This window comes from Gigantopelta aegis, chromosome 10, assembly GCF_016097555.1.
Source record: "Gigantopelta aegis isolate Gae_Host chromosome 10, Gae_host_genome, whole genome shotgun sequence".
Lineage (NCBI taxonomy): Eukaryota > Metazoa > Mollusca > Gastropoda > Neomphalida > Peltospiridae > Gigantopelta > Gigantopelta aegis.
Genome location: NC_054708.1, coordinates 33,707,136 through 33,986,467, shown reverse-complemented (window position 1 = coordinate 33,986,467; position 279,332 = coordinate 33,707,136). Strand labels below are relative to the sequence as shown.

General features: G+C 37.1%; 5 protein-coding genes across 7 annotated transcripts; 1 reads left to right on the top strand and 4 right to left on the bottom strand.

The window, feature by feature from the left end:
- Positions 1-9,651: 9,651 nt before the first annotated feature.
- LOC121383596 (collagen alpha-6(VI) chain-like) lies at positions 9,652-18,558 on the bottom strand. Its single transcript, XM_041513686.1, has 4 exons — positions 18,253-18,558; positions 12,733-13,012; positions 11,528-12,094; positions 9,652-9,716 (listed from the first exon to the last, which is right to left on the bottom strand). The coding sequence occupies exons 1-4, from the start codon at positions 18,556-18,558 to the stop codon at positions 9,652-9,654; spliced, it is 1,218 nt and encodes a 405-aa protein (XP_041369620.1).
- Positions 18,559-21,210: 2,652 nt separating this feature from the next.
- Positions 21,211-28,991, bottom strand: LOC121382923. The gene is made up of 6 exons (XM_041512602.1): positions 28,879-28,991; positions 28,312-28,433; positions 26,332-26,440; positions 24,172-24,320; positions 22,165-22,332; positions 21,211-21,380 (listed from the first exon to the last, which is right to left on the bottom strand). Exons 1-6 carry the CDS (start codon positions 28,956-28,958, stop codon positions 21,217-21,219), a joined length of 792 nt encoding a protein of 263 aa, XP_041368536.1. The 5' UTR covers positions 28,959-28,991; the 3' UTR covers positions 21,211-21,216.
- A 6,621-nt stretch (positions 28,992-35,612) lies between these two features.
- Positions 35,613-36,365, bottom strand: LOC121383595 (putative nuclease HARBI1). Its single transcript, XM_041513685.1, has one exon. The coding sequence runs from the start codon at positions 36,363-36,365 to the stop codon at positions 35,613-35,615; it is 753 nt and encodes a 250-aa protein (XP_041369619.1).
- Positions 36,366-58,412: 22,047 nt separating this feature from the next.
- Positions 58,413-97,223, bottom strand: LOC121384436 (pre-mRNA-splicing factor SYF1-like). Its single transcript, XM_041514832.1, has 24 exons — positions 97,078-97,223; positions 94,522-94,670; positions 93,269-93,392; positions 90,672-90,869; positions 89,352-89,486; positions 86,425-86,589; positions 85,550-85,694; positions 84,657-84,729; positions 83,822-83,900; positions 82,618-82,737; positions 79,378-79,478; positions 78,462-78,537; positions 77,301-77,387; positions 76,824-76,937; positions 72,633-72,719; positions 70,270-70,345; positions 67,654-67,763; positions 66,140-66,243; positions 64,286-64,385; positions 63,305-63,421; positions 62,288-62,345; positions 60,821-60,935; positions 59,931-60,037; positions 58,413-58,597 (listed from the first exon to the last, which is right to left on the bottom strand). The coding sequence occupies exons 1-24, from the start codon at positions 97,117-97,119 to the stop codon at positions 58,527-58,529; spliced, it is 2,553 nt and encodes an 850-aa protein (XP_041370766.1). The 5' UTR covers positions 97,120-97,223; the 3' UTR covers positions 58,413-58,526.
- A 1,301-nt stretch (positions 97,224-98,524) lies between these two features.
- Positions 98,525-250,957, top strand: LOC121383186 (G-protein-signaling modulator 2-like). 3 transcript variants are annotated; one of them, XM_041513039.1, is made up of 15 exons: positions 98,525-98,599; positions 118,268-118,391; positions 161,302-161,525; positions 193,092-193,227; positions 230,287-230,429; positions 235,574-235,697; positions 238,570-238,685; positions 239,668-239,932; positions 240,708-240,811; positions 244,076-244,131; positions 245,383-245,456; positions 246,430-246,579; positions 247,243-247,393; positions 248,152-248,345; positions 250,231-250,957. In XM_041513039.1, exons 2-15 carry the CDS (start codon positions 118,386-118,388, stop codon positions 250,432-250,434), a joined length of 1,947 nt encoding a protein of 648 aa, XP_041368973.1. In that variant the 5' UTR covers positions 98,525-98,599; positions 118,268-118,385; the 3' UTR covers positions 250,435-250,957. The 3 variants fall into 3 exon arrangements, with proteins under 3 accessions (XP_041368973.1, XP_041368974.1, XP_041368975.1); XM_041513040.1 differs by lacking the exon at positions 98,525-98,599 and adding an exon at positions 98,676-98,694; XM_041513041.1 differs by lacking the exons at positions 98,525-98,599; positions 118,268-118,391; positions 161,302-161,525 and adding an exon at positions 161,575-161,874.
- Positions 250,958-279,332: the final 28,375 nt, after the last annotated feature.

Sequence of the window (279,332 nt, the reverse complement as noted above, 5' to 3'; positions counted from 1 at the left end):
CTGCTCCCCAACCACCCACCCCTCCTCACCCGCTAGCTAACGCAGGGATCACAGAGGAAAGAATATGATTTAGCCAAGTTTGACATAATAGTATTTCCTTGAAAATTATTCAAAAGTGGATAATTTAAAGCAAATTTTATTAGCCAAAAATCGAATGCTGTAGCCACTTTGTATAAACAATTTTACAATTGGCAAATTTAGCAATTTACGGGATGGGCTCTGGTACGGCCCTTTGAAATAAAAATTATTAGCGTTTTCCGATAATATGTTGCGGTTGATCAGGAAAGAGCCCCTGAGGAACGCAAGTTAGGAGGGTTTGAAACCACATTTTATGATTGGGACAAGTTTTCAGGAAGGCGTCTCCGTATTGGTCACATTGGATATATTTAGTGCGATCTGTGGGATGAGCAAAGAAAAACAGATCCCCAGTTCGCATCGGGTTTTTGCATATGTTGGCCAGATTCGAGAAGACTCCCTTTGTCGGATCTATGACCGTGTCCATGAAAGTGCATGTCAAGTCTAACTGGTCCCATCTTTTGTGAGGTGGACAACTCTTCACGATTCCATAGTTTGGCCAGGGGGTACAGTCTATGAACTTGGTTTGGTCTTGTGGATAAGGATGGAAGAATTTATGTTGGGCTATATTTTCTTTTGTGCACGGTGCACCAAAAATCATCGTTGGTGCTGTGCCGGTCAGTGTCTGGATGGTTGATGGTAATCGTGTTGGAAGTCTGGTCGAAACTGCCGTCGTCGCTGGCGTTGTGCTCGGCGGCTCCCCGGGCACGCACTGGTAGTTGTTCCGATCGTACACGGTGTGCGCAGGACACTGAACGACGTAGACGGTGCCGTTTGCAGCACAGTAGAGAAACTTCGTATAATCGAATGGATGAGGTTGAAAGCTGGCTTGTCCAGGTGTGCATGGGTTATTGAACCCAACTGAAATGACAGAATAACATTTTCACTCGTCTTGAACCCAATGGTTTACGTGGATTTTTTAATCCAACTGAAATGACAATAACATTTTCACTCGTCTTGAACCCAATGTCTAGGTTTACGTAAATTATTGAACCCAGATGAAATGACAGAATAACATTTTCACTCGTCTTGAACCCAATGTCTAGGTTTATGTGAATTATTGAACCCGACTGAAATGACAGAATAACATTTTCACTCGTTTTGAACCCAAAGTGTAGGTTTATGTTGATTACTGAACCCAACTGAAATGACAAAATAAAATTTTCACTCGTCTTGAACCCCATGGTTTACGTGGATTATTGAACCCAACTGAAATGACAGAATTACATTTTCACTCGTTTTGAACCCAAAGTGTAGGTTTATGTTGATTACTGAACTCAACTGAAATGACAAAATAAAATTTTCACTCGTCTTGAACCCCATGGTTTACGTGGATTATTGAACCCAACTGAAATGACAGAATAACATTTTCACTCGTCTTGAACCCCATGGTCTACGTGGATTAATGAACCCAACTGTAATGACAGAATAACATTTTCACTCGTCTTGAACCCCATGGTCTACCTGGATTAATGAACCCAACTGAAATGACAGAATAACATTTTCAGTCGTCTTGAATCCCATGGTCTACGTGGATTAATGAACCCAACTGAAATGACAGAATAACATTTTCAGTCGTCTTGAACCCCATGGTCTACGTGGATTAATGAACCCAACTGTAATGACAGAATAGCATTTTCACTCGTCTTGAACCCCATGGTCTACGTGGATTAATGAACCCAACTGTAATGACAGAATAACATTTTCAGGTGTCTTGAACCCCATGGTCTACCTGGATTAATGAACCCAACTGAAATGACAGAATAACATTTTCAGGTGTCTTGAACCCCATGGTCTACCTGGATTAATGAACTCAACTGAAATGACAGAATAACATTTTCACTCGTCTTGAACCCCATGGTCTACCTGGATTAATGAACCCAACTGAAATGACAGAATAACATTTTCACTCGTCTTGAACCCCATGGTCTACGTGGATTAATGAACCCAACTGAAATGACAGAATAACATTTTCACTCGTCTTGAACCCCATGGTTTACGTGGATTATTGAACCCAACTGAAATGACAGAATAACATTTACACTCGTCTTGAACCCCATGGTTTACGTGGATTATTGAACCCAACTGAAATGACAGAATAACATTTACACTCGTCTTGAACCCAATGGTTTACGTGGATTATTGAACCCAATTGAAATGACAGAATAACATTTTTACTCGGCTCCTTCGGTGCCTTCGTATTTAAAAAAAATTGTTGTACTCGCCCCTGGAATATTTCACTAGAAAATGTCATATTATATGCCCTTTAGGTCTACAACAGATTAAATCAATCAACCTGTGACGGAACATGCTCTTAATTTCTTTTCGCCTGTGGCGATATTAATTGTTTTAGAGGGCCGTGTGCAGTCCTAATATGCACTTAGACTAGGTGGGCACTTTGTTACGTAATACCTCCGCGCGACCGTACCCTCTAATACACACCCAGAGCAGGTGCGGAGGCCATGTGGCCAGTAGTTACGTAATACCTCCGCGAGTTCTGTTTTACGACCTTGTTTTTCTAGCGATTGGCGACAGCTAGTCTGACCATCTCAGAAAAATATGCCGTCTTGGTCGCTGTGGAAATACCACTTGTAGATATTCGGTACCGCCTTGTACCCCCAGGCGATATTCGGTTTTATAATAAATAGCTAGGATTTTAGATATATCGAGGAGAAACATAGGAAGGCTCCCAGGGAACGTTGTCCGTCTGGACTGGTAAATATATTCTGCTCTGTTGTATAACCTTGATGTGATTGATGTGACTTTAAATATTTTAATACTGTATTATACCAATATTATTTAGACAGTGTTTCCGGTAAACTGACGAAGTAAATTGTAGGCTTCACTGTGCTGAAATTATTAAAGCTTAGCCAGTCATCCTAGAGGACCTAGGTAAACTGTATGTTATTGTCTTTATTGTGATAGGTACCAGTATTAATTCTGTATTACAAGGTTACTGAATGAGTAGTTAAGGGTTAATTAAAAATTAACCAAGTAGGAATAGAGTTGTAATTCCTTTATTAATTAAGTTCCCCTGGAAGCGTTTCTCAATTATCACACGTGTGTGTGTGGTATCACGGTGAAGAGATTAGAATATTGTGTAAACTAGACACCTAGTGATTAACTAATTAAGTGATTAGTTCTGGGTTGTTATTATATTGTTGTTGTTAATTAACTACTGCGGCAGTACATTTGTCAGCGTAGTATTAATACAGATTCCAAAGTGTATTGTGTTTTTGTTGTGTTTTCTAGTGAATTAAACGTGCTGTAATATACATACTTTATATAAGATCTTATCTCTGATCATACCTAGAGCCGAGCCACTCGGGTATAGACTGCCCGATACAGAGAGATCTAATAGATATACAGTTAGGAGAGATATTTGGATAATTGTGTTTTATTCAGTTACGGGTATTATAGGATCCCCGTGACACAACCATTTGCTTATATCCACTGAACGTTCAGCACGTTTACCTTGGGCACATCGTTCAATTCCCCCGATAAATGTGTCCAAAACACCATCCTCTTTAAAGAAAAACACAAAAAAACAAAAACAACACAAAAAACATCTACACCGGCCCTTCTATTATTGATATCGGGGTACCTCGAAATGAACAACAAAACATAAACAAACAACCACTACCCATCCCCCCAAAAACCAAACAAACAAAACAAACAAAAACAAAAAAAACAACCAAAAAAACGCCCCCCCCCCCCCCCACAACCCCCCCCCCCCACACAAAAAAACAACAACAACAAAACAAAACAAACAAAAGCAACACAACACAACATAACACAACACAAAACAATACAAAACACAACAACAACAACAACACAAGTTAAAATCTAACAAACACCTCCATCATATTTATCCCTGAACGAAAAACCAAACACTATGACAAGCGTCTCCACTGCATATACACATACATACATACATATATTCTGAGTGGGCCTGCATATTCGAAAAAATTAGTACATGTATTATTAATTGGTGGTGTCACAAAATTGCAACTAATGATAAGTACTCACATGGCGGCTGCAGAACAGTATACATGGTATTGAGAAGGTCAACAATGGAACATCTTTGAATAATCCCGCCGTCAATACACGTCACGACAGCATCTGCAACAACAACGACAAATACACAGAATAAAATACAGATTAAAATAAATAAACGGAATAAAATACTGACTAAAATAAGCAACCGCAAATAAACGGAATATATGGAAATATACTATTCGACAAACTTAATCAAATGAACTTAATATTTATTGAATTGAATGATATGGAAATATATTACATGTACAATGTACTTGACAAACTTAATCAAGTAAACTTAATATTTATTGAATTGAATGATATGGAAATATACTATTCGACAAACTTAATCAAATAAGTTGTGTATGAGTGCATGCATGCGTGTGTGTGTGTGTGTGTGTGTGTGTGTGTGTGTGTGTGTGTGTGCATGTGTGTGCGTGCATGTGTGTGTGTGTGTGTGTGTGTGTATGTGTGTTCAAATAATAATAACACGCACTGGGCATAATGCTATTCAATCCTTGAACAGTAATCAGAAATTGACTGGTACACCCTCCAAGAACATCAGCTGTCACATTCAGATACAGAGGCCTGTTATCATGCGTAACAAAGACAATAGCACCAGTCTGCCGGGACGCAGACGTTTGAAAGTCGCTAAATGCTTCACTCGGAATCGGGGTGTAAAACGACCCGTAGATGTTGATTTTGCCATTTGTTGGTATAATCTGAAAGATCAAGATGTAAAAATACAAATTAACGAGGGGGTGGAGACATGCTCTAGTAGTAGTTGTGCCTGTATGAAGATTATCCCTACTGCCCATAGGCGTACGGGCTCCCATTTGTGCAGGGAAGACAGGCCGATTTTTTGCCCTAATTAAACCAAAATGCTCGAATCTAGATTGCAACATTTATTCACATTAGCATTAATGCCAAACAGATATGTAAGGTTGCAAACAAATCGCTACGCATTTTTACACGGAAATATTTTATTTAATGACGCACTCAACACATTTTATTTACGGTTATATGGCGTCAGACATATGTCTAAGGACCACACAGATATTGAGAGGAAACCCGCTATCGCCACTTCATGGGCTACTCTTTTTCGATTAGCAGCAAGGGATCTTTTATATGCACCATCCCACAGGCAGGGTAGTACATACCACGGCATTTGATATACCAGTCGTGGTGCACTGGCTCGAACGAGAAATAGCCCAATGGACCCACCGACGAGGATCGATCCCAGACCGACCGCGCATCAAGCGGGCGCTTTACCAGTGGGATACGTCCCGCCCCCATTTTTACATGGATTATAACTAATAGTGTGGTTAGAATTATAAAAATACATGGTGAATATCTCTATTGGTTTTGGCCGAATTTGAGGATTTGCTTCAGCACGGGGCAGTTCCTACCCCCACACCCCGTTATCCTGCCATACATTATTACTCCAGTCGCTTTCCAAATATAGAAATCACGTAAATATAATTAACCTCATTTTGATTATCAAAGATAAGATGACAGTCTAATATCATATGGTGGGGATTTTAATTCTGTTCTGCAAGTACTGTGGACTATTGTGGACTATTAGGGTTTCAGAAAAATCACACAGAAAAAACAGTAAAGAAATGACAAAGTTAATCAGATAAACTTAATATTTATTGAATTGAATAATATGGACATATAATATTTGACAAACTTAATCAGACAAACTTAATATTTATTGAATTGAATGATATGGAAAAAAAAATACTTGACAAACTTAATCAAGTAAACTTAATATTTATTGAATTGCATGATATGGAAATATACCACTCGACAATTTAATCAAACAAACAATATTTGTTGAATTGAATAATATGGAAATATACCACTTGACAACCTTAATCAAATAAACTTAATATTTATTGAATTGAATAATATGAATACTTAATACAAACTTAATTAATTAAACCCAATATTTATTGAACTGAATGACATTTAGTTTTTTGTACTCCCCTTCCCAACAACTCCTATTACGCCATTTAAAAGGTCAATATTTTATGAGATGTCCTACTTTCTGTCCCCAGACCTTCAACATAATAGTATTAATGGTCATTATTTGATAAATATTTCACAAAATGTATATGTATATGTTTCTGTATTTTTCACATGAAAGTAGATGGCTGATGGACTAAGTGGTTGATGGTACAAACAGAAATCTAACCGTGGTGGTCGTGGTCCCAGACATCGGTATGCGGAACAGCTGACTCTGCTGACAACTGAAGGTATGGCTCCCGGGGGTCAGAATCAGAGGAGCTGTACAGAGAAAAATAAATACTTTCATTTTAACTTGATTTTCGTGCTTATATCCAATTACGGTTCGAGCACAGAGTCCTGGGCACATAGGCGAATACTCCAGCTATCTGGACTGTCTGTCCAAGACAGTGAGTTAGGATTAGTTGTTAGTGTTGAGAGAGAGAGAGAGAGAGAGAGAGAGAGAGAGAGAGAGAGAGAGAGAGAGAGAGAGAGAGAGAGAGAGAGAGAGAGAGAGAGAGAGGTGGGGAAGGACAGAGAGGGAGAGAGGGAGGAAGAGACACAGACACACACAAGAGAGAGAGAGAGAGAGAGAGAGAGAGAGAGAGAAAGAGAGAAAGATGTAGTCGTCCTACACTGAACCGTTAGAACTCATTTTAGTCCAGCGGATATGTGACAAAATTGTGCCTTTTATGATAAAAGCATGCAACTTTGCATGATGCTAGGACATACCCTAGAGACAAAAATTAGATATAAGGACATTGCAGCTTTGTCCTCTGGGAGCCATGGTGGCCATTTTTCAAAATGGCTGCCATGATTAACGAAAGATCCAATGCGAGTGTCTGAATTTACCATATTTTGTGTCCTTTTTAGAACTAATTACACTGATTTATACATATGTCCATTGTACATGATGTAGAGGTGATATTTTATAAAAATTTCAGGGACAGTTCCGGAATATAAGCTAAACGACGTTATTTTTTTCCCTCTCATACATACGTGTGCAGTCATTCATGGTCAGTGTGTCCACCAAACTGGTAGAGAGCAGTGCACTTAAATACAGCCGCCAGTAGTAGGGGTGTATAGTAGGTGGTTACAAGTGCCTCTTAACAATGCTGACTGGCCTCGGTGGCGTCGTGGTTAGGCCATCGGTCTACAGGCTGGTAGGTACTGGGTTCGGATCCCAGTCGAGGCATGGGATTTGTAATCCAGATACCGACTCCAAACCCTGAGTGAGTGCTCTGCAAGGTTCAATGGGTAGGTGTAAACCACTTGCACTGACCAGTGACCCATAACTGGTTCAACAAAGGCCAGGTTAGTGCTATCCTACCTGTGGAAAGCGCAAATAAAAGATTCCTTGCTGCTAATCGGAAAGAGTAGCCCATGTAGTGGCGACAGCGGGTTTCCTCTCAAGATCTGAGTGGTCCTTAACCATATGTCTGACGCCATATAACCGTAAATAAAATGTGTTGAGTGCGTCGTTAATAAAACATTTCTTTCTTTCTTTCTTAACAATGCCAGAAGTAACTACTGAACACTCCCCGAAGAGGTCACACTAGGCCAACAGCTAAAAGCTGATGAGGAATGGCAGCCTTGAAACACTCAGAGTGTGCTCCACATCCTTTTATACAACCATATCTAATGAGTTCTCTACATGCATTGGTAGCCCTCGGCAAGGTTGTCCAAATTGGTTACCAGCTGCTTGTGTTACCTTGATGCCATCCTTATTCATTTGGTGGTGGGAGTTCTGGTGCACAAACTAGCATCTGACCCCAACAGCGTGATGGCTGGTACATTGTCCTTTTCACATACTGTAGAAGGGTTGCCTTTGTAGGAGGTATTTGATCGAGTACTCTTTTTGGGAGGGTCGAAAAGCACAGGTGGCGCTTGGTGTTGTTGTTAAGGCACCAACAACTAGTGTGACTTCATTTGCTACTTTCCAGATGGCCCAACTTCCATCCTTGCCCTTACTACCGAATGAAGACAGTAAAGCCATGGAACATGGGCAATGAAAGGCACCTGTCTGAACCCAAGACATGAGATATCTCATGGACAGCCAGGTATCGAAAATGTCCAGTACCAAAAGCCACCCAGAGTTCAGAGATATTGAACAGTTGCTATGGTGCCAAGACGCCAGTGTGTTCTTCATTGACAGCATCAGCTACATGAAGCAATATTCATGTGTCTGCCTCCTCTTGGGTATATCGGGCTATACTGGTGACATCTCTTGGCTGTTTGCATAGGACATTTTGAAGATGTGTGCCAGGACTAGAGCTGGGTGTGCAGGACGTTTCACCAAATTATGTATAAAACTTCAAACATAGTAGAAACTGAGATATTTTCAAAAATATATCAATTATGACATAAGAATAATTTCGCCATATTAAAATAAAATTTGCCATGTGTCTAAATGACCTGACACTCTGTTTCCAACAGAACTGATTTCTTGGTAAGGTAGGAAAACAGTTCAGTCTTAGTAATCCATGCCAAGTTCCAGGAATTTTACTCAATGGCTCCATGTGCCTTTTCCTCTCATGTTTCAAGTGCTTGAATTCAGACTAGTTAGGCTGTAAACATCCCAGATGATATCATTCCTTGTAGCCTATTGTAATTGTGATACCAGATATGTGAGGAAGATCTGACTTGCATATTCATGGAAATTCCTGGTTTCAACATGTTATTTACAGCTTCACCATCAAGGATGCCTACCTCAACAGGAGGTCTGTTAATATTGCAATCTGATGTAATAAGCTCCTCTAGGCAGTACACAAGGGGTCAGACTCAGTTTCCCTATATGTGGCAGTGATGATGGCCAGGCTTGATTCTCATGCTAAAACAACTCATCCAAGTTGCCAACCTTTACCTGACAAGCAACGTCAAATCTGGGAAACTGAGCAGACATTTGCTGTTGTACTTTGGATTTATTTCGAACTGGAGGATGTTTGAAGAGCGGCAGAAATTCTCGATTGGTTCTTGGATGGATTTTGTCTCTAAAACATGCTGTTCTTTCACAAATATTCCATACTGATCCTGTCCTAACGTCTTAAATCTGCGCATGGTATAAACAATAGCATGGTCTGCAATGTATCGGCCGTCTAGTTTCTGTAGATTATCATTACTTTCACAAAATGGATCCCTTCTATGGTATTTGTCAGTGACTAGACATCTCAAAGAAATGATTTCTGTGTTCCGAATTTGCTGCCTTCTTCTGACTCATCTCCATGGATGACTCAAAGTATTAGTCGAGTTATCTCTGGTCCACATACCATCCAGCACCTAAGAGCTGTCGGATTCTCTGTCAGGCTTATAGCTCCACCATCACCTTTCACAGCAGCATTACGTTGGGTCTAATCAATGGTAATAGCAGGGAAAAGTCTTCTTGACCATCAACCTGCCTTCTAAAATTCGGAATATAAAAGAAGATGACATTCTTTAAGTGTTACCAAATCTCTAAAATGGACTGGAATCCATCTGGCATAATTTGTGTGATGTAAGGCAAAGAAGAATAGAACAATGTTGGTCAATGTATCAATGTACAAAAGAAACTTTGTCATCTGGATTGCTCGAACAAAGATCAAGACTTTCACTTCCAGCTGAAGAACCATGAACCAAAACTAAAACTGGGGACTTGCTTTAGCTCTGATACTTCACCGCTCTGATTGACATCAGATGCTTGTCTTCTACAAGTCTGCGGCTGCACCATGTATATGCCTTTTGTAGGAGTATGCGCAGGCTACAAGCTGTGACTTGATGAGCTTTATGAGTGTGTGTTACATTTGTAGCTTTTAAGAAAGAATCTGCTATAACTGCAGAGGCAACTCCAGCCTGTACAAGGGCATCTGTCCAACCACTGCCATCAAATAGATCCCTTACCACCTTAAGGGCTGTCGTATCAATATGAAGAGCACCAAAGAACACAATAAAAGTGTCTTCATCGTGACTTGTTGGCCGGGACCACGAATTCCTTTATCAGTGGCATACAAAGGTTGATCCAGGGTAATTATTGCCACCTAATCAGGATTTAAGATGTATTCATGGAAAAATTGTAAGAAAAGATAGGTTTTTTGTTTAACGACACCACTAGAGGGCATTGATAGGCTATTGGATGTAGAACATTTGGTAATTCTGTTACATTTTTCAGTTAGTAGCAAATGATCTTTTTAATATACAAGTCGTGGCGCACTGGCTGGAACGAGAAATAGACCAATGGACTCACCGACAGGTATTTATTCGGAAACATTGTAAGAAAGTGCAAAATTACGACAGTCATGACTCTTTTTTATTAGTACTGTACGTCCTGTACTACTTATAAAACAACAAATCATATATATTGTGAATGAAAGCAATTAAAAAATAATAATTTGTTCTCTATTTGAGTTCGGTGATACTATAAATTCATAATTAAAATTCAGAAATGATTAATTAAGGAACAAATAATATAGTAAATGGAGAGAAATGCTACCCTTTCCCATAGACAATTCTCTCTCATTCAGGATATGCTCTGGGATGTTTAACAAACTACACCTCTATATGTGGAATGGACATACATGTACCTATAAATCAGTTTAATATGAACCTTGTAAATACTTGCACTATAATTATATAAGCTATTTATTGGCAAAGAACATATAGACACCATAATTTCAGCACCCCTACATGATGTGAAAAGGCATATCTATAAATCAAGTAATTAATTGTGTAAAGAACAAAAAGTAAGCTAAATTCAAACCCCTGCATCAAGTTGTGTTATGACCATCATGGTGGCCATTTTGAAAAATGGCCGCCATGGCAACTACAGGAAAAATCTGCAATGTCCCTATATCTAGAAATAACTATTTTGGTATGTTCTTACTTCATGCCAAGTTTCATGCTTTTATCATCAAAGGCACAATTCTTCTATAATTTTCACCAATCTGCTGCACTATTTAGGGTGGAAGCTGGTTGCCGATCACTTAACCAGTACACCATCGACATCTTCTAATTATACACATTTATAGCGAGATTCAGAATGAGTTTCATAAACACAATATACACGCATATGTTAATTAAATGTGTGCTTTAGATACCATTTGTATTGTGGTGTGGAAAGTGGATGAATGAACTTGTAACTTTCCGGCTTGTGAATAACTTTCATTTATTCCGGCTTCTGAATAGGTTATATTAGCCAAACGTCGTTATTTTGACCCCTGCGATCTCGGTATCCCCGGGTATCTATAGGTCGAGAAATTGTCACACAGCGTAATTTTCACTAACAACTATTATGCTTATCTCGACCCACATATAACTCGAGCTACCGATAACTCGAGTTATTTGGTTTGGTCCGCTGTAACATTGAACTAACGACGTTTGTCTGTATATATTTTAGTAAAAAATAAAAAATAATAGTGAAACAGAAGTAGCTCACCTTTGCATGACTCCTGTCTAATTTCGTCGATGAGCGCGTCCAGATCGCCGTATCCCAGAAGTTGTATGACGTGCGTGCAGTTGGGCTCCGTGGCCAGTTCGTTCAACTCGTCTGAGAACGTCTTGTTACCGACTCCAATGGCGAAGATCAAAATGCCCTTCTTCTTGGCCTCCTGTGCCGCCTGCACGGCCTTGGAGTGATCCGTAGACCGGCCGTCCGTAACGAGAATCACTACCTTGGACGCGTCCGGCCTGGCACCCGTGGCCGACATGAACACGTTGTGGCTGACGTACGCCAGTGCGGCGCCCGTGTCGGTGGCCCCGGTTGTGTACGGGACGCGAGCTATGGCGTCCTTGATGTCGCGGCGGGTGTGGTGGTCGTTCAGGTTGAAGTGGACTTTGAAGCCAGTGCTGAAGGTCACGAAGGACACCTGCACTCCGCCTGGACCAATGGTGAAGCTGTCGATCATCGTCGAGGCGAAACGTTTCGCCTTCTGGAAGTCTGTCACCGACAGGCTTGCAGACGTGTCCACCAGGAACGCCAGGTCCAGATTACTCATTTTGCAAGCTGAAAAGAATGAATGAAAGAAATGTTTTATTTAACGACGCACTCAACACATTTTATTTACGGTTATATGGCGTCGGACATATGGTTAAGGACCACACATATATTGAGAGAGGAAACCCGCTGTCGCCACTTCATGGGCTACTCTTTTCGATTAGTAGCAAGGGATCTTTTATATGCACCATCCCACAGACGGGGTAGTACATACCACGGCCTTTGATATACCAGTCGTGGTGCACTGGCTGGAACGAGAAATAGCTCAATGGGTCCGCCGACGTGGATCGATCCCAGATCAACCGCGCATCGGATGGTGCATATGGATGTATGGTTGGATGGATTTGAAATCAGGGAATATATTCACCACCATCAACAGTAATAAATGAACACTATTTACAGTTGAGGGCGGGGTGTACCCCAGTGGTAAAGCGACTGGTATATCAAAGGCCGTGGTATGTGCTATCCTGTTTGTAGGATGGTGCATCTGAAATATCTCTTGCTACTAATGGAAAAAAATGTAGCGGTTTCCTCTCCTAGACTGTATGTAAAAATCATCAAATGTTTGACATCCAATAGCCGATTAATAATAAATCAACGTGCTCTAGTGGTGTCGTTAAACAAAACAAATGTTTTTAACTATTTACCGTTAGGGAGCTGAGTAGCCGTGGTGTAGAACGTGTGCGCTGCATTCGTATCCGAGTCGAAGTGCCTGAAGTAGTACGCCGACTGTTTCTCCACGCTCCGCGGTACCTCTTCATTAACCATAGTCATCAACAGAGCGGCGCCAATTCCAGAAAACAGCGGCTTTTTTAGATCGTCCATGGTCACGCGTTGCCAGTCAATTCCAAAGTGCGACTTGATTGATGGGAACAAATTGACGGCAGATGTGCTGCCTATAATCTGGGTAAACTGGGTTGTGTTAACCTGGATGTGTAGAAAATAAAAATTTAGTTCTTGATTAAAATGTTCATTTCAAAATATCATGATAAAAGAAAAAGAAGTGTTTTATTTAACGACGCACTCAACACATTTTATTTACGGTTATATGGCGTCAGACATATGGTTAAGGACCACACAGATTTTGAGAGGAAACCCGCTGTCGCCACTACATGGGCTACTCTTTCCGATTAGCAGCAAGGAATCTTTTATTTGCGCTTTCCACAGGCAGGATAGCACAAACCATGGTCTTTGTTGAACCAGTTATGGATCACTGGTCGGTGCAAGTGGTTTACACCTACCCAGTGAGCCTTGCGGAGCACTCACTCAGGGTTTGGAGTCGGTATCTGGATTAAAAACCCCATGCCTCGACTGGGATCCGAACCCAGTACCTACCAGCCTGTAGACCAATGGCCTACCACGACACCACCGAGGCTGGTCCTGATAAAAGAAGCCTATGTGTTGGCAATGGGTTTAATATCTAACACCAAAACATTAAAGGGACACACCCTAGTTACGGCTAGTTGTTAACCATTACGGCGTTGTTTTTCGCTATTAAACCCATTTTTTCACAAATAAAATTGCACTTTACTTACCGTTTATTATTTAGAATATACATTTCCATTCACCTGAAGTGTTTTTGGGTAATCCTGGTAATCCTGGTGTTTGTAATACCATAAAATGCATTTTTCGTATTTCTGAAAAACGGACGCACGATTGAGAAAAAACCGTTGAGCAGACAAGGTCTAATCTATTTTTAGACGGGATATTTCCATTTCAATGTCACAGACGTTGGTATACCACGTGACCGTTATCATTTTGGTTCGGTTTGTTTTCTCGTGCACGGTTCGCGCAATCAACATCCGATTTGTTGTTGTTCATTTGTGAGATTTTTCTTCACAGTTCGTGAACATTTTCAGTAACAATAAAGTTCAGACAAGTAAGTGTCTCAATACAAAACGTTACAAACCCTTAAAACCAATAATTTTGCTAAGTCTTACGATATCTGGAGATGGGATACAACCAGGATAGAACAGTTGGAACATGTCCAGGAGAGGTGAAAAGAACGCACCCCAAGTCTGTGAAATTTGTCGTGACGTAGGCATTGTTGTGCTTCGAGCGACATCTACCGGTGACATCTGAATACAAACTTTCAAAATTATTTCAAGCAATTGGGACCCATGGTATTTATCGATATAAAACCTGCTTTTTCACTCCATTTGATAAAAACGTGATCTAAGTGTGTTACAGGTTTGTAGATTAACCAAATTATAATTTATTTTCGCTGGATGGAACTAGGGCGTGCGGCTTTAAAGGCGCAGACCCTAATTTTTAATCCTTAAAAAATGAACACTAAGGGCCGATTTCTCGTCGCCGGTTTAAACCTGATTCGCGGTTTAAACTCGGTTCAAACTCGGTTCAAACTCGGCTCAACTAAAATTCTCATTTCTCGTTGCAAATCAAATTTGAATCTTGGATCAAAACCTTCTTGAACCAGGTTCAAGTTAAACCTCCAAATCGGGCGTTTAAGGCCTTGATCCATGGAAATATGGCGTACTCAGACGTTGACGGTATGGAAATAATGCTAGAAAATAGGCGTATATTCAACATATCCGGGTGTTTTTAGAGTACAGTTTAACCCATTTGATGTATACAGTGACGAAGAATTTCTGCAGCGGTTCCGTTTTACCAAAGAAGGTGTGCATAACTTGGAAATTATCTTTCGTAATCAATTACAACGTATAAAGAGGGGCCATAACATTACACTTATGCAACAACTATTGGTCACGTTGAGGTTTCTTGCAACAGGATAATTTCAAATAGTATGTGCGGATTTAACTTCTATGAGTATAGCAAATGCAAACCGTGCTATCTGTCGCACCATTTTAGTCATTGCAGCATGACACAGCGAATACATTATCTGGAGACGAGATAGATGTTACGAAACAAACATTTTTCAACAGCAGTGTGTGTGGGGGGGGGGGGGGGGGGATAAAATATTATTTTTGAAATTCAATACGATGCTTTAGAATACCTTTCCAAAGATCTATAACACATGCGTTTAGCATAATTTTTTACCCCTCCCAAGGTCACATGTACGTTTATAACAATTCATAATTAGAAAATTGGTCATAAATGTTTTAAAGCCGCACGCCCTAGTTCCATCCAGCGAAAATAAATTATAATTTGGTTAATCTACAAACCTGTAACACACTTAGATCACGTTTTTATCAAATGGAGTGAAAAAGCAGGTTTTATATCGATAAATACCATGGGAATTCCCATGTCCCAATTGCTTGAAATAATTTTCAAAGTTAGTATTCAGATGTCACCGGTAGATGTCGCTCGAAGCACAACAATGCCTACGTCACGACAAATTTCACAGAGTGCGCACAGACTTGGGGTGCGTTCCTTTCACCTCTCCTGGATATGTTCCAACTGTTCTGTCCTGGTTGTATCCCCTCTCCAGATATCGTAAGACTTAGCAAAATGATTGGTTTTAAGGGTTTGTAACGTTTTGTATTAAGATACTTACTTGTCTGAACTTTATTGTTACTGAAAATGTTCACGAACTGTGAAGAAAAATCTCACAAATGAACAACAAGCAAACGACAACAAATCGAATGTTGATTGCGCGAACCGTGCACGAGAAAACAAACCGAACCAAAATGATAACGGTCACGTGGTATACCAACGTCTGTGACATTGAAATGGGAATATCCCCTCTAAAAATAGATTAGACCTTGTCTGTTCAACGGTTTTTTCTCAGAGGCCCGTGGCATTTTATGAAATACGAAAAATGCATTTTATGGTATTACAAACACCAGGATTACCAGGATTACCAAAAAACACTTCAGGTGAATGGAAATGTATATTCTAAATAATAAACGGTAAGTAAAGTGCAATTTTATTTGTGGAAAAATGGGTTTAATAGCGAAAAACAACGGCGTAATGGTTAACAACTAGGGCGTGTCCCTTTAACATCTTGTTATAAAGTGTTTTTTATTACTTTAATATGCTTTAATGAGTTACTAAAATGTTAGGGTTTTTCTGTCCCACGACTGGTATAGACAAAGGCCATGGTATGTGCTGTCCTGTGGGAAAGTGCATATAAACATATCTTGCTACTAATGGAAACTGTACCGACTTTCGTCTGAAAACGTGTTAGAATTACCAAACGTTTGACATCCAACAGCCGATGATTAATTAATCAGTGTGTTCTAGTGGTGTTGTTAAACAAAACATTTTTTTTTATATCTGGACAATATTGAATATACAGATTGTCTGCAAGTCTGAAAGTCGGTATGTTTTCTAGAGTATCCAACTATAACTGCAGAATATGAATCAGTTCTCTTTTCTAGCAAAGTGTTTAGAACAATATTATACATCTTTGCTGTTTTGACGCAAGACTCGGCGACTTTTTTCCAGCATCCTTTTAATTGTTTAGTTGTACGATTTCGGGTGCCGTGAATTGCACTGAATTTAGTGGTTATTGTCGACCACGCACGTTCTATTTCCCTGTTACTTCTGCTGGGTTTTTTTTTTTTTATCCTCGACAACATCCCTATGTTCACTAATAATAGAAATAAGTATTTCTCGTTCATATACGGTATAATTGTTACTACGGGCTGTCATTACTGGCAAAAAGAAACAAAACATGAACATATGAAAGGGTACATGGAATGTCCGCTTCATGGAACAGCCTGGTTTAGTTGAGCGAGATAATGATTTCGCACGTGAAATAGGATCTGAAATGAATCATGGTTTATTATGAACTAGGCTTAGTTGATCTTGACCGAAGGTTTAAACCTAGCTGCTTTGAGCGGTCAACGAGAAATCGGGCCTTAGTTTAGTTAATTTACAAACCTGTAACTCATTTGAAAAATTTACAATAGGGTGAAAGAAGAGTCTGTGACATTAAAACAGGAAATATCCTTAAAAATAGACTAGAACTCGAATCAATAAACCGCTACTTCTCAGACGCACGTGCATTTTTTTAAATATGTAATATATATATATATATATATATATATATATATATATATAGTGTGTGTGTGTGTGTGTGTGTGTGTGTGTGTGTGTGTGTGTGTGTGTGTGTGTTTGTGTGTGTGTTAGGAACACAAAGAAAATCAGAGATATGAGAGACAGTCAACACATTCGTAGAACTAGATATTAAAGAGACCAAACGTTTCTACATTACTTTTCAATATAATCATCATTAACTTCAATGCATTTGGCCCATTTATTCTTTAAGCTACTGATGTCAGCAAAATATAACTTTTTGGCTTGCCCATCTACTACCATAAAAGACTTTCATTTATATTCAAACTGGGTATCACGAAATAGGGCTTTCAACTCCCAGAACACTCGGGGCCAGGTCTAGGTTGTAGAGTGGGTCATTAAGCTGCTCGAAGCTACAGTTGCAGGAAGCCGCTTGAGAAGTCCTGAACTTGTCCAGTGTGGCATTATACTTTTCTTTAATTTTCTCAATTTTGTCATCAAATTAGCACACTTTTTGGAGGCTTGTTATCAGCCATTAGAACTCGTTTAGCATCTTAGAAAAACAGTTGCCCAAAAATTTGCCTTGACATCAGATGATCTTTTATAAATTGGATCATTTCCATGGCTTTCTTGTTCTCACGTGAATTCAGAAGATCATTTCGCAATTGTTAAATAATTGGGAGATCCATCACCATATAAATAGTAAGTGGGGAACTACTCGTATATACCAACTATATACCTGTGGATTTTATTAGCGTTTTCGCCTTCCATGATAGGGAACTTGATAACGGCTCTGTGTTCCAATTTGGTCAAATTCAGCAGGACAGATTACTGTTAAGTAATATTTTGTAAATGTACAACAAAGGAAAGTTGTGTTACTTTAAGAAAAATTCAAGCATATATCATGGTGTTCCAAGCTATGGTATCTAGTTCTATGCACGTTTTGACTGCCCTATGTATATTATCGATAAGCAAAAATAAATAAAAGGTGTCGTATGCTGTAATTTATTGATATATATCTAGTTGCGTCCCTCTCTCCCTCTGTTTTTCTCTCTCTCTCTCTCTCTCTCTCTCTCTCTCTCTCTCTCTCTCTCTCTCTCTCTCTCTCTCTCTCTCTCTCTCTCTCTCTCTCTCTCTCTCTCTCTCTCTCTCTCTCTCTCTCTCTCTCTCTCACACACACACACACACACACACACACACACTAAAGCACAAACACTGAGACCTACCTGCCAAATTCCACCGCTGTTTGGGAGAAACGCCTTTGGGTCTGTGCCATCTACGGATTTGACGAAGGCTAATCTTCTCAGAAAGAGTTTGTCGTGTTTGAAGATGCACGACTCGTGTATGAGGTTCACCACAGCTCGGACGACTTCGGATCCTGATGCACCGGAGACTCTCGTCTGGTCAAGACTCTGACACAGAACACACGGCACCAGCACAAGCAGCACTGCCCAGGACAGGGAACACATGGTTGTCTTGGTTTTTCCTTCACAGACGAACTCGAGACTGGTGCCGGCTAGACATGGTATCATTTTATATAGGGGATTATCCTCGATAATTCTGGGTGGAGGAAACACATTAGAGGGGCACAGGATTATTAATTGCCTTCAACCTGACACAGAAGAACTACGTTAGATTAAGATGATTCTAATGACCTGCCCTCAGATGTTTCTCAGTGTATACAAGCCACTCATACAAGATGCCGAAGTTGCCTAGAGTCCGAGATTTCGGGGCATTAAAACATCTGCTACATGCCTTTTGTTCAGAGTATTGTTGGAAAGTCTTAACTTGATGACTTTGGATTGCCTTTGGTGCGTCCAAGGCGGTTATCACCGAGAAAGCAGATGTAAACACTATTCCAGATATAAAAGCGGAGGTGTTGGATGAAATGTTTGATTTGTGAGGAGTTGTATATTTGTGTGATAAAAATACTACACGTCCCAGTAAGAACGGCGTACTAAAGGGCGTGGATATACAAATAAGGTGTGGATATTATGACATGTAAACATGCATTGGTTGTGAATGACGTCATTCGGCATGAATCATGAAAGTGTTATCACTGTCTCGTCTTTCCCGAATTTTTAAAACTATAATTATTAGTAGCAATTGTAATATTGACACGTTCATTCGTTCATTCCAACTTACTTTCGTGCAAATATCCAATTAAGGTTCAAGCACGCTGTCCTGGGCACACACACCTCGACTATCTGCAGCTGGGCTGTTTGTCCAGGACAGTGGGTTAGTTGTTAGTGTTTAGTGAGAGAGAAGTCGATATAGTGGTCTTACACCTACCCATTGAGTCGTTAAAACTAGCGGGCGGGACGCAGCCCAGTGATAAAGCGCCCGCTTGATGTGCGGTCGGTCTGGGATCGACCCCCGTTGGTAGACCCATTGGGCTATTTCTCGTTCCAGCCAGTGTACCACGACTGGTATATCAAAGGCCGTGGCATGTGCTATCCTGTCTATCGGATGGTGCATATAAAATACCCCTTGCTACTAATGGAAAAAAAAATGGAGCGGGTTTCTTCTCTAAGACTATACAATCCAAAATGGTCGACTTCCTTAATGAAAACGGCTAACTTCTGTAAATGTTTACAACGAACTACTGCTATAACGAACCGATGTTCCTGGTTCCTTGCAGTTCGTTATAAGAGTACTTTACTGTATATGTGTTTCATCTTTAAAATGTTTGGTCTGACTATGATAAACTGTGCCGAATGTTCAGTCTTGATAGTTCATAGTTGATAGTGTTGTGTTGTGTTGTTCTTTTGTTTTATTTTTGTTTGTTTTGGTGTAGTTTATTAATATTTGGTTTATCACATTTCAATAACCATAACGTTTTTGTTTTGTTTTTTGATAAAAATATTATTTTTGTCATTCTGTGTATGCATATTTCAGTGGCTATTTCCACAGTTTAACTTAACCACTGTTTCCCAGTGTTTTATTAATAATTATACATTATTTGTATTGATGTTTAATTCATCCAGTTACCTCTTTTAGCACCCAAACTAGCCGATATATGGGGTGTCTTTAAACAGCCATTCATTCATTCATACATCCATTCATTCATACATCCATTTATTCATTCATTCATTCATATACATTTTGTGACGAGTGACGTACCACGTTAAAGAAATGTTATCATATTATTATTGGAGTTCTCCCCTGTTTAATATTTCTAACTGTAAGTTATACATGTAGTTCACTGTACACCCGTGGCAATCGAAAAACGAGAAGTAACCACCACACGATTACAACTGTTTATTTCTTCTCGTAATTTCCCTGTTTCTAAAATGGTCCCTCTTTTTATGAGAATTACAAACAAAAAAGAAATCAAAACAACAACAACAACTAAAGTTTGTTTGTTTTGAACAACTCAACTAAAGCAAATTTCAAACATTCGATAATTCTGTCTATCAGAGGAAACTGGCTACATTTCCCCAAGAGGAGCAAGGGATCTATTATATGCATTTCCCCCGCATATAATAATAATAATATGGCCACTGATAGAGTATATAAATACAACAACATGCAATAAATGGAAAAATACACAATTTATTAACTTGGGCGTTAATCTATTATTAGATGTGTAACTTAACAACACTTTACAAGGAGCCTAATGTTAGTCTCAAACTACCAATTGTCAGCACAAAGTTGGCCAACTTTCTGCTCTCACGACTTTCTTCGTCGTATACGACTTCCACGACCAATTAGTTGTCAATCTGAGCGCATCCGTCGTAAGTCGGAACTTGGGGGGAATTACAACGCAACCGTCGAGTTGACCAACTTCATCGTGATAGTTGACAGTCTGAACTAGCATAAGCAATTCTGTTTGTTCAGACGTTTACGAGACATGCACGTCCTAGAGACCATAGGCGTACGGGCTCCTATTTTAGTAGGGGAGGGGGAGAAGGCTGGTTTTTGCTGGAATTAAACAAAATTGCCCGAATTTGGATAACAACAACGTTTTATTCCTATTGGCACTACTGCCAAACAGCTATATATGGCTGCAAACGATTTACTACACATTTTTACGTTAATTACAACTAAAAGGCCCCAGTTTAGCACATTTTGTCCGAATATCTCCATAATTTTTGCTCGAATTTGAAGATGTGCTCCAGCACTTGGGGGGGGGGGGGGGGGGAATTGCCCCCCCCCCCCACCCGTCTCGTACGCTTCTGCTAGTGACGTCAGATTCGTGTGTCCTCCACGATGTCTCTCATGTCCATGGTGTTACAGAGATCCGTCTCGCACAGACACCAGATGTCTCTGCTGTTGCCATTCAACGCCCAGCATCCAGAACGAGGCAGAGGATTTGGCAACCAAAAACCGGTCGTGCACCCACGATAAACAACTGAAAACGAAAACGGAATGTCTGTTTAATAACGAGTTTAATAACTTAATGGCCTATATGATATTTAATTAAAAGAAGAAATGCATTACCTCCGCATAGACCAGTCATAATATATTCCTATTAGCTGAATATTTTGCATGTACTTTGCCAGGCAGGATGATACGTACCACATCGTTTTGATAATTTCGAACCATTCTACCACTGAAATACGTACCGCTCCCAACTGAACTGTCCAGTTTAACTCAACATCCCAATATTATAACAATAAAAAAACATAATATACTGCACTACACTTAAGATTCGAATACATTTCTGAGTTAACATTATTATAGATATTTTTTACATCCGATTTGTAATTATCTTATGCTTTTTTAACTCACATAAGTGAAGATTAACCCCTTCTCAAAATAACAAAATGCACAATAAATACATAAATAAATACAGACAAAAGTTTGTTTTATTTAATGACACCACTAGAGCACATTGATTAATTAACCATTGGCTATTGATGTAAATTCTGATAAGTAGTCATCAGAGGAAACCCACAACATTTTTGTCTAATGCAGCAAGGGATCTTTTATATGCACTTTCCCACAGACAGGAAAGCACATACCGCAGCCTTTGACCAATTGTGGTGCACTGGTTGGAACGAGAAAAAAACAAGTCGTTTGAATGGATACACCGAGGTGGTTCGATCCTGCGACACAAGCACCTTGAGCGAGCAACTCAGCTGAATCCCGCCCCGAAATATACACACATAAATTGACCGACTGTCCGAGCATACCTTCCCTGACCCAGCCGGGTGACCTCGCAAAACATCGTCCACTGCACTGCGTTTTAGCGGCCCACCAGTCGGAAATGTTTCCACTCAAGGGACAGTGGACACTAGCCGATCCAATAGCGTTGTGGCAGTCATAACATCGTATCTGCAGCTTTTGAGTTATCGTGTCTCCTGAAGAAGAAAATGATGTATGTTTGTAGTAACAATAAATAAATAAATAAATAAATAAATAACACCCGGTAATAATAATAATAATAATAATAATAATAATAAATGACAATAACAATAACACCAGTCCCATCCGTACCTCTTTCCCCAACCTCCCCCCCCCCCCAATAAATAAATAAAAATAAATAAATAAAATAAAAAAATCATCCCATAATCCCCCCAAAAAGAAGAAAATAACAACAAACAAACAAACAAACAAAAAATAAAATAAAATAAAACACCCGACATCATTGATTACTATTTTATTGTATTAAACATGTCTATGAACAAAAACAGTTCCAACGAACAAAAAACAAAACAAAAAATTTGATAATTATTGCGCTAAAGGGTCAATTAATATAAGGGTATCCTTTTTGGTTCCGTCAGGAGCACACTGTTTATTGCAAATAATTTTAAAATCTCTCAAAATTGTACAGATCAAAAGCTGTATAGGCCTATATATATCACTTGGCATAGGAATAATTACTAGTTTAAATTATCGTTTTATTTTTAGAATTATTTGCAACAAACATAGTGTTCCGGACGGGACAAAAAGGAGACACTTATATGAAATGGCTCTATGGGGTGTATACTACCAAATCAAATCCCATAGACGACAATAGTAACATATGTGGCTAAAAATCATACCTGCAGCGTATAAACGCCACGGATATAAATACTACCACACCTCACCCTTAAAGTGAATTAGAAAAAAAATTGGGGGTCAAGCTGCTCATTTCAGGGTAGAGTCTATGACTACCCAAGTTCCGCACAAAATTTGAGTAGGTTTTTCTTTTTCAGGTACCCCATGTTTCAAGCACAAAGCTACTTAACACAGTGATACTAGATGGAATCAAATTACATACATGTTTTTCTCAGATGAGAACTAATTTATCACCAATCACAGGATTTGTGGAGTTAACTTCGCTATCAAAAGTTCGGTCTTTGACCCAACCGGAAGTTATTTGATTTAGTACTACCTATACTGTGTTTCATTACAGATGCCATGTCATGCGTTCCATGTTAGATTTCAGGGTCAAAATGACTTCAAATTGCAAAAATGTCCCAAAGAAACGATTGTGTATCTTCCGTTTAATGGAAACAAACACTTCATTTATTACTCGATCCCAAACATTTCACGTCTGCAGTATTTGACTTTTAATATGGTGAACAACCGCCATCTTGGATATGAAAATCAATATTACCTGAAATTGCTAAACTAACCCCCACTAAACACTTTATTCTTTATTCTAATTCACATTGAGTGAGTTTGTGGTTATTTCCTACTTTTAATAGACTCCAACAAACATTATGGATTTTTGCCCTCTGCCAGAGTTTATCGAAACTTTCGAGAGGTACACAGAGCCTAATTCTTTCTAAATGTCCAAAAAATTATAAATTCACCCTCAGTCTTTGATAATCCAAGAATGGTCACGGGGCAGCCGAAAATGGTGTATGCCTAAAACACACACACACACACACACACACACACACACACACACACACACACATACATAACCACCCCCACCCCCCCCCCCCACACACACACCCAAACACAGACACCACAAATACACAACTACCCCCCCACACACACACACAAACACTCAAGCCGAAACACAAATCCCCCACCCCACATTTCACTAGGCGAGGGCCTCGTAAATTGAATAACTTGTGCCCAGTCATCTTGTATCTTATATTCAATAAAATATGTTTCAGTCTATCAACATACACATAACGATGCACACACAGACACATATATATATGCACACACGCACACGCACACGCATGTACACATACAATTACCTGTGTATGGAGGTGGTCTGATACACTGAAAATCCACCTTGTTTTGTGTGTTAGATCTGTTGAGAAAGTTGGCCATCAAAACAGCTGGTTCTTCGCCACACAGCTGGCCAATACGGTAAAATGTACAGCTTTCAAAATCTTCAAAGAATCTGGAAACATTAAAAGAAGCACTCAACTTCAAAAACGTTGTCATTAAAGAAAGAAAGAAAGAAATGTTTTATTTAACGATGCACTCAACACATTTTATTTACGGTTATATGGCGTCAGACATATGGTTAAGGACTACACAGATTTTGAGAGGAAACCCCCTGTCGCCACATAGGCTACTCTTTTACGACAGGCAGCAAGGGATCTTTTATTTGCGCTTCCCACAGGCAGGATAGCACAAACCATGGCCTTTGTTGAACCAGTTATGGATCATTGGTCGGTGCAAGTGGTTTACACCTAGCCATTGAGCCTTGCGGAGCACTCACTCGTCGGTATCTGGATTAAAAACCCCATGCCTCGACTGTTATCCGAACCCAGTACCTACCAGCCTGTAGACCGATGGCTAACCACGGCACCACCGAGGCCGGTTTGTCTTAAAGCTGCAATCTCGAGTATTTTAGAGACACCAATACCCTACGGCAGCACGCCACTGAGTAATAGGAGAGGAAACCCCCTGTCGCCACATAGGCTACTCTTTTACGACAGGCAGCAAGGGATCTTTTATTTGCGCTTCCCACAGGCAGGATAGCACAAACCATGGCCTTTGTTGAACCAGTTATGGATCATTGGTCGGTGCAAGTGGTTTACACCTAGCCATTGAGCCTTGCGGAGCACTCACTCGTCGGTATCTGGATTAAAAACCCCATGCCTCGACTGTTATCCGAACCCAGTACCTACCAGCCTGTAGACCGATGGCTAACCACGGCGCCACCGAGGCCGGTTTGTCATTAAAGCTGCAATCTCGAGTATTTTAGAGACACCAATACCCTACGGCAGCACGCCACTGAGTAATAGGAGAGGAAACCCCCTGTCGCCACATAGGCTACTCTTTTACGACAGGCAGCAAGGGATCTTTTATTTGCGCTTCCCACAGGCAGGATAGCACAAACCATGGCCTTTGTTGAACCAGTTATGGATCATTGGTCGGTGCAAGTGGTTTACACCTAGCCATTGAGCCTTGCGGAGCACTCACTCGTCGGTATCTGGATTAAAAACCCCATGCCTCGACTGTTATCCGAACCCAGTACCTACCAGCCTGTAGACCAATGGCTAACCACGGCGCCACCGAGGCCGGTTTGTCATTAAAGCTGCAATCTCGAGTATTTTAGAGACACCAATACCCTACGGCAGCACGCCACTGAGTAATAGGAGAGGAAACCCCCTGTCGCCACATAGGCTACTCTTTTACGACAGGCAGCAAGGGATCTTTTATTTGCGCTTCCCACAGGCAGGATAGCACAAACCATGGCCTTTGTTGAACCAGTTATGGATCATTGGTCGGTGCAAGTGGTTTACACCTAGCCATTGAGCCTTGCGGAGCACTCACTCGTCGGTATCTGGATTAAAAACCCCATGCCTTGACTGTTATCCGAACCCAGTACCTACCAGCCTGTAGACCGATGGCTAACCACGGCGCCACCGAGGCCGGTTTGTCATTAAAGCTGCAATCTCGAGTATTTTAGAGACACCAATACCCTACGGCAGCACGCCACTGAGTAATAGGAGAGGGACGTAGCCTAGTGGTAAAACGCTCACTTGATGCACCGTCGGTCTAGGATCGATCCCCGTCGGTGGGCCCATTGGGGTATTTCTCGTTCCAGCCAGTGCACTACGACTGGTATATCAAAGGCTGTGGTATGTGCTATCCTATCTGTGGGATGGTGCATATAAAAGATCCCTTGTTGCTAATCGAAAAGAGTAGCCCATGAAGTGGCGACAGCGGATTTCCTCTCTCAGTGGTCCTTAACCATATGTCCGACGCCATGTAACCGTAAATAAAATGTGCTGAGTGCGTCGTTAAATAACACATTTCCTGTCCTGCCACTGAGTATATATTATATATTAAGTGGTTGATTATGTGTATCGCACGCAAAAAAGAAGTACTGATATATTTTGCAATAGCGGCTTAGTGTTTAGAACGGTTTTTACAATGAAAGAATGGACAACACAGACCTGCATCTTTGGCCTCGTACAGACAAATGAACAATGGCGTCAGATCCACATGTTCGTAAGGCGTCAATGGTTTCATATCGGCCCCAGCATGCGTTATACGTGTCGATATCTATTCAAAAGAAAAATTAAATCAACATATAAAATGCAATTTGTTTGAAGGCAAATCTTACTTACCTGTTCAACGCCAAGTGTCCGTCCGTAGAGCTGAAGTTCGCCAATGCAAATTCGTGCCCAGAATTAGCATTTCAAATGCATTAAAGCTGCAGTCTTGATTTGTTTTTAAATATCTAAGTATAGTTTAAAACACAACTCTGAAAATAGCCTTTAGATAATAATCGTTATAAGGCATTTTGGGGTAGAATATTGTATACATTTGTATATTTATTATTTTGATTCCAAAAATACTCAGTTTGCTATTTCCTCGATGCGCCATTTTTCTATTAAATAATCGCCACATAAAATATTTTATTACTTATTACGAAGCTGTAATACAGGTGATCGTTAATGATACATGTTATCTCTTTCTCTACCCCCCCCCCCCCCCTCTCTCTCTCTCTCTCTCTCTCTCTCTCTCTCTCTCTCTCTCTCTCTCTCTCTCTCTTTCTCTCTCACACATACACTCATGGACGCACGTACGCACACACACACATACACATACACACATACATACATACATACATACATACATACATACATACATATATACAATTCAATTCAATTCAATTCAATTCTTGTATGGCATGAATTAATATGACATTTACGACGGATCCACAATCTGGCCAACGGTGTTTTGACTGGCAGGCTCATAGGAACTATATATACTCCACGTGGAGAGCACAAGCCACATTTGTATCTTTGTACAGAGTAGGACGAAACAATGTAAAGCACCCACCAAACCCTTCGGTTCTTACAGGCATGTTGGAGAAATAAAAGGCCATCAGGACACATAATAACACTGAATGTGAAGGAAATATTTATTTAACGACGCACTCAACACATTTAATTACGGTTATATGACGTCAGACATATGGTGAAGGACCACACTGATACTGACAGAGGAAACCCGCTGTCGCCACTTCATGAGCTACTCTTTTCTGTTAGCAGCAAGGGATCTTTTATATGCACCATCCCACAGACAGGATAGCACATAGCACGGCCTTTGATATACCAGTCGTGGTGCACTTTCTAGAACGAGAAATAGCCCAATGAGCCCAGCAACGGGGATCGATCCCAGACCGACCGCGTATCAAGTGAGCTCTGTATCACTGGGTTACACCTCGCCCCACTACACACGGCGAAGTAGATGGTAAGATTTTACAACGTACTTTCCCTCGATCACCATTTCTACCTTCATTTCATTCCTTCCCTCCTTTCCAGTTGGAAAATTGTTTCTGTGAGAATAATGAGAAATGAATAATTTAAAAAATCCGTTACAGTTTGCACCACTAGAGCACATTGATTTATTAATCATCGGCTATTGTATTTCAAACATTTGGTAATTTTGACATATAGCCTGAGAGAGGAAAGCCGATACATTTATCCATTAGTGGCAAGGGATCTTTTATATGAACCATCCCACAGACAGAATAGCAAATACCACGGTTTTTGATATACCAGTCGTGGTGCACTGGATGGAACGAGAAATAACCCAGTGGGGATCGATCTTAGATTGAATGCGCATCAGGCTAGCGCTTTACCATTGGGCTACATACACACACACACACACACACACACACACACACACACACACATACACACACACACACACACACACTCTCTCTCTCTCTCTCTTTCTCTCTCTCTCTCTCTCGCTCTCTCTCCCCTCTCTCTCTCTCTCTCTCTCTCTCTCTCTCTCTCTCTCTCTCTCTCTCTCTCTCTCTCTCTCTCTCTCTCTCTCTCTCTCTCTCTCTCTCCCCCGCCCCCGTATGAATGAAAGTGTGTGAACCAGCCTTGATTGAGATTTGAACCACAGTGCCTTACCTCGCCCAGCCTCATCACACACGTATTGAAAGGTGTCCGTGAGAAACCGGTGTGTTCGCACGATGTTTGAGTCACAGAGGTCGATTGTCAGCTCAATACACTGTCTGTAATTCCGGTATCTCCTGAAGAAAAAGAAAATATTATAAATAATTTAAATATTCAAAGTAAAGTAAGCTGAATAATTACAGAGTACACTAACTACATGATAAAACATCTCTTAAAAGAATTCGGGAAACACAGCATATTGTTCTTATGCTGAGACTATATTTCCCCCAGTCTCGCCCAACCCTAAGCTCCAACAGCTCTGTTAATAGAGAAAACCAGACATGAAGTTAAACTTTGTTTTGTTTAACGACACAACTAGAGCTCATTGTTTTATTAATCATCGGCTATTGGATTTTAAACGTTTGGTAATTCTGACATGGCATACGCCTATCTAATAAGTCAAGATGACGGAAGCGAAAAAAATGATAGACAGAAAGAGGAAGAAAAGTAAACATGTAGATCAGAACGAAAGGAGGAAAGTAAAGAAGAGCAAACAGCCCATATTTAAGTTCCAGTACTCACGGACACAGTGTCCTTAATCTAGACAGCACGATGTCTCCTGTAGTCAGGTTGTTTCTTAGTGATTGGAATACGGACACCATTGGCACAAAACACTGCAAATCACAGTCTTGGGAGAACACTGCAAGCAAATAAATACACCGCAAATCACAGTCTTGGGAGAACACTGCAAGCAAATAAATACACCCGCAAATCACAGTCTTGGGAGAACACTGCAAGCAAATAAATACACTGCAAATCACAGTCTTGGGAGAACACTGCAAGCAAATAAATACACCGCAAATCACAGTCTTGGGAGAACACTGCAAGCAAATAAATAGAACACTGCAAGCAAATAAATACAACGCAAATCACAGTCTTGGGAGAACACTGCAAGCAAATAGATACAACGCAAATCACAGTCTTGGGAGAACACTGCAAGCAAATAGATACAACGCAAATCACAGTCTTGGGAGAACACTGCAAGCAAATAAATACACCGAAAATCACAGTCTTGGGAGATCATTGCAAGCAAATAAATACACCGCAAATCACAGTCTTGGGAGATCACTGTAAGTAAATAAATACACCGCAAATCACAGTCTTGGGAGAACACTGCAAGCAAATAAATAGAACACTGTAAGCAAATAAATACAACGCAAATCACAGTCTTGGGAGAACACTGCAAGCAAATAGATACAACGCAAATCACAGTCTTGGGAGAACACTGCAAGCAAATAAATACAACGCAAATCACAGTCTTGGGAGAACACTGTAAGCAAATAAATACAACGCAAATCACAGTCTTGGGAGAACACTGCAAGCAAATAGATACAACGCAAATCACAGTCTTGGGAGAACACTGCAAGCAAATAAATACACCGAAAATCACAGTCTTGGGAGATCATTGCAAGCAAATAAATACACCGCAAATCACAGTCTTGGGAGAACACTGCAAGCAAATAAATACACCGCAAATCACAGTCTTGGGAGAACACTGCAAGCAAATAAATACACCGCAAATCACAGTCTTGGGGGAACACTGCAAGCAAATAAATACACCGCAAATCACAGTCTTGGGGGAACACTGCAAGCAAATAAATACACCGCAAATCACAGTCTTGAGAGAACACTGCTGGCAAATAAATACACCGCAAATCACAGTCTTGGGAGAACACTGCAAGCAAATAGATACAACGCAAATCACAGTCTTGGGAGAACACTGCAAGCAAATAAATACACCGAAAATCACAGTCTTGGGAGATCATTGCAAGCAAATAAATACACCGCAAATCACAGTCTTGGGAGATCACTGTAAGTAAATAAATATACCGCAAATCACAGTCTTGGGAGAACACTGCAAGCAAATAAATAGAACACTGTAAGCAAATAAATACAACGCAAATCACAGTCTTGGGAGAACACTGCAAGCAAATAGATACACCGCAAATCACAGTCTTGGGAGAACACTGCAAGCAAATAAATACACCGCAAATCACAGTCTTGGGGGAACACTGCAAGCAAATAAATACACCGCAAATCACAGTCTTGGGGGAACACTGTAAGCAAATAAATACACCGCAAATCACAGTCTTGAGAGAACACTACTGGCAAATAAATACACCGCAAATCACAGTCTTGGGAGAACACTGCAAGCAAATAAATACACCAAATAGGGGTAGGAACAAAACATTAATTGTATTTACAATAGTCTTTAAAAAAATAAAAAACACTCACAATTCCTAGATGGAATATATGGATAGATAGATAAATAAAAAATATTATTAACTGTAAAACATGCACAATGCATTTAGAGATGGACTCTTACATTTAAAGCCTTAGTATCTCAGTTTATAGCAGCATTTACTTACGTATTTAAAGATGGAGTCCTGCTTTTAAAGGGACATTCCCGAGTTTCCTGCATTGTAAGATGTTTCCGACTAATAAAATATTTCTACGATTATACTTACATATTAAATACATTTTCTGGTTTAGCATATCAGTGTCTGTATATTCAATGTGTTTCTGGTCGTCTTAATATTTGTAAGAAGCCCAAACCGAATTTTGTCTTCAAATAATTTCGTACGTACGAAAAAAAAAAAAAATTGGAAATAAAATGAAATTTAACCTAGTACAAATATTAGAACGATCAGAAATGCGTTTAATATACAGCCACTGATATTTTATGCAGAAAAATATATTTAATATGTCATTACAATCGTTAAAATATCTTTGTTAGTCGATAACATCTTAAAAAGTGCAGGAAACTCAGGAATGTCCCTTTAAAGCCGTACTCGCAACGTATTTAACGATAGACTCGTATCTTTAAAGCCTTAAAGGTGAAATATAGTGATACTTTTTATAACACTGCTACAGTCTGTAGTCAGCAACAGAAGGTCGGTTTGTTTTAATGATAGAATTAAAAGCAGTCCAACCTTTTGTAAATGCAATTTATTAATGTCTAAACCATTTTTGTCTCATAACTCACATTTTTTAATTAACCAAAACGTTTACAGTTAACAAGTGATAAAACTTGTTATATTAGGTCATTAAAACGAAAAATAGGCGTACAATAGGGCCATAACGCGAAAATTTTAAATATCTATACATTGCTATCAGATGTTAAAATGTGCATAGCTACAAATGGTGATCAATTGTGCTCATGTAGGATTTTCCACTTGGTTATTGGAAATGCCAGAGAAAAAAGTCAAGAATGTTACATGCAATGAGATGGTTTAAAATTAAATAGCTTTCTTTCTCTATAATCCACTTAAAGCTGCAATCTCGAGTATATTTTTTTATTTAATTGTTTATATAACAGGTAATTCACATTAATTTCCTTACTATTGCACGTCATTTTTCGGTTACCTTTGGCCATACCGGTAATTTAGATCAAATAATAATTTATTATTTTCACACCCAGAAGCGGCTGCTATTCCACTGTTAATATTACAAACATTATGTATATATATATATATATATATATATATATATATATATATATATATTGTTTATATGAATACCGTTTGATAACGGTAATACACACATTTATTAAACTGCGGCTGTGCTTGTGTTTTAGAGAAATAAATGCTACTATAACGGGCGAGAGTATTACTTTAAAATCAGGATTCCATCTTTAAATACGTTGCACGAAGTAAATGTGTGAGTACGGCTTTAAAAGAAGGAGTCCATCTTTAAATAATACTATAACAATACATCATACTATCGATATGTTGCGATAGTTTGTGCCTCGATAGCAATGCATGGATGGTTAATTCAACTATCAATAACTATCGCAATTGTTTGCTCGACTAACGATAGTTTCGATAGTATGAATAGTGAAATATGGCCAACGGCCAATGCATGATTTCACTACCTAGTGACAGTATTACAAATAACTAAGTACAAACACAGACAACATACAAACACAAACATACGTACTTAAGCACGCACACTCACACAAACACACACATGCATGCATGCATACACACAATCATGTACATACATACATACATACATACATACATACATACATATGAGGTCGGAAATGATTTAACTATCCCCTGTGCCAGTGAGTTAATATCCATGTATATAATAGTTAAACCCGACAAAGATGTAATATATAGATATCCATACATCAGTACATACATCAATATATACACCAATACATACATACATACACACACACACACACACACACACACACACACACTCACACACACACACACACACACACACTCACACACACACACACACACACACATACATACTGTAAGACTGAGGTAAATAGTTTTGCGAAATATCTATTCATATTGTTATCAAGTGATTTAACAAAGCACAATATTATTGCAATACTATTGCAATAGTACTATCACTATTACAATACTATTACAAGAGTATTTTAACTATCGCAATACTATTGCAATAGTAAAACTGACCGCAATAGTCACCCCTATCTTTAAATACGTTTCACGAAGTAACTGCTGTTATAAATTTCGATACTAAGGCTTTAAATGTAAGGGTCCATCTTTAAAAACGTCGCACGATGTATATGCTGTTATAAATTGCGAGACTGTGTCTTTAAAAGCACGTGTTCATCATGTCTAAATACGTTGTACGCATTTAACATGCTTACAGTTTTGGTAATAGAGTCGCGGATGAAAGTCGCTGGTTTACTATTTGTTTTGCGGCCACCGTGTGTTTGATGACACATTATCGGTGCAGTGTTAAATAACCCACATAACGACATCCGCAACCATCAAAGAATTCAATTTTGTGTGGAAAAGTCGTAATCGCATTGATTCTGTAGCCCATGGCCTGGGACCGTGGACGACAGAAAGTGTTAATGTAAGTGACATTTTGGAGTGGAGTGGGATGCTAGTGCTAACTAGTCCGGAAGAAAAACAATTATCAAAATCTTTACAAAGGAAATTTTCCAACTTACCATTGGAGCAACCAAATATTTTTGCCTTTGTTTTTTCCTTTGTCTTTTTTCTGACAGTGGTTCTTGGATTTTGTCTGGAAATGTGGGTGTGTAAGGGTACAAGACTAATATGAAATATGTTTCTGCTTTTGAAAAGGGCAATCCAAGAAACGTCCTGCAGTCGTACAGTATCGGCCTACAGTATCGGCCTACATTATCAAGTTGATGCTAGACCAGGCCTGGTGCTTATAAAACCGTTAGGCCCATATTTATAAAGGCGTTTTAGGTAAAACACGTTTTAGGTAAAACATGTTCTAACCTAAAACACGTTTTAAATCCATATTATAAAAACTGTTTTAATATAAAACACTGTTTCATTTACCACGCTGTTTTAAGGCTCCGTTTTAAATTTAAAACATGTTTTATGTCATAGATAAGCATGTAGTGCAGACCCGTATGAAGGATATTTGATATATAGTTGAAGCTGATAGATATAGGGCGTGAGTAGGCATGCTATTTTCAATCTTTTTTATCCTTGCATGGGTTCAAACACGATTTCCTAGCATAAACAACTAAATAGTAATATGTACCGGTCAATTTATCGGTGTTTTAAAGTTATTATTTTGTTTTGCACATCCCTCACCCTTCACCTCCCACAACTCCATCCTATCAGCATAAGGGGAAATGAACCATACATTTTTGTTTTCACTGCAGATACATGTAGTAGCAAAATTATGGGAAATGCATGCATTGCATGCAGCCTGTCAGATTTCAGTGAAATGGAATGCACGCACAGAACGTATATATAGGTTAAGACGCTACTCAATTCATCATTGTAAAATCACTTAACAATCACAAAGCTATTACATTATTGAGATAGACTGGTTTGAACATTCTATAATTAATGTCATGTCTGATAAAAAGAGAACAAAAAAATTTTCGAATGGAGAAAAGGCATTCTTAGTGCAGTCTATAAAGCAGACAGCTCGCATAATTGAAGACAAACGGAATGACATTAATTTCAATATGTACTTAAAGATTATCACGAACAATACCCGGGACACACAGGAAAAACAATAGTGCAGCTATGAGACTGGTGGCGCCGTGCCAAATTTCAGGCCAAAAAAGAACATGCTAAACACAAACGTGACATAAACAAAACAGGTGGTGGAGAAAAGCCATCATCTCCACAAGGCATTTCCAAGGATATTTGCGAAACAATACATGATGATCTGGTATCGCTAAGTAATTCCTTTGACGATGATGCCACACCAGTAGCAGATACCAGTCAGTCTACGTTGCTTATTGATGGAGATGTATCCGAGTTTGAAATCCTCAATACTCCTATGGAAACAGATGATCAGCCCTCAGATGCTATAAATGAAAGCCCATCTCCAAATGACAACACGCAGAGTACAAATGACACCATTCAGAATACAACGCTGCAGAAAGAGCAGGTTTGCTGTTTACTACTATGAATACTTTATTTCCTAACATGTAGATAAACCATTTAATAAAATGTCTCCATTTAATTTGAAAGCAAATTAGTTTACATTATATCCACAACTGGTTCATCAAAGGCCGTGGTATGTGATGTCCTCTGTGGGAAAATGCATGTAAAAGAAACCTTGCTGCTTATCGGAAAGAGTAGCATATGTAGCAGCATCAGATTTCCTCTAAAAAAAACCTTTGTCAGAATGACCATATGTTCGACGTCCATTAGCCAATGATTAAAAGAAATCAATATGCTCTAGTGGCATCATTAAATAAAACAAACTTTACTTTTTAGTTTACATTATAACCTTCTTTTCTATTGATAGGAAAACAATGAAAATGTGCATATATATAGGATCCCATTCTTCTAATAAATACTAAATAAATATGCTATAGTGGTGTCATTAAACAAAACAAAATTAGTTTTGTAGGTTAAAACATGATTTAACTAATACACAAAATTCTTAATCCTCTTTTTATTTTAACAGGTTGAAAGTAAACAAGAATCAATTAAACAGAAGCAAGAAAAACACACACCAGAGATGAAAATACTGGAATTTGCAACAACAAAAAAAGAACACGAGGCGAAAATGGAAAATTTAAGATTGAAGAAGGAAATACTTGAACTTCAGAAGCAGTACTGGAAGAAAAAGTGTTCAACTTCAAGTTCCGTCACTTCTAATCATAGTTAAAGACCAACCGCCCAGTTACTCTGTGAACACATCAAGAACTCATTCATATGTACAATACCCTTTGATTGCATAATAATCAACGTTGATGCTTCTATTCAGAAATTTAAAAAAATGTACATGATGCTTTACTGGTTCAAATCTTTTAAATGTTAAGAAAAATATTGCTGAATCATAGCCCTTCCGACAGCATTGCCACGACCATTTTGCACCCCATTGATCCTAAGTGGAGGCTGTGGATCATCAAGGTCATCATTAAAATTAGGTTCCCTTTCAGCGACAGCAATGTTATGCAATACCGCTGCGGCTACGATCACTGCTAGAGATGCACGTATGTCCTTGAAGCGGAGAGTGTATGTTAGACAAGGAAACCTGCGTTTCCAAATCCCAAACATGCATTCCACTAAGTTTCTTGTTGAACATAGAGCTCGGTTGTATCTATTGTCGGCATCATCTCTTGGATTCAGCAGAAGTGTCATTAGGTAAGGCAAACAGGGATATCCCGAACCACCAATCAATAATCTATCTATATCTCCAAACTTCTGCTTTAGTAAACTGTTGTTAAATATTCTACTGTCATGAACTGACCCATGCCAGTGTGCCACTATGTTCACAAATGTATGGTTAGTGTCACTTACTGCTTGGACATTGATAGAAGACCAGCCTTTTCTGTTGATAAATCGTTGTCCGTTATCACCGTGTCCAATTATACGATTATGACTGCAATCGATAGCTCCTACACAGTTTGGAAAACCAGCAATATTTAAAAACCTTGCTTTAACACTGTCCAATTCCACGTTATTGGGGAATGCTATATAGTGTGGTCTCAATCTAGCAATGGCAATGGTCACTCGTTTGAGGACATTACATACAGTCGTCTGAGAAAGTCCATGAACGTCGGCCATAGTGAGTTGAAATCCACCTGTTGCATAAAATCGCAATGCTATTAGGACTTGCAGTTCAGATGAGACAGCATGATTTCAACGTGTTGGCTGTTCTATATCTTGCCTCACCATGTCAGTTACATTCCGAACTGTATTTTTTGTAAGGCGAAATCGCATTCTAAAACATTCTTCAGACAAACTGTCATAGGGATCGGCTCTGTCTATGAAAACACGCTCACGTCGCATTGCACGGTCGTAGTTGATGTCTTGAACTCGTTGAAGATGTTGCAGTTGTCGCAACACATCCATGTTTGATGTCCCAAAATGTTGTAGTGACTGAGCCCTGACACGTGGTCAAGTTAGACATGCCCTTTCGTTGTTTTAACTAAAACAGGTTTTTAGGGGGTGTTAAAATATATTTTAACTTTAAAACGCTTTTGTAAATATGGATGTAAAAACGTGTTTTTGTATCACCGTTTTAAAGTTAAAACAGGTTTGTAAATATAAATTTTTCTTAAAACATTGTTTTATCTTTTTAAAACGTGTATAACGCCTTTATAAATATGGGCCTAGAGTCTAGACTCGAGACCCTAATAGAGCCTGAGACACTAATATCATGACAACACCATACAAATTGTATGCGTGTGACGTCATTAGAGATTGAGTCTGGACTCCAAAAGTTTTATAAGCACCAGCCCTGGACCTTTCGATCATAGGGGCGACACGTAGTCCAGTTGTAAAGCACTCGCTTGATGCGCGGTCGGTCTGGGATCGATCCCCGTCGGTGGGCCCATTGTGCTATCTCTCGTTCCAGCCAGTGCACCACGACTGGTATATCAAAGGTCGTGGTATGTACTATCCTGTCCGTGGGATGGTGCACATAACAAATTAATGAAAACAAATGTAGTGGGTTTCCTCTCTAAGACTACATGTCAAAATTACAAATGTTTGACATCCAATAGCCGATGATTAATAAATCAATGTGCTTTAATGGTGTCGTTAAACAAAACCATATTGTTTTTATCATGGGGAAATATCCATTTACCACGTTCCGTCGTAGAATAATGTGCTTTTTATTTTCAAAATTTGTAAGACATCCGCAACCATCTGGTGTGACTGGTCGGCCTAGTTCCGGGTCCTCTGCTATCCGATCCCATATTTTATCATTTACTTGTACGCAATGTATTCTGAAGTTCAAAGAGACCGTGAGTCGAAAAAGGAAAGAAAAACAGTACGGGATCTCTTATTTGCACTTTCCTCTATACAGTGCAGTACATACCAGGTCCTTTAATGTACTGGGGAACTGGTTGGGAAGGTGTAAAACTCATGTTCATGGAGATCAGCTCTTATATGACACGGCTAAGTAAGCGCTGTACGACTAAACGATATGGATTCCCACCCCTAACTCAAAGTATGCATGCTATGCCACGAAAATGCACACTAAGTTTAGTTAATCTACAGACCTGTAAGACATTTGGATAAAGTTACAATTGAGTGAAACATGAGTCTGTGACTTTGAAATGGTGAAATACTTTCTAAAAAAGACTAAAACTCGACTCCATAACTGTTACTTCTCAGAAGCACGTGCGTTTTTAAAAATATGAGAAATACATTTTGTGATATTAAAAACACCAGGATGACCAAAAACACTTCGAATGTACGAAAATGGATAATCTAAACAATAAAATCTAAATAAAGTATTATTTCAGTTATCAAAAACTGCTTTAATGGTAAAAAATATGCCTTAGTGTTTACAAACTAGAGTATGTCCCTTTAAAAAGCTTCTAAAGACGACAGGGTGTGTACTGTCCAGTAGGACATAGAATTTACACGTGTCCCCTAATTTACAACAGCGGTTCGACACCTTCGACAGTCTGTCTTTGAAGCTCCATTAGTCCAATCCTGAAGAAACATTATACATTATAATATGCAAACAGCGCCGTGCTTTGATGGGACTGGAAATACGTGTTATCATTCACGACCTGTACTCGCGGGGTTTGACAAGACTTGACGGGTGTAGGAGTGCGGGTTAACATTCTGCAGTTGTTGTGTGTTTAGCTACACTACCCGTTTGTGGCGGTGACCGTTCATCAAGTTCATAAAATGTTCTTAAGTTGACCTTGAAGATCACTAAAGCGCGGGGTGCAAATCAGTGGTTGTCTTAAAGGGAAACGAAAAATCGGGGGAAATGCCTAGAGACCCACCATTTGGAAGCAAATGTGGAAAAATTCTTTAAAATATGTTGTTATATTAAACATATTAATATGGGTTTTAATTAAAGAAATACTTAAAGGGGCTGTTCTGAGTTGGGGGCGAAATTTAGCTTAGTCGGTTGAGTGCTCGCTTGAGGTACTTTTGCGTCGCTAAATTAAACCACCTCGGTGGATCCATTCAGCTGATTGGGTTTTTTTCTCGTTCTAACCAATGCACCACACCTGGTTAAATGCCGTGGTATATGCTTTCCTGTCTGTGGGAAGGTGCATATAAAAGATCCCTTGCGGCATTAGGAAAATGTAGCGGGTTTCCTCTTATGACTACGAGTCAGAATTACCAAAAGTTTGACATTCAATAGTGATGATTAATTATTCAATGTGCTCTAGTGGTGTCGTTAAACATTAACTTTTAACTGTTCTGAGTTGGCTACCATTGTAAGATGTTTCTGCTAAATAGAGCCATTTAAACGACTATAATAAATACCGTTCCTGTTTTTTTCGAACACCCGTGTCGGTATATCTGATGACGTTGCGCACGGTATTGCTACCAATTTACGTAACGTCAAAAACGTCAGAAAAATTGACAATTTTAAAAACGCTTCAATTTTTGCATTGCGTCAGTTCTGGTTTACTTTCGATTTTAATGCAAATGTTTCGTTGCGAAGCACTTATACATTTCCCCCATATTTAATAAACGCTTCATTTTGTGCGGCCTACATGCAGATTACACTAGTATTCATTTTAGCTAAACACAGCGGAAACTTCAGACGTATCATTGTATTTCTATGTAAACACTTCAATTATACCCATTATGTTTGCACACTGTTAATCAGTGATTACTCAGCTCAGATGTCTTGAAGTCATATCTTGGAAAATTATAAGTTTGTTCTATTTCAAATGTTTTCGGTGTATGTGCGTTGCCAGTTAAGTTCCAAAATGTTTGTTTAGTTCGCTACTACCATCTAACAATCGTAAATAGTGTCAATAATATCATGATGAAGTTGCTCTGGAATAGTGATGTTGGCAGCAGCACAGATGTCTACACAAACATACTTCACTGCTACTGTATATACTATTGCTGTTATGTTAATCAATTTGTACTTGGTGGCCGAACCGTTAACTCTATCATAGTACAGTCCTTTAACTACACTGACATGTTTCATAAAACTACATCCACAGTCGTCACGTGTGTTTTTCTTAAGGATACTCGGCAACTTAGTGGCTTTCATCAAGTAGTACTGAAATTCATTGTCATCTGCTTCTACAGCTATAACGGAATGAATGTTTAACGACACCCCAGCATAAAAATACACATCGGCTATTGGGTGTCACAAATGGTAAGTATATAAAAATATTATTTATATATATTTATGTAAAACCACAGTGTAAGGAGCTGTGGGTGAAAAGTATACTACAATATATAAAATCAAGGTAAGTATATTTTAAAACTTTGTATAGAAGACCGGCCTCGGTGGCGTCGTGGCAGGCCATCGGTCTACAGGCTGGTAGGTACTGGGTTCGGATCCCAGTCGAGGCATGGGATTTTTAATCCAGATACCGACTCCAAACCCTGAGTGAGTGCTCCGCAAGGCTCAATGGGTAGGTGTAAACCACTTACACCGACCAGTGATCCATAACTGGTTCAACAAAGGCCGTGATTTGTGCTATCCTGCCTGTGGGAAGCGCAAATAAAAGATCCCTTGCTGCCTGTCGTAAAAAGAGTAGCCTATGTGGCGACAGCGGGTTTCCTCTAAAAACAGTGTCAGAATGACCATATGTTTGACGTCCAATAGCCGATGATAAGATAAAAAATCAATGTGCTCTAGCGGCGTCGTTAAATAAAACAAACTTTACTTTTTTTGTATAGAAGTCAAAGTGGAGCGAACCTATCTTGATTAAATTGCATATGTCGCAGCTCTGGTCTTCTTCAAAGTGTTCGGCGATTTTTTTTTTCAGATACGGTCATATTAACACTTCGATAGTTTCCGATCTTGTTAACATTTGCACATGTATCTATTTTCCCCAGCAAAATACTGTCACATGACAAACGTCGTGCGTTTAAAATAGCTGGTGTATCTGTCGTTACAATTTGATGTATTTTCCTGTTGTCACTTACTGGATGAAAGTTATTAAATCTGTCCCGGGGGATCATTTCCGCGTAGAAAAATTGTCTACGTTTGTAAATACCCGATTTTGGTATTTCTAGTGTATGACACGCAAACTTAAAGAAATCTTTTGCATTTTGAATGGTCTGCGTACCACGCAAAATAGTTAGTCGGCTTTTTTTAAATAAAACCATCCACTGCGTCTTGAGGACCTTTGGCGTGTCTAGTATCGAAATAATGTTGTATGAGTTTTGAGTATCGTAGTTCCAAGAAGTATACTCCTTGCTCACGATATCGTGGGTTCGCGGCATTTACATTTTTGCGGTTTAGCACGCGCAACGCCCTCTGGTGGCACGTTTATTATTAGAAATGTGATTACAGACAATACATTGTTTTGCCCGTAAACAAATTTGAAGAAATGTCAAAATTTTGGATAAGTATTCATAGTTTTACTGTTTGGTCATAAAATAGCAGAGAGAGTGATTTGACTGACACCCCCATGCTTATAAATAGCCCAGTACTTAACCATACACGCATACAATTCTGCTCTGACAGCTATCAGACTGTCGTCTGGTTGTTAACAATCAAAACGAGGCTATACACGGTCACAGTGTTACTATATTTAAAATGCGCGACCTCTAGAAAAGTATGGAAACATTTAAGGGTCATGCCTATATTTATTGGCAAATATAAACAAAACACACAACTTTTAATATGTTCTATTCTTGGTTTCACTCGATAAATATTGATTATATAACTGTTGAATCTCACTAATATGATGAACAATTTAAAAAATGCCCACACTGTCTTGCAGAAGAAAAATAATTATTATTACCGACTTTTCCATTGGAAAATGTAAATATTTTACTACAGTTGAAAAACGATACGTTTTAAGTTGACTTTTCTTCGTTTTGTGTTGAAGTTTGTTTACTAGACACTACTACAAATGTGTGTACAAAAAGAGCCATTTTTGACCCGTGCGGTCCACCGTATTGTAACGTTTGCAATTTACCGCGATATCGTGGTAAGCTCCCTTTGAACGGAAGCCAGTGCTATGGCGTACTTCCATCAACTGTTTTAATGTTAGAACTGCATTTATTTGTTAACACAATGGCATGGACCAATCTAATTAAAATTAGCTCCACTATTACATGTGGATCTAACGCCAGCCAGTTGGAGCTTATGTCCACCAATCAAAAGCTTACTTGCAGTATCCTGCCAGTGATTTAAAAATAATTTGAAAACATTCCGAATTATCCTGAGGGTATACGATATGTTTCATGTGAGAATTACGAATGCCTTATTTAGACCAGTACAACTAATTTTAACCGGATTGCTAACAGCACTGCGTAGTCCCCAATGTCCAGGTAATATTTCGTCTGTAAATAATAATTTAAATATTGACCAATCACACTTCGCCTTTTATAAAGTTATTTGGGAGCATACAAATTCTAAAAATATCGGGCGAGTCTATTTTAATGGCCGCAGTACAGCGAACCATACCAATACGTACGGGGTGGGTTATCAGTCTTCAATTTTACATTAAAAATTATTTATTTATTTATAAAATTTAAAAAAACTAAATCAGTCTTCAGTTTTACATTACACATTATTTATTTTATAAAATAAAACATGTTTTAAGGCATTCGTAATTCACATGCAGTGTCGGCTCTTATACTGACTACTGCACCCATCAGTAAACTCGTGTATAACTGTTGTATCAGAGAAGTAAGTACTAACATCCCCCATGCAGTATCGGCTCTTATACTGACTACTGCACCCATCAGTAAACTCGTGTATAACTGTTGTATCAGAGAAGTAAGTACTAACATCCCCCATGCAGTATCGGCTCTTATACGGACTACTGCACCCATCAGTAAACTCGTGTATAACTGTTGTATCAGAGAAGTAAGTACTAACATCCCCCATGCAGTATCGGCTCTTATACTGACTACTGCACCCATCAGTAAACTCGTGTATAACTGTTGTATCAGAGAAGTAAGTACTAACATCCCCCATGCGGTATCGGCTCTTATACGGACTACTGCACCCATCAGTAAACTCGTGTATAACTGTTGTATCAGAGAAGTAAGTACTAACATCCCCCATGCGGTATCGGCTCTTATACTGACTACTGCACCCATCAGTAAACTCGTGTATAACTGTTGTATCAGAGACGTAAGTACTAACATCTCCCATGCGGTATCGGCTCTTATACGGACTACTGCACCCATCAGTAAACTCGTGCATAACTGTTGTATCAGAGAAGTAAGTACTAACATCCCCCCATGCAGTATCGGCTCTTATACTGACTACTGCACCCATCAGTAAACTCGTGTATAACTGTTGTATCAGAGAAGTAACATCCCCCATGCAGTATCGGCTCTTATACTGACTACTGCACCCATCAGTAAACTCGTGTATAACTGTTGTATCAGAGAAGTAAGTACTAACATCTCCCATGCAGTATCGGCTCTTATACGGACTACTGCACCCATCAGTAAACTCGTGTATAACTGTTGTATCAGAGAAGTAAGTACTAACATCTCCCATGCGGTATCGGCTCTTATACGGACTACTGCACCCATCAGTAAACTCGTGTATAACTGTTGTATCAGAGAAGTAAGTACTAACATCCCCCATGCAGTATCGGCTCTTATACTGACTACTGCACCCATCAGTAAACTCGTGCATAACTGTTGTATCAGAGAAGTAAGTACTAACATCCCCCATGCAGTATCGGCTCTTATACTGACTACTGCACCCATCAGTAAACTCGTGTATAACTGTTGTATCAGAGAAGTAAGTACTAACATCCCCCATGCGGTATCGGCTCTTATACTGACTACTGCACCCATCAGTAAACTCGTGTATAACTGTTGTATCAGAGAAGTAACATCCCCCATGCAGTATTGGCTCTTATACTGACTACTGCACCCATCAGTAAACTCGTGTATAACTGTTGTATCAGAGAAGTAAGTACTAACATCCCCCATGCAGTATCGGCTCTTATACTGACTACTGCACCCATCAGTAAACTCGTGTATAACTGTTGTATCAGAGAAGTAACATCCCCCATGCAGTATTGGCTCTTATACTGACTACTGCACCCATCAGTAAACTCGTGTATAACTGTTGTATCAGAGAAGTAAGTACTAACATCCCCCATGCAGTATCGGCTCTTATACTGACTACTGCACCCATCAGTAAACTCGTGTATAACTGTTGTATCAGAGAAGTAAGTACTAACATCCCCCATGCAGTATCGGCTCTTATACGGACTACTGCACCCATCAGTAAACTCGTGTATAACTGTTGTATCAGAGAAGTAAGTACTAACATCCCCCATGCAGTATCGGCTCTTATACTGACTACTGCACCCATCAGTAAACTCGTGCATAACTGTTGTATCAGAGAAGTAAGTACTAACATCCCCCCATGCAGTATCGGCTCTTATACTGACTACTGCACCCATCAGTAAACTCGTGTATAACTGTTGTATCAGAGAAGTAAGTACTAACATCCCCCATGCGGTATCGGCTCTTATACTGACTACTGCACCCATCAGTAAACTCGTGTATAACTGTTGTATCAGAGAAGTAACATCCCCCATGCAGTATTGGCTCTTATACTGACTACTGCACCCATCAGTAAACTCGTGTATAACTGTTGTATCAGAGAAGTAAGTACTAACATCCCCCATGCAGTATCGGCTCTTATACTGACTACTGCACCCATCAGTAAACTCGTGTATAACTGTTGTATCAGAGAAGTAACATCCCCCATGCAGTATTGGCTCTTATACTGACTACTGCACCCATCAGTAAACTCGTGTATAACTGTTGTATCAGAGAAGTAAGTACTAACATCCCCCATGCAGTATCGGCTCTTATACTGACTACTGCACCCATCAGTAAACTCGTGTATAACTGTTGTATCAGAGAAGTAAGTACTAACATCCCCCATGCAGTATCGGCTCTTATACTGACTACTGCACCCATCAGTAAACTCGTGCATAACTGTTGTATCAGAGAAGTAAGTACTAACATCCCCCCATGCAGTATCGGCTCTTATACTGACTACTGCACCCATCAGTAAACTCGTGTATAACTGTTGTATCAGAGAAGTAAGTACTAACATCCCCCATGCGGTATCGGCTCTTATACGGACTACTGCACCCATCAGTAAACTCGTGTATAACTGTTGTATCAGAGAAGTAACATCCCCCATGCAGTATTGGCTCTTATACTGACTACTGCACCCATCAGTAAACTCGTGTATAACTGTTGTATCAGAGAAGTAAGTACTAACATCCCCCATGCAGTATCGGCTCTTATACTGACTACTGCACCCATCAGTAAACTCGTGTATAACTGTTGTATCAGAGAAGTAAGTACTAACATCCCCCATGCAGTATCGGCTCTTATACTGACTACTGCACCCATCAGTAAACTCGTGCATAACTGTTGTATCAGAGAAGTAAGTACTAACATCCCCCCATGCAGTATCGGCTCTTATACTGACTACTGCACCCATCAGTAAACTCGTGTATAACTGTTGTATCAGAGAAGTAAGTACTAACATCCCCCATGCGGTATCGGCTCTTATACTGACTACTGCACCCATCAGTAAACTCGTGTATAACTGTTGTATCAGAGAAGTAACATCCCCCATGCAGTATTGGCTCTTATACTGACTACTGCACCCATCAGTAAACTCGTGTATAACTGTTGTATCAGAGAAGTAAGTACTAACATCCCCCATGCAGTATCGGCTCTTATACTGACTACTGCACCCATCAGTAAACTCGTGTATAACTGTTGTATCAGAGAAGTAAGTACTAACATCCCCCATGCAGTATCGGCTCTTATACTGACTACTGCACCCATCAGTAAACTCGTGCATAACTGTTGTATCAGAGAAGTAAGTACTAACATCCCCCCATGCAGTATCGGCTCTTATACTGACTACTGCACCCATCAGTAAACTCGTGTATAACTGTTGTATCAGAGAAGTAAGTACTAACATCCCCCATGCGGTATCGGCTCTTATACGGACTACTGCACCCATCAGTAAACTCGTGTATAACTGTTGTATCAGAGAAGTAACATCCCCCATGCAGTATTGGCTCTTATACTGACTACTGCACCCATCAGTAAACTCGTGTATAACTGTTGTATCAGAGAAGTAAGTACTAACATCCCCCATGCAGTATCGGCTCTTATACTGACTACTGCACCCATCAGTAAACTCGTGTATAACTGTTGTATCAGAGAAGTAACATCCCCCATGCAGTATTGGCTCTTATACTGACTACTGCACCCATCAGTAAACTCGTGTATAACTGTTGTATCAGAGAAGTAAGTACTAACATCCCCCATGCAGTATCGGCTCTTATACTGACTACTGCACCCATCAGTAAACTCGTGTATAACTGTTGTATCAGAGCAAATATGTAGGAGATAATCTGAGACGAGTTTCTGGCAGTGATATGTGAAATGGCGGTCATGATGTATATCAGGAGATACAACAAATAATTGTTCAGTGACTATTTTTGGATTCACAGTGGTACTCTCTTCGCCATCGTACTAATTAGCCTGTATTTCGGGGTTTTTTTCAAAACACCTAAGATTTTCCAAAAAATCATGCACACAAACTGCATGGCCCGCTGGAATATTTTCAACCAATGTTCTAAATTGAGCGTTTTGCCATGACGCTCTAAACTGGTGAGCGGGGAATGTTGTAAGCAGTTCTTTGAAAAACTGAAACATTTCTCCTGGTTTTGTACATTTCTTCACAAGCTGAAGTTTTCGCCTGACTTTACCGCCTTTCGCATTTATGTTTACATATTCATAACTATCCCAGGATACATAGGCAGTATCTCTTCGGTCATGAATTTAAGTTTTCCAACACCGCATTTATTACACAAGGCGATCAATGCAAGATTTTTACATTTCTGGTATTCCTAATGAGTTTTGTAGCTCAAAATGCATTTTACTTCCTGACAAATATGATTTCATACGTTCGAAATCATTGGGAGATGACATCCAGTTTGTGTAATTACAAACAGTAGGACAAAAAACACTTTGTATTTACAGTTTGTTTGTTTGATTGTGTTCTTTAACGACTAGAGCACATTGATGTATTAATCATAGGCTATTGGATGTCAAACATTTGGTAATTTTGACATATAGTCTTAGAGAGGAAACTCGCTAAATTTTTCCGTTAGTAGCAAGGGATCTTTTATATACACCATCCCATAGACAGGATAACACATACCACTGCCTTTAATGTACTAGTCGTGCTGCACTGGCTGGAACTAGAAATAGATCAATGGACCCACCGACGGGGATCGATACCAGACCGACCGCGCATCACGCGAACGCTTTACCACTGGGCTACGTCCCGCCTATTTGTATTTACAATACCGATGTTCTTAAAAAAAATAAAAATAATAAACACAAAAATATGTAATTTTATTGATTAAAAAGTCTCTATTAGTCGAAAACAGGATAGTCTCTTTAAAACAAAATTCCCGGTGGGCAGTCGGGAACCCGGTGACGTGCACCGAAACATGATGTTGACGTCGAATTATAAATGTGGATATATTATATAACTAGTAAACGTAACTGTTGCAGAATGTGTAACCTGCTTCATACATTTAGGATATAGTGTTATTATAATACAGCAATAATAACAGTAAAAACTATATAATAATAATAATAATAATAATAAACACTACAATAAACACTATAATAACAACTATAATAATAACTATATAATGTTATAATAATAAATGAATGGGTAGGGGCGGGGACGGGGGGGGGGGGAGTAGCTATCATAGTTCAGTTACGTGGGACATACATGTAGGCAGAATTCAATTTGAAGGTATGCTGTTTAGTATTCAGTTTTTGAACTACGTATGGATTAACTAAATCGTACGTGCAGATTATAAATCGGATATGTTATTCCTAATACGCCTCAGAACAAAAGTCACAATCGACATTAATGTTTAAAATGTGATATTATATAGCGAATGCGTAAAGTTTTAGTAATTAATTAAGAATATTTATAGACAAATTTAAATGTTTGTCATCAAACAGGTTTTTTAACAGTAAGCTAAAGCACGTGGCATGAATGAATGGATGTTAACGACACAGAAATACACATCGGCTATTGTGTGTCAGAAAAGGTAAATATATGGGAAAAGCAAGTAAATGTATTGACCGTTTTCAATGTATGGACTTTAAATGAATGTTTAACCAAATAATGTGCAAAGAGTAGGCTACACAAAAAAGCGATATAAAGTACATAATCATCATCATCATTATCATCATCATCATTATCATCATCATCATCATCATCATCACGCATTATTAACACTATTTTGTTCCATGATATGAGACAATACAGTTGGACTCTGACTGCTGGTAAACCAGTGGTAGAAAACCTGCATTGGCTAAACAAATTCTAGCCATGATCTGTGTTTGTATGTCGAATGTTCTCTAATGGATGAAAAGAAACAAAATTATTTCTTAAAAGTGTGAGGAACATTGCATGATGACGACCTATATATCGGTTATAGTCAAGCCAGCTTCTCAGTTGCAGCACTAGCATAGGACGCAGGGAGAGGGGTGGGGGTGGGGGAGGGGCATGTGTCCCCCTCCCACGTTTTCTGATCCAGTAGCAGCAGAAATGGTTTATATATATATATATATATATATATATATATCCATACGTCTCTCTCCCCCCCCCCCCCCCCCCCCCCCCACGCACACTTTTTGGCACCTTCATACGCTATTGTGCAGGACACTATACAAGACAAGCAAAGTAAAAGAATGTCTTTGCTTTGGGACTTTCCATTTTATGTTCCGCCATCTGTTAGATAGGTCAGGAACATCCATCAATACCTTTCTGTCAGCCAAACACTAAAACTAGGCACACGTCTGCTGCTATGTGCGGGGCTTTATATCTAACTAATTTGTGCACAACAGGCTTTTGTCTGTTCTGAGTACACTGATGACATTTCAGTGTAGTAATGTTAATAATAGCTGGTAAAGAGTTGTACATACATTCAGAAATTAATTTCAAGTTATTTTTTATCTAATTACGATTAACATTCCATTGATTTTGAGGTGAAATGTTTTGAGGTTGGCATATTTGTACCTGATGTGAAATATTAGCATCCATGATGACCTGTGTAAGTTTCTGTAATAACAGCAGTACTGACAAGCACGACGTTAATGCACAGCTCTGAGGGAGCTAAATTGACATGAGTGGTATCTACGTCCTTCCATCAATAGGGCTGTATGATCAATATGTGTGGATATGTTTCAGGTTTATGGTTGGTGAAATTAATGACATTTTCTTTGCTTCAAATGACTACAGTCATGTAGCCAATGTGTGCTTGTACTATCTCAGATATTTTAATCTGGATATCACCCATGTTGGTATTGGTTAGCTCTTGTGGCCACAACCAGTGTACAAGAAAGTTAATTACACCTTTTTCTGTTACAGTTATGAGACGAACACAACGTTTCAGTAATCGTTATATGTTTTTGTTTTGAGATATTTTATTGATCAGAAAAAAGTCAAAAGGATTGCACAACAGGCAGAGCCTATATAATTTCTCTCCTAATCATTATATGTGAATGGAATAAAAATTAATATTACATTCACAAGGGTTGACGCATTATGTCCTAAACGATTCAGATATGCCCTAAAATTGCTTATTATTATTTAATTCGCTACTTATTGTAACACAAACACACTTTATCTTTGTCTTCACGATCAGTGTCTTCCTTATAAAACAAAAACTCTATTGGGATATGTTGAATGCAATTGGGCACCAAAGTATGTAGTGTCACACGAAGAGGCTCACCAGATGTACCATCTCAGTGTGCTGTCAAAACCAACACCAGACAGAATGATGTCGATATTATAGTCATCCTTCTGTACTAATCCTGAAAGATAAACTCCAGTATGTGGATGAACTTCGGGTATTTCCGATATCACCAGCTTGGTCCAGTTGTTTGCGACGCATTGCAAGATTTTGATGCTCTGACAGGACGTGACTACATGACACTTTCTTTATTCTTCAGAAAAAAAAGGTGAAATATTCAGCAGTCTTGGAGAAAAGAAGAAGAGGAAGAAGTTTGTTTTGTTTAACGACACCACTAGAGCACATTGAATAATTAATCATCGGCTATTGGATGTCAACCATTTGGTAATTCTGACTCGTAATAATCAGAGAAAACCCCTACATTTTTCCTAATGCAGCAAGGGATATTTTATATGCACTTTCCCATAGAAAAGAAAGCATATACCACGGCCTTTGATCAGTTGTGGTGCACTGGTTGGAACGAGAAAGAAGCCAATCAGTGGAATGGATCCACCGAAGTTCTTAGAAAGAATGTTATCTTTGTTGGTGGCAAATTTAAGAATGTTGTGGGGAAAAAGATACTTGTTCACGTCTTGCTTTTGTGAACGAGATCATGCTAAAAAAATCTTCCTAAAGAAATACAAACCCACTTGTCCCGTCAGGCAAATTTCCAACATGAAACATGGTGCAGATTTTAATAAGTGCAAGCATATGGAACATTTAAGTGTTAAACAAGAGGACATTAAATAGAGGATATTTCATGTTTTTTGTGAAATATGATTTATATCTTATCTCGTGAAGTTTGCAATCATATCTCACGAGTCGCGCTTGCGCGACGAGTGTGATATGATTGCAAACTTCACGAGATGAGATCTAAATCATATTTCACAAAAAACATGAATTGTTTTATTTATTATTTAACTTTTGGCAATTTACCTTTATTTTTAAAATGCCAGCAGTAAAATAGTTCCGGCTTTCTTACAGTGAAGGTAACACTTTCTACAGTGACGATAACACATTTTAGAGTGAAATAGTGAAAATTTTACTCTAAAATGTGTTATCGTCACTAAGTGACTAATAACACTTATTTCACTGATATTTTAAGATATTTCACTGAAAGTTATATAATAAACCCACATAGCATGGTTATAAAAAGGTTAATGGAGTTTTTATACCACTCGGGTTCACTGACGGTCAGGTATCAATTTGTTTACACCATGGAACCTAAAGATATTGCAGTTAGAGATGATGATGATGATGATGATGGTGATGATGATGATGATGATGATGATGATGATGATAATGATGATGATAATAATGGTGATGATGATGGTGATGATGGTGATGGTGATAATTGTGATGATGGTGATAATGGAGATGATGATGGTGATGATGATGGTAATGATGATGATGATGATGATGATGATGATATCTGGACTGATGTTGATTCAAACACTGACTATGATACTAATGATGACAGTTCTGACAATGCACAACTAAAATCAGTTGTTTTAACATGTTTTACTTTAAAATATAGGATGTGGCTACTGTACATGTAAGTTATTATGCACAGTATGTTGATTAAAATTTAATACTAATAATCATAAAATGTCAGATTGTAATTTGTATTTGTATTTCGCTTTATAAATGAGATTTTTTCATAAGTTATTACATACTATTCATATCGAGTACAATATAATTAGTATGCTTATGGCAAATAACCATTTTGAGGCCACATTGGCCAAATGTATATAGAACATAGGCCCATATTTATAAAAGCGTTTTAGGTAAAACATATTTTAACTAAAACATGTTCTAACCTAAAACACATTTTAAATCGATATCATAAAAACTGTTTTAAGAAAAAACACTGTTTCACTTAAAACATTGTTTTAGAGTACCGTTTTAAAGTATACACATATATGCAATATCAGGAATGCGCTGGTCTTACGAAATATATGTCGGATGTGGGGAAGGGGAATGTACCTCGGTATATATGCGTAGATCGCCACGAATTTTTTTTTTACTCTTGGACTGATTAAAGGACGAATTAAGGGAACGAACGAAATGACAATCTTTTAAAGACTGTTTTATTGTGTTTTTTCTCTGAGCCCTCACTGTTCACCACCCATATTTCTTCCCTGAAAGCTGGCGAGAACATGAAACATACAAGTTGCATAAAACCACAATGCAAGTAAGACTTGAAGTTCGCAAGGGACTGCATGATTCCTACGTGTTGGTTGTTCTATATCTGCCCGCACCATGTCAGTTACAACGCGAACTGTATTTTTGCTTAGCCGAAATCGCATTCGAAAACACTCAGACAAACGGTCAAATGGATTGTCACGATCTCTAAAAACACACTCTCGTCTCATTGCACGGTTGTAGTTGATATCCTGAACATGTTGAAGATATTGTAGTTGTCGGAGTACATCCATGTTTCATGTCCCAAAATGTTGAAGCGACCGAGTCCAAACACGTGATTGAGTTAGACGTACCTCTTCATTGTTTTAACTAAAACGTGTTTTAGGATACTTTAAAACATGTTTTAACATTAAAATACTTTTATAAATATGGATGTAAAAACATGTTTTAGTAGCAGTGCTTTAAAGTTAAAACATATTTGTAAATATTGATTTTTCTTAAAACACTGTTTTATCTTTTTGAAACACGTTTTTACGTTAAAACACCTTTATAAATATGGGCCTGAGGCTTAATAGATACAATATGGAAACACCAGGCCATCCATATAACAAATCTCTAAGTTTGGCCTAGTTTTTGGACAAACAATGGTCAAAATGGCTATGTTGTCTTAAGTGAGGTCAATAAGACTGTTATTTTTGGAATCGGCACCACTTTGTACATACAGAACGCTTGTCAAATCTTCCTTACCTAAATTTCTTATTAAAGCCATCTACTTCTTAGACTATACATATTGTAATCAAATCTGTACATCAGTTTAAAAATGCATGTTTAATTTGTTTAATCACATTTTCAAATATATAGGCCGCCTTAATTTTGAGTTAATAAGTATTGTAATCAATTCCATACCAGCCTAAAACATAAGTGTTTAATTTGTCATCGCACTTTCGAATTCATAGGCCTTCATCTTTAGTTAATACAAATGTATGCATTGTAATCAAACAAAAGCACTTTAAAACTGCGTGTTTAATATGTCATCGTACTTTCAAAGAGTTTTCAAAACCAATAAAACAATTTCTTACCTCCATTTAAGAAGAAAAAACACATCAGAACCAATGTCCACTGCATTTCGGAGTCATTGAATTTCAAAGAATCTGATTATGTTGAGGAAACCTAAACATGATACATGTTAGAACGAGTCCAGCTGCCGATATCTACATTACATTTCTAACAACTGAACAGTCGGGGGAAAATCGTTGCTGGACAACCTTTCTTTTGTAGAGCTATTATAATGAAGAATTTTATAATTTTTCAATGTCGTTCATTTGTTGCTTTTCCTATCCTACAAAGATCGCTTTCTGTTGAGATGCCGTCAGTAACACAATTAAACTATGTAAACAGCGGTCGAACAAAGATCCATTACTGAAACTTAGAATGTGTGAAGGTCACTGAACGGTAACTGCGTGGAGACGGTACGCAGTGGGAGAAGAGGGTGGTGTGGAGGTTAAAAGGGTAAAAGTGGAGGACGTAAACAGAAATATAGCATTTAAAATTTTAACTTTTATATAGACATTGCAGACCCTTAAAGGCATATTGTCACAGACCACTGAGCTATTTAATGGTCTAACAAAGTATTACCTGAACAAAAATAATTTGATTTCTCCCTAAATGTACTTTATTCAACCATCTTCATAACCACCATACTCCATTTATGAATGATATTTTGTAAAAAATAATTGAATTATGGCAATGGTCCATAATTCAAAAATTAAAATTGCCGAGAGGGTTGACATGGATTTCACTCCATCATGGTTCAGTTAAGGTGATGCAATAGCTAGATTTGGTTTCCAAAATTAATGTAATTTTTAGTTATTATCAATTTTTAGAGAAATAAGGTCCTTAAATCCGTGACAGTATGCCTTTAAGCTGTATTCTAACTGGACGCGATCGATGAATAAATCTGTCGCGCTGTGCGCGTGCGGAAACGACACTGCAATGGAAATCAACGATTTCTAAAATAATAGTTCGCATCGCTCGCGTCCGGTTAGGATATAGGTTTAGGAACCGGAGGGACCACTTGAGGACGAAAATGTACGGGTTTTTTTTTATGTCCTACTCTGTACAAATAAAGGTTAAAAATGTGGATTATGCCCTCAACCACCACTCTTGAAGTTGTGGCCCTTTCATTTGAAGTTGTGCCCCCTTTCCAGATATCGTTCCAACGTGCGTTCAGTGGTACAATGAATGTTTAAAATTCAATATTATAAACAACACCAAAACGTCCCGACTACTGTAGCTCAGTGATAAAACAAGTTAAAGTTTGTTTTGTTTAACGATACCACTAGAGCACATTGATTTATTCATCATTTGACATAAAGTCTTATAGAGGACACCTTAAAGGCAAATGATCTTTTATATGCACCATCACATTGTCAGGGTAGCAAATACCACGGCCTTTGATATACCAATTCTGGTTGCACTAGCTGGAACGAGAAATAGCCCAAAGGGCCCATCGACGAGGATCAATCCCAGACCGATAGTGTATCAGGCTAACGCAGCTTTACCACCGGGTTACGTTCCGTCCCTTAGCTCAGTGATAGCGATCTAGTCTAAGGTTTCGACAGGTCATATAGAATCAACACCCGACCCCGACACTGGGGGCAATTTCACAAAACATTGTAAGTTTACGTCTGCTACAAGCAGTTATACCGGGTACACATTTACAAGTGTTTGGCATCTATTTCACGAAGAAAAATACATCATTAAGGAAAACGGAGCATTTTAAGAACAAAAGAAAATGAAATATGTTTATTTCTAACTATATTTGTTGTACGTTTAAGTGCAAAACTAGACTTTGTGAGATGGGCCCTGGTACATAACATGCCATGGTTTGTAGTCTCCTGTCCATGGGAAAGTGTTGTTTTTTATGTGGCGACAACAGGTGTTCTTCCTTACCCCCCCCCCCCCCCCCCCCCCCATCTCTCATACGTGTCGATGTAACTTGTAAATATGTATTTGTTTCAAGTACCTTAGTTATGTTGGGATTGCAGGTGTGGATCGAAGGGGGCATCACAGGGACCCCGTGACCCCTCCTTTGGAGAAAAGTAAGGAATATTTTTCATTCACGTTGCACAGTAGTTACATAATGTTATATTGCTTTAAAATAAATCCTGTAGGCCTACGTTATTCAAAGCTCAACAAACTGAGCAAACACCTAAATTAGGAATCCCCTTAAAGGGACATTCCCGAGTTTGCTGCATTGTATGATGTTTCCGACTAATACAATATATCTACGATTAAACTTACATATTAAATACATTTTCTTGTTTGGAACATCAGTGTCTGTATATTCAATGTGTTTCTGGTCGTCTTAATATTTATAAGAAGCCTAAACTGGATTTTGTCTTCAAATAATTTCGTACGTACGAAAAAATCTTTTTTAGGAAATAAAATGAAATTTAATCTTGTACAAATACTAGAGCGATCTAAAACACGTTTAATATACAGCCACTAATATTTAATGCAGAAAAATATATTTGATATGTACTTATAGTCGTCAAAACGTCTCTGTTGCAACAAATTGCAGCAAACTCAGGAATGTCCCTTTAAAGGGACATACCCTAGTTTTTAAACACTAAGACATATTTTTCACTATTATAGAGCCGTTTTTGATAACTGAAATCATACTTTACTTAGATTTTATTGTTTAGATTATCCATTTCCATACATTCGATGTGTTTTTGGTCATCATGGTGTTTTTAATATCACAAAATGCATTTCTCATATTTTTAAAAACGCATGTGCGTCTGAGAAGTAACAGTTAAGGAGTCCAGTTTTAGTCTATTTTTAGAGGGTATTTAACCATTTCAAAGTCACAGGCTCATGTTTCACTCAGTTGTAACTTTATCCAAATGTGTTACAGGTTTGTAGATTAACTAAACTTAATGTGCATTTTCATGGGTTGAAACTAGGGTCTGTCCCTTTAAGATTCCATAAAAAAAAAAAAATCTAATCGATGTAGACGAAAAGCTTGGATTATTATAAATGGTTAAATGATGGATCTAATATTATACTACCTAATCATTACAATTTAGCAGTTGTTCCTTTCTGATGATGAATTGAAACATGTAAAAGAACATTATTTCTTAAAGGGACATTCCTGAGTTTGCTGCATTGTAAGATGTTTCTGACTAACAAAATATTTCTACGATTAAACTTACATATTAAATATATTAACTTGTTTAGAATATCAGTGTCTGTATATTCAATGTGTTTCTGGTCGTCTTAACATTTGTAAGAAGCTCAAACTGGAGTTTGTCTTCAAATACTTTCGTACGTACGAAAAAAACTTCTTTTTTTTTTTTGGGGGGGGGGGGGGGGGGGGAGAAATTTAACCTAGTGCAAATATTAGAACGATCAGAAACACGTTTAATATACAGCCACTAATATTTTATACAGAAAAATATATTTGTTATGTAATTACAATCGTTAAAAAATCTCTGCTAATCGATAAAATCTTTAAAATTGCAGCAAACTCGGGAATGTCCCTTTAAAATTGTTTTAAATACATATATACTGTACACTTGTTTTGTTTTATAATTTATATTTATATATAAATCCCGAGATTGCAGCATTAAGATACATCCAGTTAAAGCGGTATAATAACCTAAACATTTTTTTTTTCTTGTGAAATATAACGATTTTACCTTGAATTAAATACTCCTATGATGACCCTATCCCACCCAAAAATAAAAATACATCTCAATAATTTTAGTTACTATTTTTTTTTTTTTTTTTTTAAATAATTTATTAAAACATCCAATGACAGACAGGTTAAGACGTAATATTACATTATATATTTTGAAACTGACAAAGAATTGGCTCATATTTTACTACACGAATATGTATAGCCTATGTACTTAATATTTTTTGCGTCATCAGTCCTGACGGTGACGGACAATGGATTATTACTGTACATAGTTCTGCGCTACCTGTATTCCCTGTCAGGCGCGGATCCAGTAGGAGGGTGCTGGGTGTGCGCATTTAATTGGTATTTTGACATTTTCCGCTGTTACGAAAATTTCCGAAGACGTTACCATAAAAACGTCAACATTCCTTTGACGTGACGTCAACAATGCTTCGACGTTTTAATATGCGTATTGATGTCAAAGCGATACTACGTACATTTGTCTGAATATAGTTTAACTTCAGATATGTGCAAAAAGATCGCTGTTTGACATTTATAATCATATTTATTTTGAATGTGAATAAAATATAACATATCTGTACATGGATCCAATACTACCTAATGATGGTATCTTTAGAACTACTGTGCTGTTCTATTCCAATATTTCCTGCAAATTTTGAGTGGATATATCAATAGAGGTAAGTGATTAATTAATTATCTGTTTGTTTAATTGTTTGTTTATCAGGACCGATGAAGTAGGAGGGGTGCGTAGGCATTGGCGTAGCCAGTATTTTATATTGTATTTGTTGGAGGCAGGGGAGGGGGAAGACTCGCCCAAATTGGGAGGAGGAACCCACACTGTCGACGAGTTGTATTATGGAGCGACAGATACATATAAAAGACAGAGCCGGTTTATCCTAGTAAACACATGTAGCACGTGTTACGGTACCCGCGCTTCAGGGGGCCCTCGCCGATGTGTACATTAATTTTTTCCATTAATTAAAAAAAATGTCTACATCATTTGAAAGTTCTTGCTTTACATGGGCGTTTACGTGAACTTAATGAGGTGGTTGTGTTTTCAGGGATTTTTAACTGGAAAATATAAATTAACTACTTTTTTTTTCTCGAAAATAATCACAATTGTCTATCTAATAACACCAGAGGCGGATCTAGGGGAGGGCCAATTACGATAGTTATAATTCAATGGTTATAATTTTATATATATATTTTCATTTTTTTTACGATCCCCCTCCAAAACCTCCCCCAAAGTTCCCTTAGCATTTCACCTCATGTCACTGCTTCCCCCCACCACCCCCCAATGGATTTTCTGGATCCGCCACTGAACACTACCGTATGTATACACATATTTTGTATGAAACTACATGTATGAACATTTGCCTTTGCTTACTTCCAGATTTGGGCCTATTTCTTTTATTACATGGCTGCATAGTTAGCTTACTTTAAAACAGATTTTTTTTTGAATAATAGAGGGAGTATTCAACAATTAAGTAAACTTCAGGAAGAGGGTACCTCCATCCTCAAAAATATCACGTTCATCTAAATTAAAACAAAAGTTCAAGTAATGCACAAGTAATGGCAACAAATGATAAAAAAAAAAAAAATTGTTTTGTTTAGCAACACCACTAGAGCGAACTGATTTGTTAATCATCGGCTATTGGATGTCTAATATTTGTCCATTAGTAGCAAGGGATCTTTTATATGCACCATCCCAGAGACAGGATACTACATACTATGGCCTTTGATATAACAAAACAAATACCCCAATGGCCTCACGACAGGAATTGATCCCAGACCGACTGCATATCAGGTCAGCACTTTACCACTCAGCCTGGTTTACATCCCACCCAACAGTAGCAATTAATGCTACAGGTTAGTAATACATTAACATTTTAAATTATCAGATAGCTATTATCGAGTCTACGGAAGTATTACTGCATCGTAAAATGAGATCTCAACATCAAGAATTCTACTTTAATTCACCTTGACATTAGCAGATTAGTAGAAAGAAGAAACCAAAGATTTTTGCATCATTGTTTATTCCATTTTGCAAACTGTTTTGTCAACTCGTGATTATGTGAATGTTTTAGTTTTTGTCACTGAGCACAATGTCACCAACACAAACATGAAAATGATTCAATCATCATCTTCATCCTCGTTTACCAAGCTTCCAAACACCTTTTTCGGTACCGCCTTCACATTTAACTCTGAAAAACAAAAAAATAAAATAAAATGTAAAACCCATGTTAATTTAAGAGTCGGTGATTACTCTGCAAATTTTCTCTAAGCTAAAAAATATTAAAATTCAGTCTCTCCTGAAAGGATCTGAACTATGCAAATATCCAGTGCTCTACCAACTAAGCTGATAGTGATAAGGGGATTCCCACTACCTACTGCCGGTTGGAGCACCTTATATGAAGATTACTACACGAATATTACTCGTTCCTCGAGTGATGATAGTCATAAGGGGATTCCCATTACCGACTGCCAGTTGGAGCACCTTATATGAAGATTAATACATGAATATTACTCGTTCCTCGAGTGATGATAGTCATAAGGGGATTCCCATTACCCACTGCCGGTTGGAGCACCTTATATGAAGATTAATACATGAATATTACTCGTTCCTCAAGTGATGATAGTCATAAGGGGATTCCCATTACCCACTGCCGGTTGGAGCACCTTATATGAAGATTAATACATGAATATTACTCGTTCCTCAAGTGATGATAGTCATAAGGGGATTCCCATTACCCACTGCCGGTTGGAGCACCTTATATGAAGATTAATACATGAATATTACTCGTTCCTCAAGTGATGATAGTCATAAGGGGATTCCCATTACCCACTGCCGGTTGGAGCACCTTATATGAAGAATACTACACGAATATTACTCCTTCCTTGAGATACGATAGGCTAAGGAGCTGCGGACCATGGGCTGTTGAACATTTGTAGGTAACAACTTACATGTAGTTATAACTAATTCTTGTACTGACAGAGAAGTGAATATGTCTAGGAAGGAAGTGAGCTTACAGTATTCCAATTTCCAACAACATGCATTATTATATCCAACAATCTTTCAAAGAAGAATTCTGCAGAATTAATTTACTTGCCAATTATAACTTTTTTCGGTGCACTGCGATGAACTTCCTGAGGTGCAACTATAAACCAAGTTTGACTGACCTGGGACTTATAGTTTGTGAGAAACTGGTCTAAACTAATTTAATATAAACTTTACTTTCATACAAACGTTGATACCATCGCCATCGTGGTCCGAAAAGTAAGACGTATATGTTTGCCTTTTTATTTTGTTAAGGTGAGACAAAACAAAAGACCCGAGGCGACTAAGACATTACATATAAATTAATAAAATAATCTTTTTGTTTAAAACATTGAATTTTGGGGGTACTTGGTGTGAAGGGTATGTGCACCCCCAGTACCCACTTTCTGAATCTGCACCTGCAAAAGAACACCTACAAGTAATGAGAAATATTTGTGAACCCCCATTCACACCATCAAGTGATCGTTTCACACCGATACCTTCAACTGTTTCTTCCTCATCACTGGAGAACTCGTCGTCAATGGTTATCTCCTCTGGGTTGGCAATCTTCGCCATATCTCCGAGTTCTTCAGTCGTCGTGTCACTCCTGAGAAACAAAACAAACAGTGATATATCCCTTCTCCAACATATTCAGGCATACATGGGTGTTTTTTTATTTTACTTTTAATACAATGACTATTCATAACGGTTTTACAGTCTATGCTAAAGCCTTTGAGATACTGTACCAGATGTGGACCACTGGCTGAGAGAGTAGAAACAAAGCCCCAAGTCAGGGTTCTTACATTTGAAAAAACATACATTTCAAAGACTATTCCAAGACTTTTCCAAGACATTTAAAAAAATTTCCAGGACATGAAATGTTCAATAAATGAAAGTTTTTATAACAAATTGTTGTCCGAATTTAGACAGATTATGAGGACAACAAAAGTAAAGATGCGAGAAAAAAAACCACCCACCAAATGTTTGTCCTAAGTTTCCAGGACACAATAAAATTAAAATTTAATGCTTTTTCCAGGACATTCTAGACCTGGATTTTAAAAGCATAAAATTTAAGGACATTCCAGGATTTCCAGGACCAGTAAGAACCCCGCAAGTCCGTTGACGGTAATTGTACCTGTGACCCACTGCACCTCTGGCAGGCACTCTCTCTATCACATAGCTATATCTAGTCCCCTTAATCTGTCCGAGGACTTAGCCCCATGGTAAAGCGCTCTCCTGATGCACAGTCAGTCATTCCAGTCAGTACTCCACAAATGGCGTAACACAGGCCATGGTATGTACTATCGTTTGTATATAAAAGATCCCTTGCTGCCAATCGCAAAGAGTAGCCCTTTGCATGGCGGTAGCAGGTTGTTTGTGTGTTGCTCACCTGACAAAGAGGATGTTCTTGTCTTTTTTCGGCTGGTCAAGGACGGCCTCCTCCGCGAGTTGCCGTGCACGCTCTTCTAGCTTCTGCATCTGGTCCGCCTCACCTCCCACTGGAGCTGGCAACACACAACATTATAGTGCAAATAACACACCACATTATAATGCAAATAACACACTTTATAGTGCAAATAACACACCACATTATAGTGAAAATAACACACCATATTGTAGTACAAATAACACACCACATTATAGTGCAAATAACACCACATTATAGTGAAAATAACACATCACATTGTAGTACAAATAACACACCACATTATAGTGAAAATAACACACATTATAGTGCAAATAACACACATTATAGTGTAAATGACACACATTATAGTGCAAATAACACACCACATTATAGTGAAAATAACACACAACATTATAGTGAAAATAACACACAACATTATAGTGCAAATAACACACATTATAGTGCAAATAACACACCACATTATAGTGCAAATAACACACCACATTATAATGCAAATAACACACATTATAGTGCAAATAACACACATTATAGTGCAAATAACACACATTATAGTGCAAATAACACACCAAATTATAGTGCAAATAACACACCACATTATAATGCAAATAACACACTACATTATAGTGTGAATAACACAACAATATAGTGCAAATAACACACATTACATGCAAATAACACACATTACAGTGCAAATAACAACACATTATAGTGTAAATAACACACAATCATGCATTCTAGAATAGACCACATTTATCAGTAAATCAATTAATATTTCCATACAACATTGAAGTATGACAGCATTTTATTTTAATAGTACTTAAAACAAAATAGCAGAATAGTGCCCAACTTCTGTATATTAAAATAATAAGATATTTGTATGTGACATATGGCCAAAGGATACAGAAAAATGGCAAGCGATGGTAAGACATTTATGTGTATGATGTGTTCTAAATGATTAATGCAAATATGATCGAGATTGTAGCTTTTATTTTTATCATCTGTTTTTGAAAGCTGTCAGAGCATTTGGAATATGTATTGGAGTGATTTCTAGTTATACATTTGTCACATTAAAAAAAGAAGAAAAAAAAAGCACATGCCATATCATCATAATTAAAAATGTATTAAGACTTGCTTTGAGTATGCCATAAGATAATAATTAAAATGCCTTAAGTACAATAAATAAAAGATTTCACATTTGTGTGCAACATACAGTAAACAATTGCAATTACATTTTTGTCAGAAAGCTCATAGATCACGCACTGTATCCTACGACTGTAAAATAAATATCATTTTAATAGTAATTAATCGTCTTCATTTACTATGTAAAACACTACACTAATGAATCTCTCACCTATATTAGTTAATAATTATTTATCTCAACATATCTTCATTTAACATGTTCTAAATGTAATATCCTGTAAATCTTACCTGGATTATCTCCCATTACACCTGTCACTGCCAACATTTGTGCAGACATAAAATTCACCTGTAAATTAAAGTAAAGTAAAGTAAAGTAGAAAGACTGAACAAATCCAGGCACTTCAATGTACATCTGACAACATGGGGCTATAAAAGATTTTAAATTCCCACAACCAAAACCAATAACCCTGCTTTTCAATGATTTTACAATATCGTAGGCTATAACATCTCTACAACACAAGTCATTGTAATGTCATAGCCTACAATAGTTTTACGATATCGTAGTGCTAAGATAGCTTCAAAAAACTATGGGCCCAGGAATATATTGTCAAGGCCATATACAAATTCCCCTTATATATATATATATATATATATTTAGTACAAACATTACTATAATATATGTAATTCACTTCAAATAATTAACCACTTTCTCCCAGTTTTCATGCTTCACTAACATTTTATCATCTCAGAATCACTATCTTTCTCTCTCCACTAAGGTCTAATATTCAATGTTCTTGCCCACTGCTTTTGCAATATTTAAACAAATTAATATTTTCAACTTTATATTTATGAGTAAGTTGTTACATTTTTATGTCATTATTGCATGAGGGTCGTTGCATGAGGTGGACTATATTTTCCCTGCGTATGATTAAATGAGTTTGTAGGTAAAATGTTTACGAATCGTTCTACAATAAACAAACCATCACTTACAAAATTAATGCAATTAGTTATAAATTTAGTAACTCCAGGTTATTTCAATTGTTCCATTAGTTTACAAAAAAAACCTCTATCATTCCTGGGCCATGTAGACCACCTGTCCCTTTTTAACCTGGATTGGTAGAGTTACTTCTAACAAGGTATCTGTGATTAATATTAAAAAAACACCCCAAAAAACCCCACCCCAACCCTCAAAACAAACAATAACCAAACATTTTATTGTCTCTTCCGATGTTGTCAACGTCTCTCTATCTACAGACTTTACTAACATCACAGTAATAGTTTTCAGATTCAACTAGGGATTCTGACCTGGGTGTTGTAAATGGCTTGTACACTGCGTTTTATTCTTAACATCTCCCGGACCGTGTCTTCGTTTCCATGTTTGATTTCAAACTCCTTCCAGGTATCCCAGAACAATGGTGCAATCTGGAAAACAAAAAAATACAATTGAGTTGTTCATTAAACATAACAACAATAAAAATTTACAAAATTATTTAAGGCTAATTTAACAATTGTTAGCTACAATGTATGTTTTATAGTTTAGACTACTGACCATGTGCATTTGTGGGTGTAGTTATGTGGGTGTGGGTGTATTAAAATTTCCATAGCTGTCAAAGGCATGGATATTTATGAAAGGTTTGAACCATTTTCATAATGAAAATCAAGGAAGCATCTTACAAAGGCTGCAAACTCCAAACATTCCTTTAAACCATTAACCAAGGCTGCATCAACTACAGGCCAATGAGGCGAGTTCAGATGACAGTCTCAACGATGTCTCTATTACTGTTACAATATACAATTCATGGCTTACCCTTGGATCACATATTCCAGAACAGTCTCTTTAAACAACTAACCAAGGCTGCATCAACTACAGGTCAATGAGGAGAGTTCAGATGACAGTCTCAACAATGTATTATTTCATTTCAACTTATGTTCGTGCTTATATCCAATTAAGGTTGAAGTACGCTGTCCTGGGCACACACCTCAGCTATCTGGGCTGTCTGTCCAGGACAGTGGGTTAGTTGTTAGTTGGTTAGTGGTTAGTGAGAGAGAAATGGTCTTGGAGAGGCATTAATATAGGCCAATGGCCTGTTTGCCAATCCATTTCTTTTGTGAAATAAATATTGTTTAAACCAGAAGTGGTCTACCCACTGAGCCCTTAAGAACTTGCTCTGGGTTGGAGCCAGTACCGGGCTGCGATCCCTGTACCTACCAGCCTGTAGTCCGATGGCTTAACCAGTGCACAACCGATGTATCTATAACGGTTACAAAACACAATTCATGGCTTACCCTTGGATCACATATCTGAGAACAGTGAGCATAGATAGCCCGCGCTCTGTCAATCTCGCCTAGTTTCTTCTCAAGGTCAGCAAACCGTAAACACATCTCTCTGTAAAACAATCAAATAAATTACGGGAATTTCTCAATCACATTAGAACATCAAGAGTATGCACCAGGCCTCTGATATTGAAAATTGACATAACCTATTTATGGTATACGCAAAAAAATAGAAATTCAGGTCATCCATTTTCGTTTTGCATAACATGTTATTGTCCATGTAAATGAATCGATAATTTTCTAAATTTAATGTGTTATGAAAAATAGGTTACTTAAAAATAGATAGGATTTTCAGTGGCCTGTTCCACTCTTTGGATACATTTGTGATCATACACAGCCACAGGTATAAGTATATAAGTAAAAAATGTGATAAAATAGCGATTTGGTTCTTCTCAAAAATAAGCCCATCCCGTCTTGTGCACATCAGCTGTTAGCAGATTGATATAAAAAAAGGTTTTTAACAAGGACAAAAAGTTTCAAATGTTTTTTTTCTTCAAATTATGAAGCCAAATTCACAAAACTTTATATGTTAATATTTACTGTTAACAATAAAACCTCTCTTACGTTTACAAGTGTTTGGCATCGTGTCACACATCATTAGAGACGGATCATGGTGAGAACCAAAGAATATATTATATGTAATTATAAACATTGGTTTTCAGTGGTAGTACATGGCTTACATTTTATGAAATAGGTCCTTGTTCCTTTTATATTGAAAGAAGAAAGACTAAAAAAACACCAGAATGACTGGAAATAACCATAATCAAAATCTAAACTGAAATTATTCTTAAGAGATTTTTTCTAGATTGTAATACTTATTGACACATGTTTGTAATAATTTTTCATCGGAATGAATGGATGAACAAATAAGAGATTTTTAATGATACTGCAGAACAAGCAAAAGTATTTTAAATTTCAATTACTCTAGATTGGAACTTGTTTTCAAAACTTGAAATTTATAATTAAGTATATATCTTTCGGTCTCCTACTTGTTTTTAGCATCATCTAGCACATAAAACCCAGTTTGTAGTAGTGATGTTGTTCATCAGTAAGTATCTAGACACAGGACTCGAACTTAATGATGGCACCGGCGGCATTTGCCATCGTTAAGATATAAATTATCTTGGGTTGGAAGCATCACAGACAGCACTTTTGTGCTGCTGGATAAAAATTTCCTTAATGACATCAAAATTAATATATCTGGTATACATTATCTGCCAATATTTAAAGGGACATTCCTGAGTTTGCTGCAATTTTTAAGATGTTATCGACTAAAAGAGACTTTTTAACGATTATAATTGCATATGAAATATATTTTTCTGCATAAAATATTAGAGGCTATATATTAAATGTGTTTTTGATTGTTCTAATATTAGTACTAGGTTAAATTTCATTTTATTTCCTAAAATAAAATTACAAAATTATTTGAAGACCACGTCCAGTTTGGACTTTTTACAAATATTAAGATGACCAAAAACACATTGAATATACAGATACTGATATTCTAAACAAGAAAATATATTTAATATGTAAGTTTAATCGTAGAAATATTTTATTAGTCGGAAACATCTTACAATGCAGCAAACTCAGGAATGTCCCTTTAACATTTCTAAATGCAACAAAATAACCTTTAAATCAAATTTATTTGCTGCAAAAATCACTTTAAAAAAAACTGCCTTAGGCAAGCTCACAACTGCCATCCATGGACCGTTTCACCCATGGCAATATAAAAAACCCAAACCCAAATGCTGTTGGCGACAAATTTTTAAGTTAGAGCTGTGTAGTCAATAGAGAGAGGATGCTCACCTTGACTGTTCGTGAGGCAAAACTTCAATGGCTTGCTCGTAGATGCTTCTTGTGTGTGTGACACCATAAATCTCGGCCGCTCGTTTGATGTAAATATTGAACATCTGATTGAGAAAGAAAAGAAGGTTCGTTTATTGTTGGGGTTTATTTTCACTTTGACACATGAACAACGAGTAAGTAATTCCATAGGTGAATAAACAGATTTAGTTTTCTTGTCATTTCATGCAGGGCTTCTAGATTATGGTAGCCCTACTCCCACGGCTAGTGATATTCAATGTTGGGCTAGTAAATAACTACTATTGCCATGCCCGATGACTAGTGAAATATTTTTTGGTCAAATGTTGCAGTCAAACCTATTTTGTGAATAGGAATATCTCTGACATATCTCATTACTACTATTATTTAGTAAAATTGTATTAACTTAAACTAAAGTAGGGCTAGTGAATTTTTAATCGTGGCCAGTAAAAAGATTTAATCACTAATCCTATGGCTAGTGGATTTAATAAATATTCTAGAAGCCCTGTTTTATGATATATCTTCACAATTAAGTATACTTTAGTTTCACATAAAACTAACTTCAGATTTGTACTGACTATTCCTGGGTTAGTAAAAAAAAAGGGAACATTTTCTTGGTGGAGTATCTTAGAAATAATGGTGGTATATGTATATCCAGTTATTATTTCATGTTCAAAAATATATTTTAAGACTAATTGAGCAGACCAAAGGATAAACAAATTGAAAAACAGCTGAAATAGATAACATTTTCACATTACTACATTAATAATGTTACATAAACATGACAATACAAGTGGTTCAAAACAGAGCAATTTGACATTTCTTGGGTGTAAACATTAAAAACAGTGACACACATAATCAGAATAACATTTTAAGGGCTAAATTTATAAAGCCTGTTTTTGTCTATCACACGTGTAACTATATACATTTACAATGCTTAAACACCTGTGTTTACGAAATGTGTAACTACATACATTTACACTGCTTAAACACCTGTGTTTACAAAACATGTGTAACTACATACATTTACACTGCCTAAAGACCTGTGTTTACGAAATGTGTAACTACATACATTTACACTGCCTAAAAACCTGTGTTTACGAAATGTGTAACTACATACATTTACACTGCCTAAACACCTGTGTTTACGAAATGTGTAACTACATACATTTACACTGCCTAAACACCTGTGTTTACGAAACATGTGTAACTACATAAATTTGCACTGCCTAAACACCTGTTTACGAAACATGTGTAACTACATACATTTGCACTGCCTAAACACCTGTGTTTACGAAACACGTGTAACTACATACATTTGCACTGCTTAAACACCTGTAACTACATACATTTGCACTGCTTAAACACCTGTAACTACATACATTTGCACTGCTTAAACACCTGTGTTTACGAAACACGTGTAACTACATACATTTACACTGCTTAAACACCTGTGTTTACGAACCACAGACTTTGTACATTCAGCCCTAAGTGTTTACCTCGTACTGTTCTTCCGGTAAGACTCCCTTCGTGGCCTTGTCGTAAACTGCCATGGCGTGCCTTGCCAGCCCATAGTCTTCCTCTAGCTTTGCATACAGTAGGTAAATAGCTATAAACAGAAACAACATAACCATGTACAAACAACATCAGACAAAAAAAACAAAAATCTAATTTACCTATTTAAACAAAAGAAAAGTGTAAAGGCTAATTTTACAACATCTCAGCAGTGCTGCTACTAGAAAAGAAAGGAAAAGAATATTTGCTTAGTGACACCATTACTTTATCTAATCAGCAGCATATGGGTGATGAATTTAGTTGAACTGGAGAAAACGTGGTGTTTTCTCTTTTATAGATCTATACATCACCTGTCCTCAAACAAGTGCACTCTCCCCCCCCCCCCCTCCCCCCCAAGGCTAGTAGTCTGGTTTGAACATCCCAACAGCCAATGAGATGGTCTAAAATTCTTCTACTGTATGCTCCCTCTAGTTCTGGTCACGTGACTGTAACTTTCTGGTTTTTTCCTTCATTGTTCAGTTTGGACATCTTTTTCTTTGGCTCTGATTTAATCAGAGTCATCTATCGGTTTTTCTTATCTTTATTGATTGTTTTATGTGTTGAATATCTTTCTATGTATTGTTACAACATAACTGTATATTTATTTAGGTGTAATTCACTTGATTAACAAGTGATTTTTCCAAATTTTTAATCGTTGTGTGTGCCGGTTAGCAAAGTGTGGCCGCCATTTTTAAAATGTTGACTTTTGTTTACTGGAATTGTACAGACTTATGTTTTTTCTTTCTATTTCACAGATTGAAATTATCATGTCAGATACTGAGGGAGTGCACTTGTTTGAAGACAGGTGATGTTGAAAAGAAAAAGAGTGTCACTTTCTTTTATTTTATTTTGGGGGGAATTAAAATAATTTGACTGCTGGGTTATACAATTTGAAAGGTGGGAAGCAAACTCCCACAATTATGGTGTAAAAAAAAAAGGGGCGTGGGTTGATTCCTAGAACTAAATGCCATATCATGTAGTGTGTTGGCTGTATATTGACTGAATTTTGTTTTGCTTAACAACACCACTAGAGCACATTGATTTGTTAATCATCGGCTATTGGATGTCAAACATTTGGTAATTTTGACAAATAGTCTTAGAGAGGAAACCCGCTACATTTTTCCATTAGTAGCAAAGGATCTTTTATATGCACCATCTCACAGACAGGACAGCACATACCACGGCCTTTGATATACCAGTCATGGTGCACTGGCTGGAACGAGAAATAGCCCAAACCGACCGCACATCAGGTGAGCGCTTTACCACTGAGCTATGTCCTGCCCATATATTGACTGAGGTTTAATGAAAATAATTATTGCTTCCCATTCCAGACCCCTTGAAGTAAAGAGTGGTACGGTTTCCAACTCTAGGTAGCAAACGTTGGTTTTTAGTATAATAACATCACAGGAGCTATTTTTATCTTCTAAGGTAGAAAGTTAACTTCTGTTTTTCCCCCAGTTTAATTGCTACACAGGCTAATGTTTGTATGAGTGGATATATAAAGGTATAGAGGTGAGAAATTATGTCATACATGTGGTTATTTTGATACTTGGTCTAGAGTGTGAGAAGAAACCTACTACTACTGAAAAACAAAAAAGGGATCATTTATTTTTATGTAGAATACATACAAGTGGAGGTGGGGCTGGGGGAAATCCCTAAATCCTGTGAAGGCAAAATACAACTAACTGCATCTCAGACAAGGGTTCTACCACAGACCGGCATCCCGTGCCCTGATATAGGATGTCAGACACAGTACCTGTGCCCATTGATCTACAACTGTAGAGAATAAACACACCAGGACACTAATGCTTTAATATTTTATTTTAAATATGGCGACCAAAGATTGTTGACAGGTAAGCATGACAATTAATAAATTTGGAAACCACACTTAAATGAAGTGATTAAAACCAAAATAATTGTACACCAATAATGTAACAACACATGTATTCCGTTCATAAAAGTGTCAAATAAACCAAGTGAAAAAGACAGATTGCTCAGATTAAGATAGAGAAAAAGGAAAATAAGTACGAACCAAAACAGCGAAGGAAAAAGAAAGAAATTAGTCACATGGCCGGAACAAGAGGGAGCATACAGTAGAAGAAGTTAGACCATCCCAGACTACTACCCGTAGGGGAATATGCACTAGTTTGAGGACAGGTATGTTGAAAAGAAATCCCTAAATCTTGTGAAGGCAAAATCCTACAACTAGCTGCACCTCAGACAAAGATTCTACCACAGACTGGCATCCTGTACCCTGATATAGGATGTCAAACACGATACGTGTGCCACTTGATCTACAACTGTAGAGAATAAACACCCCAGAACACTAATACTACACATTCCACAATCTTTTCTAAGCACCATCCCCCATCATAAGACACACACAGCAGCCTTTGATACAAATGATGGAATTTGCAATAATAACCAGTCCACCAAGAGGGATCAATCCTGTGATCCACTGTACATCAAGTGAACACTCGACACCTGAACCACACCCTGTTTCTCACCTACTTAGAAATTAACACATGATATTCACAGACACACTTAAAATACATAATTACCTTTTGCGTATTTCGGTGGACAGTTTTCCAAACACTGCTCAAAGAGATCGCGGGCCCGTTCCAGTTTCTTACCACCCTAGAAAATGGAGAAAATATCATTATCTTACTATATATGATAACTACAGTAATCTCCCGATCCCTCTTCCCCACCAAAAACCCCCCACAAAACCCAGCCAACAAATATGTTGAGGAACCAAGTTTTTCCATTCATTTTGTTTCAACTTATTTCCGTGCTAATATCCAATTAAGGTTCAAGCACGCTATCCTGGGCACACACCTCAGCTATCTGGGCTGTCTGTCCAATGCAGTGAGTTGGTAGTTACTGGCCCCGTGCTTATAAACCTTAAAGTCTAGACTTTAATAAAGTGCAGACTTTAACGTCATGGCAATGCCATTCAAATAGCATTACATTATTAAAGTCTAGACTTTAAGTTTTATAAGCACGGGCCTTGGTCAGTGAAAGAAAAATAGGGTGTAGTGGTCTTACACCTACATTGTACCTATTGATTCATTAAAACTCGCTCTGGGTGGGAGCCGGAGCCGGTACCGGTTTGTGAAGCTGTAAAGCCATAAAAACACTGGACAGGGTTATCCACCTTTTGCACGGTGCTAGAAAAATCTGTCTGACCCTAAGGCTAGATAAATCTGTCTGAGCCGAGGCCTAGACGACTTCTACATAGGCGTGACGTCATAACTCATGTTTTACAGTGACTGACGTCATAACTCATGCTTTTAAAAATTGTGTTTGCCATTTCATGTTGTATCGTTGTTTTAAAAATATTTAAATAAATTAATATTTTCAACTTTATATTTATTGTTAAGTTGTTGCATATTTATGTTGTTGCATAAGTTGGACTATATTTTTCAGCATGTGATTAAATGAGTTCACTGTTTGTAGGTGAAATGTTTATGAATCATTCAACAATAAACAAACTACATAGCTTACAAATTTAGTATTTTGTTACTGTAATTAAATGGGCAAGAAAAAACAAAGAAAAAAACATCATTTTATTTAATGACGCACTCAACATATTTTATTTACGCTTATATAGCGTCAGACATATGGTTAAGGACCACACAGATATTGAAGGAGGAAACCCGCTGTCGCCACTTCATGGGCTACTCTTTTCGATTGGCAGCAAGGGATCTTTTATATGCACCATCCCATAGACAGGATAGCACATACCACGGCCTTTGAAGGCAAGAAAAAGAATCAATCACTGTTGTGAGGTATAGATAAGGCAATTCCAACCCTTGGGACAAAATGTTTTTGCTCAGGTTGGAATTGCTTTATCTATACCTCACAATGGTGATAGATTCTATTCACTTAGATTTTAATTTTTTTTTGTTTGAAGGTATAGAGATGAAAATGATATTGGACAAAAAATATGGGAAATTTTGAAGGGTCTTGAAAAGTGGTGGTAGGGAGGCCAGTTGCTATGAGCTTTCAACAAAGAATAAGGTGAGGAACAATTTTCAGGCAGTTTGAAAATCTAAAATTCCAGAAAAATTCAGATGGTTTTAATCTGTGAAGGTATAGCAGGATTAATCCCTTGGAGTTCATGGATATAAGTCAGTTGTCATCAGTGATGTTTTGATGATCGAATATACTTGAAAACTGATCAGTTCAGGTCTAGCAATGTGATGACTGATTAAGAAATTCATAATCAGTGGCAGGCCATAGAATTTCAAATTTCAAGGGAAACACTTTTTCGGTTCCGTGCCTTGTGATCATGGGAACACATCAGAAACGGTTTTTAGGTTCCGTTTAATAGTCGTACTCAATATAATAATCATGGGAAACGAAAATTTCGGTTCTGTGATTTTACTGACATGCTACCGACACGGTACCGGAAACAAACGTTTCCGTTAAATCTGAAGGCCTGCACTGGTCATGAACAATGTTAAACTGTAACTATTTGTAGTCTAGGTGACAGGTAATATATGTGAAATCTGCTAGGGATTGGGTTTGTTTCCATGCGAGCATAAAGAGAACAAATACTAAATAAATATGAGAAGTAAAATTAGCTATATATGTTGGGTATATTCCTGAAAAGTTATCAGATGGTGCAAACATATTAAACCAGCGCCCATGCTTATAAAACTTTTAAGAGTCCAGACTCAATCTCAAATGATGTCACATGCATGCAATTTGTATGGCTTTGTCATGATGTTACCGTCTCAGACTCTATTAGAGTCGCGAGTCTAGACTCTAAACGTTTTATAAGCACCAGGCCAGATGATCGATGAGGACGACTCCAGCCAATTCCAAATACTAGCTGTTACAACACTGAACACTGACTATGATATCATATCACTCTGCCCACGTCAGTAATAAAATTGTTAGATTAGTATATACTTACATATCTGTCAATAAACTTGGTGAGGTATGTGTTCCAAATGTCATAAACATTAGGCCATTTGAACAATGCAATTCCCTTCTCATAAGCCTGTAAATAAAAACAAATACACTCTTACATTTATTATCACAGATTCACAATACTCCGTCATGAAGTGAGCACCGGATTAACAGTCTACAATGATGTCAAAAAACTATATCATCCTTCCTACAACAGGTTCTTTGATGAATCAATGAATCGAACACTGGTTACATACTTAAACACTTTTTAAAACACTTACATTTTGGTATTAACAAACATCTGTGCTGTAGTAATAAGTAAAATATTTTGACATTTTTAGCACTCCATGTCAGCTTTATAAAAAATATTATTCAAATGGTTTTTAATGTACAGTGTCGTAAATATTGTAGACACTTTCACACAACGACCAATGAAATTCACAACCTTAGAGTATTACATATTCTATTCTATTTATTTTTATGATTATACCCTGTTAAAGGGACTGTCCTGAGTTTGCAGCCATTGTAAGATGTTTGCGATAACAGAGCCTTGTTGGCGACTACTGTGATAACAGAGCCTTGTTGGCGACTACTGTGATAACAGAGCCTTGTTGGCGACTACTGCGATAACAGAGCCTTGTTGGCGACTACTGCGATAACAGAGCCTTGTTGGCGACTACTGCGATAACAGAGCCTTGTTGGCGACTACTGCGATAACAGAGCCTTGTTGGCGACTACTGCGATAACAGAGCCTTGTTGGCGACTACTGCGATAACAGAGCCTTGTTGGAGACTACTGCGATAACAGAGCCTTGTTGGCGACTACTGCGATAACAGAGCCTTGTTGGCGACTACTGCGATAACAGAGCCTTGTTGGCGACTACTGCGATAACAGAGCCTTGTTGGCGACTACTGCGATAACAGAGCCTTGTTGGCGACTACTGCGATAACAGAGCCTTGTTGGCGACTACTGCGATAACAGAGCCTTGTTGGCGACTACTGCGATAACAGAGCCTTGTTGGCGACTACTGCGATAACAGAGCCTTGTTGGCGACTACTGCGATAACAGAGCCTTGTTGGCGACTACTGCGATAACAGAGCCTTGTTGGCGACTACTGCGATAACAGAGCCTTGTTGGCGACTACTGCGATAACAGAGCCTTGTTGGCGACTACTGCGATAACAGAGCCTTGTTGGCGACTACTGCGATAACAGAGCCTTGTTGGCGACTACTGCGATAACAGAGCCTTGTTGGCGACTACTGCGATAACAGAGCCTTGTTGGCGACTACTGCGATAACAGAGCCTTGTTGGATAACGACTACTGCGATAACAGAGCCTTGTTGGCGACTACTGCGATAACAGAGCCTTGTTGGCGACTACTGCGATAACAGAGCCTTGTTGGCGACTACTGCGATAACAGAGCCTTGTTGGAGACTACTGCGATAACAGAGCCTTGTTGGAGACTGCTGCGATAACAGAGCCTTGTTGGCGACTACTGCGATAACAGAGCCTTGTTGGAGACTGCTGTGATAACACAGCCTTGTTGGCGACTACTGCGATAACAGAGCCTTGTTGGCGACTACTGCGATAACAGAGCCTTGTTGGCGACTACTGCGATAACAGAGCCTTGTTGGCGACTACTGCGATAACAGAGCCTTGTTGGCGACTACTGTGATAACAGAGCCTTGTTGGAGACTGCTGTGATAACACAGCCTTGTTGGCGACTACTGCGATAACAGAGCCTTGTTGGCGACTACTGTGATAACAGAGCCTTGTTGGCGACTACTGCGATAACAGAGCCTTGTTGGCGACTACTGCGATAACAGAGCCTTGTTGGCGACTACTGCGATAACAGAGCCTTGTTGGCGACTACTGCGATAACAGAGCCTTGTTGGAGACTGCTGCGATAACAGAGCCTTGTTGGCGACTGCTGCGATAACAGAGCCTTGTTGGAGACTGCTGTGATAACACAGCCTTGTTGGCGACTACTGCGATAACAGAGCCTTGTTGGCGACTACTGCGATAACAGAGCCTTGTTGGCGACTACTGTGATAACAGCCTTGTTGGAGCCTTGTTGGCGACTACTGTGATAACAGAGCCTTGTTGGAGACTACTGCGATAACAGAGCCTTGTTGGCGACTACTGCGATAACAGAGCCTTGTTGGAGACTACTGTGATAACAGAGCCTTGTTGGCGACTACTGTGATAACAGAGCCTTGTTGGCGACTACTGTGATAACAGAGCCTTGTTGGCGACTACTGCGATAACAGAGCCTTGTTGGCGACTACTGTGATAACAGAGCCTTGTTGGCGACTACTGCGATAACAGAGCCTTGTTGGCGACTACTGCGATAACAGAGCCTTGTTGGCGACTACTGTGATAACACAGCCTTGTTGGCGACTGCTGTGATAACACAGCCTTGTTGGCGACTACTGTGATAACACAGCCTTGTTGGCGACTGCTGTGATAACACAGCCTTGTTGGCGACTACTGTGATAACACAGCCTTGTTGGAGACTGCTGTGATAACACAGCCTTGTTGGCGACTACTGTGATAACACAGCCTTGTTGGAGACTGCTGTGATAACACAGCCTTGTTGGAGACTACTGTGATAACAGAGCCTTGTTGGAGACTACTGCGATAACACAGCCTTGTTGGAGACTACTGTGATAACACAGCCTTGTTGGAGACTACTGTGATAACACAGCCTTGTTGGAGACTACTGTAATAACAGAGCCTTGTTGGCGACTACTGTGATAACACAACCTTGTTGTCAACTACTGTGATAACAGAGCCTTGTTGGTGACTGCTGTTTCATACTAAATACATTTTCTTGTTTAGAATACCAGTGTCTGTATATCCAATGTGTTTCTGGTCATATACATGTACTAATGTTTGTAGCACTCAGTTTTTACTTTAGCTCGTGATATATATTTTTTCATACGTACAAAATTATTGGGAGGTAAAATCTGGTTTGGGCTACTACAAGCATTAGGAAAACAACCAACACCTTGTAAATACAGACACTGATATTCTAAATAAGAAAATGTATTTAATTTGTATGTCATGTCATGGACAAGACTGTTGGTCGAAAACATTTGACAATGGTTGTAAACTTAGGACTGTCCCTTTACAGTGAAAGCACAAATCTCAGCAATCCAGGACAGTGAGTTAACTGTTACTTGTTAGTGGTTAGTCAGGATGGAAGGAACTGCTTTATTTAATGACGCAGTCAACACATTTTATTTACGGTTATATGGCGTTGGACATACGGTTAAGGACCACACAGATATTGAGAGAGCAAACCCGCTGTCGCCACTTCATGGACTATTATTTTCGACTAGCAGCAAGGGATCTCTTATATGCACCATCCCACAGACAGGATAGCACATACCATGGCCTTTGATATACCAGTCGTGGTGCACTGGCTAGAACGAGAAATAGCCCAACTGGCCCACCAACGGGGATCGATCGCAAACTGACCGTGCATCAGGCGAGCTCTTTACCACTGGACTACGTGGTTAGATAGAGTCGTCGGTGTTGTGGCTGTACTCCTCCCAAATGGGCTGTTAAAACCTGCACTGTTACTCATACTGAGGACCTTGTTAGTCATAATGAGGACCATGTCAGTCATACTGAGGACCATGTCAGTCATACTGATGACCGTGTTAGTCATACTGATGACCGTGTTAGTCATACCAAGGACCTTGTCAGTCATACTGAGGACCGTGTTAGTCATACTGAGGACCTTGTTAGTCATAATGAGGACCATGTTAGTCATACTGAGGACCTTGTTAGTCATACTGAGGACCTTGTTAGTCATAATGAGGACCATGTTAGTCATACCAAGGACCTTGTCAGTCATACTGAGGACCTTGTTAGTCAAACTGAGGACCTTGTTAGTCATACTGAGGACCGTGTCAGTCATATTGAGAACTTGTTAGTCATACTGAGGACCTTGTCAGTCATACTGAGGACCTTGTTAGTCATACTGAGGACCTTGTCAGTCATATTGAGAACTTGTTAGTCATACTGAGGACCATGTCAGTCATACTGAGGACCCTGTTAGTCATACTGAGTACCTTGTCAGTCATATGGAGGACCTTGTTAGTCATAGTGAGGACCTTGTTAGTCATACTGAGGACCTGATAAACATCTGTAATTTAATTTCAAACATCAAAACAAGACAACAGACCTTGAAAGCTTCTTCAAAGTAGTTGTTTTCTTCAAGAAACATTCCATAGTTCATGATGATCTGAGGCGTGGCTATTCTCAGCTCTATTATTCTGTCATAAACAGCTTTACACGACTACAAGAAAACCACAAAACCAATTTTAAAAACCTGCAGCTTTACAATAAAATCTCAAAATAAAGTTTTGAAAAGTAATAATTCAGGCAGAAAGCATGGACACATAATTGTATAATTAGACTTGAGTTATATCAGCACAAGAAGGTAAAACCAATTATAAACCATTGAAATATAGTACTAATTGTATTAATGATTTCCACTGGGGCAACTCCTCCTGCCCACAAAACGTTTTTTTCTTTTAGCAGACAGCTATCAGAATACAAGTTGTAAAATAAAAACAGCAAAAGCTAGCATCTATGCTGAATATTATGTTCAGTTGACAGTGTTCAAGGAAATAGTTAACAAGCAAATTCAGAAACATACCTTGAATGTTCCAAAGCTTTCTTCAAGATCTGCATAGAGAGACCAAACTTTGAGTGATTTGTGCACGCGGGCTTGAACTTTTTCGGTCTGCAAACAAATGACATAATTACAAATTAAATATCAAACACAGAAAGTAATAAAATATTAAAGCTACCATATATCGCTGTGTATTAGCCGACTTTTCAAACCTCTAAATACCATCATGAGAAGAGGGGTCGGCTAATACACACAGTCAGCAAGAAATGTCTAAGAAAATACAAAAAAATATTGAAAAGTTGTCGGTCAATCTAAGCTTCAAAACCTTACCGTTAAATTATTTAACCAGTATTTTTAACAGCCTCTATTAAGTCCCATATCAGTGTATATTTGACAGTTTGATACACACAATAAAAGTTATATTTTATTTAAAAAATGAAATGAAATTTATTTTATTTTTATCATGTCAACAGACAAGTAGTACCAGTATTTGGCACCAACTATTTTTATGACTGCCAATATTTTGTCCCCAACTGCAGATTTAATTGATTAGAACTGATAATCTTTACTTACTATCACTGTTGATTCTGCAATTCCTAATAAATTATTAGAAACTATGTTTTATTAGAGCTATCACCACTTATAAAAAGAATAGAAGAGGTAGTGTTCATCACTGCAATTATCTGTTCTGGGTGTTAAATATTTACACCCCCGTATAAAGTGAAACTACATTTATCAGCTAGTGATATCCATGCGATCCATTCAATCGAGAAATAAAAGAACACAACTGTTACAATGCTATCCCACATTAGGGGATTTTTTATAAACCTTTATTCTTTTTTAGCTCTCTTTATTAAAAGAGTTTTTGTACACTGCATTTTGATCAGTTCACCAAAACAAATTCCCACGATTGACTGTTGTACGAGACATCATTATCTCGATTGAATATATCTATATTTTTGCCTGTTTCAACTACATAAAAGTTGAGTCGGCTTATAAATCATATCAACCTTTTTTATACCAGATATTGAGGGGCACACTACAGGGTCGGCTCATCCACAGAGTCGGCTAATACACAGCAATATTAGACAAGTACTAAATGTTTGAGTCAATTTGTATAAAAACAAACAAATTGACTAATTAGCCTATACAAAATCTGAATATTGGTGTAGTTAGACAACTCACCTCATCATGGTATGCAACTTTTCTCGGTGGCGGTGTAGTGGCTTTTTGCAGTAACTTCAGAGCGTCATCAAAATTTCTGGAATAACAAATAAAATAATAAGTTACACTATAATTGTATTATCTGTCATTAGAACAAAACGTGGATGTTTGTTTTGTACAATATCCAATGAAGGAAGATTGGTTCTTGAGATCATTCATGTTCAGAGCAATTATGTTATGAATGTATACAACTACATATTATACCAATATGTAAAACAACAGATCAGTGCAGATGGATGAACAAATATTGTTACCCACATACATGTAGTGGAAAATATCTAGGTGCATGTCAAAGTATTACGCCCCACAAGTGGAACGTAACACTTCAAAGTTATATGATGATGTCATTGATTAGGCTACTAAATCCTTACTAGAATGAATGAATGAATGTTAAACGACACCCTAGCTCAAAAATACACATTGGCTATTGGGTGTCACAAAAGGTCCTTACTAGAACGTCAACCAGAGATCAGTGAGATAAATTAAAATCAATTATGGGTAATAAATAGGATATTAAACTCGCTACCATTTCATATCATGTTTATGTCCCTCGTGAAATAATTTTCAATGCCACTCGATAAAGTAACAATTGACAATTATTTCACTCGGGACATAAACATAATATGAAATGGAAGCTTCTTTTAATTAATATCCGATAAACAGGCTTGTATATTATTCTGTATAGATGCTAAATTAGCTATAGTTTTCGTGAAATATTTCTTCATGAAATATGGATACTGCGATTAATAAATTCTGGGGTATGAGACCCTTTTGTAAATGGCATTTGTACAAACTGCTTGGACGAAAACTGCATTAAGTATAGAAGCACAGCAAGTGAAAGGTTTTCAGTCTGTTATTAATGAAGAGAGCTGCTTACTCGTGTCGTATTTCCATCTCGCACCATTCACAGTAAACTAAGGCCAGGTCATCCACGGTCTTGTACTCAACTTTAACAGCTTTGTCAAATATCAGTCGGGCCTGCAACAAACAAATGGAAGAAGGAAGGAAATTATTTATTTTAACGACGCACTCAAAACATTTTATTTACAGTTATATGGTGTCGGACATATGGTTAAGGACCACACAGATATCGAGGGAGGAAACCCGCTGTCGCCACTTCATAGACTACTCTTTCCGATTAGCAGCAAGGGATCTTTTATATGCACCATCCCATAAACAGGATAGTACATACCACGGCCTTTGATATACCAGTCATGGTGCACTGGCTGGAGCGAGAGATAGCGCAATGGGTCCACTGATGGGGATCGATCCTATACCAACCGCGCATCAAGCGAGCACTTTACCACTGGGCTACGTCTCGCCCTCAAACAAATGAAAGTCACGAGACATGAAGAGAAAGTTTCTTTAATAACATCCCAGGAAGTTGTTTAATCAGATGGTGTGTAAGAAAAGAGTAACTGCAACATTTGGTTTAGCGATGTGGTTAAAACAAAACACCTGCTGACCGCACAACAGGTTCCTCTTACTGTTTCCTTACACACACATTTGCAAGAACATTACCTATATATTAACTATATACCAAATCCAAATTGTCAACTAAAACTGGAGAAAACTTGAGGTGTTTTCTCTTTTATAGATACATTACCTGTCCTCAAACAAGTGCACTTCCCCCACACTACAAAGCAAAGGAAAAAAAGAAGGAAGTTACAGTCATGTGACCGGAACTAGAGGGATCATACAGTAGAAGAATTTAGGCCATCCCATTGGCTTTTGGGATGTTCAGACCAAACTACTAGCCATAGGGGGGGAGTGCACTTGTTTGAGGACAGGTAATGTGGAAAAGAAATAACACTATAAATAGTGACTGACATCTACTGATGAAGCACAAGTCAACTGTACAAGCATAATCTCCATAAATACAGCAGGTTATAGTTGGGAAATGTTTGTTTTTTAAACTTAGTTTTTCAGAATATAAACAAAAATGTTTGCTTGCTTGTTGCATACATTTTAATACAACTTGTAAGATAAGTTGTATCTAATGGCTACTCATGTAGTATTCTCCATATACTGTAATTCAGGAAGTTAATGCAACATTAAATTATTGCGAGTCAGCTACCCCAGATAATATCGCAACATGAAATTATCGCAAGTAGTCCATCTATGACTTGCGACAACATGTTACTGACCAAATAAAGGAAGATTAAGATCCAAGTACTTCCGTGTACTTCCAGGTAATACTTTCTCAACAACTTGGCTTGGCTAGCTAATTGCGTCTTCTTTAGCGATAATTTTGTTTTTAATTGATGAAATAACAATTTACTAATTGGTATGCTGAGAAGGCGTCTGCCAGTTTTGAAACAGAACACTCATCCAAGATCGACTTAAGGATCAGTGTTATTAAACCAGTACACGCTCCAAGAATTGTGTTGGCTATTGATTCGGTCACAAAGAACAATAAAAGTCTTACGCGTGGTTGGCATTTGGCAGGACTTGTTAATGAGAATTAAGGATATATAAGTGACCGAGAATGACATTTTTAATATACTGTATTTTAATCTGTTTGTAATATGAGTGATATGTTTTTAACATATTTTAATCTATTTGTTATTAGTGCTTGGGAAAGCACTATCAATCTCGGTAAACACGAATGCAAGTATTTCATAACAAGTTTATGTACTGTTTTTCTTTTTTCATTAAAGTTTTATATTTATAAATGCGATATATTCAAATATCCTGTTCTTATTAATTTCTTGAATTAATGTATTTACAGTATTTCCTGAATTACAGTATTTACATTATTTATTGAATTACAGGATTTACAGTATTGATTGAATTACAGTATTTACAGTATTTACTGAATTACAGTATTTACTGAATTACAGTATTTACAGTATTTACTGAATTACAGTATTTACTGTGTTTACTGAATTACAGTATTTACTGAATTACAGTATTTACAGTATTTACTGAATTACAGTATTTACAGTATTTACTGAATTACAGTATTTACTGAATTACAGTATTTACTGAATTACAGGATTTACAGTATTTATTGAATTACAGTATTTACAGAATTACAGTATTTACTGAATTACAGTATTTACTGAACTACAGTATTTACTGAATTACAGTATTTACTGTATTTACTGAATTACAGTATTTACTGAATTACAGTATTTACAGTATTTACTGAATTACAGTATTTACTGAACTACAGTATTACAGTATTTACTGAATTACAGTATTTACTGAATTACAGTATTTACAGTATTTACTGAATTACAGTATTTACAGTATTTATTGAATTACAGTATTTACAGAATTACAGTATTACAGTATTTACTGAATTACAGTATTTACTGAACTACGGTATTTACAGTATTTACTGAATTTACAGTATTTACTAAATTACAGTATTTACAGTATTTACTGAATTACAGTATTTACAGAATTACAGTATTTACTGAATTACAGTATTTACAGTATTTACTGAATTACAGTATTTACAGTATTTACTGAATTACAGTATTTGCAGTATTTACTGAATTACAGTATTTACTGAATTACAGTATTTACTGAATTACAGTATTCATAGTACTTCCTGAATTACAGTATTTACAGTATTTCCTGAATTAAAGTATTCATAGTACTTCCTGAATTACAGTATTTCCTGAATTACAATATTTACAGTATTTCCTGAATTACTGTATTTACCGAGTCAGAGTTTGAAAAGCACATATCAGACATGGAGTGCTGAATGGAAAAATAAATAATCTATTGGGTCCATCCTCAAGAATTGATCCCATGACCAACTGTACATGTACCTCGGGTGAGTACTCTACCAGTGAGCAAAAAAACACCACCACCTACATAAATCATAACCAAGTTACTATACCAGTCTATATAATCTACAAGTAGTAGACTTAGCTTAGTGTTGTATTATTTTTATTAAGAATGAAAAACCTACCTTAATTATAATCAAGTTACTATACCAGTCTATATAATCTACAAGTAGTATACTCAGCTAAGTGTTGTATTATTTTATTAAGAATGAAAAACCTACCTTAATTATAATCAAGTTACTATACCAGTCAGTCATAATCTACATGTAGTATACTCTGCTAAGCTTTATATTATTTTATAAAAAAATACATACATCTTCAATTTGGTCCGCATTTTCATAAAACTTGGCGAACTCCACCCACAGTGTGTGAGGTTTACCCGAGGCCTGTTTCGGGTTCACCGTCTGGACAGCAGTTGTGTATGTATTGATGATCTAAACAAAAACATGAAATAGGTTTTAAAATTACAAAAAAAAAAGGAGTAGAAAACAAGTATAATGATGTATAAAAAGATGAAATACCTACGGAATATTCCAGAATTTATCACCAGGAGGGAGTGAGGTTGGGAGGCAATGTTCATTAAACCAAGTATGCACTGAGAGACAATTAGCCACTAAGCATAAAATAATACATGTAACTGTGGTGCCAACCGTTATGTGGTCAATTCAGGAACACCCCAATTGAATAAATAAATTTAAATTATAAAGGTCACGATAACTCACTGTTAATTTTTATTAAAATATGTAATTTAAATTATTGAATGGTCAAGATAACTCGCTATTAAATTTTATTTAACAAAGTTTAATTTAAATCGGCACCTGTCACTCTCATACTCAATTTCAGGTAAGTGATTATTTGTCATATTTCTCCACATAGTTTTAGAATTGTCAGTTGTTTTACACTCATCCCGTAACACCACTGACAGACCTTAACTACTATGATTTATCAGGTTCCTCCATTGTCCAATAATAATGTCACTGTTTGCAAGCTTCTCCCTGTCTTCAATACTAGAAACCACTTTTTTAAAGCTTTTTCCTCATACACACTAATAAAGAATCAGTATTTCAAGGGTGGGAACTGGTGAACTGTAAAAAAGAGGAAATCTAGAGGGATCCCGGAAATTCTTGAAATCCTAGGTTAAAATCTGTGCCATCGGACACATTTTGGAGGACATGTGAGGAAACGCAATGTTCCATGACAGGAAAACAGCTGATCTGAGGAGAATTCCCACCCATGGTATTTGGCATGCCCCTCACCCCCCCTCCCAAAAAAACCCCAAAACAAACAAACTAAAACAACAAACAAAGCCAACACATTGGGCAGAATTTACAAAACCTGTTTTGGGAATTTTAAAATATATTTTTTTACAAAACCTGTTTTACTTACACATGTAACTACTATACATTTATAATGCTTAAATATCAGTGTTCAAGTAAAACAGGCTTCGTAAATTCGGCCCAATCTGTTTAGATAAAATGAGTAACTGGTCAAGGTTCCAAGAAATCTATTCCGACTTACTTCTGTAGGTTTTCCCTCGTACAACTTGACACGTTTGTGCCATTCATGGACATTGTGTGGATTCTGCCTCAACAGGACACTGTAATTACAACACACAAAGAAGAAGTCATCAAATAAACAACAGGAAAGAAGTCGTCAAGTGAACAGCAGCATCTGTGTCAGTGTGTCATACAGGAGTAATAAAAAGACTGGATTGAACTTATCCAAAACCACCACAATGCTATAGTATATAACTGCTGGATGGACACACCAAAACATGCTGATTTTACACTGGTGCTTAATAATGAACCCTATGCAGACACCAGAATCAAAGATAAAATTACACTAAAGTACACTTATAATGAACATGCTTAGAATGAACAACTGCATAGAACAAACTGATCATAAAATCCTGTTTTATCTCACTATACAGTAATAACCAACTTATGAAAATGTGTACAACAAACTACTGCTATAACGAACTATCTGTCATAGTCCCTTCCAGTTCGTTATAAGAGTACTTTACTGTATAGTAATTTACAATTATTCTGAGAAAGCATTGTTGTTACTGTAAAAACATTTTATAACACATAGGTAGGTAACTGGTTTAACGTGCTCATATACCACAGAGGTTTCAAACACGCCCATCACGAGTCCGGTCTCTGATAAGATCAGTGGCCTGACTCGGGACAGAAGGGCTTTACAACAGAAAGAGAAAAACTGATAAAAAAAATGACTAGCAAAAGATATTTATCAGAAAACATATATGCACTACTCGTTATATTACTTATACTACTTATCATTTTAACATTAAAAGCAGTTGTATCTTGAGAGACAATAATGCAGAACAACTTACCTGTTCAAAAGCAAAGGTCGTCTATCCATCAAAGATTCCAGTATAGCTAACCGCAGTTCAAGGTCAAGATCATCTGAAATGGAAACAATGGAAAACTGACATGCTTTTCAGGTAGTCTTTTTGTCAGTGGAAATATTGTAGAACCAGAGTTTAGTATTACAGGTTATGCACATTAAAACTATTATGAACACAGGGTTGGGGTGGGATTCAGGAGTAATGGGTGCAGTTTAAGGATCATCACTTAGTTAAAATGTATAAAACATGAAAGCCATCCATAAACAGATTTAAGTGCTATAATTTAATAAATCTTTAACAATGGTCTTGTTAAAGGATGTTAAAGAGGAGGAATTCTAGTTAAAGGAATGGAACCCTGGCAGCTTCAGAACCTCAGCACATTGTTTAATCATGGTCTGTTGGTATTAAAGTTTCTTTTGTTTAACGACACCACTAGAGCACATTGATTTATTAATCATCTTGGATGTCAAACATTTGGTCATTTCGACATATAGTCTTAGAGAAGAAACCCACTACATTTTTCCATTAGTAACGAGGGATCTTTTATAAGCACCATCCCACAGTCAGGATAGCACATACCATGGCCTTTGCAATACCAGTCCTGGTGCACTGGCTGGAACGAGAAATAGTCCAATGAGTCCACAGTTGGGGATTGATCCCAAACCGACCGTGCGTCAAACAAGCACTTTAGCACTGGGCTAGGCCCCATCCTGGTCTGTTGGTATTAAAGCATGGTATTTGTGACACTTGGACAAAACAGTGGGAGAAGAAACCTATTTCTGCCGCATTGGCTATTCCTTCCACAATAACATGTTGTTTTATATACACTTTCCCACTATCATTCGACTGCAAGGATAAATCTTCAGACATATGGGTACCTTCCTCAGAGGCTCCCGTTTCTTCCATGGTTTCCATCTTGGCGGCAATCATACTCTTCTCAAACTGTGCATACGCATCAAACACCTGAGTGAAATCCCTCACAGTGATCACAGTGTCAATAGCTTCCTCGTAGATATCCCTCGCCTGTTATAATGAAAAAAAAAGAATGAATGAAATGTTTTATTTAAAGACGCACTCAACACATTTTATTTACGGTTATATGGCATCAGGCATATGGTTAAGGACCACACAAATGTCGCTACTTCATGGGCTACTCTTTTCGATTAGCAGCAAGGGTTCTTTTATATGCACCATCCCAGACAGGGTACTACATACCACTGCCTTTGATATACCAATTGTGGTGCACTGGCTGGAATGAAAAATAGCCCAATGGGTCCACCAACAGAGAGAGAGAGAGAGAGAGAGAGAGAGAGATGGTGGGGAACCTGCAACTCCTACTGAAAAACAACACTTTGATATAAACAGGACAGTACATACCATCATGGGGTACTGGTTATGATAGGGGAAACCTAGAATCCACTGAGGGTGACTGATCCTGTGACGTACCACACCTCAGGCGAGCGTTCTACCACTGAAGTACACCTTGCTTCACCTGTTACATTTATGATTACTCTTAGACTAGTAGTTCTTTATTAAAATAATAATAATTTTTAAAACTCATAAACCACATAATTTAATTTTTTAAAATTTAACATGCATTGAGACAAAAATACAAGATGCAACTGTAAACCAAGTTTCACTAATCTAGTACTTGTGACAAATGAAGCTAAACACAAAAGTTGATGTTGTAATAACCAAATCTCGTTTTTAGACTTCAATGAAGGTAAAATAACAATAGGCATGACGAGTTTACCCTTTCGAAATGTCCTCCTCTGATATAGTAGTCAGCCATAGAGTTCCAGAGCACACCAATCTGGTCGGAGTATCTCTTCAAACCCTGTCGGATGATGGGCTCGATCTTCGGGGTGCTCACCTTGTCAGGGTTTTTAGCAATCAGATCACACAGTTCATTCCACAACTAAAACAAATTAGAGTATAATATATATATATATATATATATATATATATATAATGATAAATCACTGATTCAGTGGTGGAGTGGTTAAATAATCTAGTTTAAAAAAGCATTTTGACAGTACTGCTAGAGGAATACATGTCCCCTACCGGGCCAAAATGTATTTCGTATCTCAAGTTCAAGGGCCATAACTATGTGTAAAAAAATGGATAAATCGCCAAACTAGATATTTAATAATACATGATAAAGTGACATACAAAATTTCAGCTCAGTGTACTCGCTGGGTGAAAATTAAAGGAGGCCGGCCAGTCGGCACCACACCCTTCAAAAAAAAAAAAAAAAAAAAGGGGGGGGGGGGGGGGGAGTAGTTTGGGTTATCATATTGTTGTGTGTTGGTAGACTTTGAGAAAAGACATACTCCTTATTTTGCCTACAAAAAAAGTGCAAAGGGGTTTATAAAAAAAACTCGTCTTTTAATTGAACCGAAGATGATATCGGTCTGACATTCACGGGCAGTTCCGGTTTTGCTGGACCGATCAAAGTTTTAATATTATTATTTTTAATAAAGATTTCAAGATATACGAAAAACAATAAAGATGTTTGTAAAGTGATCTGCTAATGTCAGATACATTTTTGTTATTTCCATCTTCATCGAATGAATCGATCGCTGTGATAAAATATTATCGCCAGCTGATAAAAAGTAGTTTCATTTTTGTAAAGGCGGTGTATATATTATTTGGCACTCAAGATAAATGATTTTAATGATAAACACTACCACTTCCGTTGTTTTTATAAGCGTTCATATCCCCTCAAAATTAAAAGTTTACAATATTTATAAAGAACTGCTGAATAAACAGAATAACAGAAAGTAAAAATCATCAGTTTCAACCAATTATATCTGCAACTGACGACAAAATATCAAACGATAGTTAGTGGAAACAAAAGACAGAATGACCGTTCTGATCACGTGACAAATTTGGTGCCAAATAAGAGGGGTTTTTTCAATCAGAGATTGCCGAATCCGTAAAAAATAAAATGTTTTTATTGCTTACATAAAATATAACTTTTATTGTGTCTATCAAACATACAAATGGATACAGATATTGGACAAAATAGAGGCTGTTAAAAATACTGTTAAATTACGTTACGGTAACTGTTGTAAATGTTTCGTCAATTGCTTTTTCGTACACAACGCGGCTTGTTTCCTTTGATGTCCAGTGTGCAGACTGATCGTTGTTTTTTGTGTGGAAAAAAGTGCATTTGAAAATAGCGGAGATAGGTGCTGGAAAATAAAGAGGGGCGCTCAAAAATAAAGGAGGGCGCTCAAAAATAAAGGAGGGCATGGAACGTGAAAGGAGGGCGGCAAAATGGAATAGCGAGGCGGGGCTCCCCGCTTAAAAGAAGCAGCGAGAACACTGTCAATATCTTGAGGCATTGCAAAACAAAGTCCGAAAAACAAATGTTCATATCTTCTGAATTCAAAACGCCATAACTAACAAAAATGGGTAAATTGCCATAAAAGTAAAACTTGATCTCTAATACTATATATTAAAGCTACCTACAAAATGTCAGAACAATATCTTGAGGCACTGTGGAATTTTTTTTGGGGAAAAACGTATGCAGGACAGACAGACAGACAGACAGAGAGACAGACAGGGGACTAATAAGATTAGCAGGTGCTGGGTCTATATCCCAAGACAAATCCAGGCCACAATCGGTGCACAGTTCTATGGGAAGGGGTAAGGCTTCTCTTAATCAAGGGTTCTAGATTATGGTAGCCCCACTCCCATGGCTAGTGATATTCAATGTTGCCCTAGTATATAACTACTATTGCCATGCCCGACGGCTAGTGAAATTTTGTTGTCAAATGTTGCAGTTAAGTCTATTTTGTAAATATGAATAAAATGCCCAACCCCCCCACCCCCCCCCCCCCAATTCAACCAATGTTAGTGTTTTTAAGCTATATCTCTACTGTTGTTTGATTTCTAGTATACACCTGAGTAATGAGAATATCCATCGTTTTCTGCCATTGTAAGATGTTTTCGAGACAAATAGAACCTGTTAAATGATTAACTATTAATGTATTAAGTACATTTTTAAGAGAGAATCAGTGTCTGTATGGACAATATGATTTTGGTAATCCTAATGTTTGAAGTAGCCCAATATTTACCTCCAAGTAAATTTTGTATATACAAAATATATTCATAAATTGGAAAGTGAAATAAAATTTAAGCTACTACAAACATTGGGATGACCGAATGTTCACATGAACTGTAAAAACACTGATATCTTAAATACAAAAATGTATTTAATATGCAATTTTAATCATTTAAAAATGCTCTGTTAAGTCAGAATCATCTTATTTTGACAGCAAACTTACATGTAGGACAAACAGTGTCACGAAATAAAAATTCAATGGGGCGGGACATAGCCCAGTGGTAAATCCCTCACCTGATGCGCGGTTTGGTTTGGGATCAATCCCCATTGGTAGAGTCATTGTGCTATTTCTCATTTAAGCTTGTGCACTACGACTGGTATATCAAAGGCCATGGTATGTGCTATCCTGTCTGTGGGATGGTGCATATAAAAGATCTCTTGCTACTCATGGAAAAATGTAGCAGGTTTCCTCTCTAAGACTATTTGTCAGAATAGTGATCAAAAGTTTGACATCCAATAGACAATGATTAATAAAACAATGTGTTCTAGTGGTGTTGTAAAACAAGAAACAAACTTTAAACTTTATGAAACATTCAAGTGTTTTATACCTGGTGTTTTGATTTGCCATCCCTGGATACAAACGTTTCATCGTTGATGATGTCAGTCAGTTTCAAGGCAGCCTCGTCCAACCAATCAATGGATTTGAGGTATTCTATGTATTCTTCAGCGTTTTCCTTCTGCAGCTGATAAACAAAGACATCACCCAAGTGTTAACTAGACCAAGAACTAAAGAACATACAATAACAAATGGTGAATTCCTTCTGCAATTGATAAAAAATACAGTACTAGAGACAACATGGTTAATCTATGGTAGGTGACCAACAGAAATTAATCCAAGTCTTATATCACTCACATGGTCACACCTATTGGAGGGGGGGGGGGGGGGGGGGCAGGAGGGCAGCTGCTAGATCCCCATATAGTAAACAGTAAATTAAGCTCCCTTCCAATACACACTTAATCTGGTGCGTGTCCTGGTCTGGTGCTTATAAAACATTTAGAGTCTTAGACTTGAGACTCTAATAGAGTCTGAGACACTAATATCATGACAACGCCATACAAACTGTATTCATGTGACATCATTAGAGACTGAGTCTGGAGTCTAAACGTTTTATAAGCACAGGCCCTGTTCCCGCTAGCTGTCACCAGAACGTGTGCCCATCATAGACATGTTTTAAAAATAGCTTGCTCAGATTAGCATTTTAAATCTGTACCTACATGCAGACTATTACTTTGATCTATGCTTAGTTGACCAAGGTAGACTGTAGGCATATGGAGGATTGTTTCAATGGAACAAAACATTTTCTGAACCCATTGGAAGGTGACGTTTTGTCATCAGTTTTGCATGAATTTGAAATGAAAAGTGTTAACATATTTGGCTGAATGTTCATTTTATTTTTGAGAGGGGGTAATTCTCCTCCTGCCCCATCACTTGATATGTCAAGGTTGATACACAATTTGGAAGGCAAAATTCAAGCACTTTTTAAGCACTTTCACCATAAGAATTACAAGTTTCAAGGGCTTTTGCATTCACCGTATTCCACCGGTAACACTAGTCTCATATATTTTCATCAGTATTCATAACAACGTATTCTATAATTTTCTATATTTGTGATCAAATGTCAATAACTTATTAGTAAAAATTGTCAGTAATACCAGTTAACAAATTTTGAAATTACAAGAAAATAAACTTGACAAAGGTAAATTTTAATATTTATCAGCAGAAATGTGCAATTCAAGCACTTCCCAAGATGACTTTCTCAAATTCAAGAATTTGTTATGGGTTTTGACCAATTCAAGGGTTTTTCATCCTGACCACTCCAATTCAAAGCACTATGAACCCTGTATGTGTGAGCCAGTAGATATCTAACCTTTAGATGCCTCCGATACACCCTGACAGCGGTTTCTGGAATCTCGTACATGCGGACAAACTTGAGGTACAGCGGCCAGATCCTGTTGTGTTGTGTGATTGGCAGTGCTCTTAACGCTCGGTCGAACGTCCTCCTGGTGCGAGTTATTTTCCCCTGATCAATCAACAGCTGGCAGTAGTCAATCCAAATCCTAGGCATCTGTCAACAAAAAAGTTTGTTTAAAGTTTATTTTGTTTAACATTGATTAATCAATCATCACTATTGGATGTCAAACAATTTGGTAAGTCTGACAGTCATCAGCGGAAACCTGCTACTTTTTTTGTAATGCAGCAAGGGATCTTTAATATACACTTTCCCCACATACAGGAAAGCACATACCACAGCCTTTGACCAGTTGTGGTGCACTGGATGGAACAAGAAAAAATCCAATCAGTTGAATGGATCCACCGAGGTGGTTCAATCCTGCGACACAAGCACCTCAAGCGAGCACTTAACCAACTGAGCTAAATCCCAAACCTCGCATCTATCAACAAGTCAAACAAACATGATCACAAAACTGAGAAACATATTTTTAAAAATTTGAGAAACTGAGAAACATACAATAACTTAAGAGTTGACTATAGAAAATAACAAATCATTACATTAAAAAAATATTATTCAGTGTAAAATTAATTTCATAGAAAGTAATCCGACTATTTCTGACTTATCTCAAATGTATTCCATTCAGAACTTGTTAACATTTAACATGAATGATAAAATCATTAACTTACACACGCTTGTAACTTTGCAAAATATAAAGACCAATGATGTACAACATTCATATTTATTAATTATTTTTTATACATATTAGCAGGTTTGTTTAATACATGTAAGAATTTTCTTCTTCAGGGGATTTATAAATGCATAACAGTCTTAAATGGCATATACTTAAAAATTGTGCAATGTCGTGAAGCTATGTACGAAATACATTACAGATAATTTAGTTTGATCCAAAGGCATCATTTTTTAAATTTTAACTTTAATTTTAACTTCAACTTTCTTGGTGATGTCTATCATTGAGAATATGTACTGTAAATCATATATCAAAACCAAATTTGTAACTATTCATTTAATTTTGTCTATACTAAAATTGATATGTACATGTAAAATATACTGCAAGGTGGTAAACCAGGGCACCCCAACACTGACACCATCCAATGGTCTGGGAATAATAAATTTAAAAAATAATAAATTAATTTAAATTTGTAATAATAGTATATATATATATATATATATATATATATATATATTTATGTCATTATAGTATCAAAACCCTTTTGCCAAATCTTTTAATAGAATCAATAAAATAAATCTTACATCATATTCCTAAAATAAAATAACTTTTGGTTTAAATATGGGTTTTTTCTTCAAAAATGTTAATTATTAAAAAAGAATCAAAGATTTCTTAATATGAAGTATAATTAGACATTATGGTATTAACCAGATAATATCACATGAGTGCTTAAACACAACGAGTGATACACGATACAGGAATATTACAGGAATACATGATACAGGAATATTACAGGAATACATGATACAGGAATATTACAGGATTGGCCGTTAGATACCATTTATATTACAAGTTATTTTAAAAACACATCTAAAGAACAAAAGCAAGCTGGATACGTTTTTAAACGAGTTGCAAGATAAATGGAATCTAACGGACACAAATGTGGTATACTATTTCTTACATATCCTCGAAAACAGGTTTAAAATAAATTTAAACACCTTTTACAACTAAAACCTAGTTACAGCCCAAACGCTTGTTATGTATCACAGAGAAAACAGTTTTAGAGTAACCTAAACATCACAGAGCAATTTTGTTTTAATTGAATGGTACGAGTGTAAACCTGGTTATAGAAGCAGTCAGTTGCATGTCTTCCAGGGCTAGCTTTGACACGTGCCAAATTCGCCAATTGTGAATTTCAAAAACAACTGGCAAATTTTATCTTAATTTGGCAAAATAATTTCATGTAATAATTAATATTTTGTTACAAAATAACTGGGGTTTTGCAATTTTTAAAGTTTTAATAGATAATATGGCAAATTGTTCTGCTCACCCAGAGCTAGCCCTGTGTTTAAATTGTTATTACATGTATGTGTGTTATTAGTTTGTTATGAAAAATAATGATGTTCCCAGTAATGGATGTGTAAGAAGAAACAAAGAAAGAAAGGAATATTTTATTTAACGACGCACTCAACACATTTTATTTACAGTTATATGGCGTCAGAACACACAGATTTTGAGAGGAAACCTGCTGTCATCACTACATGGGCCACTCTTTCCGATTAGCAGCAAGGGATCTTTTATTTGCACTTCCCACAGGCAGGATAGCACAAACCATGACCTTTGTTGAACCAGTTATGGAACACTGGTCGGTGCAAGTGGTTTACACCTACCCATTGAGCCTTGCAGAGCACTCACTCAGGGTTTGGAATCAGTATCTGGATTAAAAATCCCATGCCTCGACTGGGATCCGAAACCAGTACCTACCAGCCTGTAGACTGATGGCCTACCACGACGCCACCGAGGCTGGTAAGAAAAAACAACGTACCTTGTGCATGAACACCAATGATCTCTCAAATGCACTGTTTACATCCTCGTATGCTGGGTCTGTCACACACCTGCCCCGAACCTGCCTTCTCCGGAGCCGCAGATACTGATACCATAACTTGTAGCTGTAACAGAGATTCACAAATCAGAAAATAAGTTGTTTCTTGGGTGCACAAACTCAAAAACAATTTTTGAAAATCCAGTCATTTTACGAATAGGAATGTTTGTTTGGACTGCCAAACATTTCACTGTGTGCTGCGGACAAAAAATTTATTGCACTGCATCTAATTAATTAGTAAATGTTAAAAGTAAACATAAAATTAATTGGCACAATGTTTTATGTTTCATGTTTTATTTAACGATGCACTCAACAAATTTTATTTATGACTATATGGTGTCAGACATATGGTTACGGACCACACAGAAATTGAGAGAGGAAACCTGCTGTCGTCACTTCATGGGCTACTCTTTTCGATTAGCAGCAAAGGATCTTTTATATGCACCATCCCAAAGACAGGATAGCACATACCACGGCCTTTGATGTACTAGTCATGGTGCACTGGCTGGAGCGAGAAATAGCCGAATGGGTCCACTGACGGGAATCGATCCCAGACCAACTGCACATCAAGCAAACGCTTTACAACTGGGCTATGTACCGACCTAATTGGTACGTACTAAATCATTAAATATCAAGTCTTGTCAAATTAAGTATGTATTCTAGTTTGTCTTACTATTTAAACCTTGATTATAAACTTACTTAAGTTACACATAGTACAATTGTGTATATTTAAGGGCTTTAGCATTAATAAACACAGTTTAAGTTCAATTTGGATGGCAATCTTTTGTGTTAATTTTTATGATTAAGTATGTTTTATAATTCATGAACTCATTACAATTTAGTAAGAAGTGCCTTTCTGTATCGGTTGGGTTTGGACAAAAGGGGCAGTATCTTTCTTCTGGAATTTTGGGATTTTTTATATATATATATATATATATATATATATATTAAAGTTTCAAGACTCCGACTTGTTTACTGTCATAACTCACTTAACACCTTGTGAGTCTGTTGTTTTACTTCAACACCAGACTATACATCAATAATTGTATCACAGTCACTTCATCTATTTTTATCAAAAACCTCCATTTTCTCCTGTAAAGCGAGAAGACACTTCTACTTTTTCATTTCTAGATTAGGGCCTGACCACAAGACCACCAAGACCAGTACAATATATTTTGTCTTCTCTTTTGTTATACCTGCCAGGTAATTCTTTGAGAGCTCGTTCAAAGATCAAGTTGATAACTTCCCGTGATGAACCCTTCTTGTGTTCCAAGTAGCGTAGCCAGCATTTCACAGAAAATGGATTCCTCAAAATATCTTCTTCGTAGGCCAAGTCCTCTTCTTCCTACATAAACAAAGAACAAAATATTTTTTAAACAGTTATCATCAGACTTTTGAGATTTGCATCCCAAGTCGAGAGAAACTACCCATCTAATTTCTTCAACAGTGTGCGATTTTGAGGAGAGTCCGGGAGCCAGAGGCTCGCAAATATCATGTAGGATTCTGAAGTTGCTTAGCATATGAGACTGCATGGCTCGTAAAAATTGGTTGTACAAATGACACGGTCAACTTATATCTCAAAATCATGGCAAACTAGTCTTGAATAGCGATCTTTTTCGTGGTTTCATGCAAAACATTTAGTGTGTTTTCTGTTCTACTGGAGACGCATGGCAGGGCTTGTTGGGTTGGTGGCGTGCTCTCAAGATTTGTAAACAGGGAGTCCTTATAACACTTAATCTTTTGAAACCAAAATCGCACACTGTTCAAACTTTTTGATGTAGTGCCATAGTCTGGATTCGAACTCCAGACCATCAGGACTGTAGCCAACTGCTCCAACCACTCAGCCACAGTGTGGATCATCAATTAACCCTTCATTTTAACACTTATAAAGCTTGTGTGATGTATTGTGATGGAATTAACTGAACATCTATGGAATAAAACAAACATTTAGTTCTATAATTCCATATTCTGTCTTCTGTGCTAAATTTCCTCAAAAAGCACCTTTGTCGAGGAAACTTTACACAGAATATCCAAAATGTCAATTTTTTTCAAAAGCAAAACATACCGATATTGAATTACAAAATGTAAATTGCCCATTGCCCTGTTTTGGTGAGGGACCTGTTTCGGTTGTTGCATCGTTTGTGTGCAAAAGTACATACATTTTAAGATTTCCAAGGGAGGGGACTAGGGGGTCCTGTCCCTCCCCCATAAACATTAAAGTGAACCTTTTTTATTTACAATTTTTATTGAAGTGCCCTTTTCAGGAAGTTGCGTCATGTGTCCTTTTGCCCAGTGTCCCCTCCCTAAAATGTTTCCTGGGTCCGCCCTTGATTTCTGACATTGTTGACTTTTTCATAGAGAAAGTAAACAAATGTCTGTCACATACACAGATATGTTCGTAAAAATAAGGTTAAAATGAGCAAGGAAAGTAAGATTGAACTTAACCCACTCATAAACACAGCACATTTCTTAGTACCTTTTCTTCTATGATGTTCAAAGACTGTAATTTGAAAGAAAACTTAATTTTAAAAACTATTTTTGTCTGTTCTCAGCTGTACTGCTATCTAGTTATTGAAGTCACATGACTGTCACAGTGTCTGCTGGCAAAACTCTCTTTACAGATACTTGCCAAAAATATATGGTCCTTATATGTTATAACAAAAACTATTTTTGTCTGTTCTCAGCTGTACTGCTATCTAGTTATTGAAGTCACATGACTGTCACAGTGTCTGCTGGCAAAACTCTCTTTACAGATACTTGCCAAAAATATATGGTCCTTGTATGTTATAACAAACATTTTTTGGGGTATCTGTTTATATATTTATTAAAAGTTTAAATTATATTTTTAACCAAACCAATTTACCATTATAACCAGTCATTTGCTCCACTTATAACATGATTGCAAAATATCAGAATTGTTATATTCGGTTTTCAAAAAGGTCTGTTAAAATTGGTTCTCGAAAACGCCATTTTGTAATTTGATTTAAAGGAATGCTTGCGCATAGTATGCATTTTTTCTTTGCATTTTTTAACAGAGAAAAATACTATAACCCCATTTCGTTCTGTTGAAATATATTTAGTTAAATAGTTTCTTATATTATCAAGTCATTTATGTTGTTTTACAAGTCAGGTTGATCAAAGGGAAGCGCCTTGTCGTAAATTACTGTTTGTTTACCCTGTGCATACAGGAGTTAGTAGGAGCTGACATCACTTCCTACCAAATTAGAGTACTGGACGCAATGGAAAAAAAAAGAGGCTGCCCCCAGTTAGCAGGAATAATCACGTTTTTTTATTAATATTTTTCTTCCATTCTGAAAGGAAAGGAAATGGTTTATTTAACGACACACTCAACACATTTTATTTACGGTTATATGGCGTCAGACATATGGTTAAGGACCACACAGATAATCATACTGAGGGAGGAAACTTGTGGTCGCCACTTCATGGGCTTCTCTTTTCTATTAGCAGCAAGGAATTTTTTATATGCACTATCCCAGACAGGATAACACATACCAGCCTTTGATGTACAAGTCGTGATGCACTGGCTGGAGCAACAAATTGCCAAATGGGCCCACTGACATGGGTCGATCACAAACAGACCGCGTATCAAGCGAGCGCTTTACCACTGAGCTACGTCTTCACGGTCTTGCCTTCTTCCATTCTGAATCAGTGAATGCATTGTCGTGATTTTAGCGAGAAACGATCCCAAATTCTGTCATATACATATCTATACAGTTAAATTCATCACTTACAAAGAAAATATCGTCTCTGTAACTCTCTTCTGCAACTGGCATTGCTATAAAGAAATGTGACCCCACGTAAACGTAAAACTATCAACACCTTAAGTCCGCAAAACATGGGTTTGACGTTTCCGGAAGTATTGATGGACTCACACAAGGTGAAACGTTGAAGGGGTGAATGAAAAACGAAGTAAATATTTACAAAATATATCTGACATACATATTGATCTGCCATCATCGTTAGCTAGGATAAAATATCTGTATATTGACATAACTCACAATTAATGTAGTACATTACAATTTAAAGCAAAGAAAATACAAACATGTAGGCAAGAAATACAGCAATACCCGTACTATCCAAATGAAATAACCCAAGTGACATCTCTCGGTACACGAGATCTATTAAATTGTACTATATTCTATATAAATATTATAAGTATGATGCCAAAGTTTTTTTTAACGACACCAATAGAGCATATTGATTTATGTATCATCAGCTATTGCATGTCAAACATTTGGTAATTTCGACATATAGTTTTAGAGAGGAAACCCGCTATATATATTTTTCCCCACTAGCAGCAAGAAATTTTTTTTTTTGCATCGGGATAGCACATGTAGCACATGTAGGCCTACATACGATTTTTGATATACCAGTCGTGTTGCACTAGCTGTAACGAAAAATAGCCCAATGGGCCTACTGACGGGGATCAATCCTACGTATAATAACAAGGCTTGTATGTACTATGTTCGCTTCTCAGTACCGACATATCTACCCAAATGAGTTTTAGCGGGTCATTGTAATTCCCTTAACCCCTGCAATGAAAATAACCCACATTGCTGACCACATGCGTCGAAAGAAAACATAGATTTGGGGGAGGGGGAGGGGGTGGGTAGCCAGCTATATAAAGCTAGGTGCTAACCCAAAATTATATATAGCTGTCATCGATGGCCCTATCTAGTTTTGCCCATAGTCAGCTTGTCAGATTTTGTGGATTTGCTAAATTAATTAAATTTGGTACGACGTGACAAGACAAATTTAGGCGTACTAAATGTGACTGTTTACACAGTGTAAAAATACATTACAATTTCAATATTATCGATTTCTTTTTTGAAATATAATTATTTTTGGCATTGATTAATTTAGCATAAATGCAAAAATATGGCATTTTTAACTCTGATATAACACCTTTAAAATGGTAGTCAAAATATTACTGTGGTTTTATGGGATTTTTATTTTTTTGCTACTTCAAAAAAATTATTATTTAAAAGTAAATAATAGCTATGGTTAAATATATATCATCAATACATCCAAATATTTGAAAACAAACATCGATCTGAATGTTCGGATAAGATGATTGGTGAAACCAACTGGGGGTGGGTTGGGGTTGTCCTAGTGGCAACAAAGGTCAACTAGATAAGCGAAGTACTGTATAGAGTATAGCATTTTAAATAAAGCACTTCTCTCGGTGTTTCCGGGAAGTTCCCTCCAACAGGATGATTGTGTACACAAGTTGTTCAAGTTCTATGTAAACAGGTATATGTTAACATATTTACAGATTTCTAGCATATTTCACGATATGTTAAAATCTGTTGCAAGAACCATACATCTTTTGTTTCAAGTTCAGCTTAGTAAGTCGTATTTTAAATTTGTAACTGCACCTTTTTAAAATAATGCACTTAAAACTTTGGTGCATTGGATGATTGGTCCTGATTGGAACGATTGTTTACATTTCATTTTTCTGTCATCCACAGTTTCATAATCATTTCGGGTATAATATCCGCCCGGTCCCCTCCATTATTATTTTTAGTTAGGGTTGAGGGTTAGGGTTAGGGTTATGGCTGGGGTTAGGACTAGGGTTGGGGTTAGGGTTGGGGTTAGGGTTAGGGGAAGGGGGGACCGGGCGGATATTTTTCCTCATTTCGTACCAACGTTTTAGTTAATTTCGTACTATAGCTTTTTTTCTTATTTTCGAACATTCAACATTGTCATTTTGTACCCTGGAACTGTGGTCATTTCCTATCATTTTGTATGGTAGGCCTATCTGGTTTTTAATTTACATTAGCCTCAATCATTAGGCCTAACCATTTTTGTACCAAAGTAATTGACAGTTTATTACCGGTAGCATAGCAAGCATATTAATATTTATATAACAGACACTTGTTATCCAAATAGCATCCTTTTTATTAGCATTTCTAAGTTTCAAATGAGCAATAAACTAGCTCTAGAGTCTAGTAGCTGCTATGTAGCAAAGTTTCCTGCACATGCCACATGTGACCTGTCAGTACTTCAGTTTTACTTGTTTCGGTGAGTGAAACATTTATAGTCTGTCCCACAGAAAACGCCTTTTTTTATGCTATGGAATTTACTATAGACTATTTCTAAGCCGATTGATTTGTAAGTTACACACAAAAATTGTTTTTTTCATTTTTTTATTTCCAAAACACTTTTACTTTTTTCTTACGTAAACCAAACTGAAATTATTTACAAAAAAAAGTTTTATATAATGATGGGACGGACTATAGTGGTTTAGCTTACAACCACAGTATTTGCACGCAGAGTATGACAAATATTTTGAAAAGTCACTAGCCACAGGGCTAGTGGGTTTGTGAAAACCACTAGACCACCAAGATAAAGCACTAGCCCAAATTCCTGATCAGTTATAACTGAATTTTTATATAATTTTAGTGGCCGCAGTACAGCGAACCATACCAATACGTACGGGATGGGTTATCGGTCTTCAATTTTACATTAAAAATTATTTATTTATTTATAAAAAACCCAAAACTAAACCAGTCTTCAGTTTTACATTACAAATTATTTATTTTATAAAATAAAACATGTTTTAAGGCATTCGTAATTCACACGAACCATGTCGTATACCCTCAGGATAATTTGGAATGTTTTCAAATTAGTTTTAAATCACTGGCATGATTCTGCAAGTAAGGTTTTGATTGGTGGACATGAGCTACAACTGGCTGCTGTTAGATCCGCATGTAATAGTGGAGCTAATTTTAATTAGATTGATTTGGTCCATGGGTGTGGAAATTTCAAAATGATAAGTTTTTATTATAGTTTAAAGTTAACACCCTTAAGCACATACAAATATACTTTTATTGCTAATTTACTTTTGTTTTATGGGTTTTAATGACTCTTTTATTTGAAAAAATTATTTTAGTAAGCCAGGACATGACATTTGTTTTTTGGTAACATTTCATTACAGTTATGCCAAATTTAAAACTTAGGTATCAGGACATCATATCTAAAATATACTGCATATGAAAATACTACTTAGCCTTCTTTCATATCATAATTAGTATATTAAATTATTTTTCAAAATATATGTCACGTCCTGGCTGATTTGAGTCTGATATATAGAAGTTAGTTTAATTTAAAAACTATTTTTCAGAAATAAAAATCCTTTTTAATTCTCCTTCTTCTCAATGTTCCAAGTATAAATAAAAGGTATAACGATGATTGGTTGTATTAAATGATTAAAATAACCACCTCAAACCTTGAGCCAGGACGTGACATTCAAGATGGCATGTTAAATTGAGTAAAGATTAAAAATGTATTAAATCTCTCTATATTTAAAACAAAGTTAGGTGAACATTAGTAGGTATTGCTACATCTCAAATAGTCAGAACCCTCAGTTAGTTGAATAATGTATAGAAACCCTTAAATAAACTATCTGAGGTTGAACTGTTTGAGGCTTGTAAGTACCACGTGACAGCAAAGGTTCAACAATAACAACACATTCATGCACAAAATAGTTTTTTTCTTTAATTTCCCCATTAAAATTTGAATGAAAGTGTGGTGCCATCACTGAGTTCCAGACGAAAGTCACGAGGTTAATCAGATGTTTCTTTGTCATGAGATGTCAAAGGTGTTGTTGAGGCCTTGGAGTGCTGCATATTTGGGATTTTCCTCTGGATGATGCTATCCACATTAGAAGCCATCCTGCTGAAGTTCTCTGTTAAGACAATAATAATATTATTATTATTATTAATAATAATAATAATTATTATTATTATTGAGAAGAAGACGACGAAGAATTTAAAAAATAATATGTAAATAAATAATTTTTAAAAACCTAAAAAAGACAACAAAAATACAACTATAAAACAAACTTGCAAGCTGATCACACTAGTGTTTTAAATGTTCATAATCAGTTATCTATTTGCACAATATAACTACAGGGGAAGAAAACAAAAAAGCCTCTTAGAACAGATGGCCGTTAATGACTTTATATAAGTTATATCATTAGAAGGAAGGAAATATTTTATATAATGACACACTCAATACATATTATTTACGGTTATATTGCATCAGGCATATGGTTAAGGACCACACAGATATATAGAGGAAACCCGCTGTCGCCACTTATGGGCTACTCTTTCGATTAGCAGCAATGGATCTGTTATATGCACCATCCCACAGACAGGATAGTACATGGCCTTTGTTACACCAGTTGTGGAGCACTAGATGGAACGAGAAATAGCCCAATGGGGTCACCGACGGAGATTGACCCTACACTGACCGCACATCAAGCAAGCGCTTTACCACTAGGCTACGTCCCGCCCCTTTATATCATTTGAAAGAAAATGAGCAGGTTTAAATTAATAACCCGATAACCTGAAATGGATAAATAATAAGTATATGTATTAACACCATAACCTTGTATGCCCGAATAGCCACTGACTTGTGTCCCGTTCTTTGCCTGCAATACCTCGTCATCAGAATTTGTGGTATCCATGTTGGCGAAACTAATTTCATTCCTTTCATCGGCGCTGTTACAATTACCTAATTCACAGTCGAAATTAACACTACTTAAACTTTCTAAATTGAAATGCTGTATTTTTCCTAAATGTGAAAAATGCACAATATCAAATTTGGATCCAGATTTAATTCCGGTGAATTAAAGGATCTGTTAAAAACAAATCATCATCGTTTTTTCCGGTCATTTTCAATTCACCAGCCTCACAAGCGTGCACTGGTGTAGTTTTCACTCAACAACTCAAATAAATTTGCACGTGCCAACTACACGTGTCTAATCCTCAAATAGTATTGCACGGACTACTACTATTACATGTGGATCTAACAGCAGCCCGTTGGAGCTCATGTCCAGTTGACCTTTCAGTCGACCAATCAAAACCTTACTTGCAAAATCATGCTAGTGATTTGAAAAGATTTTGAAAAGATTTGGGATTATGCCAAGGGTATACAAAATGATTTGGGTGAATTACGAAGTATGTCGGAAACTAATTTCAATATAAAATTTTATATAAAATTTGTTTCAAGACGGGAAAAACCTGTGATGGTATAGCCATAAAATCACGAAGTGCAATTGGTCGATATTTAAATTGTTATTTATAGATGAAATGTCATCTGGACATGGGAGTCCACGCAATGCTGTTAGATAGATCTACTGGTGAGACCAGTAGAGCTAATTTTAATCAGATTGACATAACGGTGGCTTTCGAGTGCCATAAATTCTCGTCAATTTCAGTCACCAGTAGGCTATGTAATATTTGGGTGCACATTAGTTAGGAGAATTTTATGAGGGTACTTTGTTTTAAGTAGCATAGTGTTTTCAATCTCAAGATTAGTTGCGCTCGTGAATCTCTTTTCGGCCTAATGGCCTCAAATGAGATTCACACACGCAACTAATCGTGAGATTTCGGACATTATCCTATACAGAGAAACTGGCAAAACTTAGTAGATAATGCACATATACCTAAAAGTCCTCACCATCAAGAATCAGAAACAGAGAAGCTGGATGGGGGGCATGTTTGAATATTTAACATAGATTTATGTAGATACAAAAATACTATTATCAATTAATTCTATACCTCTATGTTTGACCAAATAATGAATTATTGATAATCCACCAATTTAATTTTAAAGAATATATTGTATTTATACAAAATGTTCTATTTTGTGAATCCAAACTGGTGTACACATACAATAAATATTGTGTTAAAGAATTGTTCAAATACAGTGTGCTGCTAACATCTTAAGTTTATTCCTTAGCAGATACAGGTATCCAAACATGAATTGGAATATATAAACCAACATTTCTCCAGTAAAGGATGTAATTGATAAAGATACATGTGAAAGATAAAACTTGGGTTGGGGGAATTCAAATGAATTGTGTTGTTGAAATTTTTGCTATTGTCAACCATCAACAGTTTATATTAATATACATTGTTGATAGTTTGGCCTATCAGATAATGATGAATAAAAAGAAGAAACTGTCACAAAACTATAATTTCCTTAATGACTTGGGTTCATATTTTAAATTCCAATTAAATCAGATGATCATAAAAATACCAACAAAAGGCAAAATATAATAATATATTAATTAATTCTAAAATATATGGTAAATTGCAAACAAGAATTCTACAGAATTAAATGTATGGCCTACCATAAACGTATTCAGTGTCATTGATAGTGCATCTGTAGATATCTATCTCAATGCATGTTAAAAATGTTTTTACAACATAAAAAGAAAAATTAAACTTCAAAAAATTAAATTAAAATTTTAAAATAATAAAGTTTAAAAAACTAATTTTGACATGCATTGAGGTGAACATTCATAGACAGAACTATAAATGAAACTACATTTGTACAATCAATGTTGAGCTAAATGCAAAAGTGGATGCTGCAGCCAACGGAAAAGTTATATTTATACTTCATCTTTTTTGTTTGTACATGTACATGTATTGTAAAGTAAGATAAAAATCACCAGACTTAGCAACATCAGGATATATACAATGTTGTTGACAGTATTGTCACTGGTTATAAAAGTATATTATATGAATATTGTATGAGAACTTCTTTTTTTGCACAATGACTGTTCATTTAATTAGGATTTATTCACTTATTTTGATGATAAAAACACGTAAAACAAGTAAATATCATTGGTTTCATAAACTAACAGTGTTTCATTAGTAGTATTTGATATACATATCATCTATTAGTTGCAAAAGTGAGCTGCACAAAAAAGTCACGTCCTGGCTCGTACTGAAATTTTAAAAAGTAAATGTTACATCATAAAGAATATTTTTTTAGTAAATTGCTATACGACATTTAGAAATAGACTGGATATTGCGTTAAACAGTGTATTTCAATAAGCAAACATTCTGTCAGGAGAGCTGAGTTTTGGAATTTACTGCAGTGTTAAAAAAAAGTGATGTCCAATTTCGTCACATCCTGGCACATTTTACTTTTTACTTTTTAAGTGATTTTTTTTTTACAGAAGCAAAATTAGGCCTGTTATGCTTATACTATTATATATAATGAGTCTGTAAATGATAAAACTGCATTTCCAATTAAAAAGGATTTTTAGTGAAGGAGATCATAAGAGTCAGAATGTCACGTCCTGGCTTAAATCATTACCGTTGAATGGCCCATTTACGAGTATAACAGTAAAATAAAACAAACACTTAAATCATGTTGTAACTTTTAGTTTTTTGTCGTGTCGTACGTTTGGTCTTTTGTCAAGTGTGATCCATTGTCATTGCCCCATTTTCGCTTTTGCCCTGTCCCCGGGGAAAAATAATTGAGCAAACTCATGGTTGGTATCTAAAGCCACTATCAAAATAATTAAATTTAAATGAGGGTACGACAGTGTGACACACGGTAATAGATGGTTCAATGTATTTGGTAGTGGGTTATACAGGGTTAGATCTTCACCATTTTTTCAGGGTGTTAACAGGGCTACCTGGCTTTCATTTTAGATAGTCCCTTGAAGTTTCAGGTGGTCCATATTTTGTAATAGGCCTAATTTGACCGCATGTTCTGTACATACTAGTACGATTAATAATTATAATATATCAATTCATACTAAAACATATCAAATCAATATTCAGGCTGCAACTGACACTGGTATTATATCAAATTATGTTGCTTGACCTGTTAAATATGAGGTTATTTATATTTAAAAATACCTTTATATTATGTAATATAGATACATATAGTTGTAACTGAATCAGATGGCATATCAAGAAATAACTCTTTTTTTCTTGAAATACAATGCGAAGTTGACAATATGTGTTAGCTATTATTGTAAAAATATTTTTTTAAACTATTTGTTTTAACTGGAACGATCTGTTATTCATTGTGTGCTGTGATCCGTTATTGATAAACTGACAGTACTATGGCACTGTACATGAAATGTAGTATAATTATTTATGTGTAAAACTATATAATTATAATTGTTTCAATCAAAACATTCATTTAATGTTAGATAATAAATCAGACATAATAAATGTTATTAAATGATGTAATATGAGATGAAAAGTTGATTGAAACATGCAAGCAGTTTTGCGTTAAAATGGGAATAAGTGACATCTTTGTAACTCTGTGAAAATTAATATGCACCGTATCGGCAATTTCCGTAACAGCATTTCTATCAGAACACGTTTTACAACTTCGCAGTTCTTTCATTCCGACGTGACGTTGGTAAATTAAACTACCATTCTATGAAAATGTGTGAGGAATCTGGTTATGTTCCAAATTCAAGATGATTGTATTTTGGCGGAAGACTGTATCGACTACAAAATGTGTAACTTGCACTTGTTCAGTTTAGTCAGGATGTGGTAACAAAAAGTAAAGTTTGTTTTATTTAACGACGCCACTAAAGCACATTGATTTTTTATCTTATCATCGGCTATTGGATGTCAAACATATGGTCATTCTGACACTGGTTTTTAGAGGAAACCCGCTGTTGCCACATAGGCTATTCTTTTATGACAGGCAGTAAGGGATCTTTTATTTGCGCTTCCCACAGGCAGGATAGCACAAACCATGGCCTTTGTTGAACCAGTTATGGATCACTGGTCGGTGCAAGTGGTTTACACCTACCCATTGAGCCTTGCGGAGCATTCACTCAGGGTTTGGAGTCGGTATCTGGATTAAAAATCCCATGCCTCAACTGGGATCCGAACCCAGTACCTACCAGCCTGTAGACCGATGGCCTAACCACGACGCCGCCGAGGACGGTCGATGCGGTAACAGTTCAAAAACAAAATTGCATCACATACTGTACATGAATGTGATATGATGGGGGGACCAATCAAGTTATATGTGTTGCAATTGTTTTCTGAACAAGCCTCTGTTTCTGCTGTTTGAAATAGGTCAGCATAGATCCACAAAACGTTACATTTGTGCTAAATAAATTTTAAGTTTCCAGGTGGTCCGACAGACTACGTGTTTGCAGCTTCAGGTAGTCCTGTTAATTTTCAGGTAGTCTCAGACTACCAGATTACCATTAAGATCGAACCCTGGTTATACATTTAGGGCCTACTATTTATGTTGCCAGGAACGGTAATGCCAATTGCTCAAATACAGGACATTATCCCGTGTCAGACCGATATCAAAAGAATATAACGGCGACATCTAATTCGTCGATGAACAAAAAAAGTATTATCTTGTATTAGCAGCTGTGATACATTATCCAAACCGCTACACATAATAGGCCAAGCTGAGTCATTGCATGTACGGTTACCATTAAAGTAAATTGTTTTCCTGATTGCCAATAACCACATGTAAGTATAGTGTTAAATTAAAAAACAATAGGTAAATAAAACAAACACTGAAATTCAAAGCATGACTGGGGTTTACTTGATTGAGATTAACCTGTCGTCGCGATTGGTGATTTCCAAGTTCTTAGCTTAAAACATATGTGCGAGATTAACTACCACATGACGTGTCCAACCATGCAATCAAAACACGCATGTCATTAGACTTATTTCCTGTGCCAGAATCTTGAAAGGGCAAAGTAAACAATACATGCTGTAACTGTGACAATGTAGAGATAGCATGTTTACTGCAGACCTAGTTCAAGTGGTTATTATTATATACTGATTGCGTTGTTGATATCACAATCAAATTTATTAAACAAAATTTCAACTGAGAGAAAAAGAAAAACTCCCACGATCAAGCAATAAGGGGGGAAATGACTAGCCCTGAGGGCTAGTTTCTCACTAGCTCAAACTTACAAACCACTAGCCACGGGCATCGGGCTAGCAGATTTGTCGAACTCTGGCACGCATCCTGGAAAGTGCTTTTAAAAATGTTTCACCTTGTAAAGTGCTTAAACCTCGTGGAATCGATCCCCGTCGTTGGGCCCTTTGGGCTATTTCTCGTCACAGCCAGTGTACCACGACTGGTATATAAAAGGCTGTGGTATGTGCTATCCCATCTGTGGGATGGTGCATATAAAAGATCCCTTGCTCTCAGTATCTGTGTGGTCCTTAACCATATGTCTGACCCCATATAACTGTAATTAAAATGTGTTGAGTGCATCGTTAAATAAAACATTTCTATTTCTATTCTAAACCTGGAAAAATTAATTAACCACCTTGAAAGTGGTTAATCCCCTGATGGAAATAAAATATTGTAAACATATTTTTTGTTATGGGTGTGATTATAAATTATTAGAATTGTTAATAATTATAATTTTAAAATTTAGTTTTCTTGTATAATGCGATGATTAAAATTGTTTTGGATTGGGGTGTGGGGATGCCTTCAAAGTTCATTTATGCACAATTTTAAAACTTTTTATTTACTACAGACATGAAACAATTTATAGTGTTTCAGATTATTCATTGGTGAGAAACACATTTGATTAAGTATTTGAGTCGGAGTAGTAATAGTATTTCACAGAGAAAATAGTCTTTAAATGCGACAATATTCCGGACAACACTAGCACTAGGTTTCATCTCTGTTCATCCATCTACTTAAAGTTTTCTGGATGTTTTTTTTTTTTTTACAATGCCTTGACATATTGAGCTCAAATTTTGTATAAAGCTTTATCATATACTACTACAGATCAAGTTTGACTTTCATGAAGATTTATATTTTTGACAGAGTTATGGCCCATAAACATAGGTGATTCAAAAATTAGTTTTTGGACTTTTTTCCTAGTGCCTCAAAATATTGAGCGGAAATTTGTCTATTGCTTTAACAGGGTACCCACGGGACAGGGAAAATTCAGGGAATTTGACATTTTTGTCTGATTCAGGGAATTTTATTTGGATGTATTGGAATCTGGAATTTTGTTAAGTACTATATTTTATATACGGGGCATATATATCTTGGTAATTTTTTGTGACGGACGTGACATTTTGACACCATAAAACTATGTTTCCATGGAAACTTCTGTATATATATTTGTTTACAATTTGTATTAATAAAAAACATGTAAGAGATGTTTACTTAACCCAAGAAAAAAGAGAGTTTTATACTGTTTTTGGATGTACATATTTATGTGTGTGACAGACGTGACATCATGTGGACACAAGAACTTTTTGTGCAAATTCAACCTATAAACTCTGCTCTCCTATATCTTCTATTTCATATCCCAATAATTATTTTGTTAGGTCACTATGTTGTTTTACAATGACATGCAGAGAAAATAAATAGACAGTTGATATAATTTAATAATCAATTATTAATCAATAATGGTGACGTGACATATGTGACAGTTTGTCAAGATTCAAAGTGACCTCATAAAATGATTGTACAACAAATCATAACTATATATTATACAGTACTAGTAGAATATCTCCAACAGTGTAAAGGCAGTCTGGCTGAAATTTATTATTCAGACCCAATTTTCTGATAAACATTTTTCCTGTAGTCAATCCATGCACATTGAAATGAAAACTCCTAAGCTTATGAAATCACCCACTTTTGTAATGAATTATGTGACTAAATACAATACATATGTTTAATCAATAAAAATCTTGGCACGTCTATCACATTCTTCAAAATTAAATTCACTATTTTTTTAAAACAGATAAAGAAGTAGGAAAATATGTGAGGTTTCGTTTTTAACTTTATAACTTTTAGATAAAACTAAACTTTTATTATCAAAAACGTGAAGGATGTGACATTTCAATCAATTAACTAATCATAATTCATGACTAAAAATGCTATGCACAAGTTACACGGGTATGAAAGTGTATATGTTATGGTAAAGATTTTCCATATGTTTAATCAATCAAAATCTTGACAAATTTATATTCGTAATTCACAATCTTTTAAAACATAAAAAAAGTAGAAAATACATGAAGTTTTGTTTTTAATTTCATAACTTTTAGATAAAACTAACTTTTATTATAAAAAATCTTATGGATGTGACATTTCAAATTAGTTACAAAAATCAATTAACTAATTATATAATTCATGACTAAAAAACATTTTATGCAAGTTACAAGGGTATGAAGATTTATGTGTCTGTGGTAAAGATTTTCCAGTCTTGACAAATTTATATTCTTATGTCAAATCCGTCACAAAAATGTCATGTCCATCATAAAAAATATTTTCAAATTTCATCAATTTCACATGATATTCTTCAAAATTAAATTCACAGTCTTTTAAAACAGATAAAGAAGTAGTTGGAAAATACATGAGGTTTTGTTTTTAACTTTATAACTTTTAGAGAAAAATAATCTTTTATTATTAAAAAATTGACAGACGTAACATTTCAAATTAGTTATAAAATTCAATTAACTAATTACATAATTCTTGAAGAAAAAAAAAATCATGCACCAATTACAAGGGTATGAAGGTTTCTATGTCTATAGTAAAGAAAAAATCCTTACAAAGTCTCCCTGGTCTACATTTTACATATTCAAGACCCGTATGACATTTACTTTCATATGATGTAAAGTTTTCATGTAAATGTAATACTTTTTATTTTCATAGTCACAGACCAAATACCATGAAATGCCCCACACATGGATATGTATGCAAAATCATGTAAAAATGTAATAAACATAATATATTAGTGTTTTGGATTCCCTTGTCTTTTTCATGAGGGTTTTGAATGATAGTTACTGGTGATTTCTAGTGTATGTTTAAAAAACTATATCTATTTTTATTGAGAAATCATCTGGTCACCATATCAAATTGTACCACCATTGGTGACCAACAAAAATGTCCTGTTTGTATGATCTACTTATAGCACCCAAAACATTAGAAGTAAAAACGGAAATAGTTGATCATTGCTCCAGAGCTTATTCTATGTATATATCAGAAATGTTGGTTTATTACATTTGCTTATATATATGCCATACATGTACTAATGTATTGTTAACAGTAAAATAGTGTAGTCTTAGATCTGCTTTTCTAACATTTCTGCTATGCATAATCATCTTCAATGTGGAGACTTATCTTTGTAATAATTAAATGTAATAGAAAAAAGCTGGAAGAAAAATAAATATTTTCACCAAAATATTTTTAATGAAAGTTGTGAATGTATTTAGAAAAATACATTCTGACCCAGTCTTTATTATCATTTTATAAGGCAAGAAACATGTAAGTCTCCACAGCTATGAATGATACAGGGACATTTTACATGCACAGACAAGTTGTTTCAAAGAACAAAGATGTTTGAAATATTATTTGCTGAACTTTGAATAGATAATGTTTGTAACTGTTACCCATCTTTATGATTGCTGTACACAGGGCTCAAACTTAACAAGGGCAATTGCCGTCAATGACATATAAACTGTCATCGGTTGGGTGCATCACCGATAGCACTTTTGTGTCACCGGATAAAAATTACTGCCATCGGTAAAGCTCCTCACCGACAGCAAAATGTATAAACATATATGAACATTATCTGCCAGTATTTGGTTGGAGTTAATGGGTGTTTAGTTAGTATCATTTGATGGAACTAGTCATGCGCATACCCTGTATTGTTGTATAATATACGTTCTCACTGCATTTTGCGTCCTCACTTTCATGTTATGCTGCCCCTTTTCATGTGTTGCACCCCCATTTGTTTTTCTGTGCCACTGTTTAGTTTTCAGCATCCTGTTATAATTTACAGCACCCGGCTCCGCTATTTCAAAATATACACTTTTTTTTCACAATGAAAAACATCGATCAATCTGCACAGTGGACATCAAAGGAAACAGTAGCTTACGACAGTGACTGTAACATAATTTAACACTATTTTTTAACAGCCTCTGTTGTGTCCCATACCATTATCCATTTGTATGTTTGATACACACAATATAAGTTATATTTTATTTTAGCAATGAAAACATTTAATTTTTATCGTTTCGGCAATCTACAACTGAAAAACCACTTATATGGTGCAAAACTTGTCACATGATCAGAACAGTAATTCTGTCTCTTGTGTCCACTAACTCGTTTGATATTGTATCCTCAATTGCAGATTTAATTGGTCGTAACTGATGATTTGTACTTCCTGTCATTTGTTTATTCAGCAGTTCTTTATAAAATATTAGAAACGTTTAATTTTTTTTTTGGGGGGGGGGGGGGGATATCACTGCTTACAAAAACAATGAAAGTGGTAGGTTCATAATTAAAATCATTTATGTTGGGTGCCAAATAATATATACACCACCTTTTTCAAAAATGAAACTACTTTTTATCAGCTGGCAATATCAATGTGATCAATTCACTCGATGAAGATGGAAATAAAAAGAACAGAAAAATGTTATCCCACAGTAGGGGATCCCTTAAAAATATATATTTATTATTTTTCAGATCTCTTAAAATCTTTATTAAAATAATAATATTAAAACTTTGATCGGTTTAGTAAAATGGATACCCGTGAATGTAAGACCGACACTCCATTTTAACTAACAGTGCATAAAAGATAAGGCAGCTTGTATCAGGGCTCAAACTTAAGAATTTATCACCCACAGAAAATTAAAAAACCAAATTGCTGTCGGTAAAGAAAGAAAATAAATAAAGAAAGAAAGAAGTGTTTTATTTAACAACGCACTCAACACATTTTATTTACGGTTATATGGCGTCAGACATATGGTTAAGGACCACACAGATTCTTATTCTTGTAGTTGTGCAGAGTGGGATCTACATGTAAATACATGTATTCTTATTCTTATGCTTGTAGTTGTGCAGAGTGGGATCTACATGTAGATACATGTATTCTTATTCTTATGCTTGTAGTTGTGCAGAGTGGGATCTACATGTAGATACATGTATTCTTATTCTTATGCTTGTAGTTGTGCAGAGTGGGATCTACATGTAGATACATGTATTCTTATTCTTGTAGTTGTGCAGAGTGGGATCTACATGTAGATACATGTATTCTTATTCTTATTCTTGTAGTTGTGCAGAGTGGGATCTACATGTAGATACATGTATTCTTATTCTTATTCTTGTAGTTGTTCAGAGTGGGATCTACATGTAGATACATGTATTCTTATTCTTATTCTTGTAGCTGTGCAGAGTGGGATCTACATGTAGATACATGTATTCTTATTCTTATTCTTGTAGTTGTGCAGAGTGGGATCTACATGTAGATACATGTATTACATTCTTATTCTTGTAGTTGTGCAGAGTGGGATCTACATGTAGATACATGTATTACATTCTTATTCTTGTAGTTGTGCAGAGTGGGATCTACATGTAGATACATGTATTTAAGAATGAATGAACACACTGGCTCAGGAATTTTTTAAAAACTAAAAAATTGTTATTTTCTAATTTTGCCCCAGGGATTCGAAATTGATTTTAAATTGACCGTTGTGATATACAAAATATAACTGTTTTTCGGTCAGTCTTGTTTTAAATTTATTTGGCTAGTACTATGTTTTGTTTACAGCCGGATACGATGTATTTGTTTTTTTAAATTGTTAGGAAAGGGATAACAACAAACCAACCACTGAAAAATGGACCGGCTTAGACGCAGGCTTAGGCGGCGTGTAGTCGGGTGGAGACTAAGATATCCTTGAGACTTGGATTTTTTTCTATATTCTTATTCTTGTAGTTGTGCAGAGTGGGATCTACATGTAGATACATGTATTACATTCTTATTCTTGTAGTTGTGCAGAGTGGGATCTACATGTACATACATGTATTCTTATTCTTATTCTTGTAGCTGTGCAGAGTGGGATCTACATGTAGATACATGTATTCTTATTCTTATTCTTGTAGTTGTTCAGAGTGGGATCTACATGTAGATACATGTATTCTTATTCTTATTCTTGTAGCTGTGCAGAGTGGGATCTACATGTAGATACATGTATTCTTATTCTTATTCTTGTAGTTGTGCAGAGTGAGATCTACATGTAGATACGTGTATTCTTATTCTTGTAGTTGTTCAGAGTGGGATCTACATGTAGATACATGTATTCTTATTCTTATTCTTGTAGTTGTGCAGAGTGGGATCTACATGTAGATACATGTATTCTTATTCTTATTCTTGTAGCTGTGCAGAGTGGGATCTACATGTAGATACATGTATTCTTATTCTTATTCTTGTAGTTGTGCAGAGTGGGATCTACATGTAGATACATGTATTCTTATTATTATTCTTGTAGTTGTGCAGAGTGGGATCTACATGTAGATACATGTATTCTTATTCTTATTCTTGTAGCTGTGCAGAGTGGGATCTACATGTAGATACATGTATTACATTCTTATTCTTGTAGTTGTTCAGAGTGGAATCTACATGTAGATACATGTATTCTTATTCTTATTCTTGTAGTTGTGCAGTGGGATCTACATGTAGATACATGTATTCTTATTCTTGTAGTTGTTCAGAGTGGGATCTACATGTAGATACATGTATTCTTATTCTTATTCTTGTAGTTGTGCAGAGTGGGATCTACATGTAGATACATGTATTCTTATTCTTATTCTTGTAGCTGTGCAGAGTGGGATCTACATGTAGATACATGTATTCTTATTCTTATTCTTGTAGTTATGCAGAGTGGGATCTACATGTAGATACATGTATTCTTATCATTATTCTTGTAGTTGCGCAGAGTGGGATCTACATGTAGATACATGTATTCTTATCCTTATTCTTGTAGTTGTGCAGAGTGGGATCTACATGTAGATACATGTATTCTTATTCTTATTCTTGTAGTTGTGCAGAGTGGGATCTACATGTAGATACATGTATTCTTATTCTTATGCTTGTAGTTGTGCAGAGTGGGATCTACATGTAGATACATGTATTCTTATTCTTATGCTTGTAGTTGTGCAGAGTGGGATCTACATGTAGATACATGTATTCTTATTCTTATGCTTGTAGCTGTGCAGAGTGGGATCTACATGTAGATACATGTATTCTTATTCTTGTAGTTGTGCAGAGTGGGATCTACATGTAGATACATGTATTACATTCTTATTCTTGTAGTTGTTCAGAGTGGGATCTACATGTAGATACATGTATTCTTATTATTATTCTTGTAGTTGTGCAGTGGGATCTACATGTAGATACATGTATTCTTATTCTTATTCTTGTAGTTGTGCAGAGTGGGATCTTCATGTAGATACATGTATTCTTATTCTTATTCTTGTACGTAGCTGTGCAGAGTGGGATCTACATGTAGATACATGTATTCTTATTCTTGTAGTTGTGCAGAGTGGGATCTACATGTAGATACATGTATTACATTCTTATTCTTGTAGTTGTGCAGAGTGGGATCTACATGTAGATACATGTATTCTTATTCTTGTAGTTGTGCAGAGTGGGATCTACATGTAGATACATGTATTCTAATTATTATTCCTGTAGTTGTGCAGTGGGATCTACATGTAGATACATGTATTCTTATTCTTATTCTTGTAGTTGTGCAGAGTGGGATCTACATGTAGATACATGTATTCTTATTCTTATTCTTGTAGTTTTGCAGAGTGGGATCTACATGTAGATAAATGTATTCTTATTCTTATTCTTGTAGTTGTGCAGAGTGGGATCTGTACTGAACAAAAAAAGAAACTTCCGATTTGTACATATATTATTTGTTGTGTTAAAGAATTCATTGTGTAATAAAATTATATAGGTAGTATTAGCCTTGAGCTGTATTATCAGGATTCATGAATTTTATCGATTATTTTTGCATTGTTAATCGTCGACAACGTGAAATTCAATTTGCACGTGCATGCATGGTTCGACATGTCCCGAGTAGTATTCGGTCAATTTGTTTTACTTGTCGTACTGACATTGTTATCAAGTGAACGAAAACGCTTAAACATTTGTAAAAAAATTAAAGTTTTTTACATTGTAGCATTTTTAGTATGCCAAGAATACCCAATAATTTACGCGAACGGACGATTGGCATGCTTGATGCTGGCATGTCGACAGAAGAAGTTGCAAGGCATGTTGGGAGTTCTAGTCGAGCGATACGAAATCTTCGCCTAAGATTTCGAACGACAGGAAGCACCAACGACTTGCCACGTCGTGGACGTCCGCGTGTTAAAACGTGTGGTCAAGACCGCTATATCATGAACACGCATTTGCGCAATCGATTCCAAACTGCCACTGCTACTGCTGCTAACACACCTGGCAAACTGTTCGTAATCGTCTGTGGGAGAACGGTTTACATGCACGACGTCCTTATGTCGGATGCGTTTTAACGCAACGTCATCGTCTAAATCGTCTTAATTGGGCACGTGTACACACTCGTTGGATACGGTGACGCTGGAATACCGTTCTTTTTTCGGATGAATCCAGATTTTCTTTACAACGTAGTGATGGCAGGGTGCGTGTCTACCATAGGAGAAATGAACGCTATGCTGACTGTTGTGTTCTTGAACGAGATCGTTTCGGGGGTGGGGGTTCTGTATTGGTCTGGGCAGCCATTGCCCATGGTTATCGTTCACCACAAGTCGTCATTGATGGCAATTTAAATGTTCAACGTTACCGCGATGACATTCTCGCTCATCACGTCATTCCTCTGTTCCATAATAACGCCAACATCTCGATTTTTCAGCATGATAATGCCACCTCTCATACAGTTAGAGACACTGTAAATTTTCTTAGGACAATTAACATTGATTTCATTGATGACTGGCCCGCTGAAAGTCCTGATCTCAACTCCATCGAACATGTCTGGGATAGTCTGGACAGACGATTGAGCCGTCGTCCCAACCCACCCGCTAACGTCATCGAACTTCGTCAAGCGCTCATTCAGGAATGGAACAATATTCCACAGGCAGAAATCAACACTTTAGACAATTCTATGTGCCTGCGATGCACTGCAGTGGTCAATTCAAGAGGTGGTCATACCCATTATTAAGTGGGTGTTTTTATTTTTAACCCCTACCACACTTGGTCAAAATTTCTCCCAGTTTCTGTTAACCTATGGCCATGATTTTTGCACCAAACGATGCATCATGGAACACTCTTTAAACGCATATATAACAGAAGTTTCTTATTTTGTTCAGTATACATGTAGATACATGTATTACATTCTTATTCTTGTAGTTGTGCAGAGTGGGATCTACATGTAGATACATGTATTCTTATTCTTATTCTGTAGGTCAGTTGGTAAAGCACTCGCCTCAGATTCTTGGGTCAAAGGATCAAATCTTCTTGGTAGACACAATTTCTGATAAAAAAAACAATTCCCCATCCAATCTAGTGCCTGACGACTGGTATGTCAACAGATGTAATATGTGCTGACCTATCATTGGGAAAGTGTATATAAAAGGTCCCTTGCTGCTAATGGAAAAATATAGTTAGTTTCCCTGAGGACTGTGTGTCACAAATGCCAAATGTTTGACATCCAATAGCTATTGATAAATTAATCAATGTACCAGGTACTCTGTTGGTATCATTAAATAAAAGGATTTTTAAAAAATGTAGCTGTGCAATCATTATGGTGAAGCAAATATTGACAATGTGTCCTGAATAATTCACTTCACTGAGATCAAGTCTGGAAATAGTAGCAATTAGAAACTCCCAAAGGGAAACATGAAACAAAATGTCTTTTCCATCAAAATCTATGTTCAGTTATGTTTTTACAGGCACAGGTCATTGTAAAAAAACACAGTAAGTTATACCAGTTTTATCATTTATGTCAGGGCAAATGAGGGCTAGTTTTTTGTTTATAAAAGTTCAGTTCAATTTGAAATCTTTGAAAGATTACGTAGGCTAATTAATCATATTTTATACACTATTTGTACCTGTTCAGTTTTTGGCCTGTATATTGTGTAGGTTTGCATGTTAAATGGTTGGGTTTTTCTTCTCTTTTTTTCTCCTAATATAGTGATTATATACAATTCATGTATGCAGAATGGGGGTGTGGGGGGGGGGGGGGGTACATATGAGGAAACTTTGTCTTTCGTGTAAACATATAGTTTATATTGTTCATACATGGATTTATCCAGATGTTCTGGGGGTCGGAACATATAGGCCCCTTCCCAAAAGAAAGTGGCACTGAAAATTCCCAATTTCTGTACTAAAACTACCATATATATATATATATATATATATATATATTTAATTATGTCTGTTGTAATAAATTAATATAACAGTGGTGTACTGCATCATTCAGTGATCCAAGTATGATTTTCTCACACTTATTTTCCCATTCCTATCAGACATGGGACATTAGCGATATATCCTGGATTAATTCCTGTTGTGTTGTTTTGCATTTCTTAAAAATACACCTGTGACGTCACTGTATTGTCTAAACGCTCCATAATTTTTCAGTAATGGAGTGATAATTCCATAACACCATTACTAAGAGTAATATAGATAAAATATAGATATATATATAGATAGACATCTATTGGTATATTTTAAGTAGGGGAATATCCTCATAACTCTCCATTCCTGAAGAATAATGGGACTCAGCCCTTGCGGGCTTCGTCTCATTTATTTTTCAGGAATGGAGAGTTACTCGGACATTCCCCAAATACATAAATACTTTTCATCAAAATCTAATGGTCTTACATCAGGAATTTTAATTGTTTGAAAATAAAGTTACATTTTGAAGATAAAATTACTTTATGACACTTGTGGTTTTAACTGACTGAAATGGGCTTGTCCCACTAGGGTCTCTGGGGTTTATCTTATGAACCACAATTTTAAAAAATATATTTTAATTTGATGTGTTGAACATTCATTTAAAACTACAAAGTTCTCCATTTTTTAAATATTACTGCATTCTCTAGCAAGCATCAGATTAGGCCTATATGCATGTTGCTGATGGAATATATATATATTTTTTAAATATGTGGAATAAACAGCTTGATTTCTTTATTAATAAAATGGGTAAACAGGTATCAGGGGATTGATGGATGATAAATGACATGTAGCTCTGTGTCATGGCCTCAGCATAAGAAACATGATCATGGGTATTTTGATGGCATTATGACTTACTTGCATGCTATTGATTTTTCATATTGACTGCAAATAAGTTGTATCTATTACCTAAACATGTTTCTTTGTAGTTTCGGCATGGGTAGTGCGGATGCCGATACGTGCAGACATACTCATTTCCTGTGCTGATAGAACACTGCTTCAGAGGACTGACGTCTGCTTGTAAGACTCCTCACTCGACCATTCATCATGCAGGTAAGTGGGTACACGGTTTTCTTGTCCACACGGCTTATAGAAAATTCTACCTGTACACAGTTGTCACCGGGTTTCAAAAATAGATAAGAGTTGATTAAAAAGAATGGAATTAAGGCAGGTTCATGTGCATTTCTATATATTAAAAAGTCACATGGATGCAAAAGGTGACAGAAAAAGCAGTAATTTAAGAAAGTACATTTGTTTTCTTTTCAATCCATGTACACGTAGCCATTGTAATGGCATTGTTGGCATGGGAAGGAAAATTGATCTTCACAGATTTTGATGAAACATTATTCACACGCATGTACATGTATGTGTGCTACTATATTTTTTCAAACAAAATAATGGGGAACTAAACAATTTTATTAGTATTTATATGTAAAGGTTTTAATCACAGAATATTGACTTGCCATAAAATATTTTTTGGAGATATTGCAAATACCTAAATAAGTTGTATACAATTCCATTTTGCTTATGCATAACATTGTGAATCAGATCTGGGTATTACATAAATGTTGTTAATTATATATTCCCTATATACACATTTCTAATAGTAATATCAGGCTAAAGGGACTGTTCTGAGATAACTAACATTGTAAGATGTTTATGACAGATCCAGCCTATTTACTGACTACAGTAGCACTGAATAGAATCTAGAATAGCACTGTTTGTGTAGTCATTTTGTTTCTGATCGTCCTTGATCTTAGCAGATCAAACATTGTTTTACTTACTAATATTACTAAAATACTTAATACATGTGTATATATTTTTTGTATGTACAAACTTATTGGAAGGTAAAATAAATTTTGGGCTGCTACAAAAATTAAGATGACCAGAAACATTGTATAGAGACACTGATATTTTAAAGGAGAAAATATATTTTGTGTTATTTTAGTTGTTAACTTGGAGGCTTCTTAAATATAGCAGCGAAGTCAGAACAGTGTCTTTAATTAACCGACAATTAGTTGATGCATTCAGTTATACCCTAATAAACATTGACAGTCACTTTCCATTATTTGATCATCAAGTAAATAATTTAACTGTTGAATTTTTATATTGATGTTGAACATTCATCAATTCATTTTTGTATTTACCGTAGTTTGACACCCAATAGCTGATGTATTTTTTGTGCTGGGGTGTCATTAACCATTCATTCATTCATTTACTAAAATTGACCATCAGCTGTTGTAGAGTGGAATTTAGCTCGGTTGGTAATCTGAGATAACTGGGTTGTAGGATCAAATCCCATCAACAGACCATTGTTGTTTTTCCATCCCATGCAATGCGATGTATATCAAAGGCTGTGGTATGTGCAGCTGTCCTGTCTGTGGGGAAGTGCTTATAAATGATCTCCCGCTACTAATAAAAAAAATGTATCAGAATTTCATCTGAAGACTGTGTTGAAAGCTACATGTTCACACTTGCACAAGTTAAACTAGTTTAATGATACTGGTTTAGCTTTTAAAACACTTTTGGTTGGAAATGACGAGCACTCACACATGTAATAGCTAAAACAGTTTATCGGCTAAAGTGTATAGTTATCTACACGTGCACAAGACATCAAAACAACAATGGCAGTGCTGCCACTTTATCCTTTTTTAAAAAGTATTATACTTTTTTCATGGAAATACTACTTATTATACTTTTTTCACATTGAAAATACTTTTTTAATACTTTTTTCTGCAAAAAAATAACTTAAGCAATCCAATTGAATCGTACTTTGTTCGTCTTGGTTCAGGAGTGGTTTGTTCTTTGTTGAGTGGAGTGTTATTAGAGCTCTCTAATCCTGCTGCTCTCAGTGACCAAGTGACAGGGTACTGAAATATGCAGAACAGAGTGTTCAACAATCACAAATCCTCACAACAGGTACACAGCATTCCTTGAGGTTGGTCATAAGCAGCACACATTACTAGGACAAAGGTAGTGAATGTCATATGGTTGATTATAAGACTCCGTCATATGCAGTCATGTGGGATAGAAAAAGTACACCCACGGTAACCGGCCTCGGTGGCGCAGTGGTTAAGCCATCGGACTACAGGCTGGTAGGTACAGGGTTTGTAGCCCGGTACCAGCTCCAACCCAGAGCGAGTTCTTAAGGGCTCAATGGGTAGGTGTAAGGCCACTACACCCTCTTCTCTCTCACTAACCACTAACCAACTAACACTAACCCACTGTCCTGGACAGACAGCCCAGATAGCTGAGGTGTGTGCCCAGGACAGCGTGCTTGAACCTTAATTGGATATAAGCACGAAAATAAGTTGAAATAAATAATACACCCAAGGTGGTGAAAATTTCGACCTGGGACGAAGTAAATAAACCATTATTTTACACAAACAGACAAAGATGGCTGAACAAGTAACTTTTTTTATTTGATCATTTTGTCATAAATAAACTACACTGTCGTATTTGCTGTGTTTGTTTCATGTGTTAAATCAAATTTAACACTACAAATTAACAAGATAGCTTTTAAAATGAAGGTTTTAATATTAATTTAAAACAGTGTCGAATGACCTCACGTCACCATCTCATATTAATATGATGTCATGTATTACCAACAACGTCATGTTAAATGCAAGCACGTGACATCCCATGCAAGATAGAAATGTCTTACATGGCTTTCTTTCATGGGGTAGCTCTGTCCCATATACCTGAGGATGAGAGAATTTTTTAAAAACTTTTTTAATACTTTTTTAGGCCATTTTGATACTTTTTTGGGGGCAAGATTCGATACTCTTTTTTTAATGCAGAGTGGCAGCACTGCAATGGGCTGTGAGTCTGTTAGGCCCTTGCTAACACACTTCATGTTTATTCTGACTGATGTCACTGTCACTTACACCTTCCACTAGTTTAACTAAAACAGTTTGTGTTGACATTTGTATTTTAGACTGGTTTAGTTATACCAGTTTAGTTAAATCAGTTTAGCTAAACCAGTTTAAAGTGTAGGTGTAAAGACAGCTATAATTATCAAATAGCCAAGGATTAATTAATCTGAAGTTGTATTAAACAAAACACTTTTTTCAACTGTTGTAACAATGTGATGAAATGAATTAGGATTTGCTGTAATAAATAACAACATGACAAGTTCTGTTCTACTCAGTACTGTAATTAAAAACTGTACAGGCATCGAAATGAGCATGGTGTCTGTTAACCCATATCAGGGCTCACATTGGAACAAATTTTGGTTTAGCCAATTTTGAGAAATGTAGAGTATTTTCTTGAAATTTATTAAAATGTGGTTAAGTTGAGAAATATTTTATTAGCCAAAAACTAAATTTTGTAACCATTTTGTATAAAAAATTAGCAATTGGCTAATTTGGCAATATGTAGGATGAGCCCTGCATATACATGTACAGGTAACAGACCAGGGCCCCGTTCCACGAACGAATTGTAGCTAAGGTTAATTGTAGTGATTTAAGGTGAGTTTTACAACTGGAACCGTAAACTTTACAGCCGTTCCACAAAGCAACCTTACGGTAGTTGTAAGTGCCCCTTTAATTATTAATAGGTTCTTTGCAAAGAAGTGCGAATTAGTTAAATAATAAATTGTTTACGGACTTTTTGGAACATGTTGGATGTGTTCATTGGTATGGGACAAGCATGAAGTAACTTTGTCAATTTATTCGGTAAGCGATAATTGCCGAATGCATAAGACATGACAGTTATCTCCCTTATTTTCGTGTGAAGGTCGTTAGGCCTAGACTGTTTTTTATCGATCACAGAGTTTCATAAAAGGTATTTGGTATATATTAGATCCATTTTTACACAAAGAGTTAGTATCCTTCTTAGAAAATTATCAAATCATCATCTAACTGCCATTTGACATCTACGTTAGTGGCTTACAACTGCCTCGTACCAATTGTAAATTTTCACTGTAACTTACGACGATAGTAAGTTACGCCACGTCGTGGAAAGGGCTGACGATCATAGAAAAAACTTAAGGTCTCGATGGTAGGTATTTACGACAATAGTAGGGCTAAAATCGCTTCGTGGAACGGGGACCTGTTAATTTACAGACTCATCAGCTTTACAGTTACTTATATCACTGTTGTCATTGGAGTGCAGGGCTCGAAATATCATCCTGCAAAAAACTTAGCAGGCAAAATAGAAATTCACCTCCTAAAACCACCAAATAATCACAGGTCATTTTTTTCACGCAAGATATGTATATACGATTATCTTATCTGCTATTTAACTGTTATATTTCAATTCTGTAATGCCTAATATCCATCTCAGAGGTCACCCCATGCTATCGTTTTTTATCATGTTTGTTTCTTAGCACTGCAGGCCATATTGGTTTCTTAGCACTGCAGGCCATATTGGTTTCTTAGCACTGCAGGGAATATTTCTTTTGGCCAGCCATTTTAGAAAAATAACAGCAGGCCATATTTTACTTCCTTTTCGAGCCCTGGATTGACATGTGTGTCTCTCTCATAAGTGAAACACAACTGATCAAAGCCGCTAAGCTGGTATGTGGTGGTGTTTTTGTTAACCTCCAGGTTTTTCTTGGCATACTTAAAGTTTATTTATATGACGTGTATGCATAACATATATATTATTTGAAATGTAAACATATTTTAATGCCAGTAAGTGCCCAATTTTATGCAATGTAATGTATACTTTCATTACTATCATATATATGTAGTTATTGTTTTTCAAGAAATAAATATTGTTGCCATGACTTGATCAGTTACATGAATACTTTAAAGATCAAACTTTTTACTAGACATAATTCTTTTCTTATACCCTTTGCACCTTACCCCCCCCCCCCCCCCCCCCCCCCACCCCACCCCCCCCCCCCCACCCCCCAATTATCTTATTAGAAATATCTGCCTACAATATTAATATACTTACACCAAGCCACTGTTAAAATGGTGATTTGGGTTACATTGGTTAACATTTTTAAAACAATGACCATTTGTTTATGATTGATTATTTTTCATCAAATTGTTTAGTATAATATTGGGCACTATTCTCTAATGTAGTACATAGTAGAACCAAACTCTTGTTTGCTAACTTGTTTGGTATTATTGATTTATATCTTTATAATGGGTTAGAGTTTGCCATGCTAATGTGACTATGCACGTACTTGCACCTGTACCGTTAGAGTTGTTTTATGTATGCATTGATTTTTAACTTGAGATATTTAACAGTCAACGGCATTAGTGGCATACGATTACAATTAATGTGGTATAAAAGAGTGATTATATTGTGGAAAAGAGAGAGAAAAAAAGCAGCAAAAATATTAGAAAATTGGAAAAAGCATGGAAGAGGGTGTGAGACAGAGAGAGACAGAGAGAGACAGAGAGAGAGAGAGCAAGTGTGTTTATGTGCATGTGTGCATGCATGTATGTGTGTGCAGGCACATGCATGGGCCAGAATGAGCAATGAAAACATTTTGAAATAATATGTAGAGGTTGAGGTCAACTGGCCCCAGGTTGTGTCAAGTTATATTTCTAAGGGACCAGTTTTGAGCCATAAGGGATTTTTTTTTTTTTCTTGGCACCTACACATGTATTTAAAAAGTGATCGCCATTAATGACTAGACCCTATTAAATGCATTTAATCCTTCTAATAATTTGACAGACTTGTAGTCTAACAAATATGTAATAGTATCGGATGGGGGAGGGGGTTCCCATATTGTAGTCAGTATATGCATTCATAATTGTACTATAAAGATCTGCTTTTTGAAAATGTAGTTAGGAAGGATTCTTGTTTTGATAACTCAAAGTAGATGATTATGAAAGTGTGGAAATTAATCAGTTAGTCACATAAATAAAGTGGATAAAATCCTTACTGTTAAATAGGGTCTCCACGAGCATGGGCCATGTCTAGCAAGACTTGAATGTATTCACAGGTCTTGAGTACCTGTACAAGGAAGAACGTTCTCATTTAATTATATTTTTAACGTCATTCTGCCATTTATGCTTGCCACTGGTTGCAGACATGGAGGGAAAACAAAAGTCGAATATATGGTATGCAATACAATGGCATGAATTGGCATCCATGTTCAGCGCTGGAATTAAAATGCATAATGCTATTTCACTTTATTTCTCAATCCGATTCAGGCCTCTGAAAATTGTGACAATGATCATTTGCTCGCGCAAATCTAATTTGCGTAACCTATTTTTTGTTCATGCAAAATATAGAGCACCATTTAATGGGATAAAAAGAAAATGGGTTCCTGGATTTATTTCTGCGTAACCGATAAATGGGTCACTCAGATTTTCATTTCTCAGAGTGCTGTGATTATCATGTAGTGTGAGTGTCCAGTACTCAAGTCCAGTGGCATAGCGTGGGTTGCCAGTACCCGGGGCAAGGCACCCTGGGCAAGGCAAGTATTACATCCCCTAACCAGTGGACTGTTAGCACTCCCCGTGGCAACAGCCCCGGTGGCCCCACCCACACTACACCACTGCTCGAGTTTGAGTTGAGTTTGACCCTTGAATACTCAAGTCCAATATTTTGGACTCGTGCAGGCCCTACTGTTAAATATACAAGAGGCCTATGGCATTTTTTGATAAAAATGTTTTATTTTTATTTTTATTTTTATGTCACTCACAATTGTGGTTGACATTTATTGACTTGGAGAATGTGTTCCTGCAAGCAGTACAAGCTGTGTTTCCTGACGAGTGTTACTGCAAACATTTTGCATTTAATATTCCTGCGGAAATAAACAGACTTCTAAGCAGAACTGAGTGGTTATAATGACCCTTGCGTCCACAAAAGAGAATAGAACATTCTGACTGCTATATTGACATGTGTGTAATTAGGCAATCCAGATGGTTATTTGATTTTGGTAATGACACACAAGAAGAGATATATTTCTGGCAACGACAGATTTGCTAACTATCTCAGTGCATTGTTCAAGACTTCTTGGGTTTTTTCTGTACATCTAAGATGGTGTTGGTTTTGTTCATGATTTGTTTCGCTTTATTAATTGCTATCAATATTATAATATTAATTATATGGGGGGGGGGGGGGGTGTCTTCTTCTTTTTTATGTCTGTCAACTTTTTCTTTGAAGTTTATCTTCTCCTACAGTTTTCATTGAATTGTTCTGGAACCTCTCAAAACCAGACCCTCTGTAAACCGGAATTATCCCAAAACCGGACATTTTTTTACAGTCCTTTTTTAAATATCATTACTGAAATTAACCTCTCTAAACCAGATACCTCTTAAAACTGGACATTTTACTTGGTCCCGAGGGTGTCCGGTTTAGAGGGTTTTCACTGTATAATAATCCTCTGGGACACCCTAAACAAACAGACAGATATTTCAGAAATTTTTAATGTTTATTAAATTGTTTTAAAATTGAAATTGAAATTTTGAAAGTATCATCTCCTAGAATTTTGACCAGATAGTTTTGGAACTAGGTATTATGATGCTCTGGGGTAGTCTTCACAAACTAATAGAGAGATATTTTGGAAATTTAGAATTTGTGAATTTTTATTAAAGTTAAACATTTTAAATAGAAATTTAACATTAAAATTTTAAAAGCCTATATCGTCTCCTAGACTTTGATGAGATAATTCTGAAATTTGGTTCTATGATTCTCAGAGGCAGTCTTCACAAACAAATAGAGAGGTATTTTGGAAATTGTGAATTTGTATTAAATTTAAACATTTTAGATAGAACATTATAACATTGAAAATTTAAAAGCATTACATCTTGAGTTTTAATTGGATAGTTCTGCAACTTAATATAGTATTCTCAGTGACAGTCTTCACAAACTAATAGAAAGATATTTTGGAAATTTCAAATTTTTAAATATTTATTAGCAAGTGACCAATGAACATTTATTTCACAAGTTGCATAAATTTGATAATGACTGGTACCGAGTTTGTTATTCTATTTATTACCCCAGCTAGTAAATGCAAACTCTTTAAACTACAGGGAGGGATTTACCTCAGTTGGTTGAGATCTCGCTTGAGGTGCTTGCATCACAGCATCGAACCACCTCGTGGATCCATTCAACTGATTGTTTTTTTTTTCTCGTTTCAACCAGTGCATCACAACTGGTCAAAGGCTGTGGTATGTGTTTTCCTGTCTGTGGAAAAGTGCATATAAAGATCCCTTGCTGCATTAAAAAAAAAATGTAGCAGGTTTGCTCTGATGACTACGAGTCAGAATTAACAAATGTTTCAAATCCAATAGCTGATGATTAATTAACAAAAAAACAGAAAGAAAAGGAAAACAACTTTAAACTATGTGACATCATTGTATGTATTTGCCAAAGTATGTTGACATCATATTTAGTACAATTTTATTGGTTTGTAAGCTAGCTTTAAATCGTCTCAATGAGAAAATGTGAAAAATATATTTTTACGTTATGAGTGACGTCTGGGGTAATATATATATATATATATATATATATATATATATATATATATATATATATATATATATATATATATATATATATATATAATTATACTGATGAAATTAAAAAAAAGAAAAAAGTATTGAATTATGTGGAATTGGAGTTGGGTTGGGGACATTGAGGGAATGAGTAGTTTTAGCGAGGCATCAGGTTTACTTTGAGAAATCTGTTTACCCTGCAGTATGGGACTGGGAAGCAACAAGTGAAGACAGATTTTAGTGGTGTAAATCTAGCAGGGTTGTTCACTGACCAGGTAGGACAGCGAGAAACAGATGACATTGTACAGCAGACGGTGATCACGTCAATAGAGCTGCGAGAGCAATGATGAAATCATAGTGCGGCCATCAAATTTGATTGGAGCTGACAAGCTGGGGATCTGTGTGTAATTGTAGTGTATTGATTGGGCCGCAGGTCTCATCTCCAGAGGTGGAATTCAATATAAATCTTTGTGCAATTGGCTTTGGCGACTTCTGCTGTTTTCAGCCGAAGGGTATGTATGAATAAGATCAAGATGAAACTGATCCGTTCGCATGAGAGTCAGACTCTTTATGAAGTACTTGATGTCGTTAAACAACTCGAGCAATTCTTGAAGTAATTTCATTCCCAGATGCTGTCACCAGGTTTAGAACGGGGGGGAAATTGATGAAAACAAATGAAAATAGAAATCTTTTAGAAAACTACATTTATTGATATATATACTATTAAATTGGGAGTTGTTTACAGTTATCAATATTGCCCTGAGTGTCCAAATCATACAAGGGAGAGAGAAAGGGAGTTATTACTTTTAAAACAAACAAGCAACAATATTTCAAAATCTTGGGCAACTAGAAGTCTGTTCAAGTAATATGTAGCTAGGTAGCCAATTGTTCGATTTTAAAACAAACCAGCAACAATATTTCGAAATCTTGGGCAACTAGAAGTCTGTTCAAGTAATATGTAGCTAGGTAGCCAGTTGTTCAATTCTAAAACAAACCAGCAACAATATTTCGAAATCTTGGGTAACTGGAAGTTGTTCATTACACCAATACAGAATATTTCTCAATGAAAAAATGTGAAAAATATTTATGAGTGACCTCTGGGGTAATATATACTCTTCAAAAAAAGTAGGGGAACATGAAATATTAATGTTAATATCAACTATTAGACCGAACATATGTTTTGACCACAGACATCCTAGTAAAGAACGTTCAAGTCTGTTTATCAACACACTGAAACACATTTCATAGTTTGCATGTGCATTACGCAGTTGCCCCGTACACGTGCGTAGGGTGTCATTCTCGATTTTGACAATTTCCAGGAAGGTCGATTAATCACTGTGGAACATTATTTCTGTAAACACACTGAAACACATTTCATAGTTTGCACGTGCATCACGCAGTTGCCCCGTACACGTGCGTAGGGTGTCATTCTCGATTTTGACAATTTCCAGGAAGGTCGATTAATCACTGTGGAACATTATTTCTGTAAACACACTGAAACACATTCCATAGTTTGCACGTGCATCACGCAGTTGCTCAGTACACGTACGTGGGGTGTCATTCTCGATTTTGACAATTTCCAGGAAGGTCGATTAATCACTGTGGAACATTATTTCTGTAAACACACTGAAACACATTTCATAGTTTGCACGTGCATCACGCAGTTGCTCAGTACACGTGCGTAGGGTGTCATTCTCGATTTTGACAATTTCCAGGAAGGTCGATTAATCACTGTGGAACATTATTTCTGTAAACACACTGAAACACATTTCATAGTTTGCACGTGCATCACGCAGTTGCTCAGTACACGTGCGTAGGGTGTCATTCTTGATTTTGACAATTTCCAGGAAGGTCGATTAATCACTGTGGAACATTATTTCTGTAAACACACTGAAACACATTTCACGTGCATTTCATGTCAGATTTTTTGAACATTATTTCTGTAAACACACTGAAACACATTTCATAGTTTGCACGTGCATCACGCAGTTGCCCCGTACACGTGCGTAGGGTGTCATTCTTGATTTTGACAATTTCCAGGAAGGTCGATTAATCACTGTGGAACATTATTTCTGTAAACACACTGAAACACATTTCATAGTTTGCACGTGCATCACGCAGTTGCTCAGTACACGTACGTGGGGAGTTATTCTCGATTTTGACAATTTCCAGGAAGGTCTATTAATCACTGTGGAACATTATTTCTGTCAATCTTTTTATTCTGTTGATCATACAGTTGTTATTGTTTTGTTTTTAGTCATTTGTATTGTTTGTATTAGTGTATTTACTGATTAAAAAAACGTTGACTTTCAAATTTCACTTCTGACCCCAATCGTCCTTCAAGATCTTTGGTGGTCATAAAACGTACTGTAATACTGAACTACTGGTTGTAATGTTTGCCCAATTAATTCATTATTATCATACAACCATTCCCCACAGCTAATATACCTTACAATTTTGGCAATTGTAAATTCTTATTTTAGAGTTCCCCTACTTTTTTTGAAGAGTATATATATATATAACAATATTTCAAAAGTCTTGGGTAACTGGAAGTGTGTTCAAGTGATATGTAGCTAGGTAGCCAATTGTTTGATTTTGTGAATTTTCTGTAAGTGTAACACAGGACTTCTAGATTATGGTATCCCCACTCCCATGGTTAGTGATATTCAATGTTGGGTTAGTAAATAACTACTATTGCCATGCACAATGGCTAGTGAATTTGTTTGGTCAAATGATGCAGTTAATTAAGTCTGTTTTGTAAATATGAATATCCTGCTCCCACCCCTACCCATACCCCCCCCCCCCAATGTTAGTGTTTTTAAGCTCTATCTCCCTCTTTAGATGACATATATCCAATTATTACTATTGTTTAACTTGAAATAATGTAGGGCTAGTGAATTTTTAATCGTGGCTAGTAAATATTTTAAATCACTGATCCCATGGCTAGTGGATTTTATGAAAATTCTAGAAGCCCCGTGTAACATACTTGTCCTGCGTTTCTGTACTACACTGGTGTTCCAAATGTATTTGAAGCAAACTGATTTGCAATAATTAAGGCAGTATGTTTTAGTTTGTCTACTGATACATGTAGTCTGTGCATGAACCGGTCTTGGAATCAGTCTAGGCCACTTGGGAAATATGGGGGTTTTCATATATGAAATTTTTTTGGATGATCCTCAAGTTTTCAGATTTTATATAGAATTTAATGGTTCATAACATAATTGATTGGCGGTTTGTGGGAATTTAAAGTTGTTTAGCTGACAACAAAATGACAGGTTTGCGTGGAATGTTATGTCCTGTAATCCTTACAAATGAAACATTTCTGATGTGGAATTTTTAGGATGGGAGATAGGGATATAAAAATAGAGTATAGTTCGTATGAATGTGAAAATTTTCATAATTGTAACCAGCTCTTTTAATGTAACTTCTTTCAAAAATACAGTACTACTGCTATTAATTGTACATCATAATATTAATTAAAGCAATTAATTAATACAAATTGAAGTTACCAATGTGTCAGTGCAGGAATGACTTACATTTCTACTAATTTACTATGTAAAAGTCACAAACTAGCAGTGTATTACTGAAAAAAAGATATTACCAGCTGTATTAAAGAAATTACTGTTCAAGCAGTGTACAGCTGCGTTCTGGCACAATAACAACTGTGTACATTAGCTGTATGATTTATGTGCACTATAATGAAGTTAAAACATTGATTATACATGTAAATATGAAAAAGTAGTTTCCTTTTGCGTTTTGGTCAGATATTTTTTTTTTTTTAAACTGAATCATTAATATATTTTTTTACCATCAAAGACTATTAATGTTATCATGGCATTATTGTTCAATTTCATTTCAAATTATGTTCGTGCTTATATCCAATTAAGGTTCAAGCACGCTGTCCTGAGCACACGCCTCAGCTATCTGGGCTGTCTGTCCAGTTAGTTGTTAGTGGTGAGTGAAAGAGAAGAGGGTGTAGTGGTCTTACACCAACACACTGAACCCTTAAGAATTCACTCTGGGTTGGAACCGGGTACCGGGGTGCGAACCAGCCTGTAGTCCGATGGCTTAACCACTGTGCCACCGAGACCGGTCATTATTAGTTGTGTGTCTCTGCTGGTAATTATTAGATCACATAGGATTGGGGATGGATGAAGGGAATTAAAAATATTTTTATACATATATATACCCCATCCAGTGGTCAATTTGTACAGTTGTCTGGTTGTCTGTGACGACCTAATATTCAGTCTGGCAACTTATTAGAATCTATGATAGTACCAGTAGTTCATTGGACAACTACCGTATATTGCCGTGTATTAGCCGACTCCTTGTATAAGCCGACCTCTTAGTTTGATCCTAAATATCAAGTACAAAATCATCGGCCTCGTGTATACGCCGAAGTCATCTTTTGTCCAGTTGTACATTGTATTGGTTTCAATAATACTGTCAACAGATAGACTTGTGCCTTTCGTTTTCATTGTATTTTTTCCCCATTAATTATAACAGACACGGTAATCGTCATCTCAATGCTAACGTCTTCCATGCTGTGCAAAAATAATTTAGCACCGATAAATCATAACAGGAAAATAAACAATTCAAGCTGTAACAACATATCATTGCACATAAGTAATTAAATTATTCACTAGACAGCAAATAATAAACTCATTAAGGCATGTTTAATCCCTGTTTTCCCCTCCACACAAAAACGATTCTGTGGTCCATGGCTGTTGTTAACACAAAATTGTGTAATCCAATCAAATAAGAGCTTACAAAATGATATAAACAGAGGTGTCAAACAAAGATGGCGGAACATGTTTTTACCATTGAAATGACAATAAAACAAGTAATTTTTATTATTATTTTTACAGGTTTTCTCTCTGAAACTATTATATGTAAAAATCACCAAATGTTTGACATCCAATAGCCGATGATTAATAAATCCATGTGCTCTAGTGGTGTCGTTAAACAAAACAAATTTTAAGTTTTACTATACCCGATAACTATACCAATCCTTGTCTTGTCAGTCAATCGTTCAATTTTCGATCTGTTCCATTTTATTAATGCCCCCTCCCCCCCCCCTCAAAAACACACACACACACACACAAACACTGGTTATCATCTTCATCATCATATAACATCAACAAATTAATAAGCAGTTACTTACATTTATTGCGTTTTAATAGAATATTTAACTGTTTTGCTGTAATTTCATCACCAGATATTCCATCATAAAATATTACACTTTGATAAAGTGTGCAAAGCGGAACATTTCCGAATGAATACGGAACATGCCGCAAAAACTGAATGAAAGAAAGAAATGTTTTATTTAACGACACACTCAACGTATTTTATTTACGGTTATATGGCGTCAGACATATGGTTAAGGACCACACAGATTTTGAGAGGAAACCCGCTGTCGCCACTACATGGGCTACTCTTCCGATTAGCAGCAAGGGATCTTTTATTTGCGCTTCCCACAGACAGGATAGCACAAACCATGGCCTTTGTTGAACCAGTTATGGATCACTGGTCGGTGCAAGTGGTTTACACCTACCCATTGAGCCTTGAGGAGCACTCACTCAGGGTTTGGAGTCGGTATCTGGATTAAAAATCCCATGCCTCGACTGGGATCCAAACCCAGTACCTACCAGCCTGTAGACCGATGGCCTGCCACGACGCCACCGAGGCCGGTAACTGTGAATGATGCCATTGACTCAATTAAGTTTCCTTATACACATATTATTACTACCATAACTCGTTTCTAATAGTTAATCATTCCAAAATTTGGTAAAGCAATAATGGACAAATATTTTAATAGAAAATAATTACCATAAAAACCTGATTAAAAAGCAAAAATTTCAACTGGGAGCAAAAATTAAGTGTTTACCGTCAGTTTAACTAATTTTCTGTTTGCTTTTGACAAATATATATTATGTACCATGTGTGTATATGTGTGAGTCACACCAATTCCATTATATATCTAACAATATCACACCCTGTAGCTACAATGTGCATGATAAATATGAAAATAGTTAAATAAAACAAAATCAAATATGAATACTGTAGTATAGGAATTTTTCATATTTAAGTCCTGGGGTTAAATATGGAAAATACCAGTTTGGAGAAGATAAAGATTTATCTGAAATTAGTCCCAGGGCTTAAATTAAGAAGTTGAATTTTTTTTTAATACTGTATAAATAGAGACAAAAGGTGCAAGTTCAGAGAGCAACAGAGTGCATGTACCTCTAAGCTTAATAATTATCATTCATGACAACACTTGTGACAGGACGGGATGTAGCCCAGTGGTAAAGCGCTCACTTGATGCACAGTAGGTTTGGGAATGATCCCCGTCGGTGGGCCCATTGGGCTATTTCTAGTTCCAGTCAGTGCACCATGACTGGTATATCAAAGGTTGTGGTATGCGCTATCCTGTCAATGGGATGGTGCATATAAAAGATCCCTTGCTACTAATGGAAAAAAAATGTGGGTTTCCTCTCTAAGACGATATGTCAGAATTACCAAATATTTGACATTCAATAGCCGATGATTAATAAATCAATGTGCTCTACTAGTGCTGTTTCTAAACCAAACAAATTTTGGGTGGGTTTTTTTAACATTTGTGACGTGCAAAACATATTTCAGTGTTTGGGGTGGGGGGGAGCAGTTATTAATTCAACTTTTAATTGAGAAGGGATAATGCATACATGTACATCCATTGTAACCACTTCAGTTTCATAGTTGAGAAAAAGGAAAAGGAAAGTGCTTCTGATGCCTATCAATACAACTGTTTTTGTAAGGTTAGTTTAATGGATACGTGACATTTACTTCGTGTTACTTCTGATGTCTATCAATACAACTGTTTTTGTAAGGTTAGTTTAATGGATACGTGACATTTACTTCGTGTTACTTCTGATGCCTATCAATACAACTGTTTTTGTAAGGTTAGTTTAATGGATACGTGACATTTACTTCGTGTTACTTCTGATGTCTATCAATACAACTGTTTTTGTAAGGTTAGTTTAATGGATACGTGACATTTACTTCGTGTTACTTCTGATGCCTATCAATACAACTGTTTTTGTAAGGTTAGTTTAATGGATACGTGACATTTACTTCGTGTTACTTCTGATGCCTATCAATACAACTGTTTTTGTAAGGTTAGTTTAATGGATACGTGACATTTACTTCGTGTTACTTCTGATGCCTATCAATACAACTGTTTTCGTAAGGTTAGTTTAATGGATACGTGACATTTACTTCCTGTTACTTCTGATGTCTATCAATACAACTGTTTTCGTAAGATTAGTTTAATGGATACGTGACATTTACTTCATGTTACTTCTGATGTCTATCAATACAACTGTTTTCGTAAGGTTAGTTTAATGGATACATGACATTTACTTCATGTTACTTCTGATGCCTATCAATACAACTGTTTTTGTAAGGTTATTTTAATGAATACATGACATTTACTTCATGTTACTTCTGATGTCTATCAATACAACTGTTTTTGTAAGGTTATTTTAATGAATACATGACATTTACTTCATGTGTTTATATTTCTTCTTAAATTAGCTAAAGATGCTTGGTGAAGCGAGTGATAGCACAGTACAATATCCGTATTATTGACTTATTTAGTTACATCAACATTTTTATATAATGTCAATTAATTTGAAGGTGTTTTCTTCTTACTATAATTATTAATTGGGTGTTGTTTTGTTTTTGTTTTCTTTGGGGGGTTTTGGTGTGGGGGGTTTTCCGAGGAGGGGGTTAAATGTAAAAGTATCCACTAGGCATAAAATAATAATTATGGTAACTCTGGAACCTCATCCCCCTATGTCATCTATTTTGGAATAGCAGTATATGAGTATTTAGTTCAGGCAACACTTTGTAAAGATCAAATTTGATAAATGTTTTTCATGGTAAATTTGAAAAATACATGTATCTACTGGTGCTTTCAGAATTTGCATATCTTTTAGACTCCTTATTTTTTGCATTTTATTTGCTTATGACAAATTGAATTTTTAAACAATATTTTTCAAATTGTCAACAGTATTTTATGTGTCGTTAAATTTGGGTATAACCTAAGTACTGTGTTTTCCTATATATCAATGTAGATTGGTGGTTTTACTGTTAACGGGACATTCCTGAGTTTGCTGCATTGTAAAATGTTTCCGACTAATACAATAGTTCTACGATTAAACTTACATATTAAATATATTTTCTTGTTTAGAATACCAATGTCTGTATATTCAATGTGTTTCTGGTCGTCTTAATATTTGTAAGAAGCCCAAACTGGATTTTGTCTTCAAATAATTTCGTATGTATGAAAAAATAATATTTTAGGAAATAAAATGAAATTTAACCTAGTACAAATATTAGAACGATCAGAAACACGTTTAATATACAACCACTAATATATTATGCAGAAAAATATATTTGATATGTAATTACAATCATTAAAAAGTCTCTGTTAGTCGATAACATCTTAAATATTGCAGCAAACTCAGGAATGTCCCTTTAATGTTAGTGGAGCCAATAAATAGGGGAATTTGTGACTGTAGAAACACTTATCTACATCTGCAAATTGTAAAAGACAGGAATGTTATCAATATTCTAGTTTCAACTGCTGTGATATGTACTGTGGGATGGTGTATTAAAATTCCTTGCTGCTAATCGATGGCATGGTGACATCAGGTTTCCTCCTTTATTTTTGTGGCCCATAAGTTAACCATATATACATGTGTGTGTGTGTATATATATATATATATATATATATGTATATGTATATGTATATTTACATGTATGTTTATTATCCATATGGTTCAACATAAGGCCAAAAAAAAGAAGAAGTTTGTTTCAGGTAACATGGCCAAAAATAAGTAGGGTAGATAGGTTGGATTTTTTTTTTTTTTTTTTTTTTTTTTTTTTTTTAGTTCAAAGGTTACCCTACCTTAAATGTGTTTGCCAGAGAAAAACTCAGTCTCAAGATAAAAGACATGAAGGCAAGCTGTCTGAAAAATCTTAGTTTACTCTTTGCAGCCAGAGAGAAATAAAAACAATTTCACTGTCAGTGTCAGTTTTAAGTTTCACATGCCATTTTCAAAAGACAGGAAAACAAATGTTCAAACTATTCCTTTCACCAATAAAAGTCAGTAGATGACTGCACAGAAACTTCACAGCTTTGTCCAGTTTTGTCAGAGGATGACTGCACAAATTTGTCCAAGTTGGTCAATAGATGTTTGCACAAAAAGTTCACAGATTTATCCAGTCAATAGATGACTGCACAAAAACTTCACAGATTTGTCCAAATTGTATTGGAAATAACAAAACAATACTAATTTTGTGTGCAATTTACAAATCAATCGGCTTAGAAATGAATAACTTGTAGTAAATTTCATAGTAATAAAAAAAGGCATTCCTAGCCCAAGTACTCTGACTGTAAGAGAGCTAGACGGACATTTGGACATAAATAATGAGAGCGTGTTTATGTTCAAATGTCCGTCTAGCTCTCTTACAGTCAGAGTACTCGGGCTAAGGCGTTCCCTGTGGGACGGACTTGTAGTTTTAATGTTTATTAGCCTATTGAACGGACCCATGCTAAATCACCCAAATTAATTTATTCCCAATTAATTGAAACACTGAAATAAATGTGAACTGTTTGATGTTTGTGGTTATTCTTGAATATTCCGTTTATTTAATTATTACCCATGCTCAGCAATTGATAGGCCTATGTACATCACTGGCGTAGGAAGCGAGGAAGGGGGTACTTTGTAGTATATATATTAATTTTATATGTGTGTGTACCCACCCACCCCACTTTTTGGTATCTTCCTACAGACTACACCCGTGTATATTAACAAATTCTGGGTACTAGGCCTAAGCAGTAGCCAATAACGAAAATTGTACCACGTCTTCTTCAAATGACCTTCACCTTTGCATGCGGGGGAAAAACGCGATGACTTGTAGTTTGTGCATGTGGTATCGAGAAATCCTTGATTGTTTTGTTGAGTTCGCACGTTTTTGGAAAATAAACCTACAATGTATGAGATGACTGGAGTTACGATAATACGATATATTTTCCTCTATAGGCCTACAGTATTTAGCAGTTTGTAATAAAAAGCCATTTAATCGCCACACACGTTACCGTACTGTCATGCGATCTCGTGTGTCACCAATTACCGTGGTACCTAATAAGATTCCAATTTCAAACAAATTAGTTATGCTCATATCCATTTAACGTCCAGGCATGTCTAGTCTGGGTCCAGTTTCTAACAACACCAGTAATTGTGTCCAGGGCACGGCGTAAGAAGGTGCCAAAAAGTGGGGTGGGGGTGTATAAAAACCATCGCTGCTGCCCCTCACGCACACACACCCCTCAACCTCCATTTAACACACACACTGACGTGTAAGAGTTATCCTACTTGAGTACTTCTGTCGTCTGCTTTGTCGATCCGCGACCACAACTTCTCTGTGCACTTCCCCCCACCCCACCCCACCCCAGCAGAAAAAAAAAAGTTCAGGGTCGGTGGCAAAATTTAGGGTCGGTCGGGTGACCGGAAACAAACAATTAAATTTTTTTGGCCTAAGAAATTTAATAATAATCATGCGAAGCACACGTGTAATAACAAGTGTAATGACGTAATTTTGGGAAGCAACGTCATGTTATGAGTTGCTTCTCCAGTTCTAGCTCAGACTGCATTTGAAATATGATGTCATTTTGTCATCTCCTTCTAGTTGTGGCTGAAACATTTTGAGTTGGGTTTTGTTATTCATAAAGAAAACAACAATAATAATATGAATAATAAAGCATTCATTACACTCGCGTGCGAGTCGTACGGATTTTACGAAACTCATGTCAGGATTCCTGTATTACCCTTGCTTTCGCTCGGGCAATACAAAAATCCTGACACTCGTTTCGTAAAATCAGTATGACACACAAGCTCGTATAATAATCTCTATATATGTATATGTATATGTATATGTATATGTATGTATGTATATGTATATGTATGTATGTATGTATGTATGTATGTATGTATGTATGTATACACTTAATCTGTATAATGAGTTAGGCCTACCTAATCCTAAAACATTTGAACTACGGTTCTGTGCTACATTGATGGTTCAAATGTATTTAAAAACAAACTGATTTTCACTTTCGTTACTGATGTATGGTACTTTTAATGTTAGAATGTAATTGTTCACCACGTAACCGATTGGCGGTTCTCGTGATTTTAAAGTTGCATAACTGACACACAAACAGAACAATGATTCTCATGAAATATTGTGTCCTGTAGCACAAATGATCGACTGCATTCTAACATGGTGGGTTGTGTTTGAGAATGACCTCAGAAAGCCTTGTGTTCACTTAAGACGGAAAATGATGATATAAAGTTACAATCAATATTCAACATCATTATCCAGCTTAATTGGATCATAAGAGGAAACAGCCTTCAAAGACTGAGCAGTCAGAAATCCCTTCTAATTACCTCACACCAAATCAATTCCCAGTGATAATGTTAACAGGTTTACTCACGATATAAGCTATGATTAATTAACTCACTGAGAATAGAACAGACATCCTGTATTTAATATTCTTACACGAAAATAATGAACGCTAATTTTTGGTGAAAACGTGTCAATAAACACCTTTTCCACTTTTTCCTTTGCGTATGAAGTTACTAGACACAGATTTTGCATTTGGACAAATGACCATTAGCACTACCTGTGTAAATGGCTGCTATTTCATTAATTTTATTACAGTTTTTGTCATGCTTAATCCAAATAAAGTTTAAAGTTTGTTTTTGTTTAATGACACCACTAGAGCACATTGATTTATTAATCATCGGCTATTGGATGTCAAACATTTTATAATTTTGACATTGTCTCAGAGAGTAAACCCGCCACATTTTTCCATTAGTAGCAAAGGTTAGCGATTAGTTGTTAATGGTTAGTGAGAGAATTTGGTGTAGTAGCCTTACCACCTATTCATTGACCCACCTATTCGTTGAGTCATTAGACTCGCTCTGGGTGGGAGTCAAATCCAGTACCTACCTGCCTTAAATCTAGTGGCTTAACCACATAGTACCACCGATGCCAGTGGCTGCTATTTTGGATGGATGGATAGAATTGTTTAACGTGCACATTCAGAGCAAGCTGTTGTAGCGCACGCCTGTCCTGGGCACAGGTGCCGGCCTTGGCCGGTTCCTCCGTCCAGGACAGGAAAGGTGTGAGGTACGTAGGAGTGGGGACCGCCTGCACTGGCAGGTGCTAGGGAGCACCAATAGTCTGACTGTAGCTGGTAACAGGCGGAGGATGGTATGTTGCTATGGAATTTGGAATGTCCCGCAGGATTAAGCCAAAGAGAATGGATGCACATTTATGATGAAGAAATTTAGGCGCAATTTTTTTATGAAGGAATTTAGGTCTAAATGGAAAGGTCTGCTATTTTGAGTTGCAGTTGCTTTTATATGCCTCACAGATTCATCAATGCATCATGGTCATAATTTAAAATTTTAGTTTAAATTTTCACTTGAAGTGTAATGTGTTACACAATCAGTCACCCTTAGAAAACACATGGTTTATTTTCCATTCCAACCAGTGTTCTGCGACTGGTATATCAAAGGATGCTATCATGTGTGAAACAAATACATGTTGGAAGGCTTAGGAGTAGTGTGTATGTTAGCAATAGGTTTCTTTTCTTATTTTCTAATATACAGTGGACTCTGTCTAAACTGGACTCGCTTCGTACCGTCGAAATTGTCCGGTTTACATAGAGGACTGATTTAGAGTTATGGTTCTTGAATGATCGACAACTCGCGATCAACAATGACATTTGAACCCATGGATGGATGGATGGGAAACACAGTCATACAAGCCATTGTAACGATTGTAATTACATATCAAATATATTTTTCTGCATAAAATATTAGTGGCTGCATATTAAACATGTTTCTGGTCGTTCTAATATTTGTACTAGGTTAAATTTAATTTTATTTCCTAAAACATTATTTTTTCGTATGTACAAAATTATTTGAATACAAAATCGAGTTTGCGCCTCTTATAATTATTAAGACAACCAGAAACCCCTTGAATATACAGACACTGATATTCTACAAGAAAATATATTTATACATGCCAAATTCATAAGAGTGAAATCAGTTAGGGAACCACGCACACACATGTGCGCGCACACGCATTAATATTAATCCGATTGATCTAATGGCCTACCGCAATAAGAGTAAACTTCACACGGGTGCGACTACATTTTGTATTTGATCTTGCAACGGCATCCTGATTACTTGGCAAGTGACGATCATTGTTCAACTAATTAAGCAGCCCGTCGTTCAGTCAAATCTCAGTCCGGTGTAGACAGATGTAATTAATGCATGAACGGTTCTTTCGTTCTTGATTTTTGATCCAGAGTCCGGAGTAGACAGAATCCGGATTAGGCAGAGATTTATACCTAAGAGATAAACGATAGCTGGACGGGACTGTAGAAATGGACCGGTTTACGTAGAGATCCGGATTACACAGAATTCGGTTTAGACAGAGTCCACTGTACATGCATGTAGGATATATCAGCAAGCATTGAAGTAAGTCGAGAACGGTCATTCAGGTTACTGCATGGGAGGTTACCACATGTAAGAAAACACTGTTCATTGTTAACGGTAGTTTTGTTTCCAAACGTAAACCAGGCAATGCATGCCTTCCACGTTTCATTTTCTTGTAAGGAATTGCATCGATGTTTGCACGTACTTATGCAGTTGCAAGCAATTATAGTCATTCCGCGTTTAGTGTCCACTAGATGAATTTACTTCCACCTTTTGTTTTCTCATACGAACTTGCACCGATGTTCGTGTGCATTTGTGCAATTGCAAGCAATCTCGGAAATCTGCATTTAAGCAGCGCCCACTAAATAAATTTACTTCTGGATTTCGTTTCTCATACCGATAAAATTTCAGAACATCCATTTTAAAAGTAGTAGTAACAGGAATTTAATTCTAACTTTCATATATATAGTTGTGGTAACCTATAGGTTACCAGGCTATATTTTGTGGTAATCTGTAAATGGGTTACCAGACACAATGCTTTTTCGATGCCTGTATCGGGGCATACTATTCTACGCGAACCATCACTCTGTTCATGATTTTTGGTTATGCAACTTTAAACTCATACGAACAGCCAATCGGTTACATGTATATATGTTGTGAAATTCAATATTGGAAACTTCAGGATCTTGAGAATTTTTGTTCGGAAGAAATCAGAAACTAGATAACTATTTTTAAATACAGTGAAACCGGTCTAAACTGGAACCTGAACTAACCAGAATCTTGTCAAAAACGGGGGCGAGACGTAGCCCAGTGGTATAGCGCTTGCTTGATGCGTGGACAGTTAAGGATCGATCCCCATCAATGGACCCATTGGACCATTTCTCGCTCCAGCCAGTACACGACGACTGGTACATCAAAGGCCATGGTATGTGCTATCCTGTCTATGGGATGGTGCATATAAAAGAGCACTTGCTGCTAATCAAAAAGAGTAGCCCGTGAAGTGACGATAGCGGGTTTCCTCCCTCAATATCTCTGTGGTCCTTAGCCATATGTCCGACACCATATAAAATGTGTTGAATGTGTCATTAAATAAACCATTTTCTTCTTTCCTGTCAACACCAGCCAAGTTTCATGGTCCAAAGTTTTTAAATTCTAACATGCGATCCTCTAAACACCGGATCCTGTCTAAATATTAGGTCCTAACTTGCCTGTCATATCATTTTTATATAATTCGTGAACAGTGTTGGTGTCTGACTTGCTTTCGCTTGTCACATACCAAAACTGTTCACTCATTTCATAAAAATGGTATGACAGGCAAGCTCGTTTAGCATTCTATATGTAAATTTGAAGTAACACAAATATTATTCATATAACCAAATAATCAGTGATATACATGTAGGTTTTAACTAGCATAAACCGACTTCTGATTACCTGTAATTTTGAAACATTAAAATAAAGTTTGTTTTGTTTAACGGCACCACTGGAGCACACTGATTAATTAATCATTGACTATTGGATGTCAAACATTTGGTAATTCTGAAACATAGTCATCAGAGGAAACCCGCTACATTTTTCCTAATGCAGCAAGAGATCTTTTGTATGCACTTTTCCACAAACAGGAAAACTCATACCATGGCCTTAATTGTCCAGTTGTGGTGCATTGGTTGGAATGAGAAAAAAGCCAATCAGTTGAATAAATCCACTGAGGTGGTTTGATCCTGTGATGCAAGCACCTCAAGCGAGCACTCAGCCGAGTGAGCTAAATCCTATCCCTTTGAAACATTATCCGCAGAATATATTGTATTTTAATATTTTTCTATGGGGAAATTCTTGTGCATTACTAAAAACTGATTGTGGAAAGTGTGTAATTAAACTGTTATATTGAACATATATTTAATGGCAATATAGTATATGGTTGCACTTTGCAGCATACCTGTTTTTTAAGTGAAAGCACCATTAGTTGATAAATGTGGTGACCAACTAATTGCCTTCTGTTATGGATTTTTTAACTTTATCATTTGGATACAGCTGGAAACCTTGTTAGTTAAGTATAGCCAGTCAGTTATGTCTAATTTTATTACCACTAATAGGATGAGAGAAAATCCTTTTCGGCTTGTATGGGTTACATCCAGCTACATCCAGGGAGAGTACTAGTGTTACAGCGTCTTGCTTGAGTTGTTCTGTGTGGCTGTGACATATGGTGAAATATATTGTATGTGTTTAGATCAGTCTGTCAGTTCATCCCAAGGGGTTACATTATTATCAAGGGATGAAAAGCCGCTCCGTTTTCATTTTGAGTTGATTTTAGTGCTACTATACCTGAAAGGAGTAGGATGTAGCCCAGTGGTAAAGTGCTCGCTTTAGTCGGTTAGAGATCGATCAGTTTTCATCTGGAGTTGATTTTAGCTCTACTATACCCGAAAGGGGTAGGACGTAGCCCAGTGGTAAAGCGCTCACTTTAGTTGCTTAGAGATCGATCCCCATCAGTGGGCCCATTTGGCTATTTCTCATTCCAGCCAGTGCATTATGACTGGTATATCAAAGGCTGTGGTATGTGCTATCCTGTCTGTGGGATGGTGCATATAAAAGATTGTTTGCTACTAATGGAAAAATGTAGCGGGTTTTCTCTCTAAGACTATATGTCAGAATTGCCAAATGTTTGACATTCAATAGCCGATAATTAATATATCAATGTGCTCTAGTGATGTCGTCAAACAAAACAAACTTTAACTTTTACTATTCCTTGTCTTTTGATGAAAAGGTTGTTGTACATTGTATGTTGACCGCCGACAATCAGGACTGGTTATATATCAGAAGTCATAGATTTAAAAAAAAAAGTAAACATTTGGGGGAAAATCTAAAAAAAAATACAATTTTATTTATTTATTAAAATTTTAATGCTCATTTGCATCACGACTATTACATGTTTGTTCCTACCAACAGTATATATTAAAATAAGAAAAAAACTTCAAAGTAGTGTAGACTACCTTAATGTTTGCAAAGATAAGACATATAACCATATAGTTATAGTTGCTGTTCCTCAAAATGCTGTCATGTGTTGAATGGTGTATATAAAAGATCCTTTACGGTACTGCTATTTGGTATGAAAAGCCTATGTGGCAGCACAAGTATGGGTTTTTTGTTTTAACATTCCAGAAAGAGTTATCCACCAAATACATGTAGCTAGTTTAAAATGTGTTGAGATGTAGTTTCATATTCAACAATTTGAATATTAAAAAAACCCAAATCTAATGTAGCTGTTTGGTTAGATATTTGACTGAAATCTGACAGGTCACAGCATTTATTCTTCTTTAGGTGCGGGATTTAGGTCAGTCCGTTTATTAGTGCTCGCTTTAGGTGCCTGCGTCACAGGATTTAACCACCTCGGTGGATCCATTCAACTGACTGGCCTTTTTCTAGTTCCAACCAGCGCACCATGCACAACTAGTCAAAGGCCATGGTATGTGCTTTTCTGTCTGTGGGAAAGTGCGTATAAAAGATCCATTGCTGCATTGAGAAAAATGTAGCGGGTTTTCTCTGATGACTATGTTTCAGAATTACCAAATATTTGACATCCAATAGCTGATGATTAATCAATGTGCTCTAGTGGTGTTATTGAAATAAACTTGAACTTTTAAAAACTTTTCATCCTTCTTTTATTTGTGAACCTCTTGTGTTATTTCCCTTTCTATAGCTAGTATATCAAAGACCAGTGTATGTGCTGTCCTGTCTTTGTGAAAGTGAGCTTGACAGACCTTTCTACTAATCATGAATAGCCCACATATATTTGTTTGGAAAGAAAAGAAAAATGAATTCATATTTAATGACCCCTCAACACATTTTAAACTATGGCTACATGTATTTAGCATTTTGACTTATGGTTCTTTTCACACTTATTTAAGATAGGTATAAAACACATTGCCATTACGTCTTCCGAGAAAAAACCAGCAATTAATGGATCTTTTATATGTGTTTTTCCATAGTCAGGTCAGTACATACCATGGCCTTTGATGTACTAGTTGTGAGACACTGGTCGCGACTGGAGGTTGGGATTTAGCTCAATTGAGTGCTCACTTGAGGTGCTTGTGTCACAGGATCGAACCACCTCTATGGATCCATTCAACTGACTGGAATTTTCTCATTCCAACCAGTGCATCACAACTGGTCAAAGGCAGTGGTATGTGTTTTCCTGCCTGTGGGGAAAGTGCGCATAAATATCCCTTGCTGCATTAGGAAAAGTGTAGTGGGTTTCCTCGAATGACTACGAGTCAGAATTACCTAATGTTTGACATCCAGTAGCCAATGATTAATAAATCAATGTGCTCTAGTGATGTTGTTAAACAAAACAAACAAACTGTTAGGGACTGACAAACCCGAGTCTGTCAATGATGATTGATACTCCGACCATTCGCACCTGAGGTGAGCACTCTGCCCTTGAACTACATATACTGCCCTTTACTTGTTTGCTCTTCTCATCCCAAAACTGATGATCAAACAGTGAGCTGAGACGCCATTACCATACAGGGTTCGAAATAGTAAGTAAAATATGGTCTACTGTTATTATTTTTTAAATAGTAGGCCAAAAGAAATACAGGTACCGTATATCTTCGCCTGTAAGTCGATCTCGGCTATAAGTTGAGTCCCTAATTTCAAGCCCTGAAAACTTTTTTTTTTTATTGACCCGTTTATAAGTCAACCCATGAAAAACAACGTATGAATATTGAAGTATTTCTTATTTTCAGCACATGAGAACAATAATGTACAATATCTGAACAAAAGAAAATTATTTTACAAACTTCGTTTTTCACGTTTTATACATCGCAATAACATTCCAATCAAACTACATGTGTACATAGCATCGAAATGAAATATTCCCTTAGTAAGAGTGAAAGCTGTTTGACTGTTACTGTATGGCACTGTACAGCATGGTTTTGTGCAAAGACAACAACTTTATTTATAAACACTGACAACAGATCACTACGATAAAACTGAAAGTACATGTATCATCGGTTAATCACATGTTTTGCCGCCATATTAATACATGTAAGGAGGATAACTCGGGGAAAGTACACTGGTTTTTGTACCAAATGATGTGTCCCTATTGCTCTAGTGAACTGCAGAGATCAGTCTATTTTAAGGGAAAGCTCAGTAATATTCATGAAGTTAATCACCGACAAAACATTGTTTGAACAACCATTAATGCCAGTGACCAGATTTCAAAATAAACTCAGGCAACAGGTAGTTAGTATTGTTTACATTTTTGCTATTAGTGATGACTGTTATTTTAACTAAGTGGACTGTTGTCTTGGCATGTGAGTGAGATCGCACGCCTTTTCAAATAACCAAAACGGTGAAAACCATTATAATGCCAAAAAAAATAGGTTATAAAAAAATAAATGTGTCAAATTAACATATTTGAGTATAAATACAGGGCATACTTCAACAATAAAACTTGTAAAATAATCTCCAAAACGGTAATATTTTTGGGTGAAATTTTTTGACCCTCTTATAAGTCGACCCCCTAAGTTATAAAATAATTTTTGGGTGAAAAGAATTCAACTTATAGGCGAAGATATACGGTACATGTATGTCCTGCAAAGAAAAAGTATGGCCTGCTGAAAATAAGACAGCACAGGGTCAGGGTGAGGTTTTGGGATAGAGTGTGAGAAATGAGAACCTCATACCCTGTAGATATATTTTTGAGCATTATGGAATTAATAACAATAATAACACAAATATGAGATAGATATCAGATGAGATAATTTTTCATGCATTAAATTTTTTAGTCTCAAATGTGATGGTTGGGGTGGTTTCAGCAGGTGAACTTCTATCTATTTCACTTGCCATTGGGCTGTTTCTCGCTCCAGCCAGTGCACCACGACTGGTACATCAAAGGCTGTGGTATGTGCTATCCTGTCTATGGGATGGTGCATATAAAAGATCCCTTGCTGCTAATTGGAAAGAGTAGTCCATTGCGTGGTGACAGCGGGTTTCCTCCCTCAATATCTGTATGGTCCTTAACCATATGTCCGATGCCATATAACCGTAAATAAAATGTGTTGAGTGCGTCGTTAAATAAAACAGTTCCTTCCTTCCTTCTATTTCACTTGCAAGGTCTAAATATTGGACTGGTTTTTGCAGGCCACTATTTCGAGTCCAGCATTAAATAACCATACTTCTCTTTTTATGCAATAATTAAATTATATGGTGCCTCTATGTTCCTAGACCTTTAATGTCCATGAATATAGTAATCTCAATGGTACCAGGATAAAATTGATGGCACCAGCAGTAGTGTGTGTATGAAAGCGTACATATATCTGTGAAAACGAGATGACCAGCCACCTGCCAGAGCAACAGGCCTCTGATTTATGAAGGGACTTGATGTAAATGGTTCGATTGCGGTGTCCCATGGCCATGCAATTATGTGAGGCCATGCACAAGGGGATCGGGGTGAGTTCTGTTGACAGTCAGTCACATTGCTGGCTCAATCAATAGTCTGGTAGACAACTTTATTTATAGTCATGATGGATGCCTGTTTATTCTCCCCGGTCCTCGCTGACTTGTGCGATGGGCACACAAACAGTTCGGCCAAAATTTAATTTTTGAAAAATTAGGACATCCTGTGGAAATAATTTTGGCCTAATCAGTAGAGAAGGGAGTATATGTATGCTAGGATTGTCAATTATAAGGAATTTTCAAACAGGAATATCATTTATGAATAAAAGGTTTTAGATTGGTGTTAGTTATGTTGGGTTGTCATGCCACGATCAGAAGAGATCAGACCCTCTCTAAGGGCCCTATGGGCAACCTAGGGAGACACCTCATCATCCACAGGTCTTAATTACGAGCTCCTCTCGGCCTACTAAAATTCCAAACCTATACGTAGCTCCCCGCCTTTTATTTTTAGAACAACCATCAAAATTGTGCCAAACTTCCTTCATCAAAATGCGCACTCATTTCCCTTTGGCTTAATCCTACGGGACAGTCCAAATTACATAGCACCATACCACCCCCCACCTGTTACCAACCATGGTTGGACTGCTGGTGCTCCCTTGCACCTGCCACTGCCAGCGGTCCTTCCTTCACCCACTCCAACCCTTTCCTGTCCTGGACGGAGGAACCGGCCAAGGCCGGTACCTGTGCCCAGGACAGGCGTGCACTACAACAGCTTGCTCTGAATGTGCACGTTAAACAATTTCTCAATCCCAATCCAAGTTAGTTATGTTCTTGGGTTTACACTTTTTTTTTTTTTTTTAACAAAATCAATAATGTGTAAAACTGAAAATTCCCCCAAACTCCCCGCCCTTTCAAAATTCCTAAAACTTTCCAGGGAAAGTTTCCAAAATTCCAGGAAACTTTCCATCACTTTACAGCCCTAATGTATACTATAGGTAGGCTTAATAAATATGATTAATTTTTAAAATATATATTTTAATTTTGTTTACAAGGCATACATGTATTAAAAAAGAAAAGTAGAGAAAAAAACACATTTTATTAGTAAGACTATCTTTACTTTAAAAAAAATTTAAAAATTAAGATGACCTCAACTGCATTGAATAAAATGTATTGCTCTTTTTTCCTGCATAATATACATTGTCAAGTAGCTGCACGAAGGCACGTATGCTTGAAATAAAATATATATATGGGTTTGGAGAATTATTAATGCATACATGTTGTATAATGATTGCTTGAATGGATGGATCGACAGCTGTTCAGATAGATGATGAATATCAATCAAGTAAACTTTAATTTTTTTTTAATGTTTCATTCAGCATCACATTTTACTGCTCGAGAGTAATTAAAGGTCTATAAGTAGATTGTACAGGACTAAAACCATGTGATTGGGACTCGAGCAATTACAGGATTATGGCCACATAATCAGTGGATCGAACAGCTTACATGAACTCACAAGGTTCTTAGTGTCTAGATTTCGGAAACAGTCAATATAGTTTCCTGGCAAATAGAATTGTATTTTGTACAGTATTCGGGTGGGATATAGACCAGTGGTAAAATGCTCACTTGATGCGCAGTCAGTTTGTGATCGATCCCCGTTGGTGGGCCCATTGGACTATTTCTCGTTCCAGCCAGTGCACCACGACTGGTATATCAAAGGCTGTGGTATGTACTACCTTGTCTGTGGGATGGTGCATATAAAAGATCCCTTGTTAATAATGAAAAAATGTAGCGGGTTTCCTCTCTTAAGACTATATGTCAAAATTACCAAATGTTTGACATCCAATTAATAGCTGATTAATAAATCAATGTGCCCTAGTGCATGGTGTCATAAAACAAAACCAACTTCTTATACAGTGTTATACAGATACTCATTCACCATATTAATCTACCTTGGTATAGAACCCTTTTTTCTGTCCCAAACAGCTGTGGTATGTGCTGTCGTGCCTATGAAAAAGTGCATGTAAAAGATCCCTTAATGCTATTGGAAAGACACTTGTATGTAAGTGGTGGCTGCAGGGTTTTCCGCTCACTGTGTTGTCTCCATAATCTTGTATTAAGACACCAAATATCTGTATTTTAAGATGTGACATGAAACATATATATCAGCCTGGCTTGAAATAGGAAATAATGATGGCCTACTATTATTAGTTCCCTACCAGTCCAACCGGAGAGGACTGTAGGTTTCATGTTAGTACGTCTGTCACACATACAGTTTTCTGGATGTTTTGGGGTTTTTTCAGAATGCCTTGAAATATTGAATCCCAGAATAGCACATACTATATGCTTTTGAATGTACAAAATACATTGTAACCGTGTTAGGCACCAAAAAGCTGTAGTTTAAAATATGCTGAGGTTTCATCAAACAAATACACCTTCCTTTCTTTTGTTATACAGTGAAACTCCTCCAAACCGGACACCCTCAGGTCCAAGTAAAAAGTCTGATTTTAAGAGGTATCTGGTTTAAAGAGGTTCTCTTTTGTACAGATATTTAAAAAGGGACCATGAAAAACATCCAGTTTTGAGGGAATTCCAGTTTACAGAGGGTCTGGTTTTGAGAGGTTTCACTGTACATGTATGTAAAACGGATTAAACAAGAGACTGATCTGCTGTTCATCTGTTATCTCGAGCACGCTAACCTCAAGTTCCAGGGTTATGTCGAGCACATTTTGGTGTCCCTAGGTACACTTTGTTGTGTTTTTTCCTTATAATAAAAATAATTACCTGCTTGGACTATCGCTTTTATTTGCCATTTTTGTTCTTCCCTAATTTCCTCCCAAGTAATAAAGAGCACTGTATATCTTGCATTAAACTGGAGCAGGTCCAGGCGTTTATGAAAAGGAGATGCCAGTTTGAAGGCGAACTCCTCATCAGCAGCAGCAGCACACCCCCACCCCGGATCCGAGCCTGAAACTGATTACCTCTGATGTCCAGATTTATATTCCGATTCGACATTATTTGACAGGATATTGAACTTGGCTAGCTAGTATTGTCTACAAGCTTGGCAGAGTGATTGTTTAATGTTTGTATATTAGTATCTTTGGTATACTCATGGACATAGACTGGGGAGGGAGGGGGATTCGAACAAACAATGCAATATCAGGCTATGCACAAAAATGTCCAGAGAAAATATAGACAAAACAGTTCATATTTGAATCGCCCCTGACTATATCGTTGACTGTTGTTAAGTTTGCAAACACATGTTTGGCATAATTTGTATCATCGACTATTATGTTTATCTCGAGCCACGGATATCTCGAGCTTGGTGGTTCGGTCCCTTCAGCATCGAGATACCGAAGTTTGACTGTCAATAAATAAATAATATTGACCTAATTATTTAATCGTACACCAAAAATATAAATATACTGACTTTAAAAAAATAATCCTTTCTTCTAAAGATGATAAGTATTTATATGGACGTTTCATGTTACTTAAACTTTCCTGTGAACACGTTCTAACATTGGAATAAATAATTACCAGTAAAGTGTTAATACATGTAAGTAGACTGGGTTTTTGTTTCTGCCCAACTATAAGATGTATAGAAGTTGCATGATAAATGAAGGCTTAATATTGAGTTTTCAATACCTTTATACATTAAAAAAAAGAAAACTCCATTCACGCCAGTCAAAACAAGCCGCAAACACTCTTAGCAATGGCTGACTGTGATACGCATAAAATGAGAATCAATCAATAGTGTATCCTTGTTAATGCTCAGGGGCGGGACGTAGATTTGTGGTAAAGCACTCACCTGATGTGAGGTCAGTCTTGGATCAATCCCCGTTTGTGGGCCCCACTGGGTTATTTCTCATTCCAGCCAGTTCACCACAAGCGGTATATCAAAGGCTGTGGTATGTGTTCTGTCTGTGAATTGGTGCACATAAAAGATCTCTTGCGATTAATGGAAAAATGTAGCGGGGTTTCCTTTCTAAGACTATATGTCAAAATTGCCAAATGTTTGACATCCAATAGTCAATGATTATTAAATCTGTGTGCTCTAAAGTGGTGTTTTAAGAAAACAAACTTTAAATTTAATTTTTTGTTAATGGTCATATTCAGTCTTTTGATCTTGTAAATGTTCTGTACTATTATAATATCAGGGTTAATTTATTTATAAAATTTGACTTTTCTCCCATGGGTTTGACTTTGGGATATTTCGGCATTGTTTTACAAAATGTTGGGAATTTTCAACTTCATTTAAAAAATATCTTATTACGGTAAGTTCGAGTTTAAAAGAGTAATATTGCACATGTACTTATTACTTAATAATACATTACATTCACATTAATTCATCTGTTGGCATTATTAAATGTTATGGGGAAGGAATGAGTTTTTGTTAAATGTTGCATATCATTTTCAAAATATCTTTTTATATATTAAAAAAGGGAATTATTTACTCTAAAATTAGGAATTAATAAATGTACTGTTTTGTTAGTTTAGAAACATAGGTGATATCTAACCCTGAATATGCATACATGTATAGTTATTTAAAAATCAGTTAATTTTTTATTTTATTTTTTTTAAATATTCATAACCAAAATCTTTACAAATAACTTGCAAGGCAATTATTCTCTTGTATTTTCTTTTTTTCATATATTATGTATGTCATTGCTTCATTCAGTGTTCGAGATTAACGGTATCCCGATATCCCGGGGATACTAGAATTTAATTTTGGATACCAGACTTCAATAATCCAGTATCCCACCGGGATACCATATAATGTTGTTGGGTTATTTTAATTCTGCTTTTTTATTTTTTGCTGGTGAAGTTAAGTAACAGTATTTTTTGAGCTCGTACCCAGTCTAATGCTATGTCATAACAGTATCTCCCCCAATTCGTACCCAATCTAATGCTACACTGGAACAATAGCGGCGTAGCAATAGACTGGGAACGGCTAAGTCGCTATTATTTTTGTTGGATGTTTCCTGCGTTTAAATTTTATTTGAGATATTAATTCCACATCTGCAGAAAATTGATACATGTACGTTTATCATTAGTAATGTCAGAAACACTTACATATTACTGCTAAATATTAATTTATGTCAGTATTACTCAAAAATAGATGCAGCAAATCTTTTTGCCGATTCCGTTTGATTGCAAATTTCATGAATTCGCGATTTCGATTGCAGCGTAGCAATAGACTGGGAATGAGAACAATGTCGTCCAAGTTTGTTACGATGTTATTTATAAATTTCATTTAAGTGGGATACTAAATTCTTAGGTGGGATACCAGATTTTGAAATGTTAGTATCCAACTCCGATAATGCCCAAAATATTTAATCTTGAACACTAGCTGTCATTACCCATTGCTTCACTTGATTTTTTTCTTTACTTTTTCTTTTTTTAAATTAATTTGTTGGGGTTTTTCGTCACAAAAGCTGTGCTATCAAATTCCCATGTTTGTCACCAAAGAGTGATTAGTATTATGATTTATTTTAAAAATAAAATAGGCATTAGACATATTGGTGTTATAATGCACTTTGTTATTAACCTTTAGACTACTGGATTCATTTTTAACAAAAATCATGTTGAGTGGGTACAAATTTATAATTTTTACTCACATGTATTCACTTAAATGTTTTATAAATATATGAAATAAAGTTCATATATGAATCGGTAAGTATTATTTCTGTGGGGTTTTTGTAATTTGTATTATTTTTAGATCAGCTAATGGTGATTAAAATTAGACAAAAAATCGAAAAATTTGCATTTACTTACAGGCATTTGTGTCCAGCTGTCCAGTATTTATGTCCATTGTTCCCGATAACAGTGGTTTTCTGACCAGAATTTTTTTTTAAACCTGAACTACGATTCATATTGCAATATTTGGTGATTTTGTTGTTGGTAAAACGATCAAATTTATTATCAAATTAGCTGTCACACTCAGCTATCGATCCCTGAAAATGACCGCGACATGCTGCCATTGTTGTCAAGCAAAAATACTTGCTGACAATTTCAAGGTATTTTCAGTTAAAAAAATCAAAACAAAAGCCACCATTTTGAAAAAAAATCTTTTTTCTTTTATTATATTTCCGTTTCCGGTGAGTGTCGTGTGCAAAACGGCAGGAAATATGAATTGGGGAATGCACTGTATACAGTATACAGTATGTCGACTGACGTGATGTCGGGCGAGATATCTCGCCTGCAGTACTTAGAAGGTTAATAAAGGGGTACAATGTACATTTGGAGCTCAGTGTCAGAATGCACTTTGTTATTGATAAAGGGGTACAATGTACATTTCGAGCTCAGTGTCGGAATGCACTTTGTTATTGATAAAGGGGTATGATGTACATTTCGAGCTCAGTGTCAGAATGCACTTTGTTATTCAGGGTTCGCATGGGCCTGGAAAAGTCCTTGAATTTTGACGTAGTACTTGAAAAGTACTGGAATTTTGCAAATTCAGAAAAGGTCCTGGAAAAGTACTGGAATTTCATTAAAAACTACTTGAAAATTGCCGAAATGTACTTGAGGGTTTTTTTACAAGCAGAATGTCTCTCTTACTGATTAAAATCTGGAAAAAATAATAAGTATTTCTCGGGTATTTGTCGTAATCAAAACCCGGAAGTGATATGTGTTGCTGCCGATATAGATAGACTGGCATACAAGTCCTTGTTGCGCTTGCTATATGCACCACAGTGTGAAGATTACGGTAGACTGGCTGCTGTCTACTGGAAACAGTGCATTACTAATAGTTGAACAGGTTTATGAGTGAGACAGGTAACCAGTCGTGTGCTGAAAAACGGTAAGCTGTAGTTAACTAGTGATGTGTGTGTGTTAAACTGCTTGTAACATTGTGCCAAAGACTACTTGAAAAACTGAAAAATATACTTGAAAAGTACTGGAATTTCTGTTCACCAGGTCTGTATGAACCATGTTATTGATAAAGGGGTATGATGTACATTTCGAGCTCAGAGTTAGAATGCACTTTGTAATTGATAAAGGGTATGATGAACATTTCGAGCTCAGTGTCAGAATGCACTTTGTTATTGATAAAGGGGTACATTTCGAGCTCAGTGTCGGAATGCACTTTGTTATTGATAAAGGGGTACGATGTACATTTCGAGCTCAGTGTCGGAATGCACTTTGTTATTGATAAAGGGGTACGATGTACATTTCGATCAGTGTCGGAATGCACTTTGTTGATGTACGATGTATTTCGAGCTCAGTGTCGGAATGCACTTTGTTATTGATAAAGGGGTACGATGTACATGATAAAGGGTATGATGTACATTTCGAGCTCAGTGTCAGAATGCACTTTGTTATTGATAAAGGGGTATGATGTACATTTCGAGCTCAGTGTCGGAATGCACTTTGTTATTGATAAAGGGGTACGATGTACATTTTGAGCTCAGTGTCGGAATGCACCTTGTTATTGATAAAGGGGTACGATGTACATTACGAGCTCAGTCTCGGAATGCACTTTGTTATTGATAAAGGGGTACGATGTACATTTCAAGCTCAGAGTGAGAATGCACTTTGTAATTGATAAAGGGTATAATGTACATTTCGAGCTCAGTGTCGGAATGCACTTTGTTATTGATAAAGGGGTAAGATGTACATTTCGAGCTCAGTGTCAGAATGCACTTTGTTATTGATAAAGGGGTAAGATGTACATTTCGAGCTCAGTGTCGGAATGCACTTTGTTATTGATAAAGGGGTACGATGTACATTTCGAGCTCAGTGTCGGAATGCATCTTGTTATTGATAAAGGGGTACGATGTACATTTCGAGCTCAGTGTCGGAATGCACCTTGTTATTGATAAAGGGGTACGATGTACATTTCGAGCTCAGTGTCGGAATGCACTTTGTTATTGATAAAGGGGTACGATGTACATTTCGAGCTCAGTGTCGGAATGCACTTTGTTATTGATAAAGGGGGATGTACATTTCGAGATCGGTACTTTGTTATTGATAAAGGGTATGATGTACATTTCGAGCTTAGTGTTAGAATGCACTTTGTTATTGATAAAGGGGTATGATATACATTTCAAGCTCAGTGTCGGAATGCACTTTGTTATTGATAAAGGGGTACGATGTACATTTTGAGCTGAGTGTCGGAATGCACCTTGTTATTGATAAAGGGGTACGATGTACATTTCGAGCTCAGTGTCGGAATGCACTTTGTTATTGATAAAGGGGTACAATGTACATTTCGAGCTCAGTGTCGGAATGCACTTTGTTATTGATAAAGGGGTACGATGTACATTTTGAGCTCAGTGTCGGAATGCACCTTGTTATTGATAAAGGGGTACGATGTACATTTCGAGCTTAGTGTTGGAATGCACTTTGTTATTGATAAAGGGGTACGATGTACATTTCGAGCTCAGTGTCGGAATGCACTTTGTTATTGATAAAGGGGTATGATGTACATGATAAAGGGTATGATGTACATTTCGAGCTCAGTGTCAGAATGCACTTTGTTATTGATAAAGGGGTATGATGTACATTTCGAGCTCAGTGTTAGAATGCACTTTGTTATTGATAAAGAAGTATGATATACATTTCAAGCTCAGTGTCGGAATGCACTTTGTTATTGATAAAGGGGTACGATGTACATTTTGAGCTCAGTGTCGGAATGCACCTTGTTATTGATAAAGGGGTACGATGTACATTTCTAGCTCAGTCTCGGAATGCACTTTGTTATTGATAAAGGGGTACGATGTACATTTCGAGCTCAGAGTTAGAATGCACTTTGTAATTGATAAAGGGTATGATGTACATTTCGAGCTCAGTGTCGGAATGCACTTTGTTATTGATAAAGGGGTATGATGTACATTTCGAGCTCAGTGTCGGAATGCACTTTGTTATTGATAAAGGGGTAAGATGTACATTTCGAGCTCAGTGTCGGAATGCACTTTGTTATTGATAAATGGGTAAGATGTACATTTCGAGCTCAGTGTCGGAATGCACCTTGTTATTGATAAAGGGGTACGATGTACATTTCCAGCTCAGTGTCGGAAAGCACCTTGTTATTGATAAAGGGGTACGATGTACATTTCCAGCTCAGTGTCGGAATGCACCTTGTTATTGATAAAGGGTATGATGTACATTTCGAGCTCAGTGTCGGAATGCACTTTGTTATTGATAAAGGGGTACGATGTACATTTCGAGCTCAGTGTCGGAATGCACTTTGTTATTGATAAAGGGGTACGATATACATTTCGAGCTCAGTGTCGGAATGCACCTTGTTATTGATAAAGGGGTACGATGTACATTTCGAGCTCAGTGTCGGAATGCACTTTGTTATTGATAAAGGGGTACGATGTACATTTCGAGCTCAGTGTCGGAATGCACTTTGTTATTGATAAAGGGGTACGATGTACATGATAAAGGGTATGATGTACATTTCGAGCTCAGTGTCAGAATGCACTTTGTTATTGATAAAGGGGTATGCATGTACATTTCGAGCTCAGTGTTAGAATGCACTTTGTTATTGATAAAGGGGTATGATATACATTTCGAGCTCAGTGTTAGAATGCACTTTGTTATTGATAAAGGGGTATGATATACATTTCAAGCTCAGTGTCGGAATGCACTTTGTTATTGATAAAGGGGTACGATGTACATTTTGAGCTCAGTGTCAGAATGCACCTTGTTATTGATAAAGGGGTACGATGTACATTTCGAGCTCAGTGTCGGAATGCACTTTGTTATTGATAAAGGGGTACGATATACATTTCGAGCTCAGTGTCGGAATGCACCTTGTTATTGATAAAGGGGTACGATGTACATTTCGAGCTTAGTGTTGGAATGCACTTTGTTATTGATAAAGGGGTACGATGTACATTTCGAGCTCAGTGTCGGAATGCACTTTGTTATTGATAAAGGGGTACATGATATACATTTCGAGCTCAGTGTCAGAATGCACTTTGTTATTGATAAAGGGGTACGATGTACATTTCGAGCTCAGTGTCGGAATGCACCTTGTTATTGATAAAGGGGTACGATGTACATTTCGAGCTCAGTGTCGGAATGCACTTTGTTATTGATAAAGGGGTACGATGTACATTTCGAGCTCAGTGTCGGAATGCACTTTGTTATTGATAAAGGGGTACGATGTACATTTTGAGCTCAGTGTCGGAATGCACCTTGTTATTGATAAAGGGGTACGATGTACATTTCGAGCTCGGTGTCGGAATGCACTTTTGTTATTGATAAAGGGGTACGATGTACATTTCGAGCTCGGTGTCGGAATGCACTTTGTTATTGATAAAGGAGTACGATGTACATTTCGAGCTCGGTGTTGGAATGCACTTTGTTATTGATAAAGGGGTACGATGTACATTTTGAGCTCGGTGTCGGAATGCACCTTGTTATTGATAAAGGGGTACGATGTACATTTCGAGCTCGGTGTCGGAATGCACCTTGTTATTGATAAAGGGGTACGATGTACATTTCGAGCTCGGTGTCGGAATGCACCTTGTTATTGATAAAGGGGTACGATGTACATTTCGAGCTCGGTGTCGGAATGCACTTTGTTATTGATAAAGGGGTACGATGTACATTTTGAGCTCGGTGTCGGAATGCACCTTGTTATTGATAAAGGGGTATGATGTACATTTCGAGCTCGGTGTCGGAATGCACCTTGTTATTGATAAAGGGGTATGATGTACATTTCGAGCTCGGTGTCGGAATGCACCTTGTTATTGATAAAGGGGTACGATGTACATTTCGAGCTCAGTGTCGGAATGCACTTTGTTATTGATAAAGGGGTACGATGTACATTTTGAGCTCGGTGTCGGAATGCACCTTGTTATTGATAAAGGGGTATGATGTACATTTCGAGCTCAGAGTTAGAATGCACTTTGTTATTGATAAAGGGGTACGATGTACATTTCAAGCTCAGAGTTAGAATGCACTTTGTTATTGATAAAGGGGTACGATGTACATTTCGAGCTCAGAGTTAGAATGCACTTTGTTATTGATAAAGGGGTACGATGTACATTTCGAGCTCAGTGTTAGAATGCTCGCATAATTTATGGTGGATTGTAGCATCAGACGTTCTCTATGAATATACATGTGAAAAAAGCCCCATTGGTTGGTTGTTGCAGGTTACATACATGTACGTCAGGGTTCAAATTTTACCATGGCACGTGCTGTGGTCGCCCTCCTTACTTGACGTTGTACCCCGAAAATCAGAAATGGTGATAGCAAGAAAAATGCTTTGGTGCCCTATCTGGTTTACCACTGCATGTGCCCTTCCTATACATTCCATGTTGTTCATGTGTGTGTAAGACATAGTAAAATTATCATTGTTAGCCTAATATGATAAAAAGCATCCGTATTCATCAAATTGCATAGGCTAGAGCCAAAGGTATCAGGGTTATTATTTTTCTTTGAGAAAACTTGATAAAAATTAGTCACCTTCCAATCTAATGAAAATTAGCTCCAAGTTCGCCTATTGCATAAATAGTCTCGCCCAATATTTTTAGAATTGGTATGCTCCCCAATAACGCTATAAAAGACGAAGTGTAATTGGTCGATATTTAAATTGTTATTTGTAGATGAAATGTCACCTGGACACGGTAGTCTGGACACGCAATGCTGTTAGATTTACTGGTAGACCAGTAGAATTAATTTTAATCAGATTGGTCACCTTCATGACCCTCTTTTGAAGGAATAGTTTGCCTTCGTGCTCTGCCAACTGCCTTATAAAGATAATAAATAAATATAAGTAATAAAATAATAATAAAAAAGAATCTGTGAATACTCATAAATAATCAGTTTTATTAACACCTTGAATAAAATAATATACCCATGTCATTTTGTTAATTTTATACATACAATAAAATGTATACTGTAATTGAACAATGAAAACATCCACAATCATTGACTAAAATTGTCATTTGGCACTAAAGTAATTTTCATGTGATAACAACGTCGACTATATATATATATTTTTTTAACATTATAACTGTCACCTGCCATTTTTGTTTTTGGTCGCAGATTTAAACAGACATAACTGATCATTTTCACTTACTCTTATTTATTTTGCAATTCATATGAAAAGATTGGAGACCTTTCATTGTTTGGGAATATCACCACTTACAAAAAACAGAAAAGAAAAAAGTTGTGCATGGTGTTCATTATTATTACATCTTGGGTACTAAGTAATATTTACACCGCCTTTATAAAAGTGAAACTACATGTATTGGCAAATGATGTTGTTTTGCTTACAGGAAATAGAAATAAAAGACCTACAAAACTGTTTAATGTTATCCTAAATTTGAGGATCACTTTCTTTCAGATGCATGTATTTATAATTTGTTTGACAGATGGTATATGTATAACCATACAGATGTTTCTTCATTTTATCAGTGGGTCATAACCCAGGGCTACCTCTGGCTGAGCAAAACATTTTGCCAAATTATCTACTAAACTGCAAAAATGGCAAAAATCCACTTTATTTTCCAACAAAATATCAATAATTACATTAAATGTTTTCGCCAAATTAAAATAAAATTAGCAAGTGGCAGAGCTAGCCTTGATATATAACCTGTAGGTTAAGGTCTTCTGTTCTTGTTTAACTTGTTTTAAGTTATGGTCAGTGTTTTTAAGTCCTGGCCTAGCTGGTTGTCATATCAGTGATACTGGAACTGGTGAATAGATGGTTGTTACAGGGTGCAATATTATGAATAAAACACTCACCTATGAGGGTGAAATTAAGCTATGGCAATTAAAATTTACAAAACAAACATGTCGTTTGGCAAGTAGGTAATTTTGCCAGCACCTGGCTTTCATTATGTTTGTTTTACAGTATCAGTCAGGCAGTACAGTAATTGACAATCAAAACTATAAACATAAACATAAATTTCCAGTTTGGACTATTTGCAAATCACACATGATGTCAGATAAACCGAAATCACTTGAGGTATTCTCAATGGGCTACCACACTCAAAGATTCGAGGTGTTTTGAACTTTTAAATGCTTTATTAATGACAATGCTTCAAGTGTATGCTTATCCATATTAATTCTTGACATGTTATATCTGGCGAGTGACAGTTGGCGAGTAAATATAAAGTGCTGCTTGGCACCCTGACTATTAGGATGACCTAACACCAAGATTATGGTTAAGCAGTGTTAAGCTTGATGAGTTTGCAGGGCTATCTCTGGCAGTCACTAAATATGCCAATTGCGAAGTTTAAAAACAATCGGCAAATTTTAGTTTAATTTGGCGAAATAATTTCATGTAGTGAATTGTTATTTTGTTCGAAAATTGCTAGAATTTTGATATATTTTTTAAGTTTAATAGATAACTTGGCGAACATTTCTGCTTACCCAGAGCTGGCCCTGGGTTGTTTTGTTGATAAGTCGTACCAATGGTCACACATGAATAACTGCAATTGGAAAAGCAAAGCAAGGAAATATTTGCTTTATGACACCTCAGCACGTTTCAACTCCAGCCATTTGGTGTCTAACACATACTAGTAGTTATTTCAACTCTTGGTCAAGGGAGGAAACCCAAAACTAGCAATGTTTCTTTTATATGTAAATAAGTTTAGCCAGAGAATAATATATGAGTGGCCATTAGATACCATTTATCTCACAACGAGTTGTTTTAAAATGTATCTAATGAGCGAAAGCAAGTTTGATATGTTTTTAAACGAGTTGTGAGATAAATGGTATCTAACAGACATGAATGTATTATTCTATTTCTTGCATATCCTCAAAAACAGGTTTTAAGTAAATTTTTACATCTTTTTCGACTAAAAGTTATTTACAGCCATTGCACTTGTAGCTAACTTACACATGTATATGTCACAGATCCATAATTGTCAGGTTAACTATATGTCACAGTGTAATCAGTTTCCACTGTGTAGTTTTTCATTGGATGTATGGCAGTGGTAACCTGGTCACCACCAGCTAGTCGTATGTCTTGAAATTGTTAACACACATACATGTGTAAACAACCACGTGTTATTAAAAAATAACGCATGGTGTTCTCACCAACGGGTGTGTAAGAAATTATGTTGTCAAAGGCCATGGTATGTGCTTTCCTGTCTTTGGGAAAGTGACTATAAAAAATCTCTTGCTGCATTAGGAAAAATGTAGTGAGTTTCTTCTGATGTCTATGAGTCAGAATTACCAAATGTGTGACATCCAATAGCCGATGATTAATTAATCAATGTGATTTAGTGGTGTCGTTAAACATCACAAACTTTAAAACAAACGTTTTTGGTTGGGTTGGGAAGAAACCTTGGATGAATTGAATTACATGCATCATTGCATGTACATCCTGCACATACAGCAAGAAGAACCCTCCCCTCTTGAATTTATTGTCATTTATCAACTTCATACCATTAGTGCATTTTTGTTTGAGGTGGAAATCTCCCTTTGTAATCCTGATCAAAATATTTGGAAAAATCCTTTAAAAATGCATTTCAATCAGAATTATTTCATACAGAGGCATTTATTATTAAGTTAATTTCATTTGGAAAGCTACCTCTCAGCAAAGTATCATGACTTAGGGGGCTGTGATGTGAACAATGTTATTGATTCTGGATTGAAATCATTGGAGTCTTTTCTCTCTTTTCTCTCTCTCTACAGCATGGGGAATGCACATGTATGGAGCTGGCATTGGAAGGCGAAAGACTTTGCAAAGCTGGAGACTGCCGCACTGGTGTTCAGTTTTTTGAGACTGCCGTCCAAGTGGGAACGGACGACCTGAGGACACTGAGCGCCATCTACAGTCAGCTCGGCAATGCGTACTTCTATCTTCAGGAATACGCCAAAGCGCTCGAGTACCACAAACACGATTTGAATCTGGCAAGGTTAGTACTAACGGGGAGCTGTGGCCGTATGTCGTATGTGTGGTGTGGTGTGGGTTGGTTATGTGTGCTCACAACAGCAGCTGCAGGGAGCAAATTGCAGGCTTGTTGCTAATAATGAAGTGCGTTCTCGCACTGGACGTGGACATGTTGTGCATTTGTCATTTCCATCGGGAATAGACGGCTCATTTACATGAAGCTGAGGAGTGGAGACAGAAGAGTAATACGTCCGTGTGTATATCCGATTGGACTCCCACATCTGGACATCCCCGCGAGTTAATCCACACATACGCAATATGGATTATGACGGCAGCGGCAGCAGCAGTGTGCGTGACTGCGACTACTGCACCAGGTGCGTATTAAAGCAGCTTGGCTATCATTAATGTCACCATTAGACTGGCAACAAATTCTATTGCAAAGCTATTACGGCACGCAACGTATAATGTGACAGGCCTTGAAGCACTGCTCAAATGAGTTATTTTCCACTTGTTTTAAGCTCTTAAGGTCATTGTTCTTTGTTATATTATACATCCTATTGATGGTATCCCAGTCTGAATCTTTGAAATGCTGCTCAAATGAATTATTTTCCATGTGTTTTATGCTATTAAAATCATCTTTCTTATATTATACAGTATATTGATGATTTTCCCAATATGAATGTTTGAAATGCTGCTCAAATGAGTTAATTTCCATATGTTTTATGCTATTAAAATCGTCTTTCTTTCTTATATTATAATATTAATGATTGTCTCAATATGAATCTTTGAAAAGCTGCTCAAATGAGTTATTTTCCATGTGTTTTATGCTATTAAAATCATCTTTCTTTCTTACATTATACATCATATTGGTGATTTTTTCCAATATGAATCTTTGAAACGCTGCTCAAATTAGTTATTTTTTATTTGTTTTCATCATTCGTTAATATATTACACATCTTGTTAAGTTTGTCCTTATATAAGTATCAAATTTCCTTTATTTTCATTTGTTTTTCTCTTTCTTTAATACAGTGAAACTTCTCAAACCGGACTCTGTAAATCGGATGTTTTTCATGGTCCTTTTTAAATATCTGTGCAGAAGAGAACCTCTCAAAACCGGATACCTCTTAAAACCAGACTTTTTACTTGGTGCTAAGGGTGTCCAGTTTAGAGGAGTTCAGCTATATTACACATCTTGTTAACTGTGTCTACCATATAAGGGTTTTTTTTAAATACTGCTGAATTTTAATTATTTTACAGTTAAAATAGTCCTGTAATGTATTATACATTCTGTTAATTGTATCCCCATTATGAATGTTTGAAACTACTCAGATTTAGTTATTTTTTTATTTTTTTTTATCTTTGTTTAATATATTGCAAAATCTGGTTAATTGTTTTCCCATTATAAGCCTTTAAAACACTGCTCAAATTTAGTTATTTCTTATTGATTTTCCACATTGTGTACAAACATACATGTATACATACATACATGTATGCTGAACATGTATGTTCTTGGTCTACATGACATGTTGTCACAAATGTTTCTGTAATATTTTACACCTTGTTAACTCATAATTGTGTGCCCATTACAGGTCTTTGAAACAGTGCTCAAATTAATTAATTTTTATTTGTTTTTCAGCTTACAAATGTATCGGGTTATCTCACCCCCCACCCCACCCCCCACCCCCCCCCCCCCCCCCCCACCCCAAAAAAAAGATAACCCTATTGAATATAGAATTATTTAAAAAGTATATGGACTCTACCTTTGTTATTTCATACCCATTACTATGTGGATCAGTGACAATTTTAGGCCCATAGCTAGGTCAGGTATTATTAAAATTCAAGATTCAAAATTGTAAGTCAAAAATTTGATGCGAACACCCAAGTGAAATTTGTATCTACTTTTGTTTACTTGAAAAGGTGGTCAATGTGTCCACGGCCTTGTTCTTAGACTTTTATTTTTAAATGTGTTTTTTTCATGGGAAAATCAATTTTCTGATGTCTTCCAACGTGATTTCTCCCGATTTATCTCTTAGTTTGTCAGTTAGTTCATTCACAGTGAATACTGCTATGCTGTTAACAAAGTTTAAGGTACATAAAATTTCACTTAGCTTTTAGTGTCACATTTTTTTACTTACAATTTTGAATTGGCTGCTATTTTAACAATATTTGACCTGTTGGCCTACCATTTTCGCTGAACGTGGCAAATATCCATATACATGCATGTGTACAGTGTTAATGAGTGTGAAATATTAAAAGTACACTCCCCATACGTTTTAGCCAATTTCATATTCAGTAGGGTTATTGTGGGGGTGTGGGGGTGGCACCCAATATATATTACATATCTTGTTAACTATGTCCCCATTATGAGTCTTTAAAAGACTACTCATATTACCAATTAATTAGCTCTATTTCACTGATACGTGTGAGTGAAATATGTTTGTCTCACTTAATATTGTTAATTACAGCATTGGCCTTTGAAGTCCTCCTCAGATGAGTTCCATTTCATTTGGGTGTGACAGTTTTAAGGATGTCTATCTTTATGATAAGATATTGTTGTCTCCAACATGGCCATCTGCACAACCATGTAATTTTTCTCATTCGTTTTTTCTAACTGTTTTGCCTTGATCTATTAAATAATTTGTTAGTGTATAAGTATTATTTCTTTCATATTCCCTACTATTATTTAGTTATAATATTCATATTCTGTTTTCAGTTTAATAGGATTTATTCTCTCTTTTTTTCTTCAAAATTGACACTGTTGTGAATTAAAAGGAAAGAAAATCAACTAAAAATGAGACAAATCTGTTACTAAATATTTTGAGAGCCATTAATATATAGATAAAGTGAGAGGGGGTATGTACAAATATATTGTTTAATATATATTCTGTAAAGTGCTACCTTTAAAATAAACATTGGTTGTTGTATTTTGACCAACTCGTAATATTAATAATTCATTAATAACCTCACTTAATTGGTTTGCTTTTGCATTGCACCATCATCATGTGTTTGCTGATGACTATAATGTATATGTAGCTATATTTTTCAAAAGATCAACAGTTTTGAAATTTTTTAAAATATAAGCTTCATGCATTTATACTAATTATCAGAGAATATATTGATATTAATTATTTTTGTAGACCTCCAAAATGTATACCATTTTTGTTACCATGACAACAGTATAATTACAAATATATTTAATTCAATAAATGGTATGTCATGCAAGGTATTGTTTTTAATAATACATAGATCTATGTTATTCATTACAGTCACTTCATAGTCAGTGTGGTGGCTGGACGCAGCCCAGTGATAGAGCACTCACTTGGTGCACAGTCAGTGGGGGATCGATCCCCATTGGTGGGCCCATTGGGTTATTTTTCGTCCCAGTGCACCACGACTGGTATACCTAAGGCCATGGTATGTGCCATCCTGTCTGTGGGATGGTGCATATAAAACGTGCCTTGCTGCTAAGTATAGTGGGCTTCCTGTTTAAGACTATATGTCAAAATTTCTAAATATTTGACATCCAGTAGCCGATAATTAATAAATTAATGTGCTCTAGTGGTGTCAAACAAAAACAAACTTTGAACGCCCATAGTCGGTGTTTTTTTTTTTTTTATGCTGACTGTATATGGGTTTTTCTATCTGTTTTTTTGGTGGTGGTGGCTGGAGGTTGTAGCTCAGTTGTAGAGTGGTTGTGCAAGGCTCAACATTCATGATTTGTGAAAAACATAATTTCACTCATTAATCTACAGTTAGTGAAAATATGATTTTCACTCATCATTTGTTGACATAAAAATTGTATTCGAAAAAAAAAGAAGCATGAAATAATTTCTATTACAAATTTACACCCTAAGGTGACTCATATATTTTGAGGTTTAAACAAAAACCTACAACTTGCCTTATGTATTTAAAAAAAGAAAGAAAATTCATTAAAAGTTTTCCTCAAAATACTGTTAACACTGTTGTAAGTAATAAATCATGATACCCGGTACATGTGTACTTATCATAATACAGAGTACATTTCTTCATCTTTTTTTTTCTTTTTCTTTTTTTGTGGTGTTATTGATAAAAAAATATATATATATAATATGTAATTATTGTGCCAATGCATATAATTTATAAATATTGGTTGCATTTTTTTTTCATTAATAACATGCCCACATTAACTTCATGATTTATTGGGCGCATCCTTCCTAAAAAGATGATTGATGACACCATACTCTGCAAATGTTTTGAAAAGAGGAACCGCCACGGCAGGCGGAAAGCCCCTGGTTGTCAAAGTGACAATCCCGAATATAGCACTTGCTGCACTAGAGCTGCATCTGATCGATTTATCTATACAGTATTGCGTCAAATTGGGCACTCTTTTGTCTAATGTCATTATCTCTGCCAAACTAATCAACTGCTTCCATAAACAGCCATGTAAAGTCTGCATTAATATTATTTTAAGGTTTATAGCCCACATAAAATGACTTAATTAGAAAATAAATGCCACGGTGCATCGTCGGTTTGAATACCCACTGAATAATAATGTGTGGAGACGTTTCTGTTTGATTGACCACAGAGTAACTTCTATCTGATTTTGTGTCTTTAAATAGCATTTGTATAATTTAAAAAAATAATAATAATAAGGATACCATTTTGATTTTGGGCCATTTTGATGGACAAATACACGAGAGAGAGAAAAGTGTATTTTGTTTAACTACACCACTAGAGCAGATTGATTTATTGATCATCAGCTGTTAGATGTCAAACATTTGGTAATTTTGACATATAGTCTTAGAGACGAAACCCGCTACATTTTTTCATTAGTAGCAAGGGATCTTTTATATGCACCATCCTACAGACAGGGTAGCACATACCATGACCTTTGATAGGTGCACTGGCTGGAACATGAAATAGGACAAATATACAAAGTACCATTTTAAAGCTCTTTTTAGTCATAATGTTATGTCAAGTAATTCCTTACAGGTGTATGTCATGACATTGGGCTGTGTATGTTCATGTGATGTGTATGTCCATGGGGTGTGTATGTCCATGGGATGTTTATGTCCATGTGATGTTTATGTCCATGGGCTGTGCATGTCCATGGGCTGTGTATGTGTATGTCCATGGGATGTGTATGTCCATGGGATGTGTATGTCCATGGGATGTTTATGTTCATGGGATGTGTATGTCCATGGGATGTGTATGTCCATGTGATGTGTATGTCCACTTGATATGCATGTCCATGTGATGTGCATATCCACGTGATGTGCATGTCCATGGGATGTGTATGTCCATGGGATGTTTATGTCCATGTGATGTTTATGTTCATGGGATGTGTATGTCCATGGGATGTGTATGTCCATGGGCTGTGTATGTGTATGTCCATGGGATGTGTATGTCCATGGGCTGTGTATGTGTATGTCCATGTGATGTTTATGTTCATGGGATGTGTATGTCCATGGGATGTGTATGTCCATGGGATGTGTATGTCCACTTGATATGCATGTCCATGTGATGTGCATATCCACGTGATGTGCATGTCCATGGGATGTGTATGTCCATGGGATGTTTATGTCCATGTGATGTTTATGTTCATGGGATGTGTATGTCCATGGGATGTGTATGTCCATGGGCTGTGTATGTGTATGTCCATGGGATGTGTATGTCCATGGGCTGTGTATGTGTATGTCCATGGGATGTGTATGTCCATGGGATGTGTATGTCCATGGGATGTGTATGTCCACTTGATATGCATGTCCATGTGATGTGCATATCCACGTGATGTGCATGTCCATGGGATGTGTATGTCCATGGGATGTTTATGTCCATGTGATGTTTATGTTCATGGGATGTGTATGTCCATGGGATGTGTATGTCCATGGGCTGTGTATGTGTATGTCCATGGGATGTGTATGTCCATGGGCTGTGTATGTGTATGTCCATGTGATGTTTATGTTCATGGGATGTGTATGTCCATGGGATGTGTATGTCCATGGGATGTGTATGTCCACTTGATATGCATGTCCATGTGATGTGCATATCCACGTGATGTGCATGTCCATGGGATGTGTATGTCCATGGGATGTTTATGTCCATGTGATGTTTATGTTCATGGGATGTGTATGTCCATGGGATGTGTATGTCCATGGGCTGTGTATGTGTATGTCCATGGGATGTGTATGTCCATGGGCTGTGTATGTGTATGTCCATGGGATGTGTATGTCCATGGGATGTGTATGTCCATGGGATGTGTATGTCCACTTGATATGCATGTCCATGTGATGTGCATATCCACGTGATGTGCATGTCCATGGGATGTGTATGTCCATGTGATGTTTATGTCCATGTGATGTTTATGTTCATGGGATGTGTATGTCCATGGGATGTGTATGTCCATGGGCTGTGTATGTGTATGTCCATGGGATGTGTATGTCCATGGGCTGTGTATGTGTATGTCCATGTGATGTTTATGTTCATGGGATGTGTATGTCCATGGGATGTGTATGTCCATGGGATGTGTATGTCCACTTGATATGCATGTCCATGTGATGTGCATGTCCACGTGATGTGCATGTCCATGGGATGTGTATGTCCATGGGATGTTTATGTCCATGTGATGTTTATGTTCATGGGATGTGTATGTCCATGGGATGTGTATGTCCATGGGCTGTGTATGTGTATGTCCATGGGATGTGTATGTCCATGGGCTGTGTATGTGTATGTCCATGGGATGTGTATGTCCATGGGATGTGTATGTCCATGGGATGTGTATGTCCACTTGATATGCATGTCCATGTGATGTGCATGTCCACGTGATGTGCATGTCCATGGGATGTGTATGTCCATGGGATGTTTATGTCCATGTGATGTTTATGTTCATGGGATGTGTATGTCCATGGGATGTGTATGTCCATGGGCTGTGTATGTGTATGTCCATGGGATGTGTATGTCCATGGGCTGTGTATGTGTATGTCCATGTGATGTTTATGTTCATGGGATGTGTATGTCCATGGGATGTGTATGTCCATGGGATGTGTATGTCCACTTGATGATATGCATGTCCATGTGATGTGCATGTCCACGTGATGTGCATGTCCATGGGATGTGTATGTCCATGGGATGTTTATGTCCATGTGATGTGCATGTCCATGGGCTGTGTATGTGTATGTCCATGGGATGTGCATGTCCATGGGATGTGTGTGTCCACTTGATGTGCATGTCCATGTGATGTGCATGTCCATGTGATGTGCATGTCCACGTGATGTGCATGTCCACGTGATGTGCATGTCCACGTGATGTGCATGTCCACGTGATGTGCATGTCCACGTGATGTGCATGTCCACGTGATGTGCATGTCCACGTGATGTGCATGTCCACGTGATGTGCATGTCCACGTGATGTGCATGTCCACGTGATGTGCATGTCCACGTGATGTGCATGTCCACGTGATGTGTCTGTCCACGTGATGTGCATGTCCACGTGATGTGCATGTCCACGTGATGTGCATGTCCACGTGATGTGCATGTCCACGTGATGTGCATGTCCATGTGCATGTCCACGTGATGTGTCTGTCCACGTGATGTGTGACGTGATGTGCATGTCCACGTGATGTGCATGTCCACGTGATGTGCATGTCCACGTGATGTGCATGTCCACGTGATGTGCATGTCCACGTGATGTGCATGTCCACGTGATGTGCATGTCCACGTGATGTGCATGTCCACGTGATGTGCATGTCCACGTGATGTGTCTGTCCACGTGATGTGCATGTCCACGTGATGTGCATGTCCACGTGATGTGCATGTCCACGTGATGTGTCTGTCCACGTGATGCATGTCCACGTGATGTGCATGTCCACGTGATGTGCATGTCCACGTGATGTGCATGTCCACGTGATGTGCATGTCCACGTGATGTGTCTGTCCACGTGATGTGCATGTCCACGTGATGTGCATGTCCACGTGATGTGCATGTCCACGTGATGTGTCTGTCCACGTGATGTGCATGTCCACGTGATGTGTCTGTCCACGTGATGTGCATGTCCACGTGATGTGCATGTCCACGTGATGTGTCTGTCCACGTGATGTGCATGTCCACGTGATGTGCATGTCCACGTGATGTGTCTGTCCACGTGATGTGTCTGTCCACGTGATGTGTCTGTCCACGTGATGTGTCTGTCCATGTGTGCATGTGCCTGTGAAAAATAGCAAGAAAACTAATAATATAATATTCTATTAAATTCAGCATCATACATCATAATCATAGTTTCAGATACAGATTTGATCTAATGTCTCCAACTTAAATTTTTAGAAACATGCATACATTTTTATCAAACATGGAATTTTAATTGTGAAAAAACAACATTGTTCTATTTAACCACTTGATCAACTGTATATTAAACTATAACATATTAAACAAGCCTGCTTGAACTCAAGTAAGAGTCAGGTGCATGGATATAATGAAACAGTTGAGTTGTAAACTTGTGAACTTGCTCATTCACTACCAGGATTTTTGTCCAAGAATTATTTGAGGGTATATACAGTCAGTCTGTATCTTGGCCAGCGAAGGCAGCCAAAGTCATTGCATGTTTTGTACTGAAGATGCAAAGTTGGTTTGGTGTGTTTGAAAAAGCATACAGGAACATTATGTCTAATGTTTCTGAATTTTTTTTATTATTTAGCTATTTCGATAATATGTATCCATACACAAAGCATTTGAGGGTATGGATTTTTACCCTCTGAAATAATGCCTGCCAACTGGTCAGTGTTGGCTATAAACAAATTTATATTTGCTTATGCAAGCTATGAAAAAATGAATTGGAAAGAAATGTTTTATTTAACGACGGACTCAACACATTTTATTTACGGTTATATGGCGTCAGACATATGGTTAAGGACCACAAAGATTTTGAGAGGAAACCCGCTGTCGCAACTACATGAGCTACTCTTTCCGATTAGCAGCAAGGGATCTTTTATTTGCACTTCCCACAGGCAGGATAGCACAAACTATGGCCTTTGTTGAACCAGTTATGGATCACTGGTCGGTGCAAGTGGTTTACACCTACCCATTGAGCCTTGCGGAGCACTCACTCAGGGTTTGGAGTCGGTATCTGGATTAAAAATCCCATGCCTCAACTGGGATTTGAACCCAATACCTACCAGCCTGTAGACCGATGGCCTAACCACGACGCCACTGAGGGCGGTAAAAAACGAATTGGCCAACTTGCCTAAATGATGCAGTTAATATGCCATTAGACTGACAGGTAGTGGGTTTTTATCCCAATTGAGTCATGGAATTTGACATACCCGTACAGGTACATGTAGTGCATGTTCCAGTGATCAGTTACAATCCAAAATTGGTTGGTTTAGATCTGCGGATGTCATGATCAATTTTAAAAATCCATAGTTGATTGTGTGGGAAAATGTTAACTATAATTGTTCCTCCAGTACAGATGATGGAATTGATGTAAATATGTTGGGTCGGTGTTTGTTTTTATGTGTAGGTAAAGAAAAAAATATTAGATAACTAGTTATTAAAGGTAAAATTAGTAATTTGTAGGGTCTTGATCCCAGTCAACATGATTATGGGTGCATGGCCTTTATAATTAATTAAAATCCTTCTTGTGTTCATATAATTCTAACTGATTATAATCAGTACATATGTAATACAAAAATCAACCTTCACTGAGGGGATTCGAACCATGGACTTTCAGTACAAGAGTCCAGCGCTCTACCAACTGAGCTAATAGGGAAATTCCCACTAGCTGCTGCCAGTAGGAGCACTTTATACCAACACTACTACACATACATAATTACATAATTATGTAATTGAAAGTTGATTATTTGGTGCCAACCAATTATGTTGATCATTTGGTGCCAACCGATTATGTTGATCGTTTAGTGCCAACCGATTATGTTGATCGTTTGGTGCCAACCAGTTGTAACTGATGCTCAATGATGAAATTCCAGTCGATTCCGAACACTATATACTTGAATGATATACATGGAATAGTTGTGCTCAACAAATCCTGGCACTAAAAGCATGAGGCATCTCTCGGCTTTATGCTACATTGGATTCTCTCTCGCAACACGTTTTTTTCTTCTTTGTTTTTTCTTTTTTTTTTCTTAATGAGTAATCATACTGAAGTGTTGTCATATATTTATACTAATTTATTTGTTCATTAATTTGTTTGGCTGGCTGCTGAAAAGATGTACATGAATTTTAATACATAACAGTTTCTGTCATTGTTTTATTGTAAGAGTGAAAGCTTTTTATACCACAGTAGCTGTCTTAGCATGTACAGAAAGCTAATGTCGTCTTCCTCTATTCTGTATCTCATTTAACGAGATGAAGTATGCCTGAATCAATGTACCTGAAAGAATAAATCTATATTTAATCATTTGCATCATTGGATATTGGTTGTTACTTGGTCTTGTTTTGTAGCTTTGCTTTTCACATCATTTATCAGCCAGCCTTTTCTGCGTTGGTGTAAAAGTCTTTGAGGAGAGGCGGGCAAATCTCTGGTCTTTCAGCTATCTTGCCTAGTGTTACGTACAAACAGAGATGTGTGGTGGGTGTGGTGTGGATTAAGTTTTGTCTGGATTCCTGTACGGGTCGTTTGGATTAACATTACAAACAAGCACTTTCTGAAGCAGATTTTCTCATACATGTTGTAAGTTTTTAAATGTTGCAATCACAAATCTGCAGGGTGTGGATTAATATTATCTCAGTTTACTTAATTTTGGGTGAAGATTGCAAATAATTGTTTTCTGAAGTTGATCTGTAAAGTCAAGTTTCTGTGCTTTCACGAGTTTGCATAAGTGAAGATTACATGTATACAGTAGAAGGTTTTCCATTTCTGAGTTTGGCAAATTCATTTCTTTCTTCTTTTTTTTTTTAATTATACTGATTTTTAAATGTTTCAGTTAATGTCAAGCAGTAACCACAGTGAAATCCATTGAAATTTCCCCATACAGACCAGTCATCATTTGATTATGAAATTGTTTAAAAAAAAAAAAAATCCATTGAAAATTGCCTTATTTTGAGTGATCAACGCTATAGTCTGTATCAAAAAAGAACCACTGAATTATCATATTACTATATACTAAATAACGATAAAACTCATACAAAATGTATTACACATGTAAGTTTTAAAGGGACTAGCCTGAGTTTGTAGCCATTTTAAAAAGTTTTCAGAATATAAAATATTTTACATGATTAAAATTACAATTTATTTACATTCTCTTACTTAGAATATGTATATCTGTATTAACCAATGCATTATTACAAATGTATTTGTCCATATAATGCTTTATAGTTAAAACATTTTAAAGTATGATAGTGTTTTAAAAAACAAAGAAAAAAGCAATATGTGTGTTTATTTTGATGGGGAACAAACAGAAGTCTTGCTAGGGCTATATACTCCTGAAGGATAGTCCTTTATAGTCTCGTATCATTTTTTTTTATTATAAACATATTTTATGTAAATAACAAAACAAAAATTGTAACAAGTTGTATTGAATTTTATTGTTAAAATGGGTGATGTTAAAATACTGGAACAGCCAAGGTACATGTATGCAGCTTCACCTGGATTGTTACTAGTAATTGATAATGTAGTACACAGACTAAAGCCTAACCTTGGCTTGTGCATCAGTTACCTTTAGCCTTGTATAAAAAAAATACATTGTGTTCCATATTTAATCTATAGCAACCAATAACATATTTCTTATTTGCATGTTTTATAGTAAGCACCTCCATTATTTTGTTGAATATAAATATTTTTAGTGAATAATGCACATCAAATATAAATAAAAAAAGGTTTATAACAGTGTTTACACTTGAAATAAAACTTTCATAATATTAAAAAATAATAATTTTTATAAAATCACAAAATCAGTAACTAACTTTAAAATAGTGTCTACTTGTCCTTGATCAAGAAAAATCATCCCCTCCAGTGTAGAAAATCATCCCCTCTAGTGCGGAAAATCATCCCCTCTAGTGTAGAAAATTATCCCCTCTGGTGCAGAAAATCATCCCCTCTGGTGCAGAAAATCATCCCCTCTAGTGCAGAAAATCATCCCCTCTAGTGCAGAAAATCATCCCCTCTAGTGTAGAAAATCATCTCCTCTTGTGCAGAAAATCATCCCCTCTTGTGTAGAAAATCATCCCCTCTGGTGCAGGAAATCATCCCCTCTTGTGTAGAAAATCATCCCCTCTGGTGCAGAAAATCATCCCCTCTTGTGTAGAAAATCATCCCCTCTGGTGCAGAAAATCATCCCCTCTGGTGCAGAAAATCATCCCCTCTGGTGTAGAAAATCATCCCCTCTAGTGTAGAAAATCATCCCCTCTAGTGTAGAAAATCATCCCTTCGTGTGTAGAAAATCATCCCCTCTTGTGTAGAAAATCATCCCGTCTGGTGCAGAAAATCATCTCCTCTTGTGTTGAAAATCATCCCCTCTAGTGTAGAAAATCATCCCCTCTAGTGTAGAAAATCATCTCCTCTTGTGTAGAAAATCATCCCCTCTGGTGCAGAAAATCATCCCCTCTGGTGTAGAAAATCATCTCCTCTAGTGTAGAAAATCATCTCCTCTAGTGCAGAAAATCATCTCCTCTTGTGTAGAAAATCATCCCCTCAGGTGCAGAAAATCATCCCCTCTAGTGTAGAAAATCATCTCTTGTGTAGAAAATCATCCCCTCTGGTGTAGAAAATCATCCCCTCTGGTGCAGAAAATCATCCCCTCTGGTGCAGAAAATCATCCCCTCTGGTGCAGAAAATCGTCCCCTCTAGTGCAGAAAATCGTCCCCTCTAGTGTAGAAAATCATCCCCTCTAGTGTAGTCATTTTCTGAAGACACTGTGCAGTTATTACAGATTTCGTAATCGATCATCAGGCCGTGGAGGCCAAATGATCCGTTTTCGATTATAATCAATCATTGGAACACCACCCATGTTTAGTAATAAAAGAACCAGAAAATGTCACTTAGACATTGCAAAGAATTCTTGTTTGAGCTTCTTTTTGATACTGTCCATATGCTTTAAAATTTAATAATGTTAAACGTTTGTTTTGTTTAATGACACCACTAGAGAACATTGATTTTTAATCATCGGCTATTGGATGTCAAACATTTGATAATTTTGACATACATGTGTAAGTCTCAGAAAGGAAACCTGCTACATTTTTCCATTAGTAGCAAGAGATCTTTTATATGCACTTTGCCACAGACAGGATAGCACATACCATGGCCTTTGATATACCAATCATGGTGCACTGGTTGGAACAAGAAATAGCCCAATTTGCCCACTGATGAGGATCAATCCTAGACAGACTGTACATCAAGCAAGCACTTTACCACTGGTTTTGAGAACATTGATTTATTAATCATTGGCTATTGAATGTCAAACATTTGATCATTATAACATGGAGTTTTAGAAGAAACCTGCAACATTTTCAATAGCAGCAAAATATCTTTTATATGCACTTCCCATAGAAAAAACTCTGAGAATGGGTTCACCAAAGGGATCTGATGCTGTGACCCAAGCACCTTAGGCGAGCACTCTACCGACTGAGCTAAATCCTGCCCCCTGAAATTTTATATTGATCCAGCTTTTATTTAGCATCAGGTATGTACATGTAGGTTTTTACTTGGCTTGGTAAAATGTGAAATATTTTGAAACCTGGTAAAAAAAATTATTTAAAAAGAAAGAAATGTTTTATTTAACGACGCACTCACCACATTTATTTACGGTTATATGGCGTCAGACATATGGTTAAGGACCACACAGATTTTGAAAGGAAACCCGCTGTTGCCACTACATGGGCTACTCTTCCGATTAGCAGCAAGGGATCTTTTATTTGCGCTTCCCACAGGCAGGATAGCACAAACCATGGCCTTTGTTGAACCAGTTATGGATCACTGGTCGGTGCAAGTGGTTTACACCTACCCACTAAGCCTTGCGGAGCACTCACTCAGGGTATCTGGATTAAATATCCCATGCCTCGACTGGTATCTGAACCCAGTACCTACCGGCCTGTAGACCGATGGCCTAACCACGACGCCACCAAGGCCGGTAAAATTATTTAAATGTCCTGGGAAATTGAATGAATTAGGAAAAAATAATGCAGATTAAGTAAAGTAGTTGACGTTAGTAGATTAACAGGTACTCTTTTCTTTTTTTCTTCCTGTTAGTATTATTGGAATATACAACAAATGCACTTAATTTGTATTATTTTGAGATATCACCCAATAGCCGATGTGTATTTTTGTGCTGGGGTGTCGTTAAACATTCATTCATTCTTTTTGAGATATCGTTTGTATACAAAACCGATTGTACATAAACAAGCGAAACTACAAATAAACTTTGAAGAAAATTTGTACTGTATGTTAGAGAGGAGAAATCAAGAGCAAAGCAACAATTTTATTGCATCCTAAAAGTAGTAACCCTGTTAGGAAAGACAAATTGACCACTGTAGTGGTCCTTCCATCTTGTTTATTTAATCTAAAAGTATGTGTGCTCAAACCAGTGCTTCTCCAAACTGGAAGAATTTACTAACAAAAGACATGGCCAAACTGGTGATTTTAGATTTTGCGATTGTAATTGGAATGTTTGACCCTCCCTTGACGGTCCTATTGATCGGTTTTAAATGAAAGGACTGGTGTAATTCTGCTCGGCAGAAATAGCTGCTGGTGACAGGTCATACCGCTGGCTATTCACAAACGAGTTCCGATTTCCCAATCTCAAACCGTGATGGAAAAAATTGTATTATGGAGAGTAATGAATGTTTCAAATTAATGCTGTTAGTTGCCACTCAACTTACACATAATCCTCTTCATATTCCAGTAAGATATTGTCATCTACATGCTTCCGTCCTGGTTATTATGGAAGCGGCTAATGCAAATTGTTACATACATGTGTGATCACTGGAGAAGTAGAGTCCTTTCATTATTAGTGGTCCATCAATGGAGTTAATTTAATCTACTGGAAGCTAGAATTAAGCTGGAATACATTTGTATTTTCAAAGAATATATTTTGCTTAATATGGCACTGATTTAGCAAGTCAAGTAAATCAATAGTACAGATGATACAAATTGTTTATCTAGTTTCAATTATAAATAGAATTAAAAAAAAAAAAAAAAAAGATTATAAATATCATGAAATCACAAAAAATTAATCTGAAGTTATAATTTTTAGTCCTTACTTATTGATTTCTTCTCTAAGATTTCTGATTGATTGGGAGATGGGTGGGATGGGGGAGGGTCATAGTATAGGATTAATTGCCCTCGGTGGATTCAGGTGTTTTCCCATCCCAATCAATGTCACATAAGTGGTATACCAAATCTTGTCCGAGGCCTTGTATTAGGCAAATTAGGCTTAGACTGATGGAGATTTATTTTTAGGGCATTATATGGCCAGAAGGTAGATTTCAGTAAGTGTCATAATATAACACGACGACTGGTACATCTAAAGGTTTAGAAAGCACATACACTGTATGTCCCGATACTGTTCTATATATCTATGGTTCATATAAAAGACCCCTTGCTGTTTTTCGAACAAATGGCAACAACTATTGGGTTTTTTTTTCTTTCTCCCATGATCAATTGTTGAAAGAACCATATGTAAGACACTAAAGATCTGGGGCCTAACTTTGTGATCTCGCAACTTTGCGATCTCGCAGTGCAATGCTAAAAGACTTTACAAAGAGGATGCTTTGTTGTCTAGCAGATCCTTAAGACACCTTTGTGAATTAGGCCCTGTAGTTTAAAATGTTTTCCATGAGGTGTTTTTAAACAGTCCTTTTCTTTGGTCTACAAATTAGAAACCCCATGCCCCATATAAGCATACTTCTACCGATTAGCAGCACTCTTCCTCTTTTAGGGCAGTACATACTCCTTTTTTTAAATGGGCGAGCGATTGTAGGAAAAAGTTACGGTCTCGATGGTAGGTATTTACCACGATGGTAATGAAAGAAAGAAATGTTTTATTTAACGACGCACTCAACACATTTTATTTACGGTTATATGGCATCAGACATATGGTTAAGGACCACACAGATTTTGAGAGGAAACCCGCTGTCTCCACTACATGGGCTACTCTTCCGATTAGCAGCAAGGGATCTTTTATTTGCGCTTCCCACAAGCAGGATAGCACAAACCATGGCCTTTGTTGAACCAGTTATGGATCACTGGTTGGTGCAAGTGGTTTACACCTACCCATTGAGCCTTGCGGAGCACTCACTCAGGGTTTGGAGTTGGTATCTGGATTAAAAATCCCATGCGTCGACTGGGATCCGAACCCAGTACCTGCCAGCCTGTAGACCGATGGCCTGCCACGACGCCACCGAGGCCGGTCACACGATGGTAATGCTAAGATTATATCATGGAATAAGGCCTGGAATAGATTCTGTGGGGGGTTTTCTACTTTACAACACATTACTGATCTTTTTAAAACATGAAGAATCACTTCTAATTATTTTCGAGTAATAGACATATTTGCAGATAGCAAAAACAAAGTCGTGTGACAGTCGAAAACACGTCTTATTTTTGACAGTGATTTCAGTTGTCTTGGCCCTGTTTCACGAAACAATACTAGCCATAAGATAACCTTAAGAGCATAACTACAGCTAGGTACTGTATGCACTTAAGGTGATCTTAGTGCTAAGACTGCTTCATGGAATGGGACCCTGGTCTATGATAATTGTGAGTCCAAGACAAGATATAGTTGCATTAACTGTTCATAAATAATATAGCAATATTTTGGATGTTGCTACATCCGATCAGACTTGGCAGTCAGGAAGTTACAAAAGATTCTGAATTAATCTTGGGAAGTACTAGCCGAAATGTTCTGGTGGCATTTAGCCAGTATAGTTCTGAATCAGAAATATCCGTATCATTCTTTACTAGCAGGATGGGTTTTTTTAAAATGAAAGTGGTCGATAAATTGATCAGTAGCAGTGGCCGCCATTAAATTCGAGCCCTGCTGTTCTGACTATTGGCAAAGCGGATATGAAAGATCCCTAGCTGCTTTGTGATATCGGTAAGAGCATATTTTGTGGCAGAGGGTTTGTTCTCAATCTACAAGATGTCAAAATAACCATATGCTAGACACCAAATAGTCATAGTTTAAAATGTGCTGAGGTTCGTTAAACAAATATTCCTTTCCTTTTTCTGATTCGGCACAGTGTACAAAATAGTGGTACAGCTTGAGGTTGCCAGACTCTTCTTTCAAATTCACCTGTGAAGGACATTTACACAGATACAACAAATATAACCCACAAAAAAAAAAAGTGATACGGACATGCCGTACGTTTTTGAAAAGTGGTATGGCCATGGTCGTACTGTCTGCATCCCCTGTGATTGATTGTGTTGGGGACGAGGGTGGAAGGGCATAAAGTAACTTTATGGTAGATTGCTCGCCTGAGGTGTGGTGGGGCATAAGATCAATTTTCCTTGTTGGACCTATCCCAGCCTTGAAGTGTTCTATACATCGGCCATATGATGTGCTTTCTTGTGTGATCCCATGTGGCTGTGTGCATGACAGCAGCAAGTTGCCTCTCTTATGACCTGTTCCAAGTGTTGAAATAACCGTACCTTACACACCAAATAGCCTCAGAATGTGCTGAGGTGTAATTAAAACAAACTGCTCTCCAGACGAAGTGTCACAAATTTTAATATTTAATATGTGTAGCCTTGCCAAGGCCGTGCTGCTCTATCAGTAACTGTCAGTAGTCCATGTGACAGTGGTATGTTGCCTCTTTGGAGTTTTTTGTTTTACCAGTCTATGGACAAAACATCAAACTAAATGTTACACACCAAACAGCCATAGTTTAAAATGTGCTAAACAAATATCCCTTTCTTTTTCTTTCCCAGCGAAAAGAGGAGGAATTTAGCTCAGTCAGTTAAGTGATCGCTTGAGGTGCTTGCATCGAAGGATCGAACCACCTCTGTGGATTCATTCAACTGATTGGGTTTTTTCTCATTCCAACCATTGCACCACAATTGATCAAAGGCCATGGTATGTGCTTTCCTGTCTGTGGGAAAGTGCATATAAAAGATCCCTTGCTGCATTAGGAAAAATGTAGCAGGTTTCCTCTGATGACTAAGTGTCAGAATGACCAACTGTTTGATATCCAGTAGCCAGTGATTGATTAATTAATCAATGTGCTCTAGTTAAACAAACCAAACATTTTCCCTGCTAAGGTGTTGATATGCAAACATCCTTCTCTTTCCTCTGTAGTTCTAGTAAATTCTTCTTTCTTTTTTTGGTCTTCTTTTTTTCAGTTCCATTTTCAGAATATGTAAATACCGTAGGTGGTTTTTACCAGCTGTCAGCTATTCTTTGCAGCACTGTAGTGTAGAGTGTGACTGCAGCAGACATTTGAATTTAGATTGGAAATATGATTGAAGTCCGATGTGTGAATTTATATTACTCTGATTGGGTCTGGACTGGTGATTGTCAGTGCTGGCAGCCACAATGTAAAAACCTCTAACTGGACAGTTCCGGGGGTTTGCAAAGTGGCTCGTAAACATGTAACTTATTAGGAACGTAATAAAAGTAAAATTCTCTGGAGAATTCGTACTGTAGTTTATTATAAATATCACCACGCAGAAACTCTCGGCCCTTAGAATCCCCATTGAATAGTCCAGCTTTCATATCACTTAGTATAAGCACTAAACAAAAGGTTGATACCATTATGTATTTGTGATATATAATACATGTAGGCCTATACCATTCGATTATTTGTCTGATGAATTCAATTAATTTTAGCCCAAAACTGATTTGATGTATACTTCTTCCAGAGGTGCAAAAATGGAAAATATTTCAATAACCTGCTAGACCAGAACTAACTAAAATTTACTAGCCCGTCATAATTTCTGCTTGTCTGCCAGACTATAGAACAATATATTATTGTTTAACAATATTATAATATACACTGTCCATACTTCAAATGATATATATATGAACAAAAATATCAAAGACACTTGTTAACACATCAACATTACGTGGCAAATGAAATCAAGTCCAAAACCTTGATTGATAAATCACCAAATTTTTTAATATTCTGGTAGACTATGTTTTCACATTTCTTTTGTATACATGTAGCTTTACAAAATTCATGTGACATCCAACAAGTATTTAACAGAACAATCTATTCAAAACACACTAGCAACATAGTTTCGCAATAAACAAGCCATTTCTAGAAAGTATTGAACTTTGATCAGCTCTTGTTTGTTTGATTGTTTGGAATAGTGGCATGGCTCATGCAGAGTCACAGATTCAGTGCAAAAACAAAACAAACAAAAATAATTATTAAAAATTATATAGTTATTTGGAGAAAGACAGATTGCCTGTTGGACTGGTAGTTGCGGTTTTTAACTATATAGTCCATCAGAATTTTTACTCTCATATGGTGAGTGGGCGAGTACCTTCTGCATCCTTGCCTTACACCCCTACCCCCCAAAAAATTAAGCAGTTTATGATCAACATGACATACATGTATTTGTAAATTAGAGTTGCAATGAGATAGTTATCTGTTCTTGTTCTGTTTAGGAACAGGACGTAGCCTAGTGGTAAAGTGCTCGTTTGATGCTTGATCGGTCTGGGATTGATTCCCATCTGTTGGTCGATTGGGCTATTTCCCGTTCCAGCCAGTGCACCACAACTGGTATATCAAAGGCTGTAGTATGTGCTATCCAATAGCCGATGATTAACAAATCAATGTACTCTAGTGGTGTCATTAAATAAAACAAACTTATTCTGTTTATGGTACTAACATTTTGGGGTGTATGATATTGTTAAGATGATCATCAGTTAGATGATTTAAAAAAATAAATAAATAAATAAACAGTATTACATATTACAAGATCACATAGAGTTTCGGCCACGTTTGAGATTTTGTTTTACTTTAAATGTGCATACAGAAGTAAGACTAGTAGATTTTTAACCATGTTTTAGTATTAATTACTGGTGGTCATTAAATCTACAATGTGTGTCCAATTATGATAAATGTATAGACTATTATGTAAATATTGACAACTGTATATTTATGACCACAGAGTATTTAAAAACAAATTTCAAATAGTGGTTTTTTTTCTCCCAAAAAGTATTATTTAAAAAAAAAGAAAAAAATGTGAACATCCAAATGTATTTACGAATATTTTTTTTTGAACTGGAATAATTGGTACCATTTAAAAGCTTTGGCATTGGCACTCGCACAATTTTTAGAGGCCTGAACTTAAAACTGTTCTAGGCTATGACTTCACTACATCACGCTAAGCGCTAAAATAGCTTTAAAAATATGGTACCTGGTGCATATTCACACAAGCATATCACCCATCCTGTCCCCATGCCTCCAGCACTGGTAGTCTTGATTTTAAAAACCTGTTTTTCTTCATCGCAGATATTTATTGAAAATGTGTGTAGTTATACGAGTAAAACAAAACAGGCTTTGTAAATTCGGCCCATGTTTTTTTGTTTTTAAGACAAGGATAAAAACAAAAAACAACAGCACAGATCTAAAATCTAAACGACAATTGAACATGACAAATAGAGATCTAGCTCAGTCAATAGAGTATTTACCAAAAGCCATGGTATGTACTGTGGGAAAGTGCATGGAAAAATTTATCACGTTTCCTCTACATACTGTGTCAGAATTATATAATGTTTAACATCCACTAACTAATGATTAATTTATGATAATTATTAATCAATGTGCTCGTATGGTGTTAAACAAAACAGACTTTTTTTTCTTTTTTTCTTTCTTTTTTCTAATTATTATTCTATTTCACCACTGAAGTCTAATTAGTGTTTTGGTATACCAGTATTGATCTTATGTTAAAATTAATTAATTCAAATCAGAAATGTACATCCATCACATATTTTTATGTACGCCCGTCACGATACTTAGCATATATCAGTTGGATCCAGTTACTTTATTAAATCTTGAATATGCAGTGTTGCATTTCCCTAATGTTCAGACTTTATGTACAAATATGAATTAATTACGAATGTAAGTCAGTACTAACGATTCATAGAATGTTGACAGTAAGTTGATGAAACTGGCTTTTCATTAATTCTGCACATATGTAGGTCAACCACCTTTAGACTACCATTCCAATAAATGTCAAGATGGGCCTAATATAAAAATCTAGCTAATGGTTAAATGAGGCCATTATTAACATTATTGATTTTGTTTTTACCTTTTTCACTGTTTGTATGTTGGTTGTAAGTAACCACCTGTTATCACTTTGGATGCTCCTGTTGAAAAATCAGAAACACTTTAGTTTTTCTCAAATATTCATTGGTGAGAATATCATTCGCTATTTTTGATAGCATATACTAACAGCACATATACATCAGCGGTGGGAATTCTCCTCTGATCAGCTGTTTTCCTCTCATGGAACATTGCATTTCCTCGCATTTCAATCATCCTTTCCTCCAAAATGTGTCGGATGGCACAGACGATTTTAACCTAGGATTTCAAGAATTTCCAGGACCCCTCTAGATTTCCTCTTTTTTTTTTACAGTTCACCAATTCCCACCCCTGATACCTATGATAACAAGTTAAAGACATGCTCCTAGGTGATGACCAGGTCACCAATGCCATACAATCCAATGAGAAAAAATAGCACTCAAAATTAATTCCTCTGACATACAAGTTAACCTGAAATTGATTCATCTATTAAGCTTATCTTAACTACAAGTGCTAAGCCTTAAATAGGTTTTGATTTAAAAAAATGTTTTAATTTATTTTTAACCTGGTTTTAGCCTTGTTATGGACTTAATGGAATCAGTTGGTGATGTTTAACAGTGTTACTGCTGTACATGTTTTAAAAACAGCTGAGGTTGTTTAACAATGTTACTGCTGTATGTGTTTAAAAACATTTGGGGTGGTTTGACAGTGTTACTGCTGTATGTGTTTTAAAAACAGCTGGGTTGGTTTGACGGTGTTACTGGTGTGTGTGTGTTTTAAATACAGATGAGGTGGTTTCACAGTGTTACCGCTGTATGTGTTTTAAATATAGCTGGGGTGGTTTGACAGAGTTACCGCTGTATGCGTTTTAAAAACAGCTGGGGTGGTTTGACAGAGTTACCGCTGTATGCATTTTAAAAACAGCTGGGGTGGTTTGACAGTGTTACCGCTGTATGCGTTTTAAAAACAGCTGGGGTGGTTTGACAGTGTTACCGCTGTATGCGTTTTAAAAACAGCTGGGGTGGTTTGACAGTGTTACCACTGTATGCATTTTAAAAACAGCTGGGGTGGTTTGACAGTGTTACCACTGTATGCATTTTAAAAACAGCTGGGGTGGTTTGGCAGTGTTACTGCTGTATGTGTTTTAATAACTGGCCCAAGGAGATCTGGAAGTACTATTATCTCGATGATGGTTTAGGCTGTGTAAAGCCATGACGATTCATTTGGGCAGTGTCATGTATAAAGGGTATTATTCCATACTATTTGACAAATGTAAGGGTTAATTTCTGCGTACGGAGGGTAAAATTATGTACCCTAAAATCTTGGAAATTAATTGACACATTTTTATGATTTAAAAATATATATATACATGGTGTGTAGTAAGAGAATTAATATTTAAAATTTGTAAATGTACATGAAATTAAGTGTCCATTTCAGAAGATTTCTAACCCATAATTACCAAATAAGGGTACATAATTAATTATTTATTTTTATTACGTACCCTCAAATTATTTTCTGGCAGAAAGCCTGAATGTATAATGTTAAGGTGAGAAATAGTAGTAATAGTAGAAGTAGAAGTAGTAGTATTTAAAATATTATTTTAGTCACTCCATTTGTTACAAATTAATACAAAACATTCATGGCAGATGATGTACAGCAAAGATGAAAATAGAACCAGTTCATATTATTACCCTAATTGCATTCTCAAGGCCATCTCTGTCATAAAGGCTTACTGGACAGTTATGTCATATTTTCTGTTCTATAATTTTATCTGGTGAATATTCGTAGCATATACATTTTGTATAGGCCCTATGTGGCAGTTTAAAACTGCATGTTATGCATGCACACTGTACAGTGTATGATGAATTAACAGCCACTTACATGTGGCAGTTTAAAACTGCATGTTATACATGCACACTGTACAGTGTATGATGAATTAACAGCCACTTACATGTGGCAGTTTAAAACTGCATGTTATACATGCACACTGTACAGTGTATGGTGAATTAACAGCCACTTACATGTGGCAGTTTAAAACTGCATGTTATACATGCACACTGTACAGTGTATGGTGAATTAACAGCCACTTACATGTGGCAGTTTAAACTGCATGTTATACATGCACACTGTACAGTGTATGGTGAATTAACAGCCACTTACATGTGGCAGTTTAAAACTGCATGTTATACATGCACACTGTACAGTGTATGATGTATTAACAGCCACTTACATGTGGCAGTTTTAAAACTGCATGTTATACATGCACACTGTACAGTGTATGATGTATTAACAGCCACTTACATGTGGCAGTTTTAAAACTGCATGTTATACATGCACACTGTACAGTGTATGATGTATTAACAGCCACTTACATGTGGCAGTTTTAAAACTGCATGTTATACATGCACACTGTACAGTGTATGATGAATTAACAGCCACTTACATGTGGCAGTTTAAAACTGCATGTTATACATGCACACTGTACAGTGTATGATGAATTAACAGCCACTTACATGTGGCAGTTTAAAACTGCATGTTATACATGCACACTGTACAGTGTATGATGAATTAACAGCCACTTACATGTGGCAGTTTAAAACTGCATGTTATACATGCACACTGTACAGTGTATGATGAATTAACAGCCACTTACATGTGGCAGTTTAAAACTGAATGTTATACATGCACACTGTACAGTGTATGATGAATTAACAGCCACTTACATGTGGCAGTTTAAAACTGCATGTTATACATGCACACTGTACAGTGTATGATGAATTAACAGCCACTTACAAACAGTCCCTGCATTTATACAAGTTTGGGATGAAGAATTGAAGTGCTACAAGGACACGCTGTTGAGATATATAGCAAGCCTGATACAAATCTGGCAACACTTAGCATATGCCACATGTACAATGTACCTGTAAAGCAGCGTAATTTGAAAACGAAAATCAAACTTTATTATTGACATTGAGATGAGATTTATGTACAAGCAATGGTGGACATTTTCTGTTTACTATCATTTTGTAAAGTGCTAGAATCTAAAAGAAAACAAAAAAACCCAAACAAAACAAGTACTATGAAATCTTTTATTAAATGGACTTAAATTTATGTGGTTATACTATAATTGCTCAAGAAATAACCTTTACGTTAATTTCAAAATAAAAATCACATTTCATTCATGACTGGGTACTTAAATTTGTGGGTTGATCAAGGTAGTGAACATTATACATTCAGATTATTTGTATATGTGTGTTATTTTTTGTTGTTGATGTTCTTTGTTAAATTCAGAGTTGGGATGTAGCCCAGTGGTAAAGTGCTTGCCTGATGCGTGATCCCCGTCGCCATTGGGCTATTTCTTGTTCCAGCCAGTGCCCACAACTGGTATATCAAAGGTCGTGGTATGTGCTATCCTGTATGTGGGATGGCGCATATAAAAGATTCCTTGCTGCTAATTGAAAAGAGTAGTCCATGAAGTGATGTCTGACGCCATATAACCGTAAATAAAATGTGTTGAGTGGGTCGTTAAATAAAACATTTCCTTCATTCCTTGTTAAATTGATTGACTGCACTTACCCACGAATCACATGGAAATTAAACTCCCACAAACAGTATTTGTGTGATTCACCATGAAGCATATTTAGTAGAGATAGTGACAGAAATAACATGAAAGTCAGATATAATTTTTGCAAGTACCGGGTTCCTTACTTCACCTAAAGATTGAGTGCTGATATATATTGAAACTGGATTTGTTGTTCATTCTATCCATATTTAGAATATTGGCTAAATTTGTCCGTTTAATGAATGCAGATGATCAAGCAGCAAGTAGGGCAATGGAAACCGTCTCCTTTAGAAATCAGGCATCATGTGTAAATGCCATATGATGCTTTTCAGTAATTGGTCTTTTGCTGTAATGCTACTGATTGTTTTAACCCGATCCCACCAGAGTTATTTTCAGTTTCTCTTTGGGCACAAGAACCAGCCTAACGGGTTTCCTTTCTAAAACTAAAAATTTCAGAATTACCAAATGTTTGACACCCAATAGCTGATAATTAATAAAGCAATGTGCTCTAGTGGTGTCGTTGAACAAAACAAACTTTTATTTCTTTTCATTTATCAAAGTAGGGATCAGGACGCAGCCCAGTGGTAAAGCGCTCGGTTGATATGCGGTCGGTTTGGGATTGATCCCTGTCGGTGGGCCGTGGTATGTGCTATCCTATCTGTGGGATGGTGCATATAAAAGATCCCTTGTTACTAATGGGAAAATTGTAGTGGGTATCCTCTCTATGACTGTGTTAAAATGACCATATGTTTGACATCCAATAAACGATGATTAATAAATCAATGTGCCCTAGTAGTGTCGTTAAACAAAACACACTTTATCAAAGTAGATGTGTGCACATATTTTTAAAAGTTTGACAGTGTTTACTGTGTTTTTGACATAATGTTCAATTCAGAACTATAGTACTGTGATATCCCAAGCCAGTGACTGGTACCATTATTTTCTATCCTGTATCACATTCATCTAACATTAGTCACAAAAACCAATCTAGCAAGCAACCGTGAATGCTGGCCCTCCTGAACAAGCCACTGCATGGTGTCCTCTGCTATAGTTGAACTTATCTGTGATTAGCACTGGTGTCCTCTGCTATAGTTGAACTTATCTGTGATTAGCACTGGTGTCCTCTGCTATAGTTGAACTTGACTGTGTATTCTGAAGTCAATGTCTGGTCTAACATCTCTGATCTGTGATTAGCACTGGCGTCTTCTACTATGGTTGAACATGACTGTGTATTCTACAGTCAAGTGTCTGGTCTAACATCTCTGATCTGTGATTAGCACTGGTGTCCTCTGCTATAGTTGAACTTGACTGTATTCTGAAGTCAATGTCTGGTCTAACATCTCTGATCTGTGATTAGCACTGCTGTCCTCTGCTATAGTTGAACTTGACTGTGTATTCTGAAGTCAATGTTTGGTCTAACATCTCTGATCTGTGATTAGCACTGGTGTCTTCTGCTATAGTTGAACTTGACTGTGTATTCTGAAGTAAGTATCCGGTCTAACATCTCTGATCTGTGATTAGCACTGGTGTTCTCTGCTATAGTTGAACATGACTGTGTATTCTACAGTCAAGTGTCTGGTCTAACATCTCTGATATGTGATTAGCACTGGTGTCCTCTGTTATAGTTGTGTCCTCTGCTATAGTTGGACTTGACTGTGTATTCTACAGTCAAGTGTCTGGTCTAACATCTCTGATCTGTGATTAGCACTGGTGTCCTCTGCTACAGTTGGACTTGACTGTGTATTCTACAGTCAAGTGTCTGGTCTAACATCTCTGATCTGTGATTACCACTGAAGTCCTCTGCTATAGTTGAATGTGACTGTGTATTCTGAAGTCAGTTGTCTGCTCTGACATCTCTGATCGTTGATTTTTGAGGTCATTGCAGGGTGGACAATAATAAACACTTGATTCCAATCGAGGACAGGGATATTCTGTGAAATAATGTAACATCTGCTCGTAGTCCATCTCAAGTTTGCTACTCTAGTGTTTATTAACTTTCACTTTTCATTTTGCACTGCTCTCCATGGCAGAGGAATCAAGTCATTGGATTTCGGGTAAACAGGTACTGAGTTCATATCTTGGTGAAGGCTTCAGCCCAGAATGTGTGCACAGTTCATTGGATAGGTGTTATACAGCTACACCCAAGTTTGAAATTTAACTTTTAAAATTGTGGGTTGCAATAATGTAACTTAAAATGAATTGTTACTGGCTGTACAAATTTTATTATCCCTCAATGATCGCATTAAGCATTAAGCCACGTATATATATGTATATTTCTGTTGGAAAAAAAACATTTGTCTAACACTGATGCCTGCTCAACAGACTATCTTTTTAAAATGTGTAGTCACTCTTTGCCAAAAAAGGGACGGGACGTAGCCCAGTGGTAAAGCACTAGCTTGATGCACGGTCGTTCTGGGATCAATCCCCATTGGTGGACCCATTGGACTATTTCTTATTCCACCCAGTGCACCATGACTGATATATCAAAGGCTGTGGTATGTACTACCCTGTCTGTGGGATAGTGCATATAAAAGATTCATTACTGCTAATTGAAAAGAGTAGCCCATGAAGTGGCGACAGTGGGTTTCCTCTCTCAATATCTGTGTGGTCCTTAACCATATGTCTGATGCCATATAACCGTAAATAAAATGTGTTGAGTGCATCATTAAATAAAACATTTCTTTCTTTCTTTCTTTCTTTGCCAAAAAAGGTTTATTTGGGTAATCGGGCAACTGCTAATTTTCAACCCAGATAGTTAAGTTTGTATGTATGCCCAGGACAGAATGCTTGAACCTTAAATGAGCAGAGCAGAGAAGAACTGAACTCAATTTAGATGTCCTGGCCACATCAAGTGTTTATGTTATTAACCTTTAGACTACTGGATTAATTTTTAACAAAAACCACGTTGAGTGGGTACAAGTTTATAATTTTTACTCACATATATTCACTTAAATGTTTCATAAATACATGAAATAAAGTTCATATATGAATCGGTAAGTATTATTTTCGTGTCTTTTTTTGTAATTTTTATTATTTTAGATCGGCTAATGGTGATTAAAATTAGGCAAAAAATCGAAAAAGTTCCGTTTACTTACGGGCATTTGTGGCCAGCTGTCCAGTATTTATGTCCATTATTCCCGATAACAGTGGTTTTCTGACCAGAATTTTTTTTAAAACCCGAACTACGATTCATATTGCAATATTTGGTAATTTTCGTTGTTGGTAAAACAATCAAATTTATTATCAAATTAGCTGTCACAATCAGCTATCGATTCCTGAAAATTACCGCGACGTGCCGCCATTGTTGTCAAGCGAAAATACTTGCCGAAAACCACTTTTTGAACTCAAAATTTCAAGGTATTTTCAATTGAAAAAATCTAAACAAAAACCACCATTTTGAAAAAAAATCTTTTTTCTTTAATTATATTTCCGTTTCCGGTGAGTGTCGTGTGCAAAACGGCGGGAAATATGAATTGGGGAATGCACTGTATACAGTGTACAGTATATCGACTGACGTGACGTCGGGCGAGATATCTCGCCTGCAGTAGTCAGAAGGTTAAAATAGATTTTTCAGTGTTCGAGATTAAAATATTTGGGCAGTATCCCATTTGGATACTAATATTTCAAAATCTGAGAATTTAGTATCCCACTTAAATGAAATTCATAAATAACATTGTAACAAACTTGGACGTTCCCAGTCTATATTGCTGTGCCGCAATCGAAATCGCAGAATTCGTGAAATTCACAATCAGATTGAATTGGCAAAAAGATTTGCTACATGTACATCTATTTTTGTGTAATACTGATGTAAACTAATATTTAGCAGTAATCTATAAGTGTTTCTGACATTACTAATGATAAACCTGCCTGTATCAATTTTCTGCAGATGTGGAATCAATATCCCAAATAAAATTTGAAGGGAGGAAACATCCAACAAAAACAATAGCAACTTAGCAGTTCTCAGTCTATTGCTACGCCGCTATTGATCCAGTGTAGCATTAGACTGTGTACGAGTTGGGGGAAATATTGTTACGGATTAGAATTAGAACGGGTACGAGCTCGAAAATACTGTTAATTAACTTTAACAGTAAATGACGACTTTCATTGTTTCAGCAAAAAAAAAAAACGCAGGATTAAAAAAAAAAAAAAAACCATTATATGGTATCCCGGTGGGATACTGGGTTCTTGAAGTCTGGTATCCAAAATTAAATTCTGGATATCGGGATACCGTTAATCTCGAACACTATTGTTACAGTAGCTATTAGTTTGTCAAGATTACCATGCCCATGCATGTACAAGTGGGTAATGGTTCCAGGACATTTTTAGAAATTTAATTTTTTTAAAAGATAAAAACAGATTTACATGTAATTATGGTAATCAGTAATTTATCATAGCATTCCTTTGGTTAGACAAATAAACGTACAAAATGTATCCGATTTTGTTAATATATGGACAAGATACATTGCCAAATTGTTTTGTTTTGTTGTTTTTTAATTAATAAAAAACAAAATTGATCCAGAGACTAATAATGGTTAACTAGCTTACTGGAGTGCAGCAAGCTTTAGGATATATTCCCCCTGGTGGTCCTATTGAGTTCTATTCTGTTCGGATTAGTGCTGCATGGCTGGTAATAGTGGTATATGAAAAACCTGTATTAAAATTGTCATGCACCATCCCGTCTGTGGGAGTTTGCTTGTAAAAGGCTCCTTGCTGATCCTTGTAAACATCAGCCTGTTGTGATAATAGCAGGTTTCTTCTATCATTTAATATCACACTTTACATTGCAGCTGATTAAATAATGTGCAAAGGTGTCATTAGAGAAATATTTATGACAGATGAAATAATCTGCTACATCATGTTATTAATCATTTCCAAATCCCTGATTTCCATTATTGTATTCTAAAATTTCGAATTATAATTAAAATATCTAAAGGTATCTGGATGTGGTCTGCTTGTCTTGCAGTCATGTGTTATGAACATGGTTGTATAAGTTCATTAATACTAAATAGCTAGTACTGAACATTGTAATCAGTGGTGTGTTCAGGAGGACTGACAGCTTCCAAATCAGTTAACTGGTACCATCATCTTCTAATATATCACATTCATTTATCATTAGGTTAAAGAACCGGTCTAGTGAGTGACTGTAATCTCTAGTCCTTTTTAACGTGACCCAGGAGGGGACGTAGCCCAGTGGTAAAGCACTCGCTTGATGTATGGTCGGTTTGGGATCGATTTCCATCGGTGGGCCCATTGGGTTATTTCTCGTTCCATCCAGTGCACCTTGACTGGTATATCAAAGGCAGTGGTATGTGCTATCCTGTCTGTGAGATTGTGCATATAAAAGATCTCTTGATACACTAATGGAAAAATGTAGCAGGTTTCCTCTCTAAGACTATGTCAAAATTACCAAATGTTTGAATCCAATAGCCGATGATTAATAAAGCAATGTGCTCTAGTGGTGTCATTAAACAAAACAAACTTTTTTTCTTTCTTTTTTTAACGTGACCCAATGCATAATTTAGCTGGAATACATGTATATACTGATATATATGTATAAAGGATTTGTGTTAAAGACTTTTACCCTAGTTCCTGATATATAGAAAAATATAGATATACATTGTATATATATATAGAGTTAAATTTTGTTTTATTCGGTGATACTACTAGAGCACATTGATTCATTGATTATCAATTATAACATGTCAAACACTTAATAATTCTAACATTAATAATAACATGTAGACTTTGAGGAAACTCGTTTTATGTTTTCAATGTCACCAAGGGACTTTTGTTAGCACATTTCCATGGACAGGACAACACATAACACAGACTTTGAATCGAAACTTTGATATACCAGTTGTGGTCATAGTCATCAAATAAAAAAATTTCAATGGCAATTTGACACTGAAAGCTGTCCAGCGTTCAGAAAACAAAAAACATTAGGCATAACTTTATTTTGATGTAAGGACTGACATCATTCGAATTTGACGTCATTTCCATTCAAAAATACACCGCGCCACATATTCTTACGTCATTTGAATATCTAGTAATGGCGGACTGGAATTAAAGTTGCGTGTACAGTTTACAAAAACACATTGTATTACATTTGAGCTTATATGATAAAGAGATTATTACCCTCGTGTATTTCCGTATTGTCAATATCATATATTAGGAATAAAAATAATGTATTATGCTCGCCAGAGGCTCGCATAATACAATTTTTATTCCTAATATATGATATTGACGAAACCAAAAAACACTGGTAATAACCTCTCACTCTCTCTCTCTCTCTCTCTCTCTCTCTCTCTCTCTCTCTCTCTCTCTCTCTCTCTCTCTCTCTCTCTCTCTCTCTCTCTCTCTCTCTCTCTCTCTCTCTAAAAAAAAAATATATATATATATATATATGTGTATATATATATATATATATATATATATATATATATATATATATATATATATATATAGTGGATTTCCTGTCTAAGATTAAATGTCAGAATTACTAAATGTTTGATAAATAAATAAACTTGCTCTAGTGCTGTCGTTAAACAAAACAAATTTTTTTTTTCTTTTTTTTTCATTATAATTATCCTTTTCCACCTAACCAATTATACTATATATAGCTCTTTGAGGATGTCTTTAGTTACCCATGTACAATGTAGACATATGCGTACATGTGGTAGTTAATTGCTTATACATGTATTCTTTTACTTGTGTGCTGCAGCGTTTTGTATATATCAGTTGGAAAACATCAATACAAATATACGGTATTTTCCTTATCCGTAGCGATAACCAACACTGTGACAGCAGGTGCCTCTGGTGCTAATGATTAATCGCAGAGCTATATATTTAATTTCAGGGCTCTGTCAGACAAAATGGGTGAAGCGAAGGCAAGTGGAAACCTGGGGAATACGCTCAAAGTACTCTGTAAATTTGATGAGGCGATTGCATGCTGTGTGCGACATTTAGACCTCTCGCGGGAGATGGCCGATAAGGTAGGCCCATTGATTAGCTTGGTGGTTTGTCAATTAACTCAGTAATGCATGATTCTCGCAACAATCACACAGTTATAGCCACTACGGTTATAGGTAATAAGTGCTGCCGATTAGCAGCTGTAGTGCATCTGCCTGTAGGTGCTTTGTTTTTTTTTTATTGTTGTTATCATTGTAATTTGTATAAATTGGAAGGAACACCCCTCCCATTCATCCCCCTTTCCCTTTTTTCCAAGTCACTGTATAATTCCAGCTATTTATCCAGGCATTTTACAGTACAAACACCCCTCCCCACCCCACCCCCTTCCTTTTTTCCAAGTCACTGTGTAACTCCAGGGATTTATCCAGGCATTCTGCAGTACCAACTTCTCTCTCCCCCTCCCCCCCCCCCTCCTTTTTCCAAGTCGCTGTATAACTCCAGGGATTTATCGAGACATTCTGCAGTACCAACACCCCTCCCCCACCCACCCACTTTCCTTTTCCAAGTCATTGTATAGCTCCAGCGATTTATCCAGATTTATTCTGCAGTGCCAACACTCCCCCCCCCCCCCCCACCTCCTCACCCATTTTCCTTTTCTAAGTCGCTGTATAACTCTAGTGATTTATCCAGGTATTCTGCAGAACCAAACATAAATCTCTTCCAAAAAAATCCCAATTTGAAATGTAAATATTTGTGTAATTATATCTGTTGTGATAAATTAATTTAATAGTGGTACATTGCATCATTCAGTGGCCTAAAAAACATCCCAGGTATGATTAAGTTAGGCAAATTTTCCCAATCTCATCTAAAAAAATATTCCTGAATAAATTACTGGTTTCCAGGATAGCACAATTTGATTAAATGTTTCTCATCTGTAAGTATAATATGACATTATATGTGTGTTTGCATTATGTGTGTTTAATGAAGATATCGTGGTTACTTTTTAAAAACAATACATGAACCAAGTGAAAATCGTATGTATCTTGATGTATGAATACTGGTACTGGTCAGATATATATCATAGTGACTTCATTTTCAAAATGATATATTATAGGTAGTCAAAATGATGATATATTATAGTCAGTCAAAATTACTGGTTCTCAGTGCCCAATTTTTAAATGAAAAATGAAAGAGCCATAAGACGACTGTTTGAATTGATAGCGAGCCTGTCACCAGTCCAGTGACAACACAATCCAAGTACCACATTCAAAACAGCACTTTAAAAAACCCCAATTAAATGCAAACATACATGATTATGGTTTGCATTTTTCTATCATTTGTGCAGAAGACCATCAGACACTAAAATGACATAAGCATTGGGGAGTCTGACATTAGTGTTGGGAGTATTGGGCTCCCTGACAAATTGTAAATCTGCAGATATTTTGCAATTAAAAATAAATGTTTGCTAAGAATTGGTGAAATTTTAATGTCAGGTTTTAAAATAGCGGCCTGCAAAAAGCAGTCAATTTTCTGGACCTAGCAAGTAATATAAATATTCACCTGCTAAAACCACCACCCCCACCATCATATGTATGTATGATTTTCTCATTTGCTATTTAGCTTAAGATTCTGTCATATTTTGATACCATAATACTCTAAAATACATCTAGGAGATCTTCAGTTTTTCACACTGTCCCCAACCCTTCCTTCACCCAGTGCTGTCTTTATTTCCAGCAAGGGGGCAAGACGTAGCCCAGTGGTAAAACACTCGCTTGATGCGCGGTCGGTTTGGGATCGATCCCTGTCAGTGGGCCCATTGCGCTATTTCTCGCTTTAGCCAGTGCACCACGACTGGTACAACAAAGGCTGTGGTATGTGCTATCCTGTCTATGGGATGATGCATATAAAAGATCCCTTGCTGCTAATCGAAAGAGTAGCACATGAAGTGGTGACAGCGGGTTTCTTCTCAATATCTGTGTGGTCCTTAACCATATGTCCGACGCCATATAACCGTAAAATAAAATGTGTTGAGTGCGTCGTTAAATAAACCATTTTCATAATTAGTTTTTTCCCCATAAGGGTAGAACTATTTTTTAAATCTAAAGAATGAAGATTAAAACCATTTTCTCTTATTGTCTAGTACGGTCATATAAGAAAAAGTACACCCTCAGTAGTGACCAAATAAAATGGTCAAATAAAAAAAGTTACATGTACTGTTTTTCAGCCATCTTTGTTCATGTAAAATAATAGTTTATTTACTGAATGAATGAGAAAAAAGGACTCCCATCATATGCAGTCATGTAGGATAGAAAAAGTACACCCTCAGCAGGAAGGTGCCAAAAAGTGTTGGGGAAGGGAGGCACACACATATATATGTATATAAATATATATAAACCATTGCTGCTGCTACTGGATCAAGAAAGTGTGTGGGCAGAGGGCACATGCCGCCACCCCACCCCACTTCCTACACCTATGCTATCCCACATGACAACATATGATGGAGTCTTATAATCCACCATTTTCAAACTATTAGAAAACCTGTTTCTTGTGAAAAATAGCCAGTGACATTATTATTGGAAATTGATTAACAGTCATGAAGCTGAACTTGAAATGGTGGTTAAATGCTGGTGACTAGTTTAACAATGAGTTGACAAGGCTCCCCAATCTTGGCATTGCCAACTGATCTAAGGATCATAAACTAAGTACACAAGTTAATAGGATAAACAAACCAAGAAACTAAGAAAATATAATTCCAAACTCCATAATCAAACAACATTCTCCACTATGAGGACGTATTTCTGTTTTATTTTTATGGTTTTACAAATAGCAGAAAATTTTTGAACATTTCTGTTACTTCAACAGGGCTTCTAGAATTTTTATAAAATCCACTAGCCATGGGATCAGCGATTAAAAACATGCACTAGCCATGATTAAAAATTCACTAGCCCTACTTTAAGTTAACACAATTTTACTAATAGCAATAATCGGATGTCACTGAAAGAGAGATATAGAACTTAAAAACACTAAGATTGGGGCTGAGGATGGGGGCAGGATATTCATATTTACAAAATGGACTTAAAAGCAACCTTTTTTTCACTAGCCGTTGGGCATGGCAATAGTAGTTATTTACTAGCCCAACATTGAATATTACTAGCTATGGGAGTGGGGCTACCATAATCTAGAAGCCCTGTCTGGCATGGTGATAGTAGTTATTTACTAGCCCAACATTGAATATTACTAGCCATGGGAGTGGGGCTATCATAATCTAGAAGCCCTATTCAAAAACAGGTTTCCTTTTCTTTTTATATCAAGCCAATCTGGGATTATTGACAAAAAACATGTCCAATTGTGGCTGGTACAGGGTACAGGTTATTTCTGTCTGGCCTTCATTTGTACAGCATGCTGCATTGTTGGACAATGAGCTGTTTTGAACGTTCTGCCAATATTATCATAGCAAATCATGAATAAAGTGTAAATATTTGACTGAATGTGACAGTCAATTAAATCTGATCTCAGAATCTCTAAACGTTTCATACCATCCACAGTGCGATAAGTGCCCTGTTTAATCTCTTTGAGTGTTTTATACAATTTACGGCATACTAAGTAAATGCTCTGTTTTTGTTTTGCCTCAACCAAGTCAAAAGGTGAAATATACAGTGAAACTCCTCTGTTTTAACCGGATACACTCGTCACTGAGTAAAAAGTCTGGTTTTAAGAGGTATCCGGTTTAGATAGGTTCTCTTCAGTACAGATATTTAAAAAGGGGCCGTAAAAAAATGTCTGGTTTTGAGGGTATTCCGGTTTACAGAGGGTCTGGTTTTGAGAGGTTTCACTGTACATGTAGATATTACTGTTCTGATGGAGGTGTTGTCCACATTTGCATTTTAATTCAACATTAAGTTTTAGCATTTCTATCCATTTCACAGTAACTGTAAGTCCTAGATTAGTTAAACTTGGTTTATTGCTGTCTAGGATCGATTCCCGTCTTTGGGCGAGAGAGAGGAGAGAGAGAGACAGAGAGAGAGACAGAGAGAGAGAGCGAGGGAGAGTGTGTGTGTGTGTGTGTGTGTGTGAGTGTGAGTGTGTGTGTGAGTGTGTGTGTGTGTGTGTGTGTGTGTGTGTGTGTGTGTGTGTGTTAAAACGTGAAAATGCCAAAATAAAGTATATGTAGCTCCAGTATTGTGACGGTAAGAGAGCTAGACACATTTGGATAGTTATAAACACGCTCTTACAGATAGAGACCAATCTACATGTATACAAAGTCTGCGCAATCGCTGCCTACCAAACGGTAGTCAAAGATTATCACTCTAATACAACAATCCTATGTTTGACGTTAAATACCTTTACATTGATCATTTTTGAGCTCCCATTTAGCTCTCTTACCTTCACTCAGATTAATAAACATATAGGTAGACTCAAATCTTTTTTTTTTTTTTTTTTTTTTTTTTAAAGGCAAATTATTTAGTATATAGGTATCTTATATTAAGATATGCATGCAGGTTTTCTGTCAGAGGGTAAAACGGGTATGGCACCATGCCCAAATTTGTTTGCAGATTTTAATTTATTAAGTTGGTCTTTTGACAAAATTAATGACTCTTTATCATTACTATATGATTTTCTTAACCCTAATCCTAAACCTAACCCATTTTCTTTCTTGGGGAAGCCTCCCCACCCCCACCATACTCCCTACCAACTGGTTACATTCAGCACACACATTGTAAATATATTCTATTCCTTAGTGCCATACCCAAAAATTTCTTCTGGCAGAAACCTTAGCATGCATGTATTATGAGAGCAAACAGAACGCAATATAATTGTCAACGTTTTTTTAAAATTTGCTTGTTAATAATAACAATTTAGACTCAGTCGGTCGGAAAATAAAAAAAAGGGTTATTTTCTTTTTAAAAAAAATATGGTTGCATGTTTATTCTAGTGATGGTCGGGCAATCAGAACCACAACTATTATTTTGTTTGGCCTAAGAATACACTAGTTCTGACACTTATCTTAAACCAGTGTTCACCATGAGCAAAATTAAGGCAAACTAAAGATCACTCTCCTGAAATATGGTGCTAGGCGAGCAATCACATGAAGTACATGACAAGAACAAGAACATGACGGATGTAACACAATTAAAATCCGACACACAGGGAATAGACAATTTTCATCATAAAGATATAAATGTTTCCAGCATCAAACAATTATCGACTGTCACTGGGATTTTACTTCATAGCTGATTAGTCTACAAAGGAAACAGCTGGAGTCCTAAACAGTAGCATGGCTGGATTAAAAAAATATGTATATAAAAAAGTTTTATAATTCATAATTGTGTGCTTTGTAGGGTCCGCTAGTGTTCACCTGTCCACTATAGTGTAACAATGAACACTAGCGGTTGCAATGTTGACCGCTAGTGTAACAATATGAACACTAACGGTCGACAATGCAGTGTTCACATAACTGGTTTTGATGTTGGACATTATTTTGATTTAGTCAATTTATATCAATGAAATGCGAAAAAAACATCACATCATATTCAATATCGCACTGCAACAAATAATAAAAAAAAAAAAATTCATTATCAAAACCTATTGTTGTACAAGAAAGAATTTAAGGGTGTTTTAGTCAATAGCCGATGATAAGATAAAAATCAATGTGCTCTAGTGGCGTCATTAAATAAAACAAACTTTACTTTTTCAAGGGTGTTTAGTAGTCCTCTACCAGCCTAACCGGAGGGGACTATAGGTTTTGTCTCCAACATCTGTCAGTCTGTCCGTCAGCCTTTTCCTAGACTTTTCTTTGCAATGCGTAAAGATATTGAGCTGGAAGTTTGTATATATCATGTGGAGTTACAGACACAGTTTGAGTTTCATGACAAAATTATGGTCCTTGAAGATAGAAGATATTAGAATATTAGAATATTTGTGAAAAGGACACCCTAACGGTCGATGTAGTAAAGTTAGTCGACTGTGTTGACTGTTACTGTAACATTTTAAATTATTACACTAGCGGTCAACAATGCAACCGCTAGTGTTCATTGTTACACTAATGGACAGGTGAACACTAGCGGACCATACAGTGCTTGAGCTTATACTATATACTCATATTATTTCAGCACTCTGTAATATAGTTCCAAAGGATATGATTATGGATGAGCTACCTGGCTAGAGATAAATACATGTAGCTTAACTGATAACAAGCATGGAGCACTTATGTGGGTTTTGGGGGGTTGTTTGTTGTTGTTGTTTGTTTAGTTTAGTTTTTTTTTCTTTGGGGGGGCGGGTAGGTTGGGGGGGGGGGTTAAGTAGTCCAATACCAAGAAGAAAATGCTGTGGTTTTACCATTCATTTCATCATTATTAATAATACATGAATACATTTGTGATGTCCAAAAATTAGTTTTTCTCTTTCTGAAGTTTTAAAGATACTTTAAACTGAAGTTAAAGTGTAACGATTTAGTGTGTGTAATATGGTATATTATATGATTCTGTAATCACCCCCATGTTTATTATCATTAACAAGTGTACCATTTAGTGACTTACCAATTAAACGTCATGGCTACACAGGAAATATCTACAATGGGGGGGGGGGGGGGGGGGGGGGAATCTACTGTCTGCCACTTCCAGAGTTTTATGCAAGCGATTTTCTATACTTATATTGGCCTCTTTCGTAATTACGGACTCGTATGTCAGTGGAAATAATTATTGTAATGACTGTTCATGACACCTAAATGCATAATTTGAAATTTAAGTGCTTGCTCTGGAATAAATCTTCGCGCCACTACACTTGCTATTATCCTCCTGCCAAACGGTGTAGCAGCTTGGTATGGTCTGGCTGGAAACGTGTTCCTTTCTTTGATTGATATGGCGAGATGGCAATACATAATATTATCTGGAATTACTATTTGGTTAGGGCTGTTTGAGAATTGATCGCATGGGTGAGGTGGGAGGCATGGTGATTATTATTTTATGTCTGGTTGCAGACTTCTGATCATTGCAAGAACAACTAGCTGTTTCGTTTTCATTTTATTTTTTGAAGAAAAAAAGAATTTTGTGCAATCTGTTTTTCATTCATGCATTTAAATTTAGGACATGATTTACATGATCGTAATGGGTTAAGCAAGATAAATTGGGTTACCCCAGAATTATTTATGGAAATCTACAATTCTCAGAGGCATTCTGCAGTTTTGGTTCTTAGATGAAATTTATTTTATGTGTGGTGTGTGTATTAAAAAACATGTCTCCTGCTCCCCCAGTGTGTGGTGTGTGTATTAAAAAACATGTCTCCTGCTCCCCCAGTGTGTGGTGTGTGTATTAAAAAACATGTCTCCTGCTCCCCCAGTGTGTGGTGTGTGTATTAAAAAACATGTCTCCTGCTCCCCCAGTGTGTGGTGTGTGTATTAAAAAATATGTATCCTGCTCCCCCAGTGTGTGGTGTGTGTATTAAAAAAACATGTATCCTGCTCCCCCAGTGTGTGGTGTGTGTATTAAAAAACATGTATCCTGCTCCCCCAGTGTGTGGTGTGTGTATTAAAAAAAACATATATCCTGTTCCCCCAGTGTGTGGTGTGTGTATTAAAAAAAACATATATCCTGCTCCCCCAGTGTGTGGTGTATTAAATTTTTTTATCCTGCTCCCCCCAGTGTGTGGTGTGTGTGTATTAAAAAACATGTATCCTGCTCCCCCAGTGTGTGGTGTATGTGTATTAAAAAAACATGTATCCTGCTTCCCTAGTATGATCAGTTCTGGAAATTTTTTTTGGTTTTGTTTGTTCAATGACACCACTAGAGCACTGGATGTCAAACATTTGGTAATTTTTACATATAGCCTAGTCTTAGAGAGGAAACCCGCTACATTTTTCCATTAGTAGCAAGGGATCTTTTGTATGCACCATCCCACAGACAGGATAGCACATACCATGACCTTTGATATACCAGTCATGGTGCACTAGCTGGAATGAGAAATAGCCCAATGGGCTCACCGACGGGGATCAATCCCAGACCAACTGTGCATCAAGCTTGCACTTTACCAGTGGGCTACGTCAAGTAAGCAGCATCTACATGAAATGAAATGATTATTTTCCACAATCGGAAAGAGAAATAAAGACAATAAGACTCGATGATATGTGGTCATATGTAAAGTACAGCCGAGGTGGTGGACATTTTGAATGGACAGCACATACCATGACCTTTGATGTTGTCCTGAGGCTGTGGTTGAGGTGGAAGGGAAACCAGAGAATGGGTCCATCGAGGGGGTTCAATCCTTCACCCCTTCACCCCTTCACCTCAAGCACCTCAGGAGAGCACTCTACCGACAGTGGAATCTCGCCATTCTGGTTTGAGAGACCACCTTAAAATTCTCCTAAAACATTATAAATGATTTATCTTAAGGAGCAAGTTTTAGGAGGTAACTTTTTTATATGAACATTTAGGTGGCTACTAATATAAGCTTGACTATTTAACAGTGATTCATGAAGTTTGTTTTGTTTAATGACTGGATCACATTGATTAATTAATCACTGGCTATTGGATGTCAAACATTTGGTAATTCTGACTTATAGTCATCAGAGGAAACCCACTACATTTTTCCTAATGAAGCAAGTTATCTTTTAGATGCACATTCCCACAGACAGGAAAGCACATACCACGGCTGTTGTCCAGTTGTGGTGCACTGGTTAGAACGAGAAAAAAACTACAATTAGCTGAATGAATCCACCGAGGTGGTTCGATCCTGTGACGCAAGCACTTCAAGCGAGCACTGAACTGACTGAGCTAAATCCCACCCCCAGTGATTCATGAGTGCATGTTTTTTTTTATATAAACATTCAGGTGGCTACTTAAAATATAATATACATGCACATACACACACACACACACATACATGCACACACACACACACACATACATGCACACACACATACATACATGCACATACACATACATACGTGCACATACACACACATACATGCACATACACACACATGTACATATCCAAATCCTACTAATTTACTCTGTTGGTGGTTTTATGGCAATAAACCGATAAACTGAAAAAATTTTCCTTTTGATAAACTTGTCTCAAAATGTAATCAATTAGCAGCATCAGGTGTGGATCGTAGGCAGGTTCGTGCTTTTAGAGGTCTTACTTGCAAGCACATCAGTCATAAATCACAGTCACAAACCTGATGCCGTAAGGCAGCCACCACTAGGAGGGAAACAATAATGGCAAATTAGACCAAAATTGATTCCTGTTGCACGTACTTGGAACATCAGAGTTCACAGCATGCAGTTTGGGCCATGAGCAAAATCAAGGTGAGTTGAAGATCACTCTTCTGAAATCGTGCCAGTAAGGAATAACATGAAGCTTCAAATATATTTTTTATTGCAAGGCCGGTTAGTTTTCTGCTCTCCTAGTGTGGAGAGGATCACTTGCTTTTCCTGTTGAAGACTGGTTTGTTGTAAACAGCTGGTCCATATTCTGTGTGAATAAAACTCATTTGTATGATTCTGGCCATAGTATCGAAACCCCAGCACTAATCAGCTGATGGGGGGCGAGACATAGCCCAGTGGTAAAGTGCTCGCTTGATGCGCAGTTGTTCTAGGATTGATCGCCGTCTGTGGATTATTGGGCTGTCTCTCATTCCAGCCAGTGCACCATGACTGGTATATCAAAGGCTTATTGTAAGTCTTATTGTCTTTATTTCTCTTTCCGACTGTGGAAAATAATTATTTCTTTTACTTTTGATACACATGTAGATGCTGCTTACTTGACGTAGCCCACTGGTAAAGTGCCCTCTTGATGCACAGTTGGTCTGGGATCGATCCCCGTCGGTGAGCCCATTGGGCTATTTCTTATTCCAGCTAGTGCACCATGACTGGTATATCAAAGGTCATGGTATGTGCTATCCTGTTTGTGGGATGGTGCATATAAAGGATCCCTTGCTACTAATGAAAAAATGTAGTGAGTTTCCTCGCTAAGACTATATGTCAAATTACCAAGTGCTAAATTGACATCCAATAGCCGATTATTAATAAATCAATGTGCTCTAGTGGTGTTGTTAAACAAAGCAAACTTTTAATCAGCTGATGAATCATAGTATACTATCCACCTGATTGCTGAGATTATTTAGTAATAATAGGAACGAAGGAAATGTATTTAACGACACACTCAACACATTTTATTTATGGTTATATGACATCAGACATATTGAGAGAGGAAACCCGCTGTCGCCACTTCATGGGCTACTCTTTTTGATAAGCAGCAAGAGATCTTTTATATGCACCATCCCACAGTCAGGGTAGCACATACCATGGCCTTTGATATACCAGTCGTGGTGCACTGGCTGGAACAAGAAATTGCCCAATGGGCCCACCGACAGGGATTGATCCCACACCGACCGCGCATCGAGCGAGCACTGTACCACTGGGCTATGTCCCGCCTCTTTTAGTAATAATAATGACAGTTGTAAAACTTCATAAATGTTTCGTAACCTGTAGTATACATGTACATGCACCAGGCACATACAGCCCTCTGAGAATTAGAAATCTGCGTGACCCATTTATCGGTTACGCAAAAATAAATCCAAGTAACCATTTCCTTTTTGGTTAATCCGTAATCTAAGAATTATCTGTTATTTCTTTTACGTTCGTCAGAGTATGAACCAAAAAAAAAATCACCCGCAAACTGTGTAAATCAGCGAAGCTGTTCTCACATAAGTTTGTGGATGTTTTTTTTTTTTTTTTTTCATACCCAGATGAACGTAAAAGAAATAACGGACAATATTTATAATTTAACTTGAATCATACAGGCTAATAATAACACTAAAACTTTATTTTGAATTATTTTTTATCCATAAACAATAACGCTCAGTAAGACAATGTGCACATAATGCTTATTGTAAGGCCTGATATTGTGTGGTAACCTGTAGATGGATTAGCACACACAATGCTTATTGTAAGGCCTGATATTGTGTAGTAACCTGTAGATGGATTAGCACGTAATGCTTATTTTAAGGCCTGATATTGTGTGGTAACCTGTAGATGGATTAGCACACACAATGCTTATTGTAAGGCCTGATATTTTGTGGTAACCTGTAGATGGATTAGCACGTAATGCTTATTGTAAGGCCTGATATTGTGTGGTAACCTGCAGATGGATTAGCACACACAATGCTTATTGTAAGGCCTGATATTGTGTAGTAACCTGTAGATGGATTAGCACGTAATGCTTATTGTAAGGCCTGATATTGTGTGGTAACCTGTAGATGGATTAGCACACACAATGCTTATTGTAAGGCCTGATATTGTGTGGTAACCTGTAGATGGATTAGCACACACAATGCTTATTGTAAGGCTTGATATTGTGTAGTAACCTGTAGATGGATTAGCACATAATGCTGGTAACCTATAGATGGATTAGCACACACAATGCTTATTGTAAGGCCTGATATTGTGTAGTAACCTGTAGATGGATTAGCACGTAATGCTTATTTTAAGGCCTGATATTGTGTGGTAACCTGTAGATGGATTAGCACATAATGCTTATTGTAAGGCCTGATATTGTGTGGTAACCTGTAGATGGATTAGCACACACAATGCTTATTGTAAGGCCTAATATTGTGTGGTAACCTGTAGATGGATTAGCACACACAATGCTTATTGTAAGGCCTGATATTGTGTGGTAACCTGTAGATGGATTACCATACATAACCATACATAATGCTTATTGTAAAGCCTGATATTGTGTGATAACCTGTAGATGGATTACCATACATAATGCTTATTGTAAAGCCTGCTATTGTGTTGTAACCTGTAGATTGATTACAACACATAATGCTTATTATAAGGCCTGATATTGTGTGGTAACCTGTAGATGGATTAGCACACACAATGCTTATTGTAAAGCCTGCTATTGTGTTGTAACCTGTAGATTGATTACAACACATAATGCTTATTATAAGGCCTGATATTGTGTGGTAACCTGTAGATGGATTACCATACATAATGCTTATTGTAAAGCCTGCTATTGTGTGGTAACCTGTAGATTGATTACAACACATAATGCTTATTATAAGGCCTGATATTGTGTGGTAACCTGTAGATGGATTAGCACACACAATGCTTATTGTAAAGCCTGCTATGGTGTTGTAACCTGTAGATTGATTACAACACATAATGCTTATTATAAGGCCTGATATTGTGTGGTAACCTGTAGATGGATTACCATACATAATGCTAACTATAATTATTATTTGCTATCATTTTTGTTTAATGAGTAACATGTTACCATTGTGGTCTGTTCAATTTATCACTGACAGAACAATCACATTAAAGTTCTTTTGGAACAGAACTGTCTGTTGTGCATCTCTTTGAATTTAGCATCATGAAATATTAACATCTTGGATGGCCTCACTAAATTCGCTAACAATTCCTGATTTACAGTATTAGGTAGGTGCTTAATATTTAACAGCATCCTTTGAATGTGGTTCAGTACAAGAGCACTCACTGGGAGTGTAAAGCATTGATCACATTGGACAACGCAACTCAACTGGACGGTCGCGTCATATGAGCCACGACTCATTCACATTATACGGCAGTCTCATCCTGGCCCGAACATGTTCCGTCATATCAAATGACGACTAAACCAGCCTTGGTGGTGTCGTGGTTAAGCCATCGGACATAAGGCTGGTAGGTACAGGGTTCGCAGCCCAATACTGACTCCAACCCATGCAGAGCAAGTTTTAATGACTAAGTGGGTAGGTGTAAGACCACTACACCCTTTTTTCTCTCACTAACCACTAACAACTAACCCACTGTCCTGGACAGACAGCCCAGATAGCTGAGGTGTGTGCCCAAGACAGCATGCTTGAACCTTAATTGGATATAAGCACAGAACTAAGAATAAATAATTTAGTGATGTCTGAAACTGTCACAGAAGATCAAGACACAATGCTAAACCACGTTTCCTGTAATTATGTTCTGTAGGTGCATATCAAAGATCATTTGCTGATTTTTGAAAGGAATAACCAACACGGTAATTAACAGCAAGGTTTCTACTCTAAAAACCAAGTGAAAAAATAACCAGAAGACACTAATTATAGCCAGAGTTTAAAATGTGCTCCGGTGTCAGCAAATATTCCTTTCCTTTAAATACAGGTAATTAAGCAGCCTGTTACTTTGAACAAAATGAAAGACCTGAACTATATTTAATCGTTTGGAACCAACATACCTATGTCTGGGAGTACTATTTCTGCATTCCACACTTCTCTCTATGAGAAAATATATAAATAGGTCTACCTGTATAAACACATGCTAATTTGAACCAATCAGGTGGAGATTTTATTGACTGCAGTATGTCTGGGATGTTTTTAAATGTCTGACTCTTGTAACCCATAACACATAAAGGAATCCATAACCCAGGCCATATGTTCACTTCTCCGACACATTGAGGATTTCATTACAAAAACACAGTACATGTGTGTGTGTGTGTAATATATATATATATATATATATATATATATATATATATATATATATATATATATATATATATATATAAATGTTACATGCATCTTGCAAAGTACATGTATAAGAAAGATATAACAAAATGGAAAACGTTCAAGGCAATTATTGGCTATCAGTGAAACAGTTGTACTATCAAGATAATTTTTTCTTATTCTAACTTAAATCTAATGCTTGTTTTGGGTTTTTTTTAATGTACAATGCATTATGAAAATTGGCCTGTGTGCTGAATACTATACATGTAGTATTGTGTTTGTATTAGGCTGAAATCAATATTTTTGCAAATTACCATTGCCCACCCAAGTCTAATTATGCAGAGTCTAGTGGCATGTAGGTCTGATACAGGCTGCCACCTCAGCATGCAGTCAAACACCTTCAGACGAATCTCAACTACAATAGACCGGCCTCGGTGACGTCGTGGTTAGGCCATCGGTCTACAGTCTGGTAGGTACTGGGTTCGAATCCCAGTCGAGGCATGGGATTTTTAATCCAGATACCAACTCCAAACCCTGAGTGAGTTCTCCGCAAGGCTCAATGGGTAGGTGTAAACCACTTGCACTGACCAGTGATCCATAATTGGTTCAACAAAGGCCATGGTTTGTGCTATCCTGCCTGTGGGAAGCGCAAATAAAAGATCCCTTGCTGCTAATCAGAAAGAGTAGTCCATGTAGTGGCGACAGCAGGTTTCCTCTCAAAATCTGTGGTCCTTAACCATATGTCTGATGCCATATAACCGTAAATAAAATGTGTTGAGTGCATCGTTAAATAAAACATTTCTTTCTTTTTTTCTTTCTGAACTACAATATTAATACTGCTGATAGCATTTGCACCTTTATCAGACGTGCAAGAATCTCGAGATTCTCAGCTGCCACACATGACATACTTTTTTCTTTTTATCAAAGCCTGGAATGTGTGTGCAGATATACCATTAACATCTTTAGCAATGGTTCATGCCTCTTCGTAGATTTCTACATGCAAATTCCTGCTACTCTACTAATTGGCATTTGCTTTGGATAAATTTGATATGAATAATGTATGTTTTATGGGTATGCTTAGACTGTGCTATTGATGACACCTCTATCATAATTTACGTGGTGTTTGAAGTAACCTTATCTGTAAAGTATTTTTGTCTTGTTTAGTGCCAAAATCCTAGATATATTTTCATAATGTATTGCCAGAGGTTATTTCTTGACACTGCCATATGGTGCTGACTTTGGGAAAACTAAAATTAGCTTTATTTCACATAAAATGATAAATTTTCATCTTTGGTTACTTCTTTGATGCCTACCTGTAAGTTATCATTGTCAAGCAGTATTGAATTATGGCCAAATAAAAACAGCTTCAAGGCTGATAGCAATATTTTTTAATGCATTTTCTTTTAGGTAAAGGAAACCCAAGCTGTACAAGTATGTATGGTTTATGAAGTATAGGTTAATACACAAATTATATTGTATTTCAAATATCCCACAAGAACACATTAAGCAGCTAAATCTTCAATCTTAATTGTGCACAATTCTGTGTATCTCCACAGAAGCAAAATATTATAAATGACATGAAAACTACATTCTTAAGGTCCTAGGCATAACTTCTGACATCACCCTTGACTGTCGGTGGGCCCATTGAGCTATTTCTTGTTCCAGCCAGTGCACTGCAACTGGCATATCAAAGGTGAAGGTATGTACTGCCCTGTCTGTGGGATGGTGCATATAAAAGATCCCTTGCTACTAATGGAAAAATGTAGCAGGTTTCCTCTAAGACTATATGTCAAAATTACCAAATGTTTGACATCCAATAGCTGATCATTAATAAATCAATGTGCTCTAGTGGTGTCGTTAAACAAAACAAACAACATCACCTTTGACCACGTATTGTATGTCGGAATGGATGAAGAATAAGTGGGGAGTTTGAAGATGGGTAGATCGATAGTTTGCAAACAGTGAATAGTAAGAAAATTGAAATTCAGAGGCCAAAGTAGTGATGGAAATCTGATGAAATGCTCTGATCAGTCATCAGGGTCATCATGCAACTGTTCCACGAAACAATCATAGCTAAGGCTAATTGTAGTGACTTCAGTAAGTTTTTACCACTGGTACACATGAGAATATTACAACCGCTCCACAAAGCAACCTTACTGTAGTCGTAAGTACCCCCTTTTAACAATTAAAATCTTTTTTGCAAAGACGTTAACTAGTCGGTTACCAACTGTTCAAAACATCTAAGATCAATTCATTGGTATTGGTTATCCACAAAGTTACTTTACTAATTTATTGACTTAGCGATAATTGCTGAATGCATAAGACATTAGTTATCTTAAATATTTTTGTATGAAGGTCATATATGGCTTAAAATATTTTTCTTCCAACGCTGAGTTTTTTAAAAAGTATTATGTATATATTAGGTCCAATTGTACCATTCTAAGAAAATATGCCATTTGACATCTACGTTAGTGGATTACAACTGCATTGTACCAGTTATAAATTTCCACTATAATTTATGATGATGGGTTGCAACATGGAACGGGCTGGCAATTGTTGGAAACCATTACGGTCACAATGGTTAGAACCTTTACGACGATAGTAGATCTAAGATCATTTCGTGGAAGGACGCCGTGATCAGTAATAATCAATTACATGTACATTATGTTTTGATAAAACTAAACTTGAATCTGACAGTCTATTTCTAGTTTAATATCCTGATTAAAAATGTGTCCTCAGTTTTAAATGAATTGGTCAAATGTTTGATTAATTTGATTACACATGTAATAAGAATATCTCTGTCAAACAATAAAACTTTGACTACATGGCTGAAAAGATTTTTTTTACAAGAATTTAGTGGCTTAAAGAGGTTACCAAATATAAAAGTGCTTGTTGATTTAAGGGTAGAGGCTGGCACCTGTGCCCAGGACAGGCGTGTGCTACAACAGCGTGCTTTGAATTTTCACGTTAAACACTCTGACCTTGACCTAAGGGTAAAGTTAAGCAAAGTTGGCAGCTATTGTGATGCTACTAATGTTTGCCGATCATTAGTTATTGGCAGAATTTGGATAAGCTACATTAAAGTCATTGACAAACTGCATTATGAGACAGTACAGATAAAAGATCCTTTGCTGCGGTTTGATATGAGCAGCTTACACCATATGTTTTAGTAGAGTTTTCTTCTACTCTAACCACATGTCGAAATAATGCATAAAACACCAAACAGCTATGCATGTAGTTTAAAATGGGCTGAGGTGTCATTAAACAAACATTCTTTTCCTTTTCTTTCTATTTTTTTCCCTACTATAGTAAATGCTGTTTTGCAGTGACGCCTCCATTTATTTCCAGCTAACAGATGTATATAATCAGTATCATGTCCTATTTATATCATGTGCATTATGTTTTTTTAAATTGTTTGATGCCATCTGTATTGTGTGCCCAACAGCTGTGTACCTGTAGTTAGTCGACCAGCAAATGAAAATGGTAGATTCCATAGCGGGACCACAATAGCTGATAATTAGTTGTGTCGTTATAACTTTATAACTGCTGATGAAGGTCATAGTTGCAGTCACTCTTTGCTGCTATTTGTATTGGTATAATCTCTTCTTTCTGTTTTTGTCAGCATAAAGGTTAAAGTTTGTTTTGTTTAACGATACCACTAGAGCACATTGATTATTAATCATCAGCTATTGGATGTCAAACATTTGGTAATTTTTATATATAGTCTTAGAAACGAAACTCGCTACATTTTTTTTATGTGCACCATTTTACAGACAGAATAGCACATACCATGGCCTATATGAGCATGAAGACAGGTACAAGTATATGTGATCGTAAAGCAGTCATAGATCTGCTTATTGTTGATATAATTATTAATCAGATTATTTCACATAATAAAAACATTAATTACCTGTACATCAGTGACAATGTAAAATTGTAATTTATGTGTAGTAACTGAAAAGTAAAAACGATATGTGTTTAATGGCACCCCAACGTAGTGTTTAATTAGTGACTACAGGCCAGGGAACATTTCGTTTTTAAAATCTTGATTACCGATATTTCTAGGTAATTGAAAAGTGATTAGCAACTACTGTTTAATGTTCCCTGCAGGCACACCCATTTATTATGGGATTTCTCCACCACCCCCATCCCCCACTCGCCCCTTTACTAAATTTTGATTGTTATTATATTATTATTATTATTATTATTACTTGTTTCATTCATCAGAAAAACCTTGCTGCACTCTACAATGTATTTCAAAGTTTGTATATTTGTCCTTGATTTTGACATACATTCATGTGTGCATGAGTGCGAATAATTTTTACATGCTCATATACCACTAGACTTTCGAGCATGTACATTCATGTACCTGATATTGGATGTTTAATATGTAATTTCCCATAGATATGATGTTCTTTGATGTGTGAACGATATTTTTTTGATTGTCTTTCATATGACAGCTAGAACTGGAAATAACATAAACAAAATTAAAATCTGGGTTTGGACTGGGGTGGGGCTGAATAGGGGTTGGAAGATAATATGTAATATGCCCTATACTAGTAACTACGACCAATCAGCAATGTTTGCTCCATTTGCGATCGCATGATGCGATTGCTCTTAAGACTAGTGGTAGGTCATCGTCATATCGGCGGCATGCATGATTGTGCGATCATCAACGATTGGAGAAGATCGATCGAAAGTTCAGTTGTAGGTAATCGTGCGACTAGTGCTGGTGATCAGCGACTGATCGTATGATTAATCGTGGTGACCTGCGACCACTCAAATGATCAATTGCAGCCAGTCGTGAGATGGGTCGCTCAATCAGATATAAAGGCTCGCGATCATGGGTCAGCATCAGTAGTCACCTAGCTCTCAAGAAATACACTTCGTCAAACTATTGTTCTTGCTCCATCTGCAGTCGGGCCAACATAAGTTCAAGTCTTCTCGGCAGCACTGGTACATCAGCCATAGCGATATGCTCTCTTCAGGTGAACCACAGAAGCCTCTCCAAATATACTGGTCTGCGAGCTAAAGATTGGTGGTACCATCAATCGTACGGTCATGCAACCAGTCAGGACAGGTCATGACTGGTCGCACCACCAATCGTGAGGTTGTATGACAGGTGGCATCACCAATCGTCAGATGGCATGATCAGTAGCACGACCAATCGTACGACTACTTGACCCGTGATCATGCACGACTGGTGGTGTGTCCATGTGCGACTGGTGGTACAACCATGTAAGACTTGCAGGGCTCGCGCTGTCGGTAGCCAAATTAGCCATTGGCTAATTTTTACAAAAAATGGCTAATAAAATTTGCAAGTGGCTAAAATTTTGGCTAAGCCATTTTCTGTCTTCTGATGTGAACAAACGGTTACATAATCTATCCGATACCTCAAACATAATAATAATACCAAATATTCAATTAGCGTAATAGCGATCTCGCGACCAGTAACAAAAAAATTGTGTCATGCATAATTCAGCGTAGGCCTTATAATGTTTGCTTATTTTAATAATCACAGTAATTAATTTTAAAGGCATGCATTCAACATGTATGACAGCAATGTCTGGAAGATATGTAACTTGTTATTTTTATTTTGTAAAATCTTTGAACCAAAGTAATAAAAACAGCCCGACAAAGCGTGTCAATTTTAATACACATGCCAGTTCAGGGCCGAAAGACATGTAGGGCTATCTCAAGGGCCGAGTTCAGCCAGACCGAGCGAAAACAAAACGTTCGCTAAACAGGTTTGTGCGCTTCACATTAAACCAAATGGATATGACGAACACCAATCACATTGTTTGCGAACGTTAGGAAGAACGTTCGTTGGCTGAACTGAGGACAGCTCTCGGTGCGAATATACGTCACGCTTCAGAGTCAGCCGACACCCGCGTGTCAAGGAACATCGTTGCATTAAACAATACAATTACGCAAAAGTAAATCTTGATGTAAATTTGTAGAAAAACAATAGTTGTTCGCATCAATGAATACCTAACTGCAGTTTTTGTTTATTCCACTGTCTTTGTTAATTTCGTACCCATGGTCGAGAGCACGCATGCAGATCGCTATCGCGGGAAATGAACATGCAGTATTTATACAAATTGCAGTTAAATGTACACTGAATAAAAGTAGTTTACAATAATCATATTTGTTAGATAATTTTAGCTATAAATTTGTAAGACTGTGAGGTGACATTTAATAAGTTAGCTGGATTTTAAAGACCGTAAATTTTAATTTTATTAACTTTCTTCTTTTTAAAAAAATAAATAAATGGAGTGAAGTTGGCATTCTTAGCCGAAGTATTTTGCAAGCAGAAATCACAACAAGCATTTAAGACGATGCTGAAATCAACAGCAACAACATGGCACAAATTATGAAATTGTTCGTGGTGGGGAATTGATGGGTCACTTAAAAAAGAAACAAAAAAAGAAACAAAACATTTCAAATTAACATAAAGATTGCTATTTAAAGAAATAATGAGCTCTATATAAAAAAGCTCTCACATTTTTATTTGGGAAAAAAGGAAGAAAGAAAAAACAACTACCCAGCCCCATATTTCTGTATGTTTGTTAATTTAATGTCATAGGCCTTAGAAGTGGGGTGGGTGTATGGGGTACTGGCTTCAAACTGAAGATAATGCATAACCCCATCCCCACCGCACTCCACTCCCGCTGAAAAATCGAAGTAATATATTAACTGCCCCTACCCCCATTGAGGTTTTGTTATTCCTATTTATTCCAGTTTGTACACAATTAGCTGAAAAAGATACATTTTCATATTCATATATAAATACTCTATACAGTACTGCGTAAAACAAATTTGGCTAAAGCATTTTCAATATGGCTAATAAAAATTCCATTTGGCTAATATTTTGGCTACAGGTATTTTTGATCCAGGGTGAGCCCTGACTTGTCTGCGACCTCTTTAAGATTTGGAATTGCAGGTCAGATGTTTTGAGCGTGACCATTGACCTTGCTGCGATTGATTTTGCTCTGGCAATCACCCATGACCTCTGCGACCAGTCGTGCACACTTTCTATGATTTGGCTGTGATTCCAACATTTTTCGGTTGCAGCTAGGTCGTAACCTGGTTGCAGGCCCGGTGTGACTGGGGCTTAAGCTACATGTATATAGTTATTGATCAACTTACAGAAAGCATTTTGGATTTTATGACTTGTCTGCAACTTTATGGTTATTCGGCTTGCCTGTGATAGATAAGATGACCTTCTTTGCCGCAAAAGCAATTTCTTTTCTACTTTAAAAGGCTGCACACGGAACTGGAGAAAAAAAGCATGTGATTATATTACTATGAAATAATGTCGTATCTAGTCAACTAGCCATGCCATATTAATTAATAAGGATAAAGTCATGTCAGATGTATTGATGTACAAGAAAAGAGCACTTGCCATAAAATGGCAGTAACAAAGGAGAGAGAGAGCATATAGATCATGTCAGACTGTCATGTTTACATTAAGATCAAGGTAGTTTACTGTGTGTGTAATTGAAGTTAATGTTTGTCTTGTGTAACGACACCACTAGAGCACATTGATTAATTAATCATCAGCTATTGGATGTCAAACATTTGGTAATTCTGCCACGTAGTCGTCAGAGTAAAAACCGCTACACTTTTCCATTAGCATCAAGGGACCTTTTATATGCATCTTTCCACAGACAGGAAAGCACATACCACGGCTTTTAACCAGTTGTGGTGCACTGGTTGGAACGAGAAAAACCCGAATATGGTGGCTTGATCCTGCAACCCAAGCACCTCAGGCGAGCACTCGACTGACTGAGTTAAATCCCGCCCATGTTTGTAATTAAAGGCATCCTTAAAAAACAGGGATGATGTAGCTTAATGGTAAAATGCTCGCCTGAGATATGGGCCCGTGCTTATAAAACTTAAAGTCTAGACTTTAATAAAGTCCAGACTTTAACGTAATGCTATTTGAATGCTGTTGCCATGATGTTAAAGTCTGGACTTTAAGCTTTATAAGCACGGGGCATGGTCTTTTGGACCAGTCACATTTAGTGGATCCAAAAGATTTTCCCATTCCAACCAGTGTGATATGTAAAAAGATCATTCCTTGTTATTTAGTCTGAGTAGTAACTTAGTGCATCATTTAAACATAGGTATCAGTAGGTGGGCTGGAGGGCATAGTTAAAAAAGAAAAGAAAAAAAAGTTAGTTTATTTAATTTATTGTAGTAAATTAAATCCAGCTTACAGGTTTCACTATTAAGGATTACCTCCTTTTTTCCAGTTCTCTTCCCCACAGCCACAGCGGTTATTTCAGTAACAAGCCTTAGATTACAAATCTTTTGTTACTGTAATTAAGTAGGCAACAAAGATAATTAATCACCCATTTCATGGACAAAATTCCAACCCATGGAAAAATATTTTTGTAGAGGTCATGGTTTACCAACATTTGAAGAGTTCAGGCGCAAAACGCGATATAGACCATTTTCTTTCTAGTTTTTAGTTAAAGTCATTATTGTTTGTCAGTAAGGGCTAATTGTAGGCCTGCTGATTCGCTGTAAAATGTGATTGATCCTTATGAAATTGTATTGGGTAAATCCCGTTTTTTTTTGGATCAAAACACGATATACGCCAATTAGAAAACCCATTTTTACTGAAAATTAAAAATGGATATATCGCGTTTTGCGCCTGAACTCTTCATTTGTACCTTGGGTTGGAATTGCTTTATCTACACCTCATGCCCATTTAATTACAGTAACAAAACATTTCTCAACTAAGGTTTGTTTAGTCTAGAACCATTTGTAAACTTTTCATTTAACCATACATGCAAAAATATAGTACCGGCTTCGGTGGTGACATATGGTTGGTAGGTACAGGGTTCACAGCCTGGTACCGACTCCCACCCAGAGCAAGTTTTAATGACTCAATGGGTAGGTGTAAGACTACTACACCCTCTTCTCTCTCACTAACAACTAACCCACTGTCCTGGACAGACAGTCCAGATAGCTGCGGTGTGTGCCCAGGACAGCATGTTTCAACCGTAATTAGATATACATGTAATCACAAAAATAAGTTGAAATGAAATTAAATAATGAAAATGTTAATATATTAAACTATTTTTTTAAATATCATTCAGTATGAAATGATACCAATTTTACAAATAAGTAATTCAACAAAATGTTAATGTTATGACATCATTCGTTGTAAAACATGATTAATGACGTCAGACATCCATAGTGTACCATGTTCAACTTTTATGTGATGTGGTGCAACTAACAATTAATAACTCCCAAGATCAAAGCTAGAAGTCAGAACAATGTTGGTTCCAGAGATGTCTGTTGTGTTTGTACATGGAAGTCATGTTGATTAGCTCTGCTTTACCCCATGTCATAACAGACATGTTTTGATTGCTTCATAGATACTTGTCACTGTTAGACTGATAGGTGGAATTGTGAGCTAATCAGAGGGTGTTGTGTTCGTTGGAAGGTTTTGTTTTTCTATTGACAGTTTTTGTCTTCCACGCTGATCAAATGGGATTGGATGTTACTCTGTTGTATAGTGTGCTTGCCTCAGGTGCTTGCGTTGAAGGACTGCATCACCTTAATGGACCCATCCTCTGATTGGGGTTTTCCCCCATCCCAACCAGTGTACCACAACCATGGTATGTGCTGTCCTGTCTGTGGGAAAGTATATATAAAAGATCCCTGATGACTAATGTGGAAAATGTTGCAGGTTTCCTCTCTTAGACTATATGTTAACTATTACCAAATGTTTAACATCCCAATAGTCGACGATTAATAAATCGGTGTGCTTTAGTTGTGAGATTAAACAAAACAGACTGTACCAGCTCTGTGTGCTAGCCTGGGGTGCAGGTCGCTGTGTCATTAAACAAAACAGACTTTACCAACTCAGTGTGCTAGACTGAGATGCAGATCATTGTGTGATTAAACAAAACACACTTTACCAACTCAGTGTGCTAGACTGAGATGCAGGTCGTTGTGTGATTAGACAAAACAGACTGTACCAACTCAGTGTGCTAGACTGAGATGCAGATCATTGTGTGATTAGACAAAACACACTTTACCAACTCAGTGTGCTAGACTGAGATGCAGATCATTGTGTGATTAAACAAAACACACTTTACCAACTCAGTGTGCTAGACTGAGATGCAGGTCGTTGTGTGATTAGACAAAACAGACTGTACCAACTCAGTGTGCTAGACTGAGATGCAGATCATTGTGATTAAACAAAACACACTTTACCAACTCAGTGTGTTAGACTGAGATGCAGATCATTGTGTGATTAAACAAAACAGACTGTACCAACTCAGTGTGCTAGACTGAGATGCAGATCATTGTGTGATTAAACAAAACACACTTTACCAACTCAGTGTGCTAGACTGAGATGCAGGTCGTTGTGTGATTAGACAAAACAGACTGTACCAACTCAGTGTGCTAGACTGAGATGCAGATCATTGTGTGATTAAACAAAACACACTTTACCAACTCAGTGTGCTAGACTGAGATGCAGATCATTGTGTGATTAAACAAAACACACTTTACCAACTCAGTGTGCTAGACTGAGATGCAGGTCGTTGTGTGATTAGACAAAACAGACTGTACCAACTCAGTGTGCTAGACTGAGATGCAGATCATTGTGTGATTAAACAAAACACACTTTACCAACTCAGTGTGCTAGACTGAGATGCAGATCATTGTGTGATTAAACAAAACAGACTGTACCAACTCAGTGTGCTAGACTGAGATGCAGATCATTGTGTGATTAAACAAAACACACTTTACCAACTCATTGTGCTAGACTGAGATGCAGATCATTGTGTGATTAAACAAAACACACTTTACCAACTCAGTGTGCTAGACTGAGATGCAGGTCGTTGTGTGATTAAACAAAACAGACTGTACCAACTCCGTGTGCTAGACTGAGATGCAGATCATTGTGTGATTAAACAAAACACACTTTACCAACTCAGTGTGCTAGACTGAGATGCAGATCATTGTGTGATTAAACAAAACACACTTTACCAACTCAGTGTGCTAGACTGAGATGCAGATCATTGTGTGATTAAACAAAACACACTTTACCAACTCAGTGTGCTAGACTGAGATGCAGATCATTGTGTGTTAAACAAAACAGACTTTACCAACTTAGTGTGCTAGCCTGAGATGCAGATCATTGTGTGATTAAACAAAACAGACTTTACCAACTTAGTGTGCTAGCCTGAGGTGCAGGTCATTACTGGATCAGTCTCCATGCAAAACTATTTTCCTTCCAATCCCCTGCCCATCCTAACTAGTGCCTCACAACTTGCACACCAAAGACTGTTGTATGTACTGCCCTGTCTATTGGGAAAGTCCATATAAAAGATGCCCTGCTTGTTCATTGGTAGTATGAGTAGCCAATGAGGCAGCAGTGGGTTTCATCTCTAATGAGCAAATGTTTTAACTGACCACCTGTTGGATGACACCAAATAGGTGTAATTTAAAATGTACTGAGGTGTTGTTAAATAAATATTTCTTTCCATTCCTTCATCAAAAGGCTTGGATGTAGCTCGGTGGTGTGTGTTCACTTCGCACACAGTAGGCTGTAGGTTTGATTGCCCTCAGTGTCTAACGTATGCTTCAGGTCCTAATCTAAGATTGAAAAAGTAGAAGTGACTTCTCCCTCCCCAGGGGTGAGACATAGCTCAGTAGTACAGCACTCACCTGATGCATGATTGGTCTGGGATCAATTCCCGTCGGTAGGACCATTGGGCTATTTCTCGTTCCAGTTAGTTCTCCACAACTGGTGTAACAAAGGCTGTGGTATGTACTATCCTGTCTGTGGGATGGTGCATATAAAAGATCCCATGCTGCTAATTGAAAAGAGTAGCCCATGAAGTCGCAACAGCAGGTTTTCTCTCTCAATATCTGTGGTCCTTAACCATATGTCGGATGCCATATAACTGTAAATTCCTTCTCCCTCCCCAAGAGAAAGGGAAGAAGTGTGATTATAATAGCCGAAGTGAACATTTATTGGTACATTTCGCAAAGTTTTGCCATTTTGCTTTTTTTTCGGACAGATTCTAAATTATACTCTTGGTTCAAATGTAATATTTCAATATTAAATAGTACTAGTTCCAGTAATAATAAAGTTTAAGCAAAACAATTGTATGTTTTCATTAAAAATGCAATATTCTTAAGTAATGCGTCATTCTTGTGTTAAAATGAAAGTAATAATTAGTATTTTCTGGTATTACTAAAATAAATATGGCCGAGAATTGACGATACTTGGCTGGTGACTGCAAATGATGCAACATGCATTGATGTAGTCTGCTGCCAAAGTGAAAACATGGACCGACAAGGAAACAGTTATGTGAGCTGCATGTATGACACTGTCTTGACATCAGTTGTGTGATTTTGTTTTTGAAATTGGATTAACTCTAAAATATTATGGTGACTTCTACTTCTTGCTACTACTAATAAGTTAATAACGGGCTTGAGCAGACTTTTGGTGAACAAAATGTCCATTTCGCTGGCTAGATTAGAGTGTGGTGCTTATTCAACACACAGTTTAGAGTGTTAGGAAGTGATATTTTATATGAACGTTTCTGTAGAACGGAGCAATCATACCACAGCCTTTGATATACCTTTTGTATATTGTGGTATTACTAAAATTAAAGGCATACTGTCACGGATTTAAGGACCTTATTTCTCTAAAAATGGATAATAAATAAAAATTACATTAATTTTTAAAAACCAAATCTAGCTATCACATCACTTTAATTAAGTCATGATGGAGTAAAATCCATATCAATCCTCTTGGCAATTTTAGTTTTTGAATTATGGACCATTGCCATAATTCAATTATTTTCACAAAATATCATTAATAAGTGAAGTATGGTGGTTACGTAGATATTGGGCTATTTCTAGTTCCAGTTAGTTCTCCACAACTTGTGTAACAAAGGTCATGGTATGTACTATCCTGTCTGTGGGCTGGTGCATATAAAAGATTCCTTGCTGCTAATCAAAAAGAGTAGCCCATTTTATTGCCGACAGCGGGCTTCCTCTCTCAATATCTGTGTGGTCCTTAACCATATATCTGACGCCATATAACCGTAAATAAAATGTGTTGAGTGCATCATGAAATAAAACATTTCCTTCATTCCTTGTTACTTGAGGCAATTTTTAAATGTCCTTGCCTTAGGCAAAGTGCTTATCTACATGTGTAGCAATTTTAATTTGGTAACTCTTTCAACAAACACAAAATTGAAAACCAAAACTTATCCCTTAAATCGATGGCAGTAATTTTTATCTAGCAGCACAGAACTGTCATGGGTAAAGCCTCTGACCATCGGCAATTCATATTGCAGCCACAGCAAGCAATTGTTGTTGATGCCATTGTGAAGTTGGAGCCCTGGATAGAGACGGAATGAAAACCGAGATCGATTCCACAACTCAGTGCACTTTCTGAAGACTAGGGCTAAACCACTGAGATACATCTCAGCCCCATTTATATTTGTAAAAGAAAGGAAAAAGTTCATTAAAATAATGCCTTTATTTAGTTTTGCATTATATATAGCATTATTGGAATACGGTTAGTATGCTTGATGCATTAATTGTGGTGCATATTGTGTCTAATCTTAAACGCTCACATAAATAGCGTACTACAATAAACAGATGATTTACTGTAATCTTTTATATCCCTGTGAGATTGTCTTCGGTGTGGTGAAATCCATGCTTGATATAATGGGGCCTATAGAAATGCTGCCTACATGTAACTGTGATTTAAGCAAGGTGTGGTAATTACCTGTCAGCTGCTTCTGTGGACTCGTTATGTCTGAAATGTGCATTGGCCGATTGATCCCACTTAGAATCTAAGAAAGTGACGATTCCATAGTCCTAATCACTGCAGCCTGATTGTCAGCGTAGACTGACAGGTATTCAGGGGCCTATAATTCATTAAACTCACACAGCTTTGCTGTCTCATTCATTTCATTGAAACTTATTTATATCCAGTTACATTTCAAGCACACTGTCCTGGGCCCAGGTTGTTAGTTGTTAGTTAGTTATAGTGGTTAGTGAAAGAGGAGAGGGTGTAGTAGCCTTACACCTACCCACTGAGCCCTTAAGAACTCGCTCTGGGTTGGAGCCCTGTACCTACCGGGGTTAGGCGTAGCCCAGTGGTACAGCACTCGCTTGATGTGCGGTCGGTTTGGGATCGATCCCCGTCATTGGGCTCATTGCGCTATTTCTCGCTCCAGCCAGTGCACCACGACTGGTACATCAGAGGATGTGGTATGTGTTATCCTGTCTATGGGATGGTGCATATAAAAGATCCCTTGCTGCTAATCGAAAAGAGTAGCTCATGAAGTGGCAACAGCGGGTTTCCTCTCTCAATATCTGTGTGGTCCTTAACGGTAACCATATGTCTGACACCATATAACCATAAATAAAATGTGTTGAGTATGTCGTTAAATAAAACATTTCCTTCCTTCTTCCTTCCCTATACCTACCAACCAGTAGTCTGATGGCTTAACCACTACGCCATCGAGGCTGGTCTACCGTCTCAATGCAAAAAGACTTGCAAGTTACAATAAAGTTAAACAAGAATCTTATGTTGTTAAAACATTGAAATATTCTTTAAAAATAAACCAGAGCTCGTCTCCATTACAGATATTTCTCTGACACACATATATTTTTAAACATATATGGAAAATGCATTTTGTGGTATTAGAAACACCAGGATGACCAGAAACATGTCAGGTGTACAGATTTGGAGGATTTAAACAAGATTTAAATGATGTCTGATTTCAGTTGTCAAAAAATGACTCTTAACAGAGAAAAATATGTGGTAGTATCTAAAAACTAGGGTCTGTCATTTTTAACAATTAACTTTATAATACAATTACGAACTATGAGCTGTATGGTTTTAAATCTTATTTTACTGTATACTTTCTATTTCCTCTAATGAGTGAAATGTGCTATTCTTACTTCTGAAAAGCAGCAAGAGATGTTGTACCTACTTGTATAGACAGGACAGTACATAGTGCCTTTGATGAAGGGCACTGTTTGGGGGACCATAATTTATCACCCTATACAACACGGGATCAAAAATCCCATCGCCCGACGCCCGTGCCAAGTGGAATTTTCATGCCGGGCAAGTAATTATATTAACTGCATATGCCCGATGACCGAGCATTTACATAGCTCTAAGGAGAACTAACCCTAACCCTAAATGCTGAAACGATCGGAACTCTTGCCAGTGCGTTAACACACCAAAACGGAAAACAATGTGTTGAAAAGTTCGATAATAACTTTAGAGTTATTCCCCTTTTATTATCGACTAAGATCGGTAATTTGCGCCACTGAACGTTCGACTAAATTCGTACAAATAATCGTTTGATGATCTTCAAACTTGGAAATAGCATCCAATACACTTTACAGCTCATATACATATAATGTATACATGCCTTGTGTGTGCATTCAAAATGTTTAATCTTTGCAAACATGGTATATGAGGTGGGATGCAGTTTAAAATTGTAATATTCAAATTAAATTAGACATTAACGTTGTTCCAGAATCTCCTCTTTGCAAACGAACAGGGCGTAATTTAAAGCAAGTTCATAATTTCCGAGTTCACTTGAATAAAGCACACACATTATGAACTGTATTCTTACAAAAGTTGCAAGATATTTTAGTTTATATATAATAAACCTTGTAGCAGAACATACTTAATGTTTTTCAGTACTTTGCAAATGTAAATCTACGTCCGTGTTAAATGAACGGGTACGGTGACATTAGATTTCATTAGCCTTACGTCATAATCGTGACAAGTTAGATTTCATTAGCCATATCTACACCATAATACATGAATATATTAATTTTTTTATTCTTTATTAATAGTTAACAAATAAATTATGCTCAATAAATTAAAAATACAAGGCTGCAACCGATGCAGTGGCATAGCGTGGGCGGGGACACCAGGGCGGTTGCCCCAGGTGCAAAATTCTGGACTGGTGGAAGGGACTCGATGAGTGCTAACGGTCCACTGGTTAGGGGGCGCAATACTTGCCCTGCCCCGGGCGCTGGTAACCCACGCTACGCCACTGAATCGATGTACACCCACTCTCCTGCTGTTGTTTACCAAGCCTGCACTATTTAAAAAACATTTCCAGCCAGTGCTCCACAAATGGAGTAACAAAGGCTGTGGTATGTACTATCCTGTCTGTGGGGTGGTGCATATAAAAAAATCCCTTGCTGCTAATCGAAAAGAGTAGCCCATGAAGTGGCGACAGCGGGTTTCCTCTCTCAATATCCGTGTGGTCCTTAACCATATGTCGGATGCCATATAACCATAAATAAAATGTGTTGAGTGCGTCATTAAATAAAACAGTTTCTTCCTTCCTTTTTTATTTAAAAACATTTGCAGAGTAACAGAGCTCGTGTTTACATTGAGCCCAGCTACGGCTGTTTGCAGAGTAACAGAGCTCATGTTTACATTGACCCAGCTACGGCTGTTTGTAGAGTAACAGAGCTCAGTTACATTCTACGGCTGTTTGTAGAGTAACAGAGCTTGTTTACATTGAGCCCAGCTACGGCTGTTTGCAGAGTAACAGAGCTCATGTTTACATTGAGCCCAGCTACGGCTGTTTGTAGAGTAACAGAGCTCATGTTTACATTGACCCAGCTACGGCTGTTTGTAGAGTAACAGAGCTCATGTTTACATTGAGCCCAGCTACGGCTGTTTGTAGAGTAACAGAGCTCATGTTTACATTGAGCCCAGCTACGGCTGTTTGCAGAGTAACAGAGCTCATGTTTACATTGAGCCCAGCTACGGCTGTTTGCAGAGTAACAGAGCTCATGTTTACATTGACCCAGAGTAGACAGAGCTCATGTTTACATTGAGCCCAGCTACGGCTGTTTGTAGAGTAACAGAGCTCATGTTTACATTGAGCCCAGCTACGGCTGTTTGTAGAGTAACAGAGCTCATGTTTACATTGAGCCCAGCTACGGCTGTTTGTAGAGTAACAGAGCTCATGTTTACATTGAGCCCAGCTACGGCTGTTTGTAGAGTAACAGAGCTCATGTTTACATTGAGCCCAGCTACGGCTGTTTGTAGAGTAACAGAGCTCATGTTTACATTGAGCCCAGCTACGGCTGTTTGTAGAGTAACAGAGCTCATGTTTACATTGAGCCCAGCTACGGCTGTTTGCAGAGTAACAGAGCTCATGTTTACATTGAGCCCAGCTACGGCTGTTTGCAGAGTAACAGAGCTCATGTTTACATTGAGCCCAGCTACGGCTGTTTGTAGAGTAACAGAGCTCATGTTTACATTGAGCCCAGCTACGGCTGTTTGTAGAGTAACAGAGCTCATGTTTACATTGAGCCCAGCTACGGCTGTTTGTAGAGTAACAGAGCTCATGTTTACATTGAGCCCAGCTACGGCTGTTTGTAGAGTAACAGAGCTCATGTTTACATTGAGCCCAGCTACGGCTGTTTGCGAGATACTTTTCTTAGCTATGAAAAAAAACATCCCAGAGAAGAATTTTGAGGCAGAGAGTGTTAAATAATATGCTTTCAATAAATTGATTAATGGCACATGGGCCAAAATCCCTAAACATTTTTGAACCAATGCCAGCCATAAAAGAATGGCTCACAAGTGGAAAGGGATCTCACCACATCTATAGCCATACAACATACACTGACACAATAGTTATATCTAGATGAGCAAGTGGACACTACCAAACAAATAACAAACTTTAAATCAACAAATGGACACTATTTAAAACAAAGTTTAAATCAACAAGTAGAGAAGAGAATGGATACTACTGGACAGACATATACATTTAGTACTTCCTGGGTAAGTGTTGTAACATTGGCAAAATTCTTTATTTGTGCAATTAAACCAATTACTTTCAAGATTATTACATTATTAAGCGCTATTAAATTAAATAGGAGTAACACAATTGGTTACCTTAAGAAGTATGGGCAAGTGGAAAAATATATGGGGCAAGTGAATATCTGATAGGCACTTGCCCTGTGGCAAGTAATCTTTTGGAAATTTTTTGAAGCCTTGTACAAGCCATTGCACCTCTACCTATATCCTGCCCAAGTTTTATGATAAAGTAGACTAGTTTTGATGTTAAGGCATAAATATTACGATAAAGATTAATATATTGCATAATGAATATGGTATTCAGTTTTTTGCCTTTGGAAAGATCGTTTCCGCTTTTATTTTTAAATGGGGATTCCTGAAAGCCTTTTTCTTCTTTCCTTATGATCGTTTCACAGTACAATATGTTTTCGTTGGGTTTTCTTTTTGTATTTTGTTTTTGCAAATTAAAATTTCGTAACCAACCTTTTACTATGGCTTTGATCACTGATTTGACATTATTGGCAAATCAGAACCAGGCTGTATCAAGATAACAATAAGGCCATTTGCAACAACAATAACTGGTAATGGTGTGTATTGTATTAAGCAACAATGGCAATTTGTGTGGGATTTTAACCAACAGCTGTACATCTCTAGTAATTAAGTGCCACACATGTTGTTTGGGTACTTCATTGTAGTCAGGATGATTTCCATATCCGACCTTTTAAGTTTCCTGCTCCAGTTAGCAGCCTGGAGCAGGACTCGGTGGTTCCATGGTTGAGTGCTTGCTTGAGATACACTGGATCACAGGATCGATCTCCTTTGGTGGATAAACTCTTTCTCTCCCTCCCTCCCGCTTGGCTAGGTCTCTCTCTCTCTCTCTCTCTCTCTCTCTCTCTCTCTCTCTCTCTCTCTCTCTCTCTCTCTCTCTCTCTCTCTCTCTCTCTCTCTCTCTCTCTCTCTCTCTCTCTCTCTCTCTCTCTCTCTCCCTCTCTGTCTCTCTCTCCCTTTCTCCTTCTCCCTCTCTTTCTCCCTCTCCCTTCCTCTTGGTTAGGTCTCATAAATATGCATAAAAATGTATCGTAATTAACCATGGAGCATGAAAATGTATCGTAATAACTCAAATTTGAAACTTGACTTTAGAATTACTCAGAGTTATCATTAGTTTCTGAGTGATACGCTTGTCAAAAAATACTGAAGCAACCGACCTCAGTGGTATATAAGGGTAAGTCACTGGACTTAAGACTGGTAGGTATTGAGTTCACCTCTAGGTACTGGCTCCCACCCAGAGTGAGTTTAATGAGTCAGTGGTTAGGTGTAAGGCCATTAAACCAATGTTTTCCTCACTAACCAGGGGCGGGAAATAACTCAATCGGTTGAGTGCTTGCATTGCAGGATTGAATCACCTTGGTGGATCCATTCAACTGATTGGGTTTCTTTTCGTTCCAACCAGTGCATCACAACTGGTCAAAGGCAGTGGTATGTGCTTTCCTGTCTATGGGAAAGTGCATATAAAAGATCCCTTGCTGCATTAGAAAAAATGTAGCGGGTTTCCTCTGATGACTACGTGTCAAAATTAGAAAATGTTTGACATCCAATAGCCGATGATTAATTAATCAATGGGCTCTAGTGGTGTCGTTAAACAAAACAAACAACTTCTTACTCACTAACCACTGTCCTGGACAGACTGCCCAGATAGCATGCTTGGCAATTAATTAAATACATACCGTAAGCATGAAAATAAGTATAACTCGGTGGCGTCGTGGTTAGGCCATCGGTCTACAGGCTGGTAGGTACTGGGTTCGGATCCCTTTCGAGGCATGAGATTTTTAATCCAGATACCGACTTCAAACCCTGAGTGAGTGCTCCGCAAGGCTCAATGGGTAGGTGTAAACCACTTGCACCGACCAGCGATCCATAACTGGTTCAACAAAGGCCATGGTTTGTGTTATCCTGCCTGTGGGAAGCGCAAATAAAAGATCCCTTGCTGCTAATCGGAAAGAGTAGCCCATGTAGTGGCGACAGCGGGTTTCCTCTCAAAATCTGTGTGGTCCTTAACCATATGTCTGACGCCATATAACCATAAATAAAATGTGTTGAGTGCGTCGTTAAATAAAACATTTATTTCTTTCCTAAAACGGGTTCAACGTTACTGTATCTCAGTTGTCTCGAAGTAAGTACATTGTACAAGCTTTTGAGTACTGGTGTCCTGTGAATAGCTCTTAATTGGATTATTATACCTAGTGTGAATTTAGTATTAATGACGTTTTTTTAAATATCTATTTTTCTCATCAAAATGGCATGATTCTTTTTCTTTCTTTTTAAAAAGAGAAGAATTTATAAAAGTTAACTGAATATATTAATTAGAGCATTTGGCTTTTATTAAGATACATGTACTCTTAGCAACACTTTGATAATGAAATAGTATCCAGTTCCTCCCACTTGCTTCAACATAACCATTGATTTATTAGAGCTGTTTGCAGAAAGTCTACAAATAACTTCAAAGCCCTATACATAATACAATATCAAAGGTTAGAATAATTTATTTGTGATTTATATATTTCGCCAACCCATTGACATTTATAGCTTTTTATTTGGCAGAGTTTAGTCTGGTGCTTAAATCTCATGGTACAGTTTTGTTTTGTCTGTATCTTAATTCACCTTGGTGGTTAAGTTTTTGTCCCATTTGGAGAGCATTAGTGTGTAGGATCTCTCCACATTGAGTATGTCAATTAAGCTGGTTGAACTAATGTAAGGCTCTATGAGTTTATGAAATGCATATAAATGATCCCTTGATGTTATTTTTAAAAGATTAACCTTAGAAGTGCATGCTGCAGCAAATCTTCTTTGGTATGAAAGTCTTTAGTAAAGGCCACATGTTAGAGTAACAGCAGGGCTTCTAGATTATGTTAGCCCCACTCCCATGGCTAGTGATATTCAAATAACTAATAATGCCATGCCCGACGGCTAGTGGAAACAAATAGTGACATGTTGCAGTTAAAGTCTATTTTGTAAATTTGAATAGCCTGACCCCACCCCAACCCTCTAATGGTAGTATTTTAGCTCTATCTCCTTCTTTAGGTGACAAATCTGATTATTACTATTATTTAGTCAAATTGTATTAACTTAAAGAAAAGTAGGGCTAGTGAATTTTTATTCATGGCTAGTAAATTGTTAAAATCACTAATCCCATGGCTAGTGGATTTTATAAAAATTCTAGAACCCCTGGTAACAATACTTTGAAATCTGTTAGCTGATGTTTATCAGCCTCTTGTGATGCCATTAAACGATCATACCATTAACGGTTTGGTATCACATCAGCCTATAATTATGTACATGTTATCTAAAATATTAAGTAGGTGATATCTATATCTGTAATTTCTGGTGATGACCTACATGTGGTTTACTGGGAACAACACAGGCTTGCCCTTGGCTTATGTCATTATGGCAATGAGAAAAGTGTTGGGTACTATGGTAACTAGTGATTAACGGTTTGCTGTATCACACCAGCGTATAATTATGTACATGTTATCTAAAATATTACAGGGACAGACCCTAGTTTTTAAACACTATGGCAAATTTTTCACTATTAGAGCCATTTATGAGTACTGAAATCAAACTTTACTTATATTTTATTGTTATAAGTTTTTTTCTGGTCATCCTGGTGTTTCTAATGCCACAAATTGCCTTTTTTTTTTTTTTTTATAAAATGCATATATGTCTAAGAAGTAACAGTTATGCAACCCCTGCAATTGCCCACGGCAACTGGCAATGCCGTGGAGATTGCCATTGAGTTTTTAATGCTCCACAGCATTTGTTTGCCTTGGACTACATGTATACTCTTCAAAAAAAGAAATGCAAAAGGGTACAAATGGGTTATAACTCCGATTTTATGTTTCCTACCGGTTCATGCTTTGTGAATATAAGGTCTTTGCATGTCCCAAACACATTCCCACGGTTACATTCGATAAAACGCAGCTACTGTACAATAAAGTTTCAAAATGTGAATATTCGCAAAAACGCAGCCACGTGCAAACCATGTCACCCCTGCACGTGCGTTGTCTGCACGTGCAGCATGAACACCGACAGTATAAAAGTGCAGGGTGTTCGCTTGCCTGGCCTCTGTATCTGGCCGACAGTTGACAATCCAGGACATGCCACGTCTCAGTGAACCGCAGAGAAACAATGCCATCGGCCGACTAGACGCAGGCGAATCCAGAACGGCCGTTGCCAGGGCATTCCATGTGTCCCCAAGCACCATCTCCAGACTGTGGGACCGTTACCAGCAACATGGATCAACACGTGACCTCCCTAGATCCGGTCGACCACGGGTCACTACCCCCGGTTAGGACCGCTACATCCGGGTACGCCACCTTCGGGAACGATTGACTACTGCCACCTCCACACCTCAACATGTGGTTTTGCGTTTTTTCTTTTGAAGAGTATATATTCAGCGGGGTTTTTCAGTGGCAGTTGTTTTTGCCATGGACATTTTCTTAATTGCAGGGGTTGGTTATGTAGTTGAGTTTTAGTCTATTTTTAACAGTATTTCACCATTTCAACTTCACAGACTCTTGTTTCACTCTTTTATAATTTTATCCTAATGTGTTACAGGTTTGTAACTGAACTAAACTTAATGTGCATTTTTACTGGTTGAAACTAGGGTCTGCACCTTTAAGTAGGCGATATCGGTAATTTCTGGTGATGTCCTTGTACATGTTGTTTACTGGGAACAACACAGGCTTGCCCTTAGCTTATGTCATTATGGTAATGAGAAAAGTGTTGGGTACTAACTAGTGATTCTCTAATCAGAAAATGGATTGAATTGGGAAGCACATTGATTGAGAAAGGTGTGTGTTGATTGAGAAAGGTGTGTGTTGAGTTGTTAATTCTCCGTGGCATTTTTTTTGCCTTGGACTATATTCAGGTGGGGTTTTTTTTTCAATGGCAGTTGTTTTTGTATGGACATTTTCTTAATTGCAGGGGTTGGTTATGTAGTCGAGTTTTAGTTTATTTTTAGCGATATTTCGGTGTGTTGATAATAAAGCTGAAATGGAAAAGTGCTTGAACTGTAAGTGGAAATGGAAGAATCAGGAAAGGTGTTAGTTGTAGATTGCTGGTTCTGTAAACTGAAATGAAAAAGTGTTTGAACTGGAAAAGTTATTGGTTGAGATTCTAAAAACTAAAATTAAAGATTCTATATCTGGGTATAGTGGTGTGGAGTTGAAGTCCATCTGTAAGTGGGTGTCTTGTAAACTGAAATAGAATTGATCAGGGCTATCTCTGGCGGTCGCCAAATTTACCAATTACACATTTTAACAACACTTGGTGAATTTTATTCTACTTTGGCAAAATAATTTTATGTAATTGTAACATTTGCTATTCCACCTACCTCTTATTCTTGCTCTCCTGTATAACCAGCCTTATGACTTATTATAACATACACATAATAATATATGCGCATATTACATAATAATTGATATTTTCTTAGAAAATAATTGCATTTCTGCAATTTTTTAAGACTTAACAGATAATTTGGTGAAATTCTGAACTATTCCTGTACTATAGCCCCTGATTGATGCTTGAATCTGGAATGGTGTTTTAATGGTAACACAAATGGAAAAGTCCTCAAATTGTAACGGGTGTTGTTAGGATGGGCGTTGGTTATTCTGTAAACTAAAATGGGAGACGCCACAAACTTTTTAATATTATTTACCTATGCCGTCAGCTTATTTTCATGTACATATTATCTGTCCTAGCTGCTATTTTTGAGTCTCAAGACTAATGCAGTGGTGTTTCTTGGTGTTTCAGATTGGTGAGGCCAGAGCTCTGTACAACTTAGGGAATGTCTACCATGCGAAGGGAAAACACATAGGGAGGACTGGCCATCAGGATCCGGGGGAGTTTCCACCGGAAGTCAAAGACTGTCTTCAGAAAGCAGCTCAGTACTATGAGTAAGTTGACTTAAGGGCAGTTCCAGAATAGATCACAATGGGGTGCAAGAGGCAATCTGTTTATATTCCTAACATTCACAAAATACAAATAAAGTCAGTTTGTTTTGTATAACGACAGCACTAGAGCACATTGATTATTAATCATCGGCTATTGGATGTCAAATATTTTGTAAGTTTGACAGATAGTCCTAGAGATGAAACCCGCTACATTTTTTTTTCCATTAGTAGCAAGGGATCTTTTATATGCACTATCCCACAGACAGGATAGCACATATTACGGACTTTGATATACCAGTCATGATGCACTGGCTAGAGCGAGGAATAGCCTAATGGGCCTACCGACGGGTATCGATCCTAGACTGACCACGCATCAAGCGAATGTTTTACCACTTGGCTACTTTCCACTCTTCACAAAATAAAAACAAAATTTGTTAAGCCAAGTATTTGCATACATGTTATTATACCTATAGTGACAAAAATGGCAATACTTTAGTGCCTCCCACCTCCCCAATGAAATAAATTTTGGAACAGATGTCTAGAACTATTATTAGGATAGCAGTCTTAATTCCAAATGGAGAGGTTTGCATAAGCGTGTTGCAGGACATAAATAATTCACATTACAGTATGGACGACTAATTATTGATGTCCATCTAAGAAGGTGAATATAAGAAGAACACTTTAAACTATGGTTACTAGCTGTCTCATATATAAAATAATTGTGACTCTTGGTTTAAAACGGGTGAAGACAAGCCTGGCAGCAACTCTTACTTTTAGCAACATGGGATCTTTATTAAATTTGATATGCCGGACAAATATTGTATGGTTAAAATGAATGTAAGAGGGAATGGGTGCTCCAAGAGTATATATTCTGCCCCTGATCAAACCCCAACCCCTCTCCCAAATATAGATACATGCATACCTTGTATAAATGTACATGTATGTATACCTGTATGAATGGGTGCTCCAAGAGTATACATTTTTCCACTCGGCTAACCGACTCCACCCACTCCCCCCCCCCCCATTCCACCCCCAGAATGTACATACACATGTACATGCATACCTTGTATAAATGTACATGTATGTATACCTGTATGAATGGGTGCTCCAAGAGTATATACGGTATTCCACTCAGCTAAACCACTCTACCCACTCCAGTGTTCGAGATTAAAACATTTTGGGCAGTATCCCAGTTGAATACTAACATTTCAAAATCTGGTATCCCACCTGAGAATTTAGTATCCCACTTAAATGAAATAGACAAATAACATTGTAACAAACTTGGACGACATTGTTCTCGTTGCCAGTCTGTTGCTAAGCCACAATCGAGATCGCGGAATTCGTGAAATTCGCAATCAAACGGAATCGGCAAAAAGATTTGCTGCTTCTATTTTTGAGTAATACTGACATAAATTAATATTTAGCAGTAATCTATAAGTGTTTCTGACATTACTAATGACAAACCTACCTCTATCAATTTTCTGCAGATGTGGAATCAATATCTCAAATATAATTTGAAGGGAGGAAACATCCAACAAAAACAAGAGCGACTTAGTGGTTCCCAGTCTATTGCTATGCTGCCATTGCTCCAGTGTTGCATTAGACTGGGTATGAGTTGGGGGAGATATTGTTACGGCACAGCATTAGACTGGGTACGACCTCGAAAATACTGTTACTTAACTTCGCCGGTAAATGATGACTTTCATTGTTTTAGTGAAAAATAAAAATGCAGGATTTAAAAAATCAACAACATTATATGGTATCCCTGTGGGATATCGGGTTGTTGAACTCTGGTATCCAAAATTAAATTCTGGTATCCCCAACATATTGGGATACCATTAATCTGGAACACTGCACTCCCCCATTCCACCCCCAGAATTTACATACATGCACACCTTGTGTAACTGTACATGCCTGTATATTATATATACTGGGTTCATGTGGGTTATGGAAATGCTAGACTCAAACATGTTCAAATGCTATTTCCAGGCCCAATTTTGAGTTGGGTCATCAAAAGTTTATTTTAGGAAAAATTGTGGGGGGGGTTTCAAGTGTTTCCCCAGATTAAACATCACCAAAAAAATCTGCAAATTGTATAAATTTTTTGTAATATTGTTAGATTATGTTGATCACAGAAAAATTTAAAATCCATTTTTAAAAATAGGTAATAGAAAATACCTTTGAAAAATCATAGAAAATAAATGAATTTGGTTGATAAAATGAATAAGCTTAAAGTTTCAGCCCGTGAAAATAGTTTTGTCAATCTATAAACCTATAACACATCTGTATACAGTTACAGTAGAGTGAAACAAGACTCTGCGATGTTGAAACGGGGAAAATCCCCACTAAATATAAACTAGAGCCCGCGTCCATAACCTTTACTTCTTGCAGGTACCGGTACGTGCATTTTTACAATTATGGAAAATACATTTTGCGAAATGACGAACACCAGGATGATCAGAAACACTTGAATGTATGGAAATGGCTAAAGTGTCATTTCAGTTATCATTAGCAGCTCTTACAGTGAAATATATGCAGTAGTGTTTAAAAACTAGCGTGTGTCACTTTAATTTCTTGCCCACTGGTCTGAATTAGCCAGATTTTGCATGGCGCTAGATAAATCTGTCTAGCACCCCAGGAGTAGACGATTTCTAAATCGTGTTTTATGATTGTTGACATCAAAATTTGTTTTTCAGAGTTCTGTTGAATTAGGTATTCCCAAGTTGCCATTTCGTGTTGTATCATTGTTTTATAAATATTTAAACAAATTAATATTTATAACTTTATATTTATTGTTAAATTGTTACATTTTTATGTCGTTGCATTTGGACTATATTTTTCCACATATGATTAACTGAGTTTGTAGGCGAAATGTTTATGAATCATTCTACCATAAACAAACAGTGGCTAACAAAATTAATGTTTTGTTACTGTAATTAAATAGGCAAGAAAAAGAATCAATCACCATTGCGAGGTGTAGATAAGGCAATTCCAACCCTCAGGACAAAAATGTTTTTGTAACTGTCTCGGTAAACCTCGGCCCTCGAAAAAAAAAATTTGTCCCTCGGGTTGGAAGTGCCTTATCTACACCTCGCAATGGCGATTGATTTTATTGACATGTACATTGTACAGCAAGCATGAGCCATAAAGCATACATGTAGTAATCAACTTTCCTTAAAGGGACAATTCTGAGTTTGCTGCATTGTAAGATGTTTCCGACCAATAAAATATTTCTACGATTAAACTTGCATAATAAATATATTTTCTTGTTTAGAATATTAGTGTCTGTATATTCAATGTGTTCCTGGTCATTTTAATATTTGTAAGAAGCCCAAACTGGATTTTGTCTTCAAATAATTACGTATGTACGAAAAAACAATATTTTAGGAAATAAAATGAAATTTAACCTAGTACAAATATTAGAACGATCAGAAACATGTTTAATATACAGCCACTAATATTTTATGCAGAAATATATATTTGATATGTAATTACAATCATTAAAAAGGCTCTGTTAGTCGATAACATCTTAAAAATTACAGCAAACTCAGGAATGTCCCTTTAATGATCCAGGTAACATCAGCATATTCCTGTACACACATTACGAGTAATAAGAGACGGACATCAGTCAGTGGCAGAACATGGCTGATAATTATAAAGCTGCTGAACTCTGATATTTTGTACACAACAGTTCTGTAAGCTTCTGTTTTAATTAACTTAATTTGGTCCGCGTAGAGCATGATACATACAGGTTAACAAGGAAAAGGATTCGCTGAATCTCCAGAGTCAAACTAATGAAGCAAATTATGCTTTCTTTTACACATTATTGATTTTAATAAGGATTGTCTACATTGGGAATCCAGCTATCTAGACCAGTTATTAAATTCCCATTTTCCCCTTGCCTGAGCACATGTGCATGACATAGTAAAAGTAAACGTAGGGCCGTAGATCAATATGACTCCCAATCCTCTTCAATGGTACAGTTTACCCCATGTTTGGACCAACAGACTCCACACCACCGGACAATGGCCTTCGAAACAATAGCCCACCGGACAGTGTTGTGAGGAAAGGAAATGAATACGTGTTCAACAACACCTCAGCACATTTTAAACTATGGCTGTTTAGTGTTTACCATATGTTACGGGAATTTTTGAGATACTTGGGGGCTGTGGGAGGGAGAGACAGACAGACAGATAGACAGACAGACAGACAGACAGACAGATAGATAGACAGACAGAGACAGATGAACAGAGAAACAAATAAATGGAATGAGAGGGGGAAAACCTGCATCTACAACATAGGCTAGCACAAAAGCATTAAAGTGACAGACCCTAGACACTAAGCATATTTCTCACTATTAGAGCCATTTATGATCACTGAAATCAAACATTACTTATAATTTATTGTTTAGATTATCCATTTCCATACAATTGAAGTGTTTCTGGTCAAACCTGGCGTTTGTAATATAAAAAAATGCATTATTCATATTTTTTTAATGCACATGTGTCTGAGAAGTAATGATTATGGAGTCGCGTTGTAGTCTATTTGTAATGGGATTTCAACATCACAGACTCTTGTTTCACTCTGTTGTATCAAAATTTGTTACAGGTTTGTAAATTCATTAAACTTAGTGTCCATTTTTACAGGCTGAAACTAGGGCCTAGGTGAAAAATATGCCTTAATGTTTAAAAATTAGGGTGTGTCCCTTTAAAAGATATTTGTTATGCACTTTCCCATAGGGGATACTGCATATATAATGCATTGCACATTAAGTAAGTGTTTTACCAGCTAGCCAATCTCTGTACACGACGAGCAATACATGTATTAAAATATCTGGATTTATTTTTTGGCGTAACCCACTTTTATCTCTGCACAGTGTTTATTAAAGAAATATTAATCTTTAATTACTTTTAATAATTTGCAACATCAGTAGAATAATTATTAACTTTACGCTATGCCATTTTGTGGTAGACATTTCATTGTAATTCATATTTCATCCTGTTCCACTCACTGCTCCACAACTGGTATATCATAGTGGTATGTGCTAACCTGCATATAAAAGACTTCTTGCTGCTAATCAGTTATAATTTTTGTGTGTAAATACTGATTTTTCTATAATAATTTATTTCATACATTTTATTTTACAGAGAGAATCTGAAAATAGTTCGTAACCTTGGAGACCGAGCAGCCCAGGGCCGTGCTTGTGGGAATCTAGGCAACACACATTACCTACTCGGTAACTTCAGTCAGGCTATACTGTACCACGAAGAGGTGAGTACATCACCACACACATTACCTCCTTGGTAACTTCAATCAGGCTATATTGTACAACGAAGAGGTGAGTACATCACCACACACATTACCTCCTTGGTAACTTCAGTCAGGCTATACTATACCACGAAGAGGTGAGTGTACATCACGACACACATTACCTCCTTGGTAACTTCAGTCAGGCTATATTGTACCATGAAGAGGTGAGTGTACATCACGACACACATTACCTCCTTGGTAACTTCAGTCAGGCTATATTGTACCATGAAGAGGTGAGCGTACATCACGACACACATTACCTCCTTGGTAACTTCAGTCAGGCTATATTGTACCATGAAGAGGTGAGTGTACATCACAACACACATTACCTCCTTGGTAACTTCAATCAGGCTATATTGTACAACGAAGAGGTGAGTGTACATCACAACACACATTACCTCCTTGGTAACTTCAGTCAGGCTATACTGTACCATGAAGAGGTGAGTGTACATCACAACACACATTACCTCCTTGGTAACTTCAATCAGGCTATATTGTACAACGAAGAGGTGAGTGTACATCACAACACACATTACCTCCTTGGTAACTTCAGTCAGGCTATACTATACCACGAAGAGGTGAGTGTACATCACAACACACATTACCTCCTTGGTAACTTCAATCAGGCTATATTGTACAACGAAGAGGTGAGTGTACATCACAACACACATTACCTCCTTGGTAACTTCAGTCAGGCTATACTGTACCATGAAGAGGTGAGTGTACATCACAACACACATTACCTCCTTGGTAACTTCAGTCAGGCTATATTGTACAACGAAGAGGTGAGTGTACATCACAACACACATTACCTCCTTGGTAACTTCAGTCAGGCTATACTATACCACGAAGAGGTGAGTACATCACAACACACATTACCTCCTTGGTAACTTCAGTCAGGCTATATTGTACCACGAAGAGGTGAGTACATCACAACACACATTACCTCCTTGGTAACTTCAGTCAGGCTATACTGTACCATGAAGAGGTGAGCGTACATCACAACACACATTACCTCCTTGGTAACTTCAGTCAGGCTATACTATACCACGAAGAGGTGAGTACATCACAACACACATTACCTCCTTGGTAACTTCAGTCAGGCTATACTGTACCATGAAGAGGTGAGCGTACATCACAACACACATTACCTCCTTGGTAACTTCAGTCAGGCTATACTGGGCCATGAAGAGGTGAGTGTACATCACAACACACATTACCTCCTTGGTAACTTCAGTCAGGCTATACTGGGCCATGAAGAGGTGAGTACATCACAACACACATTACCTCCTTGGTAACTTCAGTCAGGCTATACTGTACCACGAAGAGGTGAGTACATCACAACACACATTACCTCCTTGGTAACTTCAGTCAGGCTATACTGGGCCATGAAGAGGTGAGTGTACATCACAACACACATTACCTCCTTGGTAACTTCAGTCAGGCTATACTGTACCACGAAGAGGTGAGTACATCACAACACACATTACCTCCTTGGTAACTTCAGTCAGGCTATACTGGGCCATGAAGAGGTGAGTGTACATCACAATATGATCAGGGCTCCAATGGACAGAACATTTCAAAACCAATTTTAACACTCTTGTAGCCAGGACAGCCAGATACTGTTTAGTGGATGAATGCTCGTTAAAGTTTCTAATGCTTTTGAACATTTTGAACTTTGTTCACAAGTATAATGGTAACTCTACACCCCCCCCCCCCCCCCCCCCACCACCACCTACTCACCCTCTCACCCCACAAGTCCAGGGCTGCATACAGCCATATTGAGCTGAAAGTGCTCGCAAGATTTTTTTCTGCACTTCTTGTTAAACCAAATGGCCACATCAGGAACCAATCAAATAGTTTGCAAGAATTAGGATCACTCACGGTTGTTAAGGGAGGGCTAGTTATTTTCTATCCAATCTATGGAAAAAATGCATATAAAAAATATGGAATAGTCTGTGGTTGCATTGGCTTTCTTCTTTTTAAAATTAGTCCATGTGTGAGAATTACACATTATAGGGGCGGGAAGTAGCCCAGTGGTAAAGAGCTCCCTTGATGCACAGTCAGTCTGGGATCGATCCCCATTGGTGGGTCCTTTGGGCTATTTGTCATTCCAGCCAGTGCACCACGACTGGTATATCAAAGTCGGTGGTATGTGCTATCCTGTCTATGGGATGGTGCACATAACAGATCCCTTGCTACAAATGGAAAAATATAGCAGTTTTCCTCTAAAACAAATAACCATGATGGACACAAGTAACCATGATGGACACCAAGTAACCATGATGGACACCAAGTAACCATGATGGACACCAAGTAACCATGATGGACACCAAGTAACCATGATGGACACCAAGTAACCATGATGGACACCAAGTATCCTTAGTTGATAATTTGTTGAGGTGTCATTAAACAAATATTCTTTTCCTTTCCTAATGGCCATTATTAAATAAAAAGTGTGCTGATGTGTCCCTAAAACATTTTTTTTCCCCAGTAAATTTTTGTGTTTGTTTATAGACACCATTAAAGCACATTGGTTTATTAATCATCGGCTATTGGATGTCAAACATTTGGCAGTTCTGAAATATAGTCTTAGAGAGGAAATCTGCTTCATTTTTGCATTATAAGTAAGGGGTCTTTTAACATGCACCGTCCCACAGTCATGATAGCACATACCACAGCCTTTGATATACCAGTCTTGGTGCACTGGCTAGAATGAAAAATAGCTCAATGGGCCCACTGACAGGATCTATCTTAGAGCGACTGCGCATCAGGCGAGCACTTTACCACTTGACTACATTTTTGTTATCAATGTGTGTTCTTTACCTTGCAGAGATTAGCAATAGCCAAAGAGTTCGGTGACAAGGCAGCGGAGAGAAGGGCATACACAAACCTCGGCAATGCTCATATATTCCTCGGAGAGTTCGAAGTTGCTGCTGATCAGTACAAGTATGTGTTATCACATTTTAAAGGGATATACCCGAGTTTTTAAACACCTTTTTTAGTATTAGAGCCGTTTTTGATAACTGAAATCATACTTTACTTACATTTTATTGTTTAGATTATCAATTTTCGTACATTCGAAGTGGTTTTTGTCATCCTGATGTTTTTAATATCACAAATGCATTTCTCATATTTTAAAAACGCACGTGCATCTAAGGAGTAACAGTTATGGAGTCGAGTTTTAGTCTATTTTAAAGGGTATTTCACAATTTCAAAGGCGCAACTCAACTTTATCTAAATGTGTTACAGGTTTGTAGATTAACTAAAGTTTGTGTTAATTTTCACGCGTTGAAACTAGGGTCTGTCCCTTTAAAGATTTTTTCCTTCGTCAGTTTTTGTTTGATCTGTACAAAGTAAAAGGACAACATACATGTATACATGCATGTAGGTGTTACTTGTCTGACAATGGTGACAACATTGACTTTTGTATTTAGCACATTAAAATGTTGTGTTTAGCTCCATTTCTCACAAACTGTAAGTTCAACATCAGTGAAATTTGACTTATAGTGACTGCATATTACTTCTGTGAATGTTCATCTTAATTCAGGTTTTTTTAATTGAATTTCGTTTTAAAGTTTAAGTTTTTAAGTTTTTCTTAAGCATGTTATGAGATGAACATCTGTGGATGCAGCTGTCAGTGACACTGAATAAGTTCATCGTTGGCAAAATATTCAATTGACAATTCTTCATCAAAATCTGCATTTCTACATTTATTGAAATCAAAATTATACTTTTTTTTTATTTGATATGTTATAGATAATTTGTTCTTCAGATGTTCGTGGAGTATGAATTCTGCATCATCAGCATATTGGTTAATTAGAAATTCTATTATTGGCCTTAAGGTGTAATATTATAATTCATGTATATCTTTTTTTCCAAAGGTTATTATTTCAGATATAAACTAATTTTGTTTTCTTTTATTTCACAGAAAAAGTTTACAAATCGCCAAACAGTTAGAAGACCAGGCATTAGAGGCCCAGGCATGCTACAGTCTGGGCAACACGTACACGCTACTCCGAGATTACGACAGAGCCATCGAATTCCACATGAGACACTTACAGATAGCTCAGCAGCTACACGACCGAGTCGGGGAGGGCCGGGCGTGTTGGAGTCTCGGCAATGCTCACCTGGCCCTGGGCAACCATGAAACAGCTATGCAGTTTGCAACACTCCACCTGGAGATTTCTCAAGAGGTACTGCAGATAGAATCGGGGCACCCCTAACCTAAGATAATGAGGGGGTGGGGGACATTTAAAAAAAAAAAGGACCCATTCTGTGGCTGGGTTTTTCCCTGTCCCAGCTAGAGTCCCATGAGTGGTATATAGCACAGACTGTGTGTAAAGATCCCCTGCTGCTAATAGAAAATTGTAATTGGTTTCCTCTACATGTCAGGATTACTAAGTGTTTGACATCCAGTATTTTCAGGGTGGGATGTAGCCCAGTGGTAAAGCATTCGCTTGATGCGCGGTCGGTTTGGGGTCGATCCCTATCGGTGGGGCCCATTGGGCTATTTCTCGCTCCAGCCAGCCAGCCAGTGCACCACAACTGGTATATCAAAGGCTGTGGTATGTGTTATCCTGTCTGTGGGATGGTGCATATAAAAGATCCCTTGCTGCTAATCAAAAAGAGTAGCCCATGAAGTGGCGAAGCGGGTTTCCTCTTTCAATATCTGTGTGGTCCTTAACCATATTATGTCTGACACCATATAACCGTAAATAAAATGTGTTGAGTGCGTCGTTAAATAAAACATTTCCTTCCTTCCAGTATTTTCTTATTTTCCTCATTTATGAGTGACTGCTTGGGTAATAAATACATTAATATCAAGAAAGGGGTCCACGGGGTGGCCTTTATAAACATGTTACAGAACGAACACTTTATACCAGATGGAAATTCTTTTTCAGTGTAATGATATGTTCATTGGTTGCGTATAGTTGTTTGTTTGATATTTCCTTATTTCCATTTCATCAGATTGGTGATGAGACTGGACAGATGACCGCACAGATGACACTAACCGATCTGAGGACAACACTGGGCATGCCCGACAATGTCAAAGAAAGAGTTAAAATAACTAGGTCAGTAACACATTAGGTGATGTCAGTATGCCAGCCAGTGTTAAAGATTTTCACACAAACTAGATCTGTAATATGAGTAATAAATGAATGAATGAATGTTTAACAACTCCCCAGCACGAAAAATACATCGGCTATTGGGTGTCAAACTATGGTAAATGGAAACATTAAGTGATGAATCACATCAATATAAAAATCCTACAGTCTGACTAACGAATATATGTCAGACAATGTTAAAGATTTTCAGAGAAATTAGTTCATTAATATGAGTATGCCAGACAGTGTTAAAGATTTTCAGACAAACTAGATTTGGTTTGTCAGAAAAGATGAACAGTCAAATAACTTTAGTCCTTCCTACTATGGAATATACTACAAGTTATTATTATTATTATTATTTTTTTTCCAAACTTTTACCGTATATCTTCGCCTGTAAGTCGATCTCGGCTATAAGTCGAGTCCCTAATTTCAAGCCCTGAAAACTTATTTTTTTATTGACCCGTTTATAAGTCGACCCATGAAAAACTACTTATAAATATTGAAATATTTCTTATTTTCAGCACATGAGAACAATAATATTTGAACAAAAGAAAATTATTTTACAAACTTCGGTTTTCACGTTTTGTACATCGCAATATGATCAGACTATTCCAATCAAACTATCATTATTACATAGCATCAAAACGAAATATTCCCTTAGTAGAGAGTGAAAGCTGTTTGACTGTTACTGTATAGTACTGTACAGATGGTTTTGTGCACAGACAACAACTTTATTTATAAACACTGACAACAGATCACTACGATAAAACTGAAAGTATCACGTTTTGCCGCCATATTAATACATGTAAGGAGGATAACTCTGGAAAGTACACTGGTTTTTGTACCAAATGATGTGTGTCCCTATTGCTCTAGATAAGTGAACTGCAGAGATCAGTCTATTTTAAGGGAACGCTTAGTAATATTCATGAAGTTAATCACCGCCAAAACATTGTTTGAACAACCATTAATGCCAGTGACCAGATTTCAAAATAAACTCGGGCAACAGGTAGTTAGTATTGTTTACATTTTTACTATTACTTATGACTGTTAATTTAACTAAGTGGACTGTTGTCTTGGCATGTGAGTGAGATCGTACTCCTTTTCGCATAACCAAAACCGTTCTAATGCCAAAAAAAAAAGGTTATAAAAAATAAATGTGTCAAATTAACATATTTGAGTATAAATACATGGCATACTTCAACAATAAAACTTGTAAAATAATCCCCAAAACAGTAATATTTTTTGGTGAATTTTTTTTACCCTCTTATAAGTCGACCCCCCAAGTTATAAAATAATTTTTGGGTGAAAAAAATTCGACTTATAGGCGAAGATATACGGTACTTTTCTTCTTATGTCAAACCAAACAGAAATTATTTACAATTTTTTTTATTTTTGTAGGATGGAATGAACTATAGGTTAGTAATGTGAATACCTATAGTCATGTTTTTCATTGTGTGGTTTGATAATGAATTAGGTTATTTTTAGGTTTGCATATTCTGTTTTTATATTTTATTGTTTTTAAATGCTTTAATACTTTTGGGGGGGGGGGGGGGGGGGGGGGGAATAAATATCTTGTAATTATAATCATCCACTCCATTAAAGAATCTGCCAGACAAATATTCTTTCTCTGTCTCTCTCTCTGTCTCTGTCTCTCTCTCTCTCTCTCTGTCTCTCTCTCTCTCTCTCTCTCTCTCTCTCTCTCTCTCTCTCTCTCTCTCTCTCTCTCTCTCTCTCTCTCTCTCTCTCTCTCTCTCTCTCTCAAATAATTATCTGCCATTTCTGTGTGTGGTATAAAATAGAGAATCAAAAACACTTGAGCCCTGTAATGGAATTTCATACACCAGCAAATTAAGCATCTCTGGGGTCTGTTGCATCACTTGACAGGTCACTTTCTAGACTACTGGTTTTCCAAATTTGGTATCCAAAGCTAGATTTCAGTAAACAGAATATTTCGGTCTACCATTAATGTAGAACCCTGACATGTCAGACAATGTTACAGAGTTATGATAATTAGGTGGGTAATCTAAGTAATGCTATACTGTTCGAGTTGACTAGGTCAGTATTCTCAGTAATGTCAGAATGCCTAACAAGTGTTCAAGATTGAGTAAACAAAACCAGGTCAGTAATCTTGTAACATTTTTCTCAGTGTGAAGAATTTTGATACACTGAACAATTTATTAATTTATTTTAACTTCATTGTGCTTGTATTCAATTACGGTTTAAGCATGCTTTTCTGACCTTTAATGGTTTTTTGCATGTAAACAACAACAACAAAAATAATAATAATTTTTTTATCGTAGAGGAGACATTTAATTCCACAGAATTCTTGTGTTGGCTGTCGAACTAGTAAATTTCATGCCTAACATTTGAACTTTTGTTTTTGGACAAAAAAGAAAGAAACCATTCTGGTGATGAATATCTGGGACAGTGCTTAATTGTTAGTTGTTAGAAGATAGTGTGAGAGAGGTCATTGTAATGGCTTTGCACCTCCCTACTGAGGTGTTAAAACTGACTCAGAGAGAGCCAGTATTGGGATGTGAACCCAGTACCTACCAATTTCAATGCTGATGGCTTAACATTTAGGTCACTGATATCAGTTGTTGAACATTGTAAAAAAAATTGTAGCGTTAAGGAAAATGAATAATCTACTATAAAAGTGAAAGAGCTGAAATTATTAATGTTTTATGTCCGTGGAAGTACGAACCAAGTAACATGATATCAAAGTACGAACCACACAACATCAGTTGTTTAAGTAACATGATATCAAAGTACGAACCACACAACGTCAGTTGTTTAAGTAACATGATATCATTTGGACCAATTTAAGCATTTATCACAACAGAGTATTTACAGATGAGGTTTGTCGAAAGAAACATTACTCTTTTTTTCCAATCTTTAAATGTTTTTAACCACAAGATATACTGCAGGACAAAGTCCGAAGTTCTGTGCAGATTATAATCCATGGCTATCATTACACTAACAACTACAAACAACTTACCAGTAAGCATAATACAGTGAAACCTCTCAAAACCGGACCCTCTGTAAACCGGAATTCCCTCAAAACTGGACATTTTTAAATATCTGTGCAGAAGAGAGAACTTCTCTAAACAAGATACCTCTCAAAACCGGACCCTCTGTAAACTGGAATTCCCTCAAAACTGGATATGTTTTACGGTCCCTTTTTAAATATCTGTACACAGTAATTGTCTCATGTTTGTATTTTCATTTTAGTACGACTGGACAGAAAGAGCCTGAAAAAGGACAGGATGTCCCCGACGTTGGTATCAGTAAGTGGTTTTTAAAAAAAATTCTATTCTAATATGATTGTACTGATGACTGATGAATAGGGATGTTGCATGATCAGTCACCCTCGTTGGACTCGTTGGTTTTGTTTCCCATTCCAGCCAGTGCCCTATGACTGTCACCTCAAAAGGCCAAGATATGTACTGTCCTGTCTGTGAGAAAGTACATATAGAAATCCCATGCTGCTTTATAATTAGGACTAGTAGCTTGTTTGGCGGAAGCAGGTTTCCTCTTCTTTTTTTGGTCAACCAAATGATGAAATAACCATATTTTAGACACGAAATAGCCATAGTTTAAAATGTGCTGAGGTATCGTTAAACAAACATCCCTTTCCTTTCCATCACTATACATGTATATATATTGATTGATTGAAAACATATTTTATTTTCTTACACACCCGTGTAGGAGATCACCGTTGTGTATCAAAATCGTATATTGGAGATCATTTCTCGCAGGTCATGACCCAGGTTAAGTGTTATTGTAAGGAGATGATGTAAAGTGACGTCATTGGAATACTGACGTCATTCAAATTCAAAATTAGCGGTATTATTACAATGCTTTCGCCGCATTAAAATGCTTTCGTTCGTTGGATACATTTTTAAACAACTCGTAAGATAAATGGTATCAAACGGAAACTCATGTATTATTCTCTATGTACAAAGTACTTACAATATATGTGGCGACTATATTACAAAACAGGTATGTTTAAACTACATTTAAACTCAAAGATAACCAGAGGAAAGAGCGAAGGAAATATATTATATACAGAAGAATACGAATACACATATATAATTAAATTTCTGTTACATTCATTTCAACAGTTCGTCATCCTATTGGTTCAGACGTAGCAACAAGAATTTGTTCATTTCTCGATGAATGTAAAAATTAATTCGTCAGGGAACATCATAAGTTATGACGTCATTTTATATGGGCAAGTTGTCTTATTGAGCATTATTGTTTCAGGACACAAAATAATTCAAAATAAACTATGAAGTTTTAGTGTTATTATTAGCAAGTATGTTTCAAACTTAATTATAAGTATTGTCTGTTATTTCTTTTATGTTCCTCTGGGGATAATTTTTTTTTTTTCATACTCCGATGAACGTAAAAAGAAATAACAGACAATCCTTAAATATTTAATATCGAAAGATAACCAGAGGATAGAAATATATCATATACAAAAGAATATGAATACCATATATATTAGTGTGCTTTACCAGCTGTTTTGCTTCCAGGTCGACCAAACCGAGGACGAAGATTAAGTATGGAAAATATGGAACTGATGAAGTTAACTCCAGACAAGCAGAAGGTGAACTTCACTAGACCATACTCATTTCTTTCTCGGTGCTCAGCATGGAATATTTTATTTAGTATCCCATCTTGATTAACTGTAAACTTTTCTAAAACATTAAGCAGTAGTTGGTAATCCATTTTTAATGAATTAGCAACTGTATTTAATTAAAATTTGTAAAGCAAAATATTCCCTGCTGAAATATTTATACACAGTAAAAGAAACAGAAATGGAATGGACTGAGGAAACAGGAAATGCATCTTCTTCAGTTCGTTGCTGTTACGTTAAAGCTGCAATCTTGCCTTGCCGTGTTATAACATGTATCTGATAGTGGTAGAACAGTTTAAGAACTGCTGCTCTAGGTCAAGCGATATAAATACCCTACATGTATGTTAAACAACTAATACAGCAATAGGGATGGGATCTAGCTCCCCTCAGGTTCTTGGGGTTGAAGGATCAAACTCCAATGGTGGAACCATTCTCTGATTGCCACACACACACACACAGCCCGGTTCCAACTAGTCTCATGACTAATATCAAAGGTTATGGTATGTGATGTCCTGTCGTTGGGGAAAATGCAAATAAGATTCCTTGCTGCTAATAGAAAAGTGTAGCAGGTTTTCTCTGATGACTACAGGCTCACACTGTAATGAATTTTAGTTTAGCCAGTTTTTAAGTATTCAAAGTATTTCCTTGAAAATAATTAAAATGTGGTGAATTTAAGGAAAATGTATTAGCTAAAGACTAAATGTTGTAGCCACTCTATATAAAAATTAGCAACTGGCTGATTTGGTAAGGTACAGGATGAGCCCTGAGACTATATGTACCTGGCAGAATTAACAAATGTTTGACATCCAGTAGCCAGTGATTGATTTAATCAATGTTCTCTAGTGGTGTCTGTAAACAAAACAAAACACACTTTTAACTTCCGACTAACCGGGGCCCCAGGGAACCATTAGAAAATATTTCACTTTTCTTTGTGACTTGACAGAACAACAAAAACCAGTTGAATTCTGGCGCCCGGCCAAAGGTTCAGAAGTCGGCGACGCTAACCACTGAGTTGGAGTACTCTCAGCACGAGGAGAAGACCAACAGCTCCAGCAGATTGACACACGCCCATAGTTCAGCAGGCAGCGAAAAGGTTTCACATTTTTTCTCTGATATTTCAGCTCTTTCCAGTTTTGTGAATTTCTAATGAGGGCTGGGTTGGGTTGTAGCGCTGGAGGTACAGCATAGGTCCGAGTTCCATTCAGTATGGCATGGCACTTTTCTGTGAAATCTTAGAATTCCAAATAAAGTGGAAAAACTAAATTAAAATAGATTTATTACTTGATTGTTTTCTGTGTGTATGTAATGTAAGTGCCTCATGCAAAGCAAAATGAAGTAAGTGGTAGTTTCTACACATGTGCGGTCATCATTTTGTGTGACTGAAAACCCTCCCAAAAACCCAGGAAAAATATGTTAACATATATGCATGCACCATTCTTCTTTTTTGTGCCCATGAAGTGGCGACAGCAGGTTTCCTCTTTCAATATCTGTGTGGTCCTTAACCATATGTCCGACGCCATATAGCCGTAAATAAAATGTGTTGAATGTGAAGTACATTTTCTAATCCAGGAACATGTGGTGTAGTTTGTATAGATTAAAATAACTGAGATAATAAATACGAGACATTAAGTGTTATAAAGTCAAATCTGTTACAGATGTTTTGTCTTGTTTGGATTGCATTAAATATCCGTTACGTTTTTAAAAACTTGTCAAGTTGAATTTCAGAGGTAAAAACTGTGTGCTGACTATTTTCCAGGCTGACGAAGAAGATGACAGTTTCTTTGATTTGCTGAGTCGGTTTCAGAGTCGACGTATTGATGATCAGAGGTGCTCTATTCGACTGGCGGAGAATGGTGGCGTAGCTACACCCAAAGAGAAACCCTCCAAACCAAGTGTTGCTGCTCAAGGTAGATAACTGTCAAGTTTTTTTTCTAGCTGCAGACAGATAATATGGGAATTGGTGATGGCGAGGGGGATGGCACCAAAATAATTGTTCAGGTCTGCATGAATTTCTCTGCTAGTTTGTAATGCCGCATTAGGTCAGTGAGTGTGTCAGTTAAACAGAAATTAGTTTTACAGATTTGTTATCAATTGTATAGTGTTTGCAGGGTTTCTGCTGTTTGTCTAAAAATTGCATATTCTTTTTTCGAACCTTGATGTATTGTTTCAGTTGATTCTTTGTATACATTCTGAATGAGGTTTACCATTTTAGACTATTGTGCATTTTGCATTTTAACTTATCTTCGTGCTTATATCCAATTAAGGTTCAAGCATGATGTCCTGGGCTATCTGGACTATCTGTCCAGGACAGTGGGTTAGTTGTTAATTGGTAATGGTTAATAAGAGAGAATAGGGTGTAGTGGCCTTACACCTACCCATTGAGTCGTTAAAACTCGCTCTGGGTGGGAGCCGACCACCTAATATTAAACTTTAAAATTTTCAATACAAGAATTACGGCATTTTGCATGATGGGGCAACATTATACATATTTTTTCATATATATTTAAGGTGGTTGAAAATTATTTTATTTTATTTTATGAGTTATGTATACGGGAAACAAATTGTATTGTGATTGCTGAAATCGAGTATTTGAAAAAAACGATCTTTAGATTTGAAATGTAGAAGACATTACATGCTCTTGCTGATACGCTTGTTCCTGTTGCAGTTGCTTCGCCGGGTGCGGATGACTTCCTTGACATGGTTGCTGGAATCCAGGGTTCACGGATGAACGACCAACGGGCTGAACTGGCCACGTTTCCCGGGCTTAGTTCCCAGGCTATGATTGGTCAGTTGCTGCAGAGTAAAACCGAAGAAACTCTACCAGACGACAGCTTCTTTGAGATGTTAATGCGGTGTCAGGTGAGAATAACATAGGTTCCAGCATGAGAAAGGACTGTTATGTTAACGATATATTAGTTGTTGTTTAATCCAGTGCTGCTTAATAAACAGCATTTACCATAGTTTGACACCCAATAGCCGATGTATTTTTCGTGCTGGGGTGTCGTTAAACATTCATTCATTCATTCATTCATTCTTAATAAACAGAGAGGCATGCCAACCAGAGGATATCTGTAGTAAGGATATGAAGGAAAAGGGGAAAACAAGGGTCCATGCTTATAAAACCTTGAGTCTAGACTCTGTCTCTAATGATGTCACTCGAATACAATTTGTATGGCGTTGTCATGACATTAGTGTCTCAGACTCTATTAAGAGTCTTGAGTCTAGACTCAATCTTTAATGACATCACGTGCATACAATTTGTATGGTGTTGCCATGACGTTAAAGTCTCAGACTCTATTAATAGAGTCTTCAGTCTAGACTATTAGAGTCTTCAGTCTAGACTATTAGAGTCTTCAGTCTAGACTCTATTAGAGTCTTCAGTCTAGACTCTATTAGAGTCTTCAGTCTAGACTCTATTAGAGTCTTCAGTCTAGACTATTAGAGTCTTCAGTCTAGACTCTATTAGAGTCTTCAGTCTAGACTCTATTAGAGTCTTCAGTCTAGACTATTAGAGTCTTCAGTCTAGACTCTATTAGAGTCTTCAGTCTAGACTATTAGAGTCTTCAGTCTAGACTATTAGAGTCTTCAGTCTAGACTCTATTAGAGTCTTCAGTCTAGACTCTATTAGAGTCTTCAGTCTAGACTATTAGAGTCTTCAGTCTAGACTATTAGAGTCTTCAGTCTAGACTCTATTAGAGTCTTCAGTCTAGACTATTAGAGTCTTCAGTCTAGACTCTATTAGAGTCTTCAGTCTAGACTATTAGAGTCTTCAGTCTAGACTCTATTAGAGTCTTCAGTCTAGACTCTATTAGAGTCTTCAGTCTAGACTATTAGAGTCTTCAGTCTAGACTCTATTAGAGTCTTCAGTCTAGACTCTAAAGGTTTTATAGGGGCGGGATGTAGCCCAGTGGTAAAGTGTTCGCTTGATGCGTGGTCAGTCTAGGATCGATCCCCATCGGTGGACCCATTGGGCTATTTCTCGTTCCAGCCAGTGCTCCACAACTGGTGTAACAAAGGCCGTGGTATGTACTATCCTGTTTTTGGGATGATGCATATAAAAGATCCCTTGCTGCTAATCGAAAAAGAATAGCCCATGAAGTGATGACAGCGGGCTTCCTCTCTCAATATATGTGTGGTCCTTAACTATAAGGCTGACACCATATAACTGTAAATAAAATGTGTTGAGTGCGTTAAATAAAACAATTCTTTCTTTTCTTTTTCTAAAAGTTTTATAAGAGTAGGTCAAGGTATCATTGGAAACAAGACACCATTGGGTCAGAGGTGACTCTGTGTGTTAATATATTTCTGTATGAACTTTAGTGTCTTATTTACATTCTTGTGTTGATAGTATACCTAAACGACTATGGTTGGCATGCATCCAGTACATAGTGCAATTCAGCTGAATGAGATTTTGACATCTGTGATGTGATGTCTGGACATCTGGTTGTTTGTTTGTCTCTCCGACTGACTATATGAACCCTTGGTTAGGTTCAGTTCCACTTGTTTCTTAAGCCCTGTGTTTAAGGACATTATTCCCGAGGAATTAAAGAATATAATCCAAGTCCCTAGGAATCATGAGAGGATGGTGTTGGGGTCAAGGGGTGACCTATGTCTCTCCTCATTTTTTTTTATCCTACTATATATGTTAACCAAGAAAATGTGCATGTATTCGTACCCCCAGTAAAATGTGTGCCCACCTTTTCATATTATTATGGTTGAAAACTTAATTGTTTTCTTTTAACAGGGTACACGGTTAGAAGACCAGCGGAGTGCGCTGCCACAGATACCGCCAGCACCCACAGTTCCCGATGAAGACTTTTTTAAACTCATCCAGAAAGTTCAGTCGAGTAGACTAGAAGAACAAAGGACTTCCATGCCTAAAGATCAAGTTTCTACAGGAATCTTTAAAAAATCCACCAATTCATCAGGAAAGAAGAAAAAGAAGTGAACAGGCACTGTAATTTTTATTGTGAAATGGCACTTTTCAAAAATAACTGACAAGCTCGTGAAGCTTGGAGGTAGAGACCTCTACTTGGAAGTGTCTGCCCATGAACGGATTAAGAGGAGCAGAACCTTAGCATTAGTAGCTTGGTGCCAACAGCTTTGTGTGCAGGCTAGCAACGATGTGTTTTCAGGGATGCAATCTAACTGTGCTTTTGTCTGCTAGCCAGAGAAAAGGAACTGATCATGTCAAGAACTGTTTATGCTGACGCATTTTGATCAGTTTGTGGTTGTGTTTAAAGCCTTTAGGGAGGTGACGTTATTGATGCCTTTGTGTACATTTTCATGACTCACTGGCATGGATTTAAAAAAAAAAATTAAAATTAAAAAAAACCTTTCTAATATTTTTTAAACACAAAACAGTGTCATGAGGAAGTTACAAGTGATCGAATATGTGCTCAAACGGGAAATTATTTATGAAGATAAAATGTACGTAATTGTTTGCTTTCCCTATTAAATATTTAACAGATGCCTTCTTCAGGCCTGCACAAATTAAAAATTTGCATAACCGGAAAATCGGTTATGCCAAAAAAAATTGCATAACCTATTTTGATTTGCATAACCGGTTTTTTTTAAAAATGAAAAAGAACTTTAAAATAATTTTAATAAAGAACACCATTGTCATGTTGAAGTAAAAATGAACTGTAATAATATACCTTTATAGTATACACGTCAAACTTATACAGTCAAATTTTTCATCGCCATGTGTGATATTTGACAATTTCCCGTAATCAGCCGAAGTTTACCGATTAACGTTTATTAATGGAAGTATCGCAATTTCTGATTGGCCGCATTTTGAAGGAATTCCCTTCGGTGACATCCAACAACCAATGAGAATATCTTACACTTCACAATATAAGTATTCTAGCTAGACTGGTATCTGCCATTTCCGTAACATTTAATTATAATAACACATGTCGGAAACCAGTCAAGTTGTTTGTACCCGCGATGTATCGTACGGTCACACGTTTTCGATCGACACGCGTTTCTGATCGTTCACATTTGTAATTGCAATAGTGCGAGAATGTGCGAACACTGATGTCACCACAAGAACGAAAACGAACACGGAAGTCACTGCTTTGTTCCGAGAGAAAAATTATTAAATACTTATAATTTTTTATTTATATTTTATTCATACATTTCGCTTAAGCGATCGAAAACCGGTGACTCTAGGACATTTTATTCAGAAAGTTTTGCACGAACGGTAAATCGGTTATGCGAAATAAATTTGCATAACCGACGCACGAACGAAACGATCGTTCGTGCAATTTGTGCAGGCCTGCTTCTTTGAAATGATTGTAAAACATATGCATTTAATATGCAGTATGTACATAGAGGTTATTACAAAGGCATGAGTGGGGGTGTAACATTTATGAAACAACCGAAGAAGACGGAAATCATAAAATTCTAAAGCAAGTTTTCATAAATATTTGTGGCACATTCGAGTAGGATGGACTGTTATCAGAAATGGAAATTATAATCTTGCTCCACAATACTGACAGTGCTTAGTGACTTGAAAATTCGATATCTGTGAGATCACCACATCTTTCAGTCTACACAAGCTAGACATTACAGCAGTGCATGAATTCGTTACATTGTGTGTGAATATCATTATTACATTAACGTTTATTTTGAACCGTGTGGATAATAAAAAAAACATAAACAATGTATTGTAATGTGTTGCTGTTTCTAAAATGAAGATACCTTAAAACTATCAGCTGTTAAAAGTTAACGGTGCTTTAAAGTTGTGAGTGTCATATTTTGCTCTCTCTATTTTTATTTAATCATTACATAATTAATTCAGTAATATCAAAATGTTGTAATATGTAAACAGTGGTTTCCATGAGAATCTGTGGCAAAAATTACTAAGTATATAGAAATTCTTCATCACCTATTAATTAAAATAGCAGCCCATTCTTTGTCAGTAGGATGATGCAATTAAAATTCAAACTGAAGTCTCACATTAATCTGTCGATCACCCATATTGAATTTTGCAATAACAGGGCTCGAACTTAACTGCCGTCGTTGAAATATAATTTACCATGGGTTGGAAGCATCACTGATAGCACTTTTGTGACACTAGATAAAAAATACTGCCATCGGTAAAACTCAACAAGAGCAAAATTAATATATCTGGTGTATTTAACATTTGTACATTTGAAATATGTCTACATGCAACAAAATAACGTTTAAGTCATATTTATTTGCTGTAAAAGCCGTCTTTTAAAAACTTTCCATAGGCAGGCTCAAAATTGCTCTTGGTGGGTGCAATAATATAAATATAATTAAATGTATAAATAGTAATAAAAGTAATTATTTGGATGTAATTCAAAGTACATTATATAGTCTTTACATGTCACACAAGATAAGAATAAATGTTGCATCATTACCATTAGAGACTGTGTCGTTAAACCAGAAGACATTGAGGATGATTAATAAATCAAGCTTTGTTTGATACAGGGAGACAACCACTAAACATTTGTCAGTTACCTACTATTTATAAATGTGGTACAAATAGAATGCAATGTCTTAAAAAAAAAAATGGAGCACATTGATTAATTAATCATCGGCTACTGGATGTCAAACATTTGGTAATTATGATATGTAGTCATAAGAAAAAACCCACTACATTTTTCCTAATGCAGCAAGGGGTCTTTTATATGCAATTTCTCACAATCAGGAAAGTACATACCATGGTGTTTGCTCAGTTGGGGTTCACTGGTTGGAATGCGAAAAAAACAATCGGTTGAATGGATCCACTGAGGTGGTTTGATTGTGCAACACAAGCACCTCAAACGGCACTCAACCGATCTCTAAAAATAAGCACACAAAGTTTAAAGGTCCCTCAGCTTAGACTGATGGAGATGTTTTTAAGGGCCAGAAGGCAGGACAAGGCAATCTTCAACTAATGTTTTAAAATAATGCAACAACACACATTCTAAATTGTCCTGTCCTGGAAGAAAGAGTTGGTGTAAGTCAACACTTGCGCCCATGGCAGGTGTGCGCTGCAACAGCTAGTATTGAATGTGCACGTTAAATATCTTGACCTCACCTTGACCATTCAAGTGTGAACAATTCCATGTTTTCATAATAAAACAATTTCCAGAAGTCATGTTAGAGTATGACTACAAATTGGTAACATGCAAAATAAGGCATGGCCATTTGATTCATGAGACTGTTTAACTTTCAGGTCACTGGGGTATATCACTAGGGCACTGACATTTTTCTATCTGGCTGCCATTAAATTCAAGCCCTGTTAAGGCTGGTAATTAAGTAATAGATAAAATATTTAAGGCAGGTTATTCCTGAAATAATACTACTTTAAAGGGTAGGAAATTGACTTCATCAAAATTGACTTCATAAGTGCACCACAACTGGTATATCAAAGGCTGTGGCACATGCTGTCCTGTTTGTGGAATGGTGCATATAAAAGGTCCCTTGAAAGATGTAGTGAGTTTCCTCTTTATGACTAAATGTCAAAATTATCAATTGTTTGACTGTCAATAGTCGATGATTAATAAATCAGTGTGCTCTAGTGGTGTTGTTAAACAAAACAAACTTCAAACAGAATCACAATAGACTCATCTGTTGCACATTTGAACCTGCCATAGTATGTGTATACCCAAACAAAAATGCATGCCTATGGCTAGGTTGTTGCAAAGTAGTTATAAGGTTGTTACTAGGTAGTACAAGCAATGCAAGCTAACATTTAGCTCCCGTAAGGTAGTCAGTATTTCTGCAAGCTTGCCTCATGCATGTTTTCATTTGCGCAGCTTGCTGCATGCATATCTTCAATTGTGCAAGCTTCCTGCAAGCATGTTTTCATTTTTGCAAGCTTGCTGCATGCATATCTTCAGCTTTGCAAGTATGTCTACATCTGTGGAAGCAGCTTTGCAAGTATGTCTACACCTGTGGAAGCTTGTGCAAGGTTCCACATAAAAAAAGGCTTAGTTTGTGTAGTTGAATTTGAACAAAAAAAGCCGTCCAAATAATTTTCATGGTTATTTTTTTTTTAATTCATAACTTCTCACATGAATTATCAAATTCAATGGGAACAGTGGCTAAACAACCAAACATACATGTAACAGATTAAGATAGTATTTACAATAATAATTAAAACAAAATTAATATTAATACATACGCGTGATAATGTAATATGGTTAGAACAGGATCATCTTTTAATTATTGGATTTTCAACTGGTCCCCAAAATAACAACACATGCATGGCCATGAGAGGATGACTTGGGCCGTGTTTGGTTGAAATTGCCAGCAGATGTTGAAAATATCAGAGCCAATCAGAGGCCAGGGTGGCCATCTTGCATTTTGAATCGGCCCAAAAAAATAGCAATACTTTGTCAAATCCATGAGAGGATCGTTTGAACCACCTGGATGGTGGACCTTGAAAAGAAGTTAAAAAATGTCTCAGTCAATCAGAGGCCAGGCCGGCCATCTTTGATTTTGAATCGGCCTGAAAAATAACAATATTTGGTCAGGGCCTTGAGAGGATAATTTGGAACAGATTTGGTTGAAATCTGCTTGTACGTGGACCGTGAAGTCAAAAACAACTCAGTCAATCAAAGGCCAGATTGGTCATCTTGGATTTTGAAATGGCCCCAAAAATAACAACTCTTGGTAAGTGCCATGAGAGGATCACTTGGACCGAATTTGATTGAAACCTGGCTGGTGGAACTTTAGAACTAAAAAGGTCTCAGTTAATCAGAGGCCAAGGTTGCCACCTGCATTTTGAATCAACCCCAAAAGTAACAACACTTGGTAAGTACCATAAGAGAATCATTTGGACTAAGTTTGATTGAAACCTGCCTGGTGGACCTTGAGAATAAGCAAAAAAATGCCCCTGTTAATCGGAGGCCAGAGCAGCCATCTTGGGTTTTAAATCTGCTCGAAAATAACAAACTTGATCAGAGCCATGAGAGGATCATTAGGAATACATATGGTTGAAATTTGCATGGTGGAACTTGAGAAAAAGTAAAAAATGTCTCGATTATTCAGAGGCCAAGGCGGCCATGTTGGAATTTTTATCGGCCTGAAAAATAACACTTGGTTAGGTCTATAAGAGGATCATTTGGACCAAGTTTGGTGGAACAGGAGGAAAAAACAAGAAGAAACAAACCAATGACTTTACACAGAGGAATATTACCCAAAACATAAAGAAGAATATAGGATCAGGAGCTTTTCAACATATCAGTTTAGTTAAGACTATCCCACATACATGGAACAGGTCTATCATACAGGAAAACTAATTTTGTAAGTCTCTGACTACATGTAGCACCTTTTTTTTTAAACAGTTCATGTTTTCACTTTAAAATTGATCATTGGGTGGGGTTTTTTAAGAATTAGACAAGATGTAAGATGGTCGCCGCTGATGATGGCGCAAGCGTGCGGGAAGCTCGTCGCAAGCTTGCAGGAAACGTGTAGCAAGGTTGTTAAAAGGTTCCAAATACTAGCTTAAACTGAACAAGCTTGCGGGAAGCTCGTCACAAGCTTGCGGGAAGCTCATCGCATGCGTGCAGGAAGTTCGTCGCAAGCTTGCGGGAAGCTTGTAGCAAGGTTGTAAAAAAGTTTCAAATACTAGCTTAAACTGAATAAGCTTGCGGGAAGCTCGTCGCAAGCGTGCGGGAAGCTTGCGAGATGCTAGTTGTAATCAATGTGCTCTAGTAGTGTCGTTAAACAAAACAACCTTTCCGTTGTAGAGCGCTTGCCTGAGGTGCGATGGGCTGCAGGATCGGGCGAGCTCTTTACCACTGGGCTACGTCTCTACAACGGAGCTGCATTCCGCCCTTATTTCAAAAACAAGGTAATTCTCATTCACTGCTCATTTGATAAGACAGAATGGATCGCTGGATACGGTTACAAGAGCAAAACCATTAATGGGTGCATACATTAATTTTATATGTATATAAAAGAGCTCTTGCTGCTATAGCTTAAGAGTTGCCTATGTGGCAGCACCTAAGGGTTTTGGTTTTCTTATAGTAGTGTTGGCCAGCGTAGGGAGTCGGGATGGTGCATCGTGTATTATCAATTTATCACAAGCATACAATTATAATTAAGTCAGGATCCGCAACAGTTCAGCGGCCCGTGGCCCACAGCTCCGGTTCGTATACGTAGCTTTATTTGATGGGGCAGCATAGTGTTGGTATAAAAAGTTCCTACTGGCAGTAGCTAACTGTCCTGGACAGAGGGAACCGGCCAAGGCCGGTCCCTGTGACCAGAATAGGCGTGTGCTACAACAGCTTGCTCTGAATGTGCACGTAAATCTCTTTCTCGTTCGTTCGTTAGTAGCTAGTATTAATGTCCTTATTAGTAGGGTTTGGCACATCTAAATCTTTTTGGCAAAACTGGCGCAAAACAACTTGTTTCTATGGCCGAATTTGGCATAGAATATGAATCCGTCAATGTTTGACTTCGATGACATTTGACCCCTTTACTGATTAAAAATTCAAAATGGCGGCCACAAATCGTGTCAGTTTGGTTGTTAATGTCATGTTTTCATAAATATATGGCTTCCAATATGTCTTTGCATAGGTTTTTAGGATCAAGGATCACGAATGTGACACTCTAACTATGATTAGCAGTACCGGGCATGAGTAACCTGCATTGAATTTCTCTTAACAAAAACTGCTGAAATCTACTTCTCAATGGTGTGAAAATATAAACATGATTGGTTTAAGTCACATATTTTTCATTTCTACTGTTCAAATCTGCTAACAACGTGTATTTAGGTCTGTGTGTCTATAGGACATTATTCAATAAATATCAATATCGGTGAAAAAAAGTCGATTCTGGTGTCAATGTTTTTAATGGATTGTCTTAATTCTTCAGTCAAAATCTTGCCCATTTTGAATTTACCATCCCTGGAATTCATTGTCACGGGGTCCTGATGGCCCTTACATATCTCTAGAAGTCTCATCACCCTGGCCAATTTTTTTCTTTTCTTTTCAGTTCCGCTTTCTTCATGAGGGCCAGATGCTTTGCCAATTTCCTTTTTATAAAAAAGGTTTTCGGTGTTGCTAAGCATTGTAAATGAAGGATCTGCGAGTGACCGATTTGTTGTTACTATGTTTTTACGAGAATCGGTTTGAATTGATGTGGACAATACGAACATCTAATTTAACAAATTGTGCTTCACACCCTAGATATGTTAGAAGAGTGAATTTCATCTTCGCTTCGTCAATTTCTACATACCTGGCTAAAGATTTTCGAAGCTATCGTAGCGCTGCGATATCGTAAAACCGTCGTAATCTGTGACGCCACAACAAAGCATGTCATAGTCTACGGCGATTTTTACGATATCGTAGCGTTAAGATGGCTATGAAATCTGAGCCCTGGTGTCATCGCTGTAAAAGAATGCCATTTTAGATAACTGTCTCTCCAGCGTATCAATTGCGTCGTCAATTACTGCTCCATACAGTCTAATCTGACCATCATCTATAACCATGACACCATCTCTCATTTGTTTCAGTTCAGGTGACCTTCGTTCGAAGAATAAACGTATTCCCGCCCAGTTCCGCTAACTTTTCTCCACGTGGCTGCCTCTGTTATCTATTCCCAGGAGATCAATCAATAAGAAAATGAAAGCGTCACCCAACTGAGAATAGATTTTAGCACAACGCAGGAACCGACCGTTCTGAATATAAGTCGACATAGCCAAACCTATCTTATTGGAGTTTATGTCAACGGCAGCATCGTAGAAGTCTATGACTGACCGACGCTGACACAATAATTCCTTTGCATTCTCAGCAATCCTGTCGAATCTATTCGCTGTGAACACGTTGCCAGTAATGGCAGTATGCTCAGTGTCTTGCATCTCCTTGCATCTCCATACATGAGGGATGGTGCATATAAAAGATCCCTTGCTGAAAAATGTAGCGGGTTTCCTCTCTATGACTGTGTCAAAATTACCAAATGTTTGACATCCAATAGCCGATGATTAATAAATCAATGTGCTCCAGTGGTATCATTAAACAAAACAAACTTTCCATACATGAAGTGTATTCATTGTAAAGGGATATGGAGTGGGCGACATGACTTGGAGATAGCAACTTCGAAATTGCAATAAGGACCAACGTATGGACACTCGATCTGGGTGAGGAGAAGACTTTCTCCCCGGCAGTCACGTGTAGCAGCTTCTGAACTCCAATGTTCTGTTCAGTGTTTCTGAACACTTTATCAGCTACATGATCTGTCCCTAGTATGATGTGAGCACTACGTTTGAGAATCTTCTCTTCGGTCACAGCAATATTTTCTAAGAGTGAGGCACAGTCACCAGCACGATCAGACGTCCAAAAGTCAATTGAGCTTTTTATGTAATCATCGTCGCAACCAGCAAGTATTGCCAGACATTTCAATTGAAGTTAATATTTGGCAGCACCATCAGCTCCTGGATGACTGATATTTTCACTGTACCCTGTACTCATTATGACAATTTTTATTAGCCATTTTCTATTTGTTCCTTCATCAGTACCATGTATATCAGCAAGTGTTTAAAGTGTCAAATGTGTGTTCCCCCCTCCCCCTCCCCCCCAAAAAAAATAAATAAATAAATAAATAAATATATATATATATATATATATATATATATATATATATATATATATACGAAGACACATAAGAACTATATATATCCGTGAAATTACGCCATTAAAAGGCAAAAAGACGTCATTTTGAATTTTTAATCAGTAGAGGTCAAACGTTCTCGGAGGTCAAACAATTCGGATGGATTCGTGTTCTATGCTAAATCTGTCCATTAAAAAAATGACTCGTTTCAGAAAAGGTATGCTGAATCGCCCAACCCTATTATTAGCTCAGTTGGTAGAGCACTTGACTCTCCATTCAATACAGGTCGAGTTTTCTGTTACACACTCATTTGATCGACCAAATGACAGATGACATCAAATAGCCGTAGAACTATTAAAATATGCCTTGCCTTCCTTTGAAGGTAACAAGTGTAAAATGGCCACTACACTGACATCTCTCATTAACGGTTAACTTCCATCAGGGACAGACGGCTCTGATAAAGTTCTATGGTGTGTGCCCAGGGCAATGCACAAATTTAAAAAGGAAAAGCAGGCCTGTAGGAACGATGTCTGAAGTAGGGTAGGCATTAGCTCTAGTGGTGGACAGCGCACAATCTTTAGTGGGGTGGGTGGGGGAGGGGGGCACAATCCACATTTGTAAATTTATTTATATTGAGTGGTAAAGCGCTTGCTTAATGCACGGTCGTTCAAGAATCGATCCCCGTCGGTGGGCCCATTGGGCTATTTCTCGTTTAGCCAGTGCACAACGACTGGTATATCAAAAGGCCATGGTATGTGCTGTCCTGTCTGTGGGATGGTGCATATAAAGGATCCTTGCTACTAATAGAAAAATGTGGCGGGTTTCCTCTCTAAGACTATATTACCAAATTACCAAAAATCGTTGGCATTCAATAGCCGATGATTAATAAATCAATGTGCTCTAGTGGTGTCATTTAACAAAACAAACTTTAAATTTAGTTATTTTGAGTAGGACCAAAACAAAAATTTTAAAAACGTGTACTTTCATCTTCCACGTGTTCCTACGGACCTGAAAGGTGTACCGTGGCAACTGATCTCGTCAAAATCCACGCAGTATTGCAGATCAAACTTCAAAAATCATCAATACATTTAACCATGAAATCATTAAAAACAAAATTAATAAAATAAAAAGAGTGTACATTCCTCAGTATCTTGTTTATTAAATGAATATGCATGTATTTGAACAATTGGGCGTAGCATAATGAAGAACGGAAACCGTTGATCCAAATTACACCATGGAATAAAGCTGGTACAAAATGTTACCTTTTCGTGTCGCATCTGGAAAAGAAAAAGAGAAAGCTCATTAGCACATATCACCGCAATCGTGTTCCAAATGAACCGGTCTCGGTGGTATCGTGGTATAGCCATCAGACATAAGGCTGGTAGGTACTGCGCTCGCAGCCCGGTACCAGCTCCTATCCAGAGCTAGTTTTAACAACTCAGTGGGTAGGTGTAAGACCACTACACCCTCTTCTCTCTCCCACTAACCTAAAACAACTAACAACTAATCCACTGTCCTAGACAGACAGCCCATATAGCTGAGGCGTGTGTCCAGGACAGCGTGCTTGAATCTTAATTGGATATAAGCACGGAAATAAGTTGAAATGAAATGTACCAAATGGCTGGATTAAATTAAGTAATCTCTTAAGAATGAACTACGATCCAATTAAAATAGTTTTAACAAAAAACAATTTTTTTATTATTTCACCAGTAAACCCTAAACTGATTGGAACCCACGGTACGGTATACCCTCATTCATTAACTGTAAAATGTTTGTCACCGACAAAGCCTTTTAACAACTATAATTACACATTAAATACATTTTCAGTATCTGTCAGGGTTTCTGCCAGAGGATAAAAGGGGTATGGCGCCATATCCAATTTGTTTTTTTTTTAAGTTAACCTTTTGACAAAATTAATTACTCCTATCATAGGCGTCGGAAGCAAATTAATATTTGGGTAGCGAATGTCGACCCGAGCGAAGCGAGGGAGTGCCATGGATGCCATGGATCCCCCCCCCCCCCCCCCCCCCCCCCCGAAAATGTTTCAATTCTATATGCCATTTCCTGGATTCTGTTGCATTTAAGAGACAACTTTGGTAGGTATCTCGTACACATTTTTGTAGCAAAGGTACCGGTAAAATGCGAGTATTTCATTTTTTTTTTAGGGGGGGGGGGGTCCAAATATTGGGCCGGCGGTCACTGCCCCTGCCGCCCCATTTCCGACACCTCTGATTATTACTGTATTTCTCAACCCTAACCCTAAACTTAACCCGTTTTCTTTTTAGCACCCACCCGCCTCCTCCCCACCTCCCCAATACTATGCGGTTGCATTCAGTTCCATAGCGCCATACTCAAATTTCCTTCTAGCAAAAACCCTGTCTGTATACATATTAACTGTGTTTCTGGTCGTCCTAATGTTTGTTGTAGCTAAAACTCCATTTCACTTCCTCATATATATTAGTAATCTAGTCTCAGATTTTTGAAAGATTTAGGCGATGTGAAACACGTTGTATATAAAGACACTGATATTCTAAACAAGACGATACATTTCACGCGTAATGTTAGTAATTAAAAATGCTAAATCGATAGGGGCGGGACGTATTCCAGTGGTAAAGCGCTACATTTTACATCCAATAGCCGATGATTAATAAATTAATATGATTTAGTGGTGTCGTTAAACAAAACAAACTTTAAAACAAAACCGTGCACCTTTTATAAATCATGGCATGTGAGCACCAGGAATTTTTAATGTGGTTCGATTTCCTAAGCATTTAAGACGACAAATTGAAACAAAGATGTAGTATTTTTATTTTATTTTATTTATTTTATTTATTTATTTATTTTAATCTATCCCACTGCCCACTTTACTTTCTCTTATTTGATTTTCATCTCATTTCTTCACAATGTGACAGCCTGAAGAATGAATGAATGGATGTTTAACGACACCCCAGCACGAAAAATACATCGGCTATTGGGTGTCAAACTATGGTAATGCAAATAAATAAAGTGATGATCAACATCAATATAAAAATTCAAGGTTTAAACAAAAACAGTGTAAAGAACTGTGCAAAAATACAAATACAAATATCACAGAATTTTACGGACACCGAATTTTACTCTAAACTTCAATTTGTGCTGTATTGGCCATTCTCAAAGAGAATGTTACACCCCTGCACCACGGTGAGGTTACAGCACGCGCAGGGGCAGCCTGAAGAATGCAAGAGAGACATAGTGCTTAATACATTTATATTAAAAATTGACAGTGTATTACACAGAGTACACTCTAGACCCTGCCTTTAGTTACTTACTCGCAACACGACAGGCCGTTTTCCTCACAGATACACTCGTAACAAGGAGGTCCTTCAATGATGACAAAGTCATCCTTCTGTAGAAATTTTGGTTGTCTCCCTGTCCAGCAGAACTCTTGGATTCCGGAAACAGCTACAAATAAAAACATCACAGGACGTGTTTGAGTTGCCAGACACTGGTTAGTGATTATATGTAACAGTTTCGTTCAAACTGAACTCTAAAAGCGCCGCCCATTACGACTTTCTGATGTCCAATTTATAACCAACGCGTTCGAATAATCACTGTTGCCCCATAATTTCCGTCAGAGTTGAAGTGGAAACGTTAAGGGGAGTGTCCTGAGTTTGTAGTCTTGTTGGCGACTACTATTTCGTACTAAATACATTTTCTTATTTTGAATACCAGTGTCTGTATATTGAATGTGTTTGCGGTCGTATACTGTTTGTAGCACTCAGTTTTAATTTGTGATATATATATATATATATATATATATGTATGTATGTATGTGTGTGTGTGTGTGTGTGTGTGTGTGTGTGTGTGTGTGTGTGTGTGTGTTTTCGTACGTACGGAATTATTGGGAGGTAAAATCCGGTTTGGGCTACTATAAGCATTATGACAACAACAAACACCTTGTAAATACAGACACTGATATTCTAAATAAGAAAATGTATTTAACTTGTATGTTACGTCATCGAAAAGGAGGCTCTATTGATCGGAAACATTTTACAATCATGAATGGTTGTAAACTCAGGACTGTCCCTTTAAAAGTGTTTATGTCAATGTTAGGTAATGTAAAAATGTAATAATTATTATGAATGTTGTTGTTATTATTATTATTATTAAAAAAATTTAATTATTTAATTTTAACACCAGAGCAGGTTTTGTAGTTTATTCGTCTGTGACGTATACCACAGCTTCCACATATATACTGTTTTGCTGGTATGAACTTAACGTAGACACGATGATGTAGCGCTCACTTCGACATACGTCTTCTGTTCTAAGTCGACATTTTCTACTAGCCTCGGTGGTATAGTGGATAAGCCATCGGGCATAATGCTGACAGGTACTGGGTTCGCCTCCCGGTACCGGCTCCCGCCAAGAACGAGTTTAACGACTCAATGGATAGGTGTAAGGCTACTACACCCTTTTTTTTCCTCGTTAACCAGCAAACCTCTGGACACCTCCTGGACAGACAGACCAAATAGCTGAGGTATGTATGTCCAGGACAGTATCCTTAATTGGATATAAACATACAAAAAATAACCATGAATGAATTAATGAAATTTTCCATTACAGAAGCACCCCACCTACCTCGAATTTCGATATGCCTCGATAAAGAGAGCACATTTATTAATTACCGATTTGATAATTGTGACACGTTTTCCGAGGAAAATCAGCTATATTTTCCCATTGTGAGCAAACGAGGCAGAGGTACAAATCCTCGAATTCGAGCCAAAACAACTCCAGAAAGATAGAGATGAGCTTGCCTGAAACCTTTTCACCGTATTTCCATCATTCTACTCAATAGTTGTTATTCGTGTAGTGATTCGATTACAACCTAGTATAGCTATTTTTTTGGTAATGCTAATATGAATAAATGTTGTTATTCAAATCCGGGCATTTTCGTTTAATTCAGGCAAAAATCAGCCTGCAACCCCCCCCCCCCCCCCCCCCCCCCCTCCCTTACAAAAATGGGAGTCTGTACGCCTATGTCAGTAAGGGATCTTTTAAATGCACTTTTTCACAAACAAGATTACATATATTCCTGTCTTTGAGGCATTGGCTATGACGGGGGAAACCTGTATGGAAAGTAAAGAAGAAGTTTGTTTTGTTTAACGACACCACTAGACCACACTGATGTATTAATCATCGGCTATTGGATGTCAAACATTTGGTAATTTTGACTCGTAGTCATCAGAGGAAACCCGCTACAGTTTTCCTAATGCAACAAGGGATCTTTTATATGAACTTTCCTACAGACAAATCCCCCCCCCCCCCCCCCCCAACTGGTGCACTGGTTGGAACGAGAAAAAACCCAATCAGTTAAATGAATCCACCGAGGTGGTTCGATCCTGCGACGCAACCGACTAAGCTAAATCCCACTCTGTACCATACACAACGACTTGACCATCAAATACCGTTATATGTGCTGTCAATGGGGGAGTGCATATAAACCATGCTTTTGCTGCTTTTCAGTAACGACAGCGGGTGTCCTCTCTATTGACGAGGCGTGGAAATAATATCAATATGTTATATTTATTATATTGAACGACTGTTCCGAAGGACAGATGAATATTACGTAGACAACAGTTACTTCAAGAGAATTGCAGTCCACTGGTAAAAGCAACGGGGTGCTGCCGAAACGTAGGGAGCAAATTGTGACGAAAGTGACAAAGTTTATAATACTTAGACACTTTTAAAGGGACATTCCCGAGTTTGCTGCATTGTAAGATGTTTCCGGCTAATAAAATATTTCTACGACTAAATTTACATATTAAATATATTTTCTTGTTTCGAATATCAGTGTCTGTATATTCAATGTGTTTCTGGTCGTCTTAATATTTGTAAGAAGCCCACACTGATTTTTGTCTTCAAATAATTTCGTACGTACGAAAAAATCTTTTTTAGAAAATAAAATGAAATTTAACCTAGTACAAATATTAGAACGATCAGAAACACGTTTAATATACAGCCAAAAAATATATTTGATATAATAATTACAGTCGTCAAAAAGTCTCTGCTGCAATTTTTAAGATATTATCGACTAACAAACTCAGGAATGTCCCTTTAAAATTACTATAGTTTAAGACATGCTGAGTTGGCGTTTAACAAAATTAATATTCCTTTCCTTTCGCGAAGTAAGTATTTTAAACACGAACCCGTCAGTAGTCTAAGTGTATCGATTTGAGTTTGTCTTGGGGGCTTTTATATGATTGATCAGCTTTGCAAGCGTTTGCTATTTTTTTTCGTATATGCAACGAAAAGCAATTTAATATAATATGTTGTAATAATCTCACAGTCAGACGGGAATTATGCTGCATTATGTGAGTAGGCCCATCTGCCATATCTTAACACTTCAGTATGACAGAGCTCTGTACAAGTTAAATGGATATTGGTAGTTGCATATCTATATCTGATTCTCTATCTCGTTCAGACGGATTCGGCTTCTCAAGATCTGTATTTCAGCACAGTACTACACCTTCAACGTCTGTTGACTGTCAATCTAGGGGTTTTCTTGACGGGATGCACCCATCTCGTCCCTACACGCTGTGCACCCTAACGGCCATAACGAGGCCACTCACGTGGGCATATAGATCGGACTTTAAACTTTTAGACCTTCGTTCAAAAGTTTATGTAGAAATTACTTATTTTTTTAATATTATTAAATAGTCCGATCCTCTCTTCTTTCTCTTATTTATTTTTGGACTGTCCTTCTAAAATGCTCCAAATTATATAAATATTCGACCGAGCAGTCAATTCTTTTTATTTTTGGCTTGTAACTTTTTTTTTTCTTCTTTTTTTTTAAAATTCTATTAACTTTTTTTACTAATTGCTATTTTCAAAATTCTGCCCATTTTCAACTCTACCCCCCCCCCCCCCCCCCCCCCCCCCTCCATCCCGAGTCAGGCCACCGATCTTATCTAATTTCCTTTCTAATCTAGCGACCAAATTTAATGAGTAAAATTTTCTTTATTAATTATATTAATTAGAGATGCGCATACAAAATTTAAAGGCCAACTATTTAATTTTTGGATGTAAATTTCAAAATTGTCCGCTTAATTTTTTTCTGTCCAGGGACAAGCCCCTGGCTATCCAGAGACAGGCCCCGGGACGGACATGCTCGAAACTCTAGTGGTATATGAGCATGTAAAAATTATTCGCACTCGCACATCTATATCCTCGATGACCCAATTGTAATACTTATCCTGTTCAATTATTTAGACCCAAAGTTTTTTGCAAATGTTACGTTTATTTCCTATTCGATATTTGTTTTCTTTGCATTTACATGAAAACAAACCCAAACCCCGACAGGTTTTATATACAAATCATCATATAAAATGCACGAAGTTGACTTAATTCCACTTTTTAAAAATCTCTGTGTCGTTTGAATGCACGTTATTTCGCCTATAAATAACTAAGGTCATTTGCATATCAAAAGCATTATTCTATAGTGCGTTTCAAACTAATGTTCGGTTCTATCGTCCTATCCGCACAAATCGTAGTATGACCTATATTTAAGAAAATATCTGTAAACATGAAGCAGGCGCGGATTCAGGTGGGGAGTTCAAGTGACAAAACCTCAGTTTGAAAAAAAAATATGCATCAAATATTATAATTATATTGTGGAATACACAAGCGCGCGCGCTGAAGAGAGAGAGAGAGAGAGAGAGAGAGAGAGAGAGAGAGAGAGAGAGAGAGAGAGAGAGAGAGAGAGAGAGACGTCATTTATGTAACGACGCACTCAACATATTTTAATATATGGTTATAGGGAGAGAGAGAGAAGAATATGGTATGCATGCGATTGGTGGAGGTGTGACCCTCTGCACAACCCCAACCCCACTTAAGGCTTCTTTTGTATATGGAGCGGGACGTAGCTCAGAGGTAAAGCGTTCGCTCATGGTAGGTCGACTGATCGATCCCACATGGTGGACCCATTGGGTTGTGTCTAGTTCCAGCCTGTGCACCACAACTGATGTATAAAGGCTGTGGTATGTGCTATCCTGTCTATGGGATGGTGCATATAAAACGTCCCTTATTGCTTATCAAAATTGCTTATCGGAAACAGTGGCCCATGTGGCGGTAGCAAGTTTTTTTCTCACTGTCATAATGCTCCTTAACCGTTATACATTAAAGTAATACTCCTGATGGGTATGGAGAAATAACTTAATCAGTCGACGAACTCATTTCTTCATCACTATCTTCGTTAAGGGGAACTAATACAGGGGGTATTTTATTTCTTATAAAACTATTTTGTTTTCTAAAATCTTCTTCGATCTTTATTACATGTTTAACTGGGTCAGAGAAGTGTGTAGGTGTGACAGAGTTCAATGCATGTGCAAGTTCTCTCCGCACCGTGGTCATTTTACCATCATTATGACGAGCTATGTGCCCTTTGACTCGACTCCAGATCAGTTCTATCGGATTGAGTTCAGAATGTCTTGGCGGCAGTCTTAGACACAAGTGCCCATGGCGTTCAGCAATATCATCAGTAACAAATTGCTTTGCACATTTGTTACTTTTCACAAGTTCATAAAGAACTGGCTTTGTCATGTTACTCTCAAAAGGTATATTTTTGTTTCGTAGCCACGACTGAATTTCTTCCTTTTTAGCGTTTAGTGCAGGACACCGTGTAATCTCAGTTAATTTGTTGTGGTAGCTTGCGTTATCCATGACAATAACAGAAGGTTCTGGTAGAGAAGGCATAAGTTGTTCTTCAAACCATTTGATGAAATTGTCATGATTCATCTCGCCATACTAGTCTCCGTCTGTTTTTTTTAGCCTCAAAGATCAATTCACAGCCATCTATCAATCCATATTTATCACAGCCAGCATGACAAATAATAAGTCTTTTTCCCTTCCCAGTCACCGAACAGAGTTTAGGAACTCGATCAGCAGCGTCTGATTTCGGCAGGTGATTGGTGGTACTTGTGCCCGGGTGGATATCAGTCCAGTGGTGGGATGTTGTGTGGTTGACATTCACCCAGGTCTCATCTTGATACACTATTAAATACCCCTGTTCTCGTAAACTGGATATTTCATGGAGATAGGACAGTCTCCTGTCTGATATATTGGCGTCGTCAAATATCACTTTTCCGGTTGTAGACATATGTTGGTATTTAAAATCGAGGTCATGGAGTGTTCTTCGTAAAGTTGATATGGATATGTTGATTCCACATTCCTCCCTTAATTTTATCGTTAATCTTATGTAATGTAGGTAATTCGCCCTCTCTATAAAATCTGTATACTCGTCGTCTAATAACATCTTTCTGTTTTCGGTCGCGTTTTTTAACAGTGATTTCTGTGCTTGGATTCGTAGAGCTTAGATTTTTCACAGTTCTTTTTGCTGTTGAAACCGAAATTTTAAGTGCAGCGGAAAGTCGATCGACAATTCGATAAGAAGCATACCTAGGTCTACCGCGCTGATATTCATCTTCAAAATAATCGAAAACGTTCTTAATATACGATTTTACATCAACTGAAGTGTTTTTCGATTTACCCATATTTTTCCTCAAATAACAATAACAAGAATGTCGACTAATACATTTTCAATGAATTTATATACCCTACCTAACTTGTATTTTACGTGGTTTACACATTGCTACAATAGCACGTGCAGTCATAAATCGAAATAATGATGTTATTGACCAAGCAATGCTATCGTATTTTGAACATTCAGGGCTGTGTCTGCGGGATGAAAAAGTGGTTGAACCCATACGAGTCCGAACAATAGCCCTTTGGTTTTTCGCATTACAAATGTAACACCCCACCCTCAAACCCCAGCCCCTAGCACCACCCTAAATACTATAGATATATATATATATATATATATATATATATATATATATATATATATATATATATGTATGAGTTCCCAATTTAAAGGCAAATTAAATAACATTTTTATTATTATTTGATGTTGGTGGCCTTTGACATTTTATCCCCCCCCCCCCCCATAGTCTTCTGGGTCCGGCCCTGCATTAAATTTATTTATAAATTTAAAAAGCACATTCCTGCGGTGTGTGAGGTGATTTGTGTTTATTACTGTGCTACACCTCAGTTGTGTTAGGTTTGGTATGGTATGCTAATATATAATTGATATAATAAAATAAAAATACATAATATACTCTTCAAAAAAAGAAACGCAAAAGGGTACAAATGGGTTATAACTCCGATTTTATGTTTCCTACCGGTTCATGCTTTGTGAATATAAGGTCATTGCATGTCCCAAACACATTCCCACGGTTACATTCGATAAAACGCAGCTACTGTGCAATAAAGTTCCAAAATGTGAATATTCGCAAAAACGCAGCCACTTGCAAACCATGTCACCACTGCACGTGCGTTGTCTGCACGTGCAACATGAACACCGACAGTATAAAAGTGCAGGGTGTTCGCTTGCCTGGCCTCTGTATCTGGCCGACAGTTGACAATCCAGGACATGCCACGTCTCAGTGAACCGCAGAGAAACAATGCCATCGGCCGACTAGACGCAGGCGAATCCAGAACGGCCGTTGTCAGGGCATTCCATGTGTCCCCAAGCACCATCTCCAGACTGTGGGACCGTTACCAGCAACATGGATCAACACGTGACCTCCATAGATCCGGTCGACCACGGGTCACTACCCCCGGGCAGGACCGCTACATCCAGGTACGCCACCTTCGGGAACGATTGACTACTGCCACCTCCACAGCCGCAGCAATACCAGGTTTGCGCAGGATATCCGACCAGACCGTACGGAACCGCCTACGTGAGGTAGGAATTCGTGCCAGACGTCCAGTTCGAGGTGTCATCTTAACACCACAACACCGTCGATTCCGACTGCAGTGGTGCCAGATTCATCGACAATGGCCTCAACTGCGATGGAGACAGGTGTGGTTCAGTGACGAGTCCCGATTTCTGCTCCGACGTCATGATGGAAGATGTCGCGTGTATAGGCGTCGTGGTGAACGTTATGCGGCAAACTGCGTGCAGGAAGTGGACAGATTCGGCGGGGGTAGTGTCATGGTGTGGGCAGCCATCTCACACACTGGCAGAACTGACCTGGTCCACGTGCAGGGCAACCTGAATGCACAGGGCTACATTGACCAGATCCTCCGGCCACACATCGTTCCAGTTATGGCCAACGCCAACGCAGTGTTCCAACATGACAACGCCAGGCCTCACACAGCACGTCTCACAACGGCTTTCCTACAGAACAACAACATTAATGTCCTTCCTTGGCCATCGATATCACCGGATTTGAACCCAATTGAGAATCTATGGGACGAGTTGGACCGACGCCTCCGACAGCGACAACCACAGCCCCAGACCCTGCCCGAGCTGGCAGCAGCCTTGCAGGCCGAGTGGGCCACCATCCCCCGGGACGTCATCCGTACTCTGGTTGCTTCAATGGGCAGGCGGTGCCAGGCAGTTGTCAACACACGCGGAGGCCACACCCGGTATTGACTCCAGATGACCTTGACCTTGGTGGTGTGTCCTATCACTTACTCACAATGGACTAGAGTGAATTGTGAACAATCCTGCAACATTTGGTAATTATCGGACTCACCATTCAATAATTAAATCAATTCTCCAAATGTTACGACAATGTGGTTTTGCGTTTCTTCTTTTGAAGAGTATACATTAGCTAAATGTTCTGTTTGTTTACATCTATGTTTAACGGAAAGATTAGACAATGCTGTTAGGGACCGTAACAAAAGTATATTGAAGCCAGAGAGACTAAGTCACTTAGTCGGGGGGTGGGGGGTGGGGGGTGGGAGGGGGTTTACGATTTCAACATCTCCATTTAGTCTTTTTATCACTTTTGGCTTCACTTGCTTTGAACTTGAAAATCATCATACAAACACAACCCAAAATGCTTCAAAACACTGGCCAAGGTATTTACTGTCGACCTACTGCCCATGCAAACCAGGATATCAAGGTGGCTAGGTATGTATTACAGTCAACTCTCGTTATAACGGCCATGTTGGTACCACACAGGTCTTGCCGTTGTAACGGTCGTAAAGAGTTAGCTCTCTTAGTATGACAAGTGGTTTGGTAATCATGTGTAACACTAATAAATAATAAAGTAATGAAACAAACAAAACAAAAAACAAACAAACAATTGTTGTTATACATCTTGAGCGTGTTTAGGATGATTTTCTACTCTTTTTTTTAACTTATCGAAATTTGCGTGTGGCGTCGTATCGCGGGTGGGTGTGCTATTTTCTCCCAATAAACAGCGCATTAAAACATTTCACGATATATTGTAACTTCTAATTAACAAAAAGAGACTTGACAGGAACAACTCAACTCTGCATCAAGATATTAACAACAATACAAGTTGTTTAAAAAAAAATCTCTACCTTGCACATCAAGCGCTGTGCGATCAGCCGTATACTAATCCGGTTGGTGCCAATCGTCTCTGGTCCGCATGCGGCCCGGTTCGGCTCAGTTTGGCAGCATATCAAAATGGGAATAAAAGTTACAGCTTTTTTAGAGCAAGGGTCTTGCAAATTAGCAGTTATACATTTGTTAGAAGATTTGTAAGCCGTTATAAAGATCAAGAAATGCATTAAAACAACACGCTTGTTGTCGCAAATTACTGCCGGTACCGGAAGTCGAATATTCCGTTGTATCGATGAAGTTGATGGACATGCAGTAGGCCCAAGCAGAGCCTGTTCAGTTGTGTACAGTGTGTTCCCAATTTATACAAGCTAATACCTTGAATTATGCCAAAACAAGTTACTTTGTTTGGGGAATTTGTCACCCCTAAACCGGTGAAAACAAAGGTGGGTGCTGACCAGACAAAATATTATAGATTTATTGAGGCGTACGTCAACCTATTTCGAAGAAAGTCCCCTGACAAACCACTCCAAACCATTTATAAAGATGGACAGACTCTGTGGTCTGGTTCTGTTAAAACACTGACTGACTAGAAATTTGAAAAGTTAGTTGCCGAGATGAAGGACGAATATGATCATTTGCATGCCCCAAAGACACAAAGTCCAGGATGGCTAGTTAAAATGGAGAAAAGCCAAGCTCATAGTGGTCATCTTTTGGATGAGGATGGAAACGTCCAAGATATAAAGCGACCCGAAAATCTTTGTCAGTCATGCCATCGGTGCTACCACATCCAATGAGTTGAAGGCAAAACAAATGGACACTGAAGCAGGGGCAGCCACTGATGTGAAGACGGGAGCCAACATCCCAATGAAATTTGACAGTCATCTGGTCGGCTTTTTTACAACAGGTGAGAAATCATTCCACATTTTCAAAATACTGTATTAGTACAGGCCTATTAGTCACGCTTCCACTGATGCAGAGTAATGCAATTAAAAAAATAAAGGAAATCTCAATCAGAAGGTGTTAATCAGTGCCTTTCAAATGGTGTTATTTGATTGGTTGAGATTTTCCTTGGGCGGAAGGCCAATTCTGCACTTCAGAATAAAACATCATATTATATTATTAAAAACAGTCTCTCATACATGTAGTTCATGTTTTAATTCATGCAGTCCGTGAAGTTTTAATCTCCAACTGACCCACCTTCTCTGCTCCAAAACAAGTCTTCACACGTTACGGTAATATTTTTCTAATGCACCGGTAAAAAATCCTTCATTTCAGGACTGAATCTTGAGATCAGCCAGGTCCTCATCCCAGATGTCCAGATGGAAGAAGACTTCATGATGGTTCTACAGACAACAGCAGGACTGTGGGTTAAATTCAATGAGCAAGAAACATTTAACAAAACTTGTGGTACATGGTCCAAGTCAAAAACTTTTATGAAAAGTTTAATGGATGACTGTAGAAGCCGCATTGATTCAATCAGAGGCAAACTTGTCCTGTTGCAGGCTCTTAATGAGGAGAAGCCAGAACTTAAAAGTGCTTCAGCTCTGTCCCAGACCTTCCAGAAGAAATGTGGTGTCATTAGTGATATTCTTGTCATGTGTGGCATGTTGTGTGCAAAATTACCTGATGTAACTTCAAGGCTTATTGTCAGAAATTGTCAGATAAGAAAGAAAAAAGGTCTTGCAAGTGGTTGCAATCTAATTAAAATTAGCTCCACTATTACATGTGGATCTAAAGACAGCCAGTTGGAGCTCATGTCCACCAATCAAAACCTTACTTGCAGAATCCTGCCAGTGATTTAAAAATAATTTGAAAACATTCCGAATTATCCTGAGGGTATACGACATGTTTCGTGTGAATTACGAATGCCTTAAAACATGTTTTATTTTATAAAATAAATAATTTGTATTGTAAAACTGAAGACTGATTTAGTTTTTTTTAATTTTATAAATAAATAAATAATTTTTAATGTAAAATTGAAGACTGATAACCCACCCCGTTACGTATTGGTATGGTTCGCTGTACTGCGGCCACTAAAATAGACTCGCCCGATATTTTTAGAATTTGTATGCTCCCAAATAACGTTATAAAAGGCGAAGTGTGATTGGTCAATATTTAAATTATTATTTACAGAAGAAATGTTACCTGGACATTGGGGACTACGCAGTTTTGTTAGTTTTAAATCACTGGCAGGATTCTGCAAGTAAGGTTTTGATTGGTGGACATGAGCTCCAACTGGCTGTCTTTAGATCCACATGTAATAGTGGAGCTAATTTTAATTAGATTGAAGTGGTTGTCATCTGCAATTCACTGGAATGATGCGACTGACAAACTTATTTCTAATGATAAACTAGAAACTGACAAACTTAACACTGAAGAACTATTGTTCATTGCCGAACACATTAAATCTGATGTTGGTGTAAATGTAAAATCTCTGCTCAGTCTGTTGCATGTTAGTTTTGAACTCAATATGAATGCAGTCAAGCAAGCAGCCTTTGACATAGCTCGGAATCTGCCAGTCATGTTGTTAATGAAGAGTGGCAGTTTTGTGGCTGTTAATGTCCATGAGTTTTTTTATCAGCCTGGTTCTTTGTCACAACTGTTAGATACAGATGATTCCTCATGCTCTGACATGTTGGCTGAAATAGGTTCCCAAGCAGCTAAAGGGGGCGGCAGTGGTCACATTTCCGAGAACACGAATGATCCTGAGCCAAGCATAACAAAGAAAATGGAGAGACCACGCACTGCAGACAAATTTCCAGATTTAGTTCAAACAGCCGTAAAGTTCATTGAAGAACATAGTTATGCTGCTCACACAAAACGTCGTGAAAGCACTGCTTCATGTGGCGTTACTTTAGAACAGATTAGACAGCATCTTTTGAAAAATGTACCGAATTTGGAAAATCAAGGCATAAGCAGACCTACTGTCCACAGGCTAATGCAAGCACCCCGAAAGGGAACCATTGTTGCTCGGAGTTTCCATGGGCTCATTGATGCACGTGTCCCGAAAAAGCAAAATAGTATTGCGAAAGACCACCCTGACATCCATTACTGTCGAGCGGCGGTCAAGTTGTTTTGTGAGCTATTTGAAGAATTTTCACAGGAAACAGTTCTGATATCATGTGACGACATGAATAAACTAAACGTAGGTACCATGGCAGTCTCCAGATATCACCAGATTGATCGATTTTTCATGAACAAAGACAAACCAAATTATGAGGATCATGATTTTCCAGAGCCCAACGCCAAACTAAATCCATCTGGCTATTTGATCTTAGAAAAGAAAAGGGGACAGTCACCAGCAAGGCAACCTTGTATTAGAGCAAGAAGTTGCTCCCCCAAACGAGGTCCTTCTTTGTCTTTATCCCGCAGTAGGTCACTATCACCACCTGGTAGAAAGTTGAATGATGAAACTCAAAATATACATTCGCCCTGTTCGTTATCACAGCTCAACAGCACAGAATCATGCTAACGATCTACATGAGATCCTCAAAACTCAGTTTCCTGATAAACATGCTGTAGGCCTAATCACTGAAGGTGGCCCAGATTGGTCTGTCAAGTGTTACCATAATATGTATATTTATGGCAATTTGTGGAAAAGTCTCAGTCTGGACTATCTTGGGATCACCCAGCATGCTCCTGGGAACTCGAAAGAAAATCCGATTGAGCATGCCTGGGCTCCTAGGTCAAAGGATTTGACATCTGTTGTACTACCCAGGCATGTTGAATCGGATACAGAGTATGCTGATGATCCAGAGGTAAAGGACAGATATGACTTCGACAATGCTTGTAAAATAGCCAGCTCATACTGGAAAAACAAGACGTATGACACTTTTGAGGTTATTCCTCATCCAGTATTGTGTAATGACCAGCCATATCCCCAGAATGACTTCGAGGGAATTAAAGCTTACTTTTCGAAACCAAAGGTAACAGAGGACTCCTCGTACAAGACTGAAATGGCATTTCTTATGTCACATTGCATACGTAGGTGCCATGGATTAGAGTTTGTAAAGTGTCAATTGAAATCCTGCGCCCACTGTTCAAGGCAGCCACCAAAAGCTGCAGCCTTCATGTCCAACCTCTACAGACAAGGTGGACACAGTTTCTCCCCAACTCCTGATCCGTTTTTCCCAGACCACTACATGACATACATTGGTATGAAAGGTAATCCAGCTGATCCTGGAAATGTGGACAAAAACTGTCCATCAATTCGGGGTCATTGGGAAGCATGCACCTTTGGCTGCAGCTATGTGTTTTTGTCACCCGCTGACAAAGACAAACACATAAAGGTATGTCACTAGCTCCAGAATAGAGCCGAAAAACGGCAATTGCAACAGCAAAAAAGAAGAGAAAAGAAGCATAAATTATCTTAAATTGCTGGAAAATATGACTTGAGAAATAGCCAACTTGGAGCTTATGTCATTGGCGTCTGATGAACGATACCAATGGGCATATTGTCATTGGATGTATAGTTTAATAGTTACAAAGCCTTTCAGAGTGCCTTGGTTGGCCTCATATCACTGTTTAAAAACATTGTTTCACTATGTGCATTCATGAATAAATATTGTTTGTATCTTTTATATTACTACTGTCTTCCTTTGGTCTTTTCCAAACCTTGTTCTGTAACGTCAATTTGGATGAAGCCAAAGTCAACTGCCCATTTAGTCTTTTTGAGGGGGGGGGGGGTGGGGGGTCAGAATCAAGACTAAGTGACTTAGTCTCTCTGGCTTCAATATACTTTTGTTACGGTCCCTTACACACTGCAAAACAATAATAACCTTGATTTAGTGAAACAAGCTATAATGGCCTTCACGTAGCCTCAGATCCCAATGTTTTGATATGCAAATGACCGTAGTTATTTATAGGCGAAATAACGTGCATTCAAACGACACAGAGATTTTTAAAAAGTGGAATTAAGTCAACTTCGTGCATTTTATATGATGATTTGTATATAAAACCTGTCGGGGTTTGGGTTTGTTTTCATGTAAATGCAAAGAAAACAAATATCGAATAGGAAATAAACGTAACATTTGCAAAACACTTTGAGTCTAAATAATTGAACAGGATAATAGTTGTATAGAAGAAGAATTATAGAATTAAAATTCTGTTTTCTTCTATTTAATTATGCCTTAAATAAATAAATAAAATAAAATAACTAAAAAACAAACACACACACACACACACACACACACACACACGCGCACACACGTATATACACCTATCAAAACCGGACCATCTGTAAACTGGAATTCCCTTAAAACTGGACGTTTTTCGCGGCCCATTTTTAAATATCTGTACAGAATAAAACCTCTCTAAACCGGATACCAGATAACTCCGGACTTTTACGTGGTCCCGGGGGTGTCTGGTTTAGGGGAGTTTCACTATATAATTTATTTATTTATTCTCCAATTGCTATATACTGGCAAGATATGATGACTAGATAAATGACTATATTTCGGTCACTGACCAAAAATATAGCTTCTGATCAGCAAAACAAAACGTGTATTGTTAAATGTTTCTTATAATTTTATTTCAAGTTGATGGTTTTGATTTTTTTAAAACGTTTTGAAGACAATTTTCGTTTTAAAAATAAGAAATAAATTGCTATTTATTAACTATTTTGTTTTTGGTGTATAGATGTATTGTAGGCGATAGGGCATTCAACATGTGTGAGCCTTCTAGTAGAAGTTCTATCATAGAACACGGTAAAGTTGTGTAATAAAATTGTTAATTTAATACATTTTTCGAATTATGTAGGATTGCAGGATATTAAATAACAAGTGTCAAGATATCGACTTTATTCTGACCTTCGTAGACTATCAAAGGCCATATGCACTATTCTGTCTGTGGGACGGTGCATATAAGTACTAAATGTTTGACATCCAATAGCCGATGATTAATAAAACAATGCTCAAGTGATGTCGTTAAATAAAACAAACATTACATTTACGTAGGGCCTACAGAGAAACCCAACTCTTTATTCTGTTCTTGGAGTTCCCTCAATGCCCATAGCCAGCATGTTTGAATATGTATACAAGATCGGATTTATAAGGTTTTGTGGGGAAGGGTGCAACTCAGAGGCTTGCATGTATAAATCTCGGCTGAAGATTCACAAATAATTGTAGTCATTAGCCACGCTTGCTGTTAGCAGAACGCAACGGAACTGGAGAGCGGTTAGGGGATGTAACTCTGCCTATTTTTTCTCGCTAGTTTCTAATAGGGTAAATTTTGGCATATTGTTTATTCATTGTACGCTTTCAGTGTCTTAGAAAGGAGTTAATGTGACAAACAAGCTAAATAATCTAATATTAATTATGCTATAAACAGTAAACAATATTTCTCTTATTCGCTTTCAATTGATGTAAAACGGAATGAGAGAGAGAGAGAGAGAGAGAGAGTGAGAGAGAGAGAGAGAGCTGAGACGTTTCAAATGTCGGGGCCTACTTCATTAAAGTTGGACATTTGTTTTTTATTAAAATTATTAACATTTTATACACTTGTAAACCAAAGAACCTCAAACATACACGCAAACAAAGGATAACAATCAAAACTAAACAAATAACATTAACAGATTTTTTTAAATTATCAGTACCATACTAATGATTAAAAAACTTTTGGATATGAAATATTAGAGTTCGCCGTTTAAGGAGCGCTATCACTCCATAACTACGATTAGTTCAAGTAGAATAAGATTTAGCTCCTCTTAAAGGGACAGACCCTAGTTTTTAAACACTACAGCATATTAGATTATCCATTTCCGTAGAACCAAAGTATTTCTGGCCATCCTGTTGTTTCTAATATCAGAAAATGCATTTTTCATATTTTTATAGTGCGTTTGAGAAGTAGCGGTTATTGAATCGAGTTCCTAGTCTATTTTTTAATTTCATTGCAACTTATTTTCGTGCTTACATCTACTCATTGAGTCGTTAAAACTCGCTCTGGGTAGGAGCCGGTACTGGGCTGCGAACCCTGTACCTACTAGCCGATAGCTCAACCATGGCGCCACCGAGGACGGTCTATTTTTAAAGGATAGTTATCTGATTTTAACGTCACAGACTTTTGTTTCACTCTGTTGTAACATTATGCAAGTGTGTTACAGATTTGTAGCTTGCCTGTCATACCATTTTTATGAAATGAGTGAACAGTTTTGATATCTGACGAGCGAAAGCGAGTCAGATATTAACACTGTTCACGAGTTTTTTTAATTTATTACAAACCAATTGCAAACAAGCCGCAACGGAAAAGTAAGCAGACGTCAAAGACCTATTACATGTTATTTTTCTACGTCACGCCAATATTACACTAGTTAGATATTGAGAGATTGTTATGACATGAGAAATATCTTATACTGGTGTGTAATAAAAAAAAAACCTGTATTATTATAAGCGGCCAAGTGTGTATCGTTTTATACAGTTATTAAAGAGACATACCCTAGTTTCAACCCGTGAAAATTAACACTACGTTTAGTTGATCTACCCAACCTGTAGCACATTTGAATAAATGTTACAGCTGAGTGAACTGTTACTTCTCAGACGCACGTGCGTTTTTAAAAATATGAGAAATGCATTTTGTGATATTAAAAACACCAGGATAACCAAAAACACTTCGAATGTACGGAAACTGATAATGTAAATAATAAAATCTAAGTAAAGTATGATTTAAGTTCCCAAAAACGGTTATAATAGTCAAAATATGTGTTAGTGTTTAAAAACTAGGGTGTGTCCCTTTAACCACCGGTAACAATAAGGAATTGAATAACCTAGGAATACAATTAGAGATCGGTTAATGCAGGATGATAGTTAATGTAATAAATGTAACTTATATCACTTTATTTGTCCATGATTACATATAAACCACACACACCATTGTTTTGCACGTGTGTATTTTGTATAACTATGTTGTATTATTTGTGTTAT

Bases quoted from the DNA above. Each gene is read 5' to 3' on its own strand.
- LOC121383596 (XM_041513686.1), bottom strand. From the start codon at position 18,558: ATGATACCATGTCTAGCCGGCACCAGTCTCGAGTTCGTCTGTGAAGGA. The intron at 12,095-12,732 runs GTAAATAGTTAA...CATTCTTTTCAG, and splicing joins GGCTACTCAGCTCCCTAACG to CTTGCAAAATGAGTAATCTG. The intron at 9,717-11,527 runs GTGAGCTACTTC...ATGGTTCTTCAG, and splicing joins TAGACAGGAGTCATGCAAAG to CTGGAAGTGAAAGTCTTGAT.
- LOC121382923 (XM_041512602.1), bottom strand. From the start codon at position 28,958: ATGGTGTCCGTATTCCAATCACTAAGAAACAACCTGACTACAGGAGAC. The intron at 28,434-28,878 runs GTGAGTACTGGA...CTTTTTCTTCAG, and splicing joins AGATTAAGGACACTGTGTCC to GAGATACCGGAATTACAGAC. The intron at 26,441-28,311 runs GTAAGGCACTGT...TCTTTTGAATAG, and splicing joins GTGTGATGAGGCTGGGCGAG to ATATCGACACGTATAACGCA.
- LOC121383595 (XM_041513685.1), bottom strand. From the start codon at position 36,365: ATGGCCGACGTTCATGGACTTTCTCAGACGACTGTATGTAATGTCCTC.
- LOC121384436 (XM_041514832.1), bottom strand. From the start codon at position 97,119: ATGCCAGTTGCAGAAGAGAGTTACAGAGACGATATTTTCTTT. The intron at 79,479-82,617 runs GTATGTATTTTT...TGTTTGTTGCAG, and splicing joins ATGCGGACCAAATTGAAGAT to GCCCGACTGATATTTGACAA. The intron at 76,938-77,300 runs GTATGTTTCTGA...GTTTTCTTGTAG, and splicing joins AAAGCTTTGGAACATTCAAG to TCGTGTAAAGCTGTTTATGA.
- LOC121383186 (XM_041513039.1), top strand. The intron at 240,812-244,075 runs GTCAGTAACACA...TTTTCATTTTAG, and splicing joins GAAAGAGTTAAAATAACTAG to TACGACTGGACAGAAAGAGC. The intron at 246,580-247,242 runs GTTTCACATTTT...ACTATTTTCCAG, and splicing joins GTTCAGCAGGCAGCGAAAAG to GCTGACGAAGAAGATGACAG.